This window comes from Sus scrofa, chromosome 1 (genome assembly GCF_054392235.1).
Source record: "Sus scrofa isolate SSC_HxYL_T2T_F1_AM1 chromosome 1, Sscrofa_HxYL_maternal_Yorkshire_Landrace_v2.0, whole genome shotgun sequence".
NCBI lineage: Eukaryota > Metazoa > Chordata > Mammalia > Artiodactyla > Suidae > Sus > Sus scrofa.
The window spans coordinates 285,927,920-286,206,823 of record NC_139383.1 but is presented as its reverse complement, the minus strand read 5'-3'; the positions used below and the strand labels follow the sequence as shown (position 1 = coordinate 286,206,823).

Genomic DNA, 278,904 nt, shown 5'->3' with positions numbered 1-278,904 from the left:
GGACATGTCCCTAAGCACCCAGGGCCAGAAGGCAGCTCCAGGCAACAGGTCAAGGGCAGAACCAGGGCCGCACCCGGCTTTCCTCAGGGGGCCTCCCAGGGCCATTCTGGCTGCCGCAGGCAGCACTGGGGGCCCTGGCGGCCTGTCTCCCCGTCAGGCCTGGTTGGGGGGGACCCAGAGCTGTGTCACACATAGTCCAGAATCTCCGTCTCCATCTCGTTCTCACTCCCGTCGGACGGCTTGAAGTCCTCCTCCTCCTCCTCCTCCTCGTCCTCCTCCTCCTCCTCGTCCTCCCCAGAGTCGCAGGTCAGCTGTTCTTTCCCGCTGTCAGCTTTGTCCGGGCCGGAGAAGAGAGCTGGGCCGGAACACGAGGCCGCATGTGTCCCAGCACAGGCGCCTGGGCGGCCCACGCCAGCTTCTGCTGGTCTCAGCCCGAGAGCCCCGCCCCCAGACCGGGCCCCGGGCCTCCCGGGGGCCCCTGTACAGCAACGGCATCTGGGCTCAAGCTCTGGAGGAGCGGCTTTCGGGCCCGACTCTGCAGTTTAACAAGCACTTCCGGGGGATGCAGAAGCTAAGAGCTTTGAAAACCACCTCCCCGGAGGAGCCTTGGGCACCTCCTGGGTCCAGCGGATTCCCCCAGCGAGCGTGTGCAGGCTGCCGCGTGAGTGCTTTTCTCGACCAGTCTCTTAGGGGGTCAGAGGCGAAGGGCCGCGTCCTAGCGGACGCTGAGAACCCCACCCTGTCAGGTCTGGGAGGGCAGGTCTGAGACGCCCCCTCCCCAAGTCTGGGAGGAACCCCCCAGAGAGGGGCCCGGTTGCTCACTTTCCCCCAAGCCCACCAGACCCTGGGCCCAGCAAGGGCTCACTCCCCTTCCTCACCCCTCTTGTGGGGGCTGTTCGTCCTGGGGAGGGGCAGGCGGTGCAGGGTGATAGGAGCCTGGCTCCCCCGTCCCTGCCCTCCCGGGGGAACAGGTGCAGCGCGTCCACACGTGGCTGGAGGATGTAAGGTGAGGTCAGAGCACGAGGCAGCAGCCCTGTCCCAGCCCTGCCCCGACCCCCAGGGCCGAGTCCTGGCCCAGAAGGCCTCCCTCTCCCCAGTCCGGGCAAGAGGAGCCCAGCTGGGTGCACTCCCTGGGGGCGGATCTCTGAGGCCCCGCTCTGACCCGAGTGGGCCCGGGGTAGGCTGCCCTCGCCCGCGCGGCTCTCACCAGGCCTCTTGGCGCGGATGGTCTGCCGGATCATGAGGGACATGGCGTCCCGGAGGTCGTCGCTGGTCTTGGGCAGGCACCACCCGTCCCGCTCTGTGCAGGGGCCCTCGGCCCCGTCATTGCGGTGAATGACCTTCTGCAGCCTGGGGTTGGGAACAAAGTTCCGGGGTGAGGTCCCTGCTCCAGGGGCCGGCGAGCGGTCCTGGCAGAGCTGGCGCCGCGCTCAGACGGCACTTGGAGGGATGAGCATGGTCGCGAGACGGTCCGTGCGAGCCGGCCGGCCCCAGCCGGGCCCTAACCAGCGCGAGCCCGAAGCCCACCCCGCCGGCGAATCAGGTGTGCGTGCGTCTCCCTGCTGAGAGCCCCGAGCCGTGGTCACCGCTCTGCCGTCCCCTCCGCTCCCACCGCGGCCCTTGGTTTTTCAAGCATCACTGAGAACAACCGGATTAAAGGTTTCAGGGACTCTGGTCGGCTTGGCTCTGGGGATGGGGAACCGTGTCGTGAACCCCCACAAGGGCAGGAGCGGAGGAAGGCAAAGACCCAGCCCCGAGCCGAGGCCCGCACTGCAGCCTGGAAAGTGCTCCCGGGGCCACGTGAGCCCGGGCAGAGCCCTCTCCGGGCCGGCCTAGAGCTGCAGGCCACACCTCGGTCCCCGAGTCCCAGGGTCCCCACCTCGGCGTCGCGGGGCCCCTCACGTACGTACTCGTCCACGTTCAGGTCGCATAACTGGTAGAACATCTGGCGGTACGGCGGCAAGGCCCCCTCCCGGAAGATGTAGATGGAGTCCTGAGAGAGCGGGGGAGACGGGGAGGTGGGTGGGTGGGAGCATCCTCCGGGCGGGGTGCTGGAGACCCCCACACTCGGCTCCCACGGGGCCTCTCCAGGGCCGGGGGCTGGTCTAGGTCCCAGGACCAGGCAGGCCTGGCTCTTCTCCCTGGACGCAGGCAGGGTGGACAGGCCAGAAGCCGGGGAGCAGGTGTGCAGAACACCAGCTCCAGCTCCCCAGGAGTCGAGGGCGGGTGGGAGCAGCCAGGCCCTCCCACGGCCCTGGAACAACGAGCCGCCACCGGGGGCCTGGCCAGGCGCTTCCTGCAGGGCGTCCCCCAGCCTGGGCCCGAGCGCTGCCTCCGTGCTTCCTGCCGCCCACCCTGCTCACTCCCCACCAACGGTCGAGGCAGCCCCGGCCACCAGCTCCAGAGGTGGGGGTAACAGCCTACAAGGACAGTCCTTGAGGACGGTCACTGGGTCCCTTGGGCGAGGAGGAGAGACCAGCCTGCTGGAGGACAGCCGCCCCTTGCCCTCTGTGAGGCCGGGGCACCAGGGAGGGCCCACCCCCTCCCATCAGCCCGAGCTGGGACAGGCGGCGGGAAATCACTGCCTCTGCTGGGGGCTGTGCTAGCGAGAGTGAGGCCGCGGGGACCCCACCCGGTCCACGGCTGGGGTTCAGGTGGGCCGCTCGGGCTTCGTGCTCACAGTGCCCACTGCTGCCCATCCCTGCGGAGGTCACGCGGGGCCCCAGGGCCAGTTCACCTGGGGCAGCCCCATGCAGTGCTGCTGTCTGAGCCCCGCCCTGAGACACGCCCAGGTGGCCCTCAGAGCCCACCGCCCTGAGCTGCTCCCACCCTGAGGCTGTGCTGGAAGGCGGGGGTTGTGCAAAGGCCCCGGGAGGCACAGTGGGTGCCTGGTGTGGGGCAGCCTCTTCCACTCCCCTTCACTGGCACCAGGCAGGCAGCTCAGGGGACACCCACCTTAAGCTTGTAGTTGTTGGAGGCCGACCTCCGTGCACTGATCATCCGGGAGGGGGCCAGGCCCTGCTTCAGGTCATGCATGGTGACAAGCGGGCTGGCTGCGAGGGGACAACGGCAATGCTTTGGAATATGGGGGGGGGTTTCTCCCCCACCCCCCGCCCTGTCCCCCAGCCACCCTCTCCCTCTCCAGTGCCCTGGAGTCACTCCCTTGGGAAGCTCCTCCCCCCTCTCCACGGTAGAGGTCCCATCTCCCCCCGCCTGGGGTGACAGTGAATCCTCAGCCGACCCGCAGGGCGAGCCCCGGGCACCCACGTGTCTTCTTGACGGTGATGGGGAGGCTGTAGTTGTAGGCGCTGCGCTTGGCCTTGACAGGCATGTCACTGGGGGCGTAGCCTGCGGAGGGGAGGGGCTGTCAGGCAGGGGTTGCAGGGCCCCTTGTGGCAGCAGCACGGGCTGCACCACAGGAGCACCAGGGTCCCTGGGGTGAGAGGAGCTGCTGCGTTCTGGGAGGGGGGGCTTGCTGGGTGGGGGTCGGGGCTCCCATCGGACGCCTGGCCTGCACTGCGGGAGCTATGATGAACGGTGGATGAGCAGACACTGAGGGATAGCAGTGCCGCCACCAGAGGGTGACCACGGGCAGGACTCGAGCTCTTGTGCCTGCAACAGTCCCGCCAAGGGGGCGAGGGTTGTTTTTTGGTTGCACCAGCAGCATATGCAGGTTCCTGGGCCAGGGATCAAACCCGAGCCACAGCAGGGACAACACTGGATCCTTAACCTGCTGAGCCTCCAGCGGACTCCCAGGGGGGGAAGGCTTTGATCCTCTCCTGTGGACATGCTCGTGGCAGAAGAGAGACCGCTGGGAGCAGGAAGACACGAAGGGAGGAGAAGGCCAAGGTATCGGGCGTCTTTACCGTGCTTCATCCCGCAGCGGATCCGGAAGTCAAGGACTTGATAAATCTTGGCCTCTGGGTGTTTGCGGGGGTCGTACCCGAATCGAATCCACAGGCTTCTCCAGGGACCAGTTATCTGAACAGAAAGAGATGGAGGCCAAGTGGGCCGAGGCCCCTTCCCGGCTCCCGGGTGGCCCAGCACAGCACTCGAAGAGTGGGGGACAGGGCTCGGGAACCCTGCCCCGGCTGGCCATGGGCGGCCCTGTCACCTCGCACAGGTCACGTGGCCCTCCTGTCGGGTGAGGTTCTGTGCAGGTCAAACGAGAGGGTGTCCCGGAGCCCTACCCTCAGGGCCTGGCACAGAGCGGGAGCTCAACTGACACACTGTTCTGGTGGGTGAGAGCTACTGTCCCCAAACAGTACTCCTGAGGTCCCTGTGTCTACAAAGCCAGTTCTGAAAGGCAGACACGGGCTCTGTGAAGTGGGGGGGGGCGCCCTGTCCCCCCCACCATCCTGGTCACATCCCACCCTTGTCTCCCTGCTGCTCACGAGCAGCTCTTCCTCGGCGCAACTTTGGGAATCTCAGGGATGGCGTCCCACCTCCAGGCCCTCCTGGACGGGTCCAAGGGGCAGCTCATGCACACTGAACCCCACTCAACCCAGGAGAACGGGTTAGGGGCCCAGGCGCTGCAGCCACACAGGCCGGGGTCCCCACGTGGCCACGTGGCTCTGCCACTCGCTGCCTGGAGGACCCTGGTGCATCAAACCACAGATGTGAGCCTGGCCTCGGCAGTACCAAGCCTGCCGCCCTCCTCCACAGAGGTAACCCGGAGCCCAGCCTGGCCTTCGGAAGCTCTCCATCAAGGCCATCAAGGAGCTCTCTCACGGCGCAGCGGCCTAAGGATTCAGTGCGGTCAGCGCAGCGGCTCAGGCCGATCCCTGCCTGGGAAATTTCACACGCCACGAGTACAGCAGATGGTTTCTGGTTTTTGTTTTTTGTCTTTTTGCCATTTTCTCGGGCCGCTCCCGCAGCATATGGAGGTTCCCAAGCTAGGGGTTGAATTGGAGCTGTAGCCTCTGGCCTACACGCCAGAGCCAGAGCCATGCGGGATCTGAGCTGCGTCTGCGGCCTACACCACAGCTCACGGCAACGCCAGATCGTTAACCCACTGAGCAAGGGCAGGGACCGAACCCGCAACCTCATGGTTCCTAGTCGGATTCGTTAACCACTGCGCCACGACGGGAACTCCTTGTTTTTTTTTTTTTAATGTATAATCCCTTTACTTAAAAGACATCCCTCTAAAATACAGTCACCCCCACGGGGGCAGTGTGTTCCCGTAACCAGCCGGCTTGTGGGGCGGGACGGAGCTATAGCTGCTCTTGCTGCGGCTCTGACAGGTCACTTCGGGGATCGGGAGGCCCTGCCGGGACCAGAGTGGGCGCCGGGCAGACACTCACCATGTAATAGGCCATGAAGGGCAGCAGCACCTTGAGCTTGTCGGGGTGGATGCTGATGTTGGCCTTGACGGCGTTACGCGACCAGATAGGACGGATCTCAAACAGCTGGGGGTCAAGGCAGAAGCTGCGATGAGCACAACGGCTTCCCACCTGCCTGCCTGGACCCCCACGGAGTCTGGCCCCGGAGGACCTTCCCGAAGGAGGCGGCAGAGGCGGGCCAAGCCGGCGCAGGCCAGGAGCCGCTCACCCGCCTCCCTCAGAAGCAGGCACTGCCCACCCAGCACGTGCCAGGTGTGCTTGCAGAGCCTGGGGGTCCTGAAATGATGTGAGGGACACCGTCCGTGTCCTTATGCAGCTTTTAGAGGACAGTTGGGGGGGGAGCCAGAGCAGGGCCAGGAGGGGGATAAGCCAGAGCTCTGGGGCCCCAGGCAGCTTCGACCTAGAGGCTGAGTTGCGACGTCATAAAGGCTGCAGGGGACAGCCCAGCCTGGGGGGACAGGGAAAGGCCAGGAGCCTGGAGTGCTGAGGGCCAGCACAGGAGGGGCCCTGAACCAGGTGGGGGACTGGGCTGCGCCCAGAGGACAATGAGGGGCCTCGGAGAGTGGCCCATGTGCCCCTGACCAAGTGACTGCTAGAAACACAACAAGGTGCCCACCACTTAAGGAAGGACACCCCTCCCCACCTGCCAAGGGGATTTTGGCTTCAACAGGACAAGAGGCGAGCGTCAGTCAGCAGTGATGTGACCTCAGTGAAAACTGCTGTGCCTGCCGGTGGGGACACGAGGAACAGAGGCCCTCGGCCTGGGTCTTCCCGGAACCTGCCAGCCAGCGGGCAAGGCAGAGGGAAGCTACCTCCTCTTGCTCCAATTCTAACTCAGAGGAAGCGCCTCTGGCTGGTATGTTGCCACCAACGACCGGATGCATGAAGGCTCCCGGGGTCCAGGAGCTCCAGGCTAAAGTCACATCTGCACAAGGCTTGCCATCCCCAAGGGACCCCAAGTGCTTCTAAGAAGTACTTTCAACCTTGGGAACGCGGGGCTACACTGGCGTGGCTTTCAGGCGACGTCTGGAGCTGAAAAGTTCTCGTGTTGATGAGTGAGCGTCTAAAAAGGCCAGCGGAGCCGGCCACAAAGCGGCGGGGATGGGGCGCAGCGGGGTAAACAGGAGGCGCCCGTGCAGAGGCGGCCCCGGCAGGCTCTCACCTTCCTCAGCTCCTTCTCCACCTTCTGGTCCAGGGGGTTGGTGCAGACCTTCTTCCACGTCTGCACCGCAGCCTCCAGGGGCTGCGCGGGCACCCCGTCGTCCTCGAAGTTGACGAAGATGGCGTTGTGGGGGCGCCGGGCCCTGCTCAGGCCGATCACGTTCTCGCCTGAGATCGGGGGGTTGTTGTAGCCTTCCCTGGGGACAGAGAGCACTGTCAGGGCGAGCGTGCCAGGGCAGGCTGGGCTGGACGGCGGCAGCCCACATCTGTGGGCTTCTCCCTGGAACCTGGGTGAGGAGAGGGTCTCACCGCCAGCGGCTGAAGGCAGCGCCTGTGTTCTCAGGCCGATGATCAGGAGAAGGGCCTAGGGGCCTGCAGCTGCAAGGCCAGAGCCCAGGGGCTGGGCTGCGGGCAAGGGCTCCTGCCCTGAAGCCGGTGGCCTCACAGTGACCCCACAGTGTGCGCCGCCCCGTCCCGCCAGCAAAAGCTGGCAACAGTCCAAACGCCCATCAGGCAGGGACGGTGAAACCAGCTAAGACACGGGACACCGTCCACGGGCTGTGATACCTGATGGCTACAATTCATTTAACCCTTGAAACGACCCTATTAAGAAGGACCCACCTTCCCATGAAGTCACTGGGGCCACGGGAGGAAAGCTGCCGAGAGCCAGGGCTCCAGGTAACGGAGCTGGGACCCAGGAGGCTGGCGGGGCCGTGGACCGCCGTCCTGTCACCAGCGACGGGGCCGAGTCCAGGCTTAGAACCCCTCGATGAAGCCGCAGAGCAGGAAGGAGGGTCTTCAGGGCGAGCACAGAGGCTCCATGTGGGGGCGGGACGGGGCGCAGGGGGCGAGGGTCCCCGGACGTTCAGCGCGCCGACCCCCCGAGGCGGGTGTCAGGAGCCCCCACAAGCCCACCACCAGCTCCAACCATTACCGTCACAGGGCCAACTTGGGGTCATCCAGACCCCACCCCAAACCCAACCATGTTCAAGTGCGATTCAGAGAACCTGCCGGACGCCATTCAGGCTCATCCAGGTGATCACTGCCTTTGAAACCTGTTTCCATCTTACCTTCATTTGCTACATGAATACAGACCAGCTGCACGGTTTTTCTTTTTAGGGCCACACCTGCGGCACATGGCAGTTCCTGGGCCAGGGGTCCAACCAGAGCTGCAGCTGCCAGCCAACACCAGAGCCACAGCAACGCCGGATCTGAGCCGCATCTGCGACCTGCACTGCAGCTCACGGCAACGCCGGAGCCTTAACCCACTGAGAGAGGCCAGGGATCAAACCCACATCCTCAAGGACACTGTGTTGGGTCCTTAGCCCACTGAGCCACAGTGGGAACGCCCATCTACTTATTTATAAAGAACAACAAAATGATTTTTCACACGTTGAGAAACAAAATATAAAGATGGGATCAAATTTGTTCCTTTTTTTTTTTTTCCCCAGTGACTCCAGGAGTTCCTACTGTGACACAATGGGACTGGCAGCGTCTCGGGAACGCAGGGACACAGGTTCGATCCCTGGCCTGGTGCGGTGGGTTAAGAATCCGGGGTTGCCACAGCCATAGCTTAGGTCAAAACTGCAGCTTGGAACTGACCCCTGGCCTGGGAACTCCATATGCAAAGGGGTGGCCAAAAAAGTAAAAAAGAGTAATAATAATAAAAAACGGTGATTCCATTTGAAACCACCCTGAACCTGTGCACCACCACCCTGTTTCCAGAGACACCTCCCAAAGCCCCAGACCCCGCCGGGAAGGAAAGCCCCCGGTGGCCCCGCTGGGCCCCCACCCCTCCCAGCCGCAGGGAGCCGGCAGCCCGCCTGGCGCCTCAACTGCCTCAAGGAGGAGGGGGGGAACCCTGTCGGGCCAGCGTCCAGCCTCTCCTCCACCCACTGATCCTCAGGAGGCTCAGCCTGGACCAGAGAAGGCCAGCGAGGTGGGGCCAGTCCTCAGGCACCCAGGAAGGCCAGCCGAGCATAAAAATCGATAGCAGCCCTGGGAGAAAGGACAGGTTCTTTCCACGTCTGGAAAATCCGATAAACCACATGGGAGAAAAACAGGGCCTGCGGATCCAAGGGCAGCCAGTGCCCCTCCCTTGCCCCCTCCCTGGGGCTGGGGGACAGTTCTGGCCCCACAGGACAGAGAAGCGACTCAGACGCTGCCATCCAGTGCCAAGGCCAGCGAGGGGGTGGGGGTGGGGGGCTCTAGGGCCTCTTTCTACATAAGAGCATAATGCCTGCGGGGGCAAAAATAATCAAAACATTTCAGAAACATGTAAAGGGTTTTTTTTTGGCCACACCCTCGGCATATAGAAGTTCCCAGTCAGGGATGGAATCGGAGCCACATCTGCGGCAAGGCCAGAGCCTTAACCTGCTGCGCCATAGCAAGCAGCAACTCCAGAAATACGTAAATTGGAAAAATGGGTAATATTTCCCCGCTTGGAACTCTTGTCTGAGTACAAGACACACACACACCACTGTCACTGCAGACGTGAGGGTTTTCAGCAGGGAAGGGATGGGACCGGTTCTCTCTAGTTACACGTTTCTGTAATGTTTGGACTTTTCTAACAAGCACAATTCACTCTTGCAACCAGAAGAGGCTGCGGGCGGGGTAGGGATTCCACAGGCTTGGCAGACGTGGCCAAAGGAACCGCTCGGCCCTCAGCTGGCTCTTAAGTCACGTTTGAGATCATTGGACATCGGGACAAGGGTTGGGACGCTTCACGCTCCGTTTGGAATTCCCCGTAATATTATCATTATTATTTAATTTTTAATGGCTGCACCCACAGCATATGGAAGTTCCTGGGCCCAGGACTGAATCTGAGCCGCGGCTACGGCAACACTGGATCCTTTAACCCACTGCGCCAGGCTAGGGATCAAACCCACGCCTCCTCAGCAACCTGAGCTGCTGCAGTGGATTCTTAACCCACTGCGCCACAGTGGGAACTCGCCCCATCACGCAGTTTTTAAAGGAAGGGAGCAGCACACCTTTCTCCCCAGGACAGGATCTAAGCTCCGGACCGCGGTCTGCGGGACCCTCGCAACGGCCCCTGACCTGGAATGTCCTCCAGATCCCCACCGCCCAGCTCTGTCACCACGCGGGTCTGTTTCACAGGCCAGCCCCTCGAGGGCCCTCCCTGACAGCTCCCTGTCTGTGACGGCCCACTCCCCACTCACCTCCTGCCCACGGCGCCCCACAGCCCCCTCGCCCTCCACACGTGCCCACCGGCACCCCAGCCCCTGGCCCCGTTGGAACTGCCTCTGTTGTGTTCCCACCAACACTGGCTCGAGAGGAGCCCTGGGCCATGACAGGCGGTCAGGACGTATCGATGGAAATAGCTGACGAGGAAAGAGAAGGTTCTCGTGTTCCCACCCCTCCAGAGAGAGAGAACTGTCCTGGCCCAACCCTCCTGATTTTTCTAGGCTTCTATCATCACCCCACTATTTTTTTTTTTGGCCGCGCCCACAGCACACAGAAGTTCCTGGGCCAGGGATCAACCCCGTGCCACACCAGTAACCAGAGCCACGGCAGTGACAAGGCTGGACCCTTAACCTGCTGCACCACCAGGGAGCGCCTCACAATTTATTTTTACACCACAGAATCTGCTCTAACACCTGCCATTCCTCGAGGGAGGGCTCCCTGGACACAGGCCACGTCGGCCCCGGAGCCCGCCGTCTTTCAGGCTGTGCGGTCTTCCTCGGCACGGACATTAATTAATTAATGAATCAGACATTAATTATGATTCTGGTGGACTGGCCACTTACGTATCCACTTTATCCAACTCTGCCAGGCACTTGCTGTTGCAAGTATTTCGAAGCCTTCAGCCACACTGCCCTGCAACCAGGCAGGGAGGTGGGAGCTGTTACATCACCAGCCCTCTAGGGGCGGGGCGGCTGGCGCGGGAGCTCAGGCTCAGGTGGGATGGCAGCCCAGGGCCCGAGCACGGCCCCAGCCCCCGGCTTCCAAACAGCAGCCTCTCTCAGCTCCTGCTGCCGCCCACAGCCAGCCAGGAAACGTTCTCGTCAGTGTATTACCTCTAAGACTGAGGCGACAGCCACCGTGGGATAAATTCCTAGCAGGACGACCTGGTCAACAGGACAGGACATTTAAAACTGCAATAGGAACTCCCATTGTGCTGCAAGGGGACTAATAGTGTCTCTGCAGCCCCAGGACGCAGGTTCGACTCCGGGCCTGGAGCAGTGGGTTAAGAATCCAGCACTGTGCAGCTATGGCAGAGGCTGCAACTATGGCTCAGATCTGATCCCTGGCCTGCGCGGGGCAGTCAAAAAAGGAAGAAGAGAAAACAGAAGAAAACTGTCCCAGATTCTTCCAGGTTCTTGAGACTGCCCTCCAGAAGCACTGACCTCGGCCCCGTGCCCCTTGGGTAGGGATCTCTCTCCACACCGCAAGGCACCTGCTTTTGGGGATGGGCCTTCAAGTCTGAAGGTGACATCCTGATTTCCACGCTGTAGTGTGGGGACAGCTCAGAGCCAGGCCTCCGGGTGGGGCCCGGGGCTGGTTCCTGACACCCCTGGTCAGGGCCCGGGTCACCAGCTGCTCTGCCGGGGGAGGCGCTGGGGCCGAGGGCCTGAGCAAAGCCGGCCGCCCTGGCCGCCTGACCCTGAGGGGCGGCAGTGGGCCTCGGACCCAGGGCCCGGACACCAAGCCTGGAGGCGCGGGGACTCACCGGTGCTGCGTCTCCGGGCGGTAGAAGTAGTCCACGGGGGTGTCGAGCCGCGAGAAGATGGGCGGCGGGATGTAGAGCGGCAGCTCCTGGTGGAAGAAGCTCTCCTTCTCGGGCTTGAGCATGAGCACCTTGTCGTACATGGACACCTGCCGGCCGCCCGGCTCCGTGTGCACCGCCAGGTACTGGAAGTCGGACAGCCCTGGGGAGGGGGCAGAGGGCCGACACCCCGTGACGCCACCCACATCTGCGGGGTGCTGAGCGGGCCTGGCCCTGGAGGCCGCTAAGCAACAGCGGCAGGAGCCCAAACTAAGCCTTCGAGTCGCTTCTGGGGGAGCCCAGGGTGCTTGGGTCCCGTGACTGTCGGGGGCCGGGGGATACGGGATATGTGGGGGCGAGTCAGCGACTCCCCTGGGACCCCGCTAAACGCAGACGCTGCATTTCTAACAAGCTCCCAGGCGAGGCTGAGGCTGGTCCAGGGACACCCGAGGGGTGACGTCCCGGCTCCGTCAGCGGAAACGAGGGACCACGTGGGAAGAAGCCTCGACGGGAGGCCCACGTCCCAGCAGGATGACTGGCATTCGGCAGGCCCACCCCGTGGGATCCCAAGCGGTTTTAGTTTCTTTACACTTTTTTCCTCTTTTCTTTTCCATTTTTTTAGGGCCGCACCCGCGGCATATGGACGTTCCCAGGCTAGGGTCGAATCAGAGTTACAGCTGCTGGCCTAACCACAGCCACGGCAACGCCAGATCCTGGCTGTGTCTGCCACCTCCACCACAGCTCACGGCAACGCCGGATCCTTGACCCACTGAGTGAGGCCAGGGATCGAACCTGCGTCCTCATGGATCCTCGTCGGTTCATTACCACTGAGCCACGGCGGGAGCTCCTCGTTCCCTCACATGTTGTCTTCCCCTTTGTCACGCTCCTCAGTTCCCAGCTCAGAACCACAGCTGCTCTGCAGCCTGTTGGGGCTTGTGAGAAACTTGCTTGGCGGCTCCCAGGTGCATGAACCGGCCCTTTTATACGCCACATGTTCCTGAATCTTCACGAGGGCCTAACGCTCCCTCCGTACAGACAGAGACAGAGACCGAGGCCGAGGGCAGCCGGCTACCTGCCCCAGAGATGGGCAGAGCAGAGGCGGGCAGAGCGCCGAAGCCCCCATTCACTCTGGCTCCCCTCCCACCCTACACCTTACTGCCTCCTTCCAGGGGTTCCCCGTGGGGAGCAAACACGCTGAGGATCCCACGAGAGCCGTCCAGGTGGCTAAGAGTCCAGGGATGTGAGGTCCCGAGGGGCCGAGGCGACCTGGGCAGGCTTCAGGGTGGAGGCAAGACCAGCGGCAGGAAGACCCAGATGGTTTGCAAACCCGAGGGGTGAGAAATGGGAGACCTGCTGACCGGGTTTACTTGGCCCCACAAAATGCCCTTAAAAATGAGATGAGTTCAGAGTTCCCTCTGTGGCACAGTGGATTAGGAATCCGACTGCAGTGGCTCAGGTCTCCTCAGGGGCACGGGTTCAATCCCCAGCCCAGAGCAGTGGGTTAAAGGATCCGGTGTTGGCCCGGCTGCAGCAGAGGTCACGGCTGCGGCTTGGATTCAATCCCTGGCCCGAGAACTTCCATTTGCCACACCCAAGACAAACAAACCAAGAAGAGCTCTCAGAGAGCTCCAGCTCCTAAGCAGGCAGAAAACCGAGCAGCAACAAGCCCACAGCCCAGAGGGAGCTGCTGGCAGGAGGGAGGAGAGCCTGCCTCCTGGACCGGCCTGCGCCCACGGCTCCCCTCACCCCTGCCCCTCACCCCGGGCCGATCCCGGCCCCTTCACTGCGCGGATGACCCACCCAGCTCCCGCGGGCATGAGGGACACGGGCCCGAAACAACCCGGGGCCGGGAGAACGCGTTTGCAGCTACCTTGAAATTTGTAAACGGTGGCGACAATGCCAAGGACCTGCAGGTCGAGGCGGGCCTCGGACCCCGGCGCCCCCCGCTGCCGCCTCCTCTTGATCCGGAGCAGCAGGCTGCTGGTACTGAAGCGGTTGGCACACACTGGGTGGCAGTAAGGGTCCTTGGGCCGGAAGTAGAGCTCCAGCCTCTTGCTGGGGTCCGCATAGATCTGCAGGGGGGTCGCAGGAGGCAGGGTGAGGCCGTGACCAGCTAAGCAGCTGGCAGCTCCTCTCTCAACGGAAGCCTGAGGGGGACCCGGGGGCCAGAGCAGCTTTTCCTGTTTCACCCTGACCTTTTAAGATTCGTCTCGCAAACCCAACTTTTACCAAGTGCCTTCGTGTTTGCCTGGTAGGAGTAATGAGGATAAGCTCTTCGTTCTAAGCGGCTGTAAGGCTGGAGACAAGAGCCACCAGCGAAGTGGAGCCATCATCTCTCAAGGGACTCGTCAGTGCGGGTGACCAGGCAATTCTTCCAGCAACACTTCACGGAGGCATTACTGGCCCCCCTTCCCCTCCCCAGTCTGAGGGTTGAAGGACTTGTCTGGAGCTTCCTCCTCCGGGAACCACCCACCCCGAGGGTCTCAGCATTCAGACTCACAAAAACTTCAGGGTCCAAAGGAGATTAAATCAATCGGCAACAAGCACATCGGCCCTGACTTGTGTGATTTAGCCTTTCCAAGCCTCGGTTCCTTCTCCTTAAAATGGAGATAGCAACAGTACCTACTCAGCTGTTACGATGATTAAATGAAAAAATACATAAAGCACATAGCCTGGAGCCTGCATCATGGGAAACACTCTACATGGGTCACCCACATGGGGGCAGAGGGACACAGCGAGGGTCAGCTGTGTGCGTGTGAAAACCCCACCAGCGCTCCCTGGGCCGAGGTCACATCTACGTGCTCCCGACACCCAGGACACAGCCTGGCCTTTAGGGAAAGAGGAGGGTTTAAAAGAGCCCCAAGCCTCCGGAATCCCTTCTCATGAAACACGGGTCTAGACTCTGCTGGGTTGGGAAGGACCCCAGCTGAGGGCCTGGCCCAAAGGGGTTGCCCCAGGAACAGGAACGGAGGAAGGAAGGACGGGGCTCCTCCCAAAGGGCTCATACTCTAACTAGGTACAAATGTCCCGGGTTAGTGGAGTAAGGGTCCTGTCAATGCCGCAGTGAGTCGGGCTGAAAGAACAAAACAGGAGGAAGTCCCTTGGCGGCTCCGCGGGTAAAGGATCTGGCATTGTCACTGCTGTGGTGAGGGTTCAATCCCTGGCCCAGGAACTTCCACATGCCATGACGCCATGGGTGTGGAAGGAGACAAAACAAGACTAACTGGGCCTCTGCTGGCATCTTGTGCTTAATGACATGTTCGGGGTTTTTGGTATTCACCGAGCATGGAGGATGGAGGTCAGAGTTCAGACTTCAGAGGGAGGCATGAATGAGTTCAGATTCCCACTGTACCCCATAGGAGCTTGTTTGGCCCAACCTTTCTTTTTTTTTGTCTTTTTGTCTTTTTAGGGCCGCTCCTGAGGCACATGGAGGTTCCCAGGCCAGGGGTCCAATCGGAGCCGCAGCTGCCAACCTACGCTACAGCCTCAGCAACGTGGGATCCGAGCCGCGTCCGCAACCCACACCACAGCTCATGGCAACAGCGGATCCTGATCGAACCCGAAACCTCATGGTTCCTAGTCGGGTTCATTAACGACTGAGCCACTCCGGGAACTCCCCCAGCCTTTCTTCCTGTGTCTTTTTCTGAAAAAAGGGAATAATAATGGTACCTGTACCTAACTCGTTAGATTGTTGTGAAGATTCAATCATGCATTTGACAAGTGTTTGGGAAGCAGGCACCACTATGGATGTTAAGACCACAGGTGTGAACGAGAGCGACAAGGTCCCGCTCTCATGGAATTTACAGACTCAGAGCCAAGAGTCCAAGACAGACAATTAACACGTTAAAATAACTTCAGGTTGGAATTAGCAGGTTGGGTAGGCAGATATTAACTGCTAGCAGCCACTTTAGTGAGGGCCATCAGGGAACAACTCTCTCAAGAGGAGACACTTCAAGATCTGGTTCGTGTAAAGCCCTTACATTGAGCTTTCTTTGCACAAGCTAAGAATTCATCTCGGCTCCACTCTTTGCTGGGCGAATCTGAACAAGCTGTTTCAGTTTCCTTGTAAAATTCAGACACTGACACTTCCTACCAGGAAGGGTTCCAGTGAGGATCATGTTTTAAGTAAAGCACCTAGAACTGTAGCTCGTACAGAGTAAGTTGTTAGCTTTGACTACCTTTAGCCTAAATAACATAATTCTTCCTTCCTCCCTCTCACTTAGGTCGACGGTTCCTAATTTCCCATATCTCAGTTTTCTGCTTCGTGAAATGAGGATGTGGCAGTCCAGCACATCCTGCGGTGGCAGAAAGCGGGGAGCTGCAGCTGAGCTGAGCTCAAGGCAGAAATGCCAAAGCTGCGGCTCATCCGAGGATGGGAGACCCTCCCTGCGTCTCCCTATGGTCCTTTTCCCGCGCCCTCTGCCCGCGAAGAAAAAACGGTCCACGCCGAGTGGTCTCAGAAGCAAATCCCCGCCCGCTGGCCGCTGCAGAGCCAGCCTCAAGCTCCACTGCCAAGGAAACCTCGCGTCCCTGGGTGGTCCCGCCCCTCTGGCCGTTGTCCCGCGATGGTCCGCCCCCGTGGACCCCGGAGACTCCACGCTCCTCACCCGGGAGACGCTTTCCTCGCCGCCCAGGGTCAGCAGCATCTTGGACACGTCGCGCACCAGGCCCGGGTACTCCACACACACCATGCGCCGCTCGTGCCGCAGGTCCACCGAGACCGCGCCCCCCTGCCCCGCGTCGGCCGCCGCCGCCATCCCTGCCAGTCTAGTGGGTCCGCCGCGGTCCGTTCCTGTCCTCGCGCTCCCAGAGGCCTCGCCCAAAGGTTCCGCGAAGGAATCGTTCCGGCCTCCTCCTGGCTCGCGCCTCCCCAAATCCCTGAGTTGCGCGAGGCTCGAAGTCCTCAGGGAGCAAAGGCCCGAAGGAAGGGCCTAAGACTTCGGAGGTAACAAACGCTGGATCCTCAACTTTGTGTTTTAAATGAAGAGGGTTGGAGCCCAAGGGGCGGGGTAAGGGCCTGTCTCTCCCACCAACCCGAGGGACGGCGACGCTTGTAAGACACCACCCAGCCCTCGACTTTAGCCAATGAGAACCCGAGGGCCGAGCCGAGCTTTTTAGCCAATGAAGAGTCAAGACGAAGCCGGGTTTCCGCCCCCTTCCTTGGCTCCCTTAGGTTTTAGCCAATAATGAACCAGGGTTAGGTTGGGTCCCCGCCCCTTCCTGGGATTTAACCCAATAATAGATGGGGGCGTGTCCGAAGCAAACTTCCGGCCGCTCTTCCTGCGTGGAAAGGTCCCAGTAAGCAATGGGTTTCCGGACCCCGGGTCCGCCAAGTGGGTTTCCTCCCGGGTGGGTTTCCTCCCGGGTGGGACCCCTCCCTTTCCCGCTGACCGCCCTAGAATGTGGTTTTTAGCGGCGCACGGAGGCCGCGAGGAGTCCGATCTGGACATGGAGAGCGCGATCTGGAAATGCACTTTGAATGCTTGCCCACCTCCACTCTCAGAAAACGCGGAAGCGCTCCCCGCGCGGACTAAGGCGGGCATCCGTCCTTCGTTTCTTAGTTATTTAGCGCCTGCTGTGTGCTGGGCACCACTCAAACCTCACCGAAGCATGAAGTGAGGAGACCCCGAAGCGAGCGACTGGGGGCCGTTCTAGGAAGTGACAAAAAGCGAAACTTGAAGGAGCAAAGTGGAGGGAGATGAAGGGTCAGAGGTCGACAAAGGCCAAACAGATCCTTAAAACGATTTACCTAACGGGTTGGCTTTTTCTGAGTGCAATGGAGAGCCCTTGAAGGGTTTTGTGCTGGGAGTGTGGGAATCTGATTTATGCATTTGACTCTGTGGCTGTTTCGTTGGGGTTGTTTGTTTATGTTTTAGCGGTGCCTGTGGCATGTGGAAGACCCCAAGCCTGAACTCGAACCCAAGCCACAGCAGTGACAACCCTGAACCCTTCACTGCTAGGCCACCAGGGAACTCCTCTGTGGCTGTTGTGTAGAGAATAGACCAGAGACACCAAAAGTAGACTCAGATAAACCACTGGAGAGAGGTTGCATAATCCAGGCACGAAATGCTGCCCGGGGAAGTGGCAGTGAGGATGGAAAGAAGGGACTGGATTCGAGGACGTTAGGAGATAAAAGAGACTCCTTGGGAATGGATACCCCACGTTTCTGAAATGACTCCTGAATCAAAAAGTTATGTTATTATTCTAGATGGATTTAAGAAGGCCGAATAAATGACTGCAGGGACCACTAAATACATTTTTTAAAGAAAAATGTGTAATCTGAATGTGAGGTATATGTCATCGGCTGGGAGCCTGAAAGGAAGCCCACTCAGATCGCTGGGAGGAGTCCACCAGCAGCACATGGTGGAGGAGCTGGAGGAGGCCAGGCACAAGGGCTTCGCAGTCCTTGACCTGCCTTCTCCAGCCGGAACTTGCCTGCTCCACTGGGGAAGAAGATTCTGTGCAGTGCAGCCAAGAGAATTCTCCGGAATTTTCCATGCCTTGACATTAAATGTCCTTTTAAATGCCTCCTGTCTTTTCTCTCATTCCATGCTCCCCTGAGCAGTAATCTGTTGTTGTTTTTTGCTTTCTTAGGGTTGCACCCGTGGCATATGAAAGTTCCCAGGCTAGGTTCAAATCAAAGCTGCAGCTGCTGGCCTGCACCACAGCCACAGCAATGTGGGATCTGAACTGCCTCTTTGATCTACACTGCAGCTTGTGGCAACTCAGGATCCTTAACCCACAGAGCAAGGCCATGGATCGAACCCACATCGTCATGGATACTAGTAGAGCTCTTAATCTGCTGAGCCACAATGGGAACTCCTGTATTTTCTAAATGTTTTTAATTTCCTTTAAATAACCAAGGGTTGAAAACTTTACAGAAATGTTAGGACTTCCCAATATGGCTCAGCGGGTTAAGAACCCGACTAGTGTCTATGAAGATGCAGGTTTGATCCCTGCTGGCCACGCTTAGTGGGTTAAGGACTTAGGTCACAGATGTGGCTCAGATCCCAAGTTGCTGTGGCCGCAGCAGCAGCTCCAATTCGACTCCTTATCTCTCTGTGCCTGGGGCACCCAAACCCATCACAGAGGCTTCAGGGCTGCTTTATTTATTTATTTTGCTTTTGGGGGCCACACCTGTGGCATGAGGAAGTTCCCAGGCTAGGGGTCAAATCAGAGCTGCAGCTGCTGGCCTACACCACAGCCACAGCAAAGCAGGATCCAAGCCGAGTCTGCAACCTACATCACAGCTCACAGCAATACCAGATCCTTAACCCACAGAGCAAAGCCAGGGACCGAACCTGCAACCTCATGGTCACTAGTCGGGTTCTTTCCACTATGCCACGCCATAACGGGAGCTCCTGTTTTATTTCTTTTTTGTTCCTCTCCACCCCACTACCCCCCACCCCACAGAGCTTCCTGAGGGCAGGGCTTGGTGGGCCTGGTCCCTCACTGCCTCCCTAGGCTTTGACTCAGGCCAGGCATGGGGCAGATGCTCTGGAAGTAGTTCTTCAGCGACTGAGGCCCTTGACTCCTTTGAACCTTCAGTTCAAGCCAGCCTCGAGGTCAGAGCACATGGGCACACTAAGTGGAGGCTGTCAGCTGGGGGGTGTTCCCAGGGTGCACAGAAATGCGGGGCTGGGAGGAGGGGAAGAGAGGGCCTCCCCCCCACCACCCCGAGCTTTCCGAGGGCCGGGCCCTTGTCCTACCTGAGATCCACAGTGGAGAGTTCAGAGCAGCCGTGAGGCTAGGCTGGGAAGAGGAGGAGGGTACCAGGGAGAATCAGGAGCCCAGTTAAAGAAGCAGCTGTGGGGAGTTCCCATGGTGGCTCAGCTGAAATGAATCCGACTAGTATCCATGAGGATGCAGGCTTGATCCTGGCCTCAATCAATGGGTTAAGGATCCGGCGGTGCCCTGAGCTGCAGTGTAGGTTGCAGACGTAGGTCAGATCCAGTGTTGCTGTGGCTGTGGTGTAGACCTACAGCTCTCACCACCTCCTGTGCCCGGATTGGGGTGGGAGCCGGGGGTGGCCAGTGTGTACCACCCTCGCACAGGGGAGACGCAGCTGCTGCTCAGCACAAGACACAAAGGTGGGCCTTCCACGGCCAACCCTGGGGGCTGAGCTGCCCCCCACCCCCCGCTGCTCAGAGCCCCTCCCCCAGAGACAGGCCTGGGAGCCGGTTCTCTCCTCTCCAGTCCCAGAATCTTGGCCTCAGCCTGGGGCTTTGCAGGAGCTCTGCCATCCCGAAGCTTCGAATGCTGTGTGCCCACCTCAAGTAGAGTGTCCATCTCATCCTGGGGGGCCGGCTGCACCCCCTGGTCCTCATCAGGGTGCCCGGACACCGGCCCTCACAACTGGAAAGGTTATGCCTGCTTCATTTTTGGTTTCACGTGGTGTGTGTGTGAGCGCTGGCAGGGGGCCGGCGGGGGTGGGGGGTGTCTGTTTAGGGCTGCACCCATGGCGTAAGGAAGTACCCAGGCTAGGGGTCCCATGGCAGCTGCAGCTGCTGGCCTACACCACAGCCACAGCAACCCCAGATCCAAACTGCATCTGGGACCTACACCACAGCTCACGGCAACACTGGATGCGTAACCCACGGAGCGAGGCCAGGGATCGAACCCGCGTCCTCATGGATACTAATTGGGTTCACTACCACTGAGCCACATCCGAACCCCCTGAAAGAGATTATTTCTATCTGGGGAGTCTGGAACAGGATTCCCAGTGTAGTCAATTACTACAATAAACATTAATTCTATTCGTCGATCATTCAACAAAAGCTTTTTTTTTTTTTTTTTGGCCCTGCCGGAGATATGCAGAAGTTCTTGGGTCAGGGATTGAACCTGAGCCACAGCAGTGACCTGAGCTGTGGCAGTGGCAATGCTGGATCCTTAATCCACTGCACCACCAGGGAACCCTCAACAAAACCCTTTTTTTTTTTTTTGCTTTTTTTTTTTTAGGGCCGCACCTGTGGCATATGGAAGTTCCCAGGCTAGGGATTGAATTGGAGCCGTAGCTGCCAGCCGACACCACAGCCACAGCAATTCAGGATCCAAGCCACATCTGCGACCTACACCATAGCTCACAGCAATGCCAGATCCCTGACCCACTGAGCGAGGCCAGGGATCGAGCCTGCATCCTCATGGAAACCAGTCAGATTTGTTTGCACTGTGCCACTTTGGGAACTCCCCACAAAACCTTTTTAAGTCTCCACTGGGTGCCAGGCAGTAGGTCCCTCCTCAGGAAGGGAGACAGACAATAAACACATAGCTAATTCTCACACCGGGTACTTCTGCATCATACGTGCTCAGAAAAGGCAGCCCGAGGGGGTGCAGTGTGCTGAAGGGGGGGCCCTAGGACACGCCCACTTCCTAGACTCTGAAACCTGTAAATGTCGCCTCACTCAGAAAGAAGGTCTCGGCAGATGTGATCGAGCTGTGGATTTTGAGATGAGGGGTCTTCTGGCTCATCCACTGGCCCCTACACCCAATGACAAATATCCTTGGCAGAGAAAGACTGACGACTGCCTGCACAGAGAAGGGGAGGCTGTGTGACCATAGAGGCAGAGGTTTGAGTGACCCAGGCCAAAGGCTGCTGGAGCCACCAGACACTGGAAGAGGCAGGAAGGGCCCTCCCCTCCAGCCTCTGGAGGGACCCAGACCCCGGGGTCCCCTGATTTCAGACTTCTGCCCTCCAGAGCTGTGTAAAACTTCATTGGGTTTTGAACCCCCTAAATTGTGGTCATTTTTATGTCAGCCATGGGAAACTCATACAGGGCAGAGTCTTTGAGGTTTAAAGTATTTTCAGGATTCATGTTTGAGTCCTGACACACTCCGTCATGAGTGGGGCAGTTCCCCTCCTTCCTCTCTCTCTCCCTTTCTTCCGTCTGTCTGTCTTCCTTGCTTTCTTTTCTTTCTGTCACACTCATGGCATGCAGAAGTTCCCAGGCCAGGGATGGACGCTGCGCCACAGCAGTGACAACGCCAGATCCTTAACCCACTGAGCCACCAGGGAACCCCTCTCTCCACTTCCTGGAAGTCATTACAGCACGGCAGGCCCTCCCTTATCCCTCACCCCTTTCATGAGACCAGAGATCCCTGTTGCTGAGGCTGGGGGCTCTCTCTGTGTTGAATGCCCCACTTGGGACCAGGAGGGCTGAATGGCAGCAAGAGGCGTTTCGCACATGCTGGCTGGACGCCCTCCGTGTGCGGGACTCTGTGCCAGGCGCGGGGAACCCCAGTGAAGACAGTGAAACAGGCAGAGATCAGGTCTGATCAGCTGAGACAGACAGCTGGCAAAGGAAGTAAACCATCACCTGACACAGTACCAGGCAATGAGGCTTCGAGGAAAACTAAGCCCAGTTTATGCTGAGTTTTCCTGCAAAGGGACACCCCACCCCACCCCTCCAGACCCCAGCTCTCCACCAGGTCCACAAAGGCTCACATCCTCCCTGGGCAGCTGGGCACCCGGTGTCCCAGCCCTGCTCCCTGGCTGAGGACACACAGCTGCCCTGTTGGCACAGGGACCCTAGGGCGGGTGACAGGGGCTACTGGCAGCCTGGCTGGCTGATTGGAGCAGAGTCGGAGCCGACCAGAGCCCTCAGCACCTTGCAACCGCCATATCGGACTCCTGAGTCCTGGCTGGGCAGCCCATTGCTTGGGGTTACCTGCGATGGGAGGGTTTATTGATCCTCTATTAACCGCGGGCAAGGAAGGCTTTGGAAAATGGACCCCAGAATCTGAATCTTCCCCCCTGGGCCACTGGATCGGCCTCTGAAGCACACAGTGAGTGCGCACTTCCCAGTAGGACCTGGGTGGATTCTCGCACCCTTCGGACGCGAGAGAAGGCGTAGTGTTCATTTTCAGCCACGAGGTGGCGACAGAGCGTCCCCGTGGACAAACACCGCCACCTGGTGGTCATCCACGCCCATGACACCCTGGAAGAAAGGGCGCAGTGGCCACACGGAGCAGAGCCGGCGTGGGGCCGCGGTCAGCAGCCTGCTCCCTCTCAGGTCCGATCTGGGGGAGACGTGGCGACCCCTCTCCCCGGCTGCGCACGTCCGAGGCCGTCCCGGTCCGGAATCGTCCCACACCGCGCCGCCGCGGCGAGGCAGAAGATGGGGCGTGGGGAATGGCGTTTAAACAGAGGGTCCCGTTTTCCCTCTGCTTTCGAGTGGGACAGAACGTTTGTTTTCCTCGTCGGCTGCTTTTCCAACGCGAAATAACTAAATACTAGAGGGCTGAACGTCCACGTTTGTCCATAAATAGAGTTTATGCTGCCAAGTTAGACATTGTCAAAACTGTGCCTATGGAGTTCCCGTCGTGGCGCAGTGGTTAACGAATCCGACTAGGAACCATGAGGTTGCGGGTTCGGTCCCTGCCCTTGCTCAGTGGGTTAACGATCCGGCGTTGCCGTGAGCTGTGGTGTAGGTCGCAGACTCAGCTCAGATCCTGCGTTGCTGTGGCTCTGGCGTAGGCTGGTGGCTACAGCTCCGATTCAACCCCTAGCCTGGGAACCTCCATATGCCGCGGGAGCGGCCCAAGAAATAGCAACAACAACAACAAAAGACAAAACTGTGCCTAGGCAAAGGCAGCATTTCAGCGACGTGAATGCAAGGCGGGCATCTGGCGCCCTCACCTGCAGGTGCCCTGGCTCCGCGAGGCCGTGGGAGGTGGCGGTCCTTGTGCCAGGCTTTATACGCAGGGACAAGGTAAGATAGTTGAACTGCATGCAGCTGGCTAACACTGCTGTCTCTTCCTTTCTGAACACCCCCACCCTAGGGTTCGTTCGCATTTCCCCTTGGCTCGGGAGCCCCTGAAAAATGTGTTCTGTTGTCACCTTTGTTTGTTTTTGCTTTTTAAGACCTACCCATGGCATCTGGAGGTTCCCAGGTTAGGGGTCCATTCGGAGCTACAGCTGCCAGCCTACACCGCAGCCACAGCAACACCAGATCCTTAACGCCCTGAGCGAAGCCAGGGATCGAACCTGCATCCTCACTGACCCTATGTCCGGTTCTTAACTCACTAAGACACGACAGAAACAAACTCCCACTTTTTTTTTTTTTTTTTTTTTTTTTGTGGCCTAACGCAATTGAAATGGGTCGTTCCCTGGTGGCTCAGACAGTTAAGGATGTGGCATTGTCACTGCAGCAGCTTGGGTCGCTGCTGTGGCACGGGTTAGCTCCCTGGCCCAGGAACTTCTATATGCTGTGGATGCAGCCAAAATAGATAAATAAATAAATAAACAAACAAAGAACAGGAGAAATATATTCTTCTACAGCTGTGGGGCTAGAAGCCCAAAATCAAGGTCTGGACATGGCCCCGTGCTCTCCCTGGGCTCAGGGGTGACAGAGGTGAGAAGCCGTTCCATCCCTTCTCTTGGTGTCTGCTGTTGACGTTCTGGCTGTGTGGGTGCTTCGCGCCAACCTCTGATCACCGGGTGAGCTTCCCTCTGTGTGTCTGTATCTTTGCAAGGCTTCTCGCTCTGTGTCTGTTTGTGTTTCTGCTTCTATTTTTTTAAAAGGAGATACGGATATTATTTTATTGAAGTACAGTTGATGAAAATGTAATTGACAGGTGTCCCATACAGTGATTCCCAGGTTTTAAAGGTTATACTCCATTTAGTTGGGATAAGATATTGGCTTATTCCAAACGTCGTATAATATAGGCTTGTGGCTTATTTTATATCTACTAGTTTGTACCTTCTAATGCCCTTCCCCTATCTTGTCCTGCCCTGCTTCCCTCTCCCCACTGGGAACCACTTGTTTTGTTCTCTGGGAGTCTGCTTATTTTTTGTTATATTTACCAGTTTGGTGTCGTTTTTAGGTCCCATGGATAAGTAATACCAGACAGTATTTGCCTTTCTCTGTCTGGTTCATTTCATTGAGCACAGTACCCTCCAAGTCCATCTCCGTTGCTACAATGGCAAAATTTCATTCTTTTTCGTGGCTGAGTAGTATTCCGTTATGTATCCGTACCACATCTTTCTGGTCCCTTGGTCTGTTGATGGACACTTAGGTTGCTTCCATGTCTTGGCTGCTATAAATAGTGCTGCTATGGACATTGGGATGCGTGTCTTTTTTGAATTAGTGTTGTTGTTATTTTTATTTGTTTATCTTTGGTCTTTTTTTTTTTTTTTTTTTTGGCCAATTCTAGGGCCGCTTCTGCGGCATATGGAGGTTCCCAGGCCAGGGGTCCAATAGAGCTGTAGCCACCAGCCTACATCAGAGCCACAGCAACTTGGGATCCAAGCCACATCTGCAACCCACACCACAGCCTACGGCAATGCCAGATCCTCAACCCACTGAGTAAGGCCAGGGATGGAACCCACAACCTCATGGTTCCTAGTTGGATTTGTTAACCACTGAGCCACGAGGGGAACCCCAGTGTTGTTGTTATTTTTAGATATATATACCCAGGAGTGGAATTGCTGGGTCATATGGTAATTTTAGTTTTGTTTTTTGTTTTGTCTTTTTGCCTTTTCTAGGGCTGCTCTCGAAGCATATGGAGGTTCCCGGGCTAGGGGTTGAATCAGAGCCATAGCCACCGGCTTATGCCAGAGCCACAGCTATGCAGGATCTGAGCTGCGTCTGCAACCTACACCACAGCTCACGGCAACACCGGATCGTTAACCCACTGAGCAAGGCCAGGGATCGAACCCGCAACCTCATGGTTCCTGGTTGGATTCGTTAACCACTGCGCCACGACGGGATCTCCCTAGTTTTAGTTTTTGAGAATGTAGACACTTCTGTGACAGTTACTGCTGGTCATCTTATGTAGGCATGGCTCCCAGAAGTCTTAAAACCCTCTGTGCCCACTTGCTGGGGGTGTGATATGAAAGTCCAGGGCCGAAGGTGGTGCAGCAGTCAGAGCGGGAGCCAGTCTATGGAAGAACCTCCCATCAGCAGCCATGTAAAACTGTGAGCAGAGGATGGAGTTTCCGTCGTGGCTCAGTGGTTAACGAACCCGACTAGTATCCATGAGGATGCAGGTTCGATCCCTGGCCTCCCTCAGTGAGTTAAGGATAAGGCGTTGCCATGAGCTGTGGTGTGTGTGTCAAAGACGGCTTGGATCCCACGTTGCTGTGGCTGTGGCGTAGGCTGGCGGCTACAGCTCTGATTTGACCCCTGGCCTGGGAACCTCCATATGCTGCAGGTGCGGCCCTGAAATAGAAGACAAGAAAATGAAGTAAAATTGTGAGCCGAGAAATATAAAGTGGTGCAGCTGCTGTGGACAACAGTATAGTGGATCCTCAAAAACTAAAAATAGAACTGCCATATGATCTAGCAATTCCACTCCTGGAGTACTCCAAAATAAATTAAAAGCAGGGTCTCGAAAACATCTTTCCACCGCCATGTTCATGGTAGCGTGATTCACAATAGCCAAATGGCAGAAACAACCCCAGGGAAGGGTCCTTTGACAGATGAATGGATAAACAAATGCAGTCTGTCCGTAGAATGGAGTATTACTCAGCTTTAAAAAAGAAGAAAATTCTGACACCTGGATGAATCTTGAGGATACGATTCTAAGTGGAATAAACCCGTCAGGAAAAGACACATACTGCCTGCTTCCACTTATATGAGAGACCTGGAGTCGTCAAATTCATGGAGGTGGAAAGTGGAAGGTTGGTTGGCAGGGGCAGGGGCAGGGGGAGTTAGTGTTTAATGGGCGCCAAGTTTCAGTTCGAAAGATGGAAAAGTTGCAAGATCAAAGATGGTGATGCCTTTCCAATAACGTGAACGCAGTAATGCTGCGCCACTGTGTGCTTGGAGAAGGAAAGGTGGGCGTCGCACGGCAGTGGCCTGCTGGCTGCTGTGGCGCAGGTCCGAGCCCTGGCCTGGGAACTTTCCTATGCCCCAGGGGTGGCCAAAAAAAAAAAGGTGACGCTGGGGCGTTCCCGGGTGGTCTAAGGGTTAGGATTTGGCGCCTTCATCGCTGCGGCCCCAGTACCGTCCCTGGTCTGGAACTGAGGTCCCATGTCAAGGCACTGCATGTGGCAACCACCCCCCCCAAAAAAAGACAATATTAAAAAAAGGGAAGATGATCAATTTTATGATTTTTAACCAATTTTTTTTTTTGTCTTAGCAGAAGGTTTGATTCTCATTAACAGTCAAAATAGGGAGTTCCCACTCTGGCACAAGGGCATTGGCAGCATCTCTGGAGTGCTGGGATGCAGGTTCCATCCCTGGACCGGCACAGCGGACTGAGCACCTGGCGATCCCATAGCTGCGGCGTGGGTTGCAGCTGTGGCCCAGATCTGATCCCCGGCCTGGGAACTCCACAGGCTGTGGAACAGCCAGCAAAGAAAAAAGTCGAAATGGAAGTTCTCCCCCATCAGGAATAGATGATCAAGTCTTAACAGAAAGAATAATGTTATGAAGCTGCAAACAAGGTTTTGGTTTTTGTTTTTGTCTTTTTAAGGCTGCACCTGCGGCATATGGAAGTTCCCAGGCTGGGGTCGCATCGGAGCTGCAGCTGCTAGCCTGCACCACAGCCACAACAACCAGGGATCCAAGCTTCATCTTTGACCTGCAACCTACACCACAGCTTGTGGCAATGCCAGTCCTTAACCCACTAAGCAAGGCCAGGGATTGAACCCATATCCTCACAGAGACAACATCAGGTTCTTTTTTTTGTTGTTGTTGTTGTTGTTGTTGTTGTTGTTGTTGTTGCTATTTCTTGGGCCGCTCCCGCGGCATATGGAGGTTCCCAGGCTAGGGGTCGAATCGGAGCTGTAGCCACCGGCCTACGCCAGAGCCATAGCAACGCGGGATCCGAGCCGCGTCTGCAACCTACACCACAGCTCACGGCAACGCCGGATCGTTAACCCACTGAGCAAGGCCAGGGACCGAACCCGCAACCTCATGGTTCCTAGTCGGATTCGTTAACCACTGCGCCACGACGGGAACTCCTAAGAACGTTTTTGTTTTTTTTTTTTTGTCTTTTCTAGGGCCGCTCCCTTAGCATATGGAGGTTCCCAGGCTAGGGGTCTAATCAGAGCTGTAGCTGCTGGCCTACACCACAGCCACAGCAACGCGGGATCCAAGCCACATCTGCAACCTACACCACAGCTCACAGCAACGCCAGATCCTTTAACCCACTGAGCAAGGCCAGGGGCCGAACCTGCAACCTTATGGTTTCTAGTCAGATTTGTTAACCACTGCGCCACGACGGGAACTCCAACATCAGGTTCTTAACCCACTGAGCCACAAGGGGAACTCCTCATTTTATAGTCTTAATAATTGTGTTTTCTTTTTTTTTTTTTTTTTTTTTTTTTGTCTTTTTGCTATTTCTTTGGGCCGCTCCCGCAGCATATGGAGGTTCCCAGGCTAGGGGCTGAATCGGAGCCGTAGCCACCGGCCTACGCCAGAGCCACAGCAACGCGGGATCCGAGCCGCGTCTGCAACCTACACCACAGCTCACGGCAACGCCAGATCGTTAACCCACTGAGCAAGGGCAGGGACCGAACCCGCAACCTCATGGTTCCTAGTCGGATTCGTTAACCACTGCGCCACGACGGGAACTCCAATAATTGTGTTTTCTTTGGCCTAAAGGAGGACTCTAAAATTGTTTAAGTGTCAGGTCCCCCACCTTGAAATTATCTGCAAATTTTTCTTTGTTATGGTAGAGGCAGTTAACCCCTACAACTTTCTACATCCTAACTGAAGTGAAACTCCTCTTAGGGTCTTTTATTTTATTTTTTATTTTTTGTCTTTTGTCTTTTTAGGGCTGCACCCTCGGCATATGGAGGTTCCCAGGCTAGGAGTCTAATCAGAGCCATAGCCGCTGGCCTATGCCACAGCTCACACCAGATCCTTAACCCACTAAGTGAGGCCAGGGATTGAACCTGCAACCTCATGGTTCCCAGTGGATTCATTTCCACTGCGCCACAATGGGAACTCCTCTCTTAGGGTCTTTTAAATGTCTGTGGGACCCGTAATGGTGTCTCCTCTTTCCTCTGCTCCCCTTCCCCTCCCTGCTCCACCCCCTCCCTTCCTCTTCTGTCCTCCCCCCACTCCTTCTCCCTCGCCCCTCAGCTGAAAATGTTTTCTTTGATCCCAGGGTCATTTAGAAGTCTATGGTTTAATATCCAAAAATTGGGGAATTTAAAAATGATCTCTTCTGGGAGTTCTCTTGTGGTGCAGCAGGTTAAGGATCCTGCACGGTCACTGCAGCAGCTCGCGTCACTGCTGTGGCCCGGGTCTGATCCCGGGCCTGGGAACTTCCGTGCGCCACAGGCGCAGCCAAGGAGAGCATGTGGCCCAGAACCCAAAAGACACCAATTCCTTTTGGAAAAAGGCCTCCCTCCCACTCCTTTTCCCAGACGCAGAAATCGCCTTTTCTCTGGAGGTGGCCGATGTTATCAGTATCTTATTTATCTCTCTGCAGATAATTGACGTATTATAAGCAAAATTGTAAACACAGTCTTCACCCCCCTTAAAAACGGGGAATAACTAACCCACAGACGGGTTGTATTTCTCCACTGTCCCTTGAAAAGTAGTTGCACATGCTTTTGCTGGCTTCCTAGAGATTTTTTTTTTCATTTTTTACATTTGTATGGAGGAGTTCCTGTGGCAGCGCAGTGGAAACGAATCTGACTAGGGACCACGAGGTTTCGGGTTCGATCCCTGGCCTCGCTCAGTGGGTTCAGGATCCGGCTGTGGCTGTGGCTGTGGTGTCGGCCGGCAGCTGTGGGCTCTGATTTGACCCCTAGCCTGGGAACCTCCATATCCCGTGGACACCGTCTGAAAGAAAGTTCTACTGAAATAGTATTGATTTATAACGTGATCATTTCAGCTGTGCAGCAGAGTGATGCACTTATACATGTACACACAGGCATTCTCTTTCAGAGTCTTTTTAGGTAATATTCTAGATTATTACAGAATATGGAGTAGCGTTCTCTCTGCTGTACAGCAGGTTCCCATTGGCCAATTCCTAGAAATTATAATATGAATCTTACTTTTTTTTCTTCTTCTTTTTTTTTTTTTTTTTTTTTTTTGCTTTTCAGGGCCACACCTGCAGCACATGGACGTTCCCAGGCTCAGGGTAGAATCAGAGCTGTAGCTGCCGGCCACAGCCACGACCGCAGCAACAAGGGATCCGAGCCGAGTCTGCAACCTGCACTACAGCTCACAGCAACCCTGGATCCCCGACCCACTGGGCGAGGCCAGGGATCGAACCTGCCTCCTCATGGATACTTGTCGGATTTGTTTCCGCTGCGCCACAACGGGAACTCCCTGAATCCTACATCTTTTCAAGCCAACTCTAAATGAGCTGACCATAAATGGTACCCGCCTTTTTCACGTGACAGTGTATGGTGGAAATGACTCCTTATCAAGTTCCATGGAGCTTCCTCGTTTCTCTGAACAGACACAGTGTTCCACTGTGTGGCTGGACCATGATTTATTTAACCAGCCCGCTTTAAAGGATACTTAGGTTGTTTCCAAGCTGCAAATACAACACAGCAATGAATCACTGTTGTGTGTCCCTGACCACAGGGGCAGGTACCTCTAAGATATCATGGGGTCAAAGGGCATACACTCTGTGATTTTGTTAGAAATCACTAAATGTTTCCCAGGGCCATAACCCTATATGATCTCTGCCTCCAGGAGGCCAGGCTGTGTCAGGGTCACAGGGGGCCTGGGGGTCTCAGGCCATCCTCCAGCCCTGGCCTGAGCCCCCTGGGGCACCCCGCCTCCCAGTTCTCCGTGGCTTGGTACTTGCCTTCCCCCCCACGGAAGCCAGGGGGCGCGTCGCCCTAAAAAGCAAACCTTATTGCTCCTGGTGCTGCCTTGGACCTGCTGTGGCTGCTCAAGGCTGGGGCTGCGGGGGTCGGGGCGTCAAACCCCCCAACACTGATTCTGGGGGTCCTGCTCCTGAGACTCTTCCAACCACACTCATTTTTCCCCCGACACCCCAGTTCCCAGCCCTGGAGTTCCAGGGGCTCCCCAGGGCCTCCGTGCAGTGCCCCCCCCGCCCCCGACTCCAGTGACCTCTTTGAAAAAGCAACCGTCCCCCACTTGGGAGAGGCCCCGGGACGTGGCACACCTGCAGCCCCCACCCTGAGTCCCCAGCCCCGCCTGATTGGTTGTTGGTGGCGGGGTCTCCTTGGTCTCTTTGGCCCGGTTCCCGGCGCTTTTCACAGACAGACAGACGCCTCATCGACGGCGGCTAATGGATGAGATGGCAGGGAGCGAAAGCAGAACTGAGCCCGGTGTCCCGCGCGCTCCCGCCCTCCGCGGCCCCCTGTGGGTGCGGCCACCAGGGTGCGCCGTCCCCACCCGACTCGGCGAGGACCCGGCCCGGTCCCAGGAGCCAAGGGTCAATGGCCTGAATAATCACGTATTCTGAGTGTCAGCTTCAAGACTGGCCAGGGCCGCGACCCCACCTGCAGCTAGGAAAAGGGGACGAGATGGGGACCCAGAGGAGGAGGGCGAGAAAGGAGGGGCCGGGGAGTGGGAGGAGCAAGGGAGAAGGGGGGCTGCGGTCCCAGCTCCGTCCTCCTGACCCCACGTGGTCCGGCCAGAGCAAGGATGCCCAGGACTGGGGTGTGGGGTTCTGGGGAGGAACACAGGCCTCGGACTGGGGACTGAACCCCCATCCCGAGGCAGGGCATACCCACGGATTAAAAAGCCTCCAGGCAGAGGTCCCTTAAAATTCAGCCAAGTGGAGTTCAGTGGTTTAAGGACCTGACTAGCATCCATGAGGTTGCAGGTTCGATCCCTGGCCTCGCTCAGTGGGTTAAGGATCCCGCCTTGCCGTGAGCTGTGGTGCAGGTCGCAGGTGCAGCTAGGATCCCGTGTGTTGCTGTGGCTGTGGTGTAGGCTGGCAGCTGCAGCTCCAGTTTGACCCCGAGCCTGGGAACCTCCATATGCTGGTGGGGTCCTGGAAAAAAAAATTCAGTCACGTGTGGACAAGCCCATGTGTCTGTGTCCATGGCTGTAAAGCTGAGATTCAGAGCTGCCACTCTTTTCGTGGGAGGTGCTCCCAGTGGAGGCAGGGATGGGCCTTCCAACCGTGGGGTCAGACCCGGGGCTGGTCCTCCGTGGGCTGGGGTGCTGTCTTCCTAGCCCAGCTCTGGGCTGCGGCGCACGCACATCGGTTCACTGATGGCCGGAAGCAGGTCTCAAGCGGGTACAAAATCCCCTCGGCTCAGGTGGGCCCAACCGGTGGTTCCAAACTCCTCCAAGTCTCGCCCCTGCCCTGGGTCCTCACCAGGCACCAGCCCTGGGGGTGGGGAGGGACAGGCCAGCAGTCGTCCGTCCACTTTCACTCACGCCGTCCGTCTATTGCAACATATTTACTTCCCAGGTGTAGGGGAGCTTCATGGGGTGTGTTCAGACAGTGCTACAAGAGGCTATTTAATGATGACTATGGCATCGTCAGAGGGGAGACCCACTGGGGGCTGTGGGAGTCTGTCCCTGTTGAGGAAAGACCCCCTGGAGGGTGCGTGTCAGGGGAGGGAGCTGGGTGAAGCGTTGAGGGAACTACTTCCCAGGTGGAGGGAACAGCATTCTTGGAGGCTCAGAGGCAGGCCAAGCCCCTCTGGGAGAAAGGAGAAGGATGCTGAGATTCTGGAGCAGCTCATTTCTGTGGGTGCTCAGGCCCTTCGTGCTGGGGGAAGTGGCCTCTCTCTGTGGCTTTCCCGAAGCCCTGAGGTCCATCCCTGCTCCAGGGCAGAGCCGCCACCCTTCCCCGCCCACCTCATAGGCCTTGGTGGAGGACGTGGCCGGCCAGTCCCTCCACTCAGACCGTGAGCTGGGCTCTGGTTCCAAAGCCTTTGCTCAGCAAACACCATGGCTACACTCTGTCCACTGCCTTTCTGTCTTTTCTTTCTTCCTTCCTTCCTTTCCTTCTTTCTGCTTTGTTTATTTTTGTTGTCTTTTTGTCTTTTTCAGGGCTGCACCCGCAGCATGTGGAGGTTCCCATGCTAGGGGTTGAATCAGAGCTGCATCTGCCGGCCTACACCACAGGAACAACAATGCAGGATCCAAGCCCCGTGTGCGACCTTCGCCACAGCTCACGGCAACACCGGCTCCTTAACTCAATCTACGAGGCCAGGGATGAAACCCAAGTCCTCGTGGATGCTCATTGCGTTCCATTAACCGCCGAGCCACGTTGGGAACTCCCCTTCTTTCTTTTATGGCCCTAAAATATGCGTAACAAAAAATACACATACCATAATATTTGCCATTTTAACCATTTTCCGTGTGCACCATTCACGTTGTGGCACAAACCCTCCCGCCATCCGTGGTCCCCAAGGCTCTTTTCATCTCGTAAACCTGGAACTCCGTCCCGATTAAACACGAACTCCCCTCCCCCTCCCCCAGCCCCTGGCCCCGCCATCTACTCTGAGAGTGTGACGCTTCCAGGTCGCTCATGTCAATGGAATCATACAGTCTTTGTCCCTTTGTGTCTGGCTTATGTCACTGAGCGTAAGGTCTTCGAGCTTCATCCATGGTGCAGCCAGTGTCAGAATTTCCTTCCTTTTTCAGGCTGCAAAACTATTCCATCATATATGGACAGACCGCAATTTGTTTATCCACTGTCTCTTGATGGACGCTGGGCCCACTTCCCCTTTTGGCTGCTGTGAGCGATGCTGCTGTGAAGCCCACTGGCTTTTCTGGCTTCTGGCTCAGCACCTTGGGCCAAGCCCACACCCCGCAGTTGGTATTTTGCAAAAGTGTCACGTGAAGGGGACAGCGGACCCCCACCCTGACCGGCGCTCTCTCACTTTAGCATCGGGGGAAACTGAGGCCCCAGAAAGGGTGACCCCAAAGTCATGGTTTGCCGACCTCCAAGTTGGCTGGGGGGACTTAACTAGGACCCAAGCCTGTGCCCGGAGCACCGTCTCTGGGGCCTGTGTCCCTCTGGCCGTCCTCACCCCTCCCTTTCCTCAGAAACTGCCCCAGAGAGACGCGGAGAGGGCAGCTGGAGAGTCGGACCTTGGCCCTGTGTGCCAAGCACTGTGCAGGCATCTGTCCCCAAGCCACCGCATCCCAACCAGATGCTGAGCCCCAACCTTGGAGACCGAGGCTAGTCCCACAGAGGCCTCGACTCCCTAGGGCCCCCTGCTGTGGCCTTTGTGATGGCAGCCCGGGGGCCTCCAGGGGACAGGCCCCCCGACTTCCTCACTCAGCTGGGCCCTGCACGGAACAGGCTTTGCAGGCCGAGCTGGAGCGGGACCCCGGGGCGGAGGCCCTCTGTGGGCCACGCTCCTTTGAGCTTTCTGAGAAGGTCCCCGCCCTTCTCTTTCTGCCTCGCAGGCGTGGGTGGCTGCGGCTGCCGTGCTTCCTCTTTGCCGGGCTGGCTGCTCAGTGGCCCTGGGACCTCTGCCCCGGCGGGCCACCCAACGACCTGCCTCCACAGAAGGACGGTCGGGCTTCCCCGAGGCCCGGGCTGCGAAGCCCGCACCTGCAGCCGCCTCCCTGCTCTGGAAGGTGTATCTGCCAGCGAGGCTTTGCCGGGCCCTTATCTCCCCAGCAGGGGTCTGCCCTACGGTTGGGGCTTTGTAATCTGACATTGTGATTTTTTTTACCCTTGTTTCTCCCCCCTGGGAGGGAAGATTTGCTGAATCATCCCAGAGAGGTGGTTGGAGGGGCCGGGGGAGGCAGCTGCAGGGCGGTGATAAGTGTGAGGCTGGGCTGAGGGGCGCTGGGGAGCCGGCCTGGGAGGAAACCCCCAATGTGGCAGTTTCCAGCTAAGATTCTTGGAGAGCAGAGGACGCCCGCTCAGGTCAGGGGCCAGAACCTTCCAAGCAGCCCAAAGGGGGGCCAGCCACGCGTGGGCATCCTGTGAGTCCCCGGGCACTGGCCGGCTGGGTCGGTGAGCGCCAACAGCAAGCAGGAGTGACTGTGACCAAGCACCAAGTGCCTCTCTAGGCCACCCTTGCTCTGCACTTGGCCTCTTGTGGCCCCAGCAGGGCAGTGGATGGGCCCCAGGCCCGCAGCATGTTGGGAATGGAGCTGGGGGCAGATGCAGGCTTTCTGTCTCCCCAGGGCCTTTGCCCCTGCTGTTCTTCACCTTGTGGCCCTCTCTACTTTTGGTTTTTTTCAACATCATTTTTATTTTTATTTTTTTTATTTTTGCTTTTTAGGGCCGCACCCATGGCATATGGAGGTTCCCAGGCTAGGGGTCGAATCAGAGCTACAGCTGCCAGTCTACGCCACAGCCACAGCCACGCCAGATCCAAGCCACATCTTCAACCTACACCACAGCTCACGGCAACACCGGATCCCACTGAGCGAGGCCAGGGATTGAACCCGCAACCTCGTGCTTCCTAGTTGGACTCGTTTCTGCTGCGCCACAACGGGAACTCCCATTTTTATTTTTAAATTTTGTTCTTTTTGGCCACACCTGCAGCATGCAGAAGTTCCTGGGCCAGGGATGGAACCTGAGTCACAGCAGTGACAACACTGGGTCCTCAACCATCAGGCCACCAGGGAACTCCCCACACTCTCTACTTTGGCAGATCCAGTTCTTCCCATTTTCCAGATGTCTGCTTCCTCCAGGAAGAGTGCCCTGACCCGGGTTGGGCTTGGTGGCCCCTTGGCCTCTCAGGGTCCGCTGGGCTCTCCCTCTGTTGGGTCTTTGGGCATCAGGACCCAACCCTGAGTGGCTGCCCAGCTTGTTGAATGGAATCTCAGGTTTTCTCCTTAGAAACCCTGAGAGGAGTTGCCTTCTCTCTCTCGATCTCTCTCTTTTTCCCCACCCTTTTCTTTCGGTTTTGGCCACTCCGTGGCACGTGGAGCTCCCGGGCCAGGGATCAGATCTATGCCACAGCTACAGCGACGGTGGCCCTTTAACCCACAGGGCCAGGCCAGGCCGGGGATCGAACCTGCATCCTGGCGCTGCAGAGACACTGCTAATCCGCTGCGCCACAGCGGGGTTCCAGGAGGAGTTGCCTTCTGTCAGGACTGAAATTCTGGGGCCTGGAAGGGAGGAGGGAATCCTCGGGGGATGTGGGGCCATTTCCACAGCCCCCGAGGCCTCAGCCCTCGCTCTCCTGCAGGGTGGCCTGCCCTCCAGCCCCAGGAGTGGGGCCTCCCGGCTCTGGGGTGCGGGGTGGCAGTCTAGTGGGGACCAGTGTCCCGCCGGTTCTGCAGGACACGCGGGGGCCACACACGGAGATGGGGCTGTGCTGGGCGCGGCCAGGAGCCCAGGGCAGAGGCTGGGCTGGACTGTGCCGGAGGCTTCCCCAGCACGCTCTCTGCCTCCGATTTCTGATTCCCCCAGAGGCCGGTGGGCAACCACAGCCCCGGGAAAGAGGGGTGATTGACGCCCCTGAGTCAGTGGCCACATCGCCCGCTGCTCCCAAAAGGGGCTTCTGGGGCAGGAAGAGCTGGCCACGGTGGTCGCTTCTCTCTCTTCCTGCTGCCCAGCTGAGCCCAGAGATAAGTCCAGGCTGGGCTGAGGGGGGCTTGGGGCTGCAGGCCCCCCCAGAAATCATGTCAGGTCTCCGCCGGGGGGAGGAAGGAGCCTGAGGGCCCCGATAACCCCTTTATTTTTAAGAGATCCGGGAGGAAGTCCCAAGTCACCCTTGGCAGAAATAGCTCTGAGCTTCAGCCTGGCGCCTGTGGCTCCAGCTGTCAGCAGGGACAGCCCATGTGTGTGGCCGGGTCAGTTCATCACACGCTGGCCAGGAGGGCACCAGGCCCCGGGATCCCGACCAGGACCTGTGCTCCCAGGTCAGAGCCATTGGCCAAGATGATAACAAAAGGATGTTTCTTTGGTGCACGCTGGGCGGAAAGGGCAGAGGCTCGGAGTCAAGGGGCTGCCAGGTGCAGGCAGCAGAGGTCCAAGCAGGCATCCTTTTCCTATCTTCCCTAATTCCAAACCGTGCCCAACGCCGGGACACTGGCCTGCACCCACGTGTGCTGTGGGCCCACGAATGCGCAAGCTCCAGTGTCTCTCCCCGACAGCTGTCACCTGTACCCTCCACTCCCTTGTTCAAGGGTCCACGAGGGGAAGGGTGGGGGGTAAATTAGGACTATGGCTTGATCAGATACCCACTACTGTATATAAAACAGATAAGCAACAAGGACCTACGTAGAGCACAGAAACTACCCTCAATATATTGTCATGATCTATGATGGAAAAGAATCTGAAAACGTATTTATACGTCTGTTTGTGTGTATGGAGCCAAACCACTCTGCCGTACACCTGAAACTAACACAATGCTGTAAATCAACTGTACTTCAGCAGTTCCCTTGTGGCTCAGTGGGTTAAGGAGCTGGTGGTGTCGTTGCTGTGGCCCGGGTGTGGGAGCTTCCACATGATGTGGCCCAAAACAAACAGCAAACACAAAAACTATACTTCAATAAGAAAAAGAGGGAAGGAGCTCCTGCTGTGGCACAGCAGGCTAAGGATTCAGTCTTGTCTCTGCAGGGGCCCTGGTTCCATCCCCAGCCCGGTACCGTTGGTTAAGGGTCTGGGATTGCCACAACTGCCGTGCAGGTTGCAGCTGCAGCTTGGATCTGAGCCTTGGCCCAGGGAACGTGGCCATGGTGTGGCCGTAAAAAAAGAGAAAAAGTGGACCCGAAAACTTCTCATCACGGAGTTTCCATCGTGACTCAGGGGTAACAAATCCGACCGGTAACCATGAGAAACGCGGGTTCCATCCCTGGCCTCGCTCAGTGGGTTAAGGATCCGGCATTGCTGTGAGCTGTGCTGTAGGTTGCAGATGTGGCTCGGATCCTGCGTGGCTGTGGCTGTGGCTGTGGTGTAGGCTGGCTGGCAGCTGCAGCTCCAAGTCAACCCCTAGCCTGGGAACCTCCATATGCCACAGATTTGGCCCTAAAAAGATCAAAAAAAAAAAAAAGTTCTCATCACAAGAAAAGAAAATTCTTAATTCTGTGTGGTGATGAATGTTAACTAGACTTATTGTGGTGACTAGTTCATGATATATACAAATATCAAATCACGTGCGCCACGTGAAACTAACATTATATGTTGATTCTATCTCAGTATTAATAGTCGAATTCTTAACCCACTGCACCAAGGGAAACTCTCGAATCTAGAGATTTCTGAAGACCACAGGTATCGCCTTATAGATTAGAGAAACTGAGTCCCAGAGGGAAGAGCCTTGAAAGTCACTCTGCAGACAGAGGCCCGGACAACCCCGTCTGGGCTCTCCTCCCCCACGTCTCTCTCTCTCTCTCTCTCTTTTTTTTTTTTTTTGTTCTTTTTCTCGTTTTTTTAGGGCACATGGCCTTTCTTTTTTTTTTTTTTTTAGGGCCGCACAGCACATGGAAGTTCCCAGGCTAGGGGTCTAATCAGAGTTGTAGCTGCCAGCCTACACCACAGCTCACAGCAACCCCAGATCCTTAACCCACTGAGCTAGGCCAGGGATCGAACCTGCATCCTCATGGATACTAGTCGGGTTTTTTGGTTTTTGTTTTTGTCTTTTGTCTTTTTGCCTTTTCTAGGGCTACTCTTGTGGCATGTGGAGATTCCCAGGCTAGGGGTCGAATTGGACCTGTAGCCTGCTGGCCTACACCACAGCTGCAGCCACGTGGGATCTGAGCCGTGTCTGCAACCAACACCACAGCTCACGGCAATGCCGGATCCTTAACCCACTGAGCAAGGCCAGGGATCGAACCTGAAACCTCGTGGTTCCTAGTCGGATTCGTTAACCACTGAGCCACGATAGGAACTCCTACTAGTTGGGTTCTTAACCTGCAGAGTGCAATGCAGGCTCCTTGGGAGGCCGCCCTGGCCACCCAGGTAACCCTTGCCGTGTTCCCCAGATGCCGCCTTCCCTGCATCCCATCCCTCTGGCATCTTCTGCGTCCCCATTGAGCACCAGGAGGGCAGACACCATCTCCTTACCTCCTAGAATGGTGCCTGGCTTGTGGCAGGTGCTTGGTAAATAGAACTTGCCAGGCTGGACATTTGGGGTGGGGGGGTTCCCTCATGTGGACTGCCTGACTTTTCACCCATGACCACAGGTGTGGCGCAAGGAAAGGCTGGAGGGGTAGAATGGTGGCGAGGTACCCTGCTGCTCCCCCTTGCCTTCGGGGCATGGAACCTTCCAGAAAAGAGAATTTCTCTTTAGGCCTCACAGAAGAGCGGGGAAGTTTCAGCCCGGAGCTGTGGGCTGGAAGCCTTGGCCTTCCTGGGCTGATCCCCAGTGCAGCTGCTGGTGTGGCTGGGGTGTCAAGGGCCCCCCAGGAATCTCAGAGGCCTTGTCTCCCTGGCGCTGGTCATTTGGATGAGGTGCTTGGAATCAACCCCCACCCCCCACCCCCACCGCCCATCTCCCCGCTTCTCCCTTGCTCCCGCTCTCTGGGCCACCAGGCCTCTGATAACACTTGGAAGGCCCTATCGGCCCGGGAGCATCCTCCCGCCAAAGCCCGCCAGCCTGCTCCGCGCTGACGGTTGGCAGCCGGCACCGTTTGATAAACTTATCAGGCCAAACCTGAGCACGGCCGCTCAGCACAGCCCCTGTCTCAGATTTCCCTCCTCCTGCCTCCCTGCAGCCCCCCACCACTGGAGCCCTGGACCCCTGCCTGTCTCCTGGTTGGGGCCCAATCCCAGCTGGGCCCTGGGGAGGGGGGAGGGGCCAGCCCTCCGCCAGGCCAGGAGCTCCACCTTCAGGGGTCCCACCCCACCTGCCAAGAAGGAGCCAGGGGCCCTGATGGGGTCGTACACCCATCCTGGAGTTACTGGGGACCTACTAGGTGCTGGATCCTAAGCTGAGTGATAGGCCTGGACGCAGTGCCTGCAGGGGGTGGCTCTTGGAATTGGGGGTTGGGGACAAGCCAGTCAGCACTTGCGAAGGCGGACAGATGCTGTCCCTTGGGGCCGGGGGACAGCAGCGTGGAGGGAGGAGTTGGGATGCAAACCTCAAGGCAGGGAAATGATATTCAAGCAGAAGGAGACTTTTTGTAATGCCAACAATAATGTTATCACGCACGCCCTTTACACGAAAATACAACTTACACACTGAAACATAAGGAGAAGAAAATACACAACCCCCTCTCCGCAGCCCTGCTGATACGCTGCTCTTTATCCTGGCAGACTTCCTGCTGTGTGTGTAATTAACAAAATGGAATCGTATGGTGGATACTGATTTTAAACCACTTTTTCACTGAAGTTATCACAAACAGCTTCCTATGTTGGCACATTTACACTGCAAAATCTATTTTGTCTCCAATTTTTCAAGTGAAAAATACACACAGGCGTTCCCGCTGTGGTGTAGCAGGTGAATGATCTGGCTTCTCTCTGTGGCAGCGCTAGTTCGATCCCCGGCCCGGTGCTGTGGGTTGAGCATCTGGTGTTGCCGCAGCTGTGGCGCAGGTCTCAGTTCCAGCTTGGCTTTGATCCCAGGCGCAGGAACTTCCATATGAAAAACAACAACAACAACAACCAGGAGTTCCCGTCAGGGCTCATCGGTTAAGGAACCTGACCTGGATCCATGAGGATGCGGGTTCCCTGGCCTCGCTCAGTGGGTTAAGGATCTGGCGTTGCCATCTGGGCTTGGATCCTGCATTGCTGTGGCCATGGTGTAGGCCAGTGGCTGCAGCTCCAATTCGACCCCTAGCCCGGAAACCTCCATATGCTGTGGGTGCGGCCCTAAAATAGCAAAAACCCCCACAAACCACGCGTACACGCCTGTATAAATCCAAGTCTCTTTGATGGATAGTGTTGAGGGGGAATCAACCCTCCTTCCTGGCCCCGGAAACACACCTGCTATCCATGGTTTGAGGGACCTTCTCCAGATTTGTTTCTCTACACATTTACGTTGTGCTGTTTTTGCAGAACAAGCGCGTGATCGTGAACCAAGGGTTCCTGGCTCTGCAGAGCGCCTGGGCCCCTTCCAGGTCAGTCTTTGTAAAGCACACTGGTCCCTTCCAGTGGCTCCGTGGGTGACCATCGTCTGGATATGACCACTGGCCATGTAGCCAAGCTCCTCTCGTGGAGGTTAGGATGGTTCTAATTTGGGTTTTTCCATGTCCATCAGGCTTCCGAAGGTGATCTTGGAATCCCCACCGTAGCGCAATGGGATCGGCTGCAGGTTCGATCCCCGGCCCAGCACAGTGCGTTAAGGGATCTGGTGTTGCTGCAACTGCAGCTTGGGTTTGATTCCTGGTCCGGCAACTCCATATGCTGCAGGGTGGCAAAAAAAAAGGAAAAAAAAAAAGAAAAAAAAAAGAAAGGAAGGAAGATGATCTTATTGCTAATTTGTGGCCCGTCTGTGACGATTTCTTTTTCTTTCTTTCTTTTTTTTCAGCCACACCCGCAGCATTTGAAATGTTCCGCGTCAGGCGCCAAACTGGAGCCGCAGCAGTGACACTGCTGGATCCTCAACACGCTGTGCTGCCCGGGAACTCCCATGACTCTTTGTTTTACAGAAATTCCTAGAGGTGGGCTGGAGGGTCGGGGGTGAGGGTCAGGGGGTGTCTGCACTTGAGGTGGGTTTCTAGGTTTCGTGGGAGGGAAGAAGGCCTTTTAGGGGAGGGAACCCCGTGGGCGAAAGGTGGGAAATGGCATTGGGAATTCCCTAAAGGCCGTTGGGGAAAGACTTTGCTTCCCGTCCAAAATCCCAGGGAAGTGGATGGGGTGGCCTGATGGTCTCCTGTGAGTCCCCCCTCCATCCCGGGGGCCCTCCCCTTCCTGGCCGTCTCAGCAGGGGGCCGGGAGGAGCTCAGGGAGGCTGGCGATGTCACCTGGATACCGGCTCAGAACCACCTCCAGCCCCCAGTCCTCCCACCTGACTGGCCAGAGTACACCAGGGGGCACTGGGGATGCTTTCCAAAGTTCAGCTCCCGCGTGTTTGGGCTACTCCTCTGTTTTTTTTTTGTTTTGTTTTGTTTTGTTTGTTTTTTGCTTTTTATGGCGATTCCCAGGCTAGGGGTCAAATCAGAGCCACAGCAACACGGATCCGAGCTGCGTCTGTGACCTACACCACACTTTACGGCAAAGCCAGATCCTTAACCCCCCGAACAAGGCCGGGGATCGAACCCGCATCCTCATGGATGCTAGGCAGATACATTAACTGCTGAGCCACAATGGGAACTCCTCCTTGCCTGGTCTTGATGCACACAATGACCCTCGTGCCTGGAGAAGACGCCTCTGAGTCTTAGGTCTTTCCTGCTGCCCGCCCGTGACAAGCTCTGCCCCACAGCGTGTAGCCATTCCAGCTTCAGACGCTTCTGGCCGGCCCTGATGCCGCATCATTCTCTGGTCTGGTCTCTCCTCTCCCCAGCCCCCACACGTCCTGCTCCTTCCCTCTGGAATAGCCAGTACCTTCACTGGGGGTTGGGGGGTGGGGGAATCCCATCTGGGGCAGTGAGGCTTAGGTCCTGGCCATGGACCAGACCTGGTTATTTGGGTGATGGGAGGAGGTACATGCAGCAAAGGGAAGCCGGGCAGTCCCACAGGGCTGGACAGGGCCTCCGGGTTCCCACACCAGACTCCGATCTTGGGGTTTCGTCCTGGGAGGGAGTGGAAGTAGGATGGGAGCGAGAGAAGGGGGACCAGACTCCCTCCAATCACAGACAGCAGTGGCGGGGGTGGTGGGGGGCACTGCACCTACTGAGTCGGACCCACACCCTGGCGTGATGACCACAGAGCCCGCCATCCTGAAGGAGACAAGGCCTCTTTTCCCACTGGTGGGAGCATCGGTGCTGGTTGTAGGCTGGAGCCAAGCTGCCAGCCTCCTCTAGGCCCCCAGCTCTGCTAGGGAAGCCCACGCTTCCCAGGAGCACCCTGGGGTTCCCGCAGCTGGGCGAGAGGTGGGCGTGGGGAAGGGGCACTGGCACACCACGCTCCCCTCCTTGTGGAGCTGCCTCTCCTGGGGAGGCAGGGTTCACGTTCCCGCATGCCTGCCCACAGGCTGACCCCCTTTCTCCGCAATGTGCAAATGAGATTCCAGGCCCCCTGCTCCGAGGAGGCAGCAGGGCGGCCCCACCTTACCCTTGTCAGCACCCAGGGGAGGGCCCACACACTAAATCCTGATCTCCCAACCTCAGCAGAAGAAGGACCCATTGTCTAGCTGTTCTCCCTGGCCCCACCCTGCTGCAGAAGTGGCTGAAATCCTGATATTCGTGTGGTTTTGTTTAGCAAACAAGGAGCATGCAAAGTAGCTCCGTGTGTGTGTGTGTGTGTGTGTGTGTGTGTGTGTGTGTGTGTGTGTTCAGCCTCTGGGAGGTGCAGAGTTGCCCCCAGTTCAGGACCCCAGGTGAACCTGGCCCTGCTGTGTGGCTTCAGGCAAGTTCCTTTCCCTCTCTGGGCTACGGTCTCCATGGACAGGAGTAGGGGCGGGAGCAGGTGGTCTCCGATGCTTTGGTGGCTCTCGTGGGTTGGTCGCCAGAGGCTGCCTTCCTTTGTCTCCAAGAGCAGGGCCTGCAGGACAGGATCCGAAAGTCTGTGGAGACCCGACTACCCTTCTATGCAAATCCCGAAGCTCCACCCCACCCTCTGTACACCTGGCAGGTCTGTTCAGGGGAATTCTTGCTAAAGTGGACAGGAAAAGCCTCTGGAATGAAGTATAGCCTGGGCTTCCTGCCCGGCCAAACCCAGAGCCTGAGAGTCAAGGGCTTCTCCATTTCCCTAACGGCTTCCAAACCCTACGGATTCACAGGAGGAGAGGAGGCGTCTGCAGGTGTCACTGGGGAGAAACGAGAAGAAGACTTGATCAGAGATCCTGATCCCAGCTCTGCACTTGCCCACTGTGTGACCTTGAGCAAGACGGCTGACCTCTCTGAGCCTCAGTTGCCTGTTCTGAAAAATGCGATGATGACACCTCCTTTGCAGGAGGCTGGGGGCGGTTAGAGACGACGTATGGAAACCCTGGACCCAGCTCAGAACCCAGAAGGGACTCACTCAGAAGCATCCGTTGCTGTGGGCCAGGCACAGGCTTGGTGCTGAGGGCTAGAGCCCAGAGCGGAGAGTTACCCACAGATAAGTGCCAGCCCAGGTCCAGTGGGTCCTGATCTGTAAACGAGGAGCCCCAGGAGCTCAGTGCTTAGAAGCAGGAGACCTTCTGGCTGAATGATGAAGGCAGGCTTCCTGGAGGCAGTGGCATTTGAGCAGGCCTGGTAGGATGGGCAGGACTTCTAGTGGGTACATTCACGGCCTAGCAGTGCTTCCTCTGTACTGGCTCCTGCTCCCTGCTGTGCACGGATAGCCTCAGGGGTCCTCCCCTCTGCCCACAAAAGGGGCTGCTACACTTATCATTTAACAGAGGAGGAGGCTCAAGCTGGAGTCACACGGCTAGTGAGGGGTGGCCTGGGGCTTAACTCAATCACCTCTGCAGGATCCCTTTGTCTCTATAACATTCGCAGCTTGCAGCTTCCGGGGATCAGGACTCGGATATTATCTTGAGGTTCCCAGGCTTGACATCGAATCAGAGCTGTCGCCACCGGCCTACGCCAGAGCCACAGCAACACGGGATCCGAGCCATGTCTGCAACCAACACCACGCTCATGGCAATGCCGGATCCTTAACCCACTGAGCGAGGCCAGGGATCGAACCTGCGTCCTCACGGGCACGATGTCAGATTCTTTTTTTTTTTTTTTTTTTTTTTTTGTTGTTGTTGTTGTTGTTGTTGCTATTTCTTGGGCCGCTCCCTCGGCATATGGAGGTTCCCAGGCTAGGGGTTGAATCGGAGCTGTAGCCACCGGCCTACGCCAGAGCCACAGCAATGCAACCTACACCACAGCTCACGGCAACGCCAGATCGTTAACCCACTGAGCAAGGGCAGGGACCGAACCCGCAACCTCATGGTTCCTAGTCGGATTCGTTAACCACTGCGCCACGACGGGAACTCCACGATGTCAGATTCTTAACCCGCTGAGCCACAATGGGAACTCCTCATTTTGGATTTCCAACCTCCAGATCTGTAAGAGGGCAATTTTGTGTGGCTGGAAGCAGCACGCTTGTAATGAATTCTTTTAGCAGCTGCAGGAAGCCTATACAGCCCGCAGCTGCCTCCACTGGACCCCCTGCCTGAGGTCTCGCTGGTCTCCCAATGCATCTGTGAGCAACGATGGAAGTTTCCACACTTTTGAAGGCTCCCCGCCATTCCTCCCCAAAGCCCCGGGCACTAGCTTGTACCCAGCAGGTGCTTAATAAATGCTGCTCAAATGTAAGTAAATCTGTATCTTTATTTTTATTTACAGCAGTTGAGATGAACAGGCTTTGACAGCAGTGATGGCTCATTTCCCCGGCCCGGGTCTAACAGCAGAACGGGAACCGCATGGCCTGAGTAGCCATCAGAAGTGGGAGTGGCCAGCACGCTGGCTGAGGCAGTGGGGTGCTAGGCCTCCCACTGGGGCAAGAGATGGCTCTGACCCTCCGTGGCAGCCAGAAAGAGGTCCACTGAAAACCAATCTGACCAGAGCCCAGTGGGCGGCAGGCAGGGGGAGGACTTCTCTGTGGGCTCCAGCTCTGGTCTCTTCTTGTCACCCCTGTCCCCCTGGGGCTCTTCTGGCCCCCTGGGTTCTGTCCCTGGGAAGACACCAAGCTCTTAGACCTATAGACAACATCAGCTCAGAAAAGACCCAACCCAGCTGCCACACTTTGCAGCAAGAGAAATGTTGGGATGTCCAGAGAGGGCAAGTGACCTGCCTGAGGTCACAAAGCACTCTGATGAGTCTCAAAACAAGCTGGAAGAGTCCCGGCCAGTGCTGCCTCCGGGAGCCTGGGTGTGTGAGGCTGGCTTCCCTGCCAGGTGATGTCATGTCAGGGCTGGCTGGCCAGGAGCCGGGAGCAGGGACGGCCTCACTTGAGGTTGTGCTGGCTCTCACGGTGCCGCCGCAGGTCCACCTTGCGCTGGAAGCCCTTGGCGCACAGCTCACAGCTGAAGGGCTTGAAGCCTGTGTGCTTCCGGCTGTGGGTGATGAGGTTGGAGCTCTGGCTGAAGGCCTTCCCGCACACCTGGCACTTGTGGGGCTTCTCACCTGTGGGGGCAGCAGGAATGGGGTCAGGGCTATCTGCACCAGACCTGCCGCCCCCCTGCCCTGCGTGTGTTTTCTAGGACTTTATTATGCTTTATCTCACATTCACTTTAGAAGATAATCAGACAAGGGAGATGAGACGAATACAACGCTGGCCACCCCTCTCCAGGGAATTGCACCGTGCTTAGGGCAGGGATGAGGTCTGTCTTGTTTATCAAGGAGCCCAGCGCCTGACTCAGGGCCCTGCCCAGGAGAGGCACTGGCCAACAGCTGGGGAATGAATGAATGAGGACGTGAGTGGGGAACGCGCAGGAACGAGGGAATGAGTGAATGCAGGAGCCGATGGCCTGTCGGTTTCACATCTACCCACATCATCCATGGGGACATTTGGCTATTTCCTTCTAGTAACTTTCCTGCACATTAAGTAGCATAACGTGTCCAGCTCTTCCTGTTGGAGGGAGTGGGCTCCTTTATGCAAACTGACCCCCTCCCCCATCCCTATCCTAAAGCCTGAACCTTTTTTTTTTTTTCCTTTTGCTTTTTTTTTTAGGGCAGCAGCCATGGCATACGGAGGTTTTCAGGCTAGGGCACTCATCGGAGCTCCAGCTGCCGGCCTACGCCACAGCCACAGCCACACCAGATCCGAGCCGAGTCTGCGACCTACACCCCAGCTCACGGCATCGCTGGATCCTCAACCCATTGAGTGAGGCCAGGGGTCGAACCCGCGTCCTCACGGTTACTCGTTGGACTTGTTTCGCTGTGCCGCAATGGGAACCCCAAGCCCAGACCTTTTAGGAGTGAAGGCGGGGGGCCCTGGGGGGCCTCACCAGTGTGGATGTAGGTGTGCTTCTTCATGTCTGACTTCTGGTGGAAGCGCTTGCCGCAGAACTGGCAGGGGTAGGGCCGCGTGTCCGAGTGGATGAGGAGGTGGGTGGACAGGGTGGACGAGCGCTTGAAGGCCTTGCCGCACATCCGGCACTCGAAGCTGCGCTCCTGCCGGAGGAAACGAGGCCCCGGGGGGTCAGGCGCAGGCGGGGCCTCGCGACCCGGGACTGCCAAGCTGGGCGCAGGACCGGACCCGGCCGGGATCCCCTGAGGAACAGGACACACCGTTGGGGTGGCCTCGAGGACGGGGCCCGGAGGAGCAGGACCCAGACACCCCCCATGCCGGCCCCCCGGGGTGGCGGCGGGGCTGAGAGCCTGAGGGGCCCCCACGGGGCTCGCCCCTTGTGGTTTCCTCAAGGGTCTGAACTGGGGCCCGGTTCTGGCTGCTGCCTCTCACTTGCCCCGCGACCTTGGACCAGCCGTTTACCCTCCCTGGGACTCAGCATCCTCACGTGCGCCTTGGACCAGCCCGAGTAGTGACCTCAAAGGGTCCCAGGGAGGAAGGGGGTGGAGGAGCCAGCAGGCAGCGGGCACGTGTGCGTTGCCACCATCCCTTCCTGCTTGTCCTGGCGGGTATTTTCTATCTACCCGGGCATTCCCAACTCAGGTTGGTTTCAGGTACCGTCTCAGGAATAGGATTCCTTTCTTTCTTTCTTTCTTTCTTTTTTTTTTTTTTTTCAGCCATGCCCAGAGTATGTAGACATTCCCAAGCCAGGGACTGAACCCGTGCCACAGCTGTAACCAGAGCCACAGCAGTGACAGTGCTGGATCCCGAACCCGCTGAGCCACAAGGAACTCCCTGGAACAGGATTCTGAAGACAGCGTTTAGCATCGGGTGAGGCTAAGTGGGACGAGGGGAACACTTAAGTCCGACTCCAAGATGCTAGGAGTCCAGAGCCTCAAAGGTGAGAAACCTGCCCTGACTACCCAGGAGGCGGGTCATTCCTGAGCATCACAGACCAGCTGCCTCGGAAACCCTGCCCGAGCCCAGAGCCTCTTCCAATTGTGCATGAAGCCGACTTGGTCCATCAGGGACTGAAGTGTGTTATGGGCAGGTGCTGGAGACCCAGACTGAGTGAGGGACCCCTGATCTGTCACCCCGGGTCAAGAGGGAGAGCCCAGAGCAGGAGTGGGAATCGGGGGTCCCGTGCTCGGCCAGCTGCCTACCTGGGAGTGGACGTGCGTGTGCTGCTCCAAGCTCACGGCGTGGCCAAAGGTTTTGCCGCAGATGTCACAGGCGAAGGGCCGGGTCCCGCTGTGGGAGCGGCGGACGTGCACTTCAAGCCCATGGGGCGTGGAGAACACCTGAATGCGTGCGGGGGAGGGGGCAGAGCATGAGGCCCCCGGGGACACAGAGAGGGCGACGGGCCGGGGACCCCACCTCTGCGCCCAGCTCATCCACAGAGACTTGGACTGCCAGTTCTCTTGGCATGCGCTGTGTGTCCTGGGCAGGTTCCTTTCCCTCTCTGGGCCTGGCTTTCCTGTCTATGAAATGGAGTAGGGGAGGGAGGTCTGGAAGGCTCCTCTGACCCAATCTAGAGGCTAAATTGCCTGGTGGTTAAGAACTGGGAGTTGGGCAGAGCCATGTTTGAAAGCTGGTTCTGATATCTATTTGCTGTGTGCTCTCGGGGAGGTGACTCGACCTCTCTGAACCTTAGCCCTTTGTCCACTTCCTGGGGTCCATGCACGACAAGGGCTTAGCACAGGGTCAGGGCTCAATGAGCGGTGATGAGGATGAATACTGTGAATCCTTGATCTCACCAGAGCACAGGGAGCACCAGCTAGGAACGCCTGCAGCTGTCGGGGTGATGGAGAGGGGAGGGGATGCCCGAGAGCCCACCCGCACCCCGGCCGCTCACCTTGTTGCACTTGATGCAGTGGTATGCGTCCATGCCAGGGGAGTAGTGGAGGCTGAAGTCCAAGGGTGGCTCGGTGCTGGGCACCAGAGGGCTGCCGTACAGGCTGACAGAGCGCTCCAGGAAGGCAGACTGCATGGTGGAGGGGGCCTGCCGGTAGCTGTGGCCATAGGATGAAGCCAGGGCATCCCAGGAGAAGCTGGGCTTGTAGAATGGGGGTGAGTCGGAAGATGGCGAGTCCCCATCCTGGGGCTGGGACATCACAGTGGGACCCTCTGTGGAGGATAGGACATATTCCTGGTGGTGACATTAAAAATAGGGCACCCACTCTCCACCACCCTCCACCTCATGCTGAGGCCTTTGGTGTGGAGCCCAAATTATTTACGGGGGGGAGGGTCTGGGTCCCCGGGGTGGGTCCCAGCTTTTCAGTCCAGAATCATGGCCCCTGCAGAGTGCCCACCTCACCCACGGCCTCGGCCTGCTCACTGCTTCCCCCGCCCTACCACCCCGAAGCTCTCCTGGGGGAATGAGCTCCCCATCCTGGAGGGATCCAACTGGAAGCTCGAGTGCTCAGACTGTCCATCCTCCCTGACCCCACAACGTCAAGGGGTCTTGCTTCCTTGAGCTCGTCCACCCTCCAGTCCCTGGCACTGGCTGGGGGATGGCTGGGGGTCCCGGGTGGGTACCTGGGGCCAAGGCCATCTTGGTCAATCTCTGGTCCAGCTCCAGCTCTGGCTCCTGTTTGAGGCCAGTCCAGTCCAGGCACTGGTTTGGGAACAGGGTGCTGAGGACAGGGCTGTTGCTCAGGACCTGGTCCCTGGCCACTGCGGGGAGACAAGACCGTCAGAGCCTAGAGCAGCAGCACTGGGATGTTTGGAGGGAGGTGGGTAGGAAGGGACCAGAGAGAGACCTGCTGCTGCTGCCCACCACCCCCCCGGCTGCTCACACGCAGGGGCTCTGCCCAGGATGGTGGGAGCAGGGTGGAGGCCAGGAGGAGACTCCCCTCCCTGCCCCAGGAGAGCTCGTGGACCAGTCTCCGTTTTCCCAAGCATCCAACCTCCGCTCTAGATCAGCCCTAAGAGCAGGAGCCACAGGTCAGCTCTCGAGGACCCGCTCCCACCAGGATGCTCCCATCATCCCTCGCGGTGAGCAGAGATGGGTGCATTCACTCATTCATTCCCCTGAGCTTCTCCTCACTACAGACAGGGAAGGGTAGGCTGCAGCGGCGTCCCCGTCACGTGGGGGAGGCGGAAGGCTCCTCTGGGCTCTGACTCACCAGGGCCAAGGGCGGGAGGCCAGAGCGGCTCATCCTCCTGGTCGCGGGGCTGGTGGTAGGTATGAGCCTTCTTGCTCTTCACCAGGAAGGAGCGCGGCATAGTCAGCGGGAGGCCCACGCCTGTTGGGGGGGGGGGGCACATGGGAGAAAGGTTAGGAGGGACAGGGGACAACGCTCCTCTGTATTTTAGGGCTCCTCCTAAAATCAGAACCCACTCTCCTGGGTTGACTAGTGTTCCCCCAAAGTTCGTGTCCACCGGGAAGCTGCAAATGTGACTTTATTTGGTAATAGAGTCTTCGTAGATGCCATCAAGATGCGGTCACGCTGGGTTTGGAGAAACCCTAAAGTCCAATGTGACTCGTGTCCTTGTAAGAACAGGGAGGGAGTTCCCGTCGTGGCGCAGTGGTTAACGAATCTGACTAGGAACCATAAGGTTGCGGGTTCGATCCCTGGCCCCCATCAGTGGGTTAAGGATCTGGTGTTGCTGCAAGCTGTGGCGTAGGTCGCAGATGCGGCTCCAATTCGACCCCTAGCCTGGGAACCCATGTGCTGCAGATGTGGCCATAAAAACAAAAAAATTTTAAAAAGAGGGAAATTTGGACAGACAGACACAGAGAGATACCGGCAGAGACTGGAGAGATGCAGCTACAAGCCAAGGGTTGCTGGCAACCACGAGGGGAGTGGCCTGAAACAGTCTCTCTCGGGACCTCCGGAAGGAGCTGGCTTTGCTGACACCTTGACCTTGGATAGCTAGACTCCAGAACTCTGAAAGACTATGCCCCTGTCGTGTTAAGTCACCTAGTTTGTGGTATTTTGTTACAGCAGCTACAAAGCCTAATGTCTGTCGCTATACTCTTTTTTTTTTCTTGGGCTGCCCCTGCGGCATATGGAGGTTCCCAGGCTAGGGGTCTAATCAGAGCTGTAGCCACCTGCCTAGGCCAGAGCCACAGCAACAGGGAATCCCCAAGCCACGTCTGCGACTCACACCACAGCTCACGGCAACGCCAGATCCTTAACCCACTGAGCGAGGCCAGGGATCGAACCCTCAATCTCACGGTTCCTAGTCGGCTTCACTAACCACTGAGCCACGACGGGAACTCCTCTGTCACTATACTCTTGTTAGGAAACTGATGCACCCACTTCTAGAAAATCCCCATCAGCCTGTCCCCACTGTGTGCCCTAGGAGCAGAGAAGGAAGGGCGGGGGAATCTCCATTTGTGACACACTGTGAACCCTGCACCCAGAAAGCTGCAGCTTCAGACCCTGTGGGGTCTGCAATCAGAGGCCTTGGAAAGCTGTGGTCTGAGCTCAGATTTTGGAGTTAAATGCTCATTGTTTAGAATCTCAGCTCACCTGCTGTGCAATTCAAGGCAGATGCTTAACCTCTCTGGACCTACACCCTTTTTTCTTTTTTCTTTCCTTTTTTTTTTTTTTTTATGGCCACACCTGTAGCATATGTTAGTTCCTGGGCTAGGAGTCGAATCGGAGCTGCAGCTGTGGTCTACACCACAGCCACAGAAATATCAGATCCAGGCTGCCTCTGCAACCAACACTGAAGCTTGTGGCAGTGCCAGATCCTTAACCCACTGAGTGAGGCCAGGGATCGAACCCGCATTCTCACAGACACCATGACAGGTTCATAAGCCAAGGAGCCACAATAGAAACTCCTCCCTTTTTTGTAAGGTGGGACATCCAGGCTTGTGGTGCTGGCGGGCGCATCGAACGTGCTCAGCGCTTATCCGAGTGGGGCCTGGCTGGTGGGCTGCAATGAGGGGGCGAGTTTGCCTCAATGGCAAATCCACGAGATCATGCAAGTTAGGTGCTGATGCAGCCAGAGCAGGGTGGCACTTTGTCCCCAGCCCTAGCCTAGAGTCTTGTCCTCAGAGAGGAAGAGGCCTTTCCTCTCTTGGTGTGGGAGGAGGGGATAGTTGGGGGTCGGGGGGCGGGGCTCAAGGCCCCAGAAGACCCCACTGGAAGCCTGAGGTCATTTTGTGCACATGGAGGAAGAGGCCAAGGTCCGCCAAATCCTCGGACAGAGCGCTGGGCCGCCCATCCCAGGCCTGTCCCTGAACCCATGGTTCAGGAGGTGGGAGGGTGGCAGAGCCAGGCCAGCCTGACCACCTGGTACCCCTGGCTTCCAGTGAGAGCCCTCTGGGCAGAGAGCATCTGTCCCCCCCCCCCCCCATTCCCTAAAGGTTTCCCATCCCTGCGCCCAGCCAGGAGGCTCGCCGGAGGGCGCCCGGGAGAGACCCCCTCCCCACCCGACCAGGGCCCAGGCAGAAGCTCAGTGGAAAACTCAGCTCTGCTGGTTTCAGTCCCCAGGCCTCAGAAGAGAGGTCCGCCTCCGGGCCAGCCCAACCAGCAGGCAGGGCTGCAGGGCGATAGGGCCAGGCGCGGGAAAGGGATCTCGGCTGCTCTGAACAGCAGATAAGGCAGTAAGCCACAGAGTGGGCTGGGAGGGGGCAGATTAGAGGGGCTTGGAGCTCTGCCTTAAGAGCAGCCCTGGGGAGCCAGCCTGTTCCCAGGGGGATGACCCAGAACAGGCAGAAGAGGTCCCCCAGCTGTGCCCAGGCCTGCCTGCCCCTCTGGGGGGCATCTGGAGTTTGGGCTGTGGTCCCTCTGCCCGGCGGGGTCCCGCCAGGCCCAGCCCTCCTCAGGGTAGGCCTCAGGGTCCAGACCTGCTAAGTGGGATCACAAACCAGCAACAAGCCTGAGAAGGGCCTGGCGTGGTGCAAGAGCAGCGGGAGCGCCGAGAGGGTGGCGGTGCTCAGCCCACAGAGGCGAGGCTTTGGGAAGGAGGTGCCGCCTGGGTCCTGTCCTGCCTGGTCCCAGCCCCGGCGCCTGGCCTAAGGCCGGCCTGCTCTGACCAGGAGCCAGACATGCTCCCGCACCTCCCCTCTGGGCTCTGAAAGGAGGGGGTGGGACTTGAAGGCCTCTGGGGGCCCATGGAGCTGTCAGATTTTGACTCTGAAGGCTCGGCCGGCCTGCCATCCTTCCCAGGCTTGTGGGGCAGCCCATCGTGGCCTTATCTCCCAGAGACACGTCTTCCTCCTCCGCCCTCCCCCAGGCTCCCCACACCCCCTTCCTTCCCCCTTCTGACTCTTGGCTTCTGAGGAGCCCCCGAGGAGGCCAGACCCTCGGCAGAGCAGGAAGAGACCCCCATTCTCTGGGGGAGGGCTGGGGGCTCGGTTCCCCTTGCCTTTGGTTCTAGGGGGCCCCCAGGACAGTGGTCTGTCTTTTCATCCAAAGATGATTATTTTTAAAGCTTAGTATTTATCAGTAAATCAGCTAGAACCAGAGGTAGGTATTAAAGCCGCTGAGCTAGAACATCAGGAAACATTCTTGCAACCTGAATCTGCAAAACCCTAGCTCCGTTAATTCTGACCTGTGAGCTTTGGGGCAATCACCCCATTTTACAGAGGAGGAACTGAGGCTCGGAGAAGGGCTCTCCATCCCAGGGCAGAGCGAGGCAGAGATGGACCTGGTCGCCTGCTCCCCGGGCCTCGGTGCTCCTGACGGTCAGACCGCGGGGTGGGCACTTGCTCAGGGCAGAGGGAACTGACAAACTAAGCAGGAACCCAGGACAGCGTAGAGCTCCCCGCATGCACTGTCATTAAACCTGACACCCTGAAATTCCCGCTGTGGCACAAAGGGATCAGCGGCGTCTTGGGAGCTCTGAGACGCAGGTTCAATCCCCGGCCCAGCACAGTAGGTTAAGGATCCGGTGTTGCCACAGCTGCCACTTAGGTGGAAACTGCAGCTTGGATCTGACCCCGGCCCGGGAACTCCATATGCCGCAGAGCAGCCAAAAAAACCCCTGATCCCCACTGAGTCAAACGAAGCAGTGTCCAACTTCCCGAGTCACGGGGTAAGGGGGTGGGCACGGAGTCTGAGAGGCAAGCGGCTTGTCCTGGGCCTTACAGCAGAGCTGGGCCCTGTGCTCCTGCCCTGCTCGGATCTGACTCCTGGCCCGGTGCTCTGCTCATCTGATGAAAGAGCGCCTGCCTGGGGTAGGGACGCGGGCGTGATGGCCGGGCAAGATGATGGGAAATCAAATTCCTCAGCTCTGTGGTCTTTTCCAGGGCCCAGCTGGCCCCGCCTGGGTTCCTGAGGCGTTTGGGGTGGAGAGGCAGGCAAGGGAACAGGTGTCTTTTAGGAGGATCTCCGAGGGACCACGAGGAGATCCTGAACCAGAGCGAACTGGAAACTGGGGCGACAACACAACCATGGCACTTGTGTGGTTCAGAAGTACTTACACGGGGGACAAGGGGGTCCCCGTTTCCAGGGTTCCCCCGATGGGAGAAGATTTCTCGGGGCCACTCTAGCGACCCCCGGCCCCATCTCCTCCCGCCGCCTCCCGAGACGGTTCTCTCCGGGAAGCCTGGCAAAGTGACAGCAGCACAACCAACCCCACGGCTGAGCCTTCAAGCTCACCGTGGGGGCCAAAGGCACCCAAAAAGAACTTCCTTTTGACCCCTGGGAGCTGAGTGGGAAAAAAAAAGAAAAACAGGAACCAATCACCTATCCTGTAGTTAATTAACAACCACGCCGTTTTGATTCACACGAACCTGTTCTGAGAAAGAGCTGAGAGCAGAGATTGTGAAAGAAGCCCAAGATTTCTTCATAAAACAGAGGCCTTGATGGTATCGGGCCTCCGGAAAGAGCCCCACTGTTAAGATCGCTTCAAAAACCCCCAATCCCGATAGAGGGTCCTCTGACCCTGAGCCAGAATCTCGGCCAGGGCTTCTGAAGGGGGGCCACGCTGCACCCCAGCTTCCAGATGGACTCAGAGCAGCAGACCTGTGGTTCTGGGGCAAGGAGGCGAGTCCCATGGGCCTGAGTCGGATCCTGTGACCTTGAGCTCGACCGTGTCAGCCACCAACCTGAGGCTTGGTTTTCCTATCTCTCAAAAGGAACGGTTGGACTTCAAGATTTCTAAACTTCCCTTTTGCTCTAAAATCCCATGCCGGGGTTCGTTGGCTTTTAAGCGCGGGACGGACCCACCTTGACCATGAAACTCATCGCTCGGGCTTCCGTTTTTGGAAGGGTTGGGTAAGACTCCGTTGTTTCTCAGTGTCTGCTACAGAGGACAATGGGACTTCCTTTATGTTTAAAGACATGCCTCAAGGGGAAATAAACAAAGACGAAAGACACCCTTTCCCTGTAGGAGTCGGGGGAAGTGAGCCCAGGTTGTGCTATGGGCCCCCCGCAGAGAGCGGTCATTATTTAATCTGAAATTTGGAAGGATTTCTCAGATGCCTCCTCCTCAGTTCAGGGAAGGCCACATCAAACGTGGGGGAGTCCACCCCCAGATGTGCAGCCCAAAGAACCGAAAGCAGGCACCTGACCCGACCTGACACACTCCTGTTCACAGCAGCGTTATTCACCACAGCCAAAAGGTGGAAACCGCCCAACCGCCTGTCACTCAATCAAAAGCATTAACCAAATGTCCTACAGACAGAGTGATGGAAGCGTATTCAGTCCTCAAAAGGCAAGCGATCCTGACACACGCAGTAAGATGGATAGACACTGATGACGTTATCTCGTGTGAAATTAAACCAGATACTGGAGTTCCCATCATGGCACAGCGGAAACAAATCCGACGAGGAACCATGAGGTTGCCGGTTCGATCCCTGGCCTCGCTCAGTGGGTTAAGGATCGGGTGTTGCCGTGAGCTGTGGTGTGGGTCGCAGATACAGCTCAGATCTGCTGTGGCTGTGGCTCTGGTGTAGGCCGGCGGCTACAGCTCTGATTAGACCCCTAGCCTGGGAACCCCCATATGCCATGGGTGCGGCCCTCAAAAGAGGAAAGACAAAAAAGAAAGGAAGAAAGAAACCAGATAGCAAAGGACAAATCCTGCATGATTCCATTTAAGTGAGTTACCCAGAGATCAAATTCAAGGGGAGAAAGTTGGATGGTGGGGGCCGGGGGTGGGGGGAGGAAGGAACAGGGAATGATGGTTTACTGGTGACAAAGTTTCAGTCGTTTGCAAATGAAAGCCGTTGTGTACACGGACAGTGGTGTGGGAGCACAACAGTGTGAACACACAGAATGCCTCTGAACCGTCCACTTAAACAGGGTAAAATGGTCAATTTCATACGGTGGGTATTTCACCTCAATAAAAGCAAGAAGGAGGGAAAAACATTTCCGGAGCATCTCTGAATTAGAGGCTCAAACAGCTCGCATTGGTTAGGACGCCTGGAAACAAGGGAACGAAAACCGCCCTCTAGGTCTTGAGTGACTCCATCAATCAAACCTAACCCAGGTATAGCTCTCCGTGGTCCCCAAGCTGGGAAGCTGAAGGACCAAGCCCTCAGTCTGGGTTGGAAGAAACCACACATCCGCATACCTTCTTATCCCAAGAGCCCCTCCTGCACCACCTCTGAGGAGGAGTAACTTGCCCCCTGACGAAGGCTGGACCCTTTTACCCACTGCCCGCTAAGAAACAGGCAGCCACGTGAGCCCAGCTGGGCAGAGGCAGTCCAGCTGGCTTCTCCCAGATCCACATCCAGAGACTGCGAATTAATGTGCACCCCACCTAAGGTTATCTCGTGAAAATGGCAGCCTTTCTCCCCAGAAAAATGTGGGCACATACCCACGGTGATTCTGTGGACTGCTCGTCTTAACAGGCCCTACTATGTGTATATATGTATGTATGTACTGGCTGCGTCTGCAGCATGTGGAAGTTCCTGGGCCAGGGATCGAACCTGAGCTGCTGCAGTGACAGTGTGGGATCCTTAGCCTGCTGCACCACAAGGGAACTCCAATACCCTTCTTCTGAGCAAGCACCTCTCCCCAGTCGCCCAGACTCTAACTTGGCTTGTTCTTCAAGATCAGGTAAAAGAGGGTGAGTTTCTACCTCCCCACCTCTAGTTCCTGGCGCTGGGAGATGCACCCCTCAAGAGGCTCCAGATGAGAAGAGCCCGACTCTCCCAGTGTCCCTGGAGTTTGGTGAAGGTGGCCTGGGGCTGCGGGTCCTGAAGCCGGCACTTCCTTCAGAGTCCTCTACCCCTTCTCTTATTTCACAGCCAAAGAGAGGCTCAGAGTGCCCTGGGGACAGGGCCAACCTGTGCCTGAAGGCGGGTACCAACTCAGACACCTCCACGTGGGTCCTGCATGGGCTGCCCAGGCCCCTGGGAGAGCTGTGAGATGGGCACGGTATCGTGCAGGCAGTGGGCATCTGTGAGCCTGGAATCGAGTCTTGAAAGGATGTTCTTGCAGAGCTGGTGGAAGGAACAGGGGCTCTCGGCATCTCAGATAAGACTGTCTCCTTACCACCTCTTCTCTCCCGAGCCCCAGGGCTGAAAGCCACCTCCCGCAAAAGAGACATTTCCAGCCCACCTTAATCCTCCCAGGATTGCTAAAGGGACTAGGTAACCCGCTGGGAAACCAACTAAGTCAGATATGCAAATTTTAAAAGGAGAGGTAGGGGCCTCCGAAGCACTCACCTGTCTGAGCTCGGCGCCTCCTGTCCCGCGGTGGGAACCTCACTGCCTTCCTCTGGGGAATCGGAGCCACCCGGCAAACTTCGTGACTCTCTGCACAAATAGATACTTCTCCTTTTTTTTTTTTTTCTCCTCTCTCTCTCTCTTTTTTTTTTTTTTTCCTCTTCTGTTCCCCTCCCTGATTTTCAATCTGATTATTTGTGTCAAAATCTGGCGGTGAAGGAACAGCCAATAGAGAGAGAGCGAGAGCGCTGGGCTGTATTTGCTTATCAAAGCTCTCGGCGACTCAAGACGCTTCATTCTCTTCTCTCCCTCCGCGCCCGCGCCCGGAGCGGCGCTTTCTCTCCAGAACTTTTTAACAGCATGTGCATTTAAAAAGTAATGGCTAAATTATTAAATCGAAAAAGTTAAAGTCAAAATAAAACTTTAATTTATAAACCTTATTTTGTACAGAGAACTCACAAGTTAGTCTCTTTCTTTCACTTTCTTTTCTCCCCCCCCCACCCCTTTTTTTGGTCCTTTTTTTTAGGGCTGCACCTGCGGCATATGGAGGTTCCCAGGCTAGGGGTCCAATCGGAGCTACAGCTGTCGGCCTTGACCACAGCCACGGCAACGCGGGATCCGAGCCGCATCTCTGACTTACACCACAGCTCACTGCAACGCCGAATCCTTGACTCGCTGAGCGAGGCCAGGGATTGAACCCGCAACCCCATGGTTCCTAGTCGGATTCGTTTCCGTTGCGCAACGGCAAGAACTCCCTTTTTCTTTCCTTCCTTCTTTCTCTTCTTTCCTTTTTTTCTTTTTCTTCTCCCCCCGCCCCCGGCACCCCTTTCCTTTCCCTTGCCTTCTTTCCGTTTTTCTCCCTTTCTTCCTTTCCTCCCCTTCACCCTGGAAGCTCAAGCGCTCCCGGAGAAAGCCCTCACCTGTGCTATTAAAGGCCGCTTTTGTATTTAGAGTGGCCTTTCTTGTCCTTGCAGAGGTTGCCGTTGAGGGGAGGAAAAAAAAAAAAAAAGCAAAAAGTCAAATTCACGCGTCCCCAGACTTGGCCCCAGAACGGGTGAGGAGCAGCGGGTGTGGTTTTGAACGCGGGTGCTTCCCGCTGTACCTCCACCGCCCAGGTTCGGGGCAGGATGCGCTTGGGTCCCAGGCCCGCGTGTGTCGCCATCTGGTGGCCGCGGAGGAGCCATGGGAGGCCGAGGGTGGGGGTGGGGGCCAGGTGTCCCCACCTAGGAGGGATGGGCGTGGGAAGCTGGGACTGCCGGTCCGGATATTTCATCCTGTCGGGCACGGAGCCCCACCCCAAGCCCCCAGCCCCGACCCCCCACCTCCTCCTTCCTCTTCGGCCCCTCCAGCCTCCTTGGGCTTCCGGGCCGCCTGATGTATTTCAGGAGGTTTTGCATACGGGGAGCACTCACAAAACAGCACTGTTAGGCTGATTTGCATGCTCTGCCAGCCCAGCGCTGGAGAGATTAGGTTTCCCGCAAAAAGAAAACAAGTTTGGCGACAGGAAGCCCCAACATAACTGAAGTCCAAGGTCCGACGCGGAGAGCAAGTGGGGGGAGGTTCGGGAGACCCCACTGCTGTTGGGCGGGAGGCGGAGTCCCACCCATCTAGGCGGTGCTCCTGGGGCCGAGGGTCCCAACCGGGGGCCAAACGCAGGAGACAGTCTCTGTCTTCCTGACGGAGAGGGACTAGTGGAAACACCTGCAGCCTTCTTTGGGTGCTGCACTTGGCCCACAGGCAACTGGAACGGTTTGTCATTATGCAGAAAACTTGACTAATAAGTCAAGGGCGTAAAGAAAAATTAAAAATAATTGGAAAGTGGTTACATTAGAAAAGAAAAATCAAAAGTAATTCAAGGGCTTGTCCCTTAACTTGAATGTCCACCCCCTTTTTGTGTGTGTGTGTGATTTTTAGGGCCGCATCTGCCACCTATGGAGGTTCCAGGCTAGGGGTCTAATCAGAGCTACAGCTGCCAGCCGTATAGAGACCAGAGCCATAGCAACGCCAGCTCCAAGCAGTGTCTGCAACCTACACCACAGCTCACAGCAACGCCAGACCCTTGATCTGCTGAGCAAGGCCAGGGATTGAACCTGCAACCTCATGGTTGCTAGTTGGATTCATTTCCACTGCGCCATGACAGGAACGCCAAATGTCCCCCTTTCTTCTGGCCTTGCCTGTGGCATGTGGAAGTTCCCTGGCCAGGGATTGAACCTGAGCCACAGCGGCGACCCGAGCTGCTGCAGTGACAACCTGTTGGATCCTTAACCTGCTGTACCACAGCGGGAACTCCTCACATTCTCACTTTATTACACACACACACACACACACACACACACTCACACACGTTTTGCTATCATCAATCAGCAGGCCCTTTTTTCCCAGTGAATGTTACTTTATTTCAGTCCCTCCTAAATTCTTTTTTTTTTTTTTTTTGTCTTTGTTGTTGTTGTCGTTGCTATTTCTTGGGCTGCTCCCGCGGCATATGGAGGTTCCCAGGCTAGGGGTTGAATCGGAGCTGTAGCCACCGGCCTACGCCAGAGCCACAGCAACTCGGGATCCGAGCCGAGTCTGCAACCTACACCACAGGTCACGGCAACGCCGGATCGCTAACCCACTGAGCAAGGGCAGGGACCGAACCCGCAACCTCATGGTTCCTAGTCGGATTCGTTAACCACTGCGCCACGACGGGAACTCCAAATTCTTTTTTTTTTTTTAACATGTTAAATGGTTTCACAGTTTTGTGTGGCTTACCTTATCAGCCACCTCCCCCATTCAGGGCATTTAGTTATTTGTGGTATTTTCTAGCTGCTGTATCGGACCCAGAGAATTCAGCTGCTGTCCTAAGATGTAATCCCACTTAGGGGCCTCATCTTCCCCATTAAGTAAGTAATCAGCTCAGGGTCTCCCTTTGCAGACCAGGATCCCAGGCTGTGAGTAAAGGCAGGTCTTGGGAGTTCCCCAATGGGCTAGTGGTTAAGGACCTGGTGTTGTCACTGCTGTGATGCAGGTTTCATCCTTCCCCTGGGAACTTTGGCATGCTGAGGTTGTGGCAAAAAAAAAAAAAAAAAAAAAAGGCAGGCATTCCCTGGAGCCATGAAGGATCCTCTCTATGGGAGAGCAGTGTCCAGGCCCCCAGCCCCAGGCACATCAGTTGAAGCCTGGGGTGGGAGGGAGGAGGGTACACACAGCCTCACTTAGGTTCTTGCCACCTGAGGTCTCCCTGCCTCCGGACCCTCTCCAGGGCTGCCTGTGAGGGCCAACACCATTCCCCGTGGTAGGCAGCCCTGGAAATGAAGAGCCTTCATTTAACCTCTCCAGAGGGCTAATCATTTCAGCATCCTGGTGCCCATCCATCCATCTATCCATCCACCCACCCATCCATCCAAACATCCATCCACCCACCCATCCACCCCTTCACCCGCCCATCCATTCATCCATCCATTCGAGTAGGTATCTTTCACATGCCAGGTCCCTCCTTCTTCCCCCTTCCCTCCTCCAGCTCAGGCTGCCAGAACAAAACACCACAGACTGGGTGACTCAGCACTGACTTCTCACCAAGGCTGGAAAGTCCAAGCTAAGGTGCAAGCAGATTCTGTCTCTGGTGAGGACAGACTTCCTGGCTTGTAGACGGCCACCTTCTTGCTGAATCCGCACTCGCCAGAGAGAGGGCGAGCTCCGGTCTCTCTTCCTCTTTTCGTGAGGACACTAATCCATCATGGGGGCCCCAACCGCCTGACCTCATGTAAACCTAATTACCTTCCCAAGGCCCTGCCTCCAAATACCATCACATTCATTCATTGGCATAGGAATTTGGGGGGGACACAGTCCATCACACTCCCTTAGCTAATACAGGTTCATTGAGTTCTTGTAGGTACCGATATGGAAGTTTCAAACAAGAACCAGACAGAAGCCCTGGGGGGCTCCTTTTTGGTCTAGCAATTGGGACAGAATACCCTGAAATTTACAATTAGGGGTGATACATGCTGTGATGATTCTATGGTTTGCATGTAAACAAGGAGCATGGGGTGTGGGGAGATGGACCCAGACTTGGAGAGTTGATGAAGGAGGTGCCATCTAAGGTGATGCCAGGCTGAGTTAGGTGCTAGAAGTGAAGGAGGTGCAAAGAGCTGGAGGCAGCGTCTTCCAGGAACTGACAGCAGCTATTTCAGTATGAGTGGAGCGTGGAGGCCGAAGGAAGGGGAGGGAAAGATAGGACGTTCGAGAGATGAGCCTAGAGAGGAAAGAAGAAGCAAGATAGGGAAGATTTCTCCCTGGTTTAAAAATCTTTGATGATTCTCTTTGCCTAACAAAAAAAATCTCAGCTTCAAAGATTAGTAATGTTTTCACAGTGCCAGATGTCTTTCAAATGATGGCACGCTTACAGATGCAAGTTGCAGAAACCCAGTTTAAACTAACAACAACAAGAAAAGGATTACTTCCTGCCACTGAAAATGTCTGCTTCAGGTATGGCTGGATCCAGGTGCTCAAATGATATTGTCTGGATCTCATTCGTTCCTGCCTCAGGACATTTGCCTTTGTTGTTCCCTCTGCTGGGTGGCCCAACCCCAGATCTTCCCATGGATGGGAAGCACTTTCTGCTTCATCAGCCTTGCTCTTCTTGGCATTCATAATTATCTGAAGATACCTTATTGATTTATTTCCTCTTTCTTTATTTTTCGGGCCTGACTGCCCACAAGGAATGTGAGCGCTACAAGAGCAGGGGTCACATCTGGCCTAGCTCACAGCTGCATCTCCAGTGCTTTGAACAGCATAGGGTAGATGTTAATGATGTGTTTACAGGATGAATGAGTGAAGCAATCAATGCATGCGTATCTCTCTTTCCATTTCTCTGCTTCGCTTTCTTCTGTGCTGGCTTTGTCCTGGGCCTGAGATCACCAACATGACCAGCTTTAGTCTATGAGCTTGGAAACTCCAGTGGAAAAAAAGCCCCTTTCTCCATAGTTTCAGTAGGAGGTCTGGGGCTGACTCTGATTGGTCCAGCTCCTCGTCATTCACTATGGCAGGGGAGGGATATAGGTTTCTCATTGGCCAGGGCTGGCAGGCTTTCTGCTAAAACCACGCAAGCGCGGGAAAAGGGTTTGGGGAGGGCAGACCACACAGAGTAAGGCCAGGAAGGTGTTTGTGATTGTAGCTTCCACCTTCTAACCATCTTCTCATTGTCACCTGAACATGCTGTGACCTTTTCTGCTGAAGACTGTCAACTGGAAAAAAAAAAAAAAAAAGCACAACCTAAAATTGGAGAATTACGTTTTTGGGGGGCTTTACTGAGGAATTAAGCCTGGGAGACAGCCCCGCAAATTACTCTGAGGGACTGTTCTGAAGAGGTAAGCGAGAAGCCAGGATACATAGGGGTTTTTGCAAAAAAAACCCCAAAAAACAGGCAAACATCAAAACATTACTCCTAATTGGAGTTCCCATTGTGGCTCATTGGGTTAAGAACCCAACTAGTATCCATGAGGATGCAGATTTGATCCCTGGCTTTGCTCAGTGGGTTCGGGATCTGGCATTGCTGCAAGCTGTGGCAGAGATCGCAGATGCAGCTTGGATCCACTGTGGCTGTGGCTGTGGCGTAGGTCACAGCTGCAGCTGTGATTCAACACTTAGCCTGGGAATTTCCATGTGCCACAGGCGTGGCCCTAAAAAGAAAAGGAAAAAGAAAAAAAGAAGAATATTGCTAATCAAAGAAAAAGTAGACATCTCAAGGTAATGAATTTAGCACTTTTCTATGTACAAAAGATGCAAGACTCTGGGCTTAATGAAATTATTCCTTCTCTAAGCACCTTCACTTTCCAGGGCCAGTCTCCTGCTTCTCTCCATCCTGAATCCACTCAGGGTGCACCCTTGGTGGTGGCTGCAGTGGCTGCTGGCCTGATGGCTACAACATCCTTTGTTTACGGACATGGCAGGTGACATTTTTGTCCACAAGAACAAATTCCAAATCCTGCCTTTGCCCTTCCTGTTCCCCTCTGTCTGGAATGTCCTTTCTCTTCAGTCTCCTCCTCCAGGAAGCCTTCCCAGACTCCTCACAATCCCTGGGATCACCTGTGGTAAAAAGGATGTGACCCACCCATGACAACCTTGGATTCTTATCTCTGTGCATCACGGGCATTCGGCTGCTTCTCAAAGAGACCGGCAGCCTTCTGAGGGTGGGGACCCAGTGGAATCCTGTCTCAGCAGACAACAGACACAGACAGACCTCGGTAACGCTCACCTGGACTGTGCCAGGTGAGTGGCAGGGTTCAGGCTCTGACCCCAGAGCCAGCTGGCATTAGCTGTGTGACCCTGAGTACTTTTAAGGTCTTGGCTCAGAATGGCCACAGAATGCAGAATGCAGCAAACAGGAGCTGTGCTGAGTCCACCTGACCCAGAATCATGCGGGTGGACCTGATGGTCTTTGCCCAGGGTGTTGGGTAGGGACTCCCAGAGGCCAACCCCCTCCTCAGCGCCCCCCTCCCCATCTCCTGGCACAGGAAAAGCACCCATCTCGATCTTGCTGTGACTCAGTCATTCAGGGAGACTGGGGAGCTCTGTCTAAGCCCAGGGCCTCTAGGCAGCTGGGGTGGAGGGAGCTCCACGCTACCTGCCACTTGTGGGTGGCACTCCCTGTGCGCCGACAACCCCAAGACCCAGGAGCCTGGCCCCGTGAGAGGCAGCAATTCACCACCTTGCCACGCGATGGCGCTCACGCCCCTTTTCCTCTAACAAATACCAGCCCCCAATTTATCTGCCTACCTAACCAGTCACCCTATCATCTATCTATCTATCATCCATCTATCATCTATCATTTATTTAATTACTGCTTAAATTACGAGAATGACATATAATCAGAGTAGAAAGAAGAAAATACGTACCTCAGTCCTGATGTGTATTCCTTCAACTTCCCTCCCTCCCACTCCTTCCTTCCCTCCCTCTCTCTCCAGTCTCTCCCACATAGACATGTGTACATATGATGTTTTTCTTTCTTTCTTTCTTTCTTTCTTTTTTGGTCTTTTTGCTATTTCTTGGGCCACTCCCGCGGCATATGGAGGTTCCCAGGCTAGGGGTCTAACTGGAGCTGTAGCTGCCAGCCTACACCACAGCCACAACAACACAGGATCCGAGCCGCGTTTGCGACCTACACCAGAGCTCATGGCCACGCCGGATCCTTAACCCACTGAGCGAGGCCAGGGACCGAACCCGCAACCTCGTGGTTCCTAGACGGATTCGTTAACCACTGAGCCAGGACGGGAACTCCCCGCGTATGATGTTTTTCAATTCAAACAAACTGTTCTTGGTCCTGTACATTGAGTACCACACGGGCAGTATCTCTTTCACCTTCCTGCCTCCAGAAATCAAGATGGGGCCGTGCAGCACTCTGCTGGGCGAGGTTCTGGGGTGTCCTCACTTCACAAGCTGGTGGGTTTGCTTCTGAGGAGCAGGACAGGAAAGAGGGGCTCTGAGAAATTGTGTGGGGAGGCAGGGGCGCTGGCCACAGGCAGAAGGTATGAGAGAGGAGCCCGCCTCCCTACCTGCTGCCTCCAGCATCCCCAGCGGAGATATTAGACAGGGAGCCAGGACCCCGTTTCTGGGCTTAGGAAGTAACCAGACCATCAAATAGCCCATCTGCTCCTTCTACCCTCAGTGACTTCATGAAACCCTCTGGCCGGAAGCCCATGAGGTCTGGAGAAGCAGGATGACGAGAGACCCCCAAATTCAGCCACTGGCGTTTCAGAAGGGGCACTGAAGCTGAGAGACTTGCCAAGGTCACACAGCTTCCAAGAAGCAGAGTCGGCGCTCAGACTCTGGCCTCCTAACTCTTCTTGACAAGCCCATCACAGTGGGGACCATTGTTTTATTGCCTTCCATCTGGAAGACTTACATATGTTTTATACAACATAAATCCCCAGCAGCAATTAACAGAGCGGATAAGGTCTGATTCTCCAGAGCCACTCGGGTGCAGTGGAAACACCATTCTGATGCTCAGATCCGGGGCTGCACCTGGCCTTGACACACACCAGCTGCAGACAACGGGCAGGCCCCCAAGCCACAGACTTTCCATCTCTAAAATAGGACTAAGGAGTTCCCGTTGTGGCTTGGTGGGTTAAGAATCCAACATATTGTCCATGAGGATGTGGGTTCCATCCCTGGCCTCACCCAGTGGGTTAAGGATCTGGCATTGCCACAAGCTGCAGCATAGGTCACAGATGCGACTCAGATCCTGCGTTGCTGTGGCGTAGGCTGGCAGCTGCAGCTCCGATGTGACCCTTAGCCTGGGAACTTCCATGTGCCGCAGGCGCAGCCCTAAATAAATAAATAGGGCAAAGATAAAACTTTCCTTGGAGCTGTAGGTAGCAAATGAGATAATGCATGCAGAATGTTTCCTGAGTGCTAAAAGGCTCTAAACATGCAAGTCATCACTCCTCAGCAGAACCATTCAACAGCTGACTGTGGAACTCTGCCCCTTTCTTTCCTCGGACAGTTCCAGAAGCCTTAGCTGTTGGGGAAACAAGCCCACAGGACGTGTCAGCCTGATTCCTGCCAGGTGGGCTGTGCTAACTGATGTGGCGGGTTGATTATTAATGACACACATGGCACCTGGTTCCTGCACCACAGAGGCCTGGGGACTTCCGCCTGGGCATCCTCTGGATACTCACAGGAAACTCACTCGGAGACTGCAGACCTGGAGAAACGGAGGAAACTTCTGTGAACCTTTATCCAGGCCAGAGAGGGTGCGGGGCCTTTCCAAGCCCCAGCGCACATTTCGCCACCTTGAATCATTGACCAAATGATGGGAAATCCAGAACTGACCCCCAGGGGCCGCTGGCACCGTAGCCCCGTCCACATAGCGATAAGTGGCGGCCTTTGCCCAATCCACCAGGCAAGGACCCCACCTCCTACTTCCCAGGATTTCTCCAGCAACAGCACAGGATCATTAAGCTTACGCTGCATGGATGCAAGCTTGTATTCTTCCCACCAAATGTGTGAGTGTGTGAGTGTGAGAACTTGTGTGTGTGTGTGTGTGAATTTGTGTACGTGGGTTCACTGGACAGCCTGCGGCGGGTGAAACTCTCCCATTGGGTCCTCACCTCCCCGGTCAAGCCCCATCAAGTAGCCCTTGGCGGGGTGGGGGGGATGGCCTTGGTGCCTGGCTAGTTTCAGCAACAGAGGAGTTTGCTGTGGCTCCTGAGTCAGGCGAGGCCCTGTCAGGGGGCTCTGGGCCTGAGGCACGGCGTCAGCATCTCGACTGGGGAAGCGGAGCCTCGAAGGAACCTACAGAGAAGTGAGAGCCCAGGAAAGACGTTTAGGACAAGGCACACATCTCTGCAGAGGACAGGAAATACAAAGGCATCCGGGAAAGAGCAATCGATCTCAGTGCTGATCAGCACAGGAGCGTCCAGCAGGGGGCGCTGTCTCCCAGCCGCCAGGATTTGCGCTCCTTTTACGGCTAATTTGCATGTACCGGCTGCCTTCCGAGGTTTCCAAATTATTATGATATCACTGTCCCCTGTAGGGTGAGCATTTTTCTCTTCCCAATGCTTCTTATCAATCTCAGAGCGTGCCCTGGCCTCGCTCAATGGGTTGAGGATCCAGCGTTGCTGTGTGTTGCCGTGAGCTGTGGTGTAGGTTGCAGACAAAGCTGGGATCCCACATTGCATATACCACAGATGTGGCCCTAAAAAACGAAAAAATTTTAAAAAATTTTAAAAAAAGGACTGGTGTGGAGTTCCCTGGTGGACCTGGCATTGCCACTGCTATAGCACGGGTTTGATCCCTGGCCCCAGAAATTCTGCATGCCGTGGGCATGGCCCAAAAAATTTTTTTAAAGGACAGGTGTAATAAGCTCGTTTGTAAAACAGGGAAGAATCCTTTACAAGCCATGCCACCCAGATCCAGCCATTCCACTCCTGGGTATGAACCTGAGCATTAAAGGAGAGACTCAGAAATACTTATATGCTCATCCTCATAGTAGCTGTACTCACGAGAGCCAAGCAGCAGAGGCTCCCAGTGTCTCCAGATGAACGAATAAATATGGCCTATCCATGCAGTGGAATATTACTCAGCCTTGAAAAGGCAGGTCATTCTGACACACACCACAGCATGGATGAACCTTGAAGGCATGCCGCTGGGTGAAACAAGCCAGTCACGAAGGACAAATACTCTGATCCCACCTACCTGAGGCATCTGGAGATGTCAAAATCACAGAGAATGTAGAAGAGTCATTGCTAGGGAGTGGGGCTGGGGGTGGGGTGACTTACTTAATAGCTCTGGAGTTTCCGTTCTGCAAGATGCAGTCCTGGAGGTGGTTGGGGGTGATGGACACACACAATATGAATGTGCTTTATGCCCTGAACTGTGTCCTGAAAAATGGTTAAGACGGTTGATTTTATGTTAGGCACCTTTTACCCAAGTTAAAACCAACGCGTCCTGCCCAATCCCCCATGTTCACAGACGTGGAGTGGGAGTGAAGCCCAGATCATTCCGTCATCACCATCTCAGATTTCCCTCCACTGCAAAGTCCAATTATTTGTTGATCTTCAAATACTTTTTAAAGGTTTTTTTTTAGAATTTTTTTTTTTTTTAGAATTTTTTCAAGTTTCCATTGGGAAACATTTCAAGCGGGAAAGCGAGTGAAACGAATCTAATGAACCCCTATATATCCACCCCTGTTATTCAATAATAGTTATCACTGGCCAACTGTGCATTATCTCTCTCTATGCATATGTATTTATAAACTATGTTTTGTTTTGATAAAGCATTTTGAAGATATACTGCAGACATCATGAGACTTTACCCATAAATACTTGCACAGATATCTCCTAAAAACAGATATTCTTACACCATCACATACCTACAGTGACCTTATCACCCCTAAGAAAACTGTCAATAATTTCCTAGTATCTAATATTCAGTTCATATTCATGTTTATCGGTGTTTTTTTGTTGTTGTTGTTTTGGGTGTTTGCGTTGCAATTTTCCCCAATTTTCCTCTAGAGCTGCTCTATAGAATTAAGATCAAGTTTCAAGCACTGGATTTGCCCGTGTCTTTAGTCTCCTTTACAATAGAACAGCACCCCACACACCCCCGACTCCTTTCTTTTTGATTTTTTTTTTCCTCCTCCAAGAGCCCAGGTCAGTCTGGTAGAAGGTCCTGCTTTCTGGATTTGTCTCTTTGTTTCCTTGAGGTGACCGTTCCTCCAGCCCCTGTACACGCAAGTTAGGGACAGGGCTTGATCAACTCAGATGAGATGTCTTGGGCACGGTTTCTTCTCCAGAGATGCTGTGGGCTCCACAGAATTGAAAGTACCGAACGTCAGCTTGTTCCACCTTAGTGATGCTAGGTTTGGTCACTGGGTTAAAGAGGCGACAGCCAGCTCTCTCCATCATAAAGGTGAGCAGAGAAGCAATCTGGAGGGTAGGGCTTTGTCATCACGCAAGCATCCTGCTCCCCACAGCCTTCTCCTAACGGATTCAGCTTCTCTTGCTGGTCCTTACCTGAGTCAGTTGATTCATGATGGTGGCAAAATGATGATCTTCCCGATTCCATCATAACTTCTACATTTTTTTTTGTTTTTAATATCTGCACCTGCAGCATACGGACGTTTCCGGGCTAGGGGTTGAATCTGAGCTGCAGCTGCTGGCCTACACCACAGCCATAGCAATGACAAATTTGAGCCGCATCTGTGACCTATACCGAAGCTCACAGCAAGGCGAGATCCTTTAATGCACTGAGAAAGGCCAGGGATCGAACCTGCATCCTCATGGATACTAGTTGGGTTCTTAACCTGCTGAGCCACAGTGGGAACTCCCTCCTTCTACATTTATGATCTGACATTTTTTTCTATGAAGATGGTTGTCCCTCATTAACTGTAGATGAGCCAGAGTTCTTGCAAATATGAGTGTAAATTGATTAATCTTTTCTCTCTCTTTTTTTTTTTTTTGCTTTTTGAGGCCACACCTGTGACATATGGAAGTTGCCAGGCTAGGGGGCAAATCGGAGCTACAGCTGTTGGCCTACACCACAGCCACTGCAACTCCAGATCCAAGCCGCGTCTGTGACCTACACCACAGCTCACGGCAACGCCGGATCCCCGACCCACTGAGCGAGGCCAGGGATGGAACCCGAAACCTCATGGATACTATTGGGATTTGTTCCCACTGCACCACAATAGGGACTCCTGATGGTTTTTTTTATTAAAAGTAAGTCAGTGTAGGAGTGCCCATTGTGGCTCAGTAGAAACGAATCTGACTGGCATCCATGAGGACGCAGGTTCGATCCCTGGCCTCGCTCAGTGGGTTAAGGATCCGGCATTGCCGTGAGCTGTGGTGGAGGTCGCAGAAGTGGTTCAGATCTGGCATTGCTGTGGCTGAGGTGTAGGCCAGCAGCTACAGCTCCGATTCAACCTCTAGCCTGGGAACCTCCATATGCCAAGGGTGCAGCCTTGAAGAGATAAAAGACAAAAAAAAAGTTAAGTCAGGGTAACATTTTTGGAGGTGACGGGTATGTTCAGTGCCTTGGTTGTGGTGATGGCATCACAGGTGTCTGCACTTGTCCGAAGTCATCAAGATGGGACATTAATGTGTGCGAGCTTCCGCATGTCAATCACACCTTCACAAAGCCACATTTTTTCTATGAACAGCCAAAAGCTGTAAGCCCATGCCTACTCTGTGACCCAGCAGTTTTACTCCTAATTGTGTATCCCAAAGAAATTCTCAGCTGGACTCATAAAGGATCAAGGACAGTGAGGTTTATTGCAGGGTTGTTTCCGGTGGCACAATGGGTGTTGTTCCCTGGGAGAGTCGGGGTGGGGGGGGTGTAGGGGGAGGCGTAGGTCAGGGTAGCCTCTGATATGACTGAATAACTGCCCGCAGTTTAACCCACAAGCTGGATGTACACAAAGCCAAGTGCACGGAGCTTCAAAATAGAAAGCCGAGTGGGGGAAGAGGTAAGAAGCAGATTGCCAGCTCTGACACAGTCCATTTACCTAAGTTAAAAATACATGCACTAGGAGTTCCCTGGTGGCCTAGCGGTTAAGGACAGCATCGCTGCTATGGCTTGGGTCACTGCTGTGGCACAGGTTCAATTCCTGGCCCAGGAATCTCTGCATGCTGCAAATGCAGCTCCCCGCCAAATACATGCATATATTTATAGACATATATATGTCCATCCAGGCAGAGTGCTAGACAGGAAGGGGACAATGACAAGACCGGAGAGGCCGCGCTGATGGAGATCCTTGGGGGATTGTGTTGGGAGCCCGGACTCCATCCTGCACGAGATGTGACCTCTGAAGGCAGGGGGCTGCCACACAAAGAGCCAAATGCAAAAGTACCACTCAAATGGATGAACTTATGACACTGAAAGGGACTTTTTTTTTGTCTTTTTAGGGCTGCACCCATGGCATATGGAAGGTCCCAGGTTAGGGGTCGAATAGGAACTGCAGCTGCCGGCCTACACCACAGCCACAGCAATGCTGGATCCGAGCCGCATCTGCTACCTACATCACAGCTCACGGCAACACTGGATCCTTAACTCACTGAGCGAGGCCAGAGATCGAACCTGCATTCTCACGGATACCAGTTGTGTTTGCTACTGCTGAGCCATGACGGGAACTCCAAAAGGGGTATATTTTTGACTAGCGGTGTCCTTCCAAACGACTTCAAATCTCACGGCATCTGGAAGGCCTTTTGTTTGTGAGGGACCAAAACCCAACTGAAACTAGCATTGGCCAAAACAGTTTTTGTCTCCTGGCCCAGGGTGAGGCTGGCCTCGGGAACTCGGGAATTTGAGCAGAAAACACCCTACATTCCTCTTTCCATCTGTGTCTCTGTTTCTCTCTGTCTTTTCCCATCTTTTGGCTGGACTCCCACAGAGCTTGATGGAGGGGAGGCGGGAGGGTCACAGATTCCTCATCCCAGGTTAGCGACCCCAGAGGAAAGACAGAATCTTCAACGTCCATGTGCAAAGACTCAAGGAAGCACCCTGATTGGCCCAACTTGAGTCACATGTCCAACTGTGCCAATCTCATTGGCCAGATGCCCGGGATCATGGTTGGCTGGGCCTGGTCCAGGTGTCTCTGGCTTGAGGTCGTGCTCTGGTCCTCCTCAGGAAGGGGAGGGGGAAACGTGCCTCTGAGGGTTCAGCCCTTCTGTTACCTGTCACCCTCAGCCAGGGTGACATGCTGGTGGGAGAAAGCCTGGCCACGGGAGCAGCTCCAGGGTCGTACATGGAAGGTAGTGGTCTGATTAACATCTATTCAGCCAACGACAAAAAACCAGAGGAGTTCCCTGGCGGCCTAGTGGTTAAGGGTCTGGTGGTATCACTGCCATGGCATGGGTTCGACCCCGGCCCAGGAACTTCTGCATGCCATGAGTGCAGCCACAAACAAAAATAAAGATAAAAACAGAAAAGCAAAAAATATCCAGGCAGCCCCTGGGCAGTGGCCAGAGATGGTGGCAGGGCTGCCTCTGCCCGTGCTTCCCAGCATGTTCTCACAGCCCCTGGTGGTCCATATGAAAAGAACAGTTACCCTTCTTCTTCCAGACACTGTATAAACAGTAACAGCGGGCTGATGGCCCCCTGGAGCACTGCTCCCTTCCAAGGAGGAGAGCATTCCAGCAGGATGAGGTCACGGGGAGCCAAGGAAAATTGGGGGAAGGGGAAGCGGCGGGGGTGGCTCCTGGGGCGGAGCTCTGGAGCTACGCCCATCCCTTGGCTCCATCCCTTGACCTAAGGCTCCCAATCACTGGTGGTCCCAGAATGTGCCGAGGTGTTAATGCAAAGGCAGGAGCCTGATCCTGGGCAATGGTCTGGGGCTGGGGGTAGGACCGGAAGAAGCCGGACCCCCTCTCCTCCCCCATCCCTTCCATCTCTGTGCCCCAAGCCGACTCTGCTGGGTGGTTACACAGATGAAGTCAGCATTTGCTGCATAATTCCAGCCAGTGACCAGATGCCACCTGCCAATGCCGCTGACAAAGTAATGAAACTAACATGTATTGAAATAGATGCTATGCTAGTAACAGCTTAACTGTCTCACTGAATCCACCCCAAGTCCCGGTTAGGTAGCTGTCATTATTACTGTTATTATTTTTATTTTTAGGGCTGCACCTGTGACGCATGCAAGTTCCCAGGCTAGGGGTCGAATTGGAGCTACAGCTGCCAGTCTACACCACAGCCACAGCAACGTGGAATCTGAGCCGCGTCTGCCATCTGTGCTGCAGCCTGCTGAAACGCCGGATCCTTAACCCATTGAGCGAGGCCAGGGATCGAACCCGCGTCCTCATGGAAACTAGTCCGGTTTGTTTCCGCTGAGCTATGACAGGAACTCCAGGTAGGCGTGACTATTACCCCTATGTTGCAGGTGAGGAAACTAAGGCTCCCCCAATTAGCAGAAGGGCAGAAACCTGCCTTCAGACTAGTCTGCTGAACCATGACCTCTTAGGCTGGTGGAACTCCCAGCTCAATGCCCACCTTCCCCATTAGCCAGTAGAGTTAGAAAAGTTGTGCACTGCTCAAGGGCTCCCAGGAGGCTTGGGAAGGGGTCAAAATACAGCTGGGTCTCTGCTCCCGTGCGCTGTGGGCCCAGAGGGCATGCCTTTTGCTACTTCTCACAAAGGCACCATACCGGCCAAGAGCAGCCCCACCCCAGATCTCGCCAGGCCTCTTGGAATTCTGACAGCCCCCTTGACAGCACCCAGCATGCTGACCACTCAGAGAGCAGGCCCCTTAAACCATATGGGGCCTTGCATTGTGACTCAATTGGTTCCCATGACAAACCTGTTATTCCCATAACTCACCCAGCATTTATTGCCTCCAGCCGCTTGCTTCTTTGGTTCTTGGCCTGGAATACCCTTTTCTCCCCAGAAGCCTCTCCCGATTCTATTTCATGAAACCTACCTTTCTTTTAAAACCCAGCAGGAGGCCCACTCTTTCAAAAAGCCTTTTGAGACCCCACAGTGGGACGTCACCTCATTCTCTGCGGCCTCTCTCACACCTCTTTGCTTTGCTTTGCTTTGGTGCCTAGCGCTCACCATCACCTGCCTCAGATACCAACCATCACCTTTACCTGGCCTGGGTCACTGTGCTAAACACTCTCCATACTTTTCCTCCCGGAATCCTCCCGTCACTCATGTTACCATGCCCATTTCATAGAGGAAGAAACTGAGGCTCAAGGGACCTCAAGACTTGCGCAGATTTACACAGCTAGGAAGAAGCAGAGGAGGCACCGAATGGAGGGGTTCTGCTTCGAAAGATGCCTGCCCTGCTTAGGGTGGTTTTCCACATAACGTCGGAAATGTTAGCAACCTGAGGTTAGCAGCCACCGTGGTTCTTCGCAGCCCCAGAGATGCGCTTTGGCAAATACTCTGCGAAGGACAGAGGTTGCCCTGGTGCAGCTTTGCTCCTTTCCTAGCGATGAACTCCTTTAAAGATCTAAAGCAGACCCTTCCTCCACAGAGGTACCCACTGGCTCCTTGGGAAACAAGATCGCAGCTCTGCGGCCGGGAACGGGGAGACCCTGGGCCGGGAGCGGGGGCACCCGGATCTGTGAGCGGAGACACAGCATCGGAAAAGCAGCAGACACACAACCACACCCAGCCGGGAGAACTTGTTTACGCCTCTTGCACGGCCCCTCCCGCCGGGCCCGGCCACGTGACCCGCCCCGCCCCTCGCTCTCTCGCGTGGCTCCTCCCGCCGCGCCGGCCCTTCTTTTTGCCTCCTTCGGAGTCACAAGATCTCTCAGCGGCCCCCTTTCGGAATCCTTCCGCCCGTCCCCGCCCCCCTGCCTCACAAACTCTTCTAGGTTCTTTCTCGATCGGTTAGCACCGTCAGGAATGAGAAAGGACGTCCTCTTCCGTCCCAAGGGGCTGCAGGCCGCGGTCATCTGTCGTCGGGCTCGAGGGGCAGGCGACGTCTCGCTGGGGACTCTTTTTCGTGGCGGAGGCTGCCGCCGGCTGTGGGCATTTCACGACGGGGGGAGGTGCTGTACGTCCAAGATGGCGGCGCCCTGTAGGCTGGAGGAACTGTGAGGTAAACAGCTGAGGGGGAGGAGACGGTGGGTGAGTATGGGGGTGTCCCCCCCTCCTTTTCACGGGGGCTTCTTGGGGCATTCTTGGCACCATGACCCTAGTCCGGGAGGCCCTGCGGGGCTGGGGCAAGGGGCCCACTTGCCGGGGAAGGGACTCCGGGAAGGGGGTTTCGGAGAGCGTTCCCCTCCCTCTTGTTACTCGCAGTCTCTGGCCGGGCCCGGCGGGGCTGGAGGGTCTCTAGGGAGGAGAGGCGGCCCCGGCCGGCGCCTCGCCCCTCCTCGGCGGCGGAGGGACGGCTGCACCCCCCCAGGCCGCGGTGCCGACGGCAGGGGTGAGGTGGGCCCCTTCGCCAGCCCCTCGCTTGGTGGGGTGACAGGTTCCCGCGGGGTGCGGAGAGCGGGGGGAGGCCCTCGCCGGAGGGGAGAGGCCGGGTGGTGGGGCTGGTCCCGGGGCTGGAGGAGAGCGGTCAAGGGTAGGGGGGCGGGGAATGAATGGAGGCTGCCTGTGGGCATCGCGGACCCGCCGGGATTCGGCGTCTCCGCCGAAAGGTGCACGACCGGAGTGCCTCGCTCCAGGTGTGCTTGTGGGTGTGTAATCGACGACGAAAGACAGTTACCTTCGAGTCAGCAGAGGTGGTTCTTAGGAGACAGCGCTGTGCAGAGCCACTCCTAGACGCTCATTCATTCATTTGAGGAACTGGAGGGTGAGGAGCCCGCAGTCCGAGAGACCTTTAGAATTAAAGCTCTTTCTTTGTGTTTCCCGTTAGAGTTTTTTGCTTCATGTGTTTTGGATTCGGAGGTAGGGGTGGGGGGCTCCTGCCTGCTGACCACAGCTTGTTTATGGAGCAGCCCCTGTGGAGGTGCTTTGCAGTCATCGTCTCCTTTGGCCCCCAAGACAAAGAGGAGAGGCAGCCACTCCATTACTCAGATGGAGAAACTGAGGCCCAGAGATGTTAGGGTGCCTTGTCCAAGGTTGCTCCTCCTAAGATGATCTGACCCAGGACTCGAACTGGGGTCCAGCTGATTCCAAGATTATGCTCCTATCTTTATTTGTACTCACATGACTAATTTATCTGTTATTTGATCCAAGCTAGTCTGTCATTCTAATTAGGTGGTTAGAATTAATCAGTTGGCCTAGGTTTGTGCATAAGTGACCGTTTGTGTGCGCGCGTGTGCGTGATTTTGGAGAGAGGTGCACTTGGTTATATACCAGAGCTTTTGTTTGGGATGGCAGTATAGTGCCTGTAAACATGTTAGTCTAAATTAGGCTGGAAAGTGTTTGCTGTTTTCATAAAACTGATGCATTTACTGCAGAAGGGAGCCTTGCTAAAAATCCTTGCTGGATTTTTAATAGAAAGCATAGAAATAGCACTTCCCTTTACATAGAGTAAGCTGTAAAAGTACTAAAATAGAATAATACTCTTCTGAGATACTGATTTATAATTTTGGGATCAACTTGGAGTCGCCTGAATTCAAACCTCCTGGCAAAGTGGAGCTGTAAATTTCAAGAAGCATTATGAACCCGACCCTTGTGGGAGCCCCTGATTTACTGAACAACCACCTGTGATTCTTAAGTTGAACATTCTGGAGTAAACCTGGAGTATGCAAATGTGGAAACTGATTTAGGGTTGTGCAGGGAAATGCACCTTTAACAGTCATGCATCAGGCAAATGAGGCTCCTCAGAAACACTGAAACATTCTTTGCTATTGCCCTGGGGAGCTGCAGCATCTTCCTCTAACCACCTGGTATAAACTTAAGGGGTATTTATAGAAGATGTAAATGGAAAATATCCTTTTACCAAAGTGAATATCTTATCCCAAACACTCTTATATCACGTGTGTGGCGAGGCAGATGATGTAAGCCTTCCTTGCCTCATGCTTTTCCTGGTGTCACAAAGACTTTGGTAGGTTCCTAAATTCCTAGTTAGACAGAGTCTTAGGTGACTACAGGCGTTCTTATTTTCCTTAAATTGGAATGTCCCAAATCCCGTGACTCAGTTGTACTCTTCCTCGCTGGGTTGACAGCAAAGACTGCTGCTCTGGGGGGTGTCATATGATGCTTTCTGTGCTCGCCTGTTTTCTTGTGAGGTGAAACTGGACAGTCTTACTAGGACAAATCAAATACATACTGTCTGCGTGATGTTTCCAGAATAATGAAAGGTGTCCAGCAGAACCTTCTTGCTCAGATGTCCGGCCTCATAGTAGGTAGACTTGGATATTCATTCGGTCTTTGAGGACGCTCTGGATATTCCTTTTAGAAGAAGTCATAGGTGATTCTGATGCGCATCAGAGGTAGAGGACCAGTGGCTAAGGTATCAATTTGGCTGTTTTTCTTTTAATTTATAATTTATGGCAGAGGCTTTTCTTAAAATAGCATCTCACCTCTGGTGTATGTAGTGGTGGGTGAGTTTTGGGCTCTGAATTACAGCTGACTTGATCTTACCGATCTGTCTTCTTTCCGACTTTGTTAGGGTACAGGTCTGTTCTCTTGTGGGTCCTAGGGCCCCAGTGGACTGAAATGAACTTTTCCTGCAATTAATCGGGTATTCTTGGATGCAGATGAGCCAAATACAGCACTACATCAACACTTCGAGCTTGTCGAAAAGTCGCATCGCTTTCGATTTCTCACAAGTCACTGAAGTTCTCTGAGCTTCAGCTTCTTCACTTGTGAAATAAGAGAGTTGGATTGTAAATGAGTATCTCGAAGTCTAAATTTCTGGGACTTCAAGTCCTTCTGGGGCTTCAGTTAAACATTCTAAGTTGCTTGAATGAAAATGTTAATGGCTTGTAAAAACTAAGCAAACAGGTGACTTTTAACCTTGACCCATTGAGTGGTGACTTTTAATGCTTTCTTTTATATCACATTTTTCAAAGGTATTCTCTGTTATTTCCTCATATTTTAAATCTCTTTGAAAGATGAGTGTTATTTGTATTAGTCTTGTCATTTAAATAGTGGCAAGCGTGAAAGGAAAGGATACTCAATAGCATTAAAACTCTAGCTTTTTGCTTTAAAAATACACGTATTTGTGATTAGTATCTACTCAAACACTGAGTTTTTCCCCTCCGTGTTTAATATAATTTAGTTTGCATGAAATGCTAATTTTTTCCATTAGTCTGAAAGAGGTTTTAGATCATTTAAGTTGGTCTAAAATTACCATTAGCACTTTTAGATTATTCTTTTTCTGATTTTTTTCTTTCTTTTTTTTTTTTTTTTTAGCTTGTGGTTCCTAAAAATTAGATATTTAATGTTTAGTGTCTATTTTGGGGAAGGCAAGAAATAAAAAATATGCATGTATAAAACAAATATAATCCCAGAACCTTGCTCATTTCTCCTTGTCCCTTCTCTTGTGCAGCACTAACTTTTGTTCTATACCGGGAAGTAACAAAAGGTAACAGAACACTTTTTAAGGTTGAATGAATTCAGATTGTCATCTAATGAGTAAAGTGTCTTAAAAACCTAGCTGGGATACAAATCCAGGCCTGGCGGTTACTGGCCTAGAATTCCCAGGTCACTTTCTAAAGTGAAGACAATGGCAGCAGAGGCCATGAAGTCTTTGAGTAACAAGGGGCAGTTTTATCCTTCTGTTGGTGGTGGTGGGCGCCGTGGGGAGCAGTAAGGAAGAGCAGACCTTAATGCCTGCATTCCTAGGAGCTCTGCGGCCTGTGGGTAGATCGCAGAGCAGGAGCACAGGAACAAACATGAAGTGTATCCGCGTTAAGCTACAAAATAACTGTCATCAATGTTTCCAGTATAAATTGCGCCTGGAAGCCTTTTGTACCCAGCAATACATTTTGTTTAGTAATAGTATTTTCATAATAAAGTTAACATTTATTGGCACAGTGCCCAACGCCCCGTTTAGTATCTTCCATCCATGATCCTGGGAGCTCTCTGCACAGACTTAAGGGACAGGATAGGGAGATGAGGAAACGGAAGCTTCCTATCAGGCCACTTCTTCAGTGGCTGGGCTGGGATTTGAACCTTGTTGGTTGACTCCAGAGCCCAAACATTTAATCTTTCACTGTGATAAATTGCCTGAGCTGCTGATCTCCTGAACTAACTCATAGGTCAGTGGTTTTTAAGGTTTTTTTTTGGCGGGGGGAGTGTGGGGGGGTGCTCAGTTCTCTGAGAATTTGTGGAAAGCTGTCAACCAAATATTCTTTCCTGTCCCATCACCACCAACAAAATTCATACAGATATGAAATTTTAGGCATAGCTTCAGGAACCTTACAGACCCAGCCTGAAGCCCAGCTGGTCATTCCAGATAGATGACTGCACTTAAAAAATGGACTTGAGGGGGTTCTTGTTGTGGCTCAGTGGGTTAACTGACATAGTGTCCATGCAAATGTGGTTTGATCCTGGGCCTTGCTTAGTGGGTTAAGGATCCAGGTCGAGGATGCTGTGTGGCTGTGGTTGTGAGCTGAAGCTCCGATTCAACCCCTGGCCCAAGAACTTGCATATGGTGCAGGCACGGCCCTAAAAAGGAAAAGAAAAAAGAAAAAAAAGGGGCTTGAGGCCTTCTCTCTGTGGCACAGTGGATGAAGACTGACTGCAGTGACTCTGTTCACTGCGGAGCTGCAGGTTTGATCCCCAGCCCAGCGCAGTGAGTTAAAAGATCCCACATTGCATTTAGTGCAGCTGCAGTATAGTTTGCAGCTGTGTGGCTCGGATTCAGTCCTTGGCCTGGGAACCTTCATATGCTGTGGGTGTGGCCATTTGAAAAAAAAAAAAAAAAAAGAAGGATTTGGGCTTTAAAAAACAACAGAAAATAAACCTGTAGATAGAAAAGACCTCTGTCTTTTAAAGATGGACTATGTACTATTTGTCCTGTAAATCATTTTGTTAAACTTTTATATTGAAAGGGTCTTTACATTTCCCTAGGAAATCAACCTTAGGTTCCACATTTAAAAAAACATCCTAGCAGCGAACTCGGATGTGTAACTTGTTAAACGCTTGTCAGGCTTGGAATTCAGTCACTGTGTGCGTTTAGCATCTGGCAGGAATCCTTTGGGCTTTTTCCCAGGTTTTTGCACTCTCTATTTTTTTCTTTTGAACCTTGAAGTATATATATATATATATATATATATATATATATATATATATATATATATGTATTTTTAGAGTTTCTTGCCTTCATCCTTCTTCATTCTAGACTAATGGTTCTCAGCTTTTAATGGGCATCAGAATTGCCTAGAAGACACCCCTCCCAGGGTTTCTGATTCAGAGGTCTTGGACCAAAGCTCCAGATCCAAGAATTTGCATTTCTAACAACTCCCCAGGTGATGCTGATGTTGCTGGTGTGAGGACCACATTTGAGAGCCACATGTTTCAGACCTAGACTATCAAACCTTTTATTCCCTAGGATGTCTCTATTGTCGTCCTCTGCATTTAAAACCTAAAGAAATCTTAGTTTGCTCAGATTTCTTCTAAGGGAAGCTCGGTTTTTGAAACATACATGCTATTTGGTTTATTTTCCTGGTAAATAATTTTGTTCTTGCTAATAAAAGTTGAAAGGTAACAAACTTTTTTTTTCTTTTTTTTGGCCGTGCCTGCGGCTTGCGGGGAGTTCCTGGGCCAGGGGTCATACCCACAGCAGCAACCTAAAAGCTGCTGCCATGACAAGGCCTGATCCTCTACCCACTGCACCACAGGGGAACTCTGACCAACATTCTTTACAGAAGAGGAACGCCTTGAACACCTTACCAAAATCAAGCTCTGTCCCTGCAGGCAGGTCACCAGAGGAGTCGCCTCAGAAATCGGCCTCAGCACGTTGCCCTTCAGGGTCCCTGATGGCAGAAATTCTGAATGGAGAATCTGGAGCTCTCCCGCCCCTGTTTACATGACCTTGAGAGGGACCATAACGGCTGAGACCATTTAAATCACACGTGACTACACACTTGGGCAGGTTTTGCCATCAGCTGTTTTACTTTCACGCACTGAGTACTTCCTGCTTCTTTCTCTCCCTGTGCATCGGGAGGAAGAGCGAATTGGAGCTTGTAGCTTACCTTTTTTGGATGCATTCGTGCTGAAGGCAGCGATATTCACTTGACAGAATACGACTCTAAGAAATCACCTGAGCATTACTGAGCCAGAGCCAAACCTAATTGTGTAATAGCCTGTTATTGACGTGTTATTATTATCTGTATTAACATAATTGTGTAAGGTTTCTGTTCTGTGTATGCTTGATACTGAAATAGTCCATCTGTGTCTGAACCTGTGTCTGAATTGTCTTAGAAGTTTTTCAGATAAAAACCTCAGTATAGGAAACAAGTTACAGTGAAGAGACATCTGCCTTCATTTAAACCTGTGGCTGTGTTTTTACATCCTGGATGAGCTGTACAGAATCATTTTGTGTGATTTGCAGTTATGTATTTTATGTGATTTGTGATTCTGAGGAATCCTAGGGAATAGAAGGCCACACACAACACTGATTTTCCAAGTCTGAATATTCATCTGATGTTTTCAGATAAAACATTTTCTACAGGCATTTCAGGTACCTGCCAAATGTATCTCATGTTGGTATACATACCTCTCAGCCCTCTCACAGTTTGTGTGCATCTTGCGTAGGGCAGATACGTGAAAAAAATGTGCACAGGTCCTGCTAGTGACCTCTGCACATGGCTGTTAAGCTGGAGTTTGTGTGTAACTCCACGCCTGTAGGGCATCTGTAAACACCTGAAGAGTGAAAGGAAGGGGACTGTGAAAGCAAGTTGACCTGCGCTGCTTGTGTTTAATCTCAAAATACGAAAGCCCAGAGCTCTCATCTCCTTCCTCAGACCCACCCTTTCTCCTTGTTCAGAAAGCCTCCCTCCTCTGGGAGGGAGTGCAATTGCAAGGCTGCTTGTAGGTGAGCACACAGCCCGGGTCAGACATCAGAGGGGAAGAACGTAGATCCAAGGGCAGGTTTCTTCTTTAATTTGGCTTTTGCAGCTAAGAACACAGACTCTGTTATGCGCTGCGCTGCCGGGTGTTTCCATCCACCCCCTAGGGGGCCTGTTCGAGGAGGGTCTTGTCCGTTCCTCACGTCTGATCCGGACGTTCCCAGGTCACATGGTTTTACCTAGTAGTACCTCCATAGGGGAGCGTTTAAATATACATGAGTAAGTAAACACTTAAAAATATAAATAATGGCCCGTAGCGTTTGTCTTGCCAACATTAAATAGTTGCCAATTTATTACCGTTAGCATTTTTTAGCGTAGTGATAAAGAAGTTAAGAAGTCTTAATGCTGAGCGTTGGACAAAAATCATTCCGATTTCCTATGCTCGTGCTTTTATCCAGGCCGGTGATCCTGGCCGGGCAGGCTACAAGATCTCATCTTGTGTACATCCTAATTTTATCCTTGCCGTAGATATGCTTTTTCAGGTAAAAGACCCAACTGGAATTAATTGCAAGAGGGAGTCTGTATGACTCACTGGCCTAACAGCTGATTTTAAGATTCTGAAGATTAGAGGCTCCAGAGTTCTCGTTCCAGCTCTTTTGGTTGAGTGCCTGTGGCTGGGCAAGCACTCCTTGTCTGAATGGTTTGGTTGGCCTTTCTTTTTTTGTTTTCTTTTTAGGGCCGTACCTGCGGCATATGGAAGTTCCCAGGCTAGGGCTTGAAGCAGAACTGCTGGCCTACACCACAGCCACAGCAACACCGGATCCGAGCTGCTTCTGTGACCTACACCATAGCTCACGGCAACGCTGGATCCTTAACCCACTTAGTGAGACCAGGGGTCGCTCGCTCGAACCCGTGTCCTCATGGATTGTAGTTGGGTTCTCACTGCTGAGCCACGACGGGAACTCCCTGGTTGGCCTTGCATATGCCACTGAAGACCACTGGTGTTCTTAGAATGCGTTCCACAGGGAAGTGTAATTACGCTGTCACCCAGAGCAAGAGGTTGTAATTGTTAGAGTTGCTCAGTACGCTATTCACCTTTGACCCGGATTGTATATTGAAGGGCTTGTTTCCAGTGTAAGTAGGCGTATATAGTGTATGAGGCTCAGCTTTCACGTCTATATTCAGCCATGGAATGGCCACCAAAGAAGGTGATGAAATCGTTGTTGACCTGAACTGGGTGTATTTGCCCCTTGTGTGCCAGATGCTGACATAGGCCCTGGATGCCCACTGGAGGGCCAGGCAGGTGGTCCCTGTTCCCAGGGAGCTTCCCGTCTAGTCGTCAGACTGTGCCTAAATGTAGTTTGAAGGGCCTGCATTTTAAAAGCAAACTGGAATGTATTTATGTAGACTCATATTTAACTTGGATACTTAATATGAGACAATTTAGAAAGTAGGGTAAAGGGGGGAAGAAACTGGAGAAATGATGGCTGTTCTCAGATATTTTATGCTCGTCATGTAGGAAGATTAGATTAAGGTTGTGCTGTTTTGAAGGCAGAATTCAACTTTGTGCATTTATTTAAGAAGTATTTTTGGGAGTTCCCGTCGTGGCGCAGTGGTTAACGAATCCGACTAGGAACCATGAGGTTTCGGGTTCGGTCCCTGCCCTTGCTCAGTGGGTTAACCATCCGGCGTTGCCGTGAGCTGTGGTGTAGGTTGCAGACGCGGCTCGGATCCCACGTTGCTGTGGCTCTGGTGTAGGCCGGTGGCTACAGCTCCGATTAGACCCCTAGCCCGGGAACCTCCATATGCCGCAGGAGCGGCCCAAGAAATAGCAAAAAGACAAAAAAAAAAAAAAAGAAGTATTTTAACTCCAGTCCTTCAGTCGACAAGCCCCAGGCACCGTGGCCGCTGCAGGAGATGTGGTACTGGAGAAGCTCCGGTCTTGCCCTGGCTGGAACTTCTATTCTAGCGAGGGGACATGTGCAGTGACTAATTACACTGATTTAATCTGGTGTAATGAATGACACAAAGAAATACAGGCTGCTAGGGGTATAGCACGGGGCCCGACCTGCCCTGGGGCGGGAGCGGAGGGAGGTGAAGGTTTAAGCTGAGAATTAAGGGTGAAGACTGCGCCCAGGCGGGGGCGGAGGCAGTGTCTCTGGAGCACAGGGACCGCGGGTAGCTGGTGCCAAGGTGGGGCACGTGCGGCTTCGCCGAGAGACAGGCTGGTGGGGCGGGGTCCTAGGGAGGGAGGGAGGGCGCCCGGCGGGTCTGAGGCGGTGCTGGCCCACCCGGTGCTTTGCACCGGCTCGGCTCTCACTCTTGGGCCTGAAGGATGTTCATCTCCTGCGGTCCCCGCACGTGAGAGGGAGACGCCGCTGTTCTTCTCACGCTACAGATGAGGTCGCTTAGGGTTAGACGTTGGAGACGTCAGGTAAGTAGCCGAAAGGTACACAGCTCGCAAGTGGCAGAGCTTGGATTTCAAGTCGGAGCTCTCATTCTACAGCCCGTCCTGCCCGGGCACTTACTGCCCATTCGTTTATCGCTCTAATAAAGACAGTTAACAAAAGGCAGAGTTTACAAGCTCAGCACAATATAAAGAATTTTCCAGCCACCAGCTGTTTAGAAATGTGGATGGGGTGGAGCACGTGCTCCCACTGAGGACAAGTGTTCCTTCCAGTGGGAACCAGATGGCCGCCTGTCAGGGCTCGAGTAGGAAGGAGGTGGGGCCCACTGACCCCTGAACTCCCTCTGACTGCCTCTGGGATTTCTCCCCATTGTGAGCCGATTGTTTACATATATGTGTTTTTTCCCTTCAGTGACCATGAAAGACACCAGGTTGACAGCACTGGAAACTCCAGTACCAGTTGTCCCCAGAACAGGTGAGGTGTAAACTCGGTCCAGGGGTTGGGGGACGGTAGAAGAGAAGCGTTTATCTTGTCGGTGGTTGTACTGATGCATAGAGGTTTCTTTGCATTTAGGATTTAACAGTGGCAGGTTCAGCTCTTTGCCAGGAACTGGACCTTCTGTGGCACGAAGTCCTTAGTCAAATTGTCATAACATGTTAACCGCTTTTTTCAGTGCCGGGCACGGTGTTATGGGCATTCCGTGGTTATTTACATTTTTCTTCATAGCCACTCTGCATCTCCATTCTTCCATGAGGAACTGAGCTCTGAAATGCTATGTAAATTTTCCTAAGGTCGTGTCGCTAGTACTTGGTGGACCCATGACTCCAGTCAGTTCTGTCCAGCAGCAAATGTTGGTTTTAACCACTAAATCAAATTGAAGCCTCTACATTTGAGCAAGTCATTTAAGTAGTACAGAGGTTCCCAGCCCTGGCTGTGCCTTAAAAATCTGCAGGAGTCTATAAAAACAAACCAAGTGTATTGTCTGGACCCCACCCCTTAACCTGCTCTGTTAGTGACTGAGGCCTGGGCTTCAGGATTTTGTAGACTCTCCAGGTGATTCTAATGTATGTCCTGGGCTGAGGGCCCCAGAGCTGGTGAATTAGCCTTTACATCTTAACATGGGCCTATTTTATTAATTGTCTTAATTTGGGAGTTCCCATTGTGGCGCAGTGGTTAACGAATCCGACTAGGAACCATGAGGTTGCGGGCTTGATCCCTGGCCTTGCTCAGTGGGTTGAGGATCTGGCGTTGCCGTGAGCTGTGGTGTAGGTCCCAGACACGTCTCGAATCTGGCGTTGCTGTGGCTCTGGTGTAGGCCAGTGGCTACAGCTCTGATTCGACCCCTAGCCCGGGAACCTCCATATGCTGCGGGAGCGGCTCAAGAAAAGGCAAAAAGACCCCAAAAAAAAAAAAAATTGTCTTAATTCGTTTGTTGGGATGGGCTGTATGTTACTGTGGTTTCTAGGAATTGGAGGCATCTCAAAGTCCTAGAATGGATCCTTCCTAAATATTGAGGCTCTGGCGTTTCCGTGGGTATGAATGTAGTCTGAGTGACCTGACTGATCCCTGAGCTATAATTTTGAGTTTGCTGGCAGGAGCGTGCAGTGCAGCCACACTCTGTGTCTACAGGAAAGAGGCGGGGAAGGCAGGTCTGCCATCTTTACACACGAATGGCTTGTGGGGTCGCTGACTCCCTCATTGCTTGCTGCATTCTGTCTCTGTCTGCCTCACCTTCGCCCCGCAGGAGGTGTGAAACAGGTGGGCATTTTTGCCTTAAAGACGAGTGTCTGTTCACCAGCAGCGACTTATACAGATTGTAGCTTGTGCGAAAGGTGAAAGTGTTCTCTCGTCGGTAGAGGGAGCCGCCTCCGTTTGACTCTGCGTTTTCACGTGTTTTATGTGTACTTCACCATGTCCTTTTCCAGAAGATCACTGCATGTGAATTTGAACCCATGTCAAATAGCCATGCCCCTCTCATTGAGGCCCAAGTTGAATATCATGTCATAAATCTCAGATCTTATTAAACATTTTTCAATATTGCAATTGTATTACCAGATTGTTAAAGTTTTAAATTTTGTTTTTATTTATTTTTCATTATATTTTTTCTTTTTAGGGCCGCACCCTCTGCATATGAAGGTTCCCAGGCTAGGGGTCTCATTCGGAGCTGTAGCCGCCGGCCTACACCAGGGCCACAGCATTGCAAGATCCAAGCTGCGTCTTCGACCTACACCACAGCCACAGCAACTCGGGATCCGAGCTGCGTCTGCAATGTACACCACAGCTCACGGCAACGCCGGATCCTTAACCCACTGAGGGAGGCCAGGGATCGAACCCCCATCCTCCCGGATACTAGTTGAGTTCGTCTCCTCTGCACCACAATGGGCACTCCATTGGATGATTTTATATTGATCGACTCCAAAAGATTGATTGTCATTTTAGGGCCATACCCTCAGCATAGGGAGGTTCCCAGTCTAGGCGTCCAGTCGGAGCTGTAGCCGCCAGCCTACACCACAGCCACAGCAACATGGATCCAAGCTTACACCACAGACCTACACCACAGCTCATGGCAACTCCAGATCCTTAACCCACTGAGTGAGGCCAGAGATCACACCCTTGTCCTCATGGATGCTAGTCGGGTTCACTGACTGCTGAGCCACAACGGGAACTCCATCCATTGAATGATTTTAAAAGGGGAGAGACTTTTGTGGTGGTTTGGTGGCAAATAAATTATGGGGGAGAGTAGTGAGAGAGGCTGCTGCTCCCTTGTCTCCAGGGGTTTGGACTGGGGTGGCAGCCAAGTGGGTAAGTCAGTGGGCTTGCCAGTGGATTAGATGTGAAGGTAAGAGTGGGGGGAGAGTCAAGGATGTTGCCTAGATGTTTGCTTTCTTTCTTTGTTGATTTGTATTAAAGTATAGGTAGTTTACAGTATTGCCAATTCCTGCTGTGTAGCACAAAGATGTTTGCTTTAAACTAACGATGGTGCCTTTTCCTGAGATCCAGGAGACTGGCAGAGTGACAGGTTTTGGGTTGGGGAGTGGGCATTGAAGGTCATGCCTCCCTAATAGAAATAACGTCATCGCTAGCACTGTGCCGTGGCCTGTGCCCCCCCAAAGATATAGAGTGATGCTTTGGCGTGTAGGGTACAGAAACGGCTTCTCCCGTCTCCTGTTCTGTACTTGGTTACTTTTAAAAAGGAAGAGTGTCTTCCACGGCAGTAAGTGGATGCTTTCCATGCCTGTGGTGCTAACCTTTAAGTGCCTTCTCCCTTATCTTCTCCAGGCTGTAAAGTGCGTTCGCCATGTGTGTAACTTGCCCGCTGCCACCATGGCCAGACTGGGCGGGTCCCTTCCCTCCCTGGGGTTCCCGCTGAACCATGTCCATTCCTGCTCATGGATGTGTGCTTCTTCGTCGCACTTGCTAAGCCTGTCTTTCCTACTTAGCATCCTGCCCTCAGCCCTCAAGAAATATTTGAATAAGTTTAAAAAGGAGAGAGAGTCCAGTCATGGAACTGACTCCAAAAGCTTACGATGTAACTTGTGTGCGGGCTTTTTAGAATGTCAAAAATCCTTGAACTTGAGGCACTTAAATGAAGAGTCCCACACAAAGCCCATGATTTATATTTCTTCTGGGGGTTAAAAAAAAAATTGGGCTAAAAGGTACAATTTTAGAACTGAAGAGAAAAGGGACAAAACCTTGTTGCCAAAAATGTACTCATGTATTCTAGGATAAAATCTTATATTTGTTTTCTATAAAGCATTTGGAAAGAGTAGGGTCCCCAAATCAGACTTTCATACCCAGAACACACGTGCAATCTGAAAAACAGGCAGGGCAGCCCACGCCGGTCAGCCCTGCCCGCGCCAAGTTGACTGGATGGGCGCCATCTTTGTTCGGAGCGGAGCTCCTGGGGCTCTGAGCTCCGGGCTGCCTGCACTTGGAGGAACAGCTCTTGCAGTACTGTCTTCTCAGTACACAAAAGACAGCCTCAGAGTCTCCCTGGCCTGAGGCGAGGTAAGTAGCAGATTTACGGGAACAAAACCAAACTCGGGGACAAAATACGTTTGAGTCTGAGACTCATTTGTCATTTACCCGAAGGAGACATGACTGTGGGGCTTTTTACAGTCATCTTGAAAGTGGTGGCCCAAAGATTGTGACTAGTATTCTTTCGGATAATATGCGAGGACTATTCAGTGAGTGAGTGTTTGTGCCAGGCACTGTGCCGACTGTGTGATGTATGTTATTTCATTTAACCTTTTCGATGAACAGTAAACCCTGACAGGTTGGTATTATCTTCACTCATACATTTAATTTAATCCGCCCACAATAAGGTGAAATTTGTTTCTATTTTCAGCTTGGAACTCTTACAGTAACATCTTAACCAGTTGTGGTCTCACATTTTTGAGCCCTCTGAAATTGACTTCATGACTTAACCTGGAAGATGTATATTTATATAAATATAAAATTTATGCTTTCTCCATCATGATTTGCTATCAAAATGCATTTATACATTTTCTTTTTTTTTTTTTATGGCAGCCCCATGGCATATGGAAGTTCCTGGGCTGGGGATTGAATCTGAGCCACAGCTGCAACCTGCACTGCAGCTGTGGCAATGCCAGGTCCTTAGCCCGCTGCACCCTAGCAATAGCTCCCCATTTATACATTTTAATTGATTTTTCTGGCTAATGAATTTCTGATTCAGCAAGAGCAAAATCAGTGACTATCACCAGGTTGTAATTAAACAAGACATAGGTGATAGGAAGTAAATACCAGTTTCAGGGGTCTTGCTCCTTTAATTTGGCAGCCTTGTAGGACGGGCTTAACTCTTTAGCATATGTAGTGTTGCTTAAATGGGGCTTATTTATCACCCATCTAAGAATCACCTGGGTTCTTCCTAAAGTGCAGATTCCTAAGTCCAAAATTCAGTTCTGGAATGGGCCCAGGATATTAGCACATCAGGTGGTTTGATGCACACTGAAGCTAGAGGACTGCCGCTGTAGCTTACTGGAAGGTAGGCGAATAGAAGATGATATATTTTATTGTGGTTGCAAGTGACATCTCTAATCGTTGGCCTGGAACCTGAGCCATCTAAATTCTGCTTTACCCTGTGACCTCAGCAATTATTTATCCTTTCTGAATATTCCCATTCTCATTTGTAAAATAAGGGTAAGATCTGGTTACCTCACAGCCGTGAGGCTCAAACCACAAGTTAGTTCAATGTCACGTTTAAGGGCTTAGGGCTTTGAATTTAGCAGATTTGCGCTCAAATTTCAGTTCTCCCCAGGTTTTGCCTCTTGCAGGCTTTGTGACCCTAAGCAAATGACTTGATCTCCTCCTCTCTCTGTTAACAGAGGGACAGAAGAACCAATCATATAGTCGTATCAAGAGTGTGTTCGATGATGTTTGTGAAAGGTGTGCAATGCTGTACTTGTTTGCAAAGATAGAGCTTTGGAGGAGTTCCCGTTTTGGTGCAGCGGAAGCTAATCTGACTAGTATCTAGGAGGATGCGGGTTCGATCCCTGGCCTTGCTCAGTGGGTTGAGGATCTGGCGAAGCCATGAGCTGTGGTGTGGGTCGCAGACGCGGCTCGGATCCTGCATTGCTGTGGCTCTGGCGTAGGCGGGCAGCTGCAGCTCTCAGTCAGCGCCTAGTCTGGGAACCTCCGTATGTCGTGGGTGTGGCCCTAAAAAGCAAAAGAAAGAAAAAAGAAAATATGGCTTTGGAGACCATAAGTGGGGCAGGACGATGAATTGTGATGAATATGTCTAGTGGCACTTGGAGAATGAGCTGCGTTGCTGTCTCTAAAGAGAAGGCAGCACCACTGTCGCAGAGAACTGAGTTTTTCCAGGGTGCAGAGTTTACCCCGATGCCCTGCCCCGATCATGCCTCCTTCCCTGTAAGCAGCGCATGTGAGTGTGTGGCGGATGTCTGGGATGAGGGGCACACACCAAAGAGAGAGGAGTGATCTCTGGCTCAAATGAGGTTCTGAACGTAGACACTCGTGACCTAAGAAGTCATATGAACTTCCAGACACTGATGGGGCTGTCAAGGAAAAAATAGCGCCTTCAGTTCTTTTTCTGAAAAGAGTTCATCTGCTCTTTTAGATCAGTGATCTGAAGCATAAAACCTAGTCTTAACCAAAACCTAAGGTAGAATCAGGAGTAGGAATAAAACTTAGATATGAGTTCTGTTGTTAAGTTGCTGTGACTGGTATTGGGGTTTTTTTTGTGTTTTTTTTTTTTTAAGGTTTCTCGCTGTTGCAGTTCCTAAAACTCCTCTTCCTACATTTGTCAAAGATAGAGTCACTTACACGCCCCAGCTTCTTTCATCGTATCAGCAAGGTTCTGGACAGACTTTCCACTACTTTGAATACATGCTTGGTTTATGTGGCAGGCAGTTTTTTGCGGAGAAAAACGGGGCCATTTTGTTACCGCCTCGCCTTTCCTTTTTTTCAGTCCGGTGGTGGCGCCAATGAAGAGCCTTCCGAGTCTTTAAAGCACGTCCTGGACCCAGCACGGCACATCCGTGTGAGATAATGGCCCAGCAAGCAAATATGGGGGAGCTGCTCTCCATGCTGGACTCCCCCGTGCTGAGCGTGCGTGACGATGTAACAGCTGTCTTTAAAGAGAACCTCAGTTCCGGTAAGCGGAGTCACGCCCTGGTTAGCTTATCTGCTGATCAGGCAAGATGGACGCAGAAGTGACTCGAATCCTGTTGATAGCATTGTGTGTTTCATCTTCTAAAGAGAGTCCTGAACACCACCAGGAAAAAGCACACACTGGCGGATTCATCCTGTGTGCGTTTTAAGCTTTTGATCACGGAAATATTCAAACAAGCACACAGATATTGAGATAAGAGTCGCATAGTGAGCCCCACATGCCCAGCTTCAAGGTTCTGCCTTCCTGTTGTATCTTCTCTTCCCGGCATCCCCACCCAGGGCCGTTACAGCAGACCCCAGATACACCAGTTCACTTGCACATCGTATGTGTGGGTTTTGATATGAAAAATGCCTAAGCTCTTTTTAATCAAAGAAGTATAAATTTAAACAGTACCATTTTTTTTGCTTACTAGGTTGGCCGAAATCAAATATTGGTCACAGACCTGGGCACCCTTAGCAGGAGAACATGCCTTGGTGTCCAGCCCTTTTGGAGCATCTGTCATCAGCCGAAAACCACTTGCCATTTGGCCCACTTAGACGAGTCTCTATTTCATTATAGCCTTGAATGGACTAGAGTGAAAAATTGGGCTGCCCCAAGTACCCTTCAGTGGGGATGGTTCAGTGGGTTTTCTGGAGCCACATGGTGGAGGGTGAGGAGCTGGGGGAAGAGACCGAGGGTGGTCCCGGGTACCACCATGTGAGGCGAATCCAACACCTTGTTGGGTGGAAAACACCCCCTCCCCACACCCCCCATGGATATGTGGCCACGGGGCTGGGTGTCCTGAGAGCAGCTTCGGCGTTGTAGACGGACATGTCCAAAGCCAGCGGAGTTTGGAGAGGGTGGGGAGGCAGGGGCTGAGGAAGGCGTTCACTTTTACTTTACACACTTTCATATCATCTGCTTTCAGGTGGGTAAACTGAGTATTACCCTATTGTTAAACTTAAATTCACTGAAGGAGGCAGAAATAAAGTGCCTCATGTCACCTCAGGTAACATACAAAGAAACATGTTCTGGATTTTGTGACAGGCGACGCTTTGAGGTAGGTTTGAGGTAGGTTTAGGGCTATTGTCAGCTGCCCTTTTCTTTGTTTAGACCGTGGTCCGATGCTTGTAAACACCTTGGTGGATTATTACCTGGAAACCAGCTCACAGCCCGTGTTGCACATACTGACTGCCTTGCAAGAGCCACATGATAAGGTAACTGCTGGGGCGTGAGGGTGGAGAGTTAGGACACTTTGTGAGAGCGGGGTGAGCAACGCTCTGCAGACCCACGCCCGGTCTGTCCAGACCTCACCCCTTCGCCTTCTGTGTGCCCTTGGTGATACCGCTCCAGATTATAGCTACTCATGAAAATTGTTGTCGGGACCTGTGTTTCCTGAAATGTGTTCAAACTAAAGCATATTTCAGAGGCCTTCAGAGGTCTTGTTGTTTAAAGAAATCTTGTCATCCTAAACTCTAAAGGTGATGATTTGATCCATAAGGTATCTATCTTTTTGTGTGTGTGTGTATGTGTGTGTCTTTTTAAGGGCCGCACCTGAGGCATATGGAGGTTCCCAGGTTAGGGGTCGAATCAGAGCTGCAGCTGCCAGCCTACACCACAGCCACAGCGACGCAGGATCCCAGCTGCATCTTTGACCTACCCCACAGCTCACGGCAACGCCAGATCCTTAACCCAGTGAGCAAGGTCAGGGATCGAACCTGCAGCCTCATGGATACTAGTCGGGTTTGTTACCTGCTGAACCACAGCGGGAACTCCGGCATCCGTCTTTAAGCCCGTGCTCTGATCGGTGTTAGACCTCCAGTGCGCAAGACGGACAGTCCGCGGGGGCCTGCCTGGTCCTCTTGCCCAGCCCCAGGCACTTGGAAGCCGCCTTTGTGTTTTGTTTTTACTTTTATTTTCGTTGATGGTAAATAGTTGACAAAGTGTTACAATCGCAGGTTTTGGTTAAGTCTTGAGTTTGTGTGTGCTAGTCATTTGCTCTCCTTGGGTTGAAGGCCTTGCCTGCTTTTGACAGTAGCTCTTGTGTTTTTCTACTCTGGGTTGAATTTTAATTCTTGCTACTACCTGATTTAGATCTGGGGCCAATCTGTGCAGGTTGGGCCGCTGTGGCAATAAATAGCTGTTTCCAGAAGGATACCCCCGAAACTTCAACAACTTTTCACAGGCTTCTAATAACAGTGGTTATTGTAAAGAGTGGCCTATTTGTATTTCAGAGAGAGGCCCCCAAAGGAGTCTCCTCCCTGCTTTAGACCTGTATTTCGGGGACCCCTTTCCAGAGTTGCAGACACTGGACCAAATGCAACTGTTGTGTTTCCTAACATTTTTTTTTTTTTTGTCTTTTTAGGGCCATGCCCGCAGCATTTGGAGGTTCCTAGGCTAGGGGTCTCATTGGAGCTACAGCTGCTGGCCTATGCCATAACCACAGCAACGCCAGATCTGAACCATGTCTGTGACCTACACCACAGCTCATGGCAACGCCGGATTCCCAACCCACTGAGCAAGGCCAGGGATGGAACCCATGACCTCATGGTTCCTAGTCAGATTTGTTTCCATTGCGCCATGACGGGAAATTTTTTTTTTTTTTTTTTGCTAACATGTTTTTTAAAAAATAAAAGAACTTTTTTCTTTCCTTTTTTGGCCATGTGGAAGTTCCCAGGCCAGGGATTGAATCCAAGCCCCATCTGCGGCTGTGTTGGATCCTTAACCCACTACATCACCATGGGAACTCCAGTTTAAAAAAATTCTGGTGTTCCCATCATTGCTCAGTGGTAACCAACCTGACTAGTATCCATGAGGACTCGGGCTTGATCCCTATTCTTGCTCTGTGGGTTGGGGATCCGGCATTGCCGTGAGCTGTGGTGTAGGTCACAGATGCGGCCTGGATATGTTGCTATGGCTGTGGCCGGCAGCTGCAGCTTCGATTTGACCCCAGCCTGGGAGTTTCCACATGCTGTGGCTGTGGCCCTAAAGAAATGAGTAAAATCTGGAGTTCCTCTTGTGAATCAGCAGTAACGCACTCAACCGGGTTCCATGAGGACGCAGGTTCACTCCCTGGCCTTGCTCAGTGGGTTGAGGATCTGGCACTGCTGCAAGCTGCGGTGTAGGTTGCAGATGTGGCTCGGATCTGGAGTGGCTATGGCTGTGGCCGGCAGATGCAGGTCCAATCTGACCCCTAGCCCGGGAACTTCCTTTTCTTTTCCCCCCCTTTTAGGGCAGCACCTGCAGCATATGGAAGTTCCTGAGCTAGGGGTCGAATTAGAGCTACAGCTGCCAGCCTACACCACAGCCACAGCCACGCCAGATCCGAGCTGCGGCTGCGACCTAAACCACAGCTCATGGCAATGCCGGATCCTCAACCCACCGATCGAGGCCAGGGAGCGAACCTGTGCCACACCTGCAGTGCACACCACAGCAGTGACACCACCGGGTTTTTACCTGCTGAGGGGTGAGGAAACACCCCGCATGACTGTTCCTTTACATCAAAGGGAAGACCTGAGGCTGGAGTGCCTCGTGGGTGCTCTTCCTTGTGTGAACCTTGAACGTCATGTGACTGTTTTCACTCGTTCCCTTGATGTCTCCTCAGCCTGAGATCGTTTCTCTCGTTCCCGTGCCTTTTCAGCACCTCTTGGACAAAATGAATGAATACATGGGCAAGGCCGCCTCTCGATTACCCACCCTGTCATTGCTGGGGCACGTCGTGAGACTGCAGCCGTCGTGGAAGCATAAGCTCTCCCAAGCACCTCTTTTGCCTTCTTTACTAAAGTGTCTCAAGGTACGATGTTCGTAAGGATTTGAACGAGGTAGCTTTGCAAATAAAGTTTCTGAAATTTTGAGTACCTTAAAGTAATCAAGCTAGATTTTTACTTTGAGAGTTGAAAAACTGCTAGGCGTATGGGGCGTTCCCATCGTGGCACAGCAGTTAAGGAACCCGACGAGTATCCGTGAGGATGCGGGTTCGATCCCTGGCCTCGATCAGTGGATTGAGGATCCGGTGTTGCCGTGAGCTGTGGTGTAGGTCGCAGACGTGGATCGGATGCCGCGTTGCTGTGGCTGTGGTGTAGGCCAGCAGCTTTAGCTCTGATTCAACCCTGAGCCTGGGAACTTCTATATGCTGTGGGTGCAGCCCTAAAAAAGACAAAATACAAATAATAAAAAAATAAAAAGTAAAAACTTCTAGGTATTTGGTTTTTCTCGAATGTACCGAAGTCTGAAGTTGGCACTTTAGCTCTCATTGCATCAGTGACTGTTGAAGTGTTTGGTCCAAGCAAATACTGTAATATTTCAGTCATATGGGCCCACCTGCTCCTTGATTTCATCCTTGTCCAGCCTTTCCTCCATTGAAAGCCTCCTGGTTTGCCTTTGGGAGGAACCCCCATTTCTAAATTTTCTCCTGGCTGATAGAAGAATGGCGAAAAGGGGTGTTTCCATTGTGGCTCAGCAGGTTAAGAACGCATCTAGTATCTATGAGGTTGAGGGTTTGATCCCTGGCCTCGCTCAGTGGGTTAAGGATCCCTCGTTGCCGCAGGGCGCGGCGTAGGTTGCAGATGCGGCTCAGATCCAGTGTGTGTGCTGTGCAACTTCCACACGCCGCAGGCGCAGCTGTAAAAAGAAAACCAAAACCACCACCAGCAGAAAACAGACACATCAGGGCCAGTTTTAACAACTTAATTTTTTTTAAGTGAATGGATTAGTGAGAATATAATCCAATTTTGAGGCAGGCGACGTAGTGCAGATGGCAAGATTCTTATCTTTTCCAAAGGATAAACCCTGGAGATTACTTATGAACTGTTACCCAAATCTTCAGTTAGAGTGTTATGTTAACCAAAATTAAGGTTAGTCCTTTTTACTGGTATTCATTATGTATTCTTGATTCTCCTACCAATGCTTTATTTTTTTCCTGCTGGGTACCTACCACAACAAAGGTCAAAACTAAACACATTTAAAACTTAATTTCCAGACTTGTAGGTTCCTTTTCAGTAGACGTGATCACTGTCTTAGCTGCATGGCAGTCTTTTGATTAACATCTTGTTTCATAAACCGGAATTCCAATTACTTGGCAGCAGTCATGATTTAGTTGTAGGTCAGGTGAGCTGCAGTAGCTAGTCTCAGGTGATTGATTATGCATTGCTTATTAAATGTCTTTAATATGTCTACATTTATATGATTTGATATTCAGACATAGGTGTGGTCAGGGTCATCTATCTTCTTTGATTTGCTGGTCTCTAAATATTGCTGTAGGGAGTTCCCTGGTGGCCTAGCAGTTAGGGACTCAGCGTTGTCACTGCTGTGGCTCGGGTTCGATCCCTGGCCTGGGAACTTCCGCATGCTACGGGCCTGCCCTTGATAGATGGATGGATGGAGAGATAGTTGTGAAGGTGCGCCATTAAGTAGACTTGTTAGTGCTTTACTGATTTCTTGCTAAGTTGGACTTCTGTTGTAGTCCTTTAAAAATGGGGAATTGTCAGTGTAGAGGAGTTTTTAAAATTGACTTTAAAAAAGTATTTCAGGAGTTCCTGTCATGGCGCAGTGGTTAACGAATCCGACTAGGAACCATGAGGTTGTGGGTTCGATCCCTGCCCTTGCTCAGTGGGTTAACGATCCGGCGTTGCCGTGAGCTGTGGTGTAGGTTGCAGACGCGGCTCAGATCCCGCGTTGCTGTGCCTCTGGCGTAGGCCTGTGGCTACAGCTCCGATTCAACTCCTAGCCTGGGAACCTCCATGTGCCACGGGTGCGGCCCAAGAAATAGCAACAACAACAACAACAAGACAAAAGACAAAAAAAAAAAAAAAGTATTTCAGGGTTTGGTTGAATGTAGGAAAACAGCAGCGTTCCTTTGTGTGTTAGAAAGCAGCATCGTGTGCTTCCCCAGGTGCGGTAAGTCAGACACCCTCTGTCTTAGGGGTCGGGAGGCCCCGGGCCTCGGCCAAGCCCCTGTCCCAGATGAGTCTGGCGCATCCGTGGCGGTCCCCGCGGATCGGCACTGTCGGGCTGGTCCTCGGTGGGTTCTGGTCGAGTCCATTTCCGTGTTGTGGCCCCAGAACCTGTAGGGTGGGGAATGAGTGTGGCCGTGGGCCTCTAACCTGTGACCCCTTGGCCTTCGAACCTGCCTGCGTGCGGGTCCGAGTGCCTCGCTCTCAGGCGTTTGGTCCTGCTTGGCCTCCCTTCCGCAGGTGGACACCGACGTCATCGTCCTCACCACCGGCGTCTTGGTGTTGATAACCATGCTTCCCATGATCCCGCAGTCGGGGAAACAGCACCTTCACGACTTCTTTGATATTTTTGGCCGTCTTTCATCCTGGTGCCTGAAGAAACCAGGTAAAGACCTCCTGTGCACCTGGCACGCCCCACCAGGGGAGGCTTTCCGGCGGGTTAACAGGTCGGGCTCCGTGAGGGAGGTTCCTGTGGGCGTCTGTGGCCGAGACGCCGGGTCGCCCGCCCGCTGGCCCCATGAGGAAGTGCCGCGGGGACGCCCACCAGAGGCACCATGAGAAGCCCGACTGTTGACGCGCCTTCCTCATTGTCTGGGCCTGAGAGGACTCGTTGTCAGAGAAACCGAGTGGGAGGTAAACCTTCCTGGGTTCCGGTAAACTGACACCCAAGGTCCGTCGGTGTCCTAGCCGTCTAGGAGCAGGCTTGAGGAGCGTTTTTGTCTTCCTCTGCGGGTCTCTTGCGATGGGACACCGGCTTCTGGTTCAGAGGACGTGTCCACCGCCGTTGTGGATGGAGGAGAGGCAATGCAGCGGGCCCTGCCAGTGTCCAGCTTCTAGGACAGTAGAGTGTGTTCCGTATCGATAGGCAGCGCAGCTCTAGCAGGATGATTCAGACGCTGTAAGCATGGAGCTCAGCGTCTCCTGCTAAACGCAGCCGGAGGTACTCGTGTTGAAAGAGCGAGGTGTGTAAGCCCCGGGAGGGGAACACGTGGCTTCCTGTCAGACTAGGCAACAAGCACGAGGCCCGTAGGAGGTCGCTGTATCTAGCGGGCTCTTCCTGGGGAGAAAGGCATGGCGTCTGCAATTAGGAGGAGCTTCGCGTATCCCGTGGACTCAGGGTTTCCATAGGGCCTCGGTAAAGGCTGGGCGAATTCAGCTGTTTCTCCCACCCTCGCTCTTAAACTGATGTCTGGGTAATAGATTGTCACTCTAGAGTCACGCATCTGCACAGCTAAGACCACGTGCTGATTTTAAAAGCTTCCCCCACATTTGTTCCACAAACATATGAACCCCCGTTATGCATCAGGCCTGGTGCGAGGCCCTAGGGGTACAGACGGGAGCGCGGGCACTGTTCCCCGGAGACGTGTGCTGAACTGGGCAGTGAGAAGAGCAGCGGCAGATTCAGGGTGTCCCTGTGGCTCGGTGGTACAGGAACATCTGGGCTCCCTTGGAAGGGCCGCCTGGAGAGGAGGGCAGAGATTAGGTCGGTCTGAGCCCTCATGAGTCACGCCCAGCAGATGGCAGTTTGTCCAGAGGCCATGGGAGCCCTTGGTGGATTTCAGACAGGGGCGTCTGCTGTGTTCAGACTTGTGTTTTAGAAAACCACTTGGACTCACTCACAGAGAGTCATGCTCCTGCCGGTTTCGCACACACCAGCCTTGTGTCCTTTTTTAGGCCACGTGACAGAAATCTATCTCGTCCACCTGCACGCCAGCGTCTATGCCCTCTTCCATCGTCTGTATGGGATGTACCCTTGCAACTTTGTGTCCTTTCTGCGCTCTCACTACAGTATGAAGGAAAACCTGGAGACCTTTGAAGAAGTGGTCAAGGTGAGTGGACACTCATTTATTCGACACGTGCACGCTGTGTAGATGGGCTGCATTTACAACCTTTGTATTAAATGGTAGACAGGGACATTTTGAGAGGAGATTCAGCCTTCTCCTTGTCCTGCCCGCTACCCCGAGCCCTGGTAACCGCTGTTCGGTTTTTCGCCTTCATAGACTTGCCTGTCCCGGGCAGTTCATGTCAGTGGAGTCACGTGACACGTGGTCTTGTGTTAATGGCTTCTTTGACTTAACATAATGTTTCAGCATTCATCTGTGTTGTGGCGTGTATCACTCCTTGCCTTTTATTGTCAAATAATATTTCACCGTGTAGAGGTACTGCAGAAATTCGGCCTTTTGTAACGCGTCGACTCAAACTCTTCTAGCCAATGATGGAGCATGTGCGAATTCACCCGGAATTAGTGACTGGATCCAAGGACCATGAACTGGACCCGCGAAGGTACAGAAACGAAACTGGTGACACAGGATTTTATAAAATTCTCACTTGAGAGATTGGAAATGTGATCTTGGAGATGTCCCTCTAGAGGTGTTGCTGGGGAGGCAGGTTCTTCTACTTTGGGAATTATTCCTTTTATTTATTTATTTATTAAATTTTTTCGGGCCACACCTGCGGCATGTGGAAGTTCCCAGGCTACGGCTTGAATCAGAACTGCAGCTTTTGGCCTACGCCACAGCCGCAGCAACACCAGATCCAACCTACACCACAGCTCATGGCAACACTGGGTCCTTAACCCACTGAGTGAGGCCAGGGATCGAACCCGAGATCCCTGGGTTCGATCTAGATGGATACTGGTCAGGTTTGTTACCGCTGAGCCACAGTGGGAACTCCAGAATTATTCCGTTTTGAAGGACTGGTATAGGAGTTCCCTTGTGGCTCAGAGGGTTAAGAACTCAACTAGTATCCACGAGGATGTGGGTTTGATCCCTGGCCTTGCTCAGTGGGTTAATGATCTACTGTTGCCATGAGCTGTGGTGTAGGTTGCAGCTGTGGCCCGGATCTGGCATTGCTGAGGCTGTGGTGTAGGTTGGCAGCTGCAGCTCCAATTTGACGCCTAGTCTGGGAACTTCTAAAACAAAGAAAAGAAAAATAAGAAGAAGGACTTGTATAGCAAAAGCTTTGTATGCGTGAGTCTAAAACACATTCCTCACAGAGAGGATGGAGGGGCTGTAGAGCAGGTACTCGCTCTGCAGGACCCCAGAAAGGTTTGCAGCTCGGGGTGCGGTGCTCCTGTGAGGCAGGTGGGGACGACGCGGTCGCAGACAGGCACACTGTGGAAGGTCTGGATGTGGCGTGGTCGGGCTCCTTGCTCTGTCCTGCTTGTTACCCAAGCCACTGCCATCCTCCCTGGGGCCCAGCGCAAATGTCCAGGTTCATTCTCCAGAGCAGCTGAACCTGTCAGACTCCTGATTTGAGGACGCCAGGCACGGTGGAGGGGAGGGAGGGGTGAGAAGCTCAGCCCTGGGCTCTGAGAGGGCAGCTCCCTCCCCGCTGCTCCCTGGCAGCCTGCCGGCCTCGGCCTCGGCCTCGTGCTCTCCATGATGGGGATGGAAGCCTTTTGGGGGAAAAGCAGTCCATGGGTATTGACATTTGATGACATCCCACTGAGAAAGGTGGCTCACAGCCTGGTCCCCCGCAGCAAGTCTCACTTCGCCACAAACCCCTTTTTTTAATTTATTTTTTATTTTTTATTTTTTTGCTATTTCTTTGGGCCGCTTCTGCGGCATATGGAGGTTCCCAGGCTAGGGGTCGAATCGGAGCTGTAGCCGCCGGCCTACGCCAGAGCCACAGCAACGCGCGATCCGAGCCGCGTCTGCAACCCACACCACAGCTCACGGCAACGCCAGATCGTTAACCCACTGAGCAAGGGCAGGGACCGAACCCGCAACCTCATGGTTCCTAGTTGGATTCGTTAACCACTGCGCCACGACGGGAGCTCCAAAACCCCTTTTTTAAAAATAATTCTCTTTCTTTTCTCTGTACAGCACATGTATTGTTTCATATTGAAAAGCTGATTAGGAAGCAAAGCCTGGCTGAGGAAAGGGCAGGCTTGTCCCTAGGGGATGCTGGTTCCCGGGAGGAGAGAGGAAGAACTGAGGCCCTGAGTCTTGGTCAGGCGTCCCCTTTCTTTGAGAGTTTATGGGAGTCCCTTCCGGGGAAGTCAGCTGGCAAGGTCAGGGGCAAGTCCTGGAAAACGTGAGGCTTTCCCCTGTCAGGGCATCTGGCGAGGCCCACAGCGAGGGCCAGGTCCTGGACATGCTGTTGAAAAATGTCAGAGGGAGGCCGCCTCTTGCTCGGCGTGTGCTCCAAGCTCACTGTGGCTTCCAAGCGAGAATTCCAAGATCAGAGCAGACTCCCTCCGTGGGATGGAATATGAAGGTCCTGAGCTGATCCAGGCAGAGGAGGCACGGTAGGAATTTCATCAGTGCATGACCCACACAAGCTAAATACTAGCGAGTTGTCTAGGCCACGGTCGCCTGGACTCTCCGACCCTCCGAAAGATAGTGTGGTGGCAGCAGAAGCTCTAGCGGTGGCCTGCAGCACCCCTGTCTCTCTCGTGTCTGTTCGGACCCGAGCACGGTGTCCTCGTGCCGCGTACATGACCATTGTCTCATTCTCCCAGGGCTCCTCTTTGCCTCTCTCCTGTGCAGGCTCTCCCACTTCCGGGATCCTTTGCCTTCTGTTTTGGTTTCCTCTTGTTTTCATGGGACATATCCTCTGGTGGCTTTGAGAGACAGCAGACCGTCTTTTGTGGGGATAGGTTTCTAGACTGGGAGTCATTCTCATCCAGCAGTGTGAAGGCATTATTCCACTGGCCCCTTGCTTGTCCAAAGACATCCTCGTTTCTGAGCATCTGTGTGTCCTCTCTTCTCTTCATTCTCATAATCTGAAATTTCCTAGGGATGTGCCTTGGTATGCATCTGTTCCCATGGTTCAGTCGGAAAGCTCTTGTCTTTAAATTCTGGGACGTTTTCTTCAATTGTTTTGATCTGGATTTCTTTTCCTCGACTGTCTCTGTCTTTCCTTCTCGAACTCCTCCTTGTATTCTGACTGGGGCTTCCTGGAGTGGTTCTCTGCTTGTCTTTGCTGCCCTGTCTCTCTCCACTCCTTTGTTAAACTGCTTCCTGAAGATGTCCTGTCTCTGGCTCTGAGTCCTTCTGTGACTGCGTCGTTTCTGCCAGCCGTTTTCACTACCTAAGAGCTTTTCTTAGTTCTCCGAGTGCTCCTTTTGTAGTAGCCTGTTTTTGTTTCACGGATGCAGTCTCTTGTGGTTTTGATAAGATGGATAGGTTTTCTTCTCCCTACGAACTCTTGTTTCCTGTCAACTACTCTTTTGTGTTGGTCTTTTTAAATTTGGGGGGCTCTCTGCAAAGATCTGCTAATCTCATATTTGGGTGAGGACCCTGAAAAGCTGTCTTCACAGGGGCAGGGCTTGTTGGCTTCGAGCTTCCGAGTGTGATCTGAGCATCTGGCGGAGACACCGATGTCGGTATTGTTTTCCTCCGGAGCAGGGGCTGGTCAGACTTTCTCAGAAAAGGGTCTCCGGGTCTCTTGTCTGGCAAGGGTTTGGCTACTCCTGGAGGGAAGAGGCCGCTTGGTGGGAAGAGGCTCCTGGTCTTGGCATTCGGAATGTACACGCTCACTTGATCTTTTGTTTGACCGGTACTCACGGCCTCGGCTGTTGCTGGAGTACTTTAGTGAGATAGCGTTTGCATACAATAAAATTTATCAGTGCTCTTAAGTTTTGACAGAAATCACAGTCACGAGAAAGAACGGTTCATTGCCCAGAAAGTCCTTTCCTGCCCTTGCTGGTCAGTCCCTTCTCCCCCTCCTGGCCACCACTGATCTAGCAGGAGCGTACTTTTTCGTGGTGGTGTAATTTTCTGTAGAATGATAACTCTTTGGTTGGACTTGGGCTCATTTCCTTTCTTCTTTCTGTTACGAGTTGTCCTGAGTGGTGGCGTCCATCTCGATGGGTGTCTGTTTCCATAGGCTAAATCCTTGGAAGCCGAGCTCTGGAGCACATCTTTAGACAGTTCCTCAAAGAGCCTCCTGAGCTTTCTCTAGGTTTGCGACCTGCTGTGCTGCGTGTCTGGTCGAGGGAGGGGTCAGGACACAGAGGCACTGGTAGGAGACATCAGATCAGCCGCCACTGCCTGGCCATCTCCAGGTCTCCCTGTTCCTTGATTATCTTTGTTTCAAAGGAGATTTTCCCCTGGTGACGGCTCTGCGTCATTTGCTTTCTCTTTTGAGGCTGTGCCTCGTCTTAATGTCAATGGGATTTTTATTTCAGATTCTTTCCGTAACTTGATAGAGTCGTTTTCAGTAGGGAAGGTATAGCTTTGTAAAAGGAATGGTTAACTCTGTACACAGCAGTGCTGATGAATACTTGGGCTGGCGAGGTTCTGCCTTGTGCTTCGCTAATCATAGTTCAGGGGCTGGCAGGGAGTGAGCACTCTTAAGAATTTGATGGCAGGAGTTCCCGTCATGGCTCAGCAGTTAATGAACCTGACTGGTATCCATAAGGACGAGAGTTCGATCCCTGGCCTCCCTCAGTGGGTTAAGGATCCCGAGTTGCTGCGAGCTGTGGTGTAGGTTGAGGATGTGGCTCAGATCCTGTGTTGCTGTGGCTGTGGTGTAGGCTGGCCGCTGTAGCTCCGATTTGACCCCTCGCCTGGGAACCTCTGTAGGCCACGGGTGCAGCCCTGAAAAGACAAAAACAAAAAAGAATTTGAATTTGCTGGTTTGATTCAATGGATTATAATGTGCATTTCTTGGCTTTGATTGCCTTTTACAGGTGGAAGAGATTGGAAACCCATGATGTTGTGATAGAATGTGCCAAAATCTCTCTGGACCCCACGGAAGCCTCATACGAAGATGGCTATTCTGTGTCTCACCAGATCTCAGCCCGTTTTTCTCACCGCTCGGCCGATGTCGCCGCCGGCTCCTGTGCGGACACACAGGATAGCTGTGGTAAAAGTGCCTTTGGGACTTCCCTGCTTGAGACCTTTGTCTCTGGGAAGCATCGTTTGATTCTGTTGACTTGCTCTTCTTTTCCTAGAATAGGACTTAGTAGTTCAGCTCCTAGGAATTTTTTCCCGAAGCTTTGAAATTTCAACTTGCCTCCGTTTTCTGCCGATTAATTTCTCTTCCAAGTTTCATTTGCATAAGTCTCACGTCCTCGTTGGTGTGCAGTCTCGGACGGTGTCTTCAACACCTACCACAGGAAATGGATTAGAGGCTGGGGCTGCTGGCCCGGCTCATGAGGGAGTCTCCTACTTTTCCGACACTTTTAGGGAGCCCCTCTGGGCTCTCACATGGACACAGTTTTGAATGAACCTGGACAGTTCAGAATTGGGTTCATGTAGAGTCTAGGCTTATCTCTTATATGTTGTCATTCCACATTTCCAAGTGCTTTTTCAAGTTATCCTGCAGCTCAACTAGACATCAGGCTTCACGGAGCTTTATTTCCAAAGGGCACTCAGAGAACTTCTCAGGTGTTACCTTGTCCGCAGGGACGTCAGGAGTCGGTCAGCTGTGGTCGGTGTAGAGAACTAACTGTCCTCACGGGCTGGAGGCCCGCAAGGTTTTGTCAGGACCGTCGAGAGCCACGCCCTGACCCCGTGTTTGGTCTCTCCGTTCTGTTGCAGGGAGTACGACTTCTACCCCTCACTCCTCTTCTCGGCTGACGTTGTTAAACACGCCAGGGCAGCTACCTCAGACTCTGAGTTCCCCGTCAACACGGCTGTTGACCGAGCCGCCACAAGTATGGTGTCAAGCAGCGAGCCTGCTTTCTCCTCTGCTTGCTGGTGAAGCTGACTGTTCGGGTCAGGATGTAGCGTGTGGGTGGGAAAATGGCACTGCTCACTTCAGGAGCTGGTTGGAAGGACGCATGATGTTACTGCCGCCACCGGGGTTTCTCTTGGAGTCTAGACTTAGAAAATGCAAGGTAGTGTTGCTGGGGCTGTGGTGTCGGCCGGCAGCTGCAGCTCCAATTCGACCCCTAGCAGGGAACCTCTGTGTGCTCCAGGTGCAGCCCTGAAAAGCAGAAATAGAAAGAAAAGAAAAAAAAAAAAGAAGAAGCGCCACATCTCCTGATAAAGCTTTAATAAGATGCCTTTTTCCAGTTGAAAAGGCTAAATTTAAAATGACCACTGGGCAGAGTTCCGTTGTGGCTCAGCGGTTAACGAACCCAACTTGTATCCGTGAGGACTCGGGTTTGGTCCCTGGCCTCGCTCGGGGGTTAAGGATCCTGCCTTGGGGTGAGCTGTGGTGTAGGTCAGCAGCCATAGCTCTGATTGGACCCCTAGCCTGGGAACCTCCATATGCCGGGGGTGTGGCCCTAAAAAAACCGCTGGGCAAGTTCCCCTGTGGTGCCGTGGGTTAAGGACATGGCCTTGCTGCAGCTGTGGTGCAGGTTTGATCCCTGGCCCGGGAACTTCCGTGTGCCCCGGGTGAGGCCAGTAAATAAATAAGTAAATGGCCTTTGGTCGTGGGCATAAAGCTCGGGGGGCGTTGGTGTTGGTTCCTCATGGCTGACGTGCCTTCTCACCTCCCCAGGCTGCTCTTTGGAGCCCGTCCGTGGCGTGTGGGATGACCACTCCTCCAACCTCTCCTGGAAACGTCCCACCCGAAGTGTCCCACCCGTTCAGTAAAGTCTTTGGTACAGCCGGTACGTAGGTGTCCAGTTAGATCTGGTGGCTTGGTTGGGGCCTGCCTTTCATGATAAGGAGCCTTCTCTCAGACTCCGTCGTGAGCTGGAGAGCCACTTGCTGTGGTAAACCTTTTGGCAGTGCACGCAAACCCCTGGAGCTCTCAGAACATAGCAGGTACCGTGAAGCTAAAAGAAGAAAGGCTGATCCAGGTCCCGGGAAGCTAACTCCAGCAGCTTTCTCGCTCGGCAGTAATAGCTAGGCGGAAAAAAGTTTCAGCAGTTTTTCTCATCATTAGACTGAAAGTGTGTATTCTGCTCTTGTCTCGGAGCAGGTGGAAAAGGAACTCCTCTGGGAACCCCTGCCACCTCCCCTCCTCCAGCCCCACCCTGCCACTCGGACGACTTCGTGCACGTTTCTTTCTCGCACGCCACAGCCGCAGCCCCCAAGAAGGTATGCCCCGGCTGGTCTGCTGCCCCTGCCCAAGCACAGTGGCCTGCTTGCAGCCTCGCTTTGGGAAGCTTTTTATGCCAAATAGAATTTTGACCTAAAATGTAATGGGTTGAATCAGAACAATTGCAAGTAGACGAACCAGCAGCTCTCAAAATGCGATTGGGGACCCTGGGGATCCCAGAACCCTTTAAGGGAATCTGCCAGGGCACAGCTGCTTTCACAGTAGAACCAAGGGCGTGCTTGCCCTTTTTACTGTGTTGGTATTTGTATTCATGGTACAGAAACAGTGGCGGTTACAGCATCTGGCCCCTTGGTACAGGTCAGGAGGCATCACGTTCTTCTTCCTTGACGTGTTCTTTCAGTTTAACGGGAGGAACGAAGCAACACCCCCCCAAAGAACCCAACCGGAGAGTTCTGTAGAAGGAACACATACGCTCACTATTGCTTGTGGTGAGGTAGGAAACAGACGTAAAGCAGGTGGACCCCGTAGCACCATGTGGTGGTCGTTTCAGACACCTGTGCCATGGTTTAAGTTGAGAGCTGGACTCGTTGCTTTTTTTCGTGAAGCATCAGTTTTATTTGAAAGAACAAGTGGCTGATAAACTATGGCTGTTCAGACTTGAGTATCTGGCAGGCAGTTAGTTTCTTCAGTGTCAAACTGAGTCTGCCACTTTAAGATAAACAACTGACGGTATTTGTTGCCAGTGATAAAAGGTGAAATTAGAATATTAAAAACCTGGTACCTGCCACCATGAGCTCAGTAGCTTCCCCAAGTCTTTTATGATGAGATTGTCAAGTCTTGGGATGCTGGGTTAATAATTTGAGCTTTTGCTACTGTATGAGGAAATGTTTCAACGCTTAGAAGAAACTCATGAGTCTTCTGCCTGCCCAGTGTGGGATGTCGTGGAATCACGCACAGGGAGATGTGTTCAGGGTCCAGGGTAGACCAGTGGAGCTTCGCGTGGTGTGGAGCGTGAATTCCGTGGTCTCAGAGTCTGCATGGTAATCAGCCTCAAAGCAGTTACCACTTGTCAGGTGTTGGTGTAATTTCAAAGACGGTAATCCGTTATCTGAAAGGTCCTTTCCTGTCCATGGGGCCTAGCGTTGTCTTCATTCACTTTAGCCAGAGTAGCGTCCGACAGCCAAGCAGAGGAAGGTACAAGAATTAGCTGTCAGAGTGTCTGCGGGAGCTCAGCGGGTTAAGAAGCCAACATCATCTCTGTGAGGATGCGGGTTTGAAACCTGGTCTCGCTCAGCGGGTTGAGGGTCTGGCGTAGGTCGCAAATGCGGCTTGGATCCGGTGTTGCTGTGGCTGTGGTGTAGGCCTCGGGTGGGGCTCCAGTTCGACCCTTAGCCCGGGAACTTCCGTATGCCGCCAGTTTGGCTGCAGAAAGAATCCAGCTTTCAGAGTTCCTTGGTGGCTCAGTGGGTTAAGGATCTGACATTGTCACTGCTGTGGCTCGGGTCACTGCCGTGGTGTGGGTTTGATCTCTAGCTCTGGAACTTCTGCATGCCGTAGGCATGGCCAAAAAAAAAAAAAACCCCAACCAACCAAAAAGAATCCAGCTTTCTTTGATTATGCCAGATATTAAAGAGATTGCAAAAATGTAGTTTAAATTTTGCTTGCTAAATTAATTTTATTTTGGGAAAGATTGTTATTTTTCATAAAAATACGTTATTTTTGTTTACAGGTATTGGGCTTGATCTTTTAAGGGAATTAATAAATATTTTTAATATTTTATTTTCATTTCTAACATGGTAACTGTCAGTTAGGTATAACCACGTCGACCAAAAGGTCTTGAGCCTCTGGATAGTCTGTAAGTACGTGTCCTGAGACGGAACAGTATCCTGCGAACTCCTGTTTAGCATGTTCCTCTTACGTTAGAGAACGTGCACGATTTTCCGCCTCGTGATGTAAGTGGACCTGTCTTTTCAGGAGGAGAGACCAGACCCTGCAAGGCCTTGTCTCCACAGACAGCACCATCTTCCGAACGACAGAGGATTAGGTAAAACTCTGGGCGACGGTGGACTGTGCTTGATTCTTGAGGGGCTATTTGTGGAAACGGGAGTTCGGGAACCCCACAAAACACTGGAGCCTAGAGATAACGAGACGTGTCACTCATTCTCATCGCCCACCTCATCATAGCATCCCCAAAAAAGCTTTTCGGTGCTTATGTTTTGAGCTAGTCCAACCGTGGTTTTATCTGTTCTCTGAGATGGTAAGAACGGAACACCTGGTTTTCTGGGGCGTCGTCTGGGTCCTTTAGTGAGATGCCGCTACTGTCTCAGCTCCGCGGTGGCTGCAGGAGAGCCGTTGCCGGCCCTCCCGGTTCAGCGGCAGAGTCTTGGCGGGCCTCTCTCATTTCACCGCGTGCGGTCTCACGCGACGGGCTTTGCCTGTGTGTTTCTTTGATGTGCCCTGTCTCTGCTTCTCTCTAGAAGAGCTCCCCGGGAGCAAAGGCTCTGTGCCTCTCAGTGACCTCCCAGGGTTTTTAGGGGGCCTGGCCTCCGAAGAGGATAGTGTGGAGAAAGATAAAGAAGAAGGTAACAGGCGCGGAATTCTGGGCCTGTTGTGGGGTTTGCCTCGAGCTAATGGAGCCCCTCTGCCCTTAACCCGGGTTTAGCGTCCGCATGCACAGGCTTGGGCTTCTTTGGGGGAACGAGTTGGGAGTTTTATTCTGAGGCCTGTGCCAGGGGAAGGGCTGCTGCTTTTTATCTCTGCGTCTCGGGGGCACGTGGCAGCCTGCAGCCCCGCACTGCCCGGCCTTGCCCGGGAGGCCTCCTTACGCCGTGTCTCTCATCGCCCCCTCCTCTCAGCGGCAATATCTAGAGAGCTGTCCGAGATCACGCCCGCCGACGCCGAGCCCCTGGTTCCTCGAGGAGGCTTCGACTCTCCCTTCTACCGGGACAGCCTCCCCGGCTGCCCGCGGAAGACCCACTCAGCCGCCTCCGGCACTCAGGGCACCAGCGCCAACGCTGAGCCTTTAAACTCCTCCCTGGACAAGCTGGGGCCTGACACACCAAAGCAAGCCTTTACCCCCATCGACCTGCCCTGCGGGGGCGCCGAGGAGAGCCCTGCGGCCGACAGGGCGCGCCAGGCTTCTCTGGAGACGGGCATCCTGACCCCCAGCCCTTGTAAAGTCCCAGCCCAGAGGGGCCTGGGCTTCGGAAGTGGGCAGCCTCCCCCGTACGACCACCTTTTTGAGGTGGCATTGCCAAAGACTGCCCATCATTTTGTCAGCAAGAAGACCAAGGAGCTGCTGAAGAAGGTGAAAGGGCACGCGGAGGAGGACGGCGTGCCCCCGGCCTCCCCCGTGGAGGTGCTGGACAGGCTAATACAGCAGGGGGCCGACGCGCACAGCAAGGAGCTGAGCAGGTACGCCGCGCCCCCTGCTCCGTCAGCTTCTGCTGTCACCCCGCTGGCTGCGAGCACTACTTACTCCTCACGCGCTCCCAGAGGCAGCTGCCCCTCTGCCTCGTCAGATGTCCCCTGGTCCGAGGCTTGTTACAGAACACACACAAAGTGTGTACCCTCTGCAAAGGCTGGTTCAACTCAGGTGATTCTTCTGCAACGTGCCGCTTGAAAACGCGCGCCTTATCCGCAAACAGTTTTGTGCCAGCGTGCTGTGAGGAAGCCCAAGCGCCCTCGCCTTTGCTCTCCGAAAATTTTAGCGCGAGGCTATGGTGTTGGAAGAACCCAGGGTAGTGGGCGGGTTGTCTCCTCTGGCTGCCAATGTGCTGTTCTGTTTCGGTGACACGGTTCACCTGATGGAAGAGAAAATCATCAGCCTTTCAGTGCCAGCTCAGGGCTCTCGGGCCGGGCCCTTCCCCCGCCCTCGCACGCGGTTAGGAACCCGTCTGAGACACCATTGTCAACCCTTGTTCTATTCACTTTTCTTCCTTTTTTTTTTTTTTTTTTTTGCTTTTTAGGGCCGCACTCGTGGCATGTGGAGGTTCCCAGGCTAGGGGTCTAATCAGCTATGGCTGCCAGCCTATACCCCAGCCACAGTGATGCTGGATTTGAGCCGTGTCTGCGACCTACACCACAGCTCAGGGCAACGCTGGATCCTTAACCCACTGAGCGAGGCCAGGGGTCGAACCCGAAACCTCACAGCTCCTAGTCGGATTCCTTTCTGCTGTGCCACGACGGGAACTCCCCACTGCACTTTTCGGAGGTGATCTGGGGGGTGGGGGAGGCAGTTGCTCACCCTCAGTGCTGCCATTCCTGGGCAGGCTCTTAGGGACCACTCGTTTTCCTCCGTGGAATAACCTCAGGTGGGATTTGACGGAGACTGTGAGGTTTAAGATCTTGTTTTGAATGAAGCTGAGTGTAAGAGACTCGGTAAATGACCTGCCTCCTCCTTAAGCTTGGGTGACAGTAGCTTCTCAACAGAGAGCTGCTCCCCATGGGTTGAGAGCAGGGCTCAGTGTTTGACCCCTCGGTTGCCTTGGAGAGCCGACAACGTGCCAGGCTGCGGCGTAAGCTCGGAATGGGGGCCTTTCCACTTTGGTGACTTGGTCACGCTCAGAGGGGGCCTGGCCCTTCCACCTGCTGCAGCCCCCGGTGAACTTTGCGTGGATAGCTTTTCATGCCTTTGCTCTTTGACCACAAGGAAGCGAGCTAATGTTCCTGCAGTGACAAGTCCTGATGAACTTTTCTAGGCGAGATCAGTAACTGTTGCTCAAACTCTTTTTCCTAGGTTATCTTTACCCAGCAAGTCTGTGGACTGGACCCACTTTGGAGGTACGGTTGTTACGTGAGCCCCCTTCCAGGCCTGGGGCTCCTGCTTGCTTGTTGCCTTTTCTGTCCTTGAAGGAGGAGCGCTGTAGGAGACACCCCCCTTTGCTGCTGCTCCAGCCGGGTTACCTACCTGGCCGATGAGTGCCTCACGGGTTGCACAGTCAGCATTTCCTAGTTTTGGAAAGTGGCAGAGGACCGCGTGCTTGAGAACAGCAAAACGTGCGGCGCTCATGCCAGGCTTCCCTAGAAAGGAACCAGGTGAAGTAAACGCTGCAGGGCAGCTCCCGGGGCAGAGAGGCCAGCGCAGCCAGAGGAGGGGTCGTCGAGGTTTGTGGGAAGGTAATGAGGCTCTCCCAGCGTCAGCTTACACGATAACCCTGTGTGGAGTCCTCTACGCGAGGCTGGGGAGTAAAGTCTACCCCCCAGCGCGTGCCCGGGGCTGGAAACCTCGTGATCACGTAGAGTGAGCGGCCGGTGTCTTCACCAAGTGTTTCCTAAGCGGACAGGCCGTGGGTGGGGCTCGATGGAACACCGTGTAAAAGCCGTCTCTGCCACCCCTCTGCTTTAAAATCAGGCTCTCCTCCCTCAGATGAGGTCCGCACCCTCCGTAACCAGTTGCTTTTACTGCACAACCAGTTACTGTATGAGCGTTTTAAGAGGCAGCAGCACGCTCTCCGGAACAGGCGGCTCCTGCGCAAGGTGATCAGGGCAGCGGCTCTGGAGGAGCACAACGCTGCCATGGTGAGCGCGCAGGGGGGCGCGGGGGGGCGAGGGGGCGCAGGGGCGCGGGGCGAGGTCAGAGCTCTCAGCCCCGGCCCGGCTCCCTGGTGTGGCTCCTGGCCGGTCACGTCATCTCTGAGCTTAAGATGTGAACGGCCAGAGCCCTGAATTCCCTTGCAGCTGTTGGAACCCGTGGGGACGAGTGATTTTTGGTGTTTGTTGGTCTGTGACTGGCTAAGAGGGTAGCAGTCAGAAAGTGATTTTGTTTCTCCAGATGTAAACCCAGCTGTACGAGAAGCAGCTTTGTGGCAGAATCTTGTAGGGCAGTGAACCCAGTCGGACCTGGGCATTGACCTTGGCTCTCCTCCTTGGTACCTTAGGAAAGTAATTTAGCCTCCGTTACTCATCCTGGAAATGAAAGCAGTAGCAGCAGCCTCTCCTTGTGAGCTGCTGTGGTGAACAGGAGGCCCTTGGTCGGCGCGGGCGCAGGCTGAGCCCGCGGTCAGTCACACTCACTCTGGTGACCTTGGCTGGTAGCACCCACTTACTTGAGCGCTGGTGGTCTAGGACCTCTGGAAGGATCAGGAGCGAGGTGATCGCTGAGAAAAGTTCTTTAAGCGACTGTTGATCCATTTGCTCGTGTGGAATTTGGAAACCCTTGACCAGAAGCCAGGGCAGACCGTAGTGAGCTGGGAGAGTCTGGGCCCGTTGTCAGGGCTGAGGGTGGCTTGTGAGTGTTGCGATGAAACACCTGCAGCTTACGTTTGAACTTGAGCGTGCCTGCCCAGGCCGTAAGGCAGCTAAAATGATGGCGTCTTTGGTCTCCGCTAGAAAGACCAGTTGAAGTTACAAGAGAAGGACATCCAGATATGGAAGGTGTGTCTGCAGAAAGAGCAAGCCAGATACAGCCAGCTCCAGGAGCAGCGAGACACGGTGGTCGCCCAGCTCCACAGCCAGATCAGACAGCTGCAGCATGACCGGGAGGAGTTCTACAACCAGAGCCAGGAGTTACAGGTGCGAACCGCAGCGCCCGGCAGAGCCGCCAGGACAGGCCGAGAGCGCGCCTGGCTGTCTCTGAAGTCACGGCAGGTAGATTTCACCGCAGGTACCTTTTAGAGGGTCCCCAGCTCCCTCGGTTCACAGTGTTCTTAGCACTTTAGGAGTTTTGCCCGGTGCTCCAGAGCCGGAAGGAACCCTGAGCAGTTCTGCTCATTAAGTAGATCCAAACAGCTGAGGATCTCGGTCATCACAGCTTAGAGGCTGTTCGCAAGTGAGATGCACACATTCGTTTTTTTTTTCGATTTTGTTTCATTTTCGAAGGACCACAGTCACTTGCAGATGCTGTCGGGCACTGCCGAGTCTCGGACCTTGGAGTCAGATGAGACCGGATGCCCTCATTTTCTGTCTGCCTTTGGCTTTCTCATGGTGTGGTTATCACAGCCCCCACCACAGCCAGCTTTGCGGGGTTAGCACGCCTGGTAACTGCAGTGCTGCTCCTTCCAGGTGGTAGTTCACGTGCGGGCCAACAGATGTCACTGTGTGTCCCTCAAAATTTAAAGCCAGTCCCGCAGCTCCCCGCGAGCCTGCTGTGTAGCCCTGGGGCCCTTTGGCATGCAGTTTGCCAATTGCAGATCTAAGGTCTCTCTTTTTTTTTCCTTTTGTTAATCAGTCAGGACCTCAGAAATTAACTGAAACTTACTTTTTACACCTAAGAGGTTAGTTTTAAACCCGGTGGGCCCAGAATGGTAGAGCAGCGGAAGTGCGAGGCTCTCCCAGTTCTCTGTGGGCCTGCGCGCCGGCACCGGTAACCCCTGGCTCGCCTCTCTGGGCAGACGAAGCTGGAGGACTGCAGGAACATGATCGCGGAGCTGCGCGTGGAGCTGAAGAAGGCCAACAGCAAGGTGTGCCACACCGAGCTGCAGCTCAGCCAGGTGTCTCAGAAGGTGAGGGCGCCGGGCCAGGCCGCCCGCTGCTGCCGGGCTTCCTCCAGACAGGACGCGCGGGTTGCTGTGCGTCTGTGCCAGGGCTCCTGACAGGGAGTGCTGCTGCTGCTGCTGCTGCTCGCCCCCTCCGGGGACATGGGCAATGTCTGGAGACCTTTCTGGTTGATGTTCTCAATGCTGTTGACATCAAGTGGGCGGGGCTGGGTGCTCGTAAATGTCATGTGGACAGGGCCCCTGCCCCCCGGTCCCCTGCCGGGGTCACCGAGCCTCGGCCCCAGTCTCTGTGTGTCCTGGGCACGCTTTTGTCTTTTTGGCTGCACCCACGGCATACAAAAGTTCCCAGGCCAGGGACTGAACCCATTCCTCAGCCGTGATCCCATCTGCTGCAGTGACAACGCTGGATCCTTGGTCCCCTGAGCCACCAGGGAACTCCCTGGGAACTCATTCTTTTTTTTTTTTTTTTTTTGTCTTTTTGGGGCCGCACCTGCAGCATACGGAAGTTTCCAGGCTAGGGTTTGAATCAGAGCTGCAGCAGCCAGCCTACGCCACAGCCCCAGCAACGGTGGATCCTTAACCCAGTTAGCAGGGCTAGGGATTGAACGCACGTCCTCATGTACACTAGTCGGGATTGTTACTGCTAAGCCACGTGGGAACTCTGGGAACTCATTTTTAATATTTTGTTTACATAAATGTGAAGTCAGGTTTTGTATCCCCCTCTTTGGGATTCCCTGCACTCTCTCTAAATCACTTACTCACAAACTGGTGGTTTTTCCCTGGGGCTTTGTCCCCCGACCGCTGTGTCCCTGCCCTGGTGGTTGTGCACCTACCCATCTTCCCTGGGTGTCCTGGGGTGGCCACTTTTGATGTGGAGCATCTGTACTTCTTCCTCTTGGCACAGAGACAGTTTTTGTTTTGTTTTGTTTTTTGTCTTTTTGCCTTTTCTAGGGCCGCGCCCGTAGTATATGGAGGTTCCCAGACTAAGGGTCTAATCGGAGCTGTAGCCACCAGCCTACGCCAGAGCCACAGCAACATGGGATCCGAGCCCGCGTCTGCAACCTACACCACAGCTCATGGCAACGCCGGATCGTTAACCCACTGAGCAAGGGCAGGGATCGAACCCGCAACCTCATGGTTCCTAGTCGGATTCGTTAACCACTGCACCAGGACGGGCACTCCCAGCACAGGGACAGTTTTGAAGTGCATGTCTGTCCATTTTTATTGCCCTTGGATCCCTTCCTTGCCCCCAGCCATGGAGGGGTGGCCTTTATGAAACCGTGGGAGTTGCTGGTACCGCCCCGGCCCTGCCACCGTGTCCTCCTAGCTGGTGCCCTGGTACTGCCCCTTCGCTGGCCGGTGCTGTCTGTCTGACGTTTCCCCGTGCTTGTTGCTGTGTTTCGGTCAGCTCTCCAACAGTGAGTCCGTCCAGCAGCAGATGGAGTTCTTGAACAGGCAACTCTTGGTCCTTGGGGAAGTCAACGAGCTGTATTTGGAACAACTGCAGAACAAGCACTCAGACACTACAAAGGTACGTGGGCTCAAGGAGCCACACCCTCTCTAGGACACTCCTGGGACCCATGCAGCCCACTGGTGGCCCGCTGGAGAAAATAGCTTTATGAATTGCTTCCTAAAAGATGGCATGGCTGCCCTGGGGTCCAGTTAGTCCCGCCTCTCCCTGGCCCGGCCACGCAGGCACGTCTCAGCTGCCCCACTGGCCGGTTCCCCTCGTTGGGTGCTTTGCACTGCAGTCCCATGTATGCGAAAGCACCTAATGCCGATCGGTTCAGAGTCGGCGTAAAAGTCTTTCCCTCCTCTTGGCGGGGACCCCTTCAGAGGGAGAGAGCGACGAAGAAAAGGCATGGGGTGCCAGGCCCGTTAGGCGTGTAACTCTCAGGGCTGTGGGCACGTGCTGCTATGCGTGTTTTTTCTTCGTCATGCGGAGTTTAATTTCTGCAGACGGTGTTTCAGTCCTGGCAACAAGGCCAGCATCGGGATGGTCTTTCCTTAATTAGCGCCTCACCGACGCGTGGGGGCAGAAGCTCTGGGTCACTTTATAGATAGCCTCAGGTAGCGGGAGTGGAAGAGTTGGGGATGGAATTTTAAGAGCAAAAGCTTCGCTGCTTCCTCCCACCGACTTCTCCATCACGAATAGGCTTTCTTTTTAGGATTCCTTGGGCTTTATAAAGCTCCCCGCCCCCGAATGTAGGGAGTCTTCCTGGAACCAAGAGATGTAGTCATGGGAACAGTTACTCCTGTTTCTCAGCGCCTCTCCCCTCTCAGGTTCAGGATCCCTTAGAAGGATATTAAATGTGGAACTTTCTCTAGAAACCAGCTCTCTCTTGTTTTGGAAGTGTCATGGCCTCAGAAGGAGAAGGCAGGGAAAAGAGGCCTGAGGGACTGGAGAACCTCTCAAAGCTTACTCGGAGCACCCCTCTCCTCTCCCACGAGAAGTGGGGGGCGGGTTGGCCTCTGTCTTTTGGTTGGAACCCTTGGACTCCTGGGGCCTGACCTCCTTGGGCCTGGTGTCGCAGTTCGCGCAGTGGGCATGCTGGTCCCGGCTGGTGACAGCTGGGCCACCTTCGGCTGTCAGCAGCAGCACAGAAGGACTTCACCGGCTTATCCATAAGGAGTGAGGCAGGTGAGTTCCAGGTTGCTCGAGTTGGCAGTTTAGGGACAGCGTCAAGGAGCTGGCCTCTTTCCGCTCTCCTGCCCAGCCCACCCTGTCAGCCTTGTCTTTGGGCTCTTGGTGCCCGTGTTTGCAAAGTGCACGCCCCAGTTAAAGCACAGGTCCCAGGTGGAAGTCTTCGCGCCCCCTGCAGGTCTGTCTCATTAGATCTTTCTGGGACGCGCTGCCAGACTGCACACCCTTGTTACTGGCTGAGCTCACGTCAGGCGTCCATCCCTGGCCAGCTGTTGCTTTCAGCTTGCAGGATCTGCCTCTGGACCCGGAGCTGGACTCGTCTTTTCAGTCAAGTGGGGAGGAGAAGGGGGTGTCTGAGCGTCAGATAGGGAAGGGCTGGTAGGCGTTGGGTGGAGCCCCTCGTGCAGTGGCTGTGAGGGTTAGTGAAGGTGTACGGATGCTCCTAGTTCGTCCATAACCAGTAACTATCCTGCGGGACAGAGGTTCCGTGTATTCGCCTGACCTGTGCTGAAGTCCGGAGCCATCTGGCATAGCTGGAACGGCCACGTCACATGGTCCCGGTTCTGAGCCGACATTGACCCCGTTGTCACCGGGGAGGCGCAGGGCTCGCAGGTCATCTCCCAGGCGGGAGGGCGCCTTCATTCCTGCTCCCCTCCTTGCTCCATGTGGTTCATTACCTCTCTTAGGAAAACAAATGCGTGGGAAACGTTACGTTATGCGTCTTTTTCCACAATAAAAAATCACGGAACACAAATGCAGCATGTACTTGTTAGGAAAGTGTCCTTTCCAGTGTTCCCTCATGGCTCAGTGGGTTAAGGATCTGGCGTTGTCACCACTGTGGCAGGTCTTAGATCCCTGGCCTGGAAACTCTTGCACGCCACCGGTGCAGCCACAAAGAGAGGAAGAAAGAAAAATGTCCTTTGCACTCTTTTTTGAGTGTTGGTGGGTTATACTTGCTCGGGGCGGTCAGTGGTTTCCGTCTGTCCGCCGGCGTGACCGACAGTCCTTGTCAGGGTACCTGGTCTGCAGATGCTGCTGGCCCGAGCAAGCCTGCTCGTTCGGCTGCGTCTCTAGCCTTGTCGCAGCCGGCGTTAGGAGAGGAGAAGAGCAGAAAAGCAAACAGATGACGCACACGCCACCGTGTCGAAGTTGTAGCTGGACACGGGCTTGCTTGCAGAGTGAGGGTGGCTACGTAGTTGATCACACCAGTCCCGTGGCTTTAGAGTCTTTTCCTCTTATTACTAATACAGAGCAGTACGTTCATTTTTATTTATTTATTCATTCATTTATTTTGGCTTTTTAGGGCTGCACCTGCAGCACATGGAGGTTCCCAGGCTAGGGGTCCAATCAGAGCTACAGCTGTTGGCCTACGCCACAGCCACAGCAACGCCAGATCCGAGCCTCGTCTGTGACCTACACCACAGCTCACGGCAACGCTGGATCCTTAACCCACAGAGCAAGGCCAGAACCCACGGAGCAAGGCCAGGGATTGAACCCGCAACCTCATGGTTCCTAGTCAGATTCATTTCCGCTGCACCACGACAGGAACTCCAGAGCAGTACTTTTGTTACTGATAAAAAATCTATTAAATATAAGATGGACTTTACTTAACTATTTCCCTGATATTTAATAGTGCTTCTAGGAGTTCCTGTGTGGCTCAGAGGGCTAAGGATCTGACATTGTCACTGCAGTGGCTCTGGTCACTGCTATGGCGTGGGTTCAGTCCCTGGCCCAGGAACTTCCACATGCTGAGGGTATTGTGCCCTCCCCCCCAAAATAGTGTTTCCAATTTTTTGCTCTTCTAAATCACGCTGTGGTGATTATTTTCGTGTAAAATATTTATTCACATTCAGATGATTTCCTAAGGGATAGATTTTAGGGAAGGATTAGTAGGTTGGTACTTATCGCCAGCTTACTTTCCAGAAAGTTGTACTTTTTTTTTCCCTTTTTTGGCCGTGCCCTAGGTGTATGGAAGTTTCTGGGCCAGGGATTGAGTCTGAGCTGCAGCTGTGACCTACGCCACAGCTGCAGCAACACGGAATCCTTAACCCACTGCACTGGGCCCAGGATCAAATCTTCACTGCCTTCGAGACACACGGGATCTTTAGCCTACTGGACCATAGCAGCAACTGCAAGTTATTCTAGTTTTTATTTCCAACTAGCAATAGCTAATAAAGTACCTTTCTCAGAGCTTCTGTCACTGATTTTTCAAAGTGGATATGGCGTGTTCAATTTCTGAAAGGACTAACTCCAGTTCCCTTTTTTGTTTGTTTGTTTCTAGGAAGTAGAAATGATGAAAGCTGCGTGTCGGAAAGAACTAGAAAAAAACAGAAGCCACGTTCTCCAGCAAAGTCAGAGGCTTGATACCTCTCAAAAACGGATCTTGGAACTGGAATCTCATCTGGCCAAGAAAGACCATCTTCTTTTGGAGCAGAAGAAATATTTAGAGGATGTCAAGCTGCAGGCAAGGTAACCTTGGCAGGGAAAGGGTTTTGCTGCCATGCGTTCTGTTGCGTGTTGCTTCCCACATTCGGGAGTGGTCTTTCTCTTTCAGAGGACAGCTGCAGGCCGCAGAGAGCAGGTACGAGGCTCAGAAGAGGATCACCCAGGCCTTCGAGCTGGAGATCTTAGATTTATATGGCAGGTTGGAGAAGGATGGCCTTCTGAAAAACCCTGAAGAAGAAAAAGCAGAGGCAGCGGAAGCCGCAGAGGAAAGGTAGGGACACAGAGTCGGCACCCGGGGCTGGGGCTTGGTCGTCAGGCTGCCCCGAGGGAGCGAGGGCTGTGGCACGTGGTGTCAGAAGCAGGCGGCTGGCTGGCCTGACGAGGCTCAGCCCTTGGCCCCGTTCCCCAGACGCCCAGCCGTCTTCCCTTGCTCCTTGGCCTTGGCCCCGAGTCACTCGATTCGGTCACGGGGGTGTCGTCTTTAGGATCGCCACCTGCCACCCCTCGTCATGGCTGGGGTTCCTCTTGAGGAGCTCTCCCGTTCGAATCCTCTGTTCTCGCACACAGCGCCGGCTGGCCGAGTGTGCGGTGTGATCCCACGCCTCCCAAACCCGGCAGCGCACACACCAACCCCTTCCCTGGTGTGTCTTTCAGGCTGGACTGCTGTAATGACGGCTGCTCGGATGCTGTATCAGGGCACAGCGAAGAGGCCTCTGGCCACAACGGGGAGACCAAGCCCCCCAGACCGGGCAGCACCCGGGGCAGGAGTGGGAGCAGGGGTGGCGGCGGAGGCAGCAGCAGCAGCAGCAGCGAGCTTTCTACCCCGGAGAAACCTCCCAGCCAGAGGGCGGGCCCGTTCAGCAGCCGCTGGGAAACTGCTGCCGGCGAGCCCTCCACCAGCATCCCCACGACGGCCGGCTCGCTCCCCAGCTCGAAGAGCTTCCTGGGCATGAGGGCTCGAGAGTTATTTCGTAATAAGAGTGAGAGCCAGTGCGATGAGGACGGCATGCCCAGCAGTAGCCTTTCTGAGACCCTGAAGACAGACCTGGGCAAAGACTCGGGTGTGGAAGCCAAGACCGCCCTGAGCCTAGACGGCCCGCACCCGCCTCCCCCTCCCCCGGACAGTGTCGGACAGCTCCGCATCATGGACTACAACGAGAGCCATCACGAACACAGCCAAGGCTGACGGCCAGTCAGTGCTGACCTGCCTCCCGCCGGCCTGCAACGGGCGGTGCGAACGCACGGTGCAAAGCGTGCCTGTTTCCAGGGCGTGAGTGGCCAGCTCGTGCCCCGGAAGTGGGCTGGAGGTCTCTTGACAGCAGACCGAACGCAGAACGGTTTTTGGATCTGGCGTCGAGATGCCTCGTAACTTCCCCTCAGCCACCCCGAGCCCTCTCTTTCACGACCCCGGCAGCGTGTGCGAACGCGAGGGCCAGGGTGCCTTCTCCGCCAGCTTTCTTTTCTCCCCTCCCCCTAAATGGTTGCGCCCCTTGAACCTGTGCAATATGAGGCCAAATTCATTCTCTGAGTCTGACACACCGCGCTCTCCTTTCCTGGAGCTCAGAGGGCCGGGGTGGCTCTCCCTGAGCCCAGCTATTTGGTAGCGTCGCAGGTGAATCTGGTTTTGCCCCTTTCCGGGAGGAAGTGGCATGCAGAGCCTGTCACCTGCACAAGAGAGCTTTCACGTGAGGCTTTTTCACTGCTTCCGCTTCTGAAGTTCAGCATCTAAAGCAGCAGATCTAGGAAAACGAGGGTGTTTGCAGGCCTGTGTTCTTTTGGCGGTTCTGATAAGCTTCCTAGAAAGTTCTTTGTGCACAAGGTCTGCTGTGGGTGAGTCTGGAGCTGGCGCTGTGGAGGCCTCCTCCCTTGGGAATGCTCTGTCCCCCTGCCCACCCCACCCCACCCCCTTACTCAGGCGGCGTTTGTTCGGGAGCTGGTCCTGTTCTGACCCTGGGCCGATGCATGGTCAGACCTGCTCTCTGCAGGGGACGTGAGCAGGTACCTGAGAAGAGACGTGCTGTGGGCGAGGAGCTGCCCGTCCAGGCAGGGTTGTGCCAGCTGAGCCTTGTGGTTAAACACCTCTGTCTGTTTGCCGCCCTTCGCGTTCCCTGCATCTGTGGTTCATGTCAGCGCCTTGGTGACACTGCAGCAGAAAGGCTCTGAAGGTCCAAAGAGTTTCTTGAGAGTTTCATGACCACAGTTTCTCAGGCTCCGCGAGCTGCCTCGCTGTAGTAGATTCCAGGCCCCCAGAAGGTTACAGCTTTCTCACAGCCGCTCTCACTCTCAGGGGCCTGGCGCTGCTGCATGGCAGCGCATTAAAGCAGGGCCCGGGGGCGCTGGCAGAGGCTGACTGCCCTGGGCCCTCTGAGCCGCCCGCACAGGCTCAGGAGAGGGGACACCCGCCGGAACATGGGTGGTGGCAGAGAAGCTGAATTCAGCAGGTGCTCCGAAATAAATGCTAGAAGCCTAAGAATTGTGGCCGTGTTCCCGCTGAGACCGAGGCAGGGAGAGATGGGTGGGAAGAGCCAGGCTTCAGAACCTGGCTTCTCTCTCTCTCTCTCCTTTCAGTTAAAAGGATGGAAGGGCGCATCCGTGAAGAGGGAAAAGGCAAAACTGTCATGGTACGAACCTCACGGCATGGGGCGCTTCCCGCCCCCAAGGGGCAAGGCTCCTCTGTAAAGGGCGGCAGTGAATGTCCTGGCATCCCACCCAGAGGGAGCTAGATAACGGGACTCCCTGTCACCCTGGTGGTCCTGGCAGAAGACCTCCTTGGGACAGGATCGCCCGGCTGCCCTCCGCCTGGCACGGCGCCGGCAGTTGCCGCTGGATGCCCCGCGTGGAGTGGTCGGGACACCAAACGTGCAGCTCCGCTTTTTCCAGAGGAGCGCCTAGAAGCAAATGCGTTCTCGTTGTCTAGTCCACTTTTCTTTAGAAAAGGAAAACATGAACAAATTCAGGCGGGAAAATTACAACCATGAAGACTCATTCTGAGTGCTTGTCCCCTTCCCGAGCCCGGGAGATGTGCGCCTCAGAGCAGAGGCGCTGGGCCCCAGTCAAAGCCCTCATCCTGACAACTGGCGGAAGCAAGGAGGCTGATGCGAGGGAAGAAAAAAGCGTTTTTTTAAATGGGCAGATGGAGAAAATACAGAGAAGGAGGCAGCGTGGTAAAGTGGCCTGAGGCCCGGGCCGGAGGCTCCTGGGCCGGCCAGGTCTCTGTGCCTGGGGCCCTTGGCCCCTCCTCCAGCCCTGGCGTCTGTTTGCTCAGCTTTGCAACGGTCTGGTCCAGAGGGGTTGCACTCAGCTTCCCCTGGACTATAGGAGGCCACGGGTTTTACTCAGCCAGGCTGGGGGTGGACGCAAGAGTCCTGCTGAAGTGAGATCCAACACAGGAGTTCCCTGGTGGTGCCGTCAGTTGAGGGTCCAGCACCGTCACTGCTGAGGCTGGGTCACTGCTGAGGCTCGGGCTCAGTCCCCGGCCTTGGAGCTTAGGCATGCTGTGGGTGTGGGCGAAAAAACTTACCCAACCTGAAAATTTAGGGTTTTTTTTATTGCAAAGGACTTGAGTCAATAATAAGGTTTGGTTTAATTTTGAAAATGATAGACCTGCCCAGAGTCAGCAGGGCACTGGGAGATGCTGCAGTGAGCATTTTGAAGGATGGAAGGTGATAGTGACAGATCAGCTTCCCAGAGAGAATTCAGGCCTGGGGACCATGGGGCAGAGGCGGCAGCACCGTCATGGTCCCACCAGAGCCTGTCCTGAGGCTGGTTAAGCAGAGCGGTGGACAGACGTTGGGGTTAGCCTCACGCGAGTCACTCTGAGCAAGCCTGGTCATGGCCAGTGTCCATGTCTGTTCTCCCCCCCCCCCCCCACCAGACACTAACCAGGGTCGGCACAGACCCTGAGAAGTCGGGCTCTGCTTCTGGGGCAGCGGGAAAGCTTGTTTTCAAAGGATGCACTACAGCGTCGTGGGGGTGGGGAGGCAGGAGGAAGGTGACGGCGTGGTTTCCGTGGAGAGCGATCCCCAATCTACGACGAGGAAATAAGCAGGTGGAGCGTGTCCTTGGATTGGAAAAAAGCTTTTGGCAGGGTTCCGTCCCAGGTCCGTGAAAACCGTAGCTGGGGACGTGGAGGAAGTAGCTGGTCATGAATAGGAAAATGAACTGAAATCCAAAGGTCGGAGGGAAAGTTCACGTCTCGGGTCAAGAGTTCCTTTGGCGATGAGAGCCGGGACCAGCCTTTCGGGTGGGCGGGTAGACGTGGCCTCGCCACGCCCGTCAGCAGAGGTTTTTGGGAGGGAAGGTGCCTCCCCCTGGGAATAAGCTGCTGAGGGTCTCACGAGGCTCTAGGAGCGGAGAGAGAAATGCTAAGCCAGTCTGGGAGCCAGGGGTCCGTACTGTGTTTAGGGGGAGCTAGTCTGAACTCTTCTTAAAGGGTAACTGTTAACATCCAGGAAAGGGTCCCGGAAGCCACTGACAGTTGGCAAGTTTAACCCATGTGTCACCACGGCGGCCAGGGCCCCACTGGGCAGCACCCGGACGGCAGCAAACAAAACGCCAGATGGGGCCGTCGCCGTTTGCGACAGCGTGTGTTGCTTCGGGTGTTACCGCTGAGAAAGAGAGAGCCCTGGCGGTTGTGGGGAAGAGGACGACTAGGTGATCGTGATGATGAGAGAGGGTTTCCGAGGAGCACAGAGGTTCAGATTCACGGCTGAGAATAAAAAAATTGGGTGTTTCTGTGTAGACGCTAACAAAAGTGCTGTGACTGGCCAGTGTGAATTTTTACCAAAAACTAGAACATACCACTTGAAGCCAGAAAGAAAGAACTGCAGAACAAGTGACACAAAGTACTATGTGAAGATGCAGTTTTTCTAACCAAAGCAGTGAGGTGGGAGAGGTGTGGGCTAGGCTGAGGGGGATTCGGGCAGAGTGGAGACTCGGTCCCCAGCCGCCGTCTCGGGGGAGGTGCCCCCCACCTCATGCAGATGCTCTCAGAGTGGTTCCGGGAGAAGCCTGTGGGGACGAGAGCTATCTTGTGGGGTGACCCAAATAAGCACATCTTACTCTGGGCATTTGCACCCTTCAGGGCACGTGCTTTGAAATTGACCAGCAGTGAGTATGGAAAAGTGTGTCCGGTCTGGAGATGCTTGTGTGTCTGTTTACACCCAGAGTCCTAGGACGGGTGCCCCTGCCGTGGGGCTGCCCCTTCCCCGGGCCGCTGCAGAGGAATTGATTGCACTTGTTTAGGCTTTTCCCTAGAGGTAAAAGAACAAACTTAGGTTGGGGCCTGGCCCGGGCTGCTGCTGTGATCCTTGTCCCCGAGCGGCTCATTCCTTATCCATGACCGATGTGCCGGGGGGAGCAGACACCGTCCTGCAGTCTGTGCTCTCTGACCTGAGAGAAGAGTGTCTGTAGCTCCAGGGGAGCCTGCCCGGGATGGTCGAACACCTGTGCCCACACCTGCTTTTGGCTCTGAAACGACTTCATGAAGGCAGAGGCGCGCGCTCTCCCCCTTCCCGTCCCAGGGCCACAGAATTGTCCAGCCTCTGGGATAAACAGCCGAGTTGAGCCTTGGGATAGATCTTGGAAAGTCTGACACCCCCAGACCAACCCCTTTCTCCCCCCCCCCCCCCCCCGATAGAGTGTTTGGACAGGAGGGTACAGATGGCGCTGCTCCCGGCATCAGAGCCTCTGGCTTATCAAAGAGGCAGCCAGGCACTTTGCACTAGGAGGAATCAGTGATCACTTTTCAGAAGACTTCTATGGACCATAAATATATTACTGAGGAACAGATTTTGCTAAGACAAGAGTCTAGTTTTATAACTCAATCATGGAGCAACCATATGTGGCTAACTTGCAGTTAAAAGGGGTCCCATCAGTGAAAATCAGATTTTTTTTTTTTTGGCTGACCGCTTTCAGCTAAATTCAAGACCGTCGTCTCTTGTCAAAAGGTTTACACCTTCCCGCCTTGATCTTAAAAGCATGTCAGACGATCCACATGAGATGCCATAAATGAACTGCAAGAGAAAATGGTACAATCTTAGTGAACGGGAGTTGGAATCAAAAGGTTTGCTGTCCTTCTTAGAATGTTCTAGAATGTCGAGGCAGTTGCTTGTGTTAACTGTGAACAAATAAAAACTTATTGTTTTGCACTACTTTGCTGTGTTGACACAAATGAGTCCTGGCGCCCTCCTAGGGGCTTGTAGGCAAAGCAGGAACTGGAGCAAAGGAGCGAAAACCTCCGGGCCGGGACGGGTCGGTTATCTCGGGTGGCCGAGGGGGACCGGCCGATGGCGTCTGTGAGACCCTTGTATTCACGGGCATGCCCTTCCCGAGAGTGGCCTGCTCGTGTGGGAGGAGGGGGCTGGCGTCAGCTCTACTAGGAGACTCTGGGAGCCAGGCGGCTCGCCGGGCCCGCACGGCCGTCTGGCCTTGCTTCTGAGGCGTGCTGGCCTCCCGAGGCCGTGGCCGGCACGTTGGGGTTCCCGCACCCCTGTTGGTGGAGCCCAGGTGACTCAGCAGCTGTGGGCGCTTATAAGATGCTGAGCCCGGCCACCGAGTCTCGTGAGTGTACCAGGGAGAAGGCGCAGCCAGCGTCCAGCACCTTCCATGCGCCGTCGGGATTCTGGAGGCGGGCCGGACACGACCTTCAGACAGTCGCGAGGCGCCCCGGCCTGGCTGGGCGAGCTCGGGGGGCGCGGTGCCCCCTTGCCAGGGTGGTTTCCATCGCCTGCCGCCGCTGCCCAGCGGCTCCTCCGAGACAACGACTTCAAGGTGGCAGATTTAAACTTCATCTGGGAGATGCAGGTGCTCCTGTCGGAACAGGTGTGTAACGGCTGTGTGGGCACCGTGCCGGCCTTGTGTGGGTCACGACCTCTTCGGAGCCGACGCTGGAGCCGGGTATGTCCCCTCCATGGCGGTAGCTCTGCCAGTGGTTTTGCTGTGAGGCTACCGCCCAGTGTCCTCTGGTGTCTCGGAGTAAATGCCGGTTTCCTCTTTGTTTTCTTTTTTGGGGCCGCGCCTGCATCATACGGCTCATCCTCACCTCCCGAGCTGGGGCCGAATCGCGGCTGCCGCTGGCGGCCTACGCCGCAGCCCCGCCACGCCAGATCCGGGCTGCAGCTGCGGCGACGCCGGGTCCTTAACCCACTGAGGACCGAACTCACTTCCCCACAGACACTGTGTCGCGTTCCTAACCCCCGAACCACAACGGGAACTCCTAAATGTCTTTTTCGGTCAGGGCTAGGTCCCAGGAAATCAGGCCAGGCAGAGGAGTAGAACACGTTTTATTCTTGATTGGGTCGCCCCCGAGGAAGCAAGAATACAGAAGCTAAGTCGCCCCCTGTGGAGGGAAAAACCGACAGTGAGACGCTGCTTCTGGCCAGCTCAGAAGCCGGAGACCCGTCTTAGGATGTCTGGGCCTCAAGGTGTGAAAACCAGGTAACCGCCCTCGAACAGGAGCCACAGAGTCAATTCTTCTGGCTTCGCTCACGGTCTCGCTCTCCCAAGGAAAGGGGGAAAGGTGGGTTCGTTCCCTTTTGGGCCTCGGTCCAGGGACCTAGTCACACGGAGGCGGAGCAGCGTCCAGGGGATGGGAGCAGCCCCGTCTTGCAGAGAGAGGCACCGCGGCCGTGGCGGGCGGGGAGCTGCGCCGTCTCCTCCAGCGGGATGGCTCAACCTGGAAAGCGGGACTGGCGGGGCCCTAGCTCTTTACCACCTCCCCGGGACACCCCGTCGTGGAGCCTGACACTCCGAGGCGAGGAAGCGTTCCAAGTTAAAGCGGGAGAGGGAGAGAGGTTCGCAAAACTACAGGGGCGGTGCCCCTGGGGTTCTAAGTGGCAGGGACTGTGGGCGCCAGTGAAAATGGATCAGCCAGTGGAAACAAGCTGGTGACGAAGTGCCCCACGAGATGGGGTGGGGTGGGTGGGGTGGGGTGAAATGGGGTGGCGAGGAGGGGCTGGATGGGATGGGGGTGGGGGGTGGAAGGGGGTCACAGCTGAGCTACAGTTTTCCACCCGGTGGTCTCCAGGGAGGTTTCGAACATCGCTTGTCTCCCGCCCCGGGTTTGAGGCCGTCTCGTGTCAGTTGCCAGCACTTGTGTTTTCTTAACCAAGGCTGGGTGCCGCAGGGAGCATGAGCGGCCGCCCGGGGGGCCCCCTGGGGCTCACTCACATGCTGCAGTGCTTTTCGGGGCAGCTTCTCGGAGTGGGCGACCCACTCTTTCATCAAGTCCAGGACGACGGGGATCAGGCTGACCACACCCCCGTAGTGGTTCCTGGCCTCGTCGCAGCTGAGGTGGTTCACCACGTCGTGAGGGTATCTGCCGGCCGGTGAGAGGGGTCGGGTGAGCCCTGCTCTGGGGACGCACCCTGCCTGGGTTCAAATCCAGCCCGCGCTGCAGAACCCCCCGGGGAGGTCTGAGTCTCTCCATTTCTGACGTGGCGGCTCAGCGGGTTTAGGGCCAGGAGCCCCCAGCTGGTCCCGGTGTGACGGCGGGTCTCGGAGCACCTGCCTGTGGTCTGTGGCAACCCGCCGGCATCCCTCCGGCTCGTGCCATTCAGCCCTTTGACTCTTGGCACACTGATGTCTAAATGGCTTCCTCAAAAATGTGGTACTTTGTGCTATGGGTTCCCCAGGGCTCAGAATCAGGGGTGCCACGTCCATGGGGAGCTCTGCCTCACACCTCCACCCCCGCCCCCACCCCTGGGTCTCCTGGCCTCCTAGAGCTGAGCCTCAGAAGTTCAGAAGGCCTCATTTTCAGTCACGTGACTTGCTGGGTTGCAGTGACTCCAGTGAATCAGTGGGCCTAGGACTTCCCAGCAGGGGAGGCCAGACCGGAGCCCCGTGTTTCACTCGCAATGCCCTGTCAGCAAATGCTGCCTCCCCCAGGACCCCTCCCCTCCTGCCCCCACCCCAGGAACAAGGTCAGAAGGCTCTTACTTTGCCCGCAGGCTGCTTAAGTCGTTGCTGTGGCTGACGAGGCTTTTGCACTTCTCCAGGAGGTTGTTGGTGACGGGGGTGCCGGCGTGCAGGGCCTCGAAGTGCTGGCACAGCTTGCTGAGCTCCGTGCAGATGTCCAGGAACATGAGCAGGATGCGCCGGTCCGTGGCATTGTGGCAGTGATGCTCCATGTAGCTCTGCACCTGCGGGGCCGTGCTGTGAGCTAGGGTCTGGGGCCCCCACCTCCTGGCGTCATGGGCAGAGGCCAGCCGGGGTGAGCATTCACCTGACCGGCAGTGGACGCAGCTAATGTCAGCAGGTGCCCCGGGCACCCAGCTCACCCAGTCCTCCCCTAAGTGCCCTGTGCTGGGTGCCTCTTGAATCCTCATTTTCCAGGTGAATTCCGAGGCTCAGCGAGGTGAGGTACCTGCTCGGGCCCCACAAAGTGGTGAGGCTGGATTTCACCCCAGGTCAAGGGCTCGGAGCCTGTACCTCGCCCCAGGTCCCCAGGCCCCCAAGCCAACACCTAAAGTCCCTGCCTGCCTCTTCTTGCCACCGTCAGTCCCAGCTAGAGCACCTGCTTTGAGACTTGCCGGGTGGGGCCACCCAGACTGAGGAGCAAACTGGATCCTTTGCAGTTTTGTTGTCCTGCTTGTCCAAGTCAGTAAGCAGAGCCAGAGAAAACAATTTTCTGTATGGGGAGAAACCTGCCCTCTACCTCACCCCGGGCAAAAAGCAACTCTGGGAGACGGAGAGCTTCAACTAAACTCCCATGGGAACGTGTTTTAGGCGCAGGGAAGTCTCTCTCCAGCAAGCCGTGAAAGGTGCTGGGAACAGCCACGCCGCTGAGCTCGTTTCAGCTGCTCTCCCTGGGGGTCAGGACTCTCCCGTCGCTCTGGATCGGAGGTGGGTGGGGAGGAGCTGGCTCGGTCCAGGCAGGATTAACGGACCCACTTCACACAGTTCTCCTTTCCACGAGCACCTCCTACTCCTCCAGGGCCCAGTTCCGAGTCTAACGAGGGTTTTCCCGTGGCCACTGACTGCCTTGCGTGGCTTGGGGCAGTCTTCCCAGATGACCTTAGGGGTTCCTTCCCAAGTCCAGTAGCCTCGTGTGGAGAGAGGCTTTTGATGCCCTCAGTGCCGGCCCGCACACCACGCCCGAATGCCCGGGATCCCTGGGGGTAGGGAGGAACCTGCACTGTAACCATAACAGAGCAGCCTCCCTGGGCAACCTGGCATTGGGGGGAGCCTCTGGCTGCCCCTGGTCCAGGGACGGGTTAGAGTCAACACACATGGGGCCATTATTTACCCCAAAATTTCCTGAACCTAAGCAAGAAGGAGCAGGCCAAGGTCACTCGTCCTGAGGTCGATTCTGAGCAGAGGTGGGGGCGTCTCAGGTGCCCCTTCCTTTTTTTTTTTTTTTTTTTTGTCTTTTGTCTTTTTAGGGCTGCACCTGCAGCACATGGAGGTTCCCAGGCTAGGGGTTTAATCGGAGCTGCTGCTGGCCTACACCAGAGCCACAGTAACGCCGGATCCTTAACCCACTGAGCAAGGCCAGGGATTGAACCTGCAACCTCATGGTTCCTAGTCGGATTCCTTTTCTCTGCACCATGACGGGAACTCCAGGTGCTCCTTCCTGATACTGAAAACCTGCCTGGTGCCCTTGGAAGGATGGGCCCTTGGGGGATGGGCTAAAGAGGAGGCGGCCGGTTTACTCCCAAAGAGCTCCGAGGAAAGAGTGAGCACGCGGACGACGCGGCTAAATATTACAGACTGGTGTGTCTAGGAAGTTATGGGGTGTTGTTTTCTGCAGGTTTTTAATTTTCAAGTTAAAAAACTGGGAAACCGTTTTAGAAAAATTTTAAAAAGAATGTTTTTGTCTTTTTGTGTGTGTCTTTTTTTTTTTTTTTTTAGGGTCACCCCTGCGGATAGGGAGCTTCCCAAGCTAGGGGTCTAATCGGAGCTGTTGCTGCTGGCCTACATCAGAGCCACAGCAACACCAGATCCAAGCCATGTCTGCGACCTACACCACAGCTCACGGCAACACCGGAACCCACTGAGCGAGGCCAGGGATCGAACCCACCACCTCGTGGTTCCTAGTCGGATTCGTTTCTGCTGCGCCACGACGCGCAACTCCTAAAAAGAATGTTTTGGAAGGCTGCTATCGGGCAAGGGTTGTTCTCCGAGCAGTTCCGGAGCCCTGTGAGCAGCCAGCCTCCCACAGGCAGGGGCACCTTGGGGTGGGAGAGGCCCCGCCCCGGGTTGTGTTCCTCACGCGCCATGGCAACGAGCCCCTAACTTCCTGGAAGGCTTGTTCGGACTGGAGGCCCCCGAGTCCTGCAGCGCAAACCCGGGCAGCAGCTGGCCCACGAGGAGACTCGGGCTCAGCGAGGACTTCTGCAAACGTGACTAGCAGTGCTTGGATTCCAGCAGCTGGGACCACCCGCATGCCTCCGTTCACCATCCACGCCAGTCCTTGGCTCAGGCCTGGCGACGAGGCCGGAGGCTGGCTGAGTGGGTGCGGTGGACGGTTTCGTGAAATCCGCACAGCAGCCCTAGGAGGCGTGTGCTGCTCTTCGCCTTCGCCAGACGAGGAAACTGAGGCTTAGAGAGGTGACTCACCGGCCCCAGGGCACAGAGGCGGCATGTGGGGGCGCTGGGACCTAAGCCCTGGCCGCTGAGTTTTGAGCCCACCCATCTAACGCTTTGTTATTCCCTCACGCGTTTGGTGAGGGCGTGTGTGGACAGCTCACTGCACCAGCCAGGACCTGAGCCCGATTCTGGCACACACCTGCCCTCCCTCCCCGGGCCTCAGTTTTTCCAACTTTCAAGCGAGGGGACTAGGCCCGGTGCCCTGGGAGCCCCGGGTCCTGCCCCCCAGGCCCCACCTGTCCGATGCTGGAGATGGGCCGGATCTTGTCGTGGGCGTCCTCCCTGCAGTGCTCCAGGGCGGCGATGAAGGTGAACTGCTGCTGCTGGAAGAGCCTGTACTTCTGCTCCACGCTCCGCAGGGACTCCTTCACCTCGTTCATCGTCATCCGGCCGGTTATCCACGGGAGAGGAGGGTCTACGGGGAGGAAGAGGAGAGTCAGGGGGTCCCGGGGCCAGACCCCGCCCCTGGATGCAGCCCTGGGCTGGGGAGGTGCCCACCGCCCCTCTCAGTGGTGCACTGGGCCAAATGGCCCCCTCACCCCCCTGGGGAGCAGGGACTTCACCCCCATTTTGCAGGGAAGGAAATGGGGCCCTAGGAGGCACTTGCTCGAGAAGCGGGCAGGCTGTCTGTCTGCCACAGAGCCGAGCCCGAGCCAAGTGCACAAGTGCCACGTGCCAAGGATACAGTCTTTGCCGAGAAATCTGACTTCCGTCCCTCCAGTGCAGACAGGTCTGCAGATTGTGGGTCTCTCACACACACACACACACACAAACACACATGGAGACATGCACACAGACACACATGGCCTCCAATACCTCTCTGTGGTGTCAGCAAAAGCCCAGCATCTAGAATCTAGGATTTTATCACTGGGGGCCAAGCCATTTTAAAGTGCCTGCCACTCCACAGTTGGTCAGAGTCTAGGGATTCCTCCGGGCTGAGCAGGGAGGTGGCACTGGCTTGGCTGGTCTGAGAAGACACGGCTCCCTGCTCTGTGCCTGGGCACGAGCCCCGATCTCAGGTCTGCTCACCCCCAGGGCAGGGGGTGGCCGCTGGTGACTCCCGTCCGCCTCCTAGGGCGCTTGCAGGGGCGGCCCCGACGCTGCGGGGCGCCCTCCCTCGATGCCTCGGCCTGTCCCTGGTGGGGTCCGGGAGGCCCACGAGGCAGCCAGAATCAGCTTGGAGCAGAAAAGGCTGTGGCTCCTGCTCTCCATGACATCATCACCTTGCTGAGCATGTGCAAAACGCTCCAGGTCATAGACGGATGGCGTGTTCGAGCTGGAAGGGGCCTCAGCAGATCAACTCCCCTTAACTTCCGGGGGGAACTGAGGCCCAGGTGTCACAGCAAAGCTTGTGCCAGGGGCGCCTTTGGTCCTGTGTTTCCTGACATCTCACCAGGGTCCTCAAGGTGCCACAGTGGCTGCCCCTGCACCGTGAGGCACCACCACACATGGAGCCCAGGCTTGGACAGTTAGAGGAGGCAGGCTGAGGGAGGGCCCTAGCGGGAGGCTGAACAGAAGGGACCAGGACCCTTGGCCTGGCGGTGGGGGTGGGGTGGACACATCCCAGGCTTCCTGGCAGGTCCCAGGTGGAGAGGGGTCTCCTCAGCATCCTGAGCACAGCAGGACTGGAACGAGGGTGTCTCTGTGGCAAGAGGAGCCGGTGTCAGAGGATGAAAGAGAATGCAAGGAGCACAGACCACAGGGTGGCCCCCGCACATGATGGCAGTGGTGGGACAGAGCCCTGGGAGGGCTGGGGAAATGGAGTCATGGACCTGGACTGGGGGCCGTGCCAAGAAGGGCCTGACAGCCTCAGCCCATGAACCCAGGTGGCTCTGCTGCAGACACAGTGGAACAGCTTCATTGGCAGCATCCTGGGGCCACCCCTGGGACCCACAGGCTGGGGACAGCAGGCCTGGTCCAGGGCCACACAGGGCAGCGGCCTCTTTCCAACTCCATCCCCGCCCCATTCAGCACAGGCCGGGAGGGGTACGGGGTTGTGGGGATGTGGCGGTGGGGCCTGCTGTTTGTTGAACACCTGCCATATTCAGCCAAGGGCCCCACGTCCTTGCCTGGAGGCAGAAATGCCAGTAAACCCAGGGCACGATGGTTTTCTGTCGCCTCCCATGGAGGCAGGCTGACCAGGACCAGACGCAGCAAGGAGAGTGAGGCACACACCTCAGTCCAAGACGGAAACCGGTGCCCGAAACTCAGCCATCCAGAGAGGTGAAAATGGGCACGACGTTTCCCTGAAAGAAGCGGAGGACCCCTCCCCCTGGAGGCTTGGCGAGGGGCGGGGCACGTGGGCAGAGCGGACAGGACCCTGGGCTAGAGGTTGGGAGGAGGGGGGCAGGGGGGGCCGAGGTCCCCACGTGTCAGGCAGAGCTGGGAGAGCCACCACTGCAGGCTGCTGGCCCGGGGGAGAGCTCTCCGGGCGTTCACTCCTGTGTTCATTCCTTCACCCTGCAGCGCCAGACACCAGGCGGGGCGCTGGGCTAGGCACACAGCATGGAGCATTGAACGGGACAGACAAGACTCCCTGCCCTGGAGGGGCTTTGTGAGTGGGAGGCGGAGGCTGAGGGTAAGAGAGAGAAATGAACAGCGTTTAGATAAGGAGAAAGCAAAGCGGGGGAGCGGATGGGAGCAGCCCCTAGGCTGCAAGAGGGGCGTCTGCAGGTGGCTGGGTGGTTCCGGGCCTGGGGAACTCTGCGCTTCAGTCTTCCTTGAGATCCTGGATGGCTGGCCCAGTTTTCCTAGTAACAGCCGGCTACTCTGAGCTCTGGGTAAGCCCTGCACAGCCTTACCCCAAGTCCTCACCACATCCTACGAATGGGCTACCAAGGTTATCCCCATAGGGCCGAAGACGGAGCTGAGGTCAGGCAGCCCAGGATTCCTGCTCAGTTCAGACTTTTTAGGGCCGCACCCGGGGCATATGGAGGTTCCCAGGCCAGGGGTCGAATCAGAGCTACAGCTGCCGGTCTACGCCACAGCTACAGACACGACAGATCCGAGCCGCATCTGTGACCTCCACCACAGCTCATGGCAACACCGGATCCTTAACCCACTGAGCAAGGCCAGGGATCGAACCTGAGTCTTCATGGACACTAGCTGGGTTCCTTTGGGTTCCTTACCGCTGAGCCACACCAGTAACTTCACTGAGAGAAACAGATCAGATTGACTGTGGCTGGAGGTGAATACCAAGGGCCTGGCTAGACCCCTGGGTCTCGCTTCCACTCTCTCGAGACTGTTCCCTGTTACCCATCCCACAGTAAAGAGGACTGGCATTCAGGGGCCTGCCCTGTGTGACTGGCTCCCCACCACCCTCCTGAAGCTGCCAAGTTCTCCACAGATTCAGCCCTACCTTGGCTGGTGGCCCCAAGAGCCCGAGAGCAAAACCGACTTGGCTCCTGATCTTATGGACTTGTGACGTGCACACCAGGAAGGCTGTGAGGGGAACTGTAACGAGCTATCTGAAGTGATCGTCCCTTGAACAAGAGTCAATGCAGCCAATTTAGTCTGGATGAAAGGCACAGGGTGCAGGCAATTCTCGATCTGGGGGAGGAGGAAGGAAAAAAATGATTACCTAATAGGTTTCAGGCTTTAATTGATTTGTATTTTTCCAGGCTGCTAAAGAAGATTAAATGGTGGTATGAAAAGCGCCTAGGGCTTAAAATAAATGAGGAGAAAGGCAAGTCGTTTCAGAAACGTCCGGGGAGCAAACCGAACCTCTCCAGGGCAAATTGCAGGCTTGGTGGGTGTGTTCCCTGTCGGGGCGGGGGTGGGGGGGGGGAGGCAGCTTCTTCTTCTTCCCCGGCTGTCTTTGCAGTTGGATTTGACAACCCCATCAAGGTGTGCATGCGTTGAGGAGGCAGTTCTGAGGGGGAGAGAGCCCTTTCCCCTTGGAGGGCATATCTCTGGGCTGGCGGCTGCTGGAGAGGCTTTGGCTAGGAGTCAGGACACCTAGTTCCAGCCTGGCTCTACCTTTGATTTGACTTAGAATTTCCCCCGTTTTGAGCCTCAGTTTATCCATTTGTAAAATGAGGGAGTTTGGATTAGAGGCTCTTTAAGGGCTCTTTGATTCGAATGCTCCATGATCAACAACTGCTAAGGAAAGAGGCCCAGATAGGGAAATGGCTCAGCCAACAACTTTTCACCATTCTGAGCTTCCCATTTCTCATCTGTAAAATGGGAATGAAGGTACCTGCTTCTTAGGGTTGGTACAAAGATTAAATGAGATGATAATACAAACAGCAGCTCCTATGCATCGTGCACTTACTACACACCAGTTACCATCTACTGCTTCGGATATATTAGCTCATGGACCCCCTCCATAATCCCACTTCACAGGGGAGGAAAGTGAGGCACAGAGCAGGCGTGGCTCCCACAGCTTCTAAGAGTGGAGTAGGATGTGAACTCTGGGCAATCCGTATCGACTACGCCATACTCCCTCTTCCTAATGTACACAGACACCACAGTCTTGTTGAGAGCACACCGCAAAAGAAGCTCCTACTAAGAGCAACGGACAAGAGCTAGAGCTCCCGATTCAGGGCCTGCCCCATACCCCATACCAGGCTGCCCTCGGGGATTGGCAGGACTCGAAGACTTCCTCCTTCCCCCGCACCGGGCCCAATCCCATCTTTGTCTCTGTCTCTCTGTTTCTAGACAGCTGCGGCCCCCCTCTATTCTCCAACTCCCTTGACCCCCCAGTTTCCGAACCCAAGGCTTGGGTGGGCCCCGCCCCGGGCCTGCTTTAACCTTGCTTGTCCTAGAGCGGCCTTCACTCACAGAACGCTCTGAAGCTGGAGTGCCTCCGTGGGGTCTGGGGCCCTGGAGTGGCGGGGAGGCTCTTCCCAGGGGTTTGGAAAGCCGGGTGGGGAGAACAGGGGCGAGAAAGGGCGGGGCCGCGGGGCCTCTTTGTTACCACCGGTGCCATAGCAATCGAGTCACGTGGCAGCCCCGCCCCGCCCCGCCCTGCCCCGGGAGCAGGGGGCCGGGTCTCTAGGGCTTAGAAGCAGGTGTTTGGGCTAAGGGAGTCTGACCTGACCCTCGGTTCACCTGCCCTCCTCTCCCTTTTCAAACGCTCTCCCACATCTGTTCCAGCGTCTTCATTTTAAGGATGGGGAAACTGAGGCCCAGAGGGCAGACCTGGGGTGGTCCACGGAGCCAGGGCGCGTTGGCGGAACCAGGAGCAGGATTTGCCTCCCGCCTCTCGGGGGCATCCCGTGTTCTGGGGTATTGTGGGCTGTCGCAACACAGGGGGGCCCCTACTAAGGGGCACTCTGACCCCAGAAGGCTACAGCTGGAAGAGACTTGAGGGGCCCCGCTGAGGCGCGCAGACGGGAGGGCGAGGCCGGGGCGCGAAAGCACTTGCCCCGGGGCTGCTGAGCTCGCTGGCAGAGGTGCCCGGAACCCGGACCCGGGACCAGCGCCTGCCTGCCTGGCCGGCGGGCGGGCACGGCGGGCGCTGATGACGCGCGGCCCTAGCGACGGCGGTCCCCAGGGAGGGGCGCGCGCTGATGACGTACGACCCTAGCGACGGCGGTCACCAGGGAGCGGCCGCGCTGCACAGCGGTATGGACGCGACCACCGCCCCGCACCGCATCCCCCCGGAAATGCCCCAGTATGGGGAGGCGAACCACATCTTCGAGATGATGCAGGTGACCCGGGCACCCCCGCCCTGTCGCGACACCAGGCGGCGGCAGGGGAACCTCTTGTCGGGGTCCGGGTGCACGCAGGTGACCCCGCATCAGGAAGGGTCACGTTTGTTACCCACGAGGCCGCCCAAACTGGGGTGTTGACTCCTGTGCCGTCCTAACCCAAGGAACCCCTTGACCCCACCCAGCTGACTTTGGAGGGAGGAAAGGGGGCAGGCCATCCGGGCCAGGATTTGGTCCTGGGCGCCAGTCAGGTGAATGGTCTGGAAGAGAAGAGGTCCCTTCCTTTTCTCAGTTCCCCCATCTGTGAAATGCCAGGTTGCAAGACGTGGTCCGCAAGGGCTGCAATTTTCATCTGGCGCTGACACTTCCCAGGCTGTCTGCAGTCTTGGTTTCTGAGCTGGGGAGTGTCAGGGTTGAGGGTGGCACCCCCATCCTCGGGGAGGGCCACCTGCTGGGACAGCAACCCTGTGGTTTGGGCAGCAGCATTTCCCACTTGGCCTTCCTTCCCAAGGCCAAGAGTTCAGGCCAGCTCCCAGCCCTTATCCTGAGTTCCTGACCTGACTGATCCACTCTCCGTGTGACCTTAGGCCAAACCACAGCCCTGCCTGTGCTCCAGGCTTCTTTTCTGCAACTGGTGGGAGTAAAGGCTTTCAGGAGCTGGACTAGAAGAACCCTCAGCCCCTCAGAGCTTCTGAGGGCCCCAGGGAAGCTAGAGCATTTGTCTGTCTGGGTGCTCGCCATCCTAGAAGCACTTTCTTAGTGATGCCCGTGACCACTTGAGCCTCTGACCAGCACACATGAGAGCACAGCTCAGACTAGGAAACCCGAGTCTCCATCCCTGCAGCAAACATAGGCTTCGTTTTGTTTTGTTTTGTCCGTGCCCACAGCATACAGAAGTTCCTGGGCTAGGGGTCAGATTCTTGTCCCACTTGCGACCTACACTGGCAGCTATGGCGACTCAGGATCCTTAACCCACGGTGCAGTTCCAGGAATGGAACCTATATTCCTGTGCTTCAGAGACACGGCTGATCCCGTTAAACCACCACAGGAACTCTTCATTTCCTTTTTTTAAACATTTTTATTTTAAACTTTTTTTTTTTTTTTTGCCCTGGTGTGCAGCAGCTTGAAGTGGGATCTCAGTTCCCTGACAAGGATTGACCCTGGGCCACAGCAGTGAAAGCAGCGAATCCTAACCACTAGACCACCAGGGAACTCCCTAAACTAATTACAGACCCACAGGAAGTTACAGAAATAGTACATTGTTCTGGTGTACCCTTCCCCCAGCTTCCCCAGTAATAATATCTAACTGTAGTACATTGTCAAAACCAGGAAATTGACACTGGGCACAATGCTGCTAACTAGACTACATGCCTTAATTGGATTTCATCCGTTTTTGCCCTGCAAAACGTTTTTAAGGTATGAGTCTATGAAATTTTATCACTTGTATAGATTTATATAACCATCATATTTTCATTTTAACTTAATCATTTCTTTAAATCAACCCACTTTAAAAAAATTAACTTATTTGTATCTCATCCTGAGCAGTATCCTTGAAATCATGGGTTTCATATGCTGATTTTTCTGATACACATTAGATATGCAACTGTTTAAAAGTGAAATTAAAAATATTAATCTGTGGGCCATCTAAAATCATCTCACACCCTCTCACCGGTGATGGACAACTAGGGATCTCCTCTAGCCATGCCATTTAAGGGACAGGGAGCTGAGGCCAGAGAAGAGAAGGGACTTGCTGGTGAAATGCAGAATGGGGCTAGAACTGCCCCACTTTCCCTCTGCCCCCCAAAGGTCTGAGCCCCTCCCCGCTTGTTTCCGGGCTGAAGGATGCTCCCTAGTGCACAGCCTGGCTCCTCTCAGTTACCTGGTTCATTTCTGTGCTTTTTGCTCTGGAACCATGGAAGCTGCTTTCCCTGGGAACTAAATGGCCAGACTATCCCAGGACTATTTTCATATCTGGCGGGGAAATATTCAGTCCCCCGCTGGAGGGGCACAGGTAGCAGTGACGGCCATGTCCCCCAGCAGACACCTGCCCTGGGTGAGGCAGTAAAGGGGCTGCAGGGGGGCTGCAGGGGCAGCACAACAGGACTTACGTAGTGGCTGTGATCGGAAGCTGTGCTGCCATTGAGGCCTGAGGAAAAGTGTTCCAGGCTGAGGGAATAGCATTGCCGGCGATGAATGGCGCAGTGCGGGAGCGGGTGGGGGAGAGGGCTGGCCTGGGAGGCACAGAGGAACTGAGTGAGGGGAGAGGGCCCTGGGACTGCCTGCTCTGAGCCAGGGGCCAGGCCCCGGGAGCTCCACCTCCTTCCTGGTGCCTCCCTCACGCCTCTGCTCACCCAAGCAGGTGCCAGCTAGGGTGGGGTGCAGGGGAGCGATCAGGCCCCATCACTGGGATCCACAGTGATAGCAAGATGCTGGGCCCCTGAGTGCCCCTGCAGGTCTTAACCACCTGGATGTCTGCCCTGCACCCACAGAACATGCTGGAGCAGCTTCTGATCCACCAGCCCACGGACCCCATCCCGTTCATGATTGACCATTTGCAACTAGACAATGATTACGGTAAGCACTGGGCTGGGCCCCCTCCCGCTCCCCCCCCTCCTGCTCCCCCTCCCCCTCTGTCTCCCTCCCGCCTCCTCCTGGGAGCCTCTGGGAAGGTCCTTCCGTATCTAAGGGGAGGTCAGGGCTGGGTGGGGAAAGGTTTTGGCAACTCGGGGAGGTGGTTAATTGAAAAACGCCTTAATTTCTTTTGGAGCACAGCTAACACAGATCCTCCTGCCAAGTTATTAAAATGAAAACCTCAGACTGGCCCACAGAATCAATTATTAACGCTTCGGCACGCCCCCGCTGATGTCGCCTGTTGGGTTTATGCTCTGATCGCTCCACTTGTCAGGTGGAAGGGCGGTTTCTGGTCTGCGTAGACAGGCAGCGCTCAGATTTTCCTGATGGCCTCGTTATCGGTGCCCGTTAATGAGTTCCACAGCTCCCCAAACCTCACCCAAGCGAGCGCCGCTCGCTCGGACCCAAGGCCAGAGCCCGCGGTGGGGGGAGGGAGAGGAGGCGCTCCATCCCACGGTCGATGCACCAGGCCCGGATCGGATCGTTGCCGCCCTGTGCGAGCTGTCAGGGAGGCTGGGGTCTCGGGCCTTTGATGTTTCTTTCATTGGAGCATTAGCCGCTTTGAAGGAGCTACGGACGCACCAGTGAAGGGAGTGCCTGGTGCAGCTGAGAGGACGGGGCCTGAGATGCCCCGCGGTGGCGCGCAGAGGCCGAGCGAGCCAGCGAGCGAGAGGATGCTGAGTAGTTTAAACGTGGTGGAAGAAGGTTTGCTGAGCCTGAGGGGGCCAGGCACACCGGGCCTCCTCCGTGAGGCCAGCCCGTGGGGCCTGAGCCGGGTCAGGGCGTGCGTGGGAGTGAGGGGCCCCGAGCAGGATGCTCCGTGTGGTTCCGAGAGCCCCAGCGGTGCCCTTTCTGAGCCCCTAGTCAGGCAGAATCGAGAAGCCGTGCTGGTTGTGAGCGGGTGTGCCGTTGGAGGGGGGGGTACGCCCTCCGGTTCTCTGGTGGGTGTGGCAGGGAGGCTCCCCGACTCTGGGGTGAGGAGCCCCGTTGCTTCCTGGCGGCCTTGCTGCAGACCCCAGCTCGCCTCCCAGGCCTCACCACGTGGCCTCTCTGCAGCGCCCTCAGCCCAGGCTCTTGGGCCCAGGTGTTGCTGAGCTCTGTTACTTGAGGGCTGCTGGGAGCATTCCGGCCTGGGTTCCGGCTGTTGTCCTGCTTCCGCCAAATCCATAAAGCAAAGCTGAGTCAAAATAAAGTAGAAGTTCAAGGCCAAATAAAGGCAAACTGAAAGTGGGGTAAGACTCAAAGAGCAAAGCGGAAGCCTGGGTGCTGGGAAGTGCGGCTCAGGGAGGCGTCCCCCCAGCCACCCACCTCCAGGGGCCCCTCCGCACCTGGCTGAACAGGTAAAGCCGAGAGTCGGCGAGAGATCACTGCTCTCTCTTGGCCTCAGTTTCCTCCTCTGAAAGATGGGCATATCTGGTAGTTGAGATGGAGGCTGCCAAGCTCTGGCCTGGTCCCTGGCGACTGGCTAGTGACACTGTGGAAACGGATGACAAGGCCCTGATGCTCCTGCCGGGCTCCAGGTGGTGCCTTGTCAAGTGTCCACTTGTGCAAAGTTTAATGCGATTTTCCTAAGTTAAAACTGTATTTGAGCAGTTCCCACATGTCCCAGCAGGTTCAGGCTCCGGCGTTGTTACCGCAGTGGCTGGGGTTGCTGCTGCGGTGCAGCTTCGGTCCCTGGCCTGGGAACGTCCACGTGCTGCAGACGCGGCCCAAGACCCAACCAACCAACCACCAAACTGTACTTGCTACTAATACAACCACTTGAACTCTGGACTTGAGTGGTGGTAGCCCTTGCACCGCTGGTTTGGAAACTGCTCTCCGGGGCGCGTGTACACTTGGACCTGGAACCTCAAAGCATCGCTGGTCTCCCCACTAGAAGTTCAAGAACTGAAATTTGAGGCGCACTTCATCCTCAGCTTGTAATCTTGTTCCTCTGTGTGCACATGTGAGTCTCAGTGTCAGGCAGCCACTCCCCCAGAATTTGCACACTCAGACGCCATCTTCCTGTTGTAGACACAACTCCCTCCTGTCGGCTGGACAGTCGTCTTGGGCACCGGCCTTGAGCCACCTCTGCCTCCTCCTCGCCCATTTCCCCGCCTCCTTCCACCCTCCTCGGCATCCCTTCCCAAGGCTGCCCTCCCCGGAGCCCTTTCTCCTTTTGCCACCTTGCACCTGCTCTGTAGCTCTCCAGCAGGGTGAACACTTCAGACCCTCCTCGTTCAGCTCGAGCTGGAGGCTGGCCTCCTGTTTGTCCTCCCCCCTCACTGGTGTCGGCGATTTTGGCCCAGACGCTCAGGAAGTTGAGTCATCGGATCCCAGTAACCACTGTTTCGAGGCGTTGATGTGTTCCCGCAGCCCTCTGCCCTGGCTCCCAGACCCTGGGCTGGCAGGGCTGAAGGGCGCTGAAGGATGGGGAAGGATGCGGAAGGGTGCTGGCATTTCTTTGCCCTTTGGCTCACGTCCCAGCCACTTAAATGAAGAGGGAGCATCTGTGGGCTTTTCCCTCCCAGGCCAGCAAGTGAGGCAAAGACCTGGGAGAAGGAGGTCAAGGTGGGGAGGAGAAGACCATGCCTCTGGGATGTCTCTAGGAGTGGGGGAAGCAGGGAGCAGTGGTCAGGAGAGGCACCCTGACGTCCAGTGGGCATTTCCACTGCCCCGGGCTCGTGGGGCGGTCGGTCCTCCCTCCGGCCGGGCTCGCGAGCCCGCGCCTCCTGGGCGCGGGTGTTGGGATGGGGTTCGCTGTGACACACAGTGGCTCGGCCAGTGGCTCCTGTGGAGGGAGAGAAGGTGCTGGACTCACCCTGGCGAGCATGCACATGAGGGACGAGGGGAGCCACGCGGGCTGGCGGCCCCTTCACTGCCAGAAAAGCAGATTTAGTACAAAGTGAGCATTTACAGTAGCCCTGGGCAATATTAAAGCAGGCGATGGTGTGTATAATGGTATGTTTCGTTTTTTATCAAACGTTTGTCCAAGAAAGCTGTGTATTAGAGCTCCAATACCTAAGGGTTTTCTTGTGAATTTTAAATCATGCTCCTAGTTAAACCTCAAAAGGATCTGTGGATGGAAAGGTTTTTTGATTTCCTTTGAAGTGGGTTGAAGAAGTTGATTACTCTTGGCAGTCAAGCAGCCTTTTATGACGCTGTTTATAAATAATTACTCATGAGCAGGGCTGGAGTTTCAAGGTGTTAGGTTTTAAGAAACTGAAATTAATCACATAAATGTGTGCGAGAAATTAGGTGTGGAGCAAGCTCTGGATGTTCCCCTTTTAAAGCATTTTCATAGACGTGTACAATTTGGGTGCCACTTACAGGCGCCCGGAAGGGGAGGGTTTTCCCAGCAGCCTTGGAGCCTCATAAACTTTGTCAAAATGAACGTGCAACTTGGGAGGCACCTCGTTCCCCAAAAGCTCCCGGCAAGGTGCAGCCCCTTGTCCTGAGTCCCGCAGGCCCGCGTCCTGGGAGCTTCGGCAGAGGCCTGGTTGAGAGCCCAGGAGAAGTAGCAGGGCGGTGGGCACACAAGCCAGAGCCACACCCCCACCCCACTCCCTTCCTCTGGCTTTGGCAAGCAGCTTCTCCCCGTGGTCCGTGGTCCAAGCGAGCTCTGTGTCAACGTACCAGGCTCCTCCACCCTTGACCCCCCTCCTTGCTGCTCAAACGCCACCCCTCCCCCCAAGCCTCCCCTGGCGCCCTGGCTTCATCTCTCCTGAGTGAGTGTCCATAGCGGCGCCTCATTGCCAGACTCATCTGTCCCCCAGGGTTGGGCCAGGTTAGCAGGCAGAGGCCGAGGCCTGATCCCCCACCTCAGTGCTTCCCACGGTGAAGGGGACAGGTGATATGATCAAGGTGGCACCTGGGGAGGAACAGCACGGGTTCACCTGTCCAGTCACTGGGTTGTGTCTCCGGGGTTTGGACCCAAGCACACGCCTTCCAGCTCTCTTCTTCCTCTTCCTCTTCCTCTTCCTCTTCTTCTTCTTCTTCTTCTTCTTCTTCTTCTTCTTCTTCTTTTTTGTCTTTCTGGCTTTTTAGGGCCGCACTCACATATGGAGGTTCCCAGGCTAGGGGTCTAATCAGAGCTGCAGCTATCAGCCTACGCCACAGCCACAGCAATGCCAGATCCAAGCCGCGTCTGTGACCTACCCCACAGCTCACGGCAATGCTGGATCCTCAACCCACCGAGCAAGGCCCGGGATGGAACCCACAACCTCATGGTTCCTAGTTGGATTCGTTTCCGCTGCACCAGGACGGGAACTCCCCAGCTCTCTTCTTAAGACGCTGGACTCTTGTCTCCCGGGGCCAGGACCTACTCACTAGTCTGGTGGTGTCCTAAGGAATTTTGCGGGTCCAAGAACCTTCCAGAGTCAGGAGAATGAAGTCGGTTGTCTCCATTAGCCTAGAAATGTCCCTATTTGAAAACAAAGCCTTTCCTATCTGGGGTTTTATACATCTGGCCCATACTCTCCAGGCTTTTCCCGTTATTTCCCTCTGTAAAGTGATGGGTGCTGGGGAATACAATTTGCTAAATAAAGAGGCATAAATACAAAAAAAAAAAAAAAAAAAAAAAGAAAGAAAAACAAACCCAAACAAACCCTTGAAGGTGGATTTACATAAAATACAGCTTTATTTGAGAGCATGTCCCCGAGACAAAGTCCCTGTTTAAAATGCTTTATGGCGTTTTGGGTCCCACCTGTTCTTGTATTTATTCGTTTGGCAAACACGTTGCCGCGTCCACGGCCCCTTGGAGACGGAGCAACAAACCATCTCCGTGATCACGTAGCTGTCCACACCCAGAGAATACGTTCTGCGGTGAGCGCAGCGCCGAGCCGCGGGCTGACAAACGGCCGCGCCACTTCCAGAGAGTGAAATCCGGGGAGGAAGGGAGGAGGTACAGCGGGCGCGGCAGAGCCGGGAGCTGGCTTTGGCGGATCGCGCAGTGACACCCCCCTCTCTGCTCCACAGTGCCCAAGATCCTCGTGTTAGGCCCGCCCGCCTCGGGGAAAACAACCGTGGTAAGTGCCTCGCGTCGAGTGTTGTCCCGCCGTCATCGCTCATCTGTCCTGCGGGGCTGGAGCGAGACCGCCCCTCCGTGAATGTTCGGCGTGACCGGGCTTTCCTTCATCTTTGCTTTCTCCCGCTTCCCATTCTCTCATCACAAGAGGCAGTCTGTGCTCACAGCAGAAACCCTAGAAAAGAGCCACACGAAAGACAGAGACCCGCCATCCAGAGATGGCGCTCTCGCCGCATCCCGGGCTTGGGCGCGGCTGCCCGTGCCCATCTCTGCTCACCCTTCCCTCCCTATGGCCTCAGGATACGTTTCTAGAAGTGCTGGGTCCCACAGCACGCACACCTCCAAGCTTTTGGTGTGGAATCTCCAGATTCACTCGTAAAATCCCAATCATGAAACGTTTTAGCCACAATGAGAGAAGCAGAGAAAGTACACCAGAAATCACAAGCGCCCGACCCCCAGACTTTACCGTTTATCGTTTTGCCACAATCGCTTTGATGGTTTTCTCTCCATTGCAAGGACAGCTCAACTTGAAAGAGGCAGGGAGTACCCCTCATACTTCACTCCTTTCTGTCTCTCCTTCCTTGAAGGCAACCCCTTCCTGAAGCTGAAGCTTCATTTCATGAATGGTTTTCATCTTTAAGCTCCTTTTTTTTTTTTTTAAACAGCGCACCTGTAGCATATGGATGATTCCCCCCTGGGCTGGGGTTGAATCAGAGCCGCTGCCAGCTTACACCACGGCCACGCCGGGTCTGAGCTGCATCTGTGGCCTACACTGCAGCTTGCGGCATTACCTGATCCTTAACCCACTGGGCAAGGCCAGGGATCGAGCCTGTATCCTCACAGAGACACGGCTGGCTCCTTAACCTGCTGAACCACAGCAGGAACTTCACTTTAAGCTCCTGTTTTAAGCGCCCAAACCGTCTTCAAATTTGTAGTCACCTGAGATGGAACATTCTGTTTTTTTCTTTCAAAAAACCTGGTTAGGGAACATCAGTTGACATTGGTTAATGGTGAACCCCAAGGCCCTACTGTAGAGCACAGGCAGCTGTATTCTTACCTTGTAACAACGCATAACGGAAAAGAGTCTGAAAAAGAAGAATTGTATGAATCACTTTGCTGTGCTCGGGAAGCTAACACAAGACCGTGAGTCCATTCCGTCGGCACATATCAATTCAGTACAGAAGCACCGGGGAACGCCTCCTCGATGACGGCATCACTGCTGTCGCGCTCCTCCTGGGGCTGGGCGATGCGCAGGTGTTTTCCCTGACGAGCTGGCACCTCGCTTTATTCTGAAAAGGGACGAAGATGGCTGGTGCCTACGTAAAACTACCTGCATCGCCAGGCTTTGGGGTTAGCATAGCCAGCTGTTCTGCTTATCTGTCGCCTACCTGCCTGTCCACCCATTCATCCGTTTGTCCATCTGTCTCTTTGGTCTTTCTGCTGTGTCCCTCGGGATCTGGCCGTCAGCACTCACTCCCCTCTGCCATCTGCCCAGTCACTGTTTCACTGTTAGAAACCAGGGGCTCCCCGACCTGGCAGTTGCTGGCATTAGCTGATGTTTCAGTCACAAGGTTTTTGGCAAAGCCACTGTCCCTGCCCCTCTCCTCTGCATGGAGATACGCCGAATCTAATGTTAGCCTAGGATGGTGTGTGCTAAAATCCGAACCGACAGCCTTACGCCCTGAGATGCTGCTAACATTTCCCAGCGCGAGGAGCCTGGAGAATCAACCTTCATACCTGCCCCGGGGCACTGACTTCAGGGCCTCCTGAATCATCCCGATGCTTAAATGGTTTTTTTTTGTTTTTTTTTTTTTCTGTCTTTCGTCCTTTTAGGGCCGCACCCGCGGCATATGGAGGTTCCCAGGCTAGGGGTGGAATCGGAGCTGTAGCCACCGGCCTACACCAGAGCCACAGCAATGCCAGATCCTAGCCGCAGCTGTGACCTACACCCCAGCTCACGGCAATGCCGGATCCTGAACCCACTGAGCAAGGCCGGGGATCAAACCTGCAACTTCATGGTTCCTAATTGGATTTGTTTCTGCTGCGCCACGACGGGAACACCTTTTTTTATTTTGTTTTATTTTTTATTATTTTCATTATTTATTTATTTATTTTTAAATGGGTCTTAATCTTGGTATTAAGAACATTTTGTGGCATGATTATTCCTTAAAATGTATTCTTCCCTGGTCGAGTATAGTGTCGTCAATGAGCTGGCGTCCACTTGGCAGGGATAGGTCATCTCCCAAGCTTTAGGAAAGACCATGGGTTGTGATCCCTGTTTAGCTCCTGCCCCTGTATTTCCTGTCCTGAATCTTTCTTTTCTTTTCTTTTTTTTCTTTTTTTTTTTTTTTGTCTTTTTGCCATTTCTTGGGCCACTCCCGTGGCATATGGAGGTTCCCAGGCTAGGGGTGCAATCGGAGCTGTAGCCACTGGCCTACGCCAGAGGCACAGCAACTCGGGATCTGAGCCGCGTCTGCGACCTACACCACAGCTCACGGCAATGCCGGATCCTTAACCCACTGAGCAAGGGCAGGGATCGAATCCGCAACCTCATGGTTCCTAGTCGGATTTGTTAACCACTGCGCCACGACGGGAACGCCCTGAACCTTTCTTAAGAACTCATGCCCAGAGTTCCCTGGTGGCTCAGTGGGTTAAGGATCTGGTGTCACTGCTGTGGTTCAGGTCGCTGCTATGATGCGGATTTGACCCCAGGCTTGGGAACGTCTGTGTGCCCCAGGTGTATGACAAAAAGAAAGAAGAACCCACGATCCGCAGAGCTTGAGAAGGAATGTCAAGGGTGGTACAAGCGTAGGTCTTCCAAGTCCCCGAGAGCCAGAGGCTGGCAGAAGAAGGATGGCAGACAAGCAGAGTTCTAAGGCCGGGAGGCACGTGATGGGCGTCTCTCCCTTGGCGGCCTCCTTCCAGCCAGAAGTGCGATGCTTCCCCCGGCCAGGCTTTTCTCGTAGAGTGTGGAAGGACTGGGCCCTTCCTCGCTGCCCTCACAAAAATGTCCCTTTCCTCTTCCCTTTCTTCAGGCAATGTGGCTTTGCAAACATCTGCGTAGCAATCTTCTCAGCGTGGAGAACTTGATAGCAAGACAGTTTTCCTCTCTGGCGGCAGGTGCCAGGCAGCATTATCAGAAATTCAAGGTAGGATGGGGAGCAGGACGGGGTGAGAGCTCCCGGGGCTTCCTCATCGCCTGCCTCCCTCAGCTGCTTTCCATTTCCTGGTGGATTAAGTGGGAGAAAAGGCTGGGGTGAAATGAGATGCAGGCGGGATGCGACAGAAGGAAGGAGAGCCTCCTCAGAGAGGGCCCCGATCCTGGTGGGCATGGGTGGGCCCTGCGGTGGGAAAGGACCGTTAGTGGTCTGGTACCCCTGGAGCGGCCCTGTCCCGCCCTTCTTACCGTCAGCCCATCAGCCGGGGACGGGGTCGGGAATGTCTCCATCCCCACTGATGGTGGTCCTGCGCTGGCGGGGGGGTAGTTTTTTTAATTTTTAAATTTTTATTTTTGTCTTTTTATGGCTGTACCGGCGGCGTATGGATGTTCCCAGGTTAGGGGTCGAATCGGAGCTGTCCCTGCTGGCCTCGCCACAGCCACAGCAATACCAGGTCCCAGCCATGTCTGCGACCTACACCACGGCTCATGGCAACGCTGGATCCCTAACCCACTGAGGGAGGCCAGGGATTGAACCTGCGTCCTCATGGATACTAGTCAGATTTGTTTCTGCTGAGCCACGACGGGAACTCCCTGGCAGGGGGTTGATAGGGCAGTGGCCCGGCTCTCCCAGGGGTAGAAAGACCCTGTGTGCTGTGGCTCGGGGGCACTTCCTCCCACCCCACCTGCACCCGGGCACCCCTTGGCATCCAGGAGGGTTGGGTGTCAGTTGTGAAATCCCACCAACCTGTGCCTGAGAGACACTTTCATAGGGCTTGAGCGTGTCGGTGCTTTTAAATGCAGATAGAAATTTCAAAGGAACTTCTCAAAATCCCCTTTGGATTTGATTTCTTAGTGCTTTCAGGCCGATGTGACAGAGACTGGGTGGCTTGGAAGCAGAACCTGTCCCGCGGTTCTGGAGGCTGGGACGTCCAAGGTCATGGTGCCCACAGACTCAGCGTCGGGCCACAGCCGTCCCCTCACCGAAGCTTCATGTGGCGAGGGGACGAGGGGACCCTCTGGGGCCTGTTTTAGGGGCACTGATGTTCGTGAGGCTCCACCTTCACGACCTGATCGTTTCCCAAAGGCCCCTCCCGACGCCATCACCTTGAGGGATGGGCTTTCCCTGCGTGAACCTGGGGGCACCAGCACTCAGACCAGGGCAGCGGGGTGCTCCCTCAGGCGTTCTTCAGCCGCACCCCGGCTTTCCCCGGGTGTTTGTGGTGGGGGACGGCTGCCGCGAGCCTTTCCGGGCCTTCCATCCTCCCCTCGCCGCCTCCGTGCAGGCTGTGCTTTGGCTGCGGAGGCCGAGGCACTGCCTAGGGCCAGGGCAGCGCTCAGGCCTCATCGGGGCCGCCCAGGGCTGGTCTCCCGCCCGTCTCTGGTCACCCTTCCTCCAAGAACTTGGAGGGAAGCTTCCAGGCCTGGTGGGCTGCCAGTGAGTGATGGCCGGCCACGTGGCCCTCAGCCCTTGGTTGCAAGTGGCAGAGACGTCCCAGGCTGCCCGGGCAGAAGGGAATCTGAAGGTGACAAGGGGCTCCCAGCCCTGGTAGAAGAGCCTCCTGGGCTCTGTGGGCAGGAGCCAGGCCGCACCCTTGGCCCCCTCTGCCCTTCGAGGCCCCTCGCCTTTTGTCTCCGTTCTCTCCGCCACTCTCTCCTCCTCGGCTGCTCATGACCTCCACCCTGGTTCCCGGGTCTTCAGTTCCGACCCCCCACAAGGGCCGCTCCAAGGCCAGATTTCCAGAAAAGGGATCCGCGTGGGCCAGCTGGTGCGGTGTCCGCAGAGCCAGGCCAGCTCTGGTAAGGGCATGTGAAGCAGGCTGGGCAAGGCGCACGGCCATGGCCAGGAAGGCCGGGTAGGGTGACGGCCGCTCCCGCGGAGGAGGGGTGTCGCTCCGGCAGACTCCCAGCCTGAAGTTTGCCGATAGTGACCGTTCGATGGAAGAGAAGGAAGACCTCGTTTGGCAGGGTCACTGCCACGCCCCCTCCTAAATGGTGAGCCAGTTTTAGAGCTGCTTAATCCAGAGCACTTCCCGACCCCACGGGGCCTGGCCGGTGCTCTCGGGGGCTGGCGGGGGTGGGGGTGGGGGGCACGTGATGGCCCTGCCCCGCTCCCACCATCTCGCAGGGGTCAGAGTGCACAGCTCTAGTTTGGGGGAGACCAACTTTGGGGGTTGGGACTATGGTTTGGGAAAGGAAGTGGTTGTCTCATTTTCTGCAAAAGATGAGCTTTTCAGGGTAGAGGGGGGCAGGCTTATTTCTAGGATAAGGATGCTTTTATTAGGTTTATAAAATTCAACAGAGAGGAGGGAGTTTAAGGAAATTCCTCCTGGGTTTCATTACTCTAATTATCAGCATATTTCAGACCACATCGAAGTGCTTTCAAGGGTGGCTTGTTGGGGTTCTTTGGTTTGGAAGCGTGGGTGGAGGGAGGCTGGGAGGCCGGGGCATCAGTGCTGATCAAGGAGTGAAAGGGTCTGAGGAGCCGAGACGGGCGCGTGGCCTTGCCGCAGACGCCCGCAAGGCCGCTCATTAAGTGCTGTCTGTAAAGCTTCTGCTGATTTGGAGCCTTTATGGCTCTTTTTGCAGCAGTGATACCTTCCAATAACGTGCTTCTTTCTCTCCCTTAATCTGGCTCTGCCTCCTACACAGAAGCCTCCTGCATCGCAGGCGTTAACCAGGACATACCATCTTCGGAATTTCCCAACGATTTCTTTCTTTCTTTCTTAAGGGCTGCTGCCTAGGCATAGGAGGTTCCCAGGCTAGGGGTCCAGTCGGAGCTACAGCTGCTCCTACGCCACAGCCATAGCAATGTCAGATCCAAGCTGCGTCTGCGACCTACACCACAGCTCGCGGCAACGCCGGATCCTTAACCCACTGAGTGAGGCCAGGGATCGAACCTGCAACCTCATGGTTCCTAGTCGGATTCATTTCCATTGTGCCACCACAGGAACTCCCCAAACGATTTCTGAAATACTTCCTAATCACCTCCTGTATGTCCAGCACCACCCTGCTGTGCCACGGGAGACCCGAAGTTGAATTCCTTCTCTTTGCCCCTGGGAACTTCTAGTCAGTGGGGGACACCGGGGATACCCCACCCAGGAGGCAGAGCCAGGAATCCCTCACGCTTGCTTAACAAATTCATTTATTCATCAAGTGTTCTATGAGCACCTGCTATGCCCCGGGCATGGCTGTGGGCTGGGAAGGTTTAGGGGCTCCGTGGAGCCATCACCACAGTCACGCTTAGCAATGATGTAGAAGAACCCAGAATCTGACCAAGGACCCTAAAACTCACATGGGCAGGCATCACTGGAGGGCGCTAGGGGTTCAAGGTGACTGGGGACGGGAACCAGCTTTTTGGTTGGTTTGTTTCTGGCTTTGCGCTAAGATGCTGTAAAGATGCTCGGGAGCAGTGAGAACGTATAAGGACCGTCGCGGCTGCCCCTGGCTTCAACCAGCTCCGGCTCCCAGACGCCCCATCTCCCTGTTCCCAGATTACTTGAAGGCAAACCCATGTGGCGTGCCAATTCCTCCATCAATGTCTTGTTTGATACCTGCTGAGAGGCTGAACATACAACGGCCAGGCCACATATAAAAACAGATCTCTGGGAGTTCCCTTGGTGGAACAGCAAGTTAAGGATCAGGCGTTCTCTGACTGCTGTGGCTTGGGTTCGATTCCTGGCCCGGAGCTTCTGCATGCTTCAGGCGAGGCCGGGGTTGTGGGGGGTAGATCTCTGACCCACAGCCTGCAGCAACTTGCCCAGGAAGCCAGTGGCTGGAAGTCAGACTTGGCAGAGTCAGACTGTGCTTCGAGTTCAGCCCAGGGTTGTCAACAGTAACCCCTGTGACTCCTGGTCCCAAGTGGCCAGGACTTGTTTACTGTTCAACTGCCAGCTTCCCTAACCTCTGTCCCCAATACCCTCCCCTAACCAAGTGCACAGGACACCCTGCTTCCAGCTGGCTGCCTCTGGTGTCCCCACCTGAAGCCTCCTTTTCACCATAAAGCTATTCCTTTCGTCTCCTTGCCTTTAGTCTCTGCCAGACACAGTGGGGCTGGCCAGCTCCCTCGCTGGAGCGACCGCTGACTACAGTCTGCTTTCCTTACTCTGCACCCCAGAAGATAATGGAACCTCTTAATCACACACACACACAGAGACACACACACACACACACGCATACACGCACACACGCATTGACTCGCCTAGAAAACTTAGCAATATTTCTTCAGTGTCCACTCGGGGGTCCCACGGTCCTCAGCCGCTCCCCGACTCAGCCTGGGCCCAGAGCGCTCGTGGAACTCCTCCTGTGTCCTGCCTCCTCTCCAAGCCCACCGAGGCCGCCTTTGCGCCCTGGGGCTCCCCTCTAAGTTAGCTGGATTCACCAGCTCTGTCAAGTCCACGGTCCCCATCTGCTTCCTGCAGTCCAGTCTCTGAGCCTGCCATCCGATTCACCGTCACAGACACCGCCGGATGGCTCTGGTGGGCCTGGCGGGTGGGGGTGCGGTGTCTCGGGTGCTGGCCCTGCACGTGCATGAGCCGGAGCCTGAGTCCCACCTCGCTTTGGCCCAGGGCTCCTGGAAAGCTTCCACCCGGCCCAGGCCCCTCTGGGAGGTTAGGCCGCACAAAACCTAGTGCTGCTGGGGTCTGATCCCAGGAGGTGATAGGGAGGAGAAAAGGTGCCATGGGGGAGGATACCGCTTTGCGGCGGGAGTGGGGTGTGGTCGCTCTGGAGGGTTTTAGATTTCTACTAGAAAATGCCAAATAGGAGAGAAAAGCTTTATTATTGAAGTCCCTGCAGGAAGCATACGTATCTGTACGTTTAAAACTGCCCATTCCAGAGACGAGCCACTGAGTGGCATGTTAGCCTCTCCTGGGCCCCCTCGTCTTTTCCAGTCTGAGTGCCTGGACGCAGGGGGCCAGGCATCTGGATTTAAACACACTCCCTAGGGAATTCTCGCGGGTCAGCTGGGAACATACCCCAGGCGCTATTCCCCTTTCCCATGGCAGTTCTTACTTTTCCAGCACAATTATTGCTAAATCAAGGTTTCTTTGGAAGGCAGCTGTTGCGTTAGGGCGGAATGGCCTGTGTTTTTTTGTTTGCGTTTTTCTTTTTTGGCCTCCCTGCAGCATGTGGAGTTCGCAGGCCAGGGATTAGATCGGAGCCGAAGTTGCAGCAATGCGGGATCCTCTAATCCACTGGGCCGGGCCAGGGATTGAACCTGTATCCAGGCGTTGCAGAGACACCACCGATCCCATTGTGCCACAGTGGGGACTCCATGCTTGTTGAATGAATAAATACCCTGTGCCTCAAAGGCTGGTCAGACCAGAAGGAGCCAAAGCTGGATTCTTCCTAACTTTAATTCCATTTAAAAATTAGGAATCCGGGAGTTCCCGTCGTGGTGCAGTGGAAATCAATCTGGCTGGTAACCGTGAGGCTGCGGGTTCGATCCCTGACCTTGCTCAGCAGGTTAAGGATCCGGCACTGCTGTGAGCTGTGGTGTAGGTTGCAGATGCGGCTTGGATCCTGTGTTGCTGTGGGTGTGGTGTAGGATGGCAGCTGTGACTCTGATTCGACCCCTAGTCTGAGAACCTCCATATGCTGGGGGTGTGGCCCTAAAAAGCAAAAAAATAAAAAACAGTGAAAATTAGGAGTGTGATGTCACCCAATGTCCCCAAGTGCCCAGTTGTCGGTCACCATTTTCTTTGCTATCTGGGTAACAGCACCCCTGTCCTTATCCTGCCCCGTGGACACAGACGCGCCGTCCCCTGCAAGTGGTTCCTAGGACCTCTGGGGTCGCCCCTCGGTTCTGCTTCCACGTCCTCGGGATTGTCTCTGTCCCCTGCGGCCCCTGCGCCTCCCTTCTCGCCGCTCCCCATCCTGAAGGCCTCCCGAGACGGCCTGGGGAGCTCTGTCCCTCCCTATCGGCCCCCAGGCCCTGGCGCCGAACAGGCCTTTGTGGAGGGTTTGGGGACCTGGAGGTAGTCACAGCCCAGGATGGGGCCGATCACCCTGAGGACCAGTCTCCGTAGCGCCTTTGAAAGCTCCCTGCCCTTGGAGTTCCCCTTGTGGCTCAGCAGGTTAAGAACCCGACTCGTATCCATGAGGACGCGGGTTTGATCCCCGGTCTCGCTCGGTGGGTTGGGGACCCGGTATTGGCGTAAGCTGGGGTGTAGGTTGCAGATATGGCTCGCACCCTGTGTGGCTGTGGCATAGCCCACAGCTCTAGCTCCAATTTGACCCCTAGCCTGGGAACTTCCATAGGCCGTGGGTTTAGCCCTAAAAAGAAAAAAAAAAAAAAAAAAAAAGAGAGAGAGAGAAAGTTTGCCACCCTTTGCTGCTGTGGGGTCTCGCTTCCGGGTCACCCCCCTCTACAGGCCTGCCGCGCGCCCTGCGGTGGGGTCCTTGCTCTTCCTTCAAAGCCTCACCTCCCGTCCCCGGTCCTGCCCTCAGAACCGGGAGAGCTCCTGCCATCTAAACCGTGTGCCGGCCCCGGGAAGCAGCAAGGACTTTGAAATGAGAGTTGTCTTTAAAGGATTCTCTGATCAGTTCTTAAGTGAGCTCAAGCCCAGTCCCGGCACACACCGCCCCCCCGCCCTCCCGCCCCCCACGAGCAGCCCCTTTATGGGCAAAGGGGTGGGAGTTGGGCAGACCCAGAATCTTCCCCCTTCCTCTCCCTGCTCTGCTCCAGACACAAGTTCATACTGTCAATCAAGATACCTACAGCCCCTGACACAGGACGTCAGGGCCCCTGAGGCTGGGGCCACGCGGACTCCTGTCATCCTGGGGAGGAAGCCCAGGCTTGGGGGCATTCAGAGGCGTCCGGGCGCAGCACCAGGGCCCGAGCCTCCACACCTGGCTGCTCTCTGGGACAGGGCAGCACCTCTGTGCTTCACAGGCCAGCAGTTCTGTCCTGGCCCGGGTGCTGGGCGCTGGAAGGAGAAGAAAGGTCCACATTGGAGCCAGTTCTCGGTGACCAGCAGGGGTGCACCGGGCTCCATTAGTTTGTCCCGTTTCTCCCTAAAAGCCAGCTTTGGGGGCTGGGATGGGAGAGCATGGCAGAGGTCTGGAAGGAGGGAGCCTGATTCCTACAAAGACAGTTTGGCAGGGCTCTGAGAAGCGGCCCCCGGGAAGCCCCCGCCGCTGATGTGACACATCAAAGCTGGCACTGAGACAGCGCAGAGGCAGGGAGCGGCGGGGGGCACCCGCAAGGGGCCGCGCTCAAAGTCGCAGGGCTATCCCCTGCCGTGTGGACCGTGGGGGGTGCTGCGCTCTTCCTGGACCTGTCGCCTTTCAACCCGTGTTCTTTGACTGGCTGCACCCTCCCCCACGCCCCCCACCCCCACCCCGCATCCCAGTACCTGTTTGAATGCTGCCTCCCCGATGGGTGTTGTCAGGAAGGGAGAGGAATCTCGGGAAACCTGCCTCTCGATGGAAACGGCTCTGCCTGGGGCCGGCAGGGGACACATGGGGACGGGAAGGGACAGAAGTGATGTGGAGGGAAGGGGCAGGGCTGCCCCCTGGCCCGGTCCCCCGGCCCCCCTCCTGGCCTGGAGCACCTTGGGAGAGCAAAGCGATGTGGGCCACCAGCAGCTTCTTCCACGTAGGGCAGGCTCCTGGGTGCTTGAGTTGGCTGAAGACAGTGGTCCTCCAGGTGTGGCCCTCGGACCGGCATCCTCAGCCTCACCCAAAACCTGCTGGAAAGGCTTCTCAGCCTCACCCCACACGTGCCGAGTCAGAAATCTCGGGGCGGGGCCTGTGATCCGTGCTTTAACGGACTTTTCTGGAATCAGGTTGATCTAAGTTGAGAACTGCTGGCTTCAGCAGGCAGTTGGCAGAGGAGAGGCGTAAGGACATGGAGGTGTCTTAGGAGGTAGTGAAGCCGGACACTCTGGCCGCTGGCCAGCCTCCCTCTTGCCTCTGGCCTCCTCTTTTCTCCCCATGTCCTGCATTCTCTCTCCCACTCGCTCTTGCTGTCCACCTTGTAGAAGCCACAGAGGCCCCATAACTTTCAAGGGGACACAGTACCAGATCCCACAGAGGTGCCCCCTCCTTTATCCTCTCGCCGTCCGCTCTTCCTCTTCCAACGTCCCATCCAGTGGCTCCTGGAAGAGCCATTCTCAAGCTGAGAGCCCTGTTTCTCTCTCTCTCTCTCTCTCTCTCTCTCTCTCTCTCGTGCTGGTTTTATTCCCTTATACTCTCCTTATACCTGCAAAGTGGCTGCTGCAGCTCCAGCTCTCCCATCCTCTCAGCTTTGGATCCATTGGAAAGCAGGGTTCCTGTCCCCAGTGACTGCACTCACGTCCCAGGCCTGATTCTCACTCACCGGGACTGGGACCGGGGCAGCCCCTGCAGCTTTCTCAGTGGCCCGGGTGGGCTGTGCTGATCCACTGGGACCAGTGAGGGCCTCCCTGCGGATCTGAGGACGGGCTTGACCCCACAGAGACCATCAAAGCTGAAGGGCCAGAGAGTGCCTCCCCAGAGCAGCTGTGGGGGACTGTGTTACCGGAGGCCGGGTGCGGGGATGCTGGGGGGTAATACAAGCAGACGCTGCGGTGGTGACACTCACTTCTACTGGCGCAGCGTGTGAGGCCCAAAGAGGTCAAGATCCAGGGTAGCTCAGCTGGCTGGAGGGGCAGCCTCCGTTGCATAGGCAAGAGGTGGGAGTTTGGCTGAGAATGGAGCCAGCCTGGGGCAGGGGCTGGGGGCTGAGCCCTAATGCGGAAGGGGAGCCTCTGCCGTGCGTGGGAAGGGCTGTCCTGGGGGCCCCGTGCCCGGCAGCGAGCTCCTGTGTTTGGAATTTTTTTGGACTCCCATCTTTTTTTTCTATTTCTTTTTTTTTTTTTTTTTTTTTTTTTGTCTTTTTGCCATTTATTGGGCTGTTCCCACGGCATATGGAGGTTCCCAGGCTAGGGGTTGAATCGGAGCTGTAGCTGCCAGCCTACCCCAGAGCCACAGCAACGCGGGGTCCAAGCTGCGTCTGCGACCTACACCACAGCTCGCGGCAACGCCGGATCCTTAACCCACTGAGCGAGGCCAGGGATCGAACCCTCAACCTCATGGTTCCTAGTCGGATTCATTAACCACTGAGCCATGATGGGCATGGAATGTAGGGATGGGAAGACGTGCCCGGTTGGCTCCTTCGTGTACACCAGTGTCTGGGGGACACAAATAAGACTCAGTCCCCTTCCTCCACGGACTTTGAAACTTTCTGGGGACACAGACATGTGGGTGGGCCCCGGAAGGCTGTGCGGTTAGGGTGATCACAGAGGTGACATCCAGGGTCGGGGAGCAGGCTCCGAGGGCGCCTGGAGTCACTGGGGTGGCGCTGGAGGAGAGCGTCTGGGCGGGGGACAGGAGAAGCAGGAGTTGGAGGTGGCGGGGTCGGGGGGTGTCCACGGAGGAGGAGCCCCATGCAGACTGGGGCTGGGGGAGGGGTGGGCAGCAGAGGCGGCACGAGGGCAGGGCCACAGGGAGGGCCTGGGCTTTACCGAGGCTCCAGGGCGCTAGGGACCTGGAGAGGCTTCGTGTCCAAAGGGCCGGGTCCTCAGTCCTCAGCAGAGCCCGCTGGCCGGCCAGCTCTGTGTCTCTTTGAGCTCAGCTCCGAAGGCCAGGCCCTCATTCTTGTGTCACCTTCTCTTTAGACGCTGCCCAGCGGGCTGCTCGTCAGGCTGGTCCAGGCACGTCTGCGGGAAGAGGACTGCGTCACGCGGGTGAGAAGCGCTGCGGGGAGCCAGCGGGCTCCGGGGAGGTGGGGGCTCCGTTGCCTGGGGAAGGAGGGTGCGGGGTGTGCGTTTACATCCTGAGACGTTTACATCCAGAGACGACCTGCCGAGAAGGGTAAGAAGCAACACGGTGAAACTCGGTGCGGGTCAGTGTGGCCGTGGGTTTCTCCCTGGATGGAGGAAAAATCCAGTGGCCTCTGGCGAGTCCATCAAGCTTCCTGAGGGAAAGAGCTGACCCCCGCCCGTCCCCCGGCGGGGTCACAGGAGAGCCTGTAAGGGAAGGACAGTCACAGAAGTGTGGGGAGTGAAGGCTGCCAGCAAGCGCTGGTGAGGAGCCCCTGGGCCTGGAGGGGCCGGGCGACAGTTGGGGGGAGGACAGGCCTCCTGGGGCACGGGCAGGGTTGTGATGTGGTTTATAATAAGAACTACGTGAGTTCCTGTCATGGCTCAGCGGTCACGAACCCACTGGTATCCATGAGGACGCGGGTTTGATCCCTGGCCTCGCTTCGTGGGTAAAGGATTTGATGTTGCTGCGAGCTGGGGTGTGGGTCACAGATGCGGCTTGGATCCTGTGGCTGTGGCCATGGCCGTGGCCGGCAGCTATAGCTCCGATTCAACCCCTAGCGTGGGAACCTCCATATGCCGCAGGTGCAGCCTGAAAAAGAAAAAGAAAAAAAAAGGAGTACGTATTTGGTCTTCATCCACTCTGTCAATTGTTTGAACTTTTTTAAATGTCCCCTTTAAAGTGTTCTCTTGTGTTTTTTCTCTAACTCTCTGTAGGATTTTTTTGATTTTGGTTTTGGTTTTAGTGGATGGCCTGTAGTTACAATACACAGACTTGGATTTCCAGTCTAAATATTTAAAATCGTCAGCATTTCACCATTTCAAGCAGAACGTGCAGTACAGTATCTTTCCCCGCCTCTCCTCATGCTCTCCTGTCTTGTGTGTTACAGCCATACGCGCCGAAAATCTCATCAGGCAAGCGTTATCATTTTTGCTTTTAATCATCACACACACTTTATTTTATCTATGTATTTTTTTTGGGCCACGTTCACGGCTTGTGGAAGTTGCAGGGCCAGGAATTGAACCCACGCTACAGCCGTGATGATGTCGAATCCTTAATGGCCAGGCCACCAGGGAACTCCCTCAGACATACTCTAAGAACGGAGGAGGAGAATAGTTGGTTGTATTTCTCTAAGGATTCACCACTGCTCTTGTCCTCCCTTCATCCCCAGTGTTCTGAAAGTCCTTTCTGTCTGAAAAACTTCTTTCAGCAGTTTTTCTAGAGTAGGTATGCTGGCAGTGAATTCTCCTGATTTTCCTTCGTCTGAGAACATCTTTATTTTGCCTTCATTCCTGAAGGATATTTTTTTCTGGATTCAGATTTCTAGATTGGCAGTTTTTCTTCTCAGCATTTTATGCATGTCCCACTTTGGCACTGCAGTTTCTGTGAAAATCCATAGGCCTTCAGACTCTTGTAAATAATGCATCCTTTTTCTCTTGCTGCTTTCAAGATGGTTTTCTTTGGTTTTAATTTTCAGCCATTTAATTACGCTTTGTCTAGGTGGGAGTTTCTTTGGATTTATTCTTTGTGGGATTTGCTGAGTTTCTTGAATTGATGTGTATGTTTTTTTTCTCCAACCTTGGGAAAATTTCAGCCATTGTTTCTTCAAATATTTGTCTGCACCATTCTCTTCCTGCCCTCCTTGCAGGACTCCACTGGCATGAGAGTCAGACCCTTCCTTCTTCCCTCATGGGTCCCTGAAGCTCTATTCTTTTTTTTCTTTTCTAATTTTTTTCTCCGTTGATAGATTTGATAATTTTTATTGAACTGCTTCAGCCCCATTAAATATTTTCTCTCTCATCTCCATTCTACTATTGAGCCCATCCAGTGAGTTTTTAAATTTTTTGTTTTTTCGGCTGCACCTGAAGCATGTGGAAGTTCCAGGGCCAGGGATTGAACCTGTGCCACAGCTGTGACAATGCTGAGTCCTTAACCCACTGTGCCACCTGGGAACTCCGGTGAGTTTTAAATTTTGATTGCTGTACTTTTCAGTCCTAAACATTCCGTTTGGTTCTTTCAGTCTTCTGTTTCTTGGCGGAGGCTTTCCGCGTTCCATTTCCTGAGAGCTTTGTCGCGGTGATGAGTGTTTTAAAAGTGGCCGCTTCAGTGTCTTGTCTGATGATTCCAGCGCTCATCGTGTTGGTAGTAATACATGATGTCTTTCCCCTGTGCGCTGAAATGTCCCCGCTTCTCCCTGTGCTAAATAATTTTGTGTCTTGGGCATTCAAAATACTGCTCTGAGACTCTGGGTCTGGTTTGAATGCTGTGGCAAAGGGTGATAGTTTTGTGGTAGCAGGTGGCTAGGCTCAGGTCACCAGTTCTAACCACCTCCTGTGGGCTGCAGTTTCCACCTGAGCTCTGTTCTCCAGCCTTTGCAGTACCGTGTGGGTCTCTGCAGCCCTGTGCCATGTGGGTGCCACTCAGTGGCGCCCGGGCTGTGGTCAGTGCCATCCCTCACTTCTCAGTGTCTTTGAAAGGCTGTCTGGGGTCAGACCCATGCCTGCCCAGTGCGTGGCTGAGCCAGAAGCCCATAAGCAGCTTTGTCTGGTTGCTCTCCTGAGCTCCCCTCTTGGCCCTCTTCTTGGTCACCTCCAGGGACACTCTTTTTGGTCTTCCGGCCAGAAAGCTGGGACTTGATCTACCTGTCTCTGTCACAGGCTTCCTGTGACATACTTGTGACCAGGGCCAAGTGGTGGGAGGCCAGAGAGAGGAAGTATTCGTGGGGCTTTGCTCTGTTCTCTAGGGGCTGAAGAGGAAGGGTCCCCTGCACCCTCAGAGTCCCAGGCCCCTCAGGCCCCCTTTGTCACTGTTCCTACAGCCGGGTGGCCTCAAGGTGGGAGACAAGAAAACGGCTCATGGCGATCCCCCCACTCTCTCTGAGTGTTCCCCTTTTTATTAAAGTGTTTCGATTTGCAGTGTTGTGCTAATTGCTGTTGTACAGCAAAGCGGCTTAGTTATATACATACATTGTTTTCTGAAATATTCCTTTCTGTTAAGGGCTGTCTCCCGAGATTGGATACGGTTCCCCGGGCTCTGCAGCAGGACCTCGCTGTCTAGTCACTCCGCATGTAACAGTTTGCATCTGCTACCCCAGACTCCCCGACCATCCCACACCCTGCCCCTGCCCCTCGGCAACCACAGATCTGTTCGAGAGGCCTTACTGCTCAGGCCAGAAATAGCAGCTCCTGGGATTTCCTGGAGTGGCTCAGTGGTTAACAATCCCAGCTGGGATCCATGAGGATGCGGGTTCGATCCCTGGCCTCGCTCAGTGGGTTAAGGATCCTGTGTTGCCGCGAGCTGTGGGGTAGGTTGCAGATGCAGCTCGGATCCTGTGTTGCTCTGGTTGTGAAGGCGCGGCTATAGCTCTGATTCGACCCCTAGCCTGGGAACTTCCGTATGTCAGGGGCCGGCCCTAAGAAAAAAGAAAAGAAAGAAATAGCGGCTCCTGACCCAGTCTCTGTCCCTGCCCATCTCAGGTTTCAGGCTGCCTGGAGAGACCAGGCTAGGGACCGGTTTGGTGGCATCTTGAATTTTGGTCTTCTTCCCCAGGTCCCCTACTACCATATAAGTTGAGTCCTCAAATAGCTGCCCCTTGTGTTCTGTCCATGCATTATAGCTGCTTTCATGGGCTGGGCTTACTCTGTTTTGCCCAGAACTAGAAATTGTGTGCTTTTTTAAAAACACACGTGTGGGAGTTCCCGTCGTGGCGCAGTGGTTAACGAATCTGACTAGGAACCATGAGGTTGCGGGTTCGGTCCCTGCCCTTGCTCAGTGGGTTAAGGTTCCGGCGTTGCTGTGAGCTGTGGTGTAGGTTGTAGACGCGGCTCGGATCCCGCGTTGCTGTGGCTCTGGTGTAGGCCGGTGGCTACAGCTCCGATTTGACCCCTAACCTAGGAACCTCCATATGCCGTGGGATCGGCCCAAGAAATGGCAAAAAGACCAAAAATAAAAAAATAAAAAACACACATGTATCTTTTTTTTTTTTTTTTTTGGTCTTTTTGCCTTTTTGAGGGCCGCTTCCTGCAGCATATGGAGGTTCCCAAGCTAGGGGTCTAATCATAGCTGTAGCTGCTGGCCTACGCCACAGCTCACGGCAATGCTGGATCCTTAACCCACTGAACAAGGCCAGGGACCGAACCCCCAACCTCATGTTCCTGGTTGGACTTGTTAACCACTGTGCCACAACAGGAACTCCAAACACACATGTATCTTTGAAAGATGTATGTGTGCATTTGTGCTCACTTGTGTACACGCTGTGTGTGCACACACGCGCACACACATACACACACACTCTCTCTCTCTCTCTTAAAAATTGATGGCGAGGGCCCAGTCTGGAAAGGTACCTGCCCCCCCCCCCCACCAAACTCTGGTAAAGCAGCAGCAGCTCCCCCAGGCTGGATCCGTGTGTCCTCAGCCACAAGGGCACGAAGCACGGGAGCCGCAGATAAGCTGCAGCCTGAGTTTCAAAGTCCGGTCTGAACAGTGTGTTTCCCTCTGACTTGAAAGTGCTCACAGCGGGCTGATGGCCCCGCCGCCCAGCCCCGGCAAGTGCCCAAGTAACTTTTAGGCTTTGCGGTCCCTGCGGTCTGTGTGGCAGTCACTCCACTCTGATGTAATGTGGAAGCAGCCGTACGTGCGCCCAACTGAAAGGGTGTGGTTCGTCCCAGTAAAACTTTATTTATAAAAACAGGCAGCCGGCTGGATTTGGCGCAGGGGCTGTGGTTTGCCAACCCCTGTTCTAAACGATGCTTTCACGTGATGATAAGGACACGTTTGCCCTTTCTCTTCAGTCCGAAACGAGAAGCAGACCTCCACCTTCCAGCGATGTTAGAAGAAAGGCTGCTTCACCAGAGACTTTTATTGTCACCAGGTCTCCTCCTTGTGACCTGGCTCCCATGCCCACCAGGCACAGTTCCACACATCCAGTCCTGTACCCGTCGCAGGCCCTGCAGTGTCCTTCCTGTGGGGCCCCGCCCCCGCCCCCCGGCCCCTGTGCATCCTTCTCTGCCCCTGTGGGCTGGGTGACCCCTGGGGCCCCAGGCTCACCCTCCACAGTTGGGGACAGAGCCTGGCATGACCAAAGCAAGGCTGACCAAGAAGGTTTGGGATGGGACCGTAAACCCAGAGTGAAGGAAAAGCAGGCCTGGGAAGGTGACTTGTTCCAGAAGCTCCTGGAGGTGGGGACGGGCAGTCTGCGGAGGGGTGGAGGGGGTGGCAGGCAGAAAGAGGCAGGGGCTGGGAATACACCCAGCCCTGCCCCAGCCCTGCCCCCACCTTAGTTCAACCAACCTCAGATCAACTCTTGTTAAAACTGACGCATCCATCAGTCACCCTCATTTTTTTTTTTTGGTCTTTTTTTGTCTTTTCTAGGGCCACACCCACGGCCTACAGAGGTTCCCAGGCTAGGGGTCTAATCAGAGCTGCAGCTGCCAGCCTACACCACAGCCACAGCAATGCGGAATCTGAGTCACATCTGCAGCCTACACCACAGCTCATGGCAACACTGGATCCTTAACCCACTGAGCAAGGCCAGGGACCGAACCCGCAACCTCTTGGTTCCTAGTCGGATTCGTTATCCACTGAACCACGACGGGAACTCCGATCCATTACCCTCTTATCTGAAACAGTCATCTGTCAGGGATGAGGGGCCGGGCAGAGCGTCGCGAGTGACTGGAAGCAGGATGGCAGTTTCTGTGCCTTAATCCGCAATTGATTATGATTCGCCAGGTGGAAGTGGACTCCGACCTGGCAGATCCCCAGGCTGGAAGCATTAGGTCCGCTTCCCTTCTCTTTGCTCTTTAGAGGGAAGCTCTTGCTCCTCCTTTCCAGCACTGTTTGTCGCATCCCACCAAACGGGGTGGGTGTCGCTTCACGTCCCCTGACTGGAACCCCTGGGCAGGACGGGGGCTGTGTGTTTTACTCAAGTATAGTTGATGGGCGGTGTCATGTAAGTCGCAAGTGTACAGCATAGTGATTCACGGTCTGTAAAGGGTACACTGCACTCACAGTTATGACACCGTGTTGGCTCTGTTCCCCGGGTTGTGCGTACATCCCTGTAGCTGTTTTATCGGTAACAGTTGTACTCTCACTCCCCTGTCCCCAAGCTTCCCCTCCCCGCTCCCCTCTCCCTACCGGTAACCACTAGTTTGTTCTCTGTATCTGTGAGTGTGTCTCTTTTTTCTTTCTTTCATTCTTTTTTTTTTGGTCTTTTTTTAGGGCTGCACTCACGGCACAGGGAGGCTCCCAGGCTAGGGGTCCAATTGAAGCTGTAGCTGCCGGCCTACCCCAGAGCCACAGCAACGCCAGATCCGAGCTGCGTCTGCAGCCTACACACAGCTCACGGCAACGCCAGATCCTTAACCCACTGAGCGGGGCCAGGGACCGAACCTGCAACCTCAGGGTTCCTAGTCGGATTCGTTTCCACCGTGCCACGATGGGAACTCCTGCCTCTTTTGTCTCGTATGGACTCGTTTGTTGCATTTCTGTTGTTTTTTTAGATTCCACATAGAAGTGATATCATACCGTATCTGTCTGTCTCCGTCTGACTGGTTTCACTCAGCGTGGTCCCTCCCGTCCATCCACGTCGCTGCAAATGGCCTTATTTCATTCATTTTTAGGGCTGAATAGTATTCCGTTGTGTTTATGAACCACATGGACTTCAGTGGACCAGCTGTGGCTGTAAACTCGTGGGCAGGGAGCACGTGTTTGGTTCCTGCCCCAGGAGGGCCCTTGCTGAGGAAGGAACTCGGGCTACTGCTGAGCCTCGGTCGCACCCCTGTCAGGCCGAAGTCTGGGCAGAGGTGGCTGCACAGTCTGCATCAGGCTCCGTAGAGGCAGCAGGCCCCCCACACCTGGTCCGGACTGCCTCCAAGACGCTTACCCCCAGACCACTTGTGCTCCAGGAGCTTGTGTGGGACCTGCCGGCCCTTGGTGCTCTGCTCACAGGTCCCCCACCCTCGAGTGCGGTCGCTTCACTGGAGCCTGGGCCGCTGGCCACTGCGATGCAGGAGGCCCGGGGTTCAGGCAGGCAGGAGGGCAAGGCCAGCCTTTCGGCTCGAACCCTCCCCTGAGCCCCAAGAGGAGCCAGCCAAGCAGCAAGCTCAGCGCCTCGCCCGGGAAGGGCGGGGTCCGTGTTATTACTGCCCCACCCTGCAGCTGAGGGTCCCGGTGCGCCCGAAGCTGCAGAGCAGAGTGGCAGGGCTGGCCAGGGTGGACCCGGGCTGAGGGCTCCGAGGCTGAGCACCAGCCCAGAACTCCGCTGGCCCAGGTCTGATGGCGCCTCCTGAAGGATCCCCAGGCCCTGCAGACCTCCGCCCCCCCACGCAACCCCCGGGCGATAGGTTGTTCATTTGTGTGTTTTCTTAAGCGGCAGACGCCTCGGCAGTGAGCCAAACACTCACCGCCTGCTCTCAAGGAGCACAGGTTCTGGCTGTGGGGAGACGGACGATAAACCAAATGAGCAGAAAGTGAGGAGTCAGGATGTTTGCTAGCGGCTCACGTCGCGTGTCAGTCTCCGGAGAACGAGGGAGGGCCTGGCGGACCCCCGCCCCGCACCCCGGGGTGAGGTGTGGCCGGGAGGGGGAGGGGATGCCTCTGCGGAGCCCGAGGGCAGGATGGGGGTGGCCGGGAGGGAGGAACCGCTGTCACGTTCCTGGTGGCCTCCCACCGACTGGCATAGAAGCCGGGCATCTGGACACCTGAGTGACCCCCAGACACACCGTCCTTCCCAGTCCTGGGACATTTGGAACCATCTTGCTCTGAGAAAGTCATTATTGTTTTTCTTTCGAGGGCAGCACTTGCGGCGTATGGAGGTTCCCAGGCTGGGGTTGAATCAGAGCTACAGCTGCAGGCCTCCACCACAGCCACAGCCACGAGGCATCTGAGCGGCATCTGTGACCTCCATAGCAGCTCACAGCAACGCCGGATCCTTAACCCACCTTAACCCATCAGGGATCGAACCTGCATCCTTACGGGTACTAGTCGGGTTCACTACTGCTAAGCCACCACGGGAATGCTCAGAAAGTTATTGTGGTAATTTACAGCATCCCAAATTAAATGTTTCTGGAGTGGAAGCTGCGTCCCCGCCCCGCCAGTGCCCTCGGCAGAGCGCTGTCAGCATCACACGGTCCGCAGTGACTGCTGAGGGGGCTTGGGGCTGACTGCCGCATCCGGCATCCCATTTAATCTTTCTTTTTTTGTATCTCCAATGTCTTTTTTTTTCTTTCTTGAAGACATTGTTGTGTTAGTTTCAGGTGTACAGCAAAGTGATGCATTTATGCATACCCATATGTCTCTTCTCTCCAGATTCTTTTCCCTTATAGGTTATTACAAAATACTAAGCCCAGTTCCCTGTGCTGCACAGTAGGTCCGTGCCGCTTGCCTCTTTTATGTACGGTTCTGTGTATCTGTTAATCTCATCCTCCTGATGACCCCTGCTAATCTTCATGCCAGCCCACGGAGGCGAGGCTCTCATCACCCCTATTTAGGGAGGCAGGATCTCAAATTTGCAGAGTCTTGCTCAAAGCCCCACCGTCAGGCCCAAAACCAAGATGCAGACCTGGGACTGTGCCTTTGGCCACTCCGTCCTGTCTAACTGTTGCTCGGCTATGCCTCTCCAGGGACTGCTTCCCTTTCCGGGGCCTCCGTTTCTCTGTCTGTGCAATGCTGGGCCCCAGCTTGAGCCCAGGGGCTCCCTCTGGCCTTACATTCAGATTCTGATCCTGTCCAAGCCCCTGTTACCTGCCGAGCAAAGAAATATCTCCTTTAATTTGTTTTAAAATTTCTTCTGAGCTTCCAGGGGCATCCAGCAGCTTTTTCATCTCTTCCCGGTGGAGACAGGATTTCAAGAGTAAGAGGTGAGGCTCCTAATTATGTGCTTTGGTTGTTCAGAAAGAGAACAAACCCTCATCCAAGATAAACAGGCTTTCGTGGTTTTAGAGAGAAAAATGACACATATGCATATTCATTTCTATGGTAATTATTATTATTTAGCTACGCAGGGACTGGAATTGGTAATTGAGAGCACAAACAGGAGGCAGGGACGAGTGCTCAGGGAGAAAGAATGCGATCATGACCCATCAGGATTCTGCAGTTGGGGTTGCGGTCTTTCCGCTTCTTTTTTTTGGTCTAGTGCCGTCTCTTTGAAGAATGTCTTTGAAGTGACCATCAAAACATTAGAGCACGAGAGACGAGCACCTCGTCTTGGAATTATCTCGGCAGCTGGGCGCCGTGGGCCCACCGGTTTGTCTTCAGGGACACCCAGGTTCTTGGTGCCCGAGACGGCCCCGTTGTTCAGACCACATCCGTAGGGCGAAGGGAGGCTGGGATGCCAGGCAGAGAGTTCACCAAATGCGGGGGAGAAGCCCCAAACCAAAGCGAGTCCCAGCGGCTCCGTGGCCGTGGTCGCCGCCCGCCCTCCACTGTTGGGATTGCTACGCACCCTGCCCCTTGTTTGGGACCCGGCCCACCTCCTGTGGCCGCCGTGGTCTCTTCTTGATCCTCTCCTCATCGCGTGGCCGGCGGGATTACTTTAAAGAAAAAATCGAGCACATTTATTTCCTGACTGCAGCGCATTCATCTGGTTCAGAGTTCAAAAGGCGAGTTCCCCGTGTGGCTCAGCGGGTTAAGGACCCGGCCTTGTCCCTGCCGTGGTTCGGGTCACTGCTGTGGTACAGGCTTGACCCCTGGCCTGGGAACTTCCACATGCTGTGGGCGCAGCCAAGACAAAACATAAACCCAAAACACAATGAAAATTTAAAAGGTGCCCGGGTCCCCCTCAAACTCCTGTCCCCAGGCCACCTGGTTCCCTTCCCCAGAGGCCACTGACATGAACGCTCTGCCCAACGAACGTCCTTCTAAGATGATTTCATATGTGGAGAAGGCGCATCTGTCTTTTGAAAACACATGTCATTGTGTCCGCAACAGCTGAGGACCTTTCTGCTTCCCATCTTCTTGGCGTGTGTACTTAAGGCCCGGCGAGGAGCTCCCATCGTGGTTCAGCGGAAATGAGTCTGACTAGCATCCACGAGGATGCAGGTTTGATCCCTGGCCTTGCTCAGTGGGTTAAGGATCTGGTCCTAGCCTGGGAACCTCCATATGCCACAAGTGCGGCCCTTAAAAGACGATAGATAAATAAATAAAGCCCTGCGAGACCAGGCCCGCCTGCAGCCCAGCATCACCTCTGGCCCCTCTCATCTGTGCCTTCCGTGCCTGCTGCCCACCAGACCTTGGTGGGTAGAGCCCAGGGGTGCCCAGTGGTCTCCCTCCTCTGGGCATCCACGCCTTGGGTCACCCCTGCCCTTGCGTGGGGGCAGGGCCCACAGAATGAGGCAGAGGTGGTTTCGCTACGTTGCCTGAGGCATCCCGTGGCAGACCCGAGCGAGAAAGACCCTCTGTGCCAGCGGCCGTGCTGGAGAAGCCCGTGCCGGCAGCCTGAGGGCCGCCTCCAGCCTCCAGCCAGTGAGGAACCAGAGCCCTCAGCCGCAGAGCAGCAAGGAGGTCAACTCTGCAACAACCCGAGTGAGCTTGGGAGCAGCTCCTCCTCAGTCAGGCCTCCAGATGAGAGCGCAGCCCAGCTGCCACCTGGGTCACTGCCCTGGGACCCCCAGCAAAAAACCTGGCTCAGCAGTGCCAGACTTGTGGAAACTGTGAGATAAGTCAGGGAGGAGGTCCCCAAGGCTCCCTGGGACAGGGTCGCTCCCCCACCCCAGCGACCAGTGCCGGCTGTGTGTGTGTAGGGGGGGGTGTGACTGTATAGAAAATGCGAAATTAGACCTTGCGTTCGCAGGTTAACTTCTTTTTGATCTTTATTTTTTTTGGTATTTTATTTTTTTTCCTTTATTGATCATGCTTTTTTTTTTTTTTTGTCTTTTTCTAGGGCTGCACCCACAGCATATGGAGGTTCCCAGGCTAGGGGTCTAATTGAAGCTGTGGCCGCCAGCCTACACCACAGCCACAACAATGCCAGATCCGAGGTGCGTCTGCGACCTACACCACAGCTCACAGCAATGCCGGATCCTTAACCCACTGAGCTAGGCCAGGGATCGAACCCGAAACCTCATGGTTCTTAATCGGATTGGGTAACTACTGCGCCACGACGGGAACTCCCTGATCTCTTTTGATATGTGGCAGGGACTGTTCTGGGTCATGTTGGGGATAAATAGACTTTGGATTATGGAACCGAAAGTTTAAGAATTTACTTGTTAGGTTTCTAGAGTCTGGCTTCTTTTTTCCTGCTTGGCCAGAGATTTATGCTCCCCTGCCCCTGACGGGAGTCAGTATTTTATGGTGGAAATGCTCGCATTTTGGCCCGATGCTGGTCTGCGGAACCGCGAGCTGTTTGTTTTCTTCGTCCTGGCAGCGTCGTCGGGCTGGCATTAATTCCCCAGCGCCCATGCTGTGACGGTGGGAGCACAGGATGTTCTGGCCATTGTTTTGACACCTGGGTTTGTAGATGTCACTGGCACCCTCGAGGAGTGTGGTTGATGGATCCGCAGCTCTGCTGAGGCCGGGGCCGTGCGCTCCTCTGGTCCAAACGTGGTCAGGATGGCGGGGTGTCCGAAGGGAGCCTGACCTCCTCTCGGAAAACTTAGGGTGGGCATCCGGCGAGGCGGGGCTGGGGGCCGGGCTGGCCAGGCTGGAGCCCGTTCACATCTGTGTACACTGTGGGGTTTCTGGACCCTGCGGTGTGCTGTCGGGCTTGTTGGTGGCACGTGCGGCCCCCCAGCTGTGCACTGAGCAGCAGCAGTGCCCCAGGGACTCTGGGGGCAGCAAATGCTCAGGACGTGTGTCAGGATCCCTCTCCCTGCGGGTGGGCAGGGGGAGAAGTAGACGAACACAGGACAGAGCCCCTGTAAGGGACCCAGTGATGCTGGAGACAGGAGTGGCCTCGAACCCCCAACCGTGTCCCCTGGGGCAGGTTGAGCTCGGATGCAGAGGCCAGAGCAGAGGCCTGCCTCCCAAGAGCTGCAAAGGCCCAGCAGGAGGACCGAGGAGAAGGGCAACCCCACTCCCCATCCCCAGGCTCTTGGTGTGACTTGGTTTTTCAGTCAGCTGCCAACTGTGAAAGGCGGGGCATGTCGGAGGCTGGAAAGAGTCAGCAGCTGCAGGTCCCCAGCGCCCATGGTCGGCCAGCCCATCACTGCACCTCACCCTGAACACCAGCAAGCGGGACGATTCCCGCTTTCCACATAAGGAAATTGTGGCTTCGCTGGAAGTGAGGATCCGGCGTCCCCATCCGGCTCAGTACCGTCAGTCGGTAGGATTTGAAGGAAGAGTTCCCTGGTGGCCCAACAGGTTTAGGATCCGGCATTGTCACTGCTGTGGCTTGGATTCGATCCCTGGCCTGGAAATTTTTGTATGATGTGGGTGCAGCTGAGAAAACAAAACAAAACAAGCTATGGAAACTAAAGTGGGTGATTTTTTAGCTATAATCTGTAATGTATGCACTACCCCCAATTTTATTTAGTTATTTAATTTTTTTTTTTTTTTTTTTTTTTTTTTTTTTTGTCTCTTTAGGGCTGTATCCTTAGTATATGGAGGTTCCCAGGCTAGGGATCAAATCGAGCTGTCCTTGCTGGCCTACACCACAGCCACAGCAACACAGCATCCAAGCCATATCTGCGACCTATACCACAGCTCACGGCAACGCTGGATCCTTAACCCACTGAGTGAGGCCAGGGATTAAACGCTCATCCTCACGGATACTCGTTGGGTTCATTACTGCTGAGCCACCATGGGAACTCCCCCGCACCCCGCCATTTTACTTATAAACATCCCCAGTACCTGTAATTTTAGCATTGGTTAGAATACCGGAGCAAAGGCATCTATGCATATATTGGGGGTGGACGTACGTTTTATTTTTTGAGACAGTGGAATTCACTGGCCTCTAGACGGATGAATTCTCCTTCTCTGAAGCCCCCCGCACGTTCCCTTTGGATGGCTGGTTAGGTTGGGCGTTTCCTGGAGCAGCAGGATGGGGTCTAGTCTCCTGCGGCAGCGGAACGTAGGCCTGGGTGGAGCTGAGCTTAGGAAGCTGTGGCAAGTGGTCCTGGCCTCCTGGCGGGTGACAGCGATGGTCCCCCAGGACCTGGACACACCGGGGACAGCTGGACAGAGGGAAAGTGACCGGTGTGCGGCCAGCGCTGCAGAGGGAGGGGATGGAGGCCGGCTGCTCCTGGCGAAGCGGGGCCCAGAGTGGCCCCCGCCCCCGAGTTTGCCCCCCTGTTTGCCCAGCTGCTGACCTGGGAAGGCAGCTTCGCAAGGGAGATGTGGCCCTTTCCAGGGTCTCACGTGAACCTCGCGAGCTCTTAGGACAGAGACGGGCCCTGGGGCTGTGATGTACCTGCCTCAGGTCAGGCACCCGTCCTCACACTTGTTACCCGTAATCTCAGGCAGTCAGTGAGGGAGTTTCTCTTGGGTAAGTCTTCCTGCCCCTGTTTTACAGGCCGGGAGACTGAGACTCAGGGCTTGAGGTAATTCAGGATCACAAGGCTGCAGGGTCAGAGCCAAGACATGGATTCAGCCACGGCCCTGCCCAGGGCCAGCGCTCGCCCTGCGCCTGGAAGGACAGGCGTGGGGTCCCAGGACGCGAGGTGGAGGGAGCGCCATCCCGAGGAGGAGGCTGGCTGCCTGGGCTGAGCCGGGCCTGGGTCGGTGGATTTGGAGCGGAGAGAGGGGAATGAGGTCTGAGGGGCCCCTCGGGGCCAGTGGGTGCATTGGGACATGAGCACCCAGCTTGGGCCCAGCCGTGACCTTCAGGGTGTACCTGGGAATTCCCTGGGGGAAGAGCCATTTCAGTTGTGGATCAGACCCAGGCAGCGTGTCGGCCCCTCCCCAGTGTCTGGCCCGGCTGCCCGCGATTTCAGGAAGCTGGCAGAATTTCAGTGGAGAATCAGGCTGCACGATGGAGAGGAAGCTGTATTTTAACGTGCACAGACGCTAGAGGCAGGGCGGTCCCTCGTGCGGTCAAGGCCTCTTTTCCCTGAGGAATTATTAGCGGTGCGAGGCTCTCTCTTAAAATGCCTTCGTCAGACCAGGAGTGTCTTTGTGAGAAGTTGCCTGGGCCAGTCCTCTGGTTTTGCAGATGCTGTCTGCTGCCTCTCACAAGTCAAGTGGCCAGTTAGGAAAGAGTCCCTAGTGGCAGAGTTGGGTCAGCCAGGCGCGGGGGTGGGCAGTAGGTGAGCCAGTGACTGTTCCCCCCCAGGTGCTGTCTGTTGGACAGCCCCCCAGACCGAGCGCTTCTGAGCTTCCCAGTGGAAGGCAAGCGTGGGGCATGCTGCAGCGACTGAATGAATGGTCCCCGTCTTTCCGTGGAGACCCTCCCCCCGCTGCACCAGCGTGGTTGTTTCCCACATGTTGGACCCAGGCTTGGTGGCCCAGGCGGCTCCTGACGGTGGTTTCAGAGGAGCAGACTGCCCTGGCAGGCCCCCGTCAGGCTTGGCAAACGGTCGAGCCCTCTGCAGTGGGTCTGCGCTAACCCATGACCTGCTAGACTCCCTCGCTTTAATCGAAATGTGTTTCTCTCCAGCTGTCCTCAGTTCCTATCTGGGATACCAGTTACTGCTCTTTCTAAGAGATTGTCTTTTTAAATGAATTCTTTATATTAATTTCTACAGTTGTATTTTTTTCTCTTTACAGCTGCCCCTGTGGCATGCGGAAGTTCCTGCGCCAGGGGTGGAACTGGAGCTGCAGCTGGGGCTGTGCCACAGCCATGGCAACACCGGCCCTGGATCCAAGCTGCAGCTGCAACCTGTGCAGCAGCTTGTGGCAACGGCGCCTCCCTTAACTGACTGAGCGAGGCCAGGGCTTGAACCTGCGTCCTCTCAGAGGCGATGTCGGGTCCTTAACCCCCTGAGCCACAACGGGAATTGCAGGGTTCTGTGGTCTCAAGTGGGAGTCCTTCTTGAAAGTAGGTAGAGGAACGGAACATAATTTACCTTGCGCGGTGGTCCTCCTGATGAAACCAGTTAGCAGGGACTGGGCCGTTTCTCTGTCGCCAGGCACTGTTTGGGGTTTGTTGTTGTTGTTGTTGTTGTGTGTGTGTGTGTTTGCTGATGGTCCTCATGTAAGTGCCCCAGCAGCCACGGGTCGTGTGGCTGGCAGTGTCCCCGTTTTGCACAGAAGGAGCACAAGGCCCCCAGGGATCCCAGTGCCTGGTTGAAGGTCACACGCTGGCCGTGGCACAGGCTGATCCCCAGGGCCCTGCTCCTCACTGCTGGCGTGAGCTGACACCCTACGGACTAAGCTTGTTTCGAAGAGGCATGTCTACACCGCAGCTGTGCTCTAAGATGTTTAGAAGGAACGGACCTTTTGCTGGCTGTTGTTGGATGACTGATTTCTTGTGCTTTCAACTGGGTCTGAAGCCGAGAGCGAAACCTGATTCTGTGAAGCGAGTGCTCCCTGCTGTGGGTCCCCTCGGTGTCGCCCCAGCCTTGGAACTGGGGTGGCGCTGGCCCATCTGGGGACAGAACGGGGTGTTTTTCCACCAGGGTCTTCCTCAGTAGAGCGGCCCCGCAGACGTTTCATGTGAATTGATTTTAAACCCTTCTTTAGCTGTTTGGAAACTAATAAAAAGCCTCCCACACATTCGCATCCGTGCTTCACCCTCGTTAACGCCCAGGCGATCCCTGGCTTGCAACCTGCAGACGGAGGAGTATCCCGCGTTCGCAGGTGTGAGTAAAAGTGCTGTGCAGGTGTCATTGATGATCAAGGATGGAACTGTCGGCTGTCTGGAAAAGTTGCTCCAGAACATTCCAGCCCCTCTGAGCACATGCACTGTTGGGCTGTGCACAGAGGATGGCCAGGCAGAGCCTTGGTGGGGGGCAGAGCCCGTGTGCACAGGGCAGGTAACCGAGTACTGTGCCCTGTCCTGGAGCGCGGTCGGGAACGCCAGCCGGGGGTGCCCTGTCCTGGAGCGCGGTCAGGCACGCCAGCTGGGGTGGCTGCTGTTTGAGATTGAACTTCGAAGTAAACATTCTTGCTGGTCCTCTTTCAGATGCATTGGATCCAGAGGTGATCCTAAGATGCCGCGTCGGGCCAAGAGCCTCCTGGTTTTGTATAAACCAAAGGAGCTGGTACAGGGCGATGTGATGTTGGCTTCTTTCGTCAAACACTCTCATTGTTCTCACTGATTGCCTTTCAACACATCCATTTCCCAAACTTGGTCTTTTAGTATGCACTCCTTTTCTGGCTGATAAAATCTCCCTGTTTTTCTCTTCCATATGTTGGGAAACCTTTAAGGTCCGTCAGAGGAAAGGTGGGGGGTGGGGGTGGGGGGAGCAGGCCTGCGATGCACCTTGTGAGGCTTCCCCGGGTTCCGACTTGGAGCCGCGTGGCTCCGGTTTATTGAATCCAAACCTTCAGCCTCAGACTGCCTCCTCGGGCCTGTGAGGAGGCGGCACTCAGCGGGGGATGGAGCAGCCTGGGTCTGCACTTGGACCGGGAGCTGGACCGGGGGAGCGCCCCCCTCTGGTCTGAGGAGGAGAGGGGAGGGGCCGAGGGGCACCGCATCAAAAAGGCCGAGGGCCCAGAGGGCGCGAGTCTGGCGGTGCGAAGCGGCTAATTGCGCTTTAATACTGGTCACGGGGCAGGAGAGGCCGGTGTTCACACAGAGCGGCGCCCGCTCGGTGGCGGCGGCCCACGCTGCTGGGCCTCGCCAGGTTCCCCGGGCTGGCTGGCTGCTCTCCCTTCCCTTTTCTTCGTCGGTGACATCTGCTCGGTGCCTGTCCCTCCCGTGATTCCGTACCCCTCGCAGCTGTGCCGACCTCCAGCTCTGAGCCGGCGTGTGGAGTGCCCTGAGCAGACGGCCTTTTTGATGTGTGATAAAACAGAACCGAGCCACGGGGGTATGGCGAGCGGAGGCATCGGAATATCAATTAACCTGCTCCGAACAAAGCTGCAGCTCCAGAGTGCAAGAGACATTTCGCTGAAGTGTCAGGAAGATGGATAATGTATTCTAATTAGGGACCGACTGCTACCTCCGCATCCAGCCGCTCCTGGAAGTCAGGCCCACGGCCCTCACGACGAGCCTCACCGGTGTCCCATCACGGCAGGGCTCGGATGCTGCTTACTGATTTATGACTTCTGGCTTTGCCAGAATTTGCAGCCATTAGCTTGCTCTCAAACCCAAGGGGTCCGTTTTGCAGCTGGGCCCTGGCACATGACCTCTGTAAACGCAGGAGCTCTGGGAGGGCGGGTCTTGTCCGGGCACTAAGCCTGGGGCTCCCGTCTCGAGGATGCTCCCTGACCCACACTCCCTGACGCCACAAAGGCCTGGGTCCCCGGCCCTTCCTTCCCAAGTGGCCTGGTGCGGGGATTGAGGGTTCCAAGGCTGCCTTCCCCAGAGGCGTGGGGCGTGGGTGCTGCCCTCAGAGGCCCCTCGGCAACCTAATTTTGGGGGGGCCACCTCCCGAGTCTGGGGAGTAGCCCCAGAGAGCTGGTGGCCTGGTCTTCCCTTCCGAGCCCCCCCTTCTTCTTCCTGAAATTCCTCATCTGCACAGAGAGACGGCGCACCGGCGAGGCCGGCTAATTAGGGAGACGTGCCTCACTTTGCTGCACTTTTCCTGTGTAATTGGAAGGCCCGCTTTCTCCAGTCGGCAAGAGCTGTTCCCCTGAATCGTTCTAAAAGCTTTGGACCACATGCTGATATCAGCTGCACATTTATGGGCGAGATTAGAATGATTGCTCCGTAATGCAGTATAAAAGCAGGGGTCTTCCTCGGCGCTGCGCGGAGTTCCAGCTTTCCTTCGGCTTCAAAGAGCCCAAAGGCAAAACCCAACTACCAGCCCTTGTCCTAGAAGAAGCGATCCATGGCTTCGGGCTCCCCCCCGACCCCCCAAATCCGGGAAAAGCAAAGGGTCTGAAAGTGGCCAAAGTTCAGGACAGGTGGGTCAGCCTCCAGAGTGTAGGTGGGGGAGCTCTGCGCCCCTGTGCCCGTGGCGGGCGCACGATGTTTGCTCTTTTTAGGAGCTGCAGCCAGCGCCCAGCTGGCTCTAACAAGGACTTAAGGGAGCACAAGGCTGTTAAAAAAATGTTCTTTTGCACTTTTGCTTCATTAGTTCGAGAAACCAGGGGCTCTGCGGCTGTGCGTTCTCCTGCATAATTTAAGAAATTAATGAAAGCATGCCTGATTTTTCCAATACTCTTTACTCTGTAAATTTGTTTTGCTTTTTTTAAACTGTCAGTCGAGGCTCTCGGAACCTACGTATTTGACGGTTGAAGAAACATGCCCCCCCCCCAAGAGAGGCGTTTCTTGCCCTCCCCACGTGGTGTTTTGTAGGTCAGGTGTTGCGAGTTACGAGTGACCCCGCGCCCATCTGTCCATCCTCCCACCTTCAAGCACCCAAGTCCGCGTAGTGACTGAGGGAGGGGCTTATGGCGGAGGTGGGGGGTGGTCCTCTTCTGGGAGCCGGTGTCACAGACCTCAGCTTCAACTTGGAGTGGTCTGGCCGCCCCCCACTCCCCGCAGAATGGGGACCTGAGGCAATTTGTGGCTTTACTGCACTCTTCCAAGTTTCCTTTATCTGACCATGCGTGGAAAGCAGTAATGGTGTGTGTGTGTGTGTGTGACTCTGGACTCACGGGATTTGAAGGACTTTAGAAATTGTTCAGTGTGAACATTGCTGAGGGACATCACACTCACACACACCCTTAAACAAATGGGAAGGGAGTGTATGGACGTGGTATTGCATAGATTAATCTGCGCATTTAGTGTCATTCCCAAATCTTGCAGAATTTATATTTTGGAACTTAGACAATATAGTTTTCTGCCTCCTTAGAAGAACAACTTTTTGAAAAAAAGAAAAAGGAGGAGATACCCTATTAGATAGAACAAAAAATTATGAAGCAACAGTAATTTAAATGGTCTGAAGGGAGTTCCCGTCGTGGTGCAGCGGAAACGAATCCCACAGGAACCATGAGGTTGCAGGTTCGATCCCTGGCCTTGCTCAGGGGGTTAAGGATCCGGCGTTGCCGTGAGCTGTGGTGTAGGTTGCAGATGTGGTTCGGATCTGGCGTTGCTATGGCTGTGGTGTAGGCCGGTGGCTACAGCTCCGATTCAACCCCTAGTCTGGGAACCTCCATGTGCCATGGAAGCGGCCCAAGAAATGGCAAAAAGACAAAAAATAAAAAAAAATAAAAAAAAAATGGTGTGAGGGGTTCCTGTTGAGGCTCAGCAGTAACAAACCCGACTAGGATCCATGAGGATGCAGGTTCCATCCCCGGCCCCGCTCAGTGGGTTAAGGATCTGGCATTGCCGTGGGCTGTGGTGTAGGCCAGCAGCTGTAGCTCCGATTCAACCCCCAGCCTGGGAACCTCCATATAACACACCTGTGGCCCGAGTGTGGCAAAAAAAAAAAAAAATCTTCTGAAGCAATTCTCTAACTGTACCAAGAAGGGGCTGAAGCCCAAGGCATTTCAGCCCCTTGATGAAATCACTAAGGAAGAGGAATTTGAACTGAGGCCTCATAATGCTCTATTTGGGACTTGGCCTTTTTTTTTTTTTTAATGGCAGGCTCTCCAGAGGCCTGTTTTATTTTATTTTTTTTTTTAATTGGCCATGGTGTTCCGTGGCTTGATGTGGGGTCTCAATTCCCAGACCAGGGGTTGAACCCAGGTTGCAGCGGTGAAGGCACTGAGTCCTAACGGCTAGACCACCAGGGAACTCCCTAGGACTTGTTTGCAAGAAAAGGGGGCTTTTGTTTTGACCCAGTCGTTCCTTGTCTCTCCTTTCTGAGCGGTTGTTCCTCACAGCGTGATTCCCAGCAGTGGAACCCTCTTCAGTCGAAATGTCCAGTCGCGGGCGAGGCAGGCTCACTCCCTGGAAGACGTGGGCCAGTGTGAAACGAACGGGTGGTTACAGCACAGGATGAAAAAAACCAGGACGTAAAATATGTATGTTGTGGGAGTTCCCTTTGTGGCTCAGAGGTTAACGAACCTGAGTAGGGTCCGTGAAGACGCGAGTTTGATCCCTGGCCTCGCCCAGTGGGTCAGGGATCTGGTGTTGCCGTGAGCCGTGGCATAGGTCACAGACACGGCTCAGATCTGGTATTGCTAAGGCTGTGGTGTACACTGGCAGCTGCAGCTCTGATTCCACCCCTAGTCTGGCAACTTCCATATGCCACAGGTGCGGCCCTAAAAAGCAAAAAAAAAAAAAAAAAAAGTATGTTGTGATTCTAATCGTACCCTAAGCTTCAGAAGGGAATCTGATACCATGAGAGCGGTTGTTCGGGAAAGGTGGCGTGGCTGTCAGAAACACTTATCTTCTTTTTTCTTCCAAGTTTCTTCCAGTCTTTCTGTAAAGGTGTCATATTCCTTTTCTAATAATTGCACAAAATCTGAAAGCGTCCAGATAGGTGAGCGCCTTTCCAACTTCTCTGCCCAGGGCTGGATTCTGGACGGCATCCCGGAAACGCGGGAGCAGGCCCTGCTGCTCCAGACCCTCGGCATCGCCCCCAGACACGTCAGTGAGTAGCCCTCCCGCCCAGGGCCCTCCCTGCGGACCCCACGAGCGAGCGCCCCCCTCGATCATGGGCTCCCCCGGGCCCACTCAGCCCCGGCACCATCCGGGCGAGAGGTTGGAGGGGCCAGTGATCCAGCTGGAAAGGAGATGAGCCCAGTGGAAATAAAGGCATTGGGGGCGTATTCTTAGAGAAACGGGGTTTTACGTTGACCCCGGTGAGTCCTTGTGCCTGGAATCCCACTTCCAGAAGCTTCCTTTGGGAAATAATCCCAAACGTGGCAGAAGCGGTCCAAACGGAGACGTGGGTCGGGAGCAAGTTACGGCAGCGAAGGCTGTTCCCAGGCCACCCTCCGAGCCTGGGCGCCCTCTGTCCTGAGAGCACGCGTTTGTGTGCTGGTGCCGAGAGGCCTCTCGAGCTTACTGGGCGTGCGGGGTGGTGGTGGTTTAATGTCGTCTACACCCCAAAAGACCTGCTGCCCACCACGCCTGGTTTCGCTCCTTGCCTTCTCTGTCCAGTCGTGCTCAGCGCTCCAGACACGGTCCTGATTGAGAGAAACTTGGGGAAGAGAGTGGACCCCCTAACCGGAGGTACGTTCAGCCCCACCCCGCCTACCATGCCCGGGGTCTCAGAAGTGACAGCCCCGGCCAGCCCTCCTCGGCCCTTACCCCCAGGCTCCGGGCAGACAGACCCTGCCCCGTCCCAGCTGGGTGACGTGGGACGAGTCGCCCAGCGTCTCTGAGCCTCGGTGTTCTCATGCGGACTCGGGGGTGATCGCTCGGAGGGTGAAATGAGAGCCTGCAGGCGGGTGCCCGGCAGGGAGCGGGTGCCCTGCAAGTCACAGCCGCCCTCCCCCTGTGCGGCTGAGCCGAGGCTGGTGCCGGGCTGCCGGGTTGGTGGACGAGCACCCAGGACCCGCAGGCTCCACCCGCCCGCCTCTCCCTGCAGAGGTTTATCACACCACCTTCGACTGGCCCCCCCAGCCCGAGATCCAGAACCGCCTGCTGGTGCCCGCGGGCATCTCGGAAGGAGAGACGGCACGGAAGCTGCTGGAGTTCCACAGAAACATCGTCAGGATCGCCCCCTCGTACCCCAAAATCCTCAGGGTCATCCCTGCCGATCAGCCGTGCGTGGACGTCTTCTGCCAGGGTAAACGCAGACGGGCCCTCACCCTTCTGGTCCCAGCGTCACTCAGTCGGGCAGCGATGCCCGTGTCCAGGGCCCAGGTGTGCCTGGGACCCCGGGAGTCAGGTCGCAATGGCCCGGGTCCCTGCACAGAAACCAGGGCAGGGTCCCTGACAGTCGTGATATTCAGAGGACTCGGCTGAGAGGGGAGGGGCAAGGACAGACGAGGGGGGGGCGCGTGTGGGGACACGGAGCAAGAAGTCTGGCCCCGAGGGTGAGGGAGAAGGAAGAGAAAATGGTAAAAGTTAAAACAAAGGACCCCAACCCACCACCACCATAAAAACAAAAAAAGCCCCAGCAACACCACTCAGGTGTCCAGGCCTGGGCCTGCCACCACATGTTCACAGCGGCCTCCCAGAAAGGGGCTGACGCAGGTTGAGGGGTGTGGGTGTGACTTCGGAGCCAGGTGACCTGCATGCACACCTCAGCTGTGCAGTCTTCGGCAACTCTCTTCACCCTCTGAGCCTCGGTGATGTCATCCCTACAATGGGGACGAAACTCCTGCCTTCCCGCAGATGGAGGTGAGGGTCTGGCGAGATCCTGCCGAGCAGGTGTCTGAGGCCGCAAGCCCGGTAGCTGGTGCCGAGAAACAGCTCCTAAACCTCAGACGTTCCTGCCGTGACCCAGCGTCCGGCCCCCAAAGGCAAGGAGAGTGAGGGTAATTCCACCGCAAGGCAGCTAAATTATCCTTTTTCAGAGGCTTTGCCGAGCCCCATTTGTCCCCATCCCCACGGATCCTCTTCTGTGCGATGCTGCTGGGTACCTGATAGAACCAAAAACCACCGCACGGATTGTAAGACCTGAGCGTTTACAGGGCCTTGCGTTTGTTTGTATGCGCTCATAAATCCCGTCAAGAGAAGTTTGGTTTTGGTGGGGAGGTGCTTCTGAGCTCCCGAGACCTGCCCTCACCCGGGCCCCCACCTGCCAGCAGACGTCTAGATCGGCTTTGCTTTACGAGAGCCAGTGACGGGCAGCCTCGCTCTCCAAAGCGGTCAGTGGACAATGGGGGACGTCTGGAAAGTGCTGCTGCTTGAGAAAGGCCAGGCTTACGGATGCCTTATAAATTTCCAGTGATTTTTGCCTCTCGGAAGGGTCTTTACTAGCAAACACTGCACTCTGAAGATAAACAACCACAGCGTTTATCTTATGCCATGATTCAGAATTTACACATTAATTACTTCCAAATTACTTAATTAAATTTAAAAGTTCATATGATCATTCATAAAGAATTCATGGCTGGAATTGTAAATAAAAATGTGAGTGTCTGAATATTAATTATTATTAATTAATAATGCAGGGAGATAAATTGAAAACTGGAATGCAAAATTCTCTCTGTATTTTTTTAATATCTCTGCAGCGCATCCAGCAACCACATATTTTTAAAAAGAATAATTAGATGTTGAGACCGTCTGGGGGATCATTACTTCTAATTAACTTAGTTATTTACTGTAAATTAAGCATCGTTTGTAAGCAGGCTGCTTTGCCTGCAGTGCTTGAGCTCTTTGCATGGGCTGCATCCGGGAAGATCTGGAGACGGAGACAGCCTTGCTCGAATCTCTTCCTCAGGGTCTGTCTCACTGAGGAAAAGAGTTAGCTGTGGCAGTGGGTCTGGGGGCGTTGTTCCAGCCCTGCCAACTCTCTGTAATACGGTGACAAGCAAAACACATCTCTCGTGGGCCCGTGGACGGATCAGATCAGATCAGGCCTGTAGTTTAGCTCAGCCTGGGAATGTATGCTCGCCAGGGTGATGCTGATTCTCGTCCATAACCTGGAAGACAGGTGACTTACCTGTGCCTTTAGTTCTGAAAAAGGGGAATCGGGCCTTCCCTGGTGGCCTAGTGGATGGGACTCGGTGCTCTCAATGCCGCAGCCCGGGTTCGGGGAGCAGAGATCCCACATCGAGCTGCTGTATGTCTTGGGAAAAAAAAAAAATGTAATACTTAAAATCTGGCCATAGGAAAAACCAAAATCTAAAAATAAAAATAAAAATGAAAAGAGGAGAATCATAGTATCATTAATGACCCTTCCAGTGAAAAAATGCCGCGAAGATTTGAGAGGTCAGAATTTGCCCAGGGAACATATCCCTGTGGTTCTCAATTCTGCCCCCGCCCCCTGGGGACATCTGGCAAAGTCTGGAGGCATTTGTGGTGGTCACTAGGGAGCGTGCTACTGGTGCCTGGTGGTGGAGGCCCCAGAGGGAGGTGCTCTAGCTGTCCAGAGGGCGAGGTTGGCAGACTCTACCCACTTGTCACAGGTTCCAGGGTGACGGGGTTCCCAAAGGCGGCGAGTCGGCACTGCCCCTCGCCCAGGACAGAATCCATCCGGGGTCAGGAAGGTGTCCTTCCCACGGCTGGCCTTGGGCCGGGTGGTCTGGGTCCCTGGCAGGAGGTGGAGCTGGGGAGGGAGACCCTGTTTTGATGTGACGGGAGCTGAGAAGTGGGCACCCGCCCTTGGCCTCAGCAGGCGGGGGGCTCCCCCCGCCCAAGTGCGAGTGGCTGCCCTTTAGCGCCCTGCTCTCACGCCCCCCTCCCTCTCCACGCTCGGTGGGAGGTGACCTGGTTTGATGTGCAGGAGCTTTTGGCATCCAGCGCCCCCGTGGCACAGGCACCTCACCCCGTCTCCCCACTTCTTTGTTCGTCAAATGTCAGGGGCACCAGGGGCCAGGGTGGCACGGCTGCATCTGCCCACTCCCAGGACCTATTTGATCCCTGCCTCTTTGGAGACTCGCAACAAAGTTGGTGGTGTCACTGGAGCGAGGCTGCAAATTACTCTCCACCAATTCCCGAGTCCTTCAGAAGTCCCCACGTGCCAGGCCCCCATGGGGCCTGACATGTTTATCAAAGCCCGAAGCCGACTCTAGGAGGTCGGCCTGGTCCTGGGGCTTCAGGGTGAGGCTCAGCGCCGAGTCCGAGTCCGTTGGGACTCATCCCGACCCAGTGTTTAGCGTGTGTCCTGTGTCCCGAGGCCAGCCCCCAGCAACACACCCACCCTCCTGGACCGGGAGGGACAAGGGCCACGGGGACACGCAGCTGTCTTAGAGGAGTTCCAGGGCAGGGCTCTGCTCAGAGTCGCTTCAGCATCTCACGGCCCCTCCCGCCTCAGTGCCCCGGCCTGAAGGGCACCTCCTTCCCCTGCAGCTTCGCCCTGCGGCCGCTTGGCGGGCGCACAGAGGGTCTCCATGAGCCGAAGAAGCGAGAAGTGACTGCCGTTCAGAGAGCCCAGGCAGAGGTGTTGTAAGCCGGCTCCCTCCTTAGGCCCCTGGTTAATCAGCCTCACGTCTTCGCTTTCCAGCTCTGACCTATGTCCAAACCATCCATCGCTCTAACGCCCCCTTCACCCCGAGGGTGCTGCTTCTCGGGCCCATGGGCAGCGGGAAGAGTCTGCAGGCCGCCCTCCTGGCCCAGAAATACGGCCTCGTCAACGGTGAGTGCCCGGCGGCCGCCCTGCTTCTGCATCCTCCCCTGCTCCCTGCCCTTCCAGGAGCCGGGAGAGCTCTTCTCTTTCTTGTTCCTGCTCTAGACAGCGTCCGCTAATCCGCCTGTGCAGGGGTAAGGGTTTTTCCTCGCAAAGAATACTGCCCTAGAACTATGAACCAACGAAGACAGGTCTGCAGCCCCCGAGCTGCAACGTTTTCTGGTTTCCAGTGGTCATTTTTTCTGTCCCTGGGAGCAGCGGTCTTTCTGTCCTCCGCCCCAGGGCGTTTTGCTCCCGCCCCTGCCGTCTCCGCAAAGTCACAGGGTTTGGTTTGTTGGTTCGTTTTGCATAATGTGGATCTGCTGTTTGTTTATTCCTCGGTCTCTTTTGGTTTCTCTCACCCGGGTCAGTGTGTTTACAGGCAAACGATTTCTGAACCAGAGGAAGACTTCTCGCTCAGCACACTTTCAATAAATATTTTACCAGGAGGAGAGAACATATTGAAATCAGTTCTCCAGGTCTTTGCTGGGGTGGTCCCAGGTGGTCTTGGATGCCAGTCTGGTTTCAGGAGGCCGCAGGGCTGAGAGGCGGCCGTGGCAGCCCCACAGAGCTGCAGGGAGTTAGCGGCACTGACCCCCACTTCCAGTGCTGCAGAAGCCTAAGTAACCTCCTCTTCCTTTACTGAGGAAGCATGAAACCTGTACCCTCAACTATATAAATACGCATAATATGCCCCCACATCATACATACACACCACGCGTGTACCTGTGTTCTGACACACACACACACACACACACACATCGTCCCAGAAAATCAAGTTGTGAATAAAAATGCTTTTCATTAGATCTCCGACTTAAAATTCCAAAGCCTCTGAGATCTCTAGCCAAGAATCTGTGATGAAAATCATACCCATACATTGAAGGTAGGAAACTGAGCGTGATTCTTACTAGTATGGAAAAAGCAGCAACCGTTGTATTAGTGTTTAGTAAATATCTGAATAGTGGTTTCCTGATTTGATTGATACGGAAAAATAGTCTGGACACCTGAGGGTAAAAAATGCTTTTGCTTGTATCAATGTGTTTATTTATTTATTTATTTTCTTGGTCTTTTTTGCCATTTCTTGGGCCGCTCCCTCGGCATATGGAGGTTCCCAGGCTAGGGGTCCAATCGCAGCTGCGGCCGCCAGCCTACACCACAGCTCACAGCAACGCCGGATCGTTAACCCACTGAGCAAGGGCAGGGATCGAACCCGCAACCCCATGGTTCCTAGTCGGACTCGTCAACCACTGCGCCACGACGGGAACACTCAATGTGTTTTTTTAAATGGAATTTTTCAGATAATTCCTTCTCCTTCTGAGTCCCCCCTCCCCCGTGTTTTTTTTTTTTTTTTTTTTTTTGTCTTTTTAGGGCTGCACCCACGGCACATGGAGGTTCCCAGGCTGGAGGTTGAATCAGAGCTGTAGCCTACACCACAGCCACAGCAACACTGGATCCGAGCCATATCTATGAACTACACCATAGCTCACGGCAATGCCAGATCCTTAACCCACTGAGTGAGGCCAGGGATTGAACCTGTGTCCTCATGGATGCTAGTCAGATTCACTTCCACTGAGCCACAACAGGAACTCCCCCACCCTTTTTTTTGGACTGCACTTGTGGCAAGTTCCCGGGCCAGGGATTGAACCCATGCCCCAGCAACAACCCAGGCCGCTGTAGTGCCAATGCCAGATCCTTAACCCACTGCACCATAGCAGCATCCTGAGTTACCTCTTAGGAGTTTATGAGACGAAATTTCCAGCGGTGGTTAAGGATGAGCAGCAGTCTACTTGTGGCCACGCCCACATGTTGATTTAAGTGCCTCCACGTACTGTTATGAAGGGTTGCAGTGAGAAGAGCCTTAATAGCAGAGCGAGGGGCTTAAAGGCACAGCAGCAGGACTGTAACAGGGAGTGCTCGGCTCAACCAAAATCAATGACGCTGTGCCAAGTTTGCTTATGCAGACACTCTCATTCAAGAAAAGTATTTTTTGGAGTTCCTGTTGTGGCTCGACGGAAATGAATCTGACTAGTATCCACGAGGACAAGGTTCCATCCCAAGCCTCGCCCAGTGGGTTAAGGATCCGGTGTTGCCGTGAGCTGTGGTGTAGGTCTCAGATGTAGCTCGGATCTAGCGCTGCTGTGGCTGTGGTGTAGGCCGGCGGCTACAGCTCTGATTCAACCCCTGGCCTGGGAGCCGGCATATGCCACAGGTGCGGCCCTAAGGAGACAGAAAAAATAAATAAGTATTTTTAAATTTAAATTGTTTTCTGTGCACCAATCACAAAGAAATGAAATGACACGTTTTCCCAAAAGGAAACTAAAAAGCTCATCATGGGTTTTGCTTTGTAGCAGAAGAGCCATCTCAGGGCTCTTTTCAATAACTGAGGATTTGGAGACTGACTCAGAGAGTTCGCCTTTCTCAGAGATGTTCTTGAGAAGTGTAAGACAGCCTGAGATTTCAGGGACTCTATTTAGGGGCTCTGTGGTCAGCAGAGGCAGGCCCTGAGCCATCCGTGGAGGTCTCTCTGCCGAGGCTTGTCTGCACCCACTGCCCTGGGAACTGCCTGCCCAGCCCCCCACAGCCCTCCCCTCGCGGGGGCCCCCTGGCTGAACTCTCATCTCCACATCTAGGAACCTCTTGGCCGCATCTCCAAAGAGACAGCCCAACATTCTCGCCAGCAAGGCTCATTGCAAGACTCCTGCGTATAATTGACCAGAATATAAACGGGCACAGCCTTCCAAAACCTAAAGGCCGCTGCTGATTGACCCGCTCACCGTGCGGCTCCTGGGTCCGGGATCCCCACCTCGGGTTTTACTGGTGCCGAAACACCACCGATCCCCATCCTCGCCAAGAAATGTGAAGGACGCATCACGAAAAGTAGAGGCAGTCCCAGACTGTGCGTGAGAGGGTTAGTTCAGTAAACCTTGGGCAGCTATGAAAACGAAACCAGTGGGCGTTCCCGTCGTGGCTCAGTGGTTCACGAACCCGACTAGATCCCTGAGGACGCGGGTTTGACCTCTGGCCTCGCTCAGGGGGTGAGGGATCTGACGTTGCCCTGAGCTGTGGTGTAGGTCGCAGATGCGGCTCAGATCCCGCGTTGCCGTGGCTGTGGTGTAGGCTGGCAGCTGCAGCGTAGGCTGGCGGCTGCAGCTTTGATTGGACCCCTAGCCTGAGAATCAAGAGATAAAAAAAAAAAAAAAAAAGAAAAGAAAAAGAAAAAGAAGCCTGTAAAGTGGCCTAATGTCCATGATGAGTTGTTACATGAGGTGGGGTGCAAAGCAAGTCACTCCGCAGTGTTCGGGGAATGATCTCATTTTTCTTCCAAAAGTATGTTTTCTGTGCTCAGAAAAAGTCTGAAAGATACCCACATACCCTCCTGGGTATCCCTGTAGATGGCGTGTTATACGAACACGTGGATTTTTTCCCTGCTTTGAGCGTGAGTTTTCGAACCAGAAACAACCAGGAAGAATTTCACTAAAATACCATGAACAGTGCTCGCCGCGTGCCCGCTCTGTGCAGGGCACCTTCTTTGGTGCCCAGATGGGGAAAATGTGGAACAGAGAGGAGAAGACCTTCGGGGGGTGGGGGGTGGGCCCTGCTGGGCTGGGGGGGGCGCGTGAGGTGCGGTGACGCTCATCCCCGAATCGTCCCAGGTCTTGTGCCTAAAGCCTTAGGACCGGGAGCCTCTGGAAAGAACGCTTCTCTCTTTTCTTCAGAAGATACCGTGGGGTCAGGGGGCTATAGCAGGGGTTTTAAACCATTCTTTCCCTGGAGAAACACTTAATGTTACACAGTTTTCTCTATCAACTTCTTTTTTTTTTTTTTTTTTTTTTTTTTGTCTTTTTGTCTTTTGTTGTTGTTGCTATTTCTTGGGCCGCTCCTGCGGCATATGGAGGTTCCCAGGCTAGGGGTCTAATCGGAGCTGTAGTCTCCGGCCTACACCAGAGCCACAGCAACGTGGGATCCGAGCCGTGTCTGCAACCTACACCACAGCTCATGGCAACGCCGGATCGTTAACCCACTGAGCAAGGGCAGGGACCGAACCCGCAACCTCATGGTTCCTAGTCGGATTCGTTAACCACTGCGCCACGACGGGAACTCCTCTATCAACTTCTTTAGCTGCCTCTCACAAAATTTTACTGTGTTGTGTTTTATCATTCAGTTCAAAATATTTTATGATATCCTTTGTGGGTTTTTTCTTTTTTTTTTTTTCCTGGACCCATGTATTATGTAGAAGCGTATTGCTTAATTTGCAAATACTTGGGAATTTTCCATATTTTTTTTTGTTTAACTTTATTGGGGGGCGGCTGTCAAAGACGTACCCTACACGATTTCCATTCTTTGACATGTACTGATATTTTTACGGCCCAGCACATGCTGTGTGTGTCTGTCAATTCCTTGTGCCCAGGGCGGCTGTGTATTTTGGCATCACTGTTGGCTCCGGTGCCTTAAGAAGGTCCACGAGGAGACGATTTGACAGCCTCGTTCATTTCTTCAGTGTCCTCAGTGATTTCTGTCTGCTGCTCAGTTCGGTGACAGAGAGGGGCGTTGCAATCTCCAGCTCTGTGGATGTGTCCATTTCTCTGCCAGGCTTTGCTTCGTGTGGCGTGAAGCTATGTCACGAAGCACATACACACGAGGGATTGGTATCTCTTCTTGCCGGAGGTGTCCTTTCGTCGTCAGGAAGTACACCTCTACCCTCCAGGGATACGTGCTTCCCCGAAGTCGACTTCGTCTAAGTAAACCCTCTACCCTTTTTCTTTTCCACCATTCGTGTCTTGTATTCTAAATATGTATCTCGTGGATAACATATAATTGCTTTTTAAAAAATTGCTCGTCTTGCTTTAAAAAAAAAATTCACTCTGACATTTTCTGCCTTTTAACTGAAGTGTTTAGTCCATTTCCACTTAAAGTGATTTTTATGTGGTTGGTTTCAAGTCCACCACTCTGGTTTTTTGTCTTGTATTTGTATTATCTGTTCTTTATCCCCCCTTTCCTGACAACTTGTAGATTGGTCACAAATTTTTTTTCTCTGTCTTTTTGAGGGTCACACCTCTATAACATATGGAGGGTCCCAGATGAGGGGTCGAATCGGAACTGTAGCCGCCGGCCTACGCCAGAGCCACAGCAACGCAGGATCCGAGCCGCGTCTGTGACCTACACCACAGCTCACGGCAACGCTGGATCCTTAACCCACTGGGCAAGGCCAGGAATCAAACCTGTGTCGTCCTGGATGCTAGTCGGGCTCATTAACCACTGAGCCATGATGGGAACTCCTGGTGGCATATTTTTAGTAATCCATTGTGTTTCCTCTGTTGCCTTGTTGGCTATTTATCTTTGCTCTTTATTTGATTTTTTCGTGATGGCTCTAGGGGTTAAACATCATCCTTTACCCGTCGCAGTCTCTCTCGAGTTAATACTGTACCTCCTCGTCACAGCGCACCCTTCCCTTTGCCTCGTCCTGCCCCTTTGTGCTGCTGTTGGCATATATTTCACTCCTGCGTGTGTTGTAAACCCCACACAATGCTGTAATTATTTTTGCTTTAAACAGTCATCTTTTTAAAGTCAAGAAATGGGGGAAGGGCTTTTGTATAAACTCCGTATCAACACTTTTCACTCCTTTGTTTAGATCTGAGTTTCCATCTGATGTCCTTTTCTTTCAGCCTAAAGAACTGCCTTTAACATTTCTTGTAGAGCAAGTCTGCTGGTGAAATTCAGCTTTCATCTGTCTGAAAATGTCTTTATTTCACCGTCACTCTTGAAGGATGTTTTTGCTGCATATAGAAATCTATGTTGACAGTTTTTTCCCCTCTTAGCCCTTTAAAGGTGTCAGTCTGTTGTATTGTGACTTGTATGGCTTCTGAGAACTCAGCGGTTATTTTGATCTTTGTTCCCCTATATATAAAGCCTCCTCCCCGCCCCCCCGCCCCCCGCCCCTAGCTGCTTTTTATATTTCCTCTTTCTCTTTTGTTTTCAGACATTTAACTATGATATACCAAGATGTGGTTTCATTTGTGTTTATTGTGCTTGAGTATCAGAGAATCTTGGATCTGTAGCTTGATTTTTTTTTTTATTAAATTTTGAGATTCTCCTCCCGTTGCTTTCTCAAATACCTCCCCACCTTCCCCCTCCTCTTTCCTGAACTCCAGTTTGGCGCCTGTTAAACTGTTGGCCATGGCTCTCCAAGTCCCTGAGGCGTTGTTCTTTTTTTCCCTGTTTTGTCCCCACCTTCTCTTTGCTTCAGTTCAGATACTTTCTGTTGCCTGTTTTCATGTCTTCAGAGTCAATGACTGCAGCCGACCCACTAATGTTTTTCGTTTAGGATACTGTGTTTTCCAGTTCTAGAAGTTCATCTGGGAGTTCCCGTCGTGGCGCAGCAGAAACTAATCTGACTAGGAACCATGAGGTTGTGGGTTTGATCCCTGGCCTCGCTCAGTGGGTTAAGGATCCGGCGTTGCCGTGAGCTGTGGTGTAGGCCGGTGGCTACAGCTCCGATTAGACCCCTAGCTTGGGAACCTCCATATGCCACGGGAGCGGCCCTAGAAAAGGCAGAAAGACAAAAAAAAAAAAAAAAAAAAAGAGAGAGAGAGAGAAACTCTATCTGGTTTATGTTTATAGTTTCCACTTCTCTGCTGAGATTTCCCATCTCGTCTTCTTTTTTTTTCTTTTCGTTTTTTTGTCTTTTTTTAAGTCAGGTTCGTTAACCACTGAGCCATGACAGGAACTCCTCTTCATTCATTTCATTCATTTTAATATTCATAATAGCTGTCTTATTGTTTGTTTGGTTGGGTTTTTTTTTTTTTTTTTTTTTTTTTTTTGGTCTTTGGTCTTTTGTCTTCTCAAGGCTGCACCTGCAACACATGGAGGTTCCCAGGCTAGGGGTCAAATCAGAGCCTACGCCACAGCCGCAGCCAATGCAGGATCTGAGCCACGTCTGCAACCAACACCACAGCTCACGGCAACGCCGGATCCCCAACCCACTGAGCGAGGCCAGGGGTTGAACCCATAACCTCATGGTTCCTAGTTGGATTTGTTTCTGCTGTGCCACGACGGGAACTCCTGTGTTACCATTCTCACGTGCAGATTCTGACGTCTGTGTGAGCTCTTGGTCTGATTCTATGGCCTGATTCTCTCTCTGTAGGGGTCACATTTTCCTGGTGTTTTTTGTTTGTCTTTGCATCTCCAGTAGTTTTTCGTCTTGTAGGCTGGACATTTCGGTTCTCACGTGCTTGAGAGTCTAGATTGCGTGGACCTGCTCTGAGACCACTGTGAAGAAGGGTTGAGTTCTAACAGTTAATTCACAGGGAGGGTCGACCTGACGCCCTTGAGGCTTATTTTTAGTTGTTGTGACGGCAGGATCAGTGTGTGCTTCCTCCAGGGCTCGTATGTCCCGACAGCTGAAGCGTGGGAAGATGCCGGCACCTGCCCCCCTTGTGCAGGTCTCCGCTTAGCTCCCCACTTCCCAGGCCTGGTGGAGTCCTGCCCTGCACACCTGCGGGTTTGCAGGACCAAGGCTCAGGTGAGCCCTCACACAGATTCCTGAGAGCCCCCCGGGCCCACCCCCGCCATTACTCGCTCAGCAGGTCAAGGATCCGTTGCTATGAGCTGTGGTGTAGGTCGCAGACCAGGCTCGGATCTGACATTGCCGTGGCTGTGGTGTAGGCTGGCAGCTACAGCTCCGATTGGACCCCTAGCCTGGGAATCTCCATGTGCCACAGGAGTGGCCCTAAAAAGCAGAAGAAAAAAAAAAAAAAAAGAAAGGAAGAAAAAAGAAAAGCAAGATTGTGCAGTTAACTCATGGGATGTGGTGGGGCCCCTCTGGCTTTGGCGGTTAAGGTTTTCATAGCCAAGGAAAGGGCAGCTGTGTTTGTTAACTTCCACACTTGTTAGCGGACACCCCGGTGCGCTGGCCGCGGCTGGGGTGGGGAGACCTGGCGATGCTGGTGACAGGAAGGCACCTGAGAGCCCCTTTGTTAAGGAGCCCGGTTGTCCTATAGGCTCATCATCGCACGGGGCCCTGGAGGCAACCAGCTTGCCGTGGCTCTGCCGTGGCTCATCACGCAGGTCAAGAGGCTCTCCGCCCACATGCTCACCCCCCCCCAACCCCCGCGCCCGCCCGCCCGGGCCTCGCTGAGTGGTTCCGAGCATCACCGAGGCCTGCGGGGCCTTCTCCGGTGGTGACATCCCTTGTTATGGCATCTCTGCACCGTCCCGTTTTAATATGCTCTTGGCCAAATGCATTCTTTTTCATTCCACATCTTCCTTTTCGGCTTCCTTTTTATTTCCAATTCCTTTTTGATACTTACTTTCACTTGGACACTCAGAAGAATCCCTTTTATATTTTTTTCAGTGACCTTTTTTTTTCCCCCAGCAGGCAGCGCTGGGGGTTCTTTTTTTTTTTTTTTTTTCCCTCCTCATTCTTCCTTCTATTTAAAATTTAACGGGCGTCTTTCTGCTCCTCTCTCCTCCAGTCTGCTGTGGGCAGCTGCTCAAAGAGGCCGTGGCGGACAAGTCCAAGTATGGCAAGGTGATCCTGTCCTTTTTCGAAAAGGAGATAGCAGGTAGGCCCCCTTCGGGGAACTTCCAGAACCGTCCAGGCTCTGGAGAGACACTGCTGTGCGAGGCTTGTGGGCCCCTGGGGCTCCGACTGGGGAGATAACTGGGAAATGGGAGCTGGGCTCCCCCGTTGGCAAGGGACCTGTGTCCCTTCCCTGCCTGGTCCCCTTGGCTCCCAAGTGCGTCCCGAGGGAGGGGCTGTGTGGGCGTGGCCCTTTCACTGCTGGTGTGGCACGTTTCCGTTTCTCAAGGACGCTTTGCTTTCCAAAACTGTTAGCACTTGATGCCAAGACCCAGGAGAGGCCACGGAGCTGCCCGCCCCTGCATTATTTGGTGTAGAAAAATTCTCTGGGCAAATATGCCAAGTTAACCAGCAGTCAGAAGCCAGAAGGTCCAGACAGCTTTGCAGATAGGAGGCTCGAGTGGCTTCGGGTCACGGGGGCTGGATTGGATCTTCTTTCCAGACCCCCTCTGTGATCCACACCCTGAAAGGAGTCCCTGGATCTGACCCCCGAGAAAGGCACCTGCTCCAGTCCCCAAGTCCACAAGGGAGCCCCCCAGGAGGGACCGAGCTGCCGAGGCACAGAGCCAGCCCCTGCCGGGGCTTGTCCCCGAGGCCGTGCGTTTTCCACACACCCGCATCTTCCACTCTTGTGTCAGGGCTATAGCTCCTCTGAGCAGCCAGTACCAGCTCGTTATCAAGGCTGTGAGCAGGTACCTATTGTGAAGAAAACCCACCCAGAAAGAAGCTGCCCTTACACAGGACAATGAGGAGTTCCTCTGGGGTGCAGCGGGTTAAGGGTCCGGCTTTGCCCCAGCCGTGGCGTAGGTCGCAGCTGCAGCTCAGGTTCAATCCCTGGCCTGGGAACTTGCATATGCCATGGGTGCGGCCAAAAAGGAAAGAAAAGGGCAAGGCACAGGCCCTGACAGGGCCGCCCTCCCGACAGAAGGCTCCCGCCTCTCCTGCTGTTTTCTGGGCCGGGTACGTGGATGAGGAAGCTCGGAACCGGCTGCTGGCTCCTGACCTCGGCTTACAGGGCCCCGGGGAGGACCGCCTGGCCCAGCCCTCCAAGACCCTCCTTCAGTTGCTCTAGCTCCGGGGTGACGTTCAAGTGAGGCCGAATGGCATCCACCCAGCGCAGGGACCTTCATAGTGAGACACGGGGGTCAGTGAGGGGCCTGTTCCCTCCTGAGTCACAGGGCTGGTGACTGGGACGGGATGCGAGCCGGGGCCCTGGGTGGGAGTACAAGTCCCTGCTCCAGATCTGGGGGCTGCCGCCGCCGGCCACACGGCCCCCGTGTGTCAGTGGTGAGCTGGAGGCCGCCGCCGCCGCCGCTGGAGCACATTTGCCCGGCTTCCGCCTTATCAGGGCAGGGCTGGTTATCAGCCCCCTAAAGAACGTTGGTTGCGTAAAAGAGTGGTTCTTAGCAGGTTTATGTCACTTTAGTGTCCTGCTGCACACACTGGGTGGTAATGTGTCTACTTCTCCACGAAGCAACGTTTCACGGTTCGGAAAGACAACGGCCAGGCTGCTGAGGCAGAGTGGACGCTGGGCAAATCCTAGGCAAGTGAAGGCAGAAAGCCTTTGTCTCCTCTTGCAGCTTTCCTATACTTTTGAATTTTTTTTTTCCAAATTAGGAAGTCACAAAAAGCCCGCGTGCGGGTGCTTTCCAGATGGGTGCCCTTCAGTAGTACCGCGGTGCCTCCTCTCGTGCCGCCGCAGGGGTGCAGACGGCCTGGGTCTTTGATGCTCGGGGCCCACGAGCAACTGCGCCGGTCCCATCAGCCCGAGGCGCCCTCCTGCCACCGGGCGGGGAGTGCTCGCGAGCTCCACGCCGCCTCTGGGTATCGCTGGGTTATTCGCTTTCCAGTGCTGCCGAGCCCAGCTGAGGGGTCTCACACTCACAGGTTTGTTATCTTTCAGTGCAGGAGGTCAGAAGCCCTGCAATCATGTGCTGGCAGGGCTGCGCTCCTCTGGGGGGGAATTCTCTGGGGAGAACCTGTTTCCCTGCCTCCTCCAGCCTCCGGGAGGCCCCCCCTCCCGTCTTCACCGTCAGCCGTGTAGCTGCCTTCACGCCTCCCTCTGACTCTGACCCAGGGTGTCTTTTTCACTGGTGGTCAAGAGGCAGAGCTGCTGCTTTTCTGTTTTGGTGTTTCGGTGCCTACAGAGGAGACAGTGCGTAATCCCCGATTTCCTGTAAAGGGAGCCAGGCGCCGCCGGTAGCCTCGGTCGTCAGTGCTTTGTGCTAAGTTTTCTCCTCTCTAACCTCTGTTCACTTAGACGGCGTCGCTCTGCACCTGCACGTCCTGTACAGTGAAAGACACAGCACCCGTGTCACATCTTCCTCACGGAAGCAATAAATTCTGTCACTGCGCTAATCCTGAGCTCGCGGGGACAACAAAGCATTCATTTACATTCATCCCCACTAACAGGCCTCATTAGTGGCTGCGGAGCCACTGCCGAGAAAACCAAAGCCTCGGCTGGCGGAGGAAGAGCGCCGAACCCCCCAGGTCTGGCCAAGCCGCCTCGCCGCCAGGGGAGACAGGAAGAAAATTTAAATGATTCTCCACCGAAGTCAGCTTTGAAAGGAAGGTCAGACTGAGCACGGAAGCTCTGCGTAGTTACCACAGCCCCACGCCCCTTCCGGAATCTTCTGGAATCCGGCACTGCTGGTGTCTGGGTTTCTGGCAGGGAATCAGCCTCACCCAGCCTGAGCTTGGAACTCCTCAGGAGACAGACCCAGGGTCTCCGGGGGTATTGGACGGAGAAGGTGGCCTGGCTCGGAGGGCACAGTCAGGCTTCCTGAATGCCCCCCACCTCCCCCTCGGTCCAGGCCCGGGGACAAGCCAGGTGGGAGGCAGAGGTGGCACTTCACCATAAAGAGCCACCCCCCGAAAGTGGGGCTGGGGAGACCGGCCCAGGCGTCCCCAGGAAGAGCCCGACTGGGTGGAGGTGGAAGTGGGAGGGAATGCGGCCGCACTGAGGGCGAGGGCCCGCCACCTAGAGGGTGGGAGCCGGAGGGACATGGCCAGTCCCACGGGTGACCCCTGTCTGTGCGGGAGAGAGGCAGGGGCAGGGGGAGCTCACGCTCCCACACCACCCTGGACCATGCTGCCCCTGAACCAGAGAGCTCGCTCATCCACCATCACTCTCTCTCTCTCTTTTCCCTTTTCTAGGGCTGCTTCCTGCGGCATGTGGAGGTTCCCAGACTAGGGGGTCTAATCGGGGCTGTAGACCCCAGCCTACGCCAGAGCCATAGCAACTTGGCATCCGAGACGCATCTGCGACCTACACCACAGCTCACGGCAACGCTGGATCCTTAACCCACTGAACAAGGCCGGGGATCGAACCCGCAACCTCATGGTTCCTAGTCGGATTCATTAACCACTGCACCACTGCAGAAGCTCCCACCATCACCTTCCACCGTTGGCAGAACTTCTGGGAGAGGAGCTGTGGCTGCCCCTCCCCCCAGGGGGCCGTGGAAGCGACTCAGATCCCCCCCCCAGGCCCTGGGTGGGCTTCCGATGTGCCTGCTGGGTGCCAGCCTTCCTGGGAGCCCCTCCTGTGCTTTCTCAGAGAAATCCAGAAGGTTCCAGAAACCCTACAAAGTTCAGGGAGCTCAGCTAAAGGAGCAGAGATTCTTGAAAGGACACAAGAGCCCTCATCCCCTGGGGCAGAGCCCCAGCAGCTCAGAGCTGGCAGCTGTCACCGCCAGAACATTCTGTCCTGTAGCCCACCTGGTGTAGAACTCCCCCTCCCCTGCCCCGGTCACACCCCAGAGCGCGGCAGGGCCCCTCTGCGGGCGGGCCTTCCTCCCCGCCGGGACTCCGCCGGTGCTCCTGGCTGCTGGCTTCCTGCCTCTCCCCACCAGCCTCCAAGCTGCAAGCCCTGGGGACGGGCAGCTTGGTCGTGGCCGTGCAGTCCGGCCACCCTCACAGTCATGGCCGCTGCCAGCAGCTGGAGGAAGATCCAGAAGTCGGCTTTGCCCGCACGGAGCCACTTTCTCATATGCCCTGCGGGGCCTCCTGATCGGTGTTCCAGCCGTGACCTCTGCAGGCTTAGTTACGTTCTTGTTTGTCCTCACAGGTGCTGTCAACACCTCCGCCTCTCAGATCAGCGGAGAATTAATAACCGCGTGGCTTTCACATCTTTCCATGCATACTGGGCAGCGGCCTCCAGGGCCCCGTCTCAGCTCGTCCTAAATCTCCTGATCCCGGGCCCTCGGCGGCCCTGTGGACAGAGGCCTGGGAGATACTTATTCTCTGCTCTGGATTTTGAGATGTATGGGTCTGACCTCCTAAACTCATTCCAATTCGAGCTGCGCTGAGCAGAGCAAATTTATTCCCCAGGGCTCCGCACAGCCACCCCCACGGCAGTCGAAGAGCAGCGCCCGTCATGCAGGCTTGGCCGCCCGGAAGCTCCCGTCTTACAAAACAAGTGAAAACCTTTCTGGGCTTTTGGAAAAGCAGCTTCTCAGCTGCTCATAGAGCACTTAAACGCGGGTGGCCGGTGCTGCTGCTCTTTTCTCCCCGAGGTCAGGCAAAGGGGCGGCTAGAGTTCCATTCTCTGCTTAAGTCGTCAGTGGCTCACCGTGGCCACGACCTCCAAGGGATGTGCTCGGGGAGTTCCCGTCGCGGCTCGGCAGTAACAAACCCAACTGGTGTCCGAGAGGACACAGGTTCGATCCCTGGCCTCTCTCAGTTGGTTAAGGGTCTGGCAGTGCCGTGAGCTGTAGTGTTGATCACAGGCGCGGCTCGGATCCTGCGTTGCTGTGGCTGTGGTGTAGGCCAGCAGGTGCAGCTCCCACTGGGACCCTAGCCTGGCAACTTCCATATGCCACAAGTTTGGCCCTATAAAGACCAAAAAAAAAAAAAAAAAAAAAAAAAGTGATATGCCCGGATTCTTCTCTGGGCTTCACTCCTACCAGAGAGCCTTAGAGCAGGTGAGCTGTTCTAGTCCCAGGCCCGGAGCGTCCCCAGGATGGCGGCCTCTGCCTTGGCCCACCAGGAGGTCTTGTTCCCCAGTTTTCACTTCGGCCTCGACTCACCCAGCAGAAGCAGGGCTGCATTGCTCCATTTTCAGCCCTTCTCCCAGGAATTTCAGCCGAACGTTGCGGTGCTTGTTGGCAGTAGATAGAACCTAATTCCAGATTGCTGGGCCTCATTAGTGATACGCCACTGTCTCTTTGGTTCAGAAAGGCTGCCTTCTACTGACTCTGGCAGTTGTTTCTGTTCTTGAATGTTGCTCGTGCTTTCCCTGGAGCTGGGCCACGCGGGGAAGATGTTAAAACAGCCGAAGGTGCCTCTTGTCTTCATTGGTTTAAGTCTTTGCACTAAGTGTGAGAGAAGTCTGTGCAGACCTGTCCACGCATGCTCCGTACCTGCTGCAATCGTCCGGTTGGGGACCACCAGCGAGGGCGGGTCCTGGGATGGGGGTTCCCCGTCACCTGTCACTCCAGGAATGGAAGGGACACCTGCGTGCTCCAGCACCAGCCCACCTGGCTTGTTGGCCGGGGTGCAAGCAGCTCCTAACTCTCCTCGCCTCTGTGACCAGCCCCCGCCCCCGCCAGCACCCCCCTGCCCCCCGCAGCCAGAGCAGCCATTCAAAGACGGCCCCAGTACCTAGATGGACACGCCAGACGAATAGTTTCAGGTGAGGAGAAGCCACTTAATTGGTGTAATCAGTTTAATCAGTTCCCCCTAAAAGCAGAAGTCCCGGCAAGTTGAAAAGGCAGCTGGAAGGCAAATCATTGCCGGCGTAGCCTGTGCCCCTCCCGACCCCGTTTGTCCTCAATATTTCTGTCTGGCGAAGGTCCCTCATGGCCTAATAGAACCTGAGAAGAGGCGAAAGATTTGCGGGCGATTCAAGCCTCTAATTTGCACCCTTTCCGGTAATGAGACTCACCCATAGCCAGCGCCACTACCGGAAGACAAACAAGCCAAGCCAGCCCCAAATTGGCATGATTACGAGAATTTTCGAGAGCTTTCTGCGAGTCCACACCCCAGGAGGCCTGGATCAGAGCTCAGCCCAAGTGCTGCCTTTTTTTTTTTTTTTTTTTTTTTAAGGGGGAATTAATATTCTCATCACTAAATGCACACGAAAGAGTCGACAATACACCTGCTTTTCTCTTTTGTTAAAAACTTGCAGAGTTGCTGAGTTGAAAGACAAAGTAAACCTTCCCATCTGAGGAGGTGAGCGGAAGGCTGTTTCTAGTTTTAACCGCGCAGCCTCGGTGAGCTGCAAGCTGTCTTTTACCGCAGAGGGGCGACCCCGAGGGACCTCTGCCCGTTTCCAGCACGTCTTTGCATGTGGTGTGTTTGTACCAGCTGAAGACGGCGCAGGACTCTCTAAATAATTTACCAGTTGATTAATAGACTCACAGGGGTATAATTAGAAGAGGGAGAGGCGGTGGGTACAGTAACCGGTGCAGTGCTTGGGGGAACAGGAGCCTTTATTTTTTTAAAGAAACTTTCTAGGGTGCTGGGCGTTTGAAGCTAAGTTGGGAAGAGCTCAGTGCCTCTTCTCTTTTGAAGTGGAAATAGGACAGTTTGAATCCGTCGAGTTTAATTTTTCACAAGCTTTAGGGGCCCCGCAGTGCAACTCCCTTTTTATTATTGAAAAAACTCTACGTTTTTCTTTCATTTTTCTACACACACACACACACACACACACACACACACACACACACACACACACACACACGGTCTAAGCAATAAGAAACGCATTAATTTGCTCTCTTCGTCAATGTGTATTTTATTCACTTCACCGCCCCCCCTGCCGCCGGCTGTGTCCCTACGTGTCCCTTTGGTGCCCCCACCCAGAACCCCCACTGACCGGCTGCCCAGAGGTTGATTAATGGACAGCCCTGTAATTTATGCATTTTGAAGGAACCCTCACCTCCGCCTGACAATGCTTTTGAAGTAGCTCCTTTCTTCAAGTCAAACTTTGGACTGTTCCGCTGGGATCACTACAAAGATCTCCTTATGGAAACTAGGTAGGAGTCTTTCTGCTGAGACGCCCCTGCAGAGCAGCGGGTCGCAAAGTGGGGGTGCGTTCTGCGGGCTGGGGGTCTCTTAATGAGGACAGCTGTAGAAAGGGGGTCAGCGCCGTTTATCAACAGGTTTGCACCCCTGGAGGGCTCAGCTCTGAATTTTTCAAAACTAGACTCCATTGCAAAAGTACACGACGTCTCTCCACGTGATTAAAATGATGCTTTGCTGGAGCGCCGTCCAAAGGTCTGTGGCCAAAGGCGTGCAGAGCTTTTCGTCCAGAGGGCAGAGCAGTGGGGCTGAGGTGGCGAGGGGCTGTCATTCACTCGTGCGTCTGTGTGGTGAGATGCTCCTCTCCTCCAGAGACGGGGCTTGTCTAGTGTCACCAGAGAGCAGGGCTTGTCCAATGTCATGGTGTCACCAGAGACGGGGGCTTGTCTACTGTCGTGGTGTCACCAGAGACGGGGGCTCATTTAGTGTCATGGTGTCACCAGAGACGGGGGCTTGTCTACTGTCGTGGTGTCACCAGAGAAGGGGGCTTGTCTGGTGTCGTGGTGTCACCAGAGATGGGGCTTGTCTACTGTCACCAGAGAGGGGCTTGCCTAGTGTCATGGTGTCACCAGAGACGGGGGCTTGTCTACTGTCGTGGTGTCACCAGAGACGGGGGCTCATTTAGTGTCATGGTGTCACCAGAGACGGGGGCTTGTCTACTGTCGTGGTGTCACCAGAGACGGGGGCTTGTCTACTGTCGTGGTGTTGTCAGAGATGGGGGCTTGTCTAGTGTCGTCGTGTCACCAGAGACGGGGGCTCATTTAGTGTCATGGTGTCACCAGAGATGGGGGCTTGTCTAGTGTCGTGGTTCCACCAGAGATGGGGGCTCATCTAGTGTCGTGGTGTCGTCAGAGACGGGGGCTCGTCTACTGTTGCGGTGTCACCAGAGAGAGGGGCGGCACAGATGCTCCTGCTGCCCTGCGTGCTCGGAGGGGCTCCCTGTGTGTCAGGTGTCCCGATCACAAAAAGAAAGGGGAGCCCCGAGGGCCTGGAGTCCTTCTCACTGACCGGAGCTTCAGGAAGCCTTTCCCTCCGCGGCGGCCCTGGTGGCTTCCAGCCCACTCGGCTGTGAAATCGTCTGTGACAGGCCAGACCCGGAGGCCCCAGCTTCTCCTCCAGCGAGGCGGTGTCCTGGCTTGGGGGTCTGGGCAGCCCCCTCCTTCCTACCCCCGAGGCGGCAGCAGCTTGAAGCCCCCCCACCCACCGAATGCCCTCAGGGAGTGTGGACGGCTGTTTCCTTATGCTCCTGGCTTCGTGGGTCAGGGTTTCAGGCAGGGCTGGCAGGGAGGGCTTGCCCTGCATGACCTTCTGCGCCCCTGCCCCTCAGACAGTCGCCTCCTTCCCAAAACAGGCCAGGGACGTGAGACTGTCAGTAGAAGGCAGCGTGAGGCTCCCCCAAGGGGCGGGGAGAACGTGGCACGGAAGTGACCGAGGCACAGAAGTGACTGTGAAGGAAGGAAGGCGCGGGGCCCACGCCCTTCAGCTCTGCCCTGAGTACCTGCTCTGAGCCAGAAGGGGGCCGGGGTAGAGGAGGCAGGTGGGATGGGGGACACGGAGGCGAGAGGTCCATGCCCGCCCCTCCCCGGCTCCATCTGGGACCCAGGACAGGTGGAAGGGAGCAGAAGCCTTTCTCCGCCTCACTCTCGAGAGCCTCGGCTCTGCATCTACCCCACTGCGACCTTGGCCATGGCGGGGTGGCAGGGAGTTAGGACGGCCGTCCTCTGGGACACACCCCACTACCCTGCAGCTGCCCTCCCAGCACCTCACACTGCACTGCCACCTATCTGCTCCCTGGCCCTCATCGCCACGCGGCTTGCAGTAGGAGCCCCGCTAACATTTGGGAAGGAAGGCACGAAGGAGCGAGCAGACAGCAACCGCCCAGGACAGTGCAGTGTGGCAGTACCTGGCAGGCCTGCCCCCTGGCGTCGGGGCCCAACAGCAGTTTCCCTCTGCTGCCCGCATTTCTCTACAGGTGAGACCGCATTGGTCCCAAAGAAACAGGCAACAGAAGTCACCTGCCGTCTGTCGGGCTTCTAGGGAGGCGGCCAGCAAGGGTGGGTCCTAGGCAGGCAAGGAGCGGCTGCAGCTTTGGGCTGTGGAACCACCCTTGCTTCCAGCTCAGTTACTGCCACTGCCCAGCCGTGTGGCCCGGGGCAAGCCGCCCGGCCTCCTGGAACTAGGGTGTCCTTGTCTACGACGTGAGCTTTTCACGGTTCCCAGGTCATGGTCTGTAGGACTCGGAGTGCACATGTCTGTGCAACGTTGAGCGCAGGGCAGGGCCCGAGAGAGGCCCCTTACTGGATGCTCAGCATTATTAATAGTGACAGTCGTTGTCCCTGTGGTCTCGGTGTAGACGTGATGGTGGCAGGACGGTGTGGACCGCATGTTTCACACGCGGGTTCTGCGGACCTTACTCTCTGGTTGTGACTGATGCCAGCTGGGGATGCCTGGTCCCTGTGGCCCCGGAACGGGTGCGGACCGCATGTTTCACACGTGGGTTCTGCGGTAACTTACTCTCTGGTTGTGACTGATGCCAGCTGTGGATGCCTGGTGCCTGTGGCCCCGGAACGGGCAGAAGCCTGGTTTGCTCTGCCTCTGGTGCTCCAGTTTTCTGTGGCTACTGCCTTTCCCTGTCATGGCATAAAATGACGGCTGTTTCCTTATGCTCCTGGCTCCGTGGGTCAGGGTTTCAGGCAGGGCTGGCAGGGAGGGCTTGACCCTGTGCAGACCTGGGCCTTATTTGGCACGGCTGGCTCACTGTTCTGGTGTCATCTCCCTGTCGCATGTGCTGGCGTGAGATTCCTCACTTCCAGGCCTGGTGCCTGGGCGGGTGAGGTGCTTGGGGCTGGGCAGGCCTCTCCCGCGAGCAGCCTCTCCACGTGGCTAGCAGCGCAGCCTCGGGTCGGTCAGCCCCCTTAGGCAGTGGCCGGCTCCCCCTGCCCCCCTGCCTGAACAAGGGGCTCAAGGAGGCCAAGGGCGGCTGTGGGGCTCGGGTGGGGGATGGGGCCAGCCGTGAGCCTTCTTCTGACCCGGCCTCAGCCGTCCCAGAATGAGCTTCCCCCGATCTGTTCCCCAGGCTGGTCGATGACACCAACCTGGATTCAAGGGGGCAGGGTTAGAGCCCACCTCTAATCACCACCCCGGGGAAGGTCTGAGTTAAGGTCCAGTTTTGTTCAGGATTGGCCGTGTCCTGTGATGGGGTGGGGGTGCTTGTAGCGGCCTCATAGGGCCTGGGAGCTGGCCTGACCTCAGACGGGCCTTGGAGGGGCTTGCTGGGAGCTCAGAGACCTCAGAGTCCAATTCTCTTTTGTTGGGGGGGGCACACTCGCAGTATGTGAAAGTTCCCAGGCCGGGGATCAGACTCGCAATATACAGCCACAGCACTGAACCCAGCCATAGCAGTGACAACGCCAAGTCCTTAACCACTGGGCTACCAGGGAACTCGCCGGTTCTCTCTTAAAGAGGAGGAAACCCCAGCTGGAAGGTAAGGTGACACTGTGAGGGGGGTGCAGAGTGGAGGGCAGGGTTCTGCTTCTTCCCCTGAAAGGTGGGCAGAGAGCCGAGATGGGGCAGGTGGCCCTGGAGCCAGATGGCCTGGGTTTAATTCTGGGCTCCGTGACCTGTTAGTATGTGGCCTTGGGCAAATTACTCACTCTCTCTCCATGTGCCTCAGTTTCCTAATCTCTAAAATGGGGTTGTGGATGGAGTTCCCACTGTGGCTCAGTGGGTGAAGTATCCGTGAGGATGCAGGTTTGATCCCTGGCCTCACTCAGTGGCTTAAGGATCCCGCGTGGCTGCAAGCTGCCGTGTAGGGTGGCAGCTGCAGCTCTGATTTGACCCCTCGCCTGGGAACTTGCATATGCTGCAGGTGCGGCTGTCAAATCAATGAATCAAAGAAAACGGGCTTGTTATGAAGAGTACACGAATTAACATGTGTATTAGCACAGATACATGTTCAGGGCAGAGCCCAGCCCACGGCAGGTGCCGCAGCGCACGTGGTTATTAAATAAACATGCCAGCGTGTCTTTTTCCCAGAAGCCCGGGCTCCTACTTGTTTCCTGGTTTCCCGGTAGGTGCGGAGTTTCTGCTCACAGATCACATGAGCAGCGGCCTGCTCACTGAAGTGTCGAGGAGGTGGCTGGTTCTGAGCCCTGACTTCATTCAGATGGAAGGAAAACCAGGTTCCTTAAACTCTGTGATCTGCAGTTAACGTTAATATGCTGCCCTTTACAACTGTCCAGTCCACATACTGACAGCTGACCTCTTCCGATTTTCCACCGAAAGATGTAAAAACGTGTTTTAAGATAAGAATGACCGGAGTTTCCTAGTGGCTCTGTGGGTTAAGGACCTGGTATTGTCACTGCTGTGGCTCGGGTGCAATCCCTGGTGCTGGGAACTTCTGCATGCCTCGGGCATGGCCAATAAAAAGATAAGAGTTACTGATTATCAAATGATTAGGTGTTCCCGCTGTGGCACAGTGGTCTGGGAATCCAACTGCAATAGTCATTTCGGAGTCATGGGTTCAATCCCCAACCTGGCACAGTGGGTAAAAGGATCCAGCATTGCCGTAGCTGTGGCGCGGACTCAGTCCCTGGCCCAGGAACTTCCGTGTGCTGTGGGTTTGTCCATAAACCACACCCAAACCCCTAATTATCTAATCCATAGACATGGTATGTCTAAGTGAGCATTTTTACTAAAAGTCTCAGCACGGTTTGTTTAGAGAAGGTTTTCAATTTTTATTTTTTTAATTTTTTGTCTTTTGTCTTTTTAGGGCCACACTCTCAGCACATGGAGGTTCCCAGGCGAGGGGTCTAATTAGAGCTATAGCTGCCAGCCTATGCCAGAGCCACAGCAACGCCAGATATCCAAGCCACGTCTGTGGCCTACACCACAGCTCACGGCAACGCCGGATCCTTAACCCACTGAGTGAGGTCAGGGATCGAACCCGCAACCTCATGGTTCCCAGTCGGATTCGTTTCCGCTGCGCCATGACGGGAACTCCTCAATTTTTATTTTTAAACAATTTCATTGGAGTATAGTTGACTCACAATGTTTTATCAGTTTCAGGTGTACAGCAAAACAATTCAGTGAGGCATATACATATATCCATTCTTTTTTCCCATATAGGTTATTACAGATATTGAGTAGATTTCCCTGTGCTACAGTAGGTCCTTGAAGAATGTCTGTTATTAAATGGTCATTTTTTTCTCATTTGCCTGCCAAGCCAGGGGGCCTGCTGCTGGGGAGCTGCCTGCCGGCTGCAGCAGGTCAGCGGCGTGGGCACTGAGTCTTTGCCTTTGGCTCTGTGGACGTGGACGTGGACGAGGCAGAGAGGGGAGTGATGGGAAGTAACGGAGAGGGAGCGTAGGAACACGCAGCCCAGAACACCCTCCTGAGTGGCACACGCCCCAGACCTAATGTACTTTTCTTGGAAAAAGAGCCAGTATTAAAAAATTGTTATTTCCTGGCACCACTGTCTGCCAAACAGATTTAAATGTTGCTCTTAAGCAATGGAGTTGTTAGGATATAGACTTTGGGATCTAAAGAAGTCTTAGAAGACACCATTCCCTCTTGTGTCTGGGAAGCACCCGCCGGCCAAGATGGGGGCTGGTGACTTGAGTTTGTCACCAGTCACTGGGGCAAGTGACTTGAGTTACAAAGGAGGCGACCTTGCTCCCCGCCGAAGAATTGCGGAGTGCGACGGAGTCTCCTTTCTCCTCGTTCTCATCCTGTGTGGGTTTTAGAAATCTGTTTATCATTTTAAGTGCTCACTTGGGGCGCAGGATCCATGACTGGCCAGCAGGTGGCAGTAAATAACAAACAAACAGCATCACTAACACCTGGCCCAGGGAGCTGACCCTGCTGGTGCTGCAGGTCCTTCCAAGATACTCCTGATCTCTGGGTACGGCTTCGAGGAGGGCTTGCGGGCCACAGCTGCCAGGAGTCACATCACCTGGAGAGTCTCCCAGAAATTGCAGAGTTTAGCTTTCACTGGATGACGGTCTGGGCCCCAAAGAGCCCAACCCGTACCCTGGCCAAGCCCCCAGCAACCTGGGGAAGGGGTCTAGGGTCAGGGGAGCTCCATTTCTTTCAAGCAAATAAAATGGAAGTAACAAGCAAAACCAAAAGCACCCCTCTTCCTCCTCCACAACGCTGCTCTTTCCAAGACTCCCCCACTGGGCTGGCCCGGGAGGGCGTGGGACCCAGGGGCTGTGCTGAGACGTTAGGACTCGGGAAGAGGAGAGCGTGCTGGGTCTCCCAGGAACCTGACAGGTGCCACATGTCCCCTTTAGTGGATTTCAAATGGGGCCTCGAGGAGGGAAAGACGTTGCAGGGGCAGTTCAGGCTGTGCGTGTCTGTGTGTCTGTGTGTGTGTGTGTGTATCTGTGCTGTGTTGTGTGCAGCGGGGGTAGGTGGAGTGTGCGTGTGGGTGTGTAAAGTGTCCTGTCAGGATGCGTAGAGGCGGTATAGGTGAGTGCCTGAGTGTGTGTGTGTGTGTGTGTGTGTGTCAGGTGTGTGGTGAGAGACCCTGCTTTCTTATCTGCCCGGGGTGGTGGGTGGGTTAAGTGGCTTTTCCTGGGTGCGTCAATCAACCTCAGGTCTTTTTTACCCTTAAGCACCAGCTGAGGGAGCTATTTCCTTCCTCCACTTTCCGGCCTAGCCCGGGGTGGGGGCGGGCAGCTCCCTCGGCCTCCGGCCTCCGTGGCCTCAGCGCCCTCAGGCCCTTCCTCCCCCAGCTGGGCCCTGGGGCAGGAGCGCTGGCGGGGATGCAGCCGTGGGGACAGCAGGCGGCCACGTGGTGCGGCGGGAAGGGGTCTGAGGGAGTCCCTTCTGTTCGGTCTCCGGAGGCCCGTCTCTGCCGGCACTGCTCTCCCCGGCCTCCCTGACGCCCGCTGGCCGGCTCTCTGGGCTGGACTTGACGGAGGATGTCAGACCTGCAGCCCGGGAGGACAGTCCTGTCCAGTTACTCACGGTGGCCCGATTCACGCTGGTACCATCTCCTGTCCCCGCTGCGGGACTGCCATGCAGCAGGGAGCTTGACCTGGGGCCCGGGCCTCTGAGCAGAAACGGCTCCCTTTCAGGACCAAGGGCGGGGGCACGTGTCCTGGGTGGGGTCAGTGGGGGACCCAGTGGGATCCCTGTGGGGCCTGGGAGCCTCTCGCCCATGACCATGGCTCCCCGTCAGCCCCTGTGCCGAGCACACCGGCTGGCAGGGAGCAAATGGGTTGAGATTTTAATAACCTCGAAGTCCGGGTGAAAACTGCTGTCTTTGATGGAAGATTTTTCAGAAGGAAAAAAAAAAAACCCAAACCTGAAACCATACGGTGTGGCCTTATGAAATAATGGGATATTTATAGTTTGCACTTTGCTAAATTTAGGGTTGGCAGGACATTCCGGGGAGGTAGCCGCTGGCGGTAGCTTCTACTCAGGGTAAGATGTTAACTGTCAAGCCCAGAAATCAGGCCCGAGGCACCCGACTCAATGGAGAGGGACTTGCGACCGGGCTGGAAGTCGCTGTCTGAGCGGAGGATGAAGGGTGAAGGACGGCACTATCAAGGAGACGGAAACTTCTGGAAGAACACAGCCAGCGAGATCTGTTCCCAAAGGCGGCGCAGTTGCTGAACCGGCTGGTCAGACCGCGTGGGGCTGGAACCGTGGGTCTGCGGTGGGGGTGGGCGAGGCAGCAGCCCTGCAAGGCGCAGAGCAGAAAACCTGGTACAGGAGATGGGGCCTGCGCGCCGCTGCCGGCAAGGTCCCTGGCCCTGGAGGCTGCGTCCGGAGGGGTCCGTCCTTGTTTCCCACCCTCCGAGGCAGGAGTGCAGCCCCGCCCTGCAGGGGAGGCGCCCTGGCCTGGCAGCCCTCTCTTTCCGAAGCCCCGGGAGCCCCAGTGACCGATACTCAACCTTGACTGAGACCTAGAATGGTTAAGGGCCTGGTGTGAGGGTCTGAGCCACTTCCCCAGGATCGCCCAGGAAGGGCAGACCTGCGAAAATACCTGCCGTGATGCCAGGCTCCTGAGCAGTGCTTCAGGGTCCAGAGCGGAGCTACAGAGGGCAAGGGCTCAATCCAGCACCACAGCCCCCCCGAAGTGAGGGCCCCTTCTGGGGGTGTAGCCTCCCAGGGAGATTTCATCCTTTGTCCCTTTGCAAGGGCCTCTCACGATGGTCATTTCAACCTCCTTTTAAAAATCTTTCCTTTGAACAAACCCCCGCCCTTTTTTTTTTGGCTGAGGCCGAGGCCGAGGCCTGCAGTGATTTAATGTGGGATCTCAGTTCCCAGGGTCGAACACAGCGTTTAAAGCGCCAAATCCTAACTACCAGGCCACCAGGGAACTCCCCCCAAACCCACTTTTTTTTTTTTTTTTTTAAAGAGCTATGCATGTGGCATAGGTTCCAAGGCTAGGAGTCAAATTGGAGCTGCAGCTGCCAGCCTACACCACAGCCCCAGCAACTCAGGATCCGAACCGCATCTATGACCTATGCAGAAGCTTGTGGCAACACCAGATCCTTAGCCCAGTGATTGAGACCAGGGATCGAACCTGCGTCATCATGTACACCGGTCACTTTCTCAACCTGCTGAGCCACAGCAGGAACTCTCAAACCCACTTTTAAATGGAATCCTTTAAACATATATAAAAAGTAGAGAGAGGCGTTCTCTTGTGGCACAGTGGGTTAAGGAACCAACGTATCACTGCAGAGGCTTGGGTGGCTGCTGAGGCGTGAGTTCAACCCCTGGTCCAGGAACTTCCGCATGAGGGAAGTAGAGAGAATAGAATAATGAACCTGCGGGAACCCGTCAGCAGTGTGATGAACCCACTCGTGCTCGTGGCCAACCTCCATGCACCTAGAATCCACCTGCGAGACACCCGCCCCAACAGGATTATTTTGAAACAAGTCCCAGATGTCAACCCGTGTTCTCTTGACTGGATATTAAATCCATGGGTAGTTTGGTGTAGACAAAAGGGAGCCCTGGGTTATTTCCCATCAGCACGGGTCCTGGCTCGGCGCTCGGAAGCACAGTCCTTGGGAGACGGTCGACTGCGTCCATCCCTCCCTCCATTCGGAGAGTGCCCCTTAGTGCCTGCCATGGGGGCTCAGTGCCAGGTGCGGGGGTGTAGCAATGCGCCCGACCTGACGGGCACCCCTGCTTTTCCAGTTGAGAGCTGAGGGCGGAGTGGAGGCGCTCAACAGATACCGCGCAGTGTGCTCAGCGCCTCCGCCTCCGAGGAGAGCGCTAATCCGGGAGGGGCCTGTTCGGGTTTGGGCTCAAGCCTGGAGTCCTGGCTTCCGCCTGCTCCCCGTCTTCCCGAGCTGGGAGCTCGCCCTCCTCCGAAGCCGCAGCTTCGCCGCCCGCGTCCTCGGGCCTGTCCAGCCAGGCCGTGTTGACCTGGGTGTCTCTCTCCGCTCCAGGGCCCTGAGCCCGGAGGGAGCAGCGCTCACTCAGGGGGCGTCGGGGGCCACCTCTCCCCGGGGTGGGTCTAGTGGGAGTGTGCATGTGGCTGCCGACGTATATTTAACTTAGACCGGAGCACACAAGCCGTTTCCGTGCTTTCTTCCGCCTTGAGGTCCAGCCAGCATGGACACAAGTGGTTCTTAAAGGCTCACGTCACACAGCCGTTCCCGCCTTTATTTCGGCCGTCTCTCCTGGGGACATTCACGTTTGTTCCCGACTGTCACTCGTATAAACAGCACTGCAGTGGACATCTTTATTTTATTATTTTAGCTTTATTTATTTTTTCGGCTGCACTGCGATTGAACCCAGGGCCGCAGGGGCGAAAGTGCCGAGTCCTAACCGCTAGGCCCCCCGGGGGTTCGTGTGCACGTCTTTGGCTGCCTGCGCTGTCAGATCTTAGGTGTAAGTTCTTAGAAACATGACTGCTAGGCCAAAAGGCATGTACCTGTTAACTTTTGATGCCAGCTGGGAAATTCCTTCTAGAAATCTTTGCCAGCGTAACAGGGAAAAACAAACAAACAAAACCCCAAACTGAAGTCTCTCTGTGTTTCTCTGTGGCCGGATTTCCTGATCTTGAGTCAGATTCAAGAGAACCTGGCGTGGACAGGTCACCGGAGCCACCACCTTTCTGGGCCTTGGTGTCTTAGCTTTGACTAAGGGTGGTCAGAAGGATGCCCTTCCAGGCCTTTCCCTGCCGGGGGCCCAGGCTCCGAGCCTGCCGAGCAGCCTGCTGTTGGCCTGAGAATCACAGCGGCTCAGAGCTCCCTCCTGGAGCTCAGCTTGGTTTCCAAACAGGACCTGACCCATGGCAAGAGTCAGGAGCTGTCAGCCTAGTCCGGTCCTCGCCGCCAGACAGCTGAGGCCTTACTGGGCCCGGGTATCGCTGGTCAGCAGACGGACCGCCCAGTGGACCTCCTCCCCAAGGGCAAGGCCATTTGGGGCCCTCCGCACGCTCCTGCAGCCAGAGTCAAGCTCACTCGTTGGACTTCACGTCTGTGGTTGGAGGGTCCCCGATTCATGCCGCTGGCTTCATCATAGCCATCTGACGGAGGTCTGGGTGGATTTTTAAAAGGAGTTCCACCCACCCAGCCCTTCAAGAGACCTCGGGTGGATCCGGCAGCTCCCAGTGAGGCAGGCATCCTGGAGGAGGACCCGAGGTTCAGGGAGCGCCCACGGCTGGGCCACAGGGCCCTCAGCTCACACTTGCTCAAAGAAAGGACCCCAGGGGAGCTAAGAGTTGAATTTTCTGGGTTTTATTCTAAGCAACTCTTGCAAAAGCAACCATATTTACAAATCTTCTTGCAGCCCAGCCCCCGCCCCCACCCCACCTCCTGCCACTCAGAGCCCTGCCCACTCCCCCTCCCAGTTAACAGATGAAGAGCCTGAAGTTTAGAGTCTCAGAGCTGGTTGGGGCAGAAGTGGCCCTGGGAGAAGGGCGCACAGGGTTCTTTGTGCTGCGGCCAGCCTCTCCCAGGGCCTTGCTGGAAGCTTGTTGCGCCCCTCAGATACTCAGGGCACCGTGCCTGTGGGGTCAGCAAAAGATGGTTTCTTTTCATTTCTTTTTATTTTATTTATTTATTTATTTATTTATTTACTTTTAACTTTCTAGGGCTGTACCTGCGGCATATGGAGGTTTCCAGGCTAGGGGTCTAATTGGATCTGTAGTCACCAGTCTACACCAGAGCCACAGCAACGCCAGATCCAAGCCAACGTCTGCGACCTACACCACAGCTTACGGCAGTGCCGGATCCTTAACCCACTGAGTGAGGCCAGGGATCGAACCCACAGCCTCATGGTTCCTAGTCGTATTCATTAACCACTGAGCCATGACAGGAAAGCCCTTCTTCTTTTTTTTTTTAATGGCTGTTTCACGATGTATGGAAGTTCCCAGACCAGGGATCAAATCTGAGCCACAGCTGTGGCAACCCCAGATCCTTAACCTTCTGTGCCGGGCCGGGGACAGCACAGGATCCTTAAGCCACGGTGCCACAGCGGGAACTTGGCCCTGGGCTTCTTGCTTGCCGTGTATGGCAGTGTCAAGCCCAGTGTCTAGACACGGTGCAGATGCTACCCAATGCTCCACTGGAGGAATCGCTGAGAAAGACTTATTCACGTATTAGCGTCTTAGTTTGGTGAATATCTGCAAATTCCTAGGAGTAGATCTGGAACGCTCCTCAGCAGATTGTCTTTAATCTGTGTTTATTTCTCTTGATGGAAAACGCAAGCTTCCTGGATCAGAGGGAAGACCTATTCCTTATTCACAGGGTGATCTCAGGGCCAGGGCCGGCTCCCCACACCCCAGCTACCCTCCAGCCTCCCTGCCTCTGCCCTGAATATAAACAACTCCTGGGGGAGCTCCCTGGTGGCCTCGCTGTTGGGGACTCGGCGTCATCACGGCTGTGGCTTGGGTTCCATCCCTGGCCTGGGTACTTCCACGTGCCCTGGGCGGGGCCCCCAAAAACAAAAAACAAAACAAAAAAACGGGAGTGGGGGCAGCGAGTAAGTTTTCAACCCCTGGACTACGAACAGAGGTTCCTAAATCTCTCCATCTTTAGCTGCCAAAGCTTGTTTGAAGTCAGCTGTCTTTTATCCCAGGAACCAGCTCAGAGCACCGTGGCTGAGGGGGAAACGCGAGGGGATCCCTGAAACGCTGTTTCCTAGAATACATTTGATCTGAGCTGAGCAGCCAGCCTCTGTCTCCAGGCGTCCCCAACATGTCTGGAACTGAGTGTCGTGTTGACCCCATGGTGACAGAACCTGGCACTCTGGGAGAGGCTGGGCGACCTAGTGGAAGTTGGCTGGCACCTAAGGGCTGGGTTGAGACCAGAGCCCGGATCCGTGGGTGCCTCCAGCTCTGCTCGTCTTCTGAGCTCCCCAAAGTCGAGTCAAGCTGGTTTGAACACATTTGGTTCATTGCACTGCAGGTTTGAAGGGGGAGGCCTCCTGTCTGTTCACTCCGCACCTGCTGTGTGCCAGGCCCTGTGTTAACCCTGGGACACCGAGGTGCCATGGTCCTTCGTTCTTGTGAGGGGCAGCACAGAACAAGGAATGAGCCAGAGTTAGTAACGGGGGTGGCAAGTGAAAGCGAAGAGGTCAGGTGCTGAGCCCTCCCAGGAGGGGCCCGTCCTCTGGGGCTTTGCCCCCAGCAAGGCACGGGGGAGGGACGTTCTGGGCGGAGGGGGTGGGGGGAGCTGGGGGAGAGTCACCGGGAGGGAGGCAGGACGGGGACCCTGCAAGGCCCCGCTGACCGTGGGGAGAGCACTGCTCTGTACCCGGAGCACTGGGGAGCCACGGCAGGTTGCATCTCCCACCCTTCTCTGTGCTTCCCAGGGACGGGGAAGGGAGGCTGAAGGATGCGCGGAGGAGCAAATGCCGAGGCCTTAGCACGAGGTTCTTTGGCCCCAGGGCAGTACCCCGGCCTGTGGCGGCCGTGGAGGAAAGCGGCCGTGAGGGATTTTTCTGAGTCTCTCACCCCGGCGTTCCGTGGCTGGCAGCCTGGGGGCCTCTGGGAAGGGTTCAGTCTGGGCATGAGGGCCACTCGGCTGACCCAGGAGGGCTGGTGGGAGGGGAAGGCATCTTCAGAGAAGCCACCAGCCGCCCTGCGACTGCGCTCCCGGAAACCAGCTCATCCTGGGCTCCACATTCATAGCAAACAATGATACTATTTGCCAAGTATCTTTGGAAAAATGAGTGCAAAGCGAGGAAATGCAGTGCAAATTGCTAGAACGCACTACATTAGCAACATGGGACATTTAATGAGTCTGAGAAGAGGTGGAAATTTCAGGAGAATGTCAATTGCAGCAATGTAAACAAGCGGCTTCTCGACATCATCTTTCTCCATAAGACTCGATTTCCGTCTCTAGTCATAACCACAGCCGCGCGTCTTGGGAGAGATTTGATTCTAAATACCAAGGTGGGGGGGCGCCCTGGGCGGGGAGAGAAGAAGGGGTGCGTGTGCTCCGTGAATTAGCAGAGAGCCTCAGGGGCACCACCGCTGTCCCAGCTGAGGAGAACCGCGCCTCCCACGGGCCGGTGAGCTTCTGCGAAAAGCCTTGTGCCACAAAAACTGGTCCCTGGCGGGGCGGGATGACCACGCGTGACTGGAGGGCTGGGAACGAGCCCAGCTGCCGTTGGGCTTGCATCCTGTCAAAGTCAGGGAAAGCTCATTGCTGGGACCACGGCGGGTGCTGGGAGATGGCCACCCACAGCCTTGGCCACCTAAACCCGCCTCTTCACCAGTTCAAACCACAGTCAGGCTGAAGTCAGGAAGCCACTGGGCCGAGGCTGGGCATCCTCTCTCCCCTTCCTGCTGGGTCGGGAGCAGGGCTCAGGGCGGCAGGGTGACCTGGTCCTCCTTTCTCTGCAGTTCCCGACAGCATCATCATGAAAGTGCTGGGCCGGCGCCTGGACCAGCAGGACTGCGTGGAGAGAGGGTGGGTGCTGCACGGCTTCCCGCGAGACCTGGACCAGGCGCACATGCTGAACAGCCTGGGCTACAAGCCCAACAGGTGAGCAAGCCCCTTCCGTGGGGCTGCAGCCCCAGCCACACGGCTCAGGGGAGGGTCCCCACCCCTGGGCACCGTCTCCCCAGGAGCCCAGCTGACCAGATCCGCCTGACAGCTTGCAGGGTGCCAGCGGCTTCCCTCCCTACCCACGATCCCAAAGTGGCATCTCGCTAGTCCTCCCCACTCCCACCACCCTGTGAGCTAGCAGTCAAGCCTGGGTTCAGATCCCGGCTCTGCCACTCGCCGTACTGACCTCACTCCTCTTCCGGGAATGCGAACACACCCCAACCGTCTTGCCCGCCTCGTGGGATGGTGGTGCAGGGCAACTCGTGCTTTCTTCTGCTGGTTTTACAATTGCATCTCTCACACGTGAGTCTTGGACGCGTAGATAGGCAGCACCAGCCTCTTTTCTCAAGCGGTCAGCCATTCGTCTCCAAACGATGTTGAACATTCAGTTCCTCTTCCACCAGCTTGATCTTGAGAGCCCCCTGCAACTGTAGATACTGTGGAAATAAACAGAGAGCATGCAAATGGAAAGAGCAGAGGCTGTCTGGCCGGGGCTTGCTGTCTGTAGCCGGGGAGCTGGCCGTATCACCTGCGTTTGGCCTCATCTCAAAAACAGGGAGATGGGGGGAGAGCTTTCTGGTGGGAAAGGTGAGACTGTGGGGTTCCCCTGGGAAGCTGAAGGGGCCAGATGGGAGCAGGGTGTCCTGTGTGCTTGGCTAGGGGAGCATATCTGGCTTTCTCTAATTTGCCCCTAAATTGGAAATGGTGGCAAAATTAGGGAAGCTCTTAATTATTGATCCAGTCCAGGCTGCTTGGGGCTGAGTGCTGCAGAGTGACTGGGCTCCTGAGCTGGTGGCTGCAGGGCGTAAGTCAGGGTTCATTATGTACATACCGTCTGACCCCTGTCTGCTTGTGTAGACCGTCTCTCAATATACTCGGTTGCATTTCTTTTCTTTTTTTTTGAACTATGTATTTATTTATTTGTTTGTTTGTTTGTTTGTTTTTTGTCTTTTTAGAGCCGCACCCACAGCATATGGAGGTCCCCAGGCTAGGGGTTGAATCGGAGCTGTAGCTGCCGGCCTACACCACAGCCACAGCAATGCCAGATTCTGTGGCCTACACTACAGCTCACAGCAATGGGGGATTCTTAACCCACTAAGCAGGGCCAGGGATCAAACCTGCAACCTCGTGGGATGGTGGTTCCGGGTCAGATTCGCTTCCACTGAGCCACGACGGGCACGCCTGCATTTCTAAACTTTCGGTGATTTCCCATAACTCTGTTTCCACAGTAACACCACACCATTTAACCAGTTTAGTTTTATTATGTATTTCAATGGTCAGTGCAGAACAGAGACCTCTTGTTCCTCTTCTATATTGTCTATTTTATGTATGTATTATTCCAGGTGAACACGCTGATCATTTTGTCATGAATTGCCATGGAGATTTGAGCTGGACTTGCATCAGACGTGTCCCTTGGTCCGTTGTAGCTTATGGTCCTGTGTCCCCTTTGCCCCTTCATGACCCAATCAGCACTTTATCAGGGCTCAAGCTTTTCATCCATAAGCGCATTTCTAGGGAGTTCCCATCGTGGCTCAGCGGCGACGAACCCGGCAAGCATCCATGAGAACGCAGGTTTGATCCCTGGCCCCCATCAGTGGGTGCAGGACCCAGCGTTGCCGTGGCTGTGGTGTAGGCCGGCAGCTGTAGCTCTGATTTGACGCCTAGCCTGGGAACTTCCATGTGCTGTGTGTACAGCCCTAAAGAGCAAAAAAAAAAAAAGTATATTTCTAGTATTACAGTATCTGTTCTGGTTGGTATTGTGCTAATGAGATCGTTTCATCCATTCTCTTTTCCAACTGGATTTTTTTCAGGAGCATAAGAAAGATATTGATTTCTCTTATTTATTCTCTCCTCTGGCTTCATTCCTAGACCTCTCTCCCCGCTTCTGATAGTTTTTCCGTTGATTCTCTTGGGCTTTCCAGGCAGATCATGTCATCCGCAAATATTTATCCTCTCGCCTCTTCCTCTCCGATATCCACCTTTTTCCTCTTCCGCTTTTGCCTAATTGCATCGGACAGTACTTCCAGGGCTGAGTCATGAGGGGCAGGTGTTTTTTTCCCACGACCTGAAGGCCTGCCTTGTCATTCTAGCACTGCTATTCTCCTGTTAAGGCACTGCTGTCATTTGAAGGATATACAGTTTTTACGAAGTTAAAGAAATATAGCTTTTTGACTTTAAAATGTCTGGAGTTGATGTTGAATTTTATTCAAAGGCTTTTTTTTTTTAGCATCTTCTAAGATAAATATCTTTTCTTTTTGACATATGAGTCTAATGAATTATGTTAGTAGCTTTTGTAATCGTAAGTCAGCCTTTCTTTCCTCGAATGACTGTCACTTGGTTGTGTGTGTTATTCTTTGAAAATACTGCTTGTGGCAGATGGAGTTTTATTTCCCCGTGACCTGCGAAGTCCCTCTCCTCGCCGTGTCACGCCCAGGAATGTTATGTCAGGCGGCGAAAGGAGCTTCGCAAGTGTAATTAAGGTAACGGACCAGGTGACTTCCAAACAGGGAGGCGGTCCTGGACCGCCTTGATCTTAATGAAATCAGACGTGTATCGGACTCCTGACCTACAGAATAATAAATTTGAACTTTTTTTTTTTTCTTTTCTCTTTTTAGGGCCGCACTCGCAGCATATGGAGGTTCCCAGGCTAGGGGTCGAATTGAAGCTGTAGCCACCGGCCTACACCACAGCCACAGCCATGCCAGATCCGAGCCACGTCTGCAGCCTACACCACAGCTCACGGCAACGCTGGATCCTTAACCCACTGACTAAGGGTCAGGGATCGAACCTGTGTCCTCGTGGATGCTAGTCGGCTTCATTCACTGCTGAGCCATGAATGGAACTCCGAATTTGAACTTTTAAAAGCAGCCAAATTTGTGGTGATTTGCTGTGGAAGCAAGGGGAAACTAATATATCGATGATGGTATTGTCTACATTTTTATTTCGATTTTGTGTTAATGTGCATTTGTAATATGGGTCTGGATTTTCCTTTTTTTTTTTTTTGGTCCTTTGTCAGGCTTATAGTATCCATGAGGTGATACTTTTATTCTTTCTCTATATCTGGAATAGTTTTTTTAAACTTCAGCAGTAGCTGTTCTTGGAGAGGCAGCTTCGTGTTGATTTCATGGTTCCCGCCGTCTTGGCTTTCTGTGTTATGGTGCCGTGTTGTTTGGTCCGTAACGGTTTACGTCCGCTGTGTGTTCCTCGTGAAATGTCACCTCGAGGAACTCAACCGTCTCTGACAGGGCTGTTGCTTGTCTATTCCACCCTGAATTCTCCCTTCCCCCCTCAGTAACCAAACACCAGTTTTCAACGGAGCCCACTGGCCGTGTGACATGAAAGCCCCCATGTTCCAGCCGCCTCTGCAGCTATACGGAACCACAGGACCAGGTTCCGGCCCGTGAGTTAGAGACACACAGCTGGAAGTGCAATCCCAGGACACCTGCCCTCAAAGAGGAAAGCTCTCTTCTGTTTTCCTATTTTGTTTTTCCCGATGCCAGTGACAGCCTCGCCTTTTCCCTCGCCTGGTTGCCCTTGTATCTGCATGCCCTACGCGTTTCCACACCTTCGGAGAGCCCCTCAGAACAGCATCCCACCCAGTCCCTCGTGGCACACGGTCTTGTTTCTTTTTCCCGTTCCTCTCTGGCTTGGGCCGGTTTTTCCCTGGGCTCCCTGCAAGGCCGCCCCGGGATTCCCAGGACGGCAGGAATCCGCCGGCCCTTCTCCCGGGTTGCAGTCGCTGTCTCGAGAGCCTCCCTTCCTCGCTCCTGCACACTCCGCGTCTCAGTGCCCTGCATCCTGCACTGGCCTCTCAAGTTAGCGAGATGTTTCGACAGCGGTAGGCTCCAGACGGAGGAACTGCCCCTTGAAAGTGCATTTGTTTCTCTGACTGGGAACTCATTTTCCCCACTGCAGCAAAAATTAATGGGAAAACCCATGTCCTTCAGTTCTGGGAAATTCTCTTGAATTATTTTGTTAATTTCTCTCTCTTTTTTTCCCCCCTGTTCTCTCTGAAACCTGTTATTTATGTGGGTATTAGATTTCCTGGACTGGAGATTTCTAAATTTTTAAAAAATGTCTTTTCTCGGAGTTCCCGCTGTGGCTCAGCGGGTTATGAGCCCGACTAGTATCCATGAGGTTTCGGGTTCCATCCCTGGCCTCGCTCAGCGGGTTAAGGATCTGGCGTTGCCGTGAGCTGTGGTGTGGGTCGCAGATGTGGCTCGGATCCCGTGTTGCTGTGGCTCTGGTGCAGGCCAGCGGCTGCAGTTCTGCTTCAGCCCCTAGCCTGAGAACCTCCGTAGGCCGCAGGGCGGCCCTGAAAAGAGAAAAAACTGCAACCACTTTAGTTGCCTGCGCTTCCCCGTCTCCCTGTCCTTGCTGTCATTTTTCTGAGGGGTTTGGGGAGGAAACAGTGTGGCGTGTGTTTCACTGGGGCCTTTTCCCTGGAGCTCCACCCCGATGGCTTTGCTGCATTTGCTTGTCTCTGACGTTCAGCTCCTTGGCTTCCTTTATGTTCCGTTGTCATGTGGACAGGTTGAAATTGGGTTTAATATTTTTATTCAACCTGCTGGTCTTTTTCCTTGAATAGTTGAGTTTATCCCACTTATCTTTGCTCTTATCACTTTATTTTATGCCTCCTCGCGGTTCCCTTTGTTTTCCATCTTTTTTCAATGGTCTGTGTTTTCTTTGGGTTTTGGTATTGCTGCCGTTTGCTCTTGTGCTCTGCCAGCTGATTTGGAAGATAATCTGTGTCTCCTTCTCCTAGTCTGGCTAAGATGATTTGATTAAGCCTGTAGTTCTCAATTTGTGAATTCTGAAATAAAACAGACTGTTCCGACCCTGGCGTATGACAGAAAAGAAAAATGCTCCCGTGTGAACCATTTCTTCACCCCCCCTCATCCCCTCTCCATTTTTGGCAGGCAGGGGGTCGGGGCAGGGAAAGACACATTCTGAAATGTTTTGGTTTCCGTCTATCATATGCAGATTATTACTTTAAAGATCACTATGCTTTTTTTCTCGTCTAGAAATAAAACAATTATATTCTGGTTTCAGCTATACATAATGTACCTGTGAAATTTTCGTTCTCTCTTCAGTGGAGTCAGATTTCAACACCAGCTGTTTACATAATTCAGCCGCCCCTTGATCAGTTTTGATCCACTGTTCGTTTGAATGGATTCTGTCTTGGAGTCATTTTCAGCAAAGGTATATACATGCTAGACTTCCTAAATTCTTGCACACTGGAGAATGCCTTTCTCTTAACTTGTAAATGACATCCAGCGAAGTAAAAAATTCTTCCGTCACATGTCTTACCCTCAGCATCCTGTATCATTTCTTCCTTGTGCTGTCACACCTGTGGGGTTGCAGTACTGTCTGAGGCCAGAGAGGTTTTTTTTTCTGCTGTAGGTAATGCGCTTCTTTGGTCTGGATGCTCAAAGGATTTTTTTTTTTCTTTCTCTCAGTCTTAGTTCTTTTTATTACTTTTCTCTGGACTATTATGAATCCTTTCCATTTACCTTATTTTAGGAGAATTTTCTTTTAGTACACATATTAATGTTTTTCTGGGAGTTTCTGTTGTGGCGCAGTGGAAACGAATCTGACTAGGAACCATGAGGTTTTGAGTTCAATCCCTGGCCTCGCTCAGTGGGTGAAGGATCCATCATTGCTGTGGGCTGTGGTGTAGGTCACAGAAGTGGCTCGGATCTGGCATTGCTGTGGCTCTGGTGTAGGCTGGCGGCTACCGCTCCGATTCGACCCCTAGCCTGGGAACCTGCATATGCTGCAGGTGTGGCCCTAAAAAGAAAAAAAAAATTTCTGGTTCATTTGCTTGGAATTCTTATTCAGGAAGACCAGTTATGTGTATGTTGGATATTTATCATCTGTTTTCCATAATTGTCATTTCTTTCTAGTAGTTTTTATTCTTTCCTTTTCTGTATTATTTTTTCAAATCTGTCCTCCATAATAACCTTATTTTTTATCGTACTTATTTCTTGTTGCTTCTAATTGATTTGTCATTTCTATAATGCTGTTACATCCCCCTTGTTTTTTTCCCTTAATTTGGTCAGTTTTCTTTCATCTCCTTTAAAATTTTATCTCATTCCCTTTTCTTTGACTTCTTATATCATAGAGTCTGTTCTCTCTAAATTACTTTGAGCATATTAATAAGGCTAAAGTGTTTTAATGTTTCCTTTCTTTTTCCAGAGGGTATTCATTGTCCCTTTGTCTGCTTCTCTTTCTCTCTCTCTCTCTCTTTTTTAACTTTTCAGACCCTTATCTGGCAATGTCTATACCTGTGTCCCCAGGTGTGTATATTTTGCAAGTCGCTTGTCTTTGAATAGGCCTGTTGTTTGTCTAAGAATAGCATGCCGCTGGTTTTAGAAAAGACAGAAGATTAGTTTCGTTTTAGTTCTGTAAGGTGGCTGGTTTTAGTTTTAGTTGGTTTTAGTTGTTGGCTTTAGTTTTTTAGTTGGTTTTAGTTTTGGTTGGTTTTAGTTCTGTAAGGCGGCTGCATCCTTTCTGGAGGCTCCTTGCCTCTCCGAGCTTCTGGAGACAGCATCTCGGCAACATGCTCACCTTCTTCTGCAGTCACATCTCCCTCTGACTGAGCCCGTCTCAGATTGTAAAGCCACATGTGTTTGGATTGGGCCCACCCAGATAACCCAACCCCTCCAATGTCCTTGATGTAATCTCACGGGCCCCGCCCCTTTGCCTGGTAAAGTAACACACTCACAGATTCTGGAGGTGGCCCTCCAGGGAGGGCGTTATTCTGGCTGGATTCTCCCCAACTCTGTCTTAACTGTATCCATAGAGTTGGGTGTGAGGGCTTCCTCCTGGAGGCTGGCGGTGTCCCTTTAGCTCTAGGACAGCGGGGCCCCGGCAGCCAGTCTGAGCATCCTGCCGTTGCACCTGTGCTGCCTGTGGGCCTTTCCAGGAACCACCGTGCAAGGAGGTGAAATCTCCACCTTCCACACTCTGGGGATGAAACAGACTTTGGTGTCAGTATTTAGCTGCTGCGCAAACTCACCTCCCTCAAGAGGAAAGAGGTCGGGGAAACTGCAAAAACTGTCGCTTAAAAGAAGACTGGAGATGCGGGTCCCTGAAACGGTGTCAGGGAAGAATGTAGGGCTTACTTTTCTGAAGCCAAGGGGGAACACGACTGTTTTATTGACCGGCCCCGGGCACCGCACGGGGTCTGCGCGACCATCGACGACCGGCGGGGGAGGGCCCCGTGTTTATTAAAGGCACACAGGGGCGGTTGGGCAAGAACCTCTTTGATTTGGGGCAGACTTGCAAGGAAATACTTCGCCATTCCCCACGAAGTGAAAAATCCGTTTTTAAAGACTTAGTAAATAATGCCAATGTATTGGACCGTGGGGCAGAGGACAAGCGGAGGAGGAGGAGAAAGATGCTCTTTGTTTACCAATAGACTTAATCATGTGCCGCTGTTTAATCACCCTTCTTCCTGCTGTATTTCTTGGCGTCACATTTCCCTCCGCCCTTCGCAGCTCTGACTAATCCATTCGCTCCACCTTAGCTTTCAATTAAACGCGGTTATGATTAATTCAGAAAGGAAATTTAGCCAGAAACCTTCGAGTCCAGGTATAGGTTAAGGGAAAGAGAAATGTGCTAAAAATGAACCCACCTAGCACGGGGCTGAAAATCAGGGCTGTAATTCTGGCTGGGTTGTGATGCCAATTATAAAGCACTCTAGCTGTGGTGTGGCTGTTTTTGACACCAGCAGGAAATCTTGACAGAATTATCGCCTCAAAATCAATCTGGGAATACGATACAGAAATCTATAATTCAGATATGAAAACAATCTACAGAGCCTCTCTCTCTCTCTTTTTTTTTTAAAGGAGGGTTCGATGAAATTAGATTAAAATAAATTTACATATATATCAATTTTATTATTAAAATATATTCAGGCAAGTCAATTGCGTTACTGAGGAAGGGTTAGCTACTCTCTGCGTTGGACACAGAAATAGGCCTCTTTGGCTTATCAGGAAACAGAGTTCTTGTCTCCTTGTCAAATATAAATCTCCTCTTAGAGCTAATAAATGGATAGTGTTCAAATGCAATGTTTTGCTTGACTCCCGCCTCATAAACCCACAGCACATAACACTAAATTATGCTCCTGACTCCAACATCACACAGTGAGGAAAACAAACCAAGTAATTGATGTGTCGGAAAGAAGGAAAAAAAGTTATTTGAGAACAAATAAAACAGGCTATAAAGTTTGTTAAAACGTAATAATCATAGTTAAAAAAAAAAAAAAGGAGGACGAAGAAGAAAAAAAAACAAAGAAAGAAAGAACTATCCAAGGCTCCATCCAGAAATCTGCCCTCTGCCTGACTGTAAAATAATTCATTTCCTGCTGCTAGTTTGTTGCACAGTATTTTCTTTCAAAATTAATGTTTACTATGGAGAAGGGAGTATAGGATTCTGATTGATGTTGGGAAGTTTGCAGTGCATCAGACACACTGATGCTTTCCGTTGTGTGTTTTTTTTGTTGTTTTTTTTTTTTTTCCATGTTCCCTCCGCTCGGTGCTGTGAGGAGGGGCGGGGCTGGGGGCCTTGAACTTGCTCCCCCCACCCCCAGCTGTATCTGGCCGGCCAGGGCTGGGCCACGTCCAACGTCAAGGTCAGAGCGGCTGCTCAGACATCCCTAGGAAGAGGGCGGCGGGGAGACTCCTCACTGAGTCTGTGGCCGTGGACCTCTCAGAACGGCGACAGGGCTCTTGCTGCATCAGTGTGGTTTCCATTCATATTTCTCCTTCCCTCCTTGGTCGGGGCTAAATCTGGGGACTGCGAGGAGGTCACCCAGGAGGATGTTTTCCATCCTTGTGGCCCAGGGTGTTGGGGCCAAAGGGGCACCTTCGCTGCAGGTTCCTTTGAGGGTGGGGTGGGTTTTTTATTTTTTACTTATAATTGTTTCTTTCTTTTTTTTTTTTTTTTTTTTGGTCTTTGGTCTTTCAAGGACTGCACCTGAGGCATATGGAGGTTCCCAGGCTAAGGGTCTAATTGGAGCTGTTGCTGCCAGCCTACACCACAGCCACAGCCACGCTGGATTCCGAGCCCCGTCTGCAACCTACATCACAGCTCACAGTCACGCCGGATCCTTAACCCACTGAGCGAGACCAGGGATCGAACCCGCCACCTCATGGTTCCTAATCGGATTCGTTTCCGCCGCACCACGATGGTAATTGGTTCTTAAACTAGACCATTGTGTGTCCCATGTCTACAGGAGCCCAGAGCGGGCTTGGCTGTCCCCAGAAAAGCACTGACAGACTCCTCTCACTGCATTTGGCTCCCAGTTGGTGCTGGGTGTGTTGCTGGCTTTTGCTAAAAACACAGCCCTTTCCCCCTGGGGGACCCAGGCTGGCCACCACGAACTCCCACACCCAGGTGCAGCCTGCCTGGCGCAAGCCTGGTCCCTTGGACGCATGGGTCTGGAAGCTTTCAGATTTCCTCGTGCCAGATCCTTGAAGCAAGCCCTGGAGGCCTCGGCCTAGAATGTTCCATCCGGGCTTCAGCCGGGGCTGATGAGGGTCTCTGTCTCTCCCTTCACCCCTTCCTCTCTGTCTTCACTTTCGGACTCTGCTCTGCAGCCGTGCCCTGGTCCCGGGGCAGTCTCTGGGGCCATCTCTTTCCTTCCCGGTCCTCCTGCCCCCTTGCCCTTCGTCATGTCCTTGACAACAGGGGGGGTGAGAGTAATACCTAAGGTCGACCAGGCGCCAGTCTTGCACCTGCTCTGCGTCACATTTAACCCCGTCAGTGGTTTGTTCAGTAAAAGGTGTGTAGGCTCAGAGAAGCTGTGTGCCTCGCCCCAGGCCTCCGGGAGGAGACCAGCCGAGAGCCCCGCTGTTAGCTTGGAACAGCCCCCTGCGCCCTTTCTGCAAGGCGACAAGCATCTATCCCAGCTCACTGGCTCGCCGCTGGAAGAAACGGCATTTAATCTCAGTTTTCCGATCTGCGAAATGGAGCACTAACCTCTGCCCTTTAACCCAACAGCACCACTGCTCTGGAGAGGGAGTGGAACACGCGTGAGAGTGACTTGTCATTGTCACGTGTGACGGGGGCGCAACTGTGAGCCGGCTCCGCCTGTCCCGCCCCCAGCTGCTCCTGTGGGACACAGCCCGTTCCTCTGTAGGGTGCAGTTCTGTCGGGGACAGCCCCGCAGGGTTAGGGTGCAGTTCTGTCGGGGACAGCCCCGCAGGGTTAGGGTTAGGGTTAGGGTTAGGGTTAGGGGTTAGGGTTAGGGTTAGGGGACAGCCCCGCAGCCCGAACAGGGGTGCTGCCCACGTGTTCACCCGTTAAGAAGCGTGAAAACACTGACTCTGAAGATTACCCACGTGACTGTGAATTCCTACAAAAGCGGCTGAAAGGACCAGTATGGGTACTCTCAGAGGAATGACCATCAGAGACACTTGCTGTCCCCACTCATTGTGGGTTGGCACCAATAACTCGTTTCCATTCAAAATGGGTTTTTTCTCACGGCAGTCCGCTTGCTTTTCTTACCTAGGGAAGACATTCGAAAGACGCCCGTCGAGATGGGCTTGGGGAGGGCAACTCCTTATTCACCAGGTGTCACTTGGGAGGAGAGGGTGACCCTGACACAGACAAAGACAAAGTCACCTCCTTGTCAGGCACGACCCCGTGGAGCCAGGCAGGCTGGAAGAGGCAGGCAGGGCATTTAACGACGTTGAGAAATCGTTGCGCTGAAAGGGGTTTGATTTCTCGGCTCCCCTGTGTTCAGTTTACATTCTGGTGGTACGTTATGGAAGTCGAAACTGAACTGGCACATCGCTAATATGCCTGAGCGCTCTAATCTGATTGGAAAGCTTAGGCCTTTTTACGTCCATGTGACGCTGTGTTTTGGAGGACGGCACAGAGACGCCCTCAGAGAATGGCTCTGCCATTTCTGATGTGTCCCAGAGTGGGAAGGATGCTATCATCGCTCAAGAGAATAGCAGTGGGACCAGAGAAAAATTCAAATGCGAGGTGGAGAGGATTTCTTGCCTCTCCCTTCTCTCTCTGTCTCTCCCTCTCTCTCATTATCACTCGGTCCTTCCCGGAAGCTCTCCTGGTTCTGCAGCTGATCCTGATGTGGATTAGGGGTGATAAACACCCCATTAATGGAGGCCTGAACTAGGAAATGGAGCTGGAATCGGCAGCACAATCAGCGGCCGACTGAGGTTAATAACTCCATTACTCCAGCTCCGCACCGAGCCGCGCGCTGAGCGGGGCGTTAGCCTTATCTTACTCCTCATTAATTGAGCTAATAGAACCCGGCTGACCCCGCCTTGCCGCCGTCATCTGAGAGTTTACCAGACATGGGCCGGCATACATAACATCGGCCGGGTGCTCCGCCGGGGCCTTTCGTTTTTGGACAAAAGATCTTCCTTAGAGATGGGTTGGCCGAGGGGCCCCTCCTGGTGGCAGAGCCGCTGCGCCCCTATTAACCACTCTGATGTTGTCCCATGAGCGAGTCGGGCCCTGCTGCTCCCGCTGGCCCCCTTAGGTGGGTCCACTTAGGCTTGAGGGCCGCAGGAAGAAGTGGCCACTGTCTCAACAGGGTGTCTGGGGTCAAGGGCCAAAGGGAAAGTGCGCGTCTCTTCGGCCTCGTCTCTTCTAACACCCCAGCGGTCTCCTGTGCACCTTCCCTCCCCAGCCCCCCAGGGTTTCCTGGGAGTTCACTGCATGCTCGACAGCCTTGCTTTGCCGCTCGCTGGGTCAGCCATCGGTGGGGGTGGGGGGCGGCGGCGGCGGCTGAGCCTTTTAAAGCTTCCGTTTCGAATCTGTCAAACAGGTAATAACCCAGCATTTTTGGACTCCCCGAGGCATATGGAATTCCGGGGCCAGGGATGAGATCGAAGCTGCACTTGCAGCCCACGCCGCAGCTGAGGCAACACCAGATCCTTTAACCCACTGTGCCGGCTGGGGATCAAACCTGCATCTTGGACCAGCTGCAGAGGTGCCGCCCATCGCAACGCGCCACAGCGGGATCTCCGACCCAGCCCTTCTTACCTCACCCTCTGCTGGGCTCCTGTGCGGATTCAGTGGGAGAATGCATATGGGCGGGACTTGGGAATTCGAAAATCCAGGCAAGATGATGTGGTCAACAGACTAAAAATCGAGACCTGGCTCAGTGGTTAACAAATCCGACTAGGAACCGTGAGATTGTGGGTTCGATCCCTGGCCTCGCTCAGTGGGTTAAGGATCCAGCGTTGCCGTGAGCTGTGGTGTAGGTCACAGATGGCGACTCGAATCCCATGTTCCTGTGGCTGTGGCTGTGGTGTAGGCCGGTGACTACAGCTCTGATTAGACCCCTAGCCTGGGAACATCCACATGCAGCAGGAGCGGCCCTAGAAAAGGCAGTAAATAAATAAATAAATAAATAAAAATCGAAACCTGAGTTTCCTGCAGCAGGTTATTAGCTTCGAGTCACCTCAGCTGAGAAGCAGGGACAGTGGTGCTGAGGACGTCGGGTGGGGGTGAAGGGGTGGCGCGGAAGCTCTCTGCACAGAGCCTGGCGGACGAGGGGCTCCAGAGTGGGGACCGCGTTCACTCCTAAGACCTGTGTGGGAAGCTTCTGCAAAGCAAAGTCACACAAGCTCCTCACCGAGGAACTAGGGCCCCAGGCGCTCTGAGCAGACAGAGCCACCCTCCCCACCCTCCCCCCAACCCCCCCCCAGGCTGGAGAGAGATGCTTCCTTGTTCACTGGGGATTTGCGGGGCAGGTGTTGGTCACGCAGGGAGACAAAAACAAAAAACTGCGCTTTGGTAGGAGACTCATAGAGCCAGCCGCACAGGGAGCTCTGAATGCCAGCCCAGCCTGGCAGACGATGAAGGGGCTGTGAAAAGGTGTGGCTGCCCTGTCCCCCGTCGTTTGGTAAGATTTAAAGATTCTTTTGATGCAGGACACAGCTCGGCGGCACTCAGAGAGATGAAAGGCTGTTACAGTTTCAACAAGAGGGCCCGCCAGGCAGGGCCACCTGGGGCTGCACCCTGGGGACAGGGTGGCCGAAGCTGCGCTGTGGAAGGCAGCTTCTGCATGGCAGGGCAGGGAGCTTGGTTTTGCAGGCTGATGCAGGGAGGGGACTGACGGGCTCATTTAAATAACGCCAGTGGCTCTGGGGCATGGGGACTGTCCCCAGATGGGGTGTGGGGAGCCCGTAGGGGAAGTGGTTGGAGGGGGGCTGGCAAACCGCCCAAGAAGGAGAGTTCCCCGCGCCTTCGCCTCCGCTTCCACAAGACATCATCCTGGGCCACCAGCCCAGTTTCCACTGCACCTGTTACAGCGCTTGGTGACAGCACATCCCAACTGTCGTGGCTCCCACAGCCAGTGTGGTGCTTCCTTGTAGCCAAAATAAATACTCGCTGGTGATGGGGATGTGGCAGCGGCTGGGAGGTCGGAGGGGAGGGTCCTAGGGCGAAGGCTGGAGTTCGGAAGGGCCGTGTACCCGGGGCCTCCAGCCCAGGATCCTGGCTGGCGACCGTGGTGACGGGCCCCCAGCCCGTGGTCCCTGGAGCTGGAGCATTTTACCCCTTGAATAAATAAGGACGGAAGCAGGAAAAGGAAAGTTCTCCCATTATTTTCCTGCCTAGGGACTGCTGACATTTTACCACTTATTTCCAATGTTTGTGTAAGAAGAAGTCTGGCGAGGGTGATTCTGAGCAAATGCGCAAGGTCGGCGCTGCTCTTCTTCCTGGGTTAAAACTTACTATGACAGTCTGTTACCGAGGGCTGTCGTCTGTCTTCGAGAGCATGGGAGCAATTACTCCTGAAGCAGCCACATCAAAAATGTACATTACCTTTGAACTCCTTGCCTGCAGCCTCAAGGCTCTCTCCGGGTGTAACATACAGTGAATTCCCGGAGAGAGAGAACCAGCCCGGGCCACCGCAGGCTTAGCTCTGCCGTCCCCAACAGTCCCCAACCGTCCCCAACGGGTGCCAAGGACCCGGAAGGCGCCTGGCCTGGTGCACGGGCGGCAGGAACCCAGGAGCCTCCCGGGCAGCGGGCAAGCTGGGTGGTTACGGTCTTGAGGAGGAGGCAGGGCGCCCGCATCACCAGGAATTTGCCAGGTGTTCTCCCCCTTCCTTCCTCTCTAGAAACGCAAGGATTCAAATTGGTTTTCACTTCAGCCGGTTCCTTTTCTTGTTTAAATTCAGGTAGGGCTGTTTTACTGCGTTCTGTCCTTTTCTGCCGTACAGCAGCGCCACCCGGTCATGCATGCACGTTCTTTTTTTCATACTGTCTTCCGTCCCAAACGTTCTCACCCAAACGATGGGACATGGTTCCCTGTGCCGGCGAGTGGGACCCCGTTGCTTATCAGTTCTAAGTGGCATAGTTTGCATCTAGCCCCCCCTTCCCCTCCCTCCTGGCACCCACAAGTCTGTTCTCTATGTCTGCGAGTCTGTTGTTTCTGTTCTGCTCGAAGGTTCGTTTGTGTCGTGGTTTAGATTCCACGTATAAGCAACATCGTAAGGCATTTGTCTTTCTCCCTCTGACCGACTTCACTTAGTATGAGGCACTCTGGGTGCATCCGTGTTGCAGCAAATGGCGTTATTTTGGTCCGCAGTTTTGTTAGTTCAAGACCTACCTTCGCAGCAGTAAATCAAAACTCAGTTGATTTCTTAACCATTTAAAGCTTTTCTCCTAAGAACCCGGTCCTGCCTGTCTGACTCTCCCACCATCTCTGAGACATCTTAGACGGGGTTCGAGGTCACTTTGCCACCTTCTCCCTGGAGCACACCATTCTGGGTACACGTGTCCTTTGGGGACAAGGGGCAACTTTTCTCAGTTTCCTTCTAAGGGTCCGATAACCTTCACCGTCAGGAAATTTCTGCTCCCCCTTGTCAAAGCCGACTCTTCTTCGCTGGCAAAGCCCGTCCCCACTTCAGTTCCCCTGAGGATGCCAAGCTCTTAGGAGGGGTCCACCAGGCTCTGTCCAGCGGGTGACAAGGGAGACGTGGGGGAGGAAACACGCCTCTCCTGCCAGGTATCCACGATGCAAAGCAATCTCCAGGCCTTGGTGGAGAGTGACAGGTGACCTTTCATAGCACGGAGCCCGGGGTAGTTGGCATTTGAGTCCGGCTCTGATGAAGACGCCCCCATTTTGGGCAGACGCGGCGCCCGCCCGTTCACTTAAATTCATTTCCCAGAGAAAGGCAGGAGGCCGGACGCCGAGATGACTCGGAGAAATCATGTTTGTTTTCTTTCCCCATAGGAGACTTTGGGAGGCATCAGCGTCTACTTCAATTTTCCATCTTCCTCAGAGGCGTAAATAAAGCGCTGAACTGTTGAACCCGCTCGCACATTCAGAGCTTGGGCCCGTGCCAGGCTCCCGCGGCAGCTGTCTAAAAGCTGGAAGTGCTCCTTCCTAAATATCACAGAAATTATTTACTAATAATCAAAAAAACTTTTAAGGAAGGCTTGCACAACTAGCTCCGCTCTGCTTTGGCTGTAGGCAGCCTTTCTCACCCCAGCAGGAAGGTCAACCATGTGACAGCAGGTGTTTTTGGTTTTGTTTCCTTCTGTGTTTTGAGAAATTGAGCTTCCTGCTGGGGTGAGAAAGGCTGCCTACAGCCAGCAGATAATGCATTATGTGGGTCCCCTGGGGAGCAGGAACGTGGCGCAAGGGGTGGGAAGGCGGGCAGTGGGAGGGATGGGTTGGGATGGCACGTTTGCACGGAAGGGGCTCGGAAACGGCCTTGCTAATAAGAGCACCTTGGAGCAGAGGCTTAAATCTGGGAAAGAACTGGGGCAGAGCAAGTGCAAAGGCCCTGAGGTGGGCAGGAGCTGGGCAAGTTCAAGCGGCACCAGGAGGCGGTTGCAGTGCAGTGGCGAGAGTGGGAGGTGACAGTCATAGATAGAGGGGCACCTGGGGGACCCGAGCCTTTCCTCTGAGTCCCGTGGGAGCCTCTGGGGAGAAACGGGGTGTTGAGCAGTAGAGTGATGGGATCTCCCTTTCTTTTAAATTTTATTTGCTTTTTTAGGGCCGCACCCATGGCATATGGAGGTTCCCAGGCTAGGGGTCGAATAGGAGCTGCAGCTGCCGGCCTACACCACAGCCACGGCAACGCGGGATCGGAGCCAATTCTGTGACCCACAGCACAGCTCACGGCAATGCCGGATCCTTAACCCACTGAGCAAGGCCAGGGATTGAACCCGAAACCTCATGGATCCTAGTTGGGTGCGTTAACCACTGAGCCATGACGGGAGCTCCGAGATCTCACATTCTAAAAGGATTTGGAGTTCCCCAGGGACTCGGTGGGTTAAGGATCCGACGTTGTCACTACTCTGGCAAGGGTTCGGTCCCTGGCCCCGGGGAACTTCTGCATGCCTCAGGCAAGGCCAACAAAGTAAAATTACAAGTAAATGGATCACACAGGCTCCTGGGAGGCGAGGGGACCACAGGCAAGAGGGCAGGAGGGCAGGGGCAGAAGCAGGGAGGCGGGGAGGAGGCAGTGGCATCTTCCGGGTAAGAGATGCTCTTGGCCTGGCCCAGTGAGTGGCAAGAAGGGCTTGGGCTCGGACCACCAGCTGTCAGTCGGGGTACAGGCACGGGATCCCGGAGTTGCCAAGGGGAGCTCTGGCTTTTGCTGTGGCACCTGGGAAGAGCGGCAACCACCTGCTGACCAGGGCTGTGGGAAGACAGGTCGGGGGGCCCTCGTTGTGGTTTGGACGTGAGCCGAGTCAGGTGCCTATTTGGATCTGACCGAGTTTCCAGGGCTGTTCTAGCAACAGGAATTTATTTTCTCCCAGTTCTGGAGAATGGAGGTCCGAGGTCAAGGTGCGGGCGGGTGTGCTTCTCTGGGGCCTTTCCCCGCTTGCGCGCCTCTTCCTGTGCTCCTTCCTCTGGCACTTGCATCTCTTTGGGTTCAGATGTCCCTTTGGCATAGGGCACCGTTCGGATTGGGTCAGGGCCGCCCTGACAGCCTCATTTAAGTCCATCACCCCCGCGAAGGCCCCGCTTCCAAATACAGTCACATTCCAGGGGGGTAAGTGTGCAAAACGTAAGTTGTGGAGCACACACTCCCCCACCCCCCAGCCCCCGTGGCCTCTGCTGTGGCAGCCTGGGCCAGCCAGCACAGGCCCCCGACGGCACCTCAGCCTCACCTTCACTTCGGCTGCGGGGGGACAGCCACGGCATGTGTTCGGGGAGCCAGGCCTTCTCCCCACAGCCCCTCCTCAGCGGGGTCCCCATCACTTCCGCCCCCCGCCCCAGAGTCTCAGCCTTGTTTTTCACCCCAAGATCCAGATCCATGTCAGTTAAACTGAGAAGGCCCCTGGGGACTGTCTAGTGCCCACCCCCCAAATGGCACAGAGGGAGGAGCTGAGGTCCAGAGAGACTGGGCCCTTTGCCTGAGGTCGTGCTGCTTTAGGAGTGGGGGCCGGAACCAGCGAGGGCCTTTGTCTTATTTTGCCCCCTCCCCCAAACTGGTATTCTCCAATTAAAAGAGGTTGTAGGAGTTCCGTCATGGCTCAGCAGAAACGAATCTGACTACTATTCATGAGGACCCAGGTTCAATCCCTGGCCTCGCTCAGCGGGTTAAGGATCCAGCGTTGTGGTGAGGTGTGACACAAGTTGCAGATGCGGTTCAGATCTGGCGTTGCTGTGGCTGTGGCCTAGGCTGGCAGCTGTAGCTCCCATTTGACCCCCTAGCCTGGGAACCTCCATATGCTACGGGTGCGGCCCTAAAAAGACAAAAAGAAAGAGATTGTAGGAGTTCCCTGTTGGTTCATTGGGTTAATTTTCCACTAAAATAAATTAAGTTAGAAATAAAATAAAAGAGATTGTAATAAGTTTATTTCCATTCATCATTAGTAACAATAACAAGTGTACTGGTTCTTACTGCTCCATCAAGATTTTATATAAAAACAAAGAAAAATTATTTTACTAAACTTGCCGAAAAAAAAAAAATAGAAAACTCTGTTCTAAACTTCCCAGATTTAGAATTTTCCAATGTTCATGCCAAGTAATTGGGCACAGCTTCAAGAATTTCCCGCTCAGACTCACAGACATAGAGAACAGACTTGTGGCTGCCAAGTGGGAAGGCATTGAGAGTTTGGGATTAGCAGATGCAAACTATTCTCTATAGAACGGACAAACAACAAGGCCCTGCTGTACAGCACAGGGAACTCGATTCAATGTCCTGTGACAAACCATAGTGGACAAGAATTTGAAAGAGAATATATTTATATGTGTAAAAAAGAATGTATATATATATAACTGAATCACTTTGCTGTACACCAGAAATTACCACGACATTGTAAATCAACAATACTTCAATAGCATTTTAAAAAAACCAATTTCCTGTTCAGCTAGGCCTTTTTTGGCCTCTTGATAAGTGAGTAATATATTTGGTATTGTTTATTTTCATTTTTTAATTTATTGTTAAATTTATTTTATTGAGGTAGAGTTGATTTATAAGATGGATTTCTACTGTACAGCAGAGTGATTCAGTTATACGCATATATATTCTTTTTCATGTTATTTTCCACTAGCACTTATTATAGGATATTGTCTTGTTTTGTTTATTTTGGCCGTGCCTGAGGCATGCATAAGTTCCTGGACCAGAGATCGAACCCTTGCCTCAGCAGTGACAGCACTGGATCCTTAACCTCCAGGCCACCAGGGGATTCCTGTCTTGCTTTGCTTTTAAGTGCCGTGTGTATTTTTCGCCACCCAGCATACCTGCCGTCCTTCCGCATGTCCCCTCTTCCTTGCTCCACCTGCCCCTGGCGCATCGGGACGCTGGGCTGGGACAGCCTGCAACTCCGCTGCTCTTGAACCTGGAGGAGGTTCCGTCGGCGTTTGCTTGAACCAGACGCCCCTCTTCCTGCGGAGCTCTGGGGCGTCTCCCCTCCTCCTCTCAACAGTAATTAGCCTTGTAAGACTAATGGGCGAAATCGTGTCTAATTACCCTGTTGAAGGCCCAATTACGTGATTAACATTCGGGGGCTATAAGCTAATGATGAGAAGAGCCTCTCATTTGCATAGTATTCAGTTAATTGAGCTGCCAGCCGAGGGGCGGACAGGGTGGCGGTGGCAGGATTCCCCTTCTGGAAGGACACTAACGACCAGCGAGGACGCGCACCTGACAGCTTTATTAATTAGCCGCGATCCGATTACCTAGCAGGAGTGGCAAGGGGCAGCGGGCAGCGAGGCGAGGCTCCGTGAGACATGCGAGGTGGACGCCCTCTCTGCTGATTTTCCTTCCCAGGACTTGGCTGTGTTCGAGGCAAGCGCACAGTCACCTGGAAGAACCATTTTAGGAAAACCTCCCCTCAGAATCTTGCGGGGGCCCTTCCGTCAGTGCCCACCTCTGCCTGCTCACGTCCCTCATTCCGTCATCCCTTCATCCGCTCGCGTTTACCGAGTGCCTCCGTCCCTGCCCTGGGGAGCGTCCCGGGAGAGGGTTCCCTTTGGTTCGAGGCTCTCAGCTTCCCCCAGAGGCTTGCGTTTCAGCATCAACTCAACCTCGAAGCTGGCGAATGTCAGCAGAGGATTTCAGACTTGGAGGAATCCCGAAGGATTATTCCTTCAGATCTCTTATTTCAGCCCCTAAAAAATGGGGCTCTGGGAGATGAAGAGCCTGGAGCTCAAGGTCACTTGGCAGGAGTGGGTGGGGTGGGGCGGGGACCGGTGCCCCTGGCTGTGCTCTTCGCCTCCTGGAACAGGAATGTCCTGCCTTTTCAGCACCTCTGTCACCCCCAGTGCACTGTGGTTTGAGTACCTGGTGTTCTCTCCCCAGACGCTTGCACGAAGCTCCTCCCTCTTTCCTCGCAGCCTTGTCTGTTTCTCTTCCACGAGGCAAAGTGGGATGGTGCTCCTGGCTCATAAGCAGGTGATTAACCAAAGCAGGGAGCCGTTCGAGTCCTGTGGCTGGGACCGAAACCAGATTCCTCTCCAATGAATGTGTTTTTTAACAAAAAATAAAATCATGTGTATGTCTTTTTATAACTTGCTTTCGTACTTAATAATATATCGTGGACATCTTTTTCTATCCTCGCGAAAGCTAGAACTCATTAAATTTTTTCACAGTGTTGCACTGCAGACTATGACCTAGTGGTCGTTTATGAACAGGATTACATAGTCCAGATGTATTATGGTGTATTTAAATGCCCTCCGTCGGGAAGCATTTCAGTTATTTGCAGTTTTCTTCCATTACAAGTGATGCAGCAACAAACATACACACACACATCTTTATGCATTTCTTTTGGTTTTTTCCTTAGGAAAAATTTATAGAATGGAGTTACTGAGCCAAAGGATATGCACAATTAAAAAGTTAATTACTTTTGAGTTCCCGTCCTGGCGCGGTGGTTAACGAATCCGACTAGGAACCATGAGGTTTCGGGTTGGATCCCTGGCCTTGCTCAGTGGGTTAAGGATCCGGCGTTGCCGTGAGCTGTGGTGTAGGTTGTAGACTCGGCTTAGATCCCACATTGCTGTGGCTCTGGTGTAGGCCAGCAGCGACAACTCCAATTAGACCCCTAGCCTGGGAACCTACATATGCCGCGAGAGTAGCCCTAGAAAAGGCAAAAAAGACAAAAAAGAAAAAAAAAGTTAATTACTTTTATTTTTTAATGGAAAGGAGTCAGAGATTGGAGGAGTACAAATGGATATTCAATGAAAAATAAATCTTAAAAGAGGAACAACTGAAAATTAATGATCTAAGCCTCTGACTTAGGTTAGAAAAATAAAACCCCCAGATGGCAGGAAAGAGACCCTAAGAACAGAAATCAAGAGAGTAGAAAACAAAGTGACAGTAACAGCCAAAAAAAGTTGGTTCTTTGACAAAATAAAGTTTAACAATTAATAAAAAAAGTCTCTAACAAGATTGATCAATTAGGAAGAATACACAGATAAACAATATTTGGAATAAAAATGGTGATATGACCATAAATAGAGCAGGGTTTACAAGGGTAAGAAAAGCATTATGAACCAATTATGACAATAAATTTGGAAACGTAGACAAGATGGATCAATTCACAGAAAAAAAAGTCTTACCAATATTGACACAAGAAGAAATGGAAAACCCAAACAGTCCTGTAACTATTAAATGGAGTGAACCATAAAAGTAAAATCTTCCCCTCCTGCAAGCCCTCCTCCTGCCCCCGAGTGTGGCGGCAAAGCACTGAAACACACCGGAGATGGTGAGGAAGATACTGAGTGGACTGTGACAGCAGCACCGCAAAGCAGACATGACACAGCAGCATGAGTGTGAATGAGCCACAGCCGCGTGCGCCAATGAGGAGGAATCTGAGAAAACCAACGTTGAGTGGAAAAGCACGCTGCAAAGAATAAATAAAGCATGATACCAAACCAAGTAAAACTCAGCAATGGATTAAGTGCTTGTACACATTTTTAAAAACTCCTAATGGCTGGACTCCTGGGTTGTGTGTTGACAGAGGGATGGGGTTGGTTAGACACATCCAGACTATTTCAGTCTTGGGTGATGCCTTTCTTTGGTGAGTGTATCCACCAGAATGGAAATTCTTCCAATAAAGGATTCTTTGTCTTATTCACTGATCTACCTCAAGCTCCTCAAATGGTAATACCTGGCACATAGTAGGTGCTCCATGAATACATACTTATTTTTATATGTCAAAATATGTCACAATAAAAAAATGGGGAAAATATTGTTTTCTTCTCATCCTCTCCCAGAAGCAACCACTCTTCATTGTTTCCAGGGTTTCTAGAGACTTCCTTCTGCATCAGTAAGGAGATAAAAATATATGCATTTATTTTGTATACATGGAGACACACTGCACTGCCTACTTTCTCTTTTCTCTTGACGGCGTATCTAGAGATAATTCTGTGTAGTGCATTAGCTCTGCTCAGTCTTTTTACAATTTTTTGGTTAGAGTTGATTTACAGTGTTCTGTCAATTCCTGCTGTACAGCAAAGTGACCCAGTTATACATTTATACACATTCTTTTTTCACATTATCCTCCATCATGTTCCATCACAAGTGATTAGCTGTAGTTCCCCGTGCTGTGCAGCAGGATCGCATTGCTTACCCACCCCAGATGCAGTAGTTTGCAGCTGCTGACCCCAAACTGCAGTTCGTCTCATCCCCCCCTCCCACCCGGCAGCCGCAGGTCCGTTCTCCATGCCCACGCGTTTGCTTCTCTCCTGTGGAAAGGTTCATTTGTTCTGTGTATTAGATTCCAGATATAAGTGATATCATATGGTATTTGTCTTTCTCTGATTTACTTCACTTAGTATGAGAGTCTCTAGTTCCATCCATGTTGCTCCTAATGGCATTATTTTGTTCTTTTTTATGGCTGAGTAGTATTCCATTGTGTGTATGTACCACATCTTCTTAATCCATTCATCTGTTGATGGACCTTTAGGTTGTTTTCATGGCTTAGCTATTGTGAATAGTGCTACAGTGAACATAGGGGTGCATCTATCGTTTTTTCAACAATTTTTTTTTTTTTTGGCCTCTGTAGGTCTGCACCCCCAGCATATGGAAGTCCCCAGACTAGGAGTAGAATCAGAGCTGTAGCCACCGGTCTATGCCACAGCCACAGCAACACTGGATCTGAGCCACATCTGTTACCTACACCATAGCTCACGGCAACCCTAGATACTTAACCAACGGAGCAAGGCCAGGGATCAAACCTTCATCCTCATAGATGCTAGTCAGATTCGTTTCCACTGAGCCACGATGGGAACGCCACACGCATCTTTTTCAATCAAAAAAAAATTTTTTTTTTTTGTCCAGATATATGCCCAGAAATGGGATGGCTGGATCATATGGTAGTTCTATATTTAGTTTTCTGAGGTACCTCCATCTTGTTTTCCATAGCGGTTGTACCAATTTACATTCCCACCAGCAGTGTAGGAGGGATTCCTCTTTGCCACACCCTTTCCACATTTGCAATTTGTAGACTTACTAATGATGGCCATTCTGCCCGGTGTGCGGTGTTACCGTTCTTTGTAATAGCCACGCAGTGGTCCAGCCTATTAAATTAAATTAGGCACTAATTTAATCACGTCCCTCTTGAGCGTTTAGACTGTATTCCTTCTTTCTTTGCAAACAGTGCGACGATTGGTGTCTTGTAATCGGGCTCTGTACCTTCATGCATCGTCCCTACAGATAGTAAAATCCTAAGAAATGGAATTGCTGGATGTAGTCGTGTTTTCGTTTTTGATGGGCACTACCGAAGAGCCCCAGAGCTCCTAATTCTACTCATGGAGATGAAAAGCACCCCGAGATTGAAGGGGGTCCGTGCTCGGAAGCAGTTAGAGCATCCAAGGAACAAAGGTTTCATGTAGTTTTGGGGACACCCTGCTGCCAGACTCCAGAGCACACCTGCGCAGCAACATGGGTCCCCGGAGCCACCTAAGTTTGTGACACAGTTCAGTTGAGTCTCCAGTGGAAATGTTTGACGTCATGAAACTGAAGTTTTAGGAAACGTATTTTTTTCCTTAGGATCGATGATGGGTTTAAAATATGCCTAATTGTTTTCTTTCCAGAACGGTTGTCTCGGACCTTCCCTTGCGGCGGCGGGTTAAGGATCTAGCATTGCCGAAGCTGTGGTCGCAGCTTTGGCGATGTGGGTTCGATCCCTGGCCCAGGAACTTCCACATGCCGCAGGTGTGGCCAAAAAAAGCGCATGGTGCACCACAGCCTTGGTGCTTTCTAGAAGTGAGATTTAGTGTGAAAGACACGAGATTTGGAGTCCAAGACTGGAGTTTGAATTGGAGTTAGTCAACACACATTTAGTGAGTACATGTGGTGTGCTGGGACAGTGGACAGGCCGGACTGGCCAGCCTACCCTCTAGGTGGGAGCCAGCCTGAGAGGGAAGGAGGGTTATACTCGGGTTTATTACACCACAGACCGCCTCAGTTGGCTCCAAGCCACGCGGGAAGCGAGGAGGCAGAGCAGAGGCCCCGAGACAGGAGGCAGCCCCACTTCTTTCTAGTGACTCCCCCTCTCAGAGTCTCCCTGTCTTCTCTTTCAAATCCGAATTCCTAGTCTACATGGTGGAGTTCCCACTGCGGCAAAGCAGGTTAAGGATCCGAAGTTGTCTCTGTGGCAGCCTGGGTTGAGTCCCCAGCCCAGTGCACGGGTGAGGTTCCGGCTGTGATGGAGGTCACGGCTGCAGCTCAGATTCGAGCCCTGGCCCGGGAACGTCCATATGCCATGGGTGCAGCCGACAAAGAAAAAAAAAAATTGGTCTGTGTGGTGTCAAGTCGCTACCAGGTTCAGAGAGGTGGTCTCTGCTAAAAGTGAACAGCGAAGCTTAGCACTTAGCGGTTTGGTGCCAGTTTGGTGAAGAGATGATGGGATTAGCCAACCGGCCCCCAGGCAGGTGGGTGCCACTCACCAGCGGAAAGAATGGCCCTTCTGTCTTTTTCATTTGCTGCGAGATGCCGGCCCTCCTTCCCCAGAGGTGCGTGGGGGGGGGGGGCGGCCTGGTTGGTGGAATGAGGGCGGGAGGGTGTCCTCCGGAGCTTCGTCCTTCGCTCCCGAATCCTCCAGCCATGCCGGCGAGCCCTGGAAACGTCTCTGCCGCTGCCGGGGGCAGACACCAAAGCCCCTGGCTGCTCCCAGATTGAAATGTCAGTCGCTCCAGCTGCCCCCGGACAGAGGCATTCAGGAGTCATCTGCCGGGTGCCCACGGCAACTGCTGCGGCGTAATAGAGACAGATGTAGCACCAAACTGGAATTCGATGGATCTGAAATTATGTATTTAATTCGCAGTTGCTATAGAGTGCTCATAAACCCTTGATCATGATAGAGAGGCCAATAAACATTCGAGAACATAAATATTTGGCGAGGAAAAGGCTCTGTGAAACATTTAGTTGTGGAGTCGTTAGAAGAACAGAGACAATCAGCCAGGCAGAACTCTCTAGACACCAATCTGGCGAGTTATGTACGTAGGGTCGGTAGTGACCTGGAGTGAGCCGTTTTACGAGCGGGCAGACGTTCATTGGACACGCGCAGGCGCCGGCGTGGAGGGCTGCCCTGCCTCACGCAAGCCTCGAGCTGCTGCCCTTCAGGCACCTGAACCGAGGGGCAGAGTGCTCACTGGACACCAGTACCTGGTGCTGTGTCGGCCAGGATGCGAGCCGGGCAGGCACCTGTGCATCGGAAGCCGGCAGGTGGAGATGTGCCTTGAACCCTGGCCTGCTGTGATCTCTGAGGCTGGGCAGAGCAGCCGTGTGGCGGTCAGGCCCAGACGTCCCCGGGTTCGAATCCTGTTTTGCCATTTACTGGCCACAGACCTTGGGCAGGTCACTCGCCCCCTCTATAACGGGGCATGATGGTAACGGCGCCCGCCCCCTGGGTGTGCTGAGAAGCCAGTTAGGTGCTGTGTGTCCAGTGCGAATGAAAGCATGTGTGCAGCTCCAGAGAGGGAGCTGGTCCAGCACCCTCCACCCTCGCTGGAAAGACGCTGGGGATCAGGCCAGCAGGGTGCCGGTGGCGAGAGGGTGGTTCAGGTTCGATTTGCGTTTTGGAGTGTGGCTCCCGATGTCTGATGTCCATCTTCACCTGCTCTCTGTGGGGTAAGACGTGGGTTTGGGGGTTGGTGGAAAGGTGGGTTAAAAGGAATTTGTTAGATGAACAGCGAAAGTTTTAGAAGAAGCAAGCGATTTACATAACAAACGAGGCACCTCCTCCCCTGCCCTGCTTTCCCAAGCATAGCTTCGCAGCCCAGGATCCCTGTGTCCCACATTCATCCTTTGTGTAGATGCTGCAGAAGCAACGATGGTTTGAACCGCTGGCCTCGATGAAGCTTTCTCTTTAGAACCTGGGAGCTTCTTTTGGGGAGAATAATTCTCTACAAGAGTGAGCTGCAGTTTTCTTTCCTTTGAGAGGGAAACCAAGGGAAACAGAATTTAAATGGACAAGAGTCTGGACCGAAAGAACCTTTGAGGTGTCTGTAAATGTGATGATGAGAGGAAGAACGCAAGCAGGCTGAGGGATACGTTTCTCTCCTTGGAGATCCTTGTGAATTCCAGGTGGTCATGGGTCTGCGGTAATTCTGCCTGCAGAATCGGAGGACTGCTGGGGTTCTCTTTGGTTCTGGAGCCCTGTGCTACAGCTGCTACCAGGGCTGCTGCTTCTGGAGCTGGTGGTCATGGATCTCAGCAAACCGGAAGGTCATTTATTCATTCTGCAAACGCTGGGTTAGCCTCTTGATCAGTGTTACGTGCACACAGGGCTGGCTCTGGGGATGCGGAATGAGTGAGACATGCCTGGCCTTCCATGGTGCCCCCCCAGATCTGCCTTTCAGAAGGGGATTCAAGGGTGCTCGACCCACAGCACTCTCTCCTGGGGGGTTTCCTGGGGTGCAGTGTAGGGGACTTGACACCAGGGGGACACCCTGGACAGGAAAACTGTTAAGGGGCCAAGGACACGCGGCCTTCCAGGTCCCTGCCACACGGAAAAGATGGAACTCTGTTAAATAATCCTGATATCCTGGCCTGGAGTCCCCGCTGCGGCACAATGGGTTCGTGATGCTGCTTGTCTCTCTGGCAGCTTGAGTTCGATCCCCGGCCGGGCGCAGTGGGTTAAGGATCCGGTGTTGCCCGAGCTGCAGCCAGGCCAAGAAAGAAAGGCAAAATCAAGATCCTGGCCTGAAGGTGAGCCCCTCCTCCACCAGGTCAGCTGAGAAGGGGAGACGCCGATAAAAACATCCGCAAAGTGTGGCTCATCGGGTCAGCGGTACGGTTTGGTCACGAGGCCCTTTCTTTGAGTGGTTGGAAAAATGTGGAATCACACCCAAGGAGGTTGGCGCATTCCAGGAGGCAGGCACGGCTCAGGGAGGGGGCTGCCTTTTGCTTTCCCCTTCATGGAGCAGCCATGGGACAAGCCAGCAGCTGCAGATACACCGTGGCAGGAGTCACAGAGGGGCAAACATCCCATTGATGACAGCATTAGGAGCTGGTGTCACCTTGGGGTCCCCCTGCAGGAAGCTGATTCGCGCCATCCTTGTCCTCTTTTATCTGTGGTCCTGCTCAAAGATAACGAATGCAAACAGCCACTTCTGTCCTGAACCGAAATGCAACTTTGCACCTGCCTGTGGCCGAGGCATTTCAGAAACAACAAAGAAAGCCATCTGCTCACACCTCCCCTCCCCTGACCTCGCCTTCGGCTCCTGGTAGCCGTGGCTGCATCCTGGTAGCCGTGGCTGCAGGGACTCGGGCCTCGGGCCTCGCCGTCCTTGCTTCTCCCCTCCCTGGAGTTTGTACTGAGCTGAGTGGACCTCGGGGTCTGCCTGCAGCTGGTCCCTTAGAGAGAAGCCCCGTGGAGTGACATGAAGGCCCGGCCCCATCTTAGCTGCACTAACTGAAGCCAGGTGTTTCTCCTCCAGGCCCCCTTTCTGCATCAAGAAATGGAGGTGATAGTAGTACTTAATTCGGAGTTGGCAGGACACCTTTGTGCATGCCACCTGCTGTCCCCATTGTCACCTTAATGCCACTCCAGGAGGCTGCAGGAACAGGCAATGAGAGCAGTTACCTCCTGTGGTCAAGAACTCAGGGTGGGGGGTGGCCATTCCACCCCAGCAGGCAGGAGGGACCTGCCATCCAGTGCCATCCTGCCACTGTGGGGAGGATGCCCGCCAGTCCTCCACAAGGAAACGGGCCTGTCCCGCCTGGAGCTGCAGCGGGCCCTTGCCTAGCAAAGATGTGCTCACCTGGGAGGAGTCCAGGATGGCTTCAGCTCTGCTCCCCCGACCCCCGCCACCGCCCATCTAAGCAGCGTGCCACTGCGGACACATCCCATGAAGCCCTTCTAACCAGGCCACTGACCCAAGCCCTTCCCAGATAGAAATTCTGGGGTCCTGCTCTTGGGGCCAGGCAGCGGGTGAGTGCCTGCCGTCCTGCGGGGCCGGGCTCACCCACCCACAGACATCTTGGTAATGGAGAGGCAGGTGAAGAGGGCCCAGGACGGGCAGGGGTAAGGATGTGAACGCTCACTGCAGGGCGACTTTGACAGATGACCTTGCCTCTCTGACCCTCTGACTCCTCATGGCTAAAAGAGGCAAGAATAGTATTGAGACTGCCCTGTGATGCCCTGATTCAGAGTGCTCAGCCCAGAGCCCAATCCGGCAGCGGCTCTTCCTATTAATAAGGGCAGCACTTGAGCATTGATGTGTAGGTTCCGTAGGTATTTATTACGGGCTGCTCTTTGCCAAGCCCTGTCCCAGATCCCGGGGCTTCAGCAGTGAGGCAAACGTTCGCATGGAAGGAGGCCAGAAGACCCTACACCAAGGAGCAGAGAAGAAACAAGAAACACCTGCCGAGACAGAGTTCCGTGGGGAATTAGAGGCCACGGCGTGGCAGAGAAGGGCGGGGGGCAGGTTCGTGGAGCTGGGACAGCACCTCTGAGGAAGGGTCATTTAAGCTAAGAGGCGAATGAAAACTCAGAGCCAGCCATGGGGAGATGGGAGGAAGAGCCATCCAGGCTCCAGGCGGGAGGAAGCCAGGCCGGTTCCAGGGCTGCTCATCTGGGAGTCGGGATGGGGGGCAGTCGGGAGGCTGTGACATGCTAAGGACGAGGCTGGAGAGCCGGCCAGCCCCAGCCCCTCAAAGCCAGGGTGAGGCTGGGGAGCCCTGGGAGCTGGGCAGACACTCCGGGTGTGGGGGGGTTGTCTCTATGTTTCACGCACCTTATGTGTGTGAGTCCATTTGTTGTGAAACAGTCAGAAAACGTAGCCAAGTAAGAGTATTTCTAGTATCCAGGGCAACCTCTGGTAACATTTTGGTATAGTGTGTGTATTCTGACATTGTCAGGGAAACGCTACAAAAAGAGTTTAAGGAGTTCCCTTGTGGCACAGCGGGTTAAGGATCTGGCATCATCACTGCAGCGGCTCAGATCGCTGCTATGGCGCAGATTCGACCCCTGGCCCGGGAATTTCCATATGCCACGGGCCTGGCTGAAACAAACCAACAAACGCAGGGTTTTAACTGTACACATTGTATCGAATCCCTCCCCGCACTTCGTATGTTGTGAATTCATTGTCCCAACTGCTGTCCCCAGCGCCTGCGTTAGTGGCCGCACAGCCCTCCTCTGAGCGTGTTCCCCCGGCGCCTCCGGACCCCGACACAGACACGGGGTTATTGCAGATGCCCCTGGGGTGGTTATTCCAGAGCGGGTAGGCTTCTGGGCTCAAGTAATACGTTTAATTCATAGGCGGCTATCGAAACCCGGGAGTTTTAAGTTGCAGCCAAGGATGTGGAAAAGCTTTATCTAGATGCTCAGGTTTCAGCTCACAGCGGGGGTCACGTAAGAAGTTTAACCCAGGAGCGTAACCAGATAAACAGTTTAACCCTGGGTTGCTTCTCGGTAGGCAATTAGGGGCGTCTTCTCCTGGCACCTCCAGGCAACAGGGCTGGGCCGAGAGCGGGGCCTCCAGGGCAGGCGTCCTTTCTCCCCCGGATCCCAGGTTCCTCCAGCTGCGATCAGTCAGGTCCAGGTGTGGTCTGTATCCACTTTCCACAAGCCCCAGTCTCTGGATACACCCGCAGCTAGGTGCAGATTCAGGAGGGGTTCGGCCCAAGGGAGCCCCCTGCCCCCCATCGAGGCTGCAGACGGGCGGGGTGAGTGTCGTGACCTGATCGTCGGGTGAAGCCTATTTGATGTCGTAGCATCTGAACCTGTGTCTTTGCTGGTCCACAAGGAAGAGCTTCCTGTCACTTTTAGGCATTTGAGGAGAAAGAGCAAGTGGCTTTCTTGGAATGCACCCTCAGAGGGGAGTTGCCCAGAGTGGGAAGGTTCTGGAAAGACTTTGAATTGTGCCAGGAATGCTGCAGAGGTGTGTCTCCCGCTGGGTCTCTGCTCTGGAGAGATGCCTGGAGGAAACGCAGCGGGTGGGGGCCCAAGGGTGGTAGGAAGCAGTGGTGAGGCCGGCTCAGGCGGACCCGGGGGCCTGGGCCTCCCGCTGAAGCTTGTCCATGGCAGAAACTCCAAGTGAGCTGAGTGTCAATCCCACAAGCAGAGTCGGGGGGCGGGAGTGGGGGAAGCAGGTGGTGGAGGCGGTAAAAACATGGCACTTGCAGGCACCGACCCTGCCTGCCCCGTGTGGTGGCCTTTGTAGCCACAGGTCCTTCTGGCTTGTGGCTGTGCCCACCCCACCCCCCCAAACTCATTCTAACCCACCCTTCAAAGGATGAGATTCTTTTTTTTTTTTTTTTTTTGTCTTTTTAGGGCTGCACCCACCGCATATGGAGGTTCCCAGGCTAGGATCTGAACGGAGCTGTAGCCTCTGGCCTACACCACAGCCACAGCAACACAGGATCTGAGCCACATCTGCGACCTACACCACAGCTCACAGCCATGCCAGATCCTTAACCCACTGAGCAAGGCCAGGGATCGAACCTGCAACCTCATGGTTCCTAGTTGGATTCATTAACTACTGAGTCACGACGGGAACTCCAAGGATGAGATTCTTGAATACAACATAATTGAGTGAAACATTTGCTGAGCACCTGCTGTGTGCCGGGCAGTGTTCTAGGAGCTGCCAGAAGGGCAGACAACACCCAGACCCATCAGGTGCCTTCACATGTCACACAAACATATGCAGCTGTGACGTCTCCCAGGGAGGGGGCTCAAGGGGGACAAAGCAGGGGCTTGAGAGGGCGGGGTGCTACTCACCACAGGGGTCTGGGGGCAGACATCTCGGCAGAGTCGTGGGTCAACTTGGGGGGTGGCCCTGCGGCCACTGGGAGACCAAGAGCCAGGGCCACCTGTGCAGAGGGTGTGCTCCCAGCAGCAAGGAGGCCGTGTGGCCAGGGAGTCGGGCAGGGGGCAGTGAGGGGACGGGGGTCTGCCAGCCCCTGACACCCAGGAGCTGAGCAGGTGTCGGTATTGTGTCAGCTCATCCTGAAACAAGTCGTCTAAAGGAAACCAGAAATGTAGGCACAGAGTGGGTAGAGTTATGGGCCCTTGACTGAGACGAACCTGGTCCGGATCTGGCCCTGCCCTTGACTGGCTTCGTGGCCTCGGGCAAGAACCTCTCTTTCCTCATCTGTAAAATGGGACTGGTCTTAGAGTTCCTTCTGAAGGTCGTTCATGAAGAGTACTCAAAACATGACACTGAGTGACAGCAGCTAGTCCCAAAGGTCACACACTGTGTGAGATCACTGCTGCGCAATGTCCACAGCAGGTAAACCCACCGAGACGGGAGGCAGAACACAGGTCTCCCTTGAGGGTGATGGCGGGGTTTTGGAGGTAGTGGAGGGTGTGGCCTCATCTGTGAAATGGGGTGACGCTGACACGTCGGTCCCAGGCTTGCTGTGAGGTGTGTCTGCACGTCCTTGGCATGACACCTGGCACGGGGTGTCTGATGAGCCAGAGCTGTCCCCAGGGGATCTGCACAGGGCATCTGGAGAGGCCCCGTGGCCCAGTGGTTACAGCTCAGCCCGGGGTGTCCCGCTAAGCTGAACTCAGAAAGTCTGCAGTTACTAACGACGGGACCTTGGGAGGGTCACTCCCTGCTTTGAACCCCGGTTCCCACACCCATCAGTCGGGGCAGAGAGATTCCATGACCCAGCGTGCGTGTGTGGCACGTCTGTAGCAAAGACCGTCAGTATCAGCCCGTGAACAACGGCCATCGCATGGGGACATGGTTCGCAGAAGACGTCAAAATGTGCTTCCCTCGCCTGGCAGAACCAAGTGTGCCCGATGCCATCGTGCATCTCATCTCTCTGCTAGATGCCACCTGGCCTTTTCATACTGCATCTTTTCCTCTTTTAATAGCAGATCAACCCCAGGTGCCAGGAACAGGGAGTCTCTATTCGTACGTATATAACTGCACCTTGTAAGCTCTGTGACGGCAGGAACTCTGTGGTACTTGGGACAGTTGGTGACTGGCACACAGGGGGCACTAGGTCAGGATTTGTTGAATGAATGAATGTGAGTTGATTTTTCCTAAAGCAGAGGCATTGGTTTGCACTGAGCGTGGTACACTTTCTCGCCTGGCTCCCCTTGCACCTGGGCACATGGGCGGCCAGGTGAGCCGTGCCGTCTTCACACAGAGTCAGCTCACCGCTTGTGCCTCTCGGTGGCCGCCGTCTGTGCTGGCCCGTCTCCGGTCAGCCCGCTCTTGTGACATGAAGTGTGACTCCATGACGATGTCAGGGTGTCAGGCTGGTGCTGGACCCATTAAATCATCGTTCTGTATGTTGTCTGATCCACACGAGAGCCTGGTCTGCTCATACGTGTGTTGGCGTCAGATACTGGCCCTGAGCATAAAATCTATGATTTTCCTTTTTAAAAACTAGCTTTTTCATGTGATTGTATAACTTCGCATTTCCCCTAATTGTAAAAACAAAACATTCTCATTGTAAAAGAAAAGAGAAGAGAAGAAAAGGAAAGAAAAGAAGGCAGATATGCATAAAGTCCCCTTTTCTGCTCTCAGTCCTTTTCCCCCAGCAATCACTGTGGCTGGTTTGATGGACATCCTTCCAGATTCACTTCTCTTGTTAAGCAGCTCGTGTGATACACGTTGTTACATAACTTGTTTTAAATTTAAGATTGTGGCTTGGGCTTTTCTCCACGGGCAGCACCTTAGATCGGCCTCATTGCCGTTCGAAGCTGTAGAGTATGAGGCTGCCACAGCTTGTGAAGCCCCCTCTGGCTGTGGGCATGTATGGTGTGTCCTGTTTTGGGCTATTGTAAGTAATCAGCAGCGGGGCGTCTTACGCATATATCTCTGCACTTGTACAAGTATTTATTTGCTTGGAAGAAATTCCTGAACCAAGATGGCTGGTTGCCCTGGGCCTCGGTGTCCCCTTTTGTGCATTGAGAATCACCACTGTTCATCCTGCAGGATGAAATAAGGTCATGTTTGGAAAGTCTGTAGGACAGTTGGTCGCTCAGGGTAACCACCTGCCAAAGGAGACTTTGGTTTTTATTTTAAACCAGGATGCATCCGGAGTTCCCGTTGTGGTGCCGCCGAAACGAACGTAACTAGAAACCCTGAGGCTGCGGTTTCCATCCCTGGCCTCTGCTCAGAGGATTAAGGATCCTGCGTGGCTGTGGCTGTGGTGTAGGCTGGCAACTATAGCTCCAATTGGACCCCTAGCCTGGGAACCTCCATGTGCCATGGGTGTGGCCCTAAAAAGAAAAAACAAACAAACAGAAAACAAAAACGGAATGCATTCACTCTAGCTGGACTGCCCATTGCTGTTCAAGTGTAGGCCTCAAGAACGTTTGGGTTGAGTTCCCTGGCTTTCTGTTGGCCTCCATCCTTGAAGTGGCAGCCGTTTGGGTGCTCTTCTCACCCATGGTCCCTTGGTTGCTGCCACCTTTCCAGCTGGATTGAGTTAAAGAGATGCCCAAGGCCTGTAACTGGAAGGTTACACCCTGGGCCTTCTGGTAGACCAGCAGGCGCTTCATTTCCCAGCAACGCGTCCATGTCCCAGTGGGTCGGAATCTCTGTCACGTGATAATAGTATTGGCTGAAATAACATGGGCGGTTATCACAGGGCGGACCCACCCCTAAGCACAGGGATGAGGTGTCTTCATCTTCACCACCTGTTGCCACCCCACCGTCACCCCATCCCTCCCCCCGAGCCCCCGCCTCATCCCTACCCCCCCACCCCAATCCAGGCGACTGAGAGCCTGAGGCTGGCCCAGGATCACACAGCTCCTGCGTGTGGAGAAAGGGTCTGAGCATTGATTCGAGGAGGCAGCTTCTGGCACCCGGTCGGTCCCTCCTCCCAGCCCTGGGTGCAGAAGTGGGAGCAAAAGAAGTTCTTCCTTAGGTATCCAGCGGGGAATTGAAGACATGAACCACAGGTTCTCAAATTGTTTATTTGGGTGGAGGGGTGCCCTGTGCGTATTAGGCTCATGTGACATCCAGACCGAGAAGCCAGGGGAGAGAGCAGAGCCATTTTGGAGGAGGGCCAGGCTGCCAAGACTGGCACACCGTGGAGGCAGGGCTCTGGACATCTGGGACGTCGGGGGTGCTCACCCCCAGGCCTCAGAAATGAACTGGGCTGAAGATGGCATCTCTCAGAACCAGAGCTCCCCGGCCCACTTTCCCTCCCGGTCCTTCAGCCCAGAGCCACGGACTGCCGTTCCCGCTCCCTGAGTGCCGGGATCCCCTTGCTGTCCACACACAGCAGCGCGCACACAGCAGAGCTTCACGGCGGGGCCCGGTCTGCCCCCCACGGCAAGTAACAACCCCTTGGGGCCCCTCCTGTGAATGGACAACGTTGGGCAGGAGGGAAGCCTTAGCTACAGAGGGTCCCCGGCGAACTGCCCTGTGCATGACCTGAGACCCCTGCTCTCTGGACACGACTGGGGGGCTACGGACTTGCCCACCCTCCACCCCAGAGAAAGGGGGTCCGGGCCCCCGTGTCTGCCGCCGCCGTCAGGAAGCCAGCGTCCAGAATCATTAGCCAAACAAAAGGCGATCGCAGGCTGAGCCCTTTTAATCACCTAATGGCCGGGAACGGAGGCCCCAGCTCGGGTTTCGGGCCTCGCTGCAGCCCGGCCGCTGCAAGTACAGCCGCGTTTGGCCGGGCTTCTCCACATTACAGCCCCGACACGGACGCACACAATTGAAGTATTTGAGAACAATGAAATATGCATGGCTATCAATGACAGCCCCACGAAGTGCGGCAATTAGCCGCGTAATCCGAGAGAGGGAGCCGGCCCTCGGCTGCCCGTGGCTCCCCATCAGTTAAATGCATTTTGTACGTCCTCATCCCATCAAATCAACTAACACTTCCTTTAATTGGTTCATGAATTATACAGCCGCCCTGCATTATAATTTAATCGCCGGTAAACATTCCGAGGGCCCCGCCGTAAAGCGGATCTCGCTCATTAATTCGTTAATTTCAGCAGATGGAAGGGGCGCGCGGATGCACGGTGGCAGAACAGAGTGCCTTGGGCAACGGAAGAAGGCGAAAAAGGTGGGGGGCCGTTTAGGTTTTTTCAAGGGCTGTCAGAAACTCAATCTGTGAGCTGTCAGCAGTCCGGACCCGTCCCCCGCCCCCTCCACTCCGCCGGCTGCGGGAAGTGACTGGCGGATTCATAGGGAGGCTTGTCAGCCGTCTTTAAACATCAAGCCAGCGGGTAAACCGAGCCCAGTGTAAATTAATTCTTGTCTTTCGGGGGCCCCCCTTTCTCTGTCCCCATGAATATTTCATGGCGGGCGCATAAATATTAATTCTAATAGCTCTGCATAGCGGTTATCATTTCTGTTTTATGACAAATATTCATAAAATATTCAGGACCCTTTTTTAGAACATTTACACACTTGATTGTGAATTTCCCCGGTTTCCTGGGGACACTGTAAACATATTGGGGTTCTCTTGATGGACTTTTCCCCCTTAATTAATACCACTGCTTTTTAATACTTCCTCCGCTTTAGGTTTCCCGAGAAGTAAAAAGCTATTAGATCAGAGGGTGGAAGGGCATTTTCCCCCTTCCGTCTGTGAAATGGGAGAGCCTGTCTCTCTTTGACACCCGGGCAGTCTGACAAAGGATCACCTCCCTGCCTTTTTATCTTGAAAACAATATCTTTTCCGCCTGTGTCTGTTCTCCTCCTACGTTTTCACCGAGAGCTCTGGCGGCAGCCCAGCTTACTGTAATGAAATTCCTCGGAAGATGCCGTCGCAATATTTATGCAAGGATTTAACATAATTTTGGAGTAATTAAAGTGTGGGTTTAACAAACACGGTGGCAGATTCCTTAGGCAAGACAGCTGCGGCTGGGATGAAGGATCTTTTGGAATCCACTTTATTTCTCTTTAACCCTGAGAGGCAGCTGTGCACAGCATTCCCAGGGAGACAAGTGGAGGAGGGGGTCCCAGCGCAGGGGCAGCCGGTGCCCCTCAGGTGATGGGCACAGATGAGGCAGTGGCTTTGGCTTGAAGGTGGGGTCCAGAGAGTCTGAAGGTCGAGGGGGCATTGACAGTGTCGACCTCACCCTACTCACTCCCCTCCTAAATCGCTTCAGGGTTCCTTTTCCATTTTCTGATTTCCCCCAGAGGCTTCAGGAATGTTCTAACAGCTACAGGGAACAAGGGGTATTATTTTACTTGTAGGAAGGAAGCGGAAGAGCCACCTAGAGTCAGCCGGACCTGCAGCCCAGCCTGGAGGCACCACTTAACCTCTTGGGAGCCAGAGGTTTTCATCCTTGATGTGGTTCGGATCACAGCACCTTACTTGGATTCAATGGGCCAGCGCACGTGTGTGGCAGTGCGTCTGCTCTGCTGGTTGGTACAGTGCCGGGCACATGGGACGTCATGGTTTGCCACAGTGGTGATGATGGGGACGGTAGCGATTCCTGAGTGGCAGAGGATTTGAGTTGAAGCCAAGAGGTGGTGTGCTTTAAGGTGGATTCATGGAGGAGCACTCGGGTGAGGAAAGGGTTAAAGCAGAAGCTTCTCTGCAGCACCTCATCAAAGCAGATATAGTGGAAAAGCCAAGAGTGGAGATTCTGACAGTGGGTGGAGAAGGCGCCTGTCTGGGACGTGCTTTTTTTTTTTTTTTTCGCTTTTTAGGGCTGCACCCATGGCATACAGGGGTTCCTAGGCTAAGGGTCGAATTGGAGCTACGACTGCCGGCCACAGCCACGGCCACAGCAACGCAGGATCCAAGCTGCACCTGCGATATATGCCACAGCTCACGGCAATGCCGGTTCCTTAACCCATTGAGTGGGGCCAGGGATTGAACCCATGTCCTAATGGTTCCTCGTCGGATTAGCTTCCACTGTGCCACGACAGGAACTCCCGTGCTTATGGAACTCTTCACCGGGCCATTGGTCCCTGAAGGAGACCGGCTTTGAGAAAGGAAGCCTGGAAATTAATTCACCTTCTCCTCCCTTGGCTCCCCGGTTCTGGGCACCGGTGACCGGGAGAGGCACTTGTTTCCCGGGCAGCCCAAGGGTCCAGATCTTGCACAGGCCGCTCTCTGGTCCTTGAAGCAAACTCGCACTTCTAGCCCGGGGGGCCCGCCTGTGGCAGGGCAGCCAAGAAGAAGGTACGTGGTGGAGGCGCCCTTGGCAGAGCATCTCCTGCCTCGAGTCCCTTCCAGCTGATCTGCTTAAAGTGGAGGAAGGTGGCTTTGACTCCACCTGACTCTGGGTGCAGCACAGGGATCTAAAGCCGAGCCAGGCGTTCGGGCTTGGGGTGTGGGGGTTGCACTGAGCAGTGGACGCCAAGACTCCCTCCTTCCTTCCCCCTCCGTTCAGCAGATTCACAGTGGAGTGCTGTGCTGGATGCTGGAACCAGCTGCCTGGGTTTGAATCCTGGCTCCACCCCTATGTTGGTCAGGGTTCTCCGGAGAAATAGAACCACTGGACGTGTATGACGTAGAGAGAAAAGATTCATTGTAAAGAATTGGCTCATGCGGTTAGGAGGCGGACAAGTCACAAGATCTGGGGGGGAAGTCTGCAGTCTGGAGCCTAGGAAGAACCAGAAAGTGGGAAGGCTAAAGTGGGATCCAGGGAGCCTTGAAGACGGGGGTACCTGAGTGTGTTGGTCCCATCCCCACTGCACTAGATCTGAAGTTGGGAAAAGCCAGTGTCCCAGCTCAAAGGCAAGCAGACAGGAGAAAGTCTGTCTCGCTGGGGAGAGGGTCAGCCTTTTTGTTCTATTTAGACTTTCAACTGATTGGGTGAGGCCCACCCACAGCAGGGAGAGCAATCTGCTTCATTCATTCCACCAATTTATGTTTCTTTTTTCTTTTTTTTTTTGTCTTTTGTCTTTTATTTCTTTAGGCCATACCCACGGCATATGGAGGTTCCCAGGCTAGGGGTCAAATCGGAGCTATAGCCGCTGGCCTAGACCACAGCCACAGCAATGCAGGATCTGAGCTGTGCCTGCGACCTACGCCATAGCTCACGGCAATGCCGGATCCTTAACCCCCTGAGCAAGGCCAGGGATCGACCTGCATCCTCATGGATACTAGCTGGGTCCATTAACCACTGAGCCACGAGGGGAACTCCATTCCACCAATTTAAATGTTTCTCTCCTCCGAAAACACTCTCACAAATAAACCCAGAATACCATTTGACCAAATATCTGGGTACCCTGTGTCCCATTCAAGTTGACACACAAGATTAACTGTCACGGTCATGTTCTAGCTGGGGCACTTTGACAGGTTGCTAAACCTCTCTGTCCCTCAGTGTTCTCACCTGCTAGAATGGATGAATAATAATCCCCCTGTGAGGTCATGAGAAAGTGGGTCGAGGCTTAGAAGCGTAGCTGGAACTAGGCTCCATGAATATTTTGTCTCATTATCACACACTAAGCAATTGCATGGATCATCGTACTTAATCCTTAAAATAACTTTGTGAGGTACTTCAAAAAAAAGATCCTCGGAGTTCCCATCATGGCGCAGTGGTTAACGAATCCGACTAGGAACCATGAGGTTGCGGGTTCGATCCCTGGGCTCGCTCAGTGGGTCAAGGATCCGGTGTTGCTGTGAGCTGTGGTGTAGGTTGTAGATGCAGCTCGGATCTGGCATTGCTGTGTCTGTGGCGTAGGCCGGCAGCTGTAGCTCTGATTTGACCCCTAGCCTGGGAACCTCCACATGCCACGGGAGCGGCCCTAGAAAAGGCAAAAAGACAAAAAAAGAAAAAAATCCTCACACATGGAGACTTGGAGGGTGAAATGGCTGGTCCCACAGCGACTGGGAGGTGGCACTGGAGCTTGAACCCAGGTCTTTCTGACTGCAGAGCACAGGTCCTAGCCACTCCCCTCTCTCCACCTCCCCTGAGCTCCCAGCTGACAGCCTGGTGGGCCACCGGCATGAAAACAGGACGTTGCGGTTCCCTTAAATGGGACCGAATACTCCAAGGCTCCAGTGACTTTCGGGGCAGGTGGCGCAGGTTGGGTTCTCCTGGAGGGAGACGCTGAGACAGTCGTGGGGTGGAAAAGGGGTCACGAGGAAGTGACCGAGTCTGGAACAGGGACTGCAGCAGGATGCAGGTGGGGGCTGTGGCATCCGGAGGCAGCCCGACCCAGGCTCTGCCGGCCCAGCAGGGCCCTCCTGAGGGAGGGCTACGTTGGGCACAGCTGGCCAGGTGCTGGCACCCCTCTGTGCCCATTCACTGGCCAAGGGCCGTCCCCAGAAGAGCCTGCTCAAAAGCTTGGGTTGAAATGTCCATCGGTTGGTGAAGGAATGAACAAGATGTGGTCCGCCCGTCCTTGCACGCGGCTCGCCAGGAGAAGGAAGGAGCAGGGCTTCCTCGCCAGGTGGGACAGTGGGGATGAGCCCTGGAAAGGGAGGCTGCCGACACGGTCAGGCCCACGTGGATCTTCTAAGTCGTTGTTATCTGTTACGCACTTTAGACGGACTCTTATGTGTAACCTTTAAAATAAGCTCAGGAGCTGCTCTGTTGTTTTGTTTTTCCGAAATGGAGTCTGGGAGGACCATACACTGGACAATTCCATGTTCAGAAAGTGTCCAGATTCGGCAAAGCCTCGGAGACCAGAAGCAAACCAGCAGTTGCCAGGGCCGGAGGATGAGGGTGCTGCACGTGGGTGCCGGCTTTCCTTCGTGATGCCAATCTAGACTTTCCTCGTGTGGATGCTTGCACACTCTGGCAATACACTGGACAGAACTGTATTCTATGCTTCTTTTTTTCTTTTTCTTTTTCGGCCGCCACCCGCAGTGTATGGAAGTTCCCAGGACAGGGATCAAATCCGAGCTGCAGCTGCGGTGACACAAGATCCTTAACCTGCTGTGCCACAGCAGGAGCTCCTCACACTGCAGACTTTTAAGGGAGTGAATTATAGCTTGGTAAATATATCGTATTTTAAAAAGTCAAGAACGTACAGTTCAAAGCTGGAAGACCTTTATAGCTGGAGGCTGTCAGCTGACCACGCTCCTTGCAGCTGAGCCACGGATTCTTTCTTGGGGGGGAGCGCAATGGAGCGTCTACAGGTCGGCCACACCACGGGGTGCTGAGACTGTTCTTGGGGGGGCTGAACTGAGGTTCATTATACGTGGTTGTTGACAGTGTTTCCACTGTCAGAGGGGATCCCCCCCCCCAATGCCCGAAGCAGCCTGTATAGATGCAGGAGCTCTGAGCACAAGGGGGGAGGTGCCATGTGGCTTCCAGCCAGTGCCCGGGGAAGACAGGCTTCCAGGAACGTGCAGGACCTTCTTACACAAGGAAGACCAGTGGGCTGGAGAGCCAGGCCCCCCAGACACAGGCACGGAGCTGGAGGACGATCAAGAGAGAAGGCAGCGCTGAGTGTGGGTGCCCGGGGCCCCGTCCACATTGAGTGCCCTCTATGGATGGCTGACTCGCTGAGCGTGGGTGGGCACAAAGGCTGCAGCGGGGAGGGTAGTGGTGGGAGCAGTGTGGACACCAGGCCTGCCTGGATGCTGGAAAAGCCAGAGTCCTGTATCCACACACGTCCAGGCTGAGCACCCCTGGTACTGATGGCGCCCCCGCCGGCACAGACTGGGCAGTCTTGGCTCCTGGCTCTGGCTTCCATTTGTCTCCTATCATTTTGGCCTTAAATTCATTTGCTTTTCTCTTTGGGAAAAGTTTGCAGAACTTTCTGGCTTCCAGCCACTTGCATGTCAGGGTCGTCTAGGGAGTGTCGGGGTGGCCGCGCGCATAGGAATTATTGTCTTCCTTCCCAGTGGCGAGGGAGGCGGAAGTTCGTGGACGACTCTAAAATGAAGACGATTATGCAGGAGTTTGATCCCAGGGTCCCGCTCCTTACACCAGACCGCTGCATTTTGTATGGCGTGTGCTGAGCCGCCCGGCGCGCTCGCTCGTTTTCCAGTTACTGACAGTCGTGGGGCGCGTTCTTCCTGCCCTGGAGAGATTTCAGACACGGGCAGAGTGGATTTGCCGCTATCAATTATGCACCGTTTTAAACAAGAAACGGCCAGCAGGAGCCGTGTGTTTTAAGGCGTGGGGAGCGGGCAGGGAGGGGACACGCAGCCGCTACCCGAGGGCGGGAAGCTTGATGCGCGGGGATGGGGACGGGGGCTTGAAGTGAGATTGAGAGGTTTGGCCCTTCATTTCAAATTGTGCTCTTGTCAGAGTAAAAAATATACATAGTAAAAAATTTAAAACTCTGGCTGGAGCCTTTTCCAGTCAGACCCTCTCCAGCATCGCGGCTCCCCTCGCCGTGATGGGACTCTGCAGCCGGCGCCCGTGGCCGGGAGGGAGGACTGGGCCGTCCCACCCAGCGGATGGAGCCCGTCTCCGGGGATGGCGTGGGGTGGAGTGGGGCCTTCCGCAGCCTCAGGGTCGGTTCCCCCGCGTGCTCATCCTCGCACCCACTGCTCCTCTGTTCGGCCCCTACCCACATCCCTGCATGGAGAGCACAGTTCAGACAAGACGACTGGCACCTGTCCTCACACAGCTGCCCCCGACCCCACCCACAGTGTGCCCAGTGTGGGTCCTTCTGCAGCTGACCCAGTTCTTATTTTTTGGCCGCACTTGCAGTATGTGGAAGTTCCTGGGTCAGGGATCGAACCCTCGACACAGAAGCGACCCGAGTCACAGCAATGACAAACGCCAGATCCCTTAACCGCTAGGCCGCCAGGGAGGTCCAGTTTTTTGTTGTTTGATAGTCTGTGCATAATTCATGTGCTCCTTCTAACCAGGCTCTCCCAGGGCCCCTTTCTCCTTGCCACTCCCAGATCCATTCGTCTTCACTCCCAGGAGCGCCCCCAACAGCTTGCCCACGCCTCACTTGGTCCCCAAATGCAGTCACCTCTAGACACGATGCCACCTCTCCCTGCCCTTGGACTAGGAGGAGGCCTTGTCCTGAGAGCCTGGAGCGGTGGTCACTCCTGCTCTGTGCTGACCATCGCCGCACAGGTCCCCGTCCTACAAGGACTGCTCTGCAAAAGCTTCGGCGTCGCCTCTCCTCTCTGATGTGCCGTGGGCACAGGTTTCACTTAAAGGCGAGCAGGCCATTCTACTGGTCGCTGTCACTGTGCTTTTCTTCTTGGTGGCTCTCTTTCCTCTCTGATTCTCTGCTTTAGTCATTGCAGTTCCCTTTGAGAGGAGATCCCTTTAAACAAGGGATCCCGAGCAGCAGAGGCTGAGTCTTGGTTTAAAGCACCGACAGCACCACTGCCTTCCAGCTGGCCCAGCACACCCTCCAGGCTTTGAAGGGACTGGGCAAGGAGGAGGAGGTGTTCGAGCCTTTTTCAGGAAATGGTTTTCCTGGACTAGACCTTCCCAATTTGAATGTCACTTTTGGAAATACAAGGTGGTAAGGGATTCATTTGTGCCTTTTCCTGTATGTTATTAGTTGTATATATAATTCACATTTTTATGTATTCTGAACACAAATCCTTTATCGGATAGTTTTCACAAATATTTTCTCCTGGTCTGCGGCATCTCTTTCATTTTCTTAATGTCTTGAAGAGCAGACGTTTTAAATTGCTAGATTTTCTTTCTTTCTTTTTTTTTTTTTTTTGTCTTTTGTCCTTTTAGGGCCATACCTGTGGCATGTGGAGGTTCCCAGGCTAGGGGTCAAATCAGAGCTACAGCTGCCGGCCTGAGCTGCCACAGCCACAGCAATGCCAGATCCGAGCTGCATCTGCAACTTACACCACAGCTCATGGCGACGCCAGATCCTTAACCCACTGAGCGAGGCCAGGAATCAAACCTGCAACCTCGTGGTTCCTGGTCGGATTCGTTTCCGCTGCGCCACGATGGGAACTCCCTTAAATTGTTAGACTTTTTAATGATATCCAATCTGTACATTAAAAAATGTACAGATCATGATTTTGGTATAATATGTAGGAAATCTTTAATCCAAGGGCACAAAGACTTTCTTCCAGAAGTTTGGTAGTTTCAGGTTTCTATTTAGGCTCATGATCCATTTTATTTTGGCTCTGCCCACTGCCGTAACCGTGTCTGATCCTTAACCTGCTGTGCCTCAAAGGAACTCCTCCCGTGATCCATTTTGACTTAAGTTTTGTGGATAGTGTCAGGTGTGGGTCGAGGTTATTGTTGCCATTATTTGTATATGGATGTCTAGTTATTCCAGCACAACTGAGCGGAGAAAATCACCTCTCCACTGACCTGTGAAATAGAGTCACACAAATATGACTGATTACTTTTGATCAGTGGTCAGTTTGATGAAAAGTAATCAGTCATATTTGTGTGAGTCTCTTTCTGGACTCTCTGCTGTCCCTTTAATCCCTGTGTCTAGCCTTTCACCAACGCTCATGCTGTCTTGACTACAGTATCTCTGAAGTAAGCCTTGAAATCAACTTGTTCTCCTTTTTCAGTATTTTTAGTGATTCTAATTCTTTTCCGAAAACATCCTCCATATAAATTTGGGAATTAACTTATGTGGAATCTTCAAAACACCGTCTTGGAATTTGGGTTAGAATTGCATTAAATCTGTATCTCTATTAGAATTGACATTTTTAACCTTATTGAGTCCCTGAGTCCATGGACATGGTATAGCTCTCCATACTTATTTAAGTCTTTGATGTCTTTCGTCAGCGTTTTGTAGTTTTCATCATACAGACCATGTGTATATTTCGTTAGCTTTATATACCTCAGTATGTCATTTTACATTATTGTAGATGGTGCTATACAATTTCAATTTCCAATTGTTTCTTGCTAGTGTCTTGAAAAGTTGGGGTTTTTTTTGTTTATTGATTTTGTATCCTTTGAATTCACTAAACCTACTTATTAGTTATAGTAGCCTCCTTGAAGATTCTTTGGGGCTTCTAGTTAGATGATCATGTCATCTACAAATATGACAATTTTATTTCTTCTCTTTCAATTTGTTTGTTTGTTATTTCCTTTTCTTGTCATATTGAGCTATCCAGGACTTCCAGTAAGATGTCAAATGAGTCTTGAAAATGGGCATCCTGACCTCGTTCCCAATCTTAAGGGGAAAGCATTCTGCCTTTGAGTAGGATATTATCTGAATTTTTGATAAATGCTTTCTATTAGATTGAGGAGGAAGTTATCTTCTATTTCTAGTTTGCTTAGAATATTTATCAGGAATTGATATAAAATTGTATTAAATGCTTTTCCTGCAACTATTGAGATGATTGTATAGTTTTTTCTTTAGTCTAATAATGCAGTTATATTGATTGATTTTTGAAAATTGAACCGGATTTTCATTACCAGGCCAAACCCTACTTGGTTATAATGTGTTATTCTTTTCATTTATTGCTAGATTCAATCTGCTAGTATTTTACTGAGCATTCTGTACCTGTATTCACACAGGATATCGGTCTCTAGTTTTCTTATAGTGTCTTTGTCTGGTTGTTGGTATCAGGGGAAGGCTGCCTAGTAAAGTAAGTTTTGTTCTCTTCTATTTTCTGAGTTTGCGTAGCATTGGCATTGTAGTTAGGGTAGAATTAGTACTATCACATGGTTCATATTGTTTGGTCCATCCATTTATTTATATACGTATGTATGTTCAGAACCTCATTCAATGGTAAGTTTATTCGAGGCCAGAAATCCACCTCCCCCCACCTTTGTTATGGCATCTATTAATCACACCATAGTGCTTATTTTTTATTGCAGCAAAATATACATAACATAAAAGGTATTGTTTTAACCCTTTTTTTTTTCTCTTCTTTTACGGCTGCACCCACGGCATATGGAGGTTCCCAGGCTAGGGGTCCAGTAGGAGCTACAGCTGCCAGCCTCCACCAGAGCCACAGCCATGCCAGATCCAAGCTGCATCTGTAACCTTCACCACAGCTCAAGGCAATGCCGGATCCTTAACCTACTGAGCGAGGCCAAGGATTGAACCTGTGTCCTCACGGATACTAGTTGGGTTTGTTTCCACTGTGCTACAACAGAAACTCCCTATTTTAACCATTTTTTTAGTATAGAGTTCAGTAGCATTAAATACATTCTCTCCAGCACTTTGGTATCTTCCCAAACTGAAACTCTGTCCCACCTCCCAGACGACAACTCTGAATTTCCCCTCCAGCAGCTGGCTCCCACCCTTCTACTCTCTGTCTCCATGAATCCGACTCGTCATATAAGCGGCATCATATAAGTAGCATCATGCAACCTTTGTCCTTCTGCGTCTTATTCCACTTAGTGTAACATCTTCAAGCTTCACCCACGTTGTAGCATGTGGCAGGATTTCATTCCTTTTTAAGGCTGGATACTATTCTGTTGTGGTATATACCACATTTTGTTTCTCCACTCATCCACTGATGGACATTTAGGTTATTTCTGCCTTTTGGCTATTGAGAATCATGCTGCAATGAACTTGGGTGTGCAAATACCTGTTCCAATATCTGTCTTTCCTTATTTGGGTATATGTCCGAAGTGGAATAGCTGGATCCCTTGGTCATTCCATGCTTCATTTCTCTGGGAACTGACATACCGTTGTTCACAGCGGTTGTGCCATTTGGCATTCCCGCGAGCACGGCACACGGCTCCGCTCTCTCCACGTCGTCACCCCCACGTGGTTTTGGAATAACATCCGTCCTGATGGGCGTGAGGTAGTATCTCGATGTAGTTAACACGTGCTGCTTTGTGTGGAGATTTGCACGTAGTAGGGGCTTGTTGCTGTGATGGAGACCTGGGCACCACATTCATTTAAAGTCAGTTTCGTTGGAGTTCCCTGGTGGCTCCGTAGGTAGGGACCTGGCGTCGTTACCGCTTGATCCCCGGCCCAGGGATTTCCACGTGCCTCAGATGCGGCCAAAAAGTAAATAATTACAATAAAGTCAGTTAGTGTATGTCACACTTCTCAGTTTATCAAATCTGTCCATGGGTCCGGAGAGAATTCTATCCCTCAGCTTGCAGTGGCTTTAGCTCTGGAGCTGGGGGACTTCAAGGCCTTTGAGGAAGAAGGCTTCCTTTGCTCCCCAGGCAGAGCCCCAGGCGGCGCAATCAGAGGGGTCCTAAGAAGGTGGCTCAAGAGAGCCCTCTTGTCACTGGTAGCTGCCATCGGTGCGCTGGGTGACAGCGTGTGAGCCTCCCTCTCCAGGACTCGGTTTCCTCATTTTGTACACTGAGCGATTGTTTCAGAGCAGTGGTCCTCGACCCTGGCTGCATACTGCAAGCACTTGGGGAGCTTTTAAATATCTCTCCCTCCCAGGCCTCACCTTGGGCCAGTTATAGCAGAATCTCTGGGGGAGGCCCAGGCCTCCATAATCTCCGAGCTCCCCTGGTAGGTCCAGAATTTGGCCAAGGTGAGACCTCGGAATAGAGCCAGGCTTCCCATACCTGCCTGAGCAGGCGAATCACCTGAGCTGCTGACTTAGAGACACACACCTCCCAGCCCCTCCCCTGGAAGTTTTGGTTTGGAAGTTCTGGAAGGGGTGCCCAGAATCAGAATCTGATTTTTTTGTTTTTTAGTTTTCGTGGGGTTTTTTGCTTTGTTTGTTTCTCCTGCGGCATATGGAGGTTCTCAGGCTAGGGGTCAAGTCGGAGCTGTAGCTGCGGCCTACGCCACAGCCACAGCAACGCGGGATCTGAGCCGCATCTGTGACCTACACCACAGCTCATGGCAACACCGGATTCTTAACCCACTGAGCGAGACCAGGGATCAAACCTGCGTCCTCACGGATGCCACTCAGATTCGTTTCCAATGAGCCACGACAGGAACGCCCTAATCAGATTCTTAACCCACTGAGCTACAACAGAAACTCCCTGTTTTTTTCTCTTTTAAATTGAAGTATAGCTGATTTACAGTACTGTGTTAGTTTCAGGTCGGAATCTGTGTTTTAGACAAGCCCTCGGGGTGATTCTCAACCTCAGACCGATCCGGGCAACACGGGCGCAGAGGGGCGCGCCTCCATCCTCCGCGAGCACACGAACCCCTGCAGACGGTGTTAAACCACAGACTTTGATCCAACGGCGGGCGGCGGGGCCTGAGCGCCCAGCTGGTGCCGTGCTGCTGGCCCGAGGACCCCACTTCAAGGAGCGAGCGAGTAGCAGCCGCCAGCCTGAAGTTCTGCAAGCCCCCCAGCAGGTGTAGGTCCCGCCCCTGGTGACCCGGGCTCGTCCCGCTTGGGGTATATGCTGTGCTTCCTTGGCTTTCCCATCCTCCCTTTTCTGGCTGTTGGCTTAAGTGAGTAGCAGAAGACAAAGAAATACCGCAGGTGGGGGCATGCGGGCCCCCCCCCCCCCGCACAGCTGTCTGGGCACCCCGCTCTCCCGCCCCCCGGCCCTGGCCTCGGGGCGCCACCGGGAGCCTGGCTAATCAGAAGCTTCCAGCCTGGAAGCACAGCTCCGCCTCAGCGAAGCTTTTCCCAGCGATGTGTTTCAAGCACCGATTTGGTGCCTCGTGTTTCTGATCTTGCCAGCCTCTCACGAGCCGTTCCCTTGAATGACGACACGCGGTCCTGAGATGCTGGGTTAAAAATCTTTCAGTTGGGCTTGTTTGTTTATGAAGCAGCATCAATTATCAGGGCTTTTCCAAACTGGCTTCCTTTCTACTGGCGTCGGCATCCGGAGCAGCACCGTCAGCCGCCAGCCGCGGTGACAGCCGCGTTTTGGTGTCGCTGTTGGGCCTCGCAAGTTCTGGGGGTGCGGGGAGGGGTGTATGTTCGGAGTGTGAGGGATGAAACACCCGCGCTCCCCGTGTTCAGACGCCCCCCGATCTCGCATGTTTTCTTTGGTGGCTGTTATTTCGCGGCACGTTGTGAAAGGAATTCCTTGTCGCCGTGTGGATGTCCGCGGCTCCCGCCCCCCCAGGCTGCGCTGGCCTGGCGGAGGGCTGGCTGCCACTCTCATCAGGTATCAGAGGGGGGCTTCTTGGCAACTGGGCAGAAGTGAACCTCAGCACACAGCATGGGCAAAACAAGAGGGGAAGAAAGGCCGTGGGAGAGGCTGGACAGGAAGGAGAGCATTTGGCTCGCATCTGACGCCTTTTCCAAGTTCACGCATTTCCCAGAAGCAAGTGGAACTGAAGGATGAGGTGACTCGGTGGCTTCTGGATAACAACTGCAGGGAACCCAGCTCTAAACGGCTCAAGCGAAAGAGATGTGTGTGTTCATGTCAGGGAAACACTGAGGGGTGTTGGCTTCAGGCATAGCTTGATCCAGGGCCCCAAGCAGTGTCTCTCGCCATCTCTCTGCTCTCTTGAAGTGGGCTTTGTTCTCAGGTGGTGGTGTGGGGTCTCTGGGTGCAACCGCTTAGCAGCCCCAGAACAAATGAAGCTTCTTTCTCTCTGGCAAGCCTTGGGGTGGCCTCTCATTGGCCTGGTTTGTATCTGTCTGCATGGTGACCCAATTCCTGTGGTCAGGAGGAGCCAGCACTTGGATTGGCCATAGCTGGGCCTCCCTCGTGCCCAGCCCCACAGCCCTGGGTGGGATAACTCCAAACAGGTCACAGGGCTGAGCAGGCATTGGTGGCTCACTGCAGGCTCAGAAAGATCACTGGAAGCGGCGAGCATGGGTCGGTGTGTGGCAGCTGGGGCAGCCCGGCCTGGCCACCTCCTTGCCGTCGGCAGCATCCGTGTCCTTCATGGCTCCGTAAAGCTCTGATCAGTGACTCAAACCATTTTGAAGAACCAGCGCCCCTTTGAGAATCTGTTGAGCAGCACAGACGGGTCCCCTCCCAGAAAATGCACAGAGGCCACAGTTAACATCCAATGTCCGGGGGGCCAGGAAGCCGGGTTGAGAATCCCTGGCCCAGGTGTTCTCTGAGGTGGCAGCTCCCAGTCACAGATTTGGGGGGCTGGTTCTTGGCTCTCTCCAGGACCTTCTGGATCAGCCCTTCTGGGCCAGGGTGTTGGCATCCTGAAAATCACAGATCCCAAGGGGCTTCTGATGTAGCTGGTCCCTGGGAGTTAGAGGCACACATCTCAGACCCCTTCCCTTCCTGGAATTGAGCATCATTCTCCACCCTACCTGCTGGTTGAGCGTTTTGGCTGGTGTGGGAGAAGAGTCAGGCAGTAGGCAGAGCCAGTGTAGACAGAACACTAGACCCATGTACAGCTGACTCGCCTCTCCATTCCTTCACTCATGTTTCCTGGGGCTTCCCGAGGGTCCCAACACTGGCCGGGGGCCCTAAGGGTGGCTCATGGACCCACTGGATACACCAAAGCCTGGCCTCCTGGTGCCCAATCAACACATCTGGTGAATTCCGGGGATGACGGGGAGGGCACCTTCTGTTCACTGACTTGGAGGAGGCAGAGCATCTGTTCTAAAAAGACCCCCGGCCAGGAGTGAAGGCGGGAAATCTCTGAGTATGTTTTTCTTCAACTTAGAGATGCTTCACTTACTTGGAAGTGGAATGAACAAGGCTTTGGGCATACAGCAAGTGTTGACACTGGGGTTGCTCTCACCGATGTTGTCCCAGTGGAAGCTGCCTCAGTCTTGGGACCCTGTATCTGGGATGGCAACCCTGTTCACTGCCCTGCCTCTGTCCCATAATGATGGCTGGTAAACACAGGGGCTGAGGGCGGTGCCTGGCACACAGCAGGTGCTCACGAAATATAGGTATGAACTAATTAAATGGCAGTGAGTAAGCGGTAAGGGAGAGATGAAATATTCCAGAACTCAGTACTTAAAAGTAAACTGGGATGGTTTAACACCAGAAGACAGGGCCTGGGTTAGAGCTGTGGGCAGGAGCTAGAACCCTTAGGCCTTCACCCCCGCCTGCCTCCTCCAGCCAGAGAGGCAGCTGCTCCCACCGGTCCCATGTCCCTCACGGCGCTGGGGGCTGTCCTGCCCTTTGTAATCCCCGCCTCCACCCACCAGAGGCCACCAGCAGCCCCTCCCCAGGTGTGAGGACCCAAATGTCCCTCCCCCCTCTGTTCGAACCATTCGAACTAGGGCTTCGGGAGGCGCGTTCACAGACACGCCCGGTCCTGCGGCATCAGACGCGGGCGCTGTGTCTTTTCCGCTGGGCTCCGATGTGGACAATTGCTTCGGTCACTTGACTTGGAGAGTCCTGCTCCCCTGGGCCCCGGGCTCTTTTCTGAAAGAGGAAGTGAGCATGAGCAGCCCCGCCTCTCTCGGGGGGCCAGTCGGGGACCGGACCCTCAGGGCGGGGTTCCAGTAAGAGGAGGGATTCGACGACCCCCCCGCTGCCGAGTGGCGCACCCAGGGCGCTCAGACCGGCGCTGAGCTCGCCCCACACTTAGGCTCCTCCCACATCTCCAACGCCAGCAATGACTGCCAGCCCCATTCTGCAGGTGAGAAAAGCGAGTCAGAGCAGTTGTGTTAGTGGCCCGAGGTCCCACAGCGGGTCCCTCCTGGAGGTAAGAGTCTAACCCAAGTCTGGGTGGCTCCAGAGAACACGCCGTCCTCCCCAAAGGATGGGGCGCCTGCTCCCCAACACTCACCTGAGTGATGCCCCCACGGGAGTGAGGGGAGCTGGGAGCTGGCCCCCAATCAGGGTGCAGAGAGCTTCCACAGCTGGGAGGCCCTGCCCGCGCCTTTCCCCGTGACCACCCCCACCCCGGGCCTGGTACCCCGAGTCCTGAGGAATGGCCCCCAAGGCTCCACCCAGTCTTGGGGGCTGGGGCCCACCCTGGTCCGAGAGCTTTGGGCCTGCGTCCCCTCCTGCTGACCTCTGTGCTTATTGTCCCCCCAGGGTGTTTTTCCTGAATGTGCCATTTGATTCCATCCTGGAGCGGCTGACCCTGAGAAGAACCGACCCTGTCACAGGAGAAAGGTTTGTGCGGACTCCCGGGGCCACGGCCCACCCGGGACCCCCTCTCCCTCTGGCTGCCCGGTACCAGGGCAGGGCTTCTTCAGAGAGGATGCTGGTGACAACTGACGGAAGACTCTAGAAAAGGGGGTCACCCGCTACTCCACGCAGTCCGTGACCCTCTTTTCTGCAAGAGTGAAAACAAAATGAATGTCCGGGGTTCTCGTGCAGTTTTGAAACGTTCGCCCATCTGTCCAGGCTCAGCTCTGACCCCAGCGTGTGAAATGGCCCTTTGCTGTCACCGTAGTGTGTCCCAGGTGTGGCTGCTGTAGAGACACATCCCCTGGGAACCAGGCCACCTTTGAGCCCTCCCACAGCCACGGGGGAGACCCTGAGTTTGGTGGTGCATCTGCCCAAGCACAGCGCTGTGTCACTGTGAAAACACAGCGTTTTGGAGGTCCCATCATGGCTCAGTGGTTAACGAATCTGACTAGGATCCGTGAGGACACAGGTTCAATCCCTGGCCTCGCTCAGTGGGTTAAGGATCCGGCGTTGCTGTGAGCTGTGGTGTAGGTCACAGATGTGGCCCGGATCCTACATTGCTGTGGCTCGGATTGGACCCCAGCCTGGGAACCTCCATGTGCTGTGGGTTCGGCCCTAAAAAGACAAAAACAACAACAAAAAATAAAACTCAATGTTTTTTTGGCTGCACCCACTGCCTATGGGTGTTCTCGGGCCAGGGATCGAATCTGAACCGCTTTAACCCCCTGCACTGGGCCAGGGAGCGACCCAAGCCTCCGCAGTGACCCAGGCTGCTGCAGTCAGATTCTTAACACACTGCACCACAGTGGGAACTCCAGAAGTACAACTTAAAGTCCCTGCAGGGGTTCCCATCATGGCTCAGTGGTTAATGAACCCGACTAGTATCCACGAGGACTCGGGTTCGATCCCTGGCCCCACTCAGCGGCTTAAGGATCTGGCATTGCCGTGAGCTGTGGTGTAGGTCACAGACACGGCTCAGATCTGGTGTTGCTGTGGCTGTGGTGTAGGCCAGCGACTACAGCTCTGATTAGACCCCTAGCCTGGGAACCTCCATATGCCATGGGCGAGGCCTTGAAAAAACAAAAGACAATAAAATCCCTGCAATTGCAAAGAGGTAGAAGCTTCCATCCTCGGCAGTAACCAGGCCACGTTTCTTCGCAGGGAGTGAGGAGGGGCAGGAGGGAAATACCAGGAGTTTTCTAAACCATAGGCCTGATCTCTCACCTTGCTGCCGGGGGACGCTGGTTTGCTGACCCATGTCAAGTAGGTGGCCTGGGTGGTGCCCTGGCCCGGGGTCTCTCCAACCGTGGCCGCGGCATTTCCGGTCATCTCTGCTCACCCTTGGTGCGGGAATGCCCCGTCCCCCACTGGACCTGCCACCGCGTCGTCAGTAGCAGACGAGGGCCGGACATGCAGCAGGTGCTCAGTAGATACCGTTTGAAGGCAGAGCGGGAGAGAGAAGCAAGGACGGGAGTTTGGCCTCGCTCTGCCACCGTACCCTGTCCTGCCACTGATGTGTGTCTCTGGCCGGGGGAAGGGACCACTTTTGGGGTCCCTCTGCGGCTCCCGGCCTGGCCGAGGGCGTGCACACAGCTGGTGCGGCATTGGACGGCGGTGGCGGTGGTGACCCGCTTGCTGCGCAGTAGGTGACCGTGGTCCCTCCCCCGCCCTCTGCATGGCCCGTGGCTGCGTCACCTGCTTCCCCTCCTCCCGCAGGTACCACCTCATGTACAAGCCACCTCCCACCGTGGAAATCCAGGCCCGTCTCCTGCAGAACCCAAAGGACACGGAAGAGCAGGTCAAGCTGAAGATGGACCTGTTCTGCAGGACCTCGGCCGAGCTGGAGCAGTTCTACCAGCCGGTCCTCCCCCTCAACGGGGACCAGGACCCCTACACGGTCTTCGAGCACCTGGAGAGCGGGATCATTAACCCCCTCCCCAACAAAGTCCCCTGACGCGCCGGAGCAAGGAGCAGCCCCCAGGCGAACAAAGTTAATCCCTCGCCCGCCACCTTCTGGAAGCTCCGCCAGGCCAATAAAGAGTGCCAGGTGCCGTTTCGTGTGTCCTGAGGCCAGGAGGCTGGCAGGGGGCCTTGTTTGGGGTCTGGGAGCACAGGAGGCGGTGAAGGGGAGCGGGGCAGCCGGGGCAGCCCTGGAGGAGCTGTGGCTGCAGCACTGGGGGGGCCGTGCGGCCTGGGAGGTCACAGGCCCTCAGAGCCTCTCTTTTCTCACAACCGAAATGGGGGCAGAATAGTACTTGCCTCACGGGGTTGCTGTGGGATTAGATGAGGATGCAGGCAACGCTCTCAGCACAGAGCCTGGCACACGCCACACTCTCAGTAAGTGTAATTTTACCAAAGCCACCGTCTCCAGAGAAGCCTGGCGGGTAGAACTCTCTGGGGTGATGGGCGTGCTCTCTGTTCAACGTGGCTGCGAGCAGCAGGTGGCTGTGGAGCAAGGGGCGTGTGGCTGGGGCAACTGAGAAGATGTTTAAAAAATGGTACTTAATTTTCACTCATTTAAATGTAAAGAGCCACGTGTGGCTAGTGGGGGCTGTGTTAGTGCAGTTCTAGACACCCTTAGCTGTTTCTTAAGACTGGCGGGAACCCCTTGGAAGGCCTGCCTCTGCTCCCACTGAAATAGCCCCTTGGGTCCTACAGAGCACACAGCGCCCAGGGGACAGGACAGTGATGCCTTAGGCCGACAGGCTCTGGATCCTCCCCCATGAGCCCTCCCCTCCTCCCATTATTTTTTTAACCTCGTTAGGAAGGTACTTGGGTGAGTCTCCATCCACAGAAGGGAACACTGTAGCTACAGAGGGTAAGTGACTTGCCTGAGGTCACCTGGATCCATCTGCACCTGAACCCAGAACTCTCGTGCTCTCTGCCTGTGGATCTCTGAGGGCCAGGCCAGCCTGGGCCCAAGACTCGGTTCCAGCCTCTGAGCTCTGGGCAGCTTGGGGACTCCGCGCCTAATGGCTAAAGCCCCTTCCAGCGCAGGGCAGCCCAGAGTCCCTCCAGCAAAGGTCTGACCCTGGCACTGGCCCTTGGAGCCAGTGAACGTGGCAGCCAGCAGCTAGGGTACACGGAGCCAGGGCTCCGGGCCTGCTCTACTGCTTCTGCCCAGGTATGGCAAGTTGAGCCCCAGCCTGCCCTAGTCTGACCTCTGGGGCTAGGCTTTCTCTCCAGAGGCAGCATCCTGGCCTCTGCCCTCCCCCCTGCCTAGTGGCTCAGCGCCCACCCCCACCCCCCAGGCACTGGGGTCCACCCTTGGACGCTCTGTCAGGGCCTTGCCTGCTCAGGCCACACTTCATCCCAACTCCCACGGGGCAAAGGGTGTCTACCCTGCAAATCCCCTGACTGTGGGCGGCTGCCTTTGGAGGCCCCAAGACACAGACCACAGGGTCAGACCCAGGGCAAGCACCCCGCGTGGTGATGTTGCCACTTACGCACTTGGACCCAGCACCCCCAGACTGGAGGAAATGGAAAACCAGGAGGGTGGCCAGCGCCATCCTGGCGAGGTCTCACTTCCCTTGCCTCGACCTCCCGTGTGTCACTCCAGGCGCAGGAGGCTGCGTCTCACTTTCGGTGAAGCACCGTTTAGATGCGGATTTTGGCCGAGGACATGCGAAAACCCTCCTGTCTTTGGTGAACATAGTGGGGCTCTCTTTGTGGACCCCCGATCCCTGGGACCGCCCACACCTTTAGCCCTCCTCTTCCTCCACCTGCCCGGTCCCCTCGGAGCAGCTGTGCCAGCCCTGTGCCAGCTCAGGGAGCAGGTGATGTCCCTGCTGAGAGCCTGGGCTGTGGAACCGGACAGCCTGGGTCCCCATGTGACTGTGTGACCTTGGGCAAGTTACTGCACCTCTTTGGATGCTTGTAAAATGAGAACAGATCCTCATTTGTTCTCCGAGGGACTCCTGAGCTCCTATTGCAGGATGAAGTGATTAATAATACATACAGAGGCTGAACATAGGGCATAGGGCACACGGTGCGTGCTCAGTAGAGGCAGCCCTTCTCCCTCTCATTGTGGCAGCTCCCCTTGAGGTCAGTGCGGTTTTTAATCCCTGGATGAGGAAATTGGGCCTCCCAGGGGCCAAAGAACTTGTGAAAGCCTGCGCCTGCTACGTGGCAGCAGGGGTCAGGACCCAGCCACTCTCACAGGCCCAGAAACTCCACGTGCTTGTCCCTCGTCGCTGTCGGGGTTGCCAAGGGCATCTGGGCTCGAGGGGGCCCCTCCCTCCCACCCCTCCCAGGTGCTCCCCTTGGACCAATGTCTCCGCCGCGTCCGGAAGCCCCTGGCATCCTAGATGCCCCGCGGCAGCGCCTTGATGGCGCTTCAGCGCCGCCGCAGACGCGGGGACAGCGCGGGCTTCATTGAGATGCGCTCGGCGCGGTCCCCGGCGCCCCTCGGGTGTGCGGCGGGCGGGGCACGCCGCCGGGGTCGGCCCAACACGCACCGGCTCGTGTAGATCGCTCCCCCGGAAGCGGCGAGCACACGACACTCCTCTCACCCCCAACGCGCAGCCCCTCCTCCTGCTGTGCATAGCAAGGCTCCTCCGCCCGGTTCTTCTAATTGGAGCCCTCGGCTCCAGCGCCCCGCCTAATTGGGTGTATTAGCATCCGGATCCGGATGTTGCCCTGCTGGTCTCGGGGCTTCCTGGCCCAGGGCTGGAGGGCAAGTGGCGTTCATTTCCAGATCAGAGGCTGTCCTTGAAGTTAAGCAAGGCTTAAGCGAGAGCTGAGTTAATGGGGGCTGAGGTCCGTGAACTGGACTTGCAAGAGAGCCACCCGTTGCAGGTAGCTTTTTGAAAAACAGCTCCCACGTTCATTTGCAGCCTCTTTTATCCTATTCTCCCCGCAGATTCCCTCTGCCTTCTCCCACCTGTCACCCTGGCAGGTGTCCACTAAGGTGCTGTCAGGTCCCTGCCCTGTCCCTTGGCAATGGGAAAGCCCATGGTACAGATGCTCCTTTGAGGTGTCTGCTGCCCTCACCCACCACCTCCCCAGGTGTTTCTCCCCAGGACCCGCACCTGGCTGCCACTGTTGAGACCCAGGTTACACCTGTGCTTACTCTCAGCTGGCCAATCAGCTGCTCCCTCCCAGGAATTTGGATGGAACTGAGAGCCGCTGGTCACTGTTTTCCTGAGGCTCGCAGGGAGGAGAGCACGGTGGGGTCTGGCTGGCCCGTGCACAGCACAGAGCAATGCAGGCCAGTCTGGAGGAACCAAGAGGGAAGCAGACGCGTGCCCACCCGCCCCATTCATTCAACAGGTTGGTGGGGTTTTGTCCGCGCCCCACGCATGCACAAGTTCCTGGGCCAGGGATCGAACCCACAACCACAGCTACAGCCAGAGCCGCAGCTGTGACACTGCTGGATCCTTAACCCACTGAGCCACGAGGAAACTCCTCAACAGGTATTTACTGATCCCCTACTGTGGGCCTCGCACTGGGGATATAGCAGAGAAAAGAAAGACAAACATCTCTGCCCTGATGAGGGATCTTACACAGAAGACGATGGAAATGAGAGAGAAAAAGAGACTGCCTCATTTCTTCCTGCTGGTTCCTGAGACGCGTCTCTGCCCTTGGGCCCCATGAAACAGCCCCGCATCCTCCCAGGCAGCTGCCCCTTTTCACTAGGGGGTCAGACAAGGCTCCTGGGCACAGCAGTACGTTAGGACACGCCTAGAGGTGTGCCCAGGGCCATGGCAGCAGGTGACAGGGAAGGTAAGTGAGGCCAGGAGTCACAGCCCCGCCCCCACCCCAGGTGATGGCGGCTTGGGAACCCACTGGAGCCGCATGAGAGTCAGAGGCATCAGGAAAGGGAGCGCATTAGTTGATTACAGAACATGCTTCCATGAAAAAAAAAAGTCCTTCTAAATATTTTTATTATAAAATGTTGCTTTTATAAAACTCAAACATGAGTTTCCATCATGGCCCAGTGGGTTAGGGGCCTGATGTCTCTGTGAGGATGTGGGTTCGATTCCTTGGCCTCGCTCAGTGGGTTAAGGATCTGGCATTGGATGAACAGATGGGTGGGGAGATAGAAGGTGTGAATTCACCAATGGGACTGTATTGTGTACGCCGCCCCGTAAACGGCTTAAAAAAAAATTGTGCTAAAGCATTTAACATGAGCTCTGCCTCATAAATGTTTCAGCATGCATACAGTATTAACTCTAGGTCCATTGCTGAACAGCAGGTCTCTAGAATTTATTCATTTCCAATAACTAAAACTCCATAGCTGGCATGGGGGAGGGGGCAGCAAGCCCCCCCCCCCCGCCCCCAGCCCCTGGCAACCACCATCCTGCTCCAAGCTTCTGAGTTTGAATCGTCCAGATCCCGCATGTAAGTGAAATCAGGCAACATCTGTCCTCTGCGGCTGGTTTATTTCTCTTAGTCTGATGTTCTCAAAGTTCACCCACGTTGCCACACAAGGCACCTGTCTTTAGCAAAACAATTTCCTGATTTACTTATTTTTTCACAAATAATCCAGGGGCATCAAATTAGCTTCTGACTTTCCAATCGGGTCATTCCTTCCCCGGGACCAGAGGGCTGAGCTCAAGGTTCACAGCTGGCACTTCTGCATGACACCACAGACAGGATTTTAGCGACGCTCGGGTCGTGAGGTCTAGTTTTTCCCAAGTTCATTTTCCTTTGCAAATCTTTTCCACCTGATCCCGGTGGAGGCCAGAATGATGACAGGTGAGTTACAGGTAAACAGCCAGTGGAGCACCAACTGGGCCATTCGCAGAAACAGCCGGCCCCTCGCTGCTCTCCAGGCGGAGAGGAAGAAGCAGCGTGGACCTGTTCCCTGGCCCAGGTAGGAGGTGCTGGTGCGGCGAACCTGCCGGTCGATCCGTGGGGGGTTGGCGGTAGGATCCCGTTCGTGATGGTGGCTCCGTGCTCTCTACAAAGCCGCGAGGTCTTGGAGATGGTCCCAAGATGAGACCCGCCGTGCCTGTCGCGCCCCCGACATCTAGCCCTTGGCCACTGCTAAGCTACCCTCGGTCTCTGGATTTGCTCCTCTGGCCGTTTCATATAATCAGAATCATACGACATGCGGCCTTGCGTGTCTGCCTTTTTCACTTAGTATAAGGCTTTCAGGTCCGTCCTCCTTGTCATGCGCGTCAGTACTTCATTCCTTTTACCAAGGAGTTCAAGGAGGTCCCACCGTGGCACAACAGGATCGGCAGTGTCTCTGGAGCGCTGGGATGTAGGTTCAATCCCCGGCCGGGCACAGTGGGTTAAGGATCCGGTGTTGCTGCAGCAGCACAGGTCGAAACCAGCCATGGCTCGGATCTGATCCCTGACCCGGGAACTCCGTATGCCATGGGGTGGCCACAAAAGGGCGGGGGAGGAATAATAGTACCTTGTACGGGTGTCCCGTGCTAGTTGATCCCTTCGTCACCTGATGGGCCCTTCTGAGTTGGTTCTCCTCTTGGGCTGTTGTGGAAAACACTGCTATGAACTTTGCGAACCAGGTCTTGTGTGGACACAGGTTTTAATTTCTTTGGGGCTGTGTCTATATACCCAGGATCGGAATTGCTGGGTCGTTTGGTTACTCCGTGTTTCACCTTTTGAAGAACACTGGACCAGTCCCTAGTTCTGCCCCATGTTACAGCTCCATCGGCGGTACAGCAAGGCTCCAGGTCCTCTATATTCTTGCCAACACCTGCTAGAATCTGCCTTTATCCCCATCCCAGGGGCTCCAAGGTAGTAGCTCCTTGTGGTTTGATTTGCATTTCCCTGGTGACAAATCAAATGGAGCATCTTTTCATGTGTTTATTGGTCATTTGCATATCTTCTTTTGAGAAATGTCACTTCAGGTCTTTTGCCCATTTAAAAATTGGGTTTTGATCTTTTTATTACTGAGCTATGAGTCCTCATGTGTTCCAGATACAAGTCCCTTCTCAGGGATGTGATTTGCAAATGTGGCCTTCCATTCTGTGGGTTGTCTTACCATTTTCTTGAGGTAGTGTTTGTAGTACAAAAGGTTTTTTTAGCTGGATCCAAGTGTGGTGGATTTACAGCCAGGTGGTTCAGTTACGCACACACACATACCCATTCCCGTAGAGGTTACCCCAGACTGTGGAGCAGAGGTCCCTGGGCTGTACAGCAGGTGCCTGTTGACCATCCGTTCCATGAACCATAGTGCGCATGTGCCAGTCCCAAACCCCAGTCCCTCCCTCCCCCCACCTTTCCCCTTTGGTAGTCATAGCTTTGTTTTTGGAGTCTACGAGTCTGTTTCTGTTTTGTAAATAAATTTGTATCATTTTGTTTTAGAGTCCACATGTAAGTGATATCATGTATTTGTCTTTGGCCAAAGTTTTAAACTTTGGTGATGTCCAATTTATCTGTTTGTTTTTTTCCTTTGTCACTTGTGGGTTTGGTGTCACACCTAAGAAGACTTTGCTTAACCCAAAGTATAAACATTTACTCCTATGTTGTCTCCTGAGAGTCTCATAGTCTCAGCTCTTACATTTAGGGGTAGAGGCCATTGTGGGCTTATTTTTCCGTATGGTTTGAGGATGGAGTTCCTTCTTATACATGCAGACCTTTCAGCCACTTTCAAGAATGTGATTTTGGGAGTTCCTCTTGTGGCTCAGCAGGTTAAGAATCCGACTGGTATCCATGAGGATGCAGGTTTGATCCCTGGCCTCGCTCAGTGGGTTAAGGATCGGCTGTTGCCGTGAGCTGCAGCGTAGGTCATAGGTTGCAGATGCGGCTCAGAACCCCTGTTGCTGTGGCTGTGGTGTAGGCTGACGGCTGTAGCTCCAATTCAACCCCTAGCCTGGGAACCTCCATATGCTGCAGGTGTAGCCCTTAAAAAACAAAACAAAACAAAACAAAACAAAAACAGAAACAGACATGGGCAGATATTTAATGGAAAAAAAACAAAATGAGAGAAACAGAATCAGAGATTTAGGAACCAAACTTATGGTCCCCAAAGGGGAAGCAGTTGAGGAAGGGATAAATTAAGAGTTTGGGATTAACATATATAATCTACCATATATAAAATAGATAAATAACAAGGACCTTCTGTGCAGCACACAGAAATCTACTCAATATTCTGTCATAACCTATGTGAAAAGAATTTGAAAAGGAATGGGCATATGTGTAACTGATTCACTTCGCCACACACCTCAAACTCACACAACATCGTGAGTCAGCTATACTCCAATAACATTTATTCATTTATTTATTTTTAGGGCGGTACCTGCAGCATATAAAAGTTCCCAGGCTAAGGGTGGAATCAGAGCTGCAGCTGCCAGCCTCTGCCATAGCAATGCCCGATCTGAGCCATATCTGTGGCCTACACTGCAGCTTGCAGCAATACCGATTCTTAACCCAGGATACACCTCTGATTTGACCCCTCGCCTGGGGACTTCCATATGCCACGGGTTTCGACCTAAAAAGACAAAAAAAAAAAAAAAAAAGAGAGAGAGAGAGAGAGAGAAAGAAAGAAAAAAGAAAATAGGAGTTCCCCTTGTGGCTCAGTGGTAATGAACCTGACTAGTATCCATGAGAACGAGGGTTCTATCCCTGGCCTCACTCAGTGGGTTAAAGATCCGGCATTGCTGTGGCTGTGGTGTAGGCCAGCAGCTGCGGCTCCGATTGGACCCCTAACCTGGGAACTTCCATCTGCCGCAAGTGCGGCCATCAGATGAAAGAAAGAAAGAAAAAGCACGAGTGATCCGTAACTGGGGTACCTAGCAAATGTGCAGGGTCCTCTTACCGCACGGCATTGTCACTGCAGAGCAGGCTCACGGCTGTGGCGAGGGCTCCATTTCCGGCCCAGGAATTTCCACGTGCTGGGGCTCAGGCTTCACTGTTACTCATCAGAGGACTGCAGATGATGGTCACAGCAGAGCTGCCCGCTCCTCCCATCAGCATTTACGAGACTGAGGAGCAGAGTGTTGGCGAGAAGCCCCCGGAACCCTCACGCGCTGCCTGTGGGAGGCAGCATTGGTTTAACCCTTTAGAAACACAATGATCTCGGAACACTCCACGGGCCTGCCCGCCTCCTGGCGACTCCTCTCCTCGTATCGCCAAGAGAAATGCACGCCTGCGTATAGAAGGATGTTAACAGCCGCGGTATTTGCCGAAGCCCTAACCTGGAAAGCTGATGGGTCCATCAGTGGTGGCATATTCATGCAATTAAATGTGACAGGGCAATAAAACGAACTCTTGATAAATGCCTCAACTGGGGCCACCCTCACCGCCAGACCCAGAACCCTCTATGTATGACTCGATTGAGATGAAGTTCAAGATCAGGTGAAACACGTCACTCTTGGTACAATCAGAAGTAAATACGTCACCTCTGAGCTGAGCCTAAAGCGAGTCACAAGGGACCTTCGGGGATGTAGGCGTTCCCCGTCCGTCTGGGTAGTCGTGACACCCAAATATATATCTATTTTTGGCTGTACCCTCGGCACATGGAAGTTCTCGGGCCAGGGATCAAGCCTGCGCCTCAGTGGTGACCGGAGCCACAGCAGTGACAACGCCGAGTCCTTAACCCAAGTGTCAGGTGACACACTTTATTGTAAATGTCATGTGTTAATGTAAACGCTGACCGCATCTGAGATAGGCTTTGAGAGCAGCACACACGGACTGAAGAGAAAACCCTGAACAAGGCGTCGGTGGGCATTTTATGGAAGAAAGTATGAATAGCCAATTAAATCAGTTAAAAAAAAGCGCAACCTTTTTAACCAGGGCGATGCGTCCTGTACTGGGACAGGGTTACACGCTCCCAGACTGGCAACAACTTGACCGTCCAGCGGCTCCTAATGTGGAGGGCACGTGGCGCAGTGGGAACTCACCGGCTGCCCCTGCGGGTGGGGAAGGTACCAGCTCATCGGGGTCACCTGAACCGGCAGCAATAAGCGGCTGCAGGTGCGCTCACCAGCGCTGGTGCAACTGGGAGCGGCCAAGAGCCCCCCACCCCCCACCCCCGCAGACCTTTGCCTTCAGCGCGTGCGGCCAGGCTTGGCCAGGCTCGGCCCCGCTCCCAAGGTGGTCTCCCGAGACACGGGTCTGCTACCAGCCTGCGGATGAAGCTGAGTCCCTGGGGAAGGCAGAGCTGGAGAATCAGAGCATCAGGGGCTCAGACCTGGGCCCGGACTGTGTCACCCCAACAGCTGCGCTCCCTTGGCTGTCCTGGGCGACTCTTGGAGACGCGGGTCTTGAAGGACCACCCGCTCTTCCAGCACCAGGGGCCCCAGGGTGGGGGGGTGGTAGGTTTATAGTCTCTTGCCGGGGGACAGTTATGCCCAATGTGGCCCAAACCTCCCGCTCACCCCCAGTGTCTTTGCTGGTTTTAAGGAGGAACCGGGGAAGGGAGGAGAAGGGGACAGAGCCTGGAAGTGGACGTACAGCCGAGTGGGGCCTTAGCCAGGGTGACAGGCTGCTGCTGTCCTGGCAAGGACGGGGTCCTTCCGTCAGAGCCTGCGCCTCTCCCTCCCTGCCTCTTAAAAGCCGTTTAACCGTGTCCGGGGAGTGCGATGCACGGGGCTGACTCACTCTCCCAGTTTCCACGGGACTGAAGGAGCTCTGAGATGTTCAGGTTTAAAACTGGGCGGGTCTTAGGCGAGCAGGGACGAGCTGGTCACCCTGCCGGGCTGATCAAATCTGGGCCCCACAGGCCGGCTGCTTTCAGGATTGGAGACGCGTCGAAAAGCCTGAGCCGATCCTCCCCAGTCAGGGTCGTGGCTCCTGAGGGGCAGGGGAAGAGGAGGAGGAGGAGGGAAAAGAGCGCCTAGGAAACCCTTTCCCTCTGCGGGTCCCCCCAGCGCCCTCTATTGACAAAGCCTAACATCGTGCTCACGGCAAAGCGGGAATGCTGCACAGTCCTGCCTGGTACAGGGGAATGGCGCTAAAGGGTGAGTTTGGCACTGAGTGTTAAAAAACTAAGTGGCACACGTGTACCACTGGCTTTTTAAAAATCTTTTTAGGGCCACACCCATGGCATATGGAGGTTCCCAAGCTAGCGGTCCAATTGGAGCTGTAGCCACTGGCCTACGCCACAGCCACGCCAGATCCAAGCCGTGTCTGCGACCTACACCACAGCTCACGGCAACGCCGGATCCTTAACCCACGGAGCGAGGCCAGGGATGGAAGCTGCGTCTTCATGGATGCTGGTCAGGTTCATTTCCATGGAGCCACAACGGGAACTCCTGACTTGTTCTTGTTTATTGCTGAGTAATATTCCTTTGTGTGTTGTCTACATTGTGTTTATATACTTACCTATTGTTGGACATTTGAGTTGTTTCCAGGCTCTGGAGTATTTTGAACAAAACTGCCATACATATTTCTATGATTTATGTTGGAGGATTCCCTTTATATCCAGAAACCTTGCTTATCTCACCTTATTATGATAATTTATAAGGAGATTGTTTTATACTTTTTTCATGCCCAATCATATCAACCGAGGGTAAGATTTCTATTTTTTTCCAGTCTTTGTATCTTTCTCTTTCTTGTTGCAATGGCCGGAACCCCTGGTACAATATTCAATAGAAGTGCTAATAGCAGGTCTCTTTCTTCTTGTTCCTGATCTCAGGAGAAAAGGTTTCAGTATTTTACCATCAAATATAACATTTGCTGTAAGATTTTTAAAAGATACGTTTTATTAAATTAGGAAGTTAATTGCTCCTCTTCTGAGATTACTTCAGGTTGGTCATTTAAAAATCGTTATTCTTGGACTGTATCGAGATTCTTTTTTCATCTTTCATATCTTTTCATCTTTTTTCATCTTTGGATCATCTTTCATCATGATCACGTGATTTTTGTCTTTTATTCATTGACTGTGGTGAATTACATTGATCGGTTTTTCCAGGTTTATTCCTAGAATAAACCACTTGGGTTGTGTTGTGGTATAATTTTTGTTCTACATTAAATATATTTGATCAAGTATGTAATGAATTCATTTTGGTAATATTCGGTTTAGGGGTGTTGCAGCTGTGATTGTAAGACCGGCTTTGTCTCACGAGGGTTCCCACCAGAGCAGAGGACTGAGACCCTGCGATAAGGCAGGCCTGGGTGTCGGGAGGTGACCCCGGGGCACATGTGGGCATGTGAGACAGGAAGGGGAGAGATGCCGATCAAGTCCAGGGCGAAGGGCAGGAGACTGGGCCACCGGGGGTCCTCTGAGAAGCTGGGGGACACCCCTTGAAATCAGCCCTCCCGCAGGCTGGCATATCGAGCCCTTAGCTCTCACTCCCTCTTGCTTCAGGGACGCCCCGCGGGGAGTTGACTCCCCACCACCACTGCCCTCTGGCCACCAAGCGAGGTCCTGAGGGGCCCGAGGAACCCCCCGGGCAGGCGAGAAGAGACACCAGTGCCCAAGTTGAGAAGCTGTTTGGTACTGGAGCCCATCGCTGCGCCTAACAGAGGACTCGGGCACCACGGGGATGTGGCGAGGCAGCAGTGGCTCCGCTGCCGTCCACGCCTTAGACGGCCCACGTGGCGGCTACGCTGGGGCTCTTTACGGGAATGGCCAGCACTCTTTCTTATCTTTTTATTTTTTGCTCTTTAGGGCCACACCAGAGGCATGTGGCAGTTTGCAGGCTAGGGGTCCAATCAGAGCTGCAGCTGCCAGTCTACAGCACAGCTCACAGCAACACCAGATCCTTAACTCACTGAGCAAGGCCAGGGGTTGAACCCTCGTCCTCACGGATCCTAGTCGGGTTTGTTACCACTGAGCCGCGACGGGAACTCCAGCATTCTCTTCAAGTCCTGCTGGAGTTCCCTGGTGGCCTGGCAGTTAAGGATCCAGCCTTGTTGCTGCTGTGGCATGGGCGATGTCCCTGGTCCAGGAACTTCTGCGTGCTGTGGGCACCATCGCCCCCCGCCGCAAGAAAAGAAAAATTGTAGAAATCTCAAAAAGAAGCCCCAGTCTCCGACAAGAGAGGATGAGCCGCGCCAGCCCGCCCCCCGCCGTCGCCATCCACCCGGCCAGGGCGGAGGTGTGCTGCTGCTCGCTTCCACTGCGCTTTCTGTCAGAACCTCTAGCTGCTTGGATGTCCAGGCCGGTTGGCCCCACTAGCGTAGTAACCCTTTGCCTGCCGCTTTGCAGGTGTGAGGCCCCGAAGCACCCGGCAGTGGATCGGTGTTTCAGGTCAGTGGGTTCCTACTGTGTCCCTTGCTGGAGACACCCCGGATCCTGGGGACCCAGGGCCTCTGATCCCGCTGACGCTGAACGTGGGGCGTGGGGAGCACAGCTCCTTCAGGCGGATGGCAGGGAGCTGTGCGACGGGGGGGGGGGGGGACCAGCTGTGAATGCCAGCTCTTGGGCACGCGGTTCCATCTGATGGCTGTTGTTGGCAATGGCTCTGGATCTGACAGCATCCAGCGTGGGACGCGTAGCTCTGGTCGCGTGGTCACTGCACGTCCCTCGGTCAGGCACGCGGTGCTCCGCAGAGCCCAGCAGACTGTGGCAGAGGCACCGCCCTGTTCGGGGCCCTGGGGTCTGTGCTGCAGCTCATCGGGGCCTTCTGGGGGACTCCGGGTGGCTTCGTCATTTACACAGGTATGTCTGGCTCGACTGGATCTGCCGAGTCATCTGGCCAAGTGACAGGGCGGCCTGCACCGCAGCCCGGACCTGCCGTGGACCCCGCTCCACAGCCTGCTCAGCCTGCTCAGCCTGCTCAGATTCCTGAGCCAGAGCCGTCTTCCCAGGAAGGCTGCCTTGGGTCTGAGGAGGCCCCGTGGGCACCAGTGAGCCTTGGTGGGAGGAGGGAAGGGCGCAGAGACTTCCCCTTCACTAAAGGGAAGTCACACCCCAAACCATCCCATGCATCCCGCCACCTGGCTCCCAGTGCCCCCTTCTTGTTCTCCGCATCCCTAGGACGCTGTCGTCTGCGTCCCAGGCCAGCGAGAAATTCTGCAGGATGAACGTCAAACGTCTTCGCGTTTTCCTTCGCCGAAGCGCAGATGGGTGTCGGGGGAGGAGGAGGGAATGAAGACCACGGGGGCATGGCCGCCGAATGTGCAGCTGGCGAGTTTGGTCAGGGAAGAGCGAGGCACCTGACGCACGCAGGCAGCCAGCAAGCGGGTACGTGGTCGTGGTGGGCGTAACTGTTTATTTGGAACCGGAGCTGCAGTTGCCACACATCATCCTGGCTTTATCTTTATTATTTTTTGGCTACACCTGCAGCATGTGGACGCTCCTGGGCCAGGGATCAAATCCGAGCCACAGCTGCGATTTCTGCCAGATCCTTAACCCACTGTGCCAGGCTGGGGATGGAACCTGTGCCATCGCAGAGACAACACCAGATTTTTAACTCGCTGCACCAGTGGGAGCTGGTGTTGGTGAACAGCAGGTGTTTGTGCCAGCGGGCTCCCCGAGTGGCTTCGATGTCCCGTTTTTCATCATTTTTGGCCAGGCTCCCCCGACAGCCTCTTCTTTCCCCATCCTGCATTTGCTCTGACAGCTCGTTCGCAGCTGCCACGGCCCCACCGTGTACCCAGTCCTGATTTAGTCCCTTCCCTTGACTTCTCTGTGACATTAGGTTCGCTTTCCCCGGGAGGAGGGAGCAGACGTGGGGCAGGACAGTGAACCTGACCTTCAGTGCCTCTCAGGTGAGTGCAAAGGATGACGGGTCCCCTTCTCTGACGGACGTCGAACGTGTGCCTCTGCCTGTCAGTCGGTCCGGAGCGTATCCACTGCCAGGGCTGCGCGCATCTGTTCTGCTGAAGACACGACACCGGACTGGGCTGCATCAGGAGTCGTCCACGCGGTCTGCATCACCAGCCGGCTTTGCCAGGGCCAGCCTGGGGCACCAGGTGGAGGTGATGGGAGACACCGCCACCCTGTCGTGAAGTCTTGGCGGGTGACACACATCCTAGCCATGGCTTCTGACGCACAATCCAGACCGGGGGGGATTTCAGGGCAGCTTCAGGGCTTCTGCTGGGCCCTTTCCGCACAGGTCCAGGGACCAACGCTGGGTGGAACCATCCTGAATGCGAACGCCAGCACTTGGGGCAATGACCCCAGAGTGGCTTTTTGAGCCCATCTTTGGTTTAAAACCAAGCAATACTGGAGTTCCCTGGTGGCTCAGTGGGTTAGGGATCTGGCATTGTCACTGCTGTGATGCAGGTTCAATCCCTGGCCCTGGAATTTCTGCAAGGCATGGGCGTGGCCCCCCAAAAAAAACAAAACAAAACAAAAAAAAAAAAAACAAGCAATATCCTCATTATCCACCCAGCTCTCTCACGCGTCAGAACTCCTGGCACAGGGCCCTGCACGTCAAGGCTCCAACGGCCGCCCCAGCCAGCCTGCTGTGGTCACTCCATTTCCTGTTCCTTACCAGCCCAGTGTAACCACTGGGGCCCAGGAGCCTTTCGTCATTGGCACTAGGATGGCCAGTTCCTGGGCAGCAACTCTCACTGTCGATCTTGGACTTCCCGCCTACAGAACTGTAAGACATCAGTTTCTGTTGTTTAAGCCACTCCGTCAATGGCTAACCGAGCTAAGACAAGTGGCTCCTTCAAACAATATACCTGTTGTGCTTACAATGAATGTCGAAGGAAAAGGTATGACAATATAGCATGAAGGCCAGGGACATAAATGGAGTATCATCTACCTTTAAAAAGATTGTAGTCGATATACAATGGGTTAGCTTCGGGTGCACAGCAAAGCGGTTCAGTTACACACACAGAGATTTTTCAGATTCTTGTATAGGTTATTACAACATACTGGGTGTCGAGTTCCCCGAGCCAGGCAGTAGGTCCTTGCTGATCGTCCTCTTCCTACACAATAGTGGTGTGTGTTAATTTCAAACTTCTAATTTGTCCCTGCCCCGTTAGGAACCATACGTTTGTTTTCTCCAGCTATGGGTCTATGTCTATTACGCATGTACGTTCATTTGTATTTTTTTTAGATTCTGCATATCAGTGATATCATATGATATTTGTCTTTGTCTGGCTTACTTCACTTGGTATGATAATCACCCGTGTTGCTGCAAATGGCATTCTTTCATGCGTTTTAATGACTGCGTGGTATTCCGTTGTATAAAGAAACCACACTTTCTTTACCTATTCACTGTCAGTGGACATTTAGGTTGCCTCTGTGTCTTAGCTACTGTACACAGTGCTGCAGTGAACACTGGGGCACATTTCTCTTTCCACATTAAGGTGTTCTCCAGATAGCTGCCCAGGAGTGGGACTGCTGGATCCTATGACAAGCTTATTTTTAGTTTTTTAAGGAAGCTCCATACAGTTCTCCATGGTGGCTGCACCAACAGTGTAGGAGGGCTCCTTTTCTCTGCACCCTCTCCGGCATTGATTATGTGTAGACGTTCTGACGATGGCTGTTCTGACTGGTGTGAGGTGATACCTCATTGTGGCTTTGATTTGCATTTCTCTGATTAAAAATGATGAGCATTTTTTTCATGTGCCTGTGGGCCATCTGATGTCTTCTTTGTAGAAATAGCTAGATCTCCTGCCCACTTTTTTGATTGGGCTTTTTAGAATTGAGCTCTCTGAGCTGTCTGTATATACTGGCAATGAATCCTTTGGTCGCATCATTTGCGAACGCTTTCTCCCAGTCCGTAGGTTGTCTTTTTGTTTTGTTTATGGTTTCCTTTGCTGTGCAAAAGCTCGTAAGTTTGCTTAGGTCCCATTGGTTTATTTTTATTTCCATCACTCTAGGAGATGGACCCAAAAAAGATATTGCTGTGATTTATGTCAAAGAGTGTTGAGCCTATGTTTTCCTGTAGTTTCATAGTATCCAGTCTTACATTTAGGCCTTAATCCATCTTGAATTTATTTTTGTGTGTGGTGTTAAGAGAATATTCCAATTTCTTTCTTTTACATGGAGCTGTCCAGTTTTTCCAGCACCACTTATTGAGGAGACTGTTTTTTCTCCATTGTATACTTTTTTTTTTTTTTTTTTTGGTCTTTTCTAGGGCTGCACATGTGGCACATGGAGGTTCCCAGGCTAGGCCTACCCCACAGCCACAGCAGTACGGGATCCGAGCCACATCTTCGACCTACACCACAGCTCACAGCAACGCCGGATCCATAACCACTGAACAAGGCCAGGGATTGAACCTGCTACCTCATGGTTCCTAGTTGGATTCATTAACTACTGAGCCACGATGGGAACTCCTTCTCTGTTGTATATTCTTGCCTCTTTTGTTGTAGATTCATTGACCATAGGTGTGTGGGTTTATTTCTGGGCTTTTTATCCTGTTTCATTGCTCTGTATTTGCTTTTGTGCCACACTATTTTGATAACCATAGTTCTGTAATATGGCCTGAAGCCAGGGAGCCTGATTCCTCCAGCTCCACTCATTTTTTTTTTTTTTTCCCTTAAGATTGCTTTGACTATTCAGGGTCTTTTATGTTTCCATACAAATTAAACGTTTTTTGGTGTTCTAGTTCTGTGAAGAATGCCATTGGTAATTTGATAGGGCTTGCACTGAGTCTGTAGACTGCTTTGGATAGTACACTCATTTTAACAACATTGATCCTCCAATCTAGTGGAACATCAACTACATTTTGATTAGTGTTTGTATACTTTCCCAACACTTAAAACTTTCTGTATCTTTATATTTTGTTAACTTCCGTTTGACCATCTTTGCTTTAATTGGATGGTTTATTGACGTTTAATGTAATTACTGCTCTATTTCAGTGTATATCCCGTATCTTATTTGCTTCTCATTTTCCCAGCCTATTTTTCCTCTTTTCTTGCCTTTTGAGTTGTTTTAAAAATGTTCTAGTTTCCCTCCTTAATTAGCTTAATTATAGAGTCTTTTGCTCTTCTTACAGTGTTTACTCTAGAGGAAACTTCCTATTAAAGTCTAACACGGATTTGTTTTACCTGTCCCTAGGTGAGCAAGGACTTAAAGAACTGAACACCCCTGACGTGCAGGCATGGGTTGGACTTCAGAACCTCTGTAGGTTTCATGCAGTCACAGCTCTGTTCCCCCTGCCCCTTCTTGGTGCTTTAACTCAG

At 54.3% G+C, this 278,904-nt stretch overlaps 5 protein-coding genes across 43 annotated transcripts in view; 2 read left to right on the top strand and 3 right to left on the bottom strand.

Annotated features, from left to right (window-relative positions):
• Positions 1 to 15,998, bottom strand: part of GTF3C5 (general transcription factor IIIC subunit 5) — a 16,231-nt gene extending 233 nt beyond the window's left edge. Inside the window, exons 1-12 of one of the 7 annotated variants that reach the window (XR_014830109.1) lie at positions 15,837 to 15,998; positions 13,100 to 13,301; positions 11,194 to 11,392; positions 6,505 to 6,700; positions 5,304 to 5,408; positions 3,867 to 3,981; positions 3,268 to 3,348; positions 2,956 to 3,053; positions 1,907 to 1,993; positions 1,208 to 1,350; positions 879 to 992; positions 1 to 355 (exon numbers count right to left, since the gene is read on the bottom strand). The exon at positions 1 to 355 is cut by the window's left edge and continues 233 nt beyond it. Coding sequence is in view for 3 of the 7 variants with exons in the window: in XM_021070910.2 (XP_020926569.2) it covers positions 186 to 355; positions 879 to 992; positions 1,208 to 1,350; positions 1,911 to 1,993; positions 2,956 to 3,053; positions 3,268 to 3,348; positions 3,867 to 3,981; positions 5,304 to 5,408; positions 6,505 to 6,700; positions 11,194 to 11,392; positions 13,100 to 13,301; positions 15,837 to 15,986 (1,656 nt within the window). In the remaining 4 variants the exon portion in view is untranslated. The remainder of the gene's footprint in view (positions 356 to 878; positions 993 to 1,207; positions 1,351 to 1,906; positions 1,994 to 2,955; positions 3,054 to 3,267; positions 3,349 to 3,866; positions 3,982 to 5,303; positions 5,409 to 6,504; positions 6,701 to 11,193; positions 11,393 to 13,099; positions 13,302 to 15,836) is intronic. The other 6 variants (XR_014830111.1, XM_021070910.2, XR_002338032.2 and 3 more) reach the window with 6 other exon arrangements.
• A 28,318-nt stretch (positions 15,999 to 44,316) lies between these two features.
• GFI1B (growth factor independent 1B transcriptional repressor) lies at positions 44,317 to 56,702 on the bottom strand. 7 transcript variants are annotated; one of them, XM_085000329.1, is made up of 8 exons: positions 56,594 to 56,702; positions 56,013 to 56,368; positions 49,146 to 49,265; positions 48,556 to 48,693; positions 47,873 to 48,144; positions 47,181 to 47,318; positions 45,956 to 46,220; positions 44,317 to 45,131 (listed from the first exon to the last, which is right to left on the bottom strand). In XM_085000329.1, exons 3-8 carry the CDS (start codon positions 49,243 to 49,245, stop codon positions 44,953 to 44,955), a joined length of 1,092 nt encoding a protein of 363 aa, XP_084856455.1. In that variant the 5' UTR covers positions 49,246 to 49,265; positions 56,013 to 56,368; positions 56,594 to 56,702; the 3' UTR covers positions 44,317 to 44,952. The 7 variants fall into 7 exon arrangements, with proteins under 7 accessions (XP_084856455.1, XP_084856489.1, XP_084856447.1 ...); XM_085000363.1 differs by having other exon boundaries at positions 45,956 to 46,121; XM_085000321.1 differs by lacking the exon at positions 56,013 to 56,368.
• Positions 56,703 to 73,567: 16,865 nt separating this feature from the next.
• TSC1 (TSC complex subunit 1) lies at positions 73,568 to 123,009 on the top strand. Of its 6 annotated transcripts, none has more exons than XM_085000173.1 (23): positions 73,568 to 73,615; positions 83,252 to 83,314; positions 89,289 to 89,474; positions 90,585 to 90,688; positions 93,112 to 93,264; positions 95,663 to 95,807; positions 97,097 to 97,251; positions 97,632 to 97,705; positions 102,063 to 102,238; positions 102,916 to 103,031; positions 103,826 to 103,937; positions 104,252 to 104,370; positions 106,307 to 106,376; positions 106,810 to 106,914; positions 107,188 to 107,746; positions 109,071 to 109,114; positions 109,686 to 109,852; positions 110,663 to 110,845; positions 111,664 to 111,774; positions 113,177 to 113,299; positions 116,694 to 116,881; positions 116,967 to 117,128; positions 117,512 to 123,009. In XM_085000173.1, the coding sequence occupies exons 3-23, from the start codon at positions 89,369 to 89,371 to the stop codon at positions 118,041 to 118,043; spliced, it is 3,504 nt and encodes a 1,167-aa protein (XP_084856299.1). In that variant the 5' UTR covers positions 73,568 to 73,615; positions 83,252 to 83,314; positions 89,289 to 89,368; the 3' UTR covers positions 118,044 to 123,009. The 6 variants fall into 6 exon arrangements, with proteins under 6 accessions (XP_084856299.1, XP_084856318.1, XP_020926473.2 ...); XM_085000192.1 differs by having other exon boundaries at positions 89,905 to 90,688; XM_021070814.2 differs by having other exon boundaries at positions 73,568 to 73,640.
• Positions 123,010 to 124,123: 1,114 nt separating this feature from the next.
• Positions 124,124 to 133,902, bottom strand: SPACA9 (sperm acrosome associated 9). Of its 10 annotated transcripts, none has more exons than XM_085000298.1 (6): positions 133,483 to 133,902; positions 131,805 to 131,995; positions 128,683 to 128,861; positions 125,795 to 125,997; positions 125,027 to 125,174; positions 124,124 to 124,196 (listed from the first exon to the last, which is right to left on the bottom strand). In XM_085000298.1, the coding sequence occupies exons 3-6, from the start codon at positions 128,830 to 128,832 to the stop codon at positions 124,185 to 124,187; spliced, it is 513 nt and encodes a 170-aa protein (XP_084856424.1). In that variant the 5' UTR covers positions 128,833 to 128,861; positions 131,805 to 131,995; positions 133,483 to 133,902; the 3' UTR covers positions 124,124 to 124,184. The 10 variants fall into 10 exon arrangements, with proteins under 10 accessions (XP_084856424.1, XP_084856433.1, XP_084856421.1 ...); XM_085000307.1 differs by having other exon boundaries at positions 133,499 to 133,902; XM_085000295.1 differs by having other exon boundaries at positions 133,589 to 133,902.
• Positions 133,903 to 133,958: 56 nt separating this feature from the next.
• Positions 133,959 to 262,005, top strand: AK8 (adenylate kinase 8). Of its 13 annotated transcripts, XM_021070826.2 has the most exons (15): positions 133,959 to 134,100; positions 135,430 to 135,516; positions 136,590 to 136,674; positions 141,688 to 141,737; positions 144,772 to 144,885; positions 154,535 to 154,603; positions 175,060 to 175,141; positions 175,654 to 175,725; positions 176,084 to 176,284; positions 179,612 to 179,743; positions 188,245 to 188,334; positions 209,191 to 209,332; positions 245,426 to 245,596; positions 259,855 to 259,935; positions 261,670 to 262,005. In XM_021070826.2, exons 3-15 carry the CDS (start codon positions 136,593 to 136,595, stop codon positions 261,905 to 261,907), a joined length of 1,524 nt encoding a protein of 507 aa, XP_020926485.2. In that variant the 5' UTR covers positions 133,959 to 134,100; positions 135,430 to 135,516; positions 136,590 to 136,592; the 3' UTR covers positions 261,908 to 262,005. The 13 variants fall into 13 exon arrangements, 12 of the variants coding, with proteins under 12 accessions (XP_020926485.2, XP_020926480.2, XP_084856354.1 ...); XM_021070821.2 differs by lacking the exon at positions 135,430 to 135,516; XM_085000228.1 differs by lacking the exon at positions 245,426 to 245,596.
• The last annotated feature ends 16,899 nt before the right edge of the window (positions 262,006 to 278,904 follow it).

What these genes read in the sequence shown, in the direction of transcription:
- GFI1B (XM_085000340.1), bottom strand. Translation starts at nt 49,287, where the DNA reads ATGTGCCCCCCCCCCCCAACAGGCGTGGGCCTCCCGCTGACTATGCCG. An exon ending in ACACGCACGTCCACTCCCAG is followed by an intron (nt 46,221 to 47,180) that starts GTAGGCAGCTGG and finishes CCTGTTCCTCAG; the next exon opens with GGGATCCCGGCCGGGTCCGG. An exon ending in GCACACCTACATCCACACTG is followed by an intron (nt 45,132 to 45,955) that starts GTGAGGCCCCCC and finishes CTGCCCCCACAG; the next exon opens with GTGAGAAGCCCCACAAGTGC.
- TSC1 (XM_085000173.1), top strand. Translation starts at nt 89,369, where the DNA reads ATGGCCCAGCAAGCAAATATGGGGGAGCTGCTCTCCATGCTGGACTCC. An exon ending in CTGGTGCCTGAAGAAACCAG is followed by an intron (nt 95,808 to 97,096) that starts GTAAAGACCTCC and finishes GTCCTTTTTTAG; the next exon opens with GCCACGTGACAGAAATCTAT. An exon ending in GATGTCAAGCTGCAGGCAAG is followed by an intron (nt 116,882 to 116,966) that starts GTAACCTTGGCA and finishes TTTCTCTTTCAG; the next exon opens with AGGACAGCTGCAGGCCGCAG.
- SPACA9 (XM_021070869.2), bottom strand. Translation starts at nt 128,832, where the DNA reads ATGACGATGAACGAGGTGAAGGAGTCCCTGCGGAGCGTGGAGCAGAAG. An exon ending in CCATCTCCAGCATCGGACAG is followed by an intron (nt 125,998 to 128,682) that starts GTGGGGCCTGGG and finishes ACGGCCCCGCAG; the next exon opens with GTGCAGAGCTACATGGAGCA. An exon ending in TTAAGCAGCCTGCGGGCAAA is followed by an intron (nt 125,175 to 125,794) that starts GTAAGAGCCTTC and finishes ACCGGCCGGCAG; the next exon opens with ATACCCTCACGACGTGGTGA.
- AK8 (XM_021070821.2), top strand. Translation starts at nt 133,960, where the DNA reads ATGACGTACGACCCTAGCGACGGCGGTCACCAGGGAGCGGCCGCGCTG. An exon ending in GCAACTAGACAATGATTACG is followed by an intron (nt 136,675 to 141,687) that starts GTAAGCACTGGG and finishes TCTGCTCCACAG; the next exon opens with TGCCCAAGATCCTCGTGTTA. An exon ending in GAAATACGGCCTCGTCAACG is followed by an intron (nt 179,744 to 188,244) that starts GTGAGTGCCCGG and finishes TCTCTCCTCCAG; the next exon opens with TCTGCTGTGGGCAGCTGCTC.